This window comes from Eumetopias jubatus, unplaced genomic scaffold (genome assembly GCF_037043125.1).
Source record: "Eumetopias jubatus isolate StellerSeaLion01/CBP00866 unplaced genomic scaffold, mEumJub1_p1.0 scaffold_14, whole genome shotgun sequence".
NCBI lineage: Eukaryota > Metazoa > Chordata > Mammalia > Carnivora > Otariidae > Eumetopias > Eumetopias jubatus.
This window is the reverse complement of record NW_028274820.1, coordinates 98,275,701-98,564,058: the sequence shown is the minus strand read 5'-3', so window position 1 is coordinate 98,564,058 and position 288,358 is coordinate 98,275,701. Positions and strand designations below refer to the sequence as shown.

Here is a 288,358-nt window from a genome sequence, read left to right as displayed (position 1 = left end):
GAGGCCGGTAAATGTGTCCTGTTTTTTTGAGGGCTAATCAAATTGCAGGCATTCAATAAGTATGTTTGGAACTGAATGGAAGATGATCATGATCTCTTAACATAAAGTGTGCCCATTTCCACAGAGAAGGAAATGATTGAAACAGTGTGTGAGGATATGGGTACAGCCATAAACCCTGCTTGGAGTATCTGCTGTGCTGGATGAAAGCTGCATTCAGTAGTAATCATAGGGGAGTTGCAAATGGAAAACAAATCATTAGGCTCTAATCATGCAGCTCAGAGTGGAAGGGATAGGGCCCTAAGATGCTCTAAAACAGTATTTTTGCAGAGTTCATTATAAAACGTGGAAATCTAAAGGTATCCTCTCAGTTCTGATTGCTCATCTTTGCAGCTCCAGTCTGACCCTCCATTTCAAGTTCAGAGTCCTACAGTTGGTTGTTTCCTGGCCATTGCAAGAAGTTATTGCATTATATTTGAGACCAGATCAGTGGAGGTCAAAGTTCAGAATACTTGACTGGAGGTTTGACATTAGGAAAATGGGTATTTCAATAATCATTCTGAACTTGATATGGAGCAAATAATAAGGCCGAGACACCTTTGATCCACGGGCTGAGGCCCAGATGTGGCCTGGTATTTTTTGCTAGTGCTGTATCTCTAGAGTTCATATAAATCAACTTACAAGAACATTATTTATTCCACTCTCCAAGACGATTTGCCAGAATGAGGTCAGAAAGAAAGATTAATATGACACCTAATACCGCAGCAAGAAGAAAACCGTTTTACAATTAGGGTCAAATCTTAAAGAGGCAGGTGTTTTTCCTTTGCCAGAAAATATTAAATTTTCAATCTTGTATTAAGGAACCTGGTAGGTCCTATTTTAGTGTGTCCAGCAGCGGTGACATATATATATATAGGCCTTGAGAATTTGAAAACCTGGCTTGAGTATTTCCTTAACTTCTCTGACCCTTGGTTTTGTCATCTGAAAATAACAGGCTTTAGTGAGGATTAAAACTGAAAATATGTGGGTGATGGAGCACCACTACTAATAGTGCCCCTTGATAAATGGGTACACTTGACTCTACCGCTATGTTCACTCCTTGCCGAAGAAACCAAGGTTTGGATGTAGGTAAAAATGTATAAAGTATTTATACTGTAAAGATCTTTCAAGTGTATTGCCTCATGTATTAAAAAAGAATACTCCATTGAGAACCAAAGATTATATTATTATCCTTGCAGTTTTCAGAGAAAGAAAATGAATCACAGAGAAACTGTGAGATACAGGAATCAGGAAAGTTGGTTCAATTTCCAACTTAGCCACTAACTACTTTATGGCCTCGAGCACTTTAGTCCTCTTGTGTGTACAGTAAAAATGCTGGCCTAGATCTTTACCATCGTCTGGCATAAATCTCTAAGTCTGTGATGCAGCCCAGACAGGGACAACATTATAAACAGAATGTGTTTTTTTTTTCTGGTTATTAAATGGTATAACTTTCCTCACTTGATCACATTGCTTCTTTTGCAATTATTTGAAGCATTGACTCTCTACATTTACATGAAGAAATATAAATTTCTTTGCCCTTTAAAATCCAACTGCTAAATGTGTGTGTCTTACAGTAAATGTTGCTCAGCCACCAATGATTTGTTGTAACTGCGTGGGGGACACACATAAATCAAAAATGCATTTAGAGCTCAGTCCAAATTATAAATTCAATAACCTGGTGCAAATTATAAATCAAGTGACTGACTACTGTGCAACTGTCAATCAATTGAAATAGATTAATACCCTCAACTGAAGTGACTTGAGGAACTGGAGAGGTTATGGGAACTACAAGATTGCAGCTCGAATTTGAAGAGCTCTCCACAGTGCTGGCAGAACACTTCTGTGCATAGAGTAATAGGAATAGGGAAGTTTATGGAACACACACTGTGGGCTTTATTCAGACTATGTTTTGTTCTCACAACTGCCCTATGAAGAAGTTGCTCTTATCATCACTATTTTCTAGACGATGGGCTGAAGACAGAGGTGAAGGGGCTCGCCCTATGTCATATGCTCTTAGAACACAGAGCAGGACCCAAACCACCCGGTACATCTTTGTCTAGACACTGATTCCTTAACAGTTACATGGTACTGCCCACTCCTTGTGTAATTCTAAGCAGAGGAGGATGACTGGTGGATGGAATTTCATAATCAAATTATCTTCAGTTGAAAACAATCTTTTGGGCTAGCGAATATAAAGAATATAAAAATTTCAAGAAAATGAAACGATTTTGGATTTATCTCCTTCAATGATTAACATGTCTACTTTTTTTTGCTCAAATGCATTACTTCAGCTTATCAGGATGTGCATTGTACATGTGTAGTGTTCATCACTTAATACAACTACAAGTTTACAAAACATGGCAGAATTAGGTGCTTCGATTTTTCTTATTTTTATAATGACTTCTCTGAGCCGCTTGGTCACCCACCACCTGCAACTTCCACCCTCTCCAGACACAAGAAATGTGTGGCCATGTCATGGGGTTTTGTGAGGACCATAAAGGGGGGGAAAAAGTGTTTTGCCAATAGCTCAGCATTCTGTTTCCCATAGATCATATATTAGATTAAGATAATTGGATTTCATTTTATAACAAGGTAAAATGAGTACTTACTACAGACGGCCCTATGAGTGATCTTCACAGGCATTATCTGATTCTCAAAACACTGAGAAACAGTTCTTATTAAGATTTCTTTAGGAGTCATGAGCTCTGTGGAGTTGTTTGGGAAATATAATGAACATGTGTGGTTTCTCTTGCATACTTTGGAACATGCCCCTCCTCAAGGTAACTACTGTTTTGAATTTAATATTAATGATTTTGATTTTTTTAATTAAAAAAATTTAATTGTGGCAAACTACACATAAGATTTACCAAGTTGGCCAATTTAAGTGCACAGTTCAGTAAAATTAAGTTCATTCGTGTTATTGTGCAACCAATCTCCAAACTCTTTTCATCTTACAAAATTGAAATTTTGTGCATGTGTACATAATGGACATATAGTTTTCTGACCCAGAACCATGTACTAAAAAGACCATGACTTCATTGATTGGCCATGCCATCTAGCTCATTCATGAATTATTTCTGGGCTCTCGTTGTTTGATCTGTTTCCCTGCTCTCAAATCTGTTTCAATAGTCTATTTATTGATTCTCCTAACAATATTTGTCTTATTTACTAATACCTCTTAAAACTTATGAAGTCTTTAGGAGAAATTCCCCAAATTTTGTTTTTTATTCTAGAAGATTTTCTCAGACACTTGGCTGTTTGCTTTTCAGCAAACACAGACCTAGAAATGAACATGTCAATTTTCAGCACCCTCCTCACCCTCAAAAACACAAATAAAATTTCTGGGACATTAAATGAAATGCATTGCATCTGTAGATGAGCTTGGGGAGAATTAATTTTCTCAAGATATGTAATATTTCAATCTATGACCTTCTGTTTTTAATTTATTAAAGTCTTATTAGTATCATAAAATAGAATTTTATATTTTCCGTAAAGGTATCAACATCTTTTGTTAAGTATTTTTTGAGGTAATTTGATCTATTATTTTTCACATCAGATTATTACAATGTACACAATATACACAATGCATACATACACTGTGAACACACACTATATATGCGTATACATATGCACCCAAACACACACAGGTACTATGTATATCAAAATATAGAAAATTTATCACATGCCAGCAACCCCCTCAATAGTTAATACTTCACAAAATAAATGCTATTCTTACTTCTATTACCACAAAATTTGCTTGGTTTTGAATTTCTCATAATGGAATGATACTAAGCACTCTTTGTATCTGGCTTCTTCATTCAACAATCTGTTATAAAATCCATCCATATTGTTATGTGTAGCAAAAATACGTTTAATTTCTATATAGCATTCTTTTTTTTGAATATTCTATGAACATTCTTGTACATGCTTTTTGATGGGCATATGCATTTATCTGGGGTAGTGATATATAGCCAGGGAGTAATTGCTGTGTCACTGAATAGATGTATATTTAGGTCTGACTGATACTGTGAAATAATGTTTTTAAGTGATTGTATCAGTTTAGACTCTTTCTAGCCATGTATGAGTTCCAGCTGCTCAAAATCCTTGAAAATACTTCTATTTTTAGTTATTTCACTTTTAGCCATTTTGTTTCTGAGCTTCATTTCTAATATGTTGTTGTGGGGTTTTTTCTTTTTTTTTTTTTTTCCCCAAGACAGATAGAGCGAGAATGAGCGAGCCTGAGCCAGAGGATGGGAGAGGGGCAGAAGAAGACGGAGAGAGAGAATCTTAAGCAGGCCCCATGCCCAGCACTGACCCCCACATGGGGCTCAACCTCAGGGCCCTGAGATCATGACCTGAGCCAAAATCAAGAGTCAGACACAACCAACTGAGACACACAGGCACCCTGTTTTGTTTTTCTTTTGAGGCAATATACCTGTTTTTCTAACTATAACCAAATTAGTAGGCAAAACTTGGTTTCTGATTTATATATGCCTTGTATGTGCTTCATATGATTTTATATACATATAAATATATATATGTATTCTATGTAAGTACAAATGCAATGAAAAAATGGGTTAAATTATGTACTTTGTTAATCACTGTAATTTTGCATGCCAAATAAAAGCCCAGCTGCAACACAGACCAAATTTCAAAAATATCAATTTTAATTAATATGCAGTCTCCAACTATGAGCAAGAGACTGCAAAGACACTATAGGGTATGACAAAAAAAGTGAGGATTTAGCAGGCTCTCTTTCCTTGGATCTTACATTCCAAGATAGGGAGTTAGAATGAAACGTGAGTAACTGACAAATGTCAAAGAAATCAAGAATTCAAAAAGTGTCATAAAAATGTAAGCTGCCACTGTTATATGCGTTCAACCAAAGTAGATGCTTACTTCCAGTCACAGGAATCAGAAAAGAATGATAAAGAATATGCTATTTTATTTTTTTCTTGAGGGAAACAAAGGATTTCAATTAGTAGAAATAAGTTAGATGACTTTCTGAGTAAAAGGAAGAATGGTAAAAAAAAAACAACACTCTCATTGTGTTAGAAAATTCCATGGAAGGATTGATTGATTAATTGAAAGTAAAAAGATCTATTCCATTTGGTTGGAATGGAACGTTATGGAAGAATAGAACAGTCTCAGGCAAAGAGATGGGATGTTCACTAAATAAACTGTAGACAAAGTGGATAGAAGAATGAATGAATACATGAATAATTCAATTAGTGAGTGAAGAAAGAATCAATAATAAAAGGTTGTTGGGTCACAGTTTCCGTATCTATCCCATTGTTGCATGTCTTCTGAGCAAAGCACTGACTGCCTTTTTTTTTTTAACTATCTTCTCAAGGATGTTTGTATAGTGAGTAGTCTTAGAAAATTAAAATCTCTGAAAAACAAAAGACAGATTTACTTACAGTCCAGTACAACAAATTTTTTTTTTAGGATAACGAGCAGGTCTGCATGTAGGCCATCAGGAAAAAAAAAAATTTTTGGATTTCCTAAGTCAACATTCCTCAGCTGTGATTCATAATCATGTGAGTGCAATAGCTCTGACACCTTCACATTAAATTTGTGGGACTTGAGAGGCAAAGGTGATGCAAACAGGATACCCAATGGGCTTAGTGTGCCAAGAGTAAGCAGTTCCTTTATCTCTAACTCAGGATTCTAGTGTCTTCCAACAACATCCCTATGACTTTAACTAGCTTGTTAGTTTCTAAGCAATGTAAAATCTCAGACTCTTCATGACAAATGTAAAGGACAATCTCTTCAATAAATGGTGTTAGCAAAACTGTATATTCATATATGGAAAATGGAACAGGACCCTTATCTCTCAAAGATCAACACAAAATGAATTAAAGACTTAAACATAAGCCTGAAACCTCAAAATTACTAGAAAACAACATAAGGAAAAGGATTCTTGACATTGGTCTCGGCAATGATTTTTCAGATTAACACCAAAGGCACAGGCAACAAGATTAAAAATAGAAAAGTGAGCGTGCTTCAAACTGAAGGTCTTTTGCAAAACAAAGGAAACAACCAACAGAGTGAAAAGACAGTCTATGGGAGATATGGGAGAAAACCTATGGAAAAACGGGAGGAAATATTTGCAAGCCATCTCTCTGATAAGGAGTTAATACCCAAAAATAAACAAGGAACTCCTACAATGCAATAGTAAAAAAAAACTCAATAGCCAAATAAGATAATTAAAAAAATAGGCAAATAACCTGAATAGACATTTCTCAAAAGAGGATATACAAATAGCTCATACAGATTTGAAAAGTTATTCAACATCTCTAATCATTAGCGAAATGCAAGTCAAACCACAGTTACCTAGCACTTCACTGCTATTAGAATGACTATTATCAAAAAGACAGAAAATGCCAATGTTGGCAAGGATATGGAGAAAAGAACCGTTGATACTGTTGGTAGGAATGTAACTTCATACAGCCATTATGGGAAAAGAGCATGGACATTCTTCAAAAAACTAGTCAGAATTTTCATATGACCCAGCAATCCTGCTTCTGGATATATATCCAAAGGAAATGAAATCAGGATCTCAAAGAAGTTCGTGCACACATATTTATTAAAGCATTATTCTCAATAATCAATCAACAAAAGAATGAAGAAAATGTGAGATATATATATATATATATAAAATTGAATATTATTCAGACTTGGAAAAGAAGAAAATCCTGACATTTGCAACAACATAGATAAACCTGTAAGACATTTTGCTAAGTACAATAAGTCATATCAGAAAGCAAACACCATGTGATCTCACTTACACGTTGGACCTAAAATAATCAAACTGAAAGAAGCAGGTCGTTGCCAGCGTCTGGGGAGGAGGAAATGAGATACTGGTGAAGCAGTATAAAGCTTCAGTTTTGCAAGATTAATAAGTTCTGTATATCTAATGTACAGCAATGTGACTACAGTTAACAATATTGTATTGTATACCTGAAATTCATTAAGGGGGTAGATCTTAAGTGTTGTCACCACAAAGAAACAACAATAAGAATGACAAAATGACAATGGTAACCTATGTAAGATGATGGCTATGTTAATTACCTTGATTGTGGCGACTGTTTTACAATGTATACATATATCAAAAATGGAGTTCTATACCTTAAATATATACAATTTTCATTTGTCAGTTATCCCTCAAAAAGATGGAAAAAAATAGACATATTACTAACATATGTATATATGGGCTACAACGTGGCTGAATCTTGAATACATGATGTTACATGAAATAAGCCAATCACTGAAGGGCAGATATCATATGATTCCACTTATATAAGGCACCTAGTACAGTCAAATTTATAGAAATATAAAGAATTGTGGTTTCCAGTGGCTGAGAGGAAGAGGAAATGGGAAGTTGGTGTCATGGGTACAACAAATTTCACTTGGGAAGACGTAAGATTTCTGGAGACTGTGGTGATGGTTGCACAACAATGTGAATGTACTCAGTATCTCAGAACTGTACACATAAAAATTGTTAAAATGGGAAATTGTATACTATGCATATTTTACTGCAACAACAACACCAACAAAACACAAAACAAAGCAAAAGCTATATCAGGAGCTTATTTTTGGTGAACTTTGAGAGGGTGTACTAAATTTACCATTTAATTTGCTTTTCAATTGTTTTCAAAAAGGAGCATTTTATATTTACAAAGAAAAATATCTGTATTTTTAAATACCTACTGTACTTCAACTTATCAATTTAAATATAGGAAGAAAGGACACTGTAATTCCTCAGAATAAGGAAATCTGGATTCTAGATTTTTAGGTCTTTGTCTCAGTCTGGCTCATCATTGCATCTCCATGGGCTTCAGTATCATCACCAGTAAAATGAGTCACAGGATGATTTCTAAGTCTCTATTTAGCACTAATCATTCATCTTTTCTCATGCTCCAACTTCAATATTCAGAAATCTCTTATGCTTAAAGCATTTCTCCTTTTGCCATTGGTCTAAATTTTTAACAAATGTGATATAGCAGACTTTTAAATAAGACACGTTCTCCTAGAGGAGAAAGTCCCTATTTTTGTTTTTTTTTTCTAGAATTTTGCTCATTTCTTTGAAATATGGAGAGGGCTCCAATACAGTGAAATCTTATATTCCTTCTCTAATGAAAATAACAGAGAGGTGTAGTTTGGCCCTATATTTTATATAATTCTATATTTGCAATCCTCTTAATTAGGAATTATTTATATAACATTTTTTTTCAGAGGTTTTTGGATCAAATGGGCTTTGGTCAGAAGAAATACATAAAATAGGGAATTACTGATGCATTACCATAAATTTATTTTTCTTTTGAGATTTTTCACACACAGTATTCACAGAGAAGAAGTAGACATAAGATGAATAATTAGAAATCTCTCTCTCTCTTTCTCTCAATCTTTCCCTTGTTATGTCTCTCTGAATATTTAGAGTGAATAAGGGAAATGTGCAGAGAAACTATTAACAATATATACTCAGAAAGGAATCATAAATCATTTACTCAGATTTATTCCCTAGAAGTGTAGCCTGCTGTTGCCCTTCTGGGACAACATCTATTTTAGTTATTTATTAGTAGTTATTAATATTCTTCAACATTTCCCCATTGGGCATTTTATCCTAAAAGATACAAATGCTAACTATACAAATCGAAAACTGTACAGCAAACACTTCATGCTCCATCTAAATATATTTGTCACTTATACAGAAGCTGTAATCTCAAAAAAGGACACAGCAAGGTTCCTTAAATGTTAGTCCTTCATAGATGATTGCTCATAAATGAAGGCTATTTTAGAATGCTTTGTGCACCAGCATAACTTCAGACTACTTGACTTCTCTCATAGCAAGAAAAGAAAGAAAGAAAGAAAGAAAGAAAGAAAGAAAGAAAGAAAGAAAGAAAGAAAGAAAGAAAGAAAGAAAGAAAGAAAGGGGAGCGGAGGGGAGGGGAGGGGAGGGGAGGGAGGGAGGGAGGGAGGGAGGGAGGGAGGAAGGAAGGAAGGAAGGAAGGAAGGAAGGAAGGAAGGAAGGAAGGAAGAAAGAAAGAAAGAAAGAAAGAAAGAAAGAAAGAAAGAAAGAAAGAAAGAAAGAAAGAGAGAGAAATGATGGCCAAGACAAGGAAGCATTTCCACACTGTGGGCACAACTAGGAAATGGGATGATACACTTATACCTCAGGTAATTATGGATTGACCATTATCCCCATAAATGAGATAAAAATTCAGTGACCATTTTCTGGAGTACTGATCACTTCCCCCCTCTTTTCTCTTTCAATTTCTACCGGAATAAATACATGGATACTGAAGCACCATTCAGGATTGTGTGTGTATATGTGTGTTTGCACATGTGTTATTGGGAGAGAGAAAAGGAGAGAGAAAGAGAATGTGTTACAGTTTTCAGATTCTATATCTAAATGGTATTATATACCATGGATAAATTTTAGAAAGCATATATTATATCATCCCTGTCTTTGGAAAATCCACAGACTCTAAGCAAGTCAGAACCATTCAAGGACAGTATATAAATAAGTACCATAGTATCAATAAGACCATATTAATAAGTCCCTAAAGATATTATTTGCAGGTCCCTTATAATAGGATAAACACTATTTGTGGTAGGAATTCAAGTAAGATAGAGATCTGTTATAGCTGACAAGTTCAGTATAGTTTAGTGGACAAGCTGAAACTCAGCTGGCTTTACAGGCAGATAGGATTGAAAGAATCAGGTGATGTGGTGATCAATAAGTATTTGCTAAGTAAATTTATACATGATGAATAGATGAATGAATGAAGAGAAAATATAGCAGAACAGTATGAATGAATAATCAAATATGAATCATTTTACATAATAAATATTTATTCAAAAGCCATTGTGGATATTTACCAATAAACAAAAATTTTATCTTCTTTATCCTCATGGAGCTGATATTATAGTGGGTAAAGAATACACTTGTGCAGGGAATACTGGACAAAGTATATTAACTGTACATGAGGACACATTGAGAAGTAAATATAAAAAGAGAAGGCATCATGTTAAAGTTAGAAGGAGCATCAGAGGCCATCCAGATCACTACCCTTACTCTATACACGAGACATTAGAAGTGGAGAAATGTCAAGGACTTAAAGTGACAAAGCTTTTACTGTTAGAGCAAAAGAAAAACAAACAACAAACAGGCAAAAGAAACTGAAAATGACATCACCAAGGTGGCGAATAGGTCATTTCTGACTTTACCACACTCAGAAAAACAATAACTAAGGAGGGCACTTGATGTAATGAGCACTGGGTATTATGTAAGACTGATGAATCACTGAACTCTACCTTTGAAACTAATAATACACTATGTTAATTGAATTTAAATTTCAAAAAACAGATAATTAAAAAAAGAAGAAAAATAATTAACAACTATTCATGGACAAGATATCACTGAGAAAATCTTAGAACATGGAGGTGAGGCTGAAGCACTCCCCTATATCATGGAGGTCAAGACATATAACATTAGAAGGTATGAGGGTCAGCTATTTGCTGACTGAATTGCCCCTACCTCACTTCTAGGTGTAGCACCATGCCAAGAGATCAGAATTCTCCCCTGAGCCTAAGGTCCCTCCAGTGGGAAAAGAGCCCAGGGTGGACATCCAGTTCACCTAGTGTTGTGGGTCACTTCTTAGGAGTCACCACTCTGGTTTCATCCCTCAGGGGTCATAGGGGAATCTACAGGTATTGACCAGAGGGAATCTGATTTTGAAAGAGAAGTGGGGAAGGGATTGCAACACCAACACCTGGATCTTGGCAGACAGTTTTCCTACCTGTAGTGCCCAAGCAGTAGTCCAAAACCATGGGTTTGTTCATCCACAGAGCAAAGATGGTGGCACAATTTGAACAAGGAAGTCGGTGGTATGTGGTTTTGTCTGATTTGGGTCTCCACATGAAGAGTTCTTCCAGCACTGGAGCCTGGTCTACCCCCACCAAGGCAAAGGAGCTGAGTTATACCTTGCCCATTGCTGACTGTAGCTTGCAACCCTGTGTGAACAGAAAGATTGTCCAGAACATCTGGAAGATTATTAGCCCAGAAATGCTCAGAAGTTACAGTAGACAAAGCAGATTATCCACTGCATAAAGTCAGTGGCAATGTTTGTCCAGGGAACTTACAACATGGGTCAGCTTGAGTCAAAACCACAAAGAGTCTTTCTGTTGTTAGATCTGGTTTTCCTGCTCTGTTCAGTCAGGGAAATGACTTTATAGCCTTGCCCATTACTGAATACTGTTTCAACCTTCTCAACCAAGGAACCTAGCCAGACCACATAGGAAGATTTGTAGCCTATCCAATAGTCCTGCTTGCAGTGGTACTAAACAGAGAACATAGCCTCTGGGTTTTCCTGTCTGCAGAGCAAAACTGGTGGCCCCATCTGGCCAGGAAATTCTGTTCCTTGCCTTATATGATTCAGGTCCCCAAACAATGAGCTGTGCAGGGCCTGGAGCCTAGGAAAACTAATTCAAAGCCCCTCCTAATACTGAATATAGTACCCAGTCCCAACCAGCTAAGCCTGACTAGAGAACCCAGGCAACTGTGGAGCCCATTCCATAGCCTCGCTTCTCTTGAGAACCAAGCCAGCAGTCCTATCCAACTGTTTTGGCTGGTAGCACTCCCTTTCTGACTTCAGAGCTCAGTGGTATCTCCCCAAAACAGACCATGATAGCAAACCACACCTGCCCAAGGACATTACCAGTGGACACATCTAGAAACCCAAACTGAGCTTATCTGAGCTTAACTGTTGAAGGACTGTGTCTGCCTGAGCAAACCTGTAAAGTCTGGAAGAAGAGACTGCTTATTCAAGTGTGCAAATACCAACATGAAAAATCAGGTAAACATGACACCACCAAAGGAAACTAATAAAGCTCCAATAATAACTGACACTAAAAAAAATGGAGATCTGTAAATAGTCAAATAATTCAAAATAATCCTCTTAAAGAAGTGAACTACAAGAATACACAGACAACTAAATGAAATTAAGAAAGCAATGCATGAACAAAGGAAGAAGTTTAACAAAGAAATAGAAACCATAAAAAAATTTTAGTGCTGAAAAATACAGAACTGAACTGAAAAAACTCAGTAGAGAGCTTCAAAGCAGACTTAACAAAACTGAAGAAAGAATCAATGACTAAGAAGACAATATTTAAAATTATCCAATAAGAGGAACAAAAAGGAAAAATAAAATGAGAAAGAGTTAAGAAAGCCTACAGGAGTTATGGACCACAGTCAAATGAAACAATATCTGCATTAGGAGTATTCCAGAAAGAGAAGAGAAAGAGAAAGAAACAAAGTATACTTAAAACAATAAGGGCTAGAAATTTAAACCTGGGAAGAGAAATGGAAATCCAGATCCATGAGGTCCAAAAAACTCCAAACAGGTGGAACTTCAATAGGGCTAAATCAAGACACATACTAAAATTGTAAAAATCAAACACAATAATGAAATTTTAAGCAGCTAGATAAAAGAGATAAGTTATGTACAAGAAAACACCCATTAGACTATCAACAGATTACTCAATAATACTTTTTCAGGCCAGGAGAGAATGAAATGATATATTCAAAATATAAAGAGAAAAACACTGCCAACCCCAAATTCTGTAACTAATAAAGCTTTCCTTCAGAAATGGAGAAATAGAGGCTTTCCAGAACAAAATCTGAGGAAGTTTGTCACCACTAGACCTGCCTTACAGGAAATGCTAAAGGGAGTTCTTTGAGTGGAAGTAAAAAGACATTATTATATAAACATAAGAAGGTAGAATAAAACTGATTGGTAATGTTAAATATATAATCAAAGACTGTGTAGGAAGATAATGGTGGTTTATAATTCATTTACAACTCTAGTTAAAAAACAAACCAAAAACTAAAGTTAAAACAGGAACATAAAATAACCTTAGCTACAATAATCTGCTACAGAATAAATATAAAAAATATGTAAACTGTAACATCAATAACCTCAAATACAAAGGAGGAGAAGTAAAAAATTTAAAGTTTAGGAATGCTATCCAAGTTAAATTGTTATGAGTTTAAAATATTTTAAGATATTTTTGTAAACCTCATGGTAATCATAAGGGGAAAACCTGTAGTAAATATGCAAAAGAACATGATGAAGAAGTCAAAGCATACTGATACCAACAGACATCGAAACACAAAAATAGACAGCAGGATAAAAAAATGAGGAAAAATGGATCTACACAAGTGCCAGAAAACAATTAAGGATAAAGGGATCAATAAATCAAGAGGATAGAACAATGGTAAATATTTATGTGCCCAACATCAGACACCTAAATATATGAAGCAAAAATTAAAAGAACTAAAAAAATAAATAGCAATATAATAATAGTTGGGGACTTTAGTATTCCATTCTTAATGATAGATAGACCATCCAGACAGATCTTTCACCTCCTCAAGAGGCTAATATGAACAACTGTTGCCAAAAAAACTGGAAAATCTAGAACAGACAGAAAAATTCTTAGAAACATAGAACCTAGCAACACTGAATCCGGAAGAAATAGAAAATCTGAATAGACCAATTACTAGTAAAAAGATTGATTCAGTAATAAAAATTATCACAATGAAGACAAGCTCAAATAGCTTCACTGGTGAACTTTACCAAATATTTAAAGAAGAATTAATACCAATTCTTCTCAAACTCTTCCCAAAAATTGCAGAAGAGGAAATACTCTACAACTCATTATATGAGAACAGCATTACCCTGATACCAAAGCCAGAAAAGTACACTACAAAAAAACTATAGGTTAATATTCTCGAAGAATATAGAGGCAAAAATTCTCAATAAAGTACTAGCAAACTGAATTCAGCAGCACATTAAAAGAATAATTCACCGTGATCAAGTGGGATTTATCCCTGGGATGCAAGCATGGTTTAACATACAAATCAAAAAAATGTGTTATCAGATTAAGAGAATGTAAGAAAAAAATCATAGGATTATTTCAGTAGACACAGAAAAAGCATTCAATGAAATTCCATATCCATTCATGATAATGATTCTTAACAAATTAGAAGAAATGTACTTCAACATAATACAGGCCATATATGATAAGCCCACAACTAACATCATATTCAAAGCTGAAAGCTTTTCCTCTAAGATCAGGAACAAGACAAGGGTACCTGTTCTCACCACTCCTATTCAAAATCATATTGGAAGCCCTAGCCAAAGCAATCAGGCAAAAAATTTATTTTTAAAAATTTAAATGAGGGAAAGAAAAGGCATCAGAATCTAAAAGGAAAAAGTGAAAATGTCTTTATTTGCAGATGACATGATTTTATATATAGAAATTCCTAAAGACCCCACCAAAAATCTGTCAGATATAATTAAATTCAATAAAGTTGCAGGATACAAAATTAATATACACAATTCAGTAAAATTTTAATAAAATAACAGTGAATTGTCTGAAAAAACTCAAAGAAAGCAATCCCATTTACAATAGCATCAAAAACAATACAATACTTAGGAATAAATTTAACCAAGGAGGTGAAAGATCTCTACTTTGAAAACTACAAGACACTGATGGAAGATTTCAAAGAGGACTCAAACAGATGAAAAGATATCCCATGTTCATGGATAATATTGTGAAAATGTCCAAATAAATTCAATGCAATACCTATCAAGATTCCAATGGCATTTTTACAGAATTAAATAAAATCCTAAAATTCGTATGGAACCACAAAAGATCCTGAATAGCCAAAGCAATCCCGAGAAAGAAGAACAAAGCAGGAGACATCACATCTCTTGATTTCAAGCTATATTTTAAAACTATAGTAATCAAAGGAGTATAGTATTGACATAAAGACAGACACATAGGCCACTGAAACAGAACTAAGAGCTCAAGAGGTGCTTGGGTGGCTCAGTCATTAAGCATCTGCCTTCGGCTCAGGTCATGATCTCAGGGTCCTGGGATCGAGCCCCACATCGGGCTCCCTGCTCAGCGGGAAGCCTGCTTCCCCCTCTCCCACTCCCCCTGCTTGTGTTCCCTCTCTCACTGTCTCTCTCTCTCTGTCAAATAAATAAATAAAATCTTAAAAAAAAAAAAACTAAGAGCTCAAAAGTGAACTCATGTATATATTTAATATTTGGTAAGTGATCCAAAATTACTCAATTGAAAAAAAAAGTCTCTCCAATAAATGATGCTGGGGAAATTCACATGTAAAAGAATAAGAATAAAAGAATAAGAATAAAAAGAATAAAACTAGACTCTTCTCCTACACCACTCATAAAAATTAACTCAGAATGGATTAAGGGCATAAATATAAGAAACCATAAAACTCCTAGAAGAAAACATAAGGAAAAAGCTTTTTGTCATGGATTTTGGCAATAATTTTTTGGATATGACACCTAAAGCACAAGCAACAAAGTAAAAAATAAACAAGTGGGACTACGTCAAACAAAAGCTCTTACATAGCAAAAAAAAATATCTATAATGAAAGACAGCCTATGAAATGGGAAAAAATATTTGCAAATAATCTATCTGATAAGGAGTTAATATCCAAAATATATGAAGAATTCATGCAACTCAACAGCAAAAAAACAAAAACAAAAACAAAAAAATTCAATTTAAAAAATGGACAAAGGACCTGACTAGACATTTTCCTAAAGAGGATATATAAATAGTCAACAGGTACATGAAAAAAATGCTCAAAGGGGAAATGCAAATGAAAACCACAACAGGATAGCACTTTATGCCTGTTAGAATAGCTGTCATCAAAAAGAGAAGTGATAATAAATGCTGGTAAGAACATGGAGAAAAGGGATTCCTTGCACACTGTTGGTGAGATTTCAAACTGGTACAGCCTCTATAGAAAACAGGATGGAGGTTTCTCAAAAATTTAAAAATAGAATTAACCATATGAACCAACTCCACTTTAGGGACTCTATCTGAAGGAATCAAAAGCACTATGTCAAAGAGTTATCCTCACGCCCATGTTCATAGTAGCATTATTTACACTAGCTAAGGCACAGAAACAACTTAAGCGTCCACTGACGAATGGATAAAGAAGTTACAAGAAAAATAGATGAGTATTGTTGAGCACAAAATGGAAAATTCTGCCATTTGCAATGACACGAATGGACTTTTGTGGTATTTTTTGCTAAGTGAAATCAATCAGACACAGAAACACAAATGCTGTATGATGTCCCTTATACATGGAATAAAAAATATAACCAAACTCACAGAAAAAGTGATCAGATTTGTGGTTACCAGAGATGGAGGGTGGGGGAATTGGATGAAGGTGGCCAAAAGGTACAAACTTGCAGTTACAAGATAAATGACCACCGGGAATGTAATGTAAGAACATGACGACTATAGTTAACACTGCTGTCTGGTACAGTTGACATTTGTTAAGAGAGCAGTTCACAGAAGTCTCATCACAAGAAGAAAAATACTTTTTTTTTTTTTTTTTTTTTTTTTTAGTATCTATATGAGACAATGGATATTAACCAAACTTTGTTAATCATTTCACAATATAGGTAAGTCAAATTATGATGCTGTTCACCTTAAACTTATACAATGCTATATGTCAATTAGATCTCAATAAAACTGAGAAAGAAAAGGAAAAAGTGGTATATATTTACACAATGGATTCTTATTTAGCCATAAAAAAGAAGGAAATCCTGTCATTCGCAACAGCATGAATGGACCTTGAGGGCATTATGCTAAGTGAAATAAGTCAAAGAAAGACAAATACTTTATTATAACATTTATATGTGGAATTTAAAAACAAACTCATAGTTACAGAGAACAGATTGGTGGTTGTAGAGGATGGGGGGTGTGAAATGGGTGAAGCTTGTCAGAATGTACAAATTTCCAGTTATAAATAAATCCTGGGCATGTATAGTACAGTATGGTGGCTATAGTTAATACAGTATCATATACTTGAAAGTTGCTAAGAGAGTAAATCTTAAAAGTTGCCATCAGAAAAATGTTTTTAACTACGTGTAGTGATGAATATTAACTAGACTTATTGTGGTCATTTTGCAATATATATGCATTTATAGGATCACTGTGTTGTACATCTTGAAACTAATATGTCAATTACATCTCAATAAAGAGTTACTGAACAAAACATAGAGAAGAAAGTGAAAGGGGTCCTCAGCTTTGTGTGGGACTAAAAGGATGTAATTTATATGTGAGTTCCCTCCATGTAAGTCTTGTGTCCCAGATGTGGTTTATTGCAAGGTGAGTGAGAATTACCTCATACTTGATTCAGCGGGTCCACAGACTTATTCTGCATTTAGTTTCCTAGTTCCTGAAAGTTTAATTATAAAAAGACTTCCTTGGGCAAATAGAATATCACCAATATCAGGACCCTGATCCATGGGTTTGCAGAAAGATCTAAGTAGAAGTTTTGAAATTATCTCACCCTAGCAAAATAGTAAAGCAAAAACCATGCTGTCTTCCTGTAAGAACTGCAAACCAACATGCCGCCACAAAAATTTTGTCATTGTTAAGCATCCAGCCAATATAACAGTGGTGTGAAGGAGCAGTAGCAGATCCTGCATTATAGCTATAACAGTAATTTCAGAGGCAGACTCCCATATCCATTTCTGCTTAAAATAAAGAGGTTCCTATTTCCTGTCATTGAACTACAGTTGATGTAACACTTAACTAAGATAACACTGACACACGGCAAGTAGCCAAGGATGGGTTAGTCAAGAAGTTATTTAGATGAGATGATCAGCAATGGAAATTTTGCAGTTCTCAACTCCTTTTGAGTTGGAATATGGAAGCATATTCAGTCAAGCAGAAGTTCAGCTATAGCAGGATATACTTATTAGTACAAGTGGGGCTATGTTTCTGAAGTTGAGAGAGTGGGACCAAGAACTGATAGTCAAATATAAATAAGAAGCAGCAGTGGAGGCTACCTTAGTGTTAGAAAGAGCAACTGAGATTATTCCTAAGAGAACTGGATGTTCTTACAGAGACTTACTGCAAAGTGTTATCCTAAGGGATCCAGGTCCATCTAGCTGTATGGCAATACAAGTCATGTCTTTGTACGTTGGACTTCTCTAGTCCCATGAAGGAGGCAATGCTATGGATTTGTAGTGCCTAGAAGAGACTGATTAAAATTAGATAACATAACAATTAAATTTCTAAGTTTTTGATTTGTGGGATTAGAATTCACAAAAGTATTCATTTAATCAGGGCCCTGATCATTGTTCTGAGGCAAAGGAGGAAAATTTGTTTAGAAACTCACATTTTATAATAAGTAATCAGAAAAGATTTCATAGGGAAAATGCATTTGCTCAGAGGCTTGAGGTATTGGGAGCAATTTGAGTGACAGAGATGGGAGAATAGCATACATAAAAATGGGAATTGGGAGGTTCAAATGAATTTTAATAAGAACGAAAGAACAAAAAAGCAAAGTCAAAGGTCATGCACTACTGTGTTCTTCCATTCTAGGAAAACAGGTAATAAAGATTTAATTTCACACTCTGACATAATCTCTTACTTTATGTGTAACATACTTGCTATCTCTCAGTTTACTCACTTGTAATGAATATCCATAATAGTAGCGTAAAAAGGTTTATATGAAATAGCATAAGTAAAATGCTTAGCCTTTAATAAGTTTCCTAAATTGTTGTTTTCTACAACCCCTGAAACCATTTTTCTTTTATAAGATGACTTTTAGTGTTCAAAGAAAAACACTGTATATAAAAATACTTGAGACAGATTAAGAAAAGCTTCCTAGCTAAGATTTAGGCTGAGAAAAATAATTTCCCATAAAATGGGGCAGAGATAAGTTACCCAAGGATGGGTCAGCTTCAGGAAATTCACAGTTCTTCCTTCACTCTCCCATCTCCACCAGGACAGCCCTTCTTAGTAAATTCTTAAGGATCCTACAGGTTTTAGCCCATACATTATAAATGCTAAAAATAACTTCCTGGTATTTCCAGGTAGAGAGATGCTTCACACTAGTGATAACCATATAGTTTATTTGTACACTTATGGACAGGTTGCCATGTCTGTCCCAGCCCTACCCTGGGAGGTCATTAATGAAAAGACATGTTCCACATCCACAGCAACTATAAAGTATCTGGAACATAAAAGGAGCATAATAAATGCTTGCTCTAGAATAAACCAGAAGGCAAATGATAGTTGATAAGGAACCAGAAAGTCAAAGCATAAATTTTTACTTAGAATATTTGTGTAAAGCTAACTTTTATTTAAGACTATTTGTTGCTTGATAGAACATGCAAAGCAAGAAGAAGGGAGGGGAGGAATCACCCCAAACCAAGCTAACAGAAATGAAATCTACATAAGAGCTACTGTGATGAGCAGGAACCAAAAAAAAATTGTTATGCATTATTAGTTGTCAAAGATTTTTGAAGCTTCATGTAACTAGATTAACAAATCTCTTACTATGAGCCATCTGCTAGGTTTCTGACATTACTTTTCATAGGTCTTTTTTTTATGTGAAGACCCTTATAATAAGATATTATTTCATGAAATATTGGTCCTCCTTGTTTGAACTTATATAGAATAAAGGATTGGGTAGGGTTTTGTGACTTTCAAATGGAAATATTTGTAATTAAAGCAAACATATGGGGGTGGTAGGTGGTCATCTTCCTCAATAATGGCTATGATATGAGTTAATTTAGAATGCTAAATTAAAGAGCAAAGAGTTACAAAATGCATAATCCATGCAAGGAAAATAGCACATTGAGTCTATGCTTGATCAGTTATTAACTGATTCAAAAGAATGAACGAACTCTTTAACTCCCAATATTTTGTTAACCAAATCTCATGGTACATTCCAGCATCTGAAGCACAATGACTCTAATATCTATCCATATAAGCAACTGGAAGAGAGGGGTTATTTCTCTGAAAACAAAATCAGCCCTGGAAAGAATCCAGTGGTGTTGGTAGTAAGGTCACCAACGGCACTGGTTGGTGTGGTCCCACTGGAGTGTACTCACTTAAGCCTGAAAGCAACTGATGAGAGTTTAGAAGCAGAAGATGCAGAAATTGAGGTGACAACTATTGATCTTTACTTGAGGTCCCTGAGGTGAAAATCAGAAAGGATCTAGGAGAGTAGGAGAAATGAAAGATAAATTATTTTTTGTGAGATGCTTAAAAAGTTACTATGGGATTCACTAGAACTATATATTTTAAAAGTCTTTTGAATGAATGGTTTATTTCTGACGACTAGATATGCCTCTGCAAACCTATTAACCACAGGTAACTTTGAAAATTGATTTCATTCCTTTGAATAAGACTAGGAAATTGTATTGGCTATATGCTATTCACCAGGCCAAGGAAATAAGGAGATCGTTCTGCCCAAATTTGATTTAAAATAAGAAAACAATCTCAAAGTTTTAAGAAAATCTTTAGGCTATGCTTCCTTCAATCATTGTAACCAAAGGAAGATGAAGTCAACTATCTAATGATCCTTATGTCCAGAAGCCTTAACAAGTTTGGTTTTTCATGTTAACACAACCAGGGAAGTAAACAAGGGAACAAAAGTAAACACATTTGGAAAATATATGAACATTTATGGTGATTCTGTTTTGAAGAGATTATGTCCTTCGCTGGAGGAGAATGGTAAGAAGGAAGAAACAATAGTTCTGTCTTTTTTCTTTACTTTTATCTGTTTTAATATTAAAGCATTTTATAATTAGCATGAATTTCTCTATTTATTAGTCCTTATTTAAAATATTAACATTGGTCAATATTCAGTGCCTTACTATGAAATTGCAATCATAAACACCACATTTTCCATTAAAAGTCAAAAAGAAGAAAAGAAAAATAAGCTGCTGCCCATGAGAATTTTTAACTACAGATATTCCCAGACGAGATATGGATGGAAGCCAGACATACAAAACAGATTTGGCAATTGCCAAGCAGCAACAAGTGGATCAATATAACCGGTATAACAACATAAATTTGTGTTTCTGTTGCCTAGAATATCTGTACCTACTCAATGATGCCATGGTTCCATAGACTAGTAAAATATATTTGCCCTGCCAAGTAAGAGAGACTAATAGTGGGGCGCCTGGGTGGCTCAGTTGGTTAAGCGACTGCCTTCGGCTCAGGTCATGATCCTGGAGTCCCGGGATCAAGTCCTGCATCGGGCTCCCTCCTCAGCAGGGAGTCTCCTTCTCCCTCTGACCCTCTTCCCTCTCATGCTCTCTATCTCTCATTCTCTCTCTCTCTCAAATAAATAAATAAAATCTTTAAAAAAAAATTCTAAAAAAAAAAGAGAGAGACTAATAGCTCTTAAAGGAGACAGATTAAGGTCTTTGTTCCTCTTCTGTCAGTAACAATTTCTGTACACTAGACAACTCAAGTAACATTTCTGAGCATTAGTGTTTTCATCTGGATTATATTTGACCTAATGTTCTATCACTATAAACTTCTATGATTCTGTGGATCTATCCTGAATGAGTTCCTAACACCAACAAAATTGCATTAATGATTGTCTGTTGAGAGAAACATACACCAATACATCTTAGAATTTATATTAGGGCCAAACTGTGAAGGGTATAAAGTGCTGGATCATACTAAAGACACGTTCTGAACTGATATGGACACATATAAAAGCTTTTTAAGCACAGGGATAAAGTAACCATATTTACATTTTTAAAATATGGCTACAACATAGATAGTACAAAGGATAAATCACTAAAGGCACTGATACCTGAAATGAAACTATCTTACAATAAAGAGAATGAGGGTATGGTGTAGGAAAGTAGAGGAAAACCACAAGTAAAATATTTTAGAAACAGATCAATAAAACTAGTGTTCAACTGGACGTAATTAGATTTGGGATGAAGGACTCTAATGGATAAGGCATTGGCCTCCTAGATTTGGGATGAAGGACAAAAAAAGCCAATCTCAAGTGTGGTCAATATAAAAAAACAAGTGGCAAGGATAGCTTTTTAGATTTTTATAATAAAATGCTGTGGTACTGGGTCTGACCACCAGGTTGAATACATATGGAGAATAAGGAAAATGTTTATATGAAAAGAGAATTTTGAAGACCATGACTTCTAATAGTAGACAGAGCATGAATGACCTCCAAAAATACAGTCAGGCAACAACTGTAAAAGTAGAAAGGAAACCTACTGTAATCAATCCATAAAATCCAAAGGGGCAAGTAGTTCTTAAGGAAAAAAAAAGGTCAGTACTGTCAAAGAATGTGGATCTTAAAAAAAAAAAAAAAAAAATGATCCATGGAAAGAATTCAATGGAGTTGGTACAGAGTAAAGTCATCAATGGCATTAATTGGTGGGGTCCCACTGGAATGGTAGTGACTTTAGCCTGAATGCAATTGATAGGAGTCCAGAAGCAGGAGGTACAGAAACTTAGGTGACAACTATGGATCTTTCCTTTAGGTCCCTGATGGGAGCATCACAAAGGATTTAGTAGAGTAGGAGAGTTAGAAGGTAAGGAAGTAGCCAGTGGAACAGATAACAGAGGTAACTTTTTGATATGCAAGGAATATGTTGGCATCCTTAAATGCTTTATTAAGAAGTCAACAGAGAGGAAAAAGTTGAATTTGTGAGAGTGAGCATAAATATTGATAATATCCTTGTGGGAAGGGTGTGGGCTCATGAAATTAGATGCAGGGCTCATTCAAGGTAAACATAAATGAGAGACACTGAAGATAAACTTTCTTTAGTTTCTGCCAAATCTGGCTAAACCAAGAGAATTTAATCTGTATTCCAGAAAATGAGGTATAATCATTTTGGTTTTCCATCAAGTTCACAATACATCACAATCCTAGCAGCACATGGACCCAGATAAACATGACAAGAGAGTATCATTTCCATGTATGCCTACAATAAACCTCCATTACCACTTATTTTGTAAAGTTTGCAAATGTCTATTTCTTGTGGTCAGACTGACATTTTGCTCCAGGTCATATTCTAGGATCCATCTCTGATATGTGGCCCTCCAAGTTCAAGCACAACCTGATCAATATCAAATCTGTTTGTTGTTTGATCACTCCATCTGCATTTTCATCACCATTCAAGTTGAATGTTGGCTTCATTTCCCCTCAAGGCTTTCTGCCGGGAGTCTTTCACCTCTTTCCTTTCACATTTCACTTCACTGACAGTAATTTGTACTAGATAAAACTTCCTAGAACTGCTTTAAAGACCTTCATTCTTGCTCCAAAAAGTGTCAGTGGTTCCTCAATACATACAACGTAAGATCCAAATAAGCTGGCAATCAAGGTCTATCACAATGACGTCCTACATTTATCCTTACTTACTACCATATTCTTACACGACACTACATTTCAGTCAAATTGGTTTATTGGTTGTTCCACATTCAATTTAACGCACATACTTTTGTGTATGCTTCTCCCCCCATCTGTATTTTTCTCAGCACTTTTTACCCCGTCTATTAAGTCATTATTCATTCTAAGTGAGCAATTTCTAATGTTTCACAAATCTTTCTCAAATTTTAGAAACTACTCCTTTTTTAATTGCCTAATCACACTCATGATACTTAATATCTTCCTACTGGCTCATAAAGACGACAAAGCCTTTGTGAAAACCATAAAGTCAACTTCTTTATTTCTCTGAACTCTTAGATTGCTCTATGTTTAGAAGTACATAAATATGTGTTCACAGGGATGTGAATTTCAGATAGAAAGATGCCATAGCTAGACACTAATGGTAATGAGAAGCTGTTATTTTATATGTATAAATGTGTTTGTTGTGCTTTAAGATTATTACTAAGAAATAGGTTATTTTATTTTCCAAGTTCTACAAACCCAATAACACATGAAACCTCAGCTTTACTCTTTTCTAATGTTACCTATAGAAAAAAAATGTGGCAAACAAAATAAGCAGCTTCTTATTTGGCAAGAGAAAATGACAAACGGATTTTCATGCACATCTTCAGAGATGTGCTCTGGAAAGTAGGAGACTAACTGGAATTGTGACAACCTATTTTATAAACTATTAAGACAGAGAAGTAATATTTAGAATCCCTTGGATTCCCAATCACATATTAGATGAAGTATTATCAGTGCTCAATCTGCCCCACTTCTTTTAGCTGTACTTAGTTCCATTCTTATGTATCACTTCCTCTTAGAGTATTTCACAGGTACTTATCAAATTCTTACAAAAATTCCCAGTGCATGAGCTATTACAAAACACATTTTAAAAAATGCTTTCATAGGCTATCCAGTTAGGCATCTTCTATTTTCAGTATTTTAAGTTGGTAAATCTTAATTTTTCTGCCCCATGCCTAGTGTTCCAAATAAATTGTGCTATTTCAGCTCAACTGAATACAATTGAAATTTTAAACTCAATTAAAGTAACAGAATCTTCATAAAGCTCTAAAATTTCAGATTGCTCTTGGTCACAGTAAGATCTTAATAGTCAAAGCATTCTAAAAGAAATGCCATTTTTATATATAAGCAAATAGCTTTTCCATGTTATACTGAGCATTCCATAACAACCCACCATTGTTAAAGCATTAATAAAAATATGTAAGTGCTCCAAATAGTATCTTCTTTTTTCAACTCTAGTAGTATCACTAGGCATAGGTTATGCCTCTTTATTTGTAATCCTTAAGTCTAGCCTTGTTGTCCAGAGATGCTCCTAAAATGCTCTCCATAATAACCAAAGTTAATCATGTCCTAGCACTTCCTAAAAACTCGAGAACCTTAAGAAACTACTTAATATATGCGAGTGTGCACTAAAATAACTCAATGTTCTAAACATTTATTATAAAGCAGGTTCTATGTATTTTTATATCCATTCACCAAAGACTCTCCAGCTGATACCCTTCCCTTCGCCTGATTTCCAGTCTCCTATATCCAACCGTCTCTATCACATTGTTTAATAAGCATCTCAAACATAACATCTGTAAAACCAAACTCCTCATCTTCCACTCCCACTCCATACCTGCTGCTTGTTCCTCACCATTTCAGTTAACTATATTCTCCATCTCAGCAACTATATTATTCCAGCCACCCAGTCCAAAATCTTGGACTCATCACAAATTCTGCTTGCTTTCACATCGCATATTCAATTTCTTTAGCACATCTCATCTCTACTATTTCAAAATATACCCAGTACCAAACAACTCCTCACCTATCTGCCACTAAACTACTGTCCCCAGCTACCAACATCTTGGAGGGTACATATGAAGGCACAGATTTTGCTAAATTGAATTTTCATGAGTGTAATTCTGAATTACGCATTTGGGTGATATTATTTATATAGTGCTTCCTTGACTAGTAGTATGGTACGAGACAGATAATAGGTGTAATAAAAGAGACAATCATTTAATAAGTTAACATCTATTCCAAAAAAAAAGGTAGAATTGCTTAATAGCCATATCATAATGTACTTAACTTTATTAAGCAGAAATTTCAAATCCTAACCACAATGATATATTACAAACCTTCCCATTTGTCAAAAAGCAAAAGTCACTCACACGAAGTGTCAAGTGGAAAAAAAATTCTATCATAAACACATCTGGAGAGAATTGAAATGGATGCTCATTTGGAAACATTTACATAATTGAGATTAGTTTATCAATATTGGGATTATTTACTCATTTTCTTCTCTTCTTTTTTAAAGTTTTTATTTAAATTCCAGTTAGTTAACATACAGTGTAATATTAGTTTCAGGTGTACAATGCAGTGATTCATCACTTCCATACATCACCAGGTGCTCATCATAAATGCACTTCTTAATCCCCAACAAATATTGCACCCCTTCCCCACCCACCTCCTCTCTGGTAATCCTCATTTTGTTCTCTATAGTTCAGAGTCTGTTTCTTGGTTTGCCTCCCTCTCTCTTTTTTTTTCCTTTGCTTGTTTTTCTTTCTTAAATTTCACATCTGTGAAATAATATGGCATTTGTCTTTCTCTGACGGACTTATTTCACTTAGCATAATACTCTCTAGCTCCATTCACATCATTGGCAAATGGCAAGATTTCACTCTTTTTTCAGTTAGGTTGAACTTGAGTGTGAATTCATATGGCTTTTCCTGGTGCTTTTGACTTAAATTCCATTGTATTCCTTTGACTAAGCAATACATTCTCAATTTGCTACAAAATTCTAGAGACACAAATACATACAGAATTTCCTTCTCTCATCTATACCTAACAGCTACAAATGAGTGAGCACTTCTCATTTCACCCTTGCCTGCTATCAATTTGATAATTTCCCATTCTTTGATGAGAAACAGTATTTTGTTTAATCGGCATTTATTTGTTTGATACTGAGTTTTACCAAATTGTTACTTGATGAAAAGGGAAAACATACCCCACTCATAAGAAAGCATTTTTTTTTCTTTTAACTCTCTCCTCAAATGAATACTGAAGTTAGCAGGAAATGAATCTTTTCATTTATATGTGTAAGCTTGCTGAACCTATGCACAAGATTTTCATCATTTGCTGTCTTTTGCTCATTATATAAAGATATTTCTACTCAAACTTCAAGGTGTTACATTTGGAAATTACAGAGTATTTTTAATTCCAGAAATTCAAGTTAGTGCCATATGTAATTATCCTTAAGTGTTTTATGCATGTGTGCATATGTATATGCGGGCATATATACATAGACCTGTAAAATATACATATATGTTTGTATGTATATTAACTTCATTAACATATTTTTAAAAGTTATTTTATTTGTCCTCCAGGGCCCAGATTTTGTTTTCAGACTACTGTAATCAACTTTGCTCCTTCTCTGGCCCTATTTATATACATATGGTGATTTTACATTTTGTATTTATTGCAGCTCAGACCCAGTTTCTAGCATATTTTAACAAGCAGTAGCCCAGGAAATTATAGAAAGTATGGCTATTTGTGCTTTATGGTGCAACAGTTTGGCAGAAGACAAATTACACAATAAATGAGGTCACAGTAAATGATATTCTGGGGAGAAAAAAAAAAAACTTGTAGTAAATTTGACCACAAAAAAAAGTTGTTAAGTATAATATATGAAGAACCTCATTATTTCATTAAAAAAGACAAAATAAAGTTGACAGAGTATGTGAATAAGCCACGAGAAGAGTAAATGCAAATAAAAAAATGAAAACTTGCTTAAATATAAGACTGTAGGAAACGTAAATTAAAATAACGAGTTACATTTTATAATTATCAGACTAGCAAACATTAAAAGATGAATGCAACATTACAAGGGAAACAAGAAAACACAGTCATACACTTTGTATCTAGAAACTGGGATTAATACCAGGACTGTTATTGTAGGTTTTATGTCTAGAACAACTGCAGATGAGTAAGCAAATCTCATTTCACCCTTGCCAGAATTGAATTTTATAATTTCCCATTGCTTGGATGAGAAACAGAATTTCATTTAATTGGCATTTATTTATGGAATACGGAGTTTCACCAAATCACTATAGGACTGCTCAAAACAAACACTGACCAAAGCCAATTCTATTTCCCAGGGAGTAGAATGTTTTGGAAATGGGGTGATCTTTCATTTAGTTGAACACCAAATTGAACAAATTTTTCTATGACAAACTCTTTTTCTCATAACTTCCACTCTTTCTCTCCATTCTACGGTATGATATGGAATAAAGGAATAACAAGGGAAGAGTAAAGTAGCTTTATCTTTTTAAATTAAGAAAAAAAAAAACCTCAAAATTACTGGGGCAGCCAGAGAAAGAGGGATGGGAAACCAGAAAAAAAAAGAAGGCATGAAGGGTGAAGGCAGGTGTTTGGGAAAGAAGTTTCCCAAAGATTTAGCAATTTGCTATAGCACCCACGAATGAGCACAGCACTGAAAATAAAGCTTCCTATTCAGGGTGTGGATAAGGCAATTTAAGATAGCAATATTAATATTCAAAAAACTGTTTGCTCCATTGTCTAAAAAGAGGGAGAATTCTTCCATCACAAAAGGGTAATCATAAGGGATTTTCTGGAGATATCCTCTTAACTCTCAGGCAATATTATGTTACATATATTAAGTAATAAGGTCCATTTAAATAATCAATTGTGACAAAACACATTATTAAGGCTGCTAGCTGACTTATTTCTAAAGTGTTGAAGCAGTACTAATTACAGAACCGTTGAGTACATTTTATGATGGTATCATTTATTTCCATTTGTAATCCCCTACATCTTCATTCTCTCTTCCTTTCCCTCATTTACTTTATCACTATTATTCTCTCTTGACAATCAATTTTCTCTTTTCTGTAAGTTACTGATAATTTATCTTCAGATACATCTAGCCAAAGATACATTCATTCCATGTGACACAATTAGACTTTTTTTTTTTCTGGAGCTAGAATTATAAGATCCTGGATAAAATAATTCAACAAACAGAACCACCCTACTACCCTGCCCCTAAAAAAAGAAACTGAAAAACTGCTCTCACCATCTCAAATATGGTGCTTCCATGGATAACATGACTAAATCAATTTCCTTTCCCATTTTTGTGCCCTCTTGCATTGTCAGATTTTCTGTTGGGTAGTGTTTAGTTCTATCTTTTGTTTGTTGAAACAAACAAAAATCTTAGAGTTTAAATACTCCATGAATTTGTAGGTAATCATCAAATACATTTGGTTTAAAAGAACTCCCAGTTGAATTTAAGCTTTTTAAAATAATTACACTTTAAAGAGCATTTAAACAATCTTCATATTTAATTCACGAATGTGGATATTCTTTGGATTTTATGACCAAATAATTTGATACACAAAACAACTTAATGTTTTCTCTGACTCAAGATGTCCTTTTGCTGCTAATAAAAATAATCAGTCTCCTTTTCTCTTATGTAATAAACTACGTGACCTGCACAATTCTAAGCATGTATTATCTATTACAGTAATCTTGACAACAACCATGCCAAGTAGGTGTTATTCTTCATTTTACACAGAAAAATCAGAAAAGTTGCAGAAGTTACATGATGCCACAAAAGTAAACACTGGCAAAGTCCAAATTAAAACCTGATTCTATCTCATAGTTTTTTAACTGTTTAAGTTGTATTCACCCATTTCAGTATATTTTATAGTTTGAGGAGTTTTGATCATTGTATACAGATGCTTAACTCTTGCTATAAACAAAGAGAGGGAACAGTTCCATTGTTCTTACCAGATTTCTCATGGTCCTTTGCAGCTAATGTCCTCTCTCAATCTCCAGCCTCAAGAAACCACCAGTCTGCTTTCTGCCTCTCTAAATGTTTTCTAGAAGTTCATATAACTGGATCACACAGGATGTAGAATTTCCTGTGATTATGTTCAGTTACCATGTTTAAAAATTTAGACATACTCTTGTGAATGCTAATATTTTCTCTTTTCTTGCTGAGTAATATTCCATAGTAGCAATATGCCAATTTGCTGAAGTTGCTTATCCTTTTGGTAGTTAATGGACATTTGAATTGTTTCTAGTTTCTTTTTTTATTATTATAAATAATACTTTTAAGAATATTTGCACAGAAATCTTTAGGTGGACCAATATTTCTACAATATTCATGTGGACAACATCAAAGTAGGGTTGCTGATTGGTATGAAGACCCTACAAAATGCCCTTATTGCTACTGATGCTGCCTATGTCTCTATGTCTCAGTCGAAAAGAGGATTCTGATCTTTGGAGTTATAGGACAAATACACACAATGAGTTAATTCTGTCACTGCCATGAGGCCCCTAACCCTGATGATACTGACTTGAAGCTCTCTGGATGAATATTTAAATGTAAGCAGTTTAGAGAGAACCTCTCTCCCCACCCCCAAAGTATATCTGGTTATCACAAGACAGAAGAAAAGAGCAGGAAAGAATGAGAAAGCAGGTAAAAGAGAGAGTGAGAGAGCACTAGAGAGACAGAAAGAGAAGGTAGGGGTGGGCATATGTGAAATCTGGATATAGTGTGAAATCTGGATATAGAGGGAGAAAATAAAAAATTAAAACCTGAAAAAGAGGCCCACAATTCAGTTTAACTCAAACAGATATCCAAAATTTACTAAAAGGAGTTATACAACAAAAGTTTAAAAGGACCTCTAAAACATAGGTTCTGAATGAACGCTAACATCTGCTGAAATAGGTCAATTGGCCAACCTTCATGGCTTTAATACTGAAACTCAAATTATAGATCTACTTGGAGATCTCACTAAATTTAAACAAGGCACTACCTACAATCTTACCAAACAGAGAACAGAGAAAAAGTAGGCATGCCTCATCTTAACCATCAGACTATTGTCCTGTCCAAGTTCCCCATACGCATAACACTCATGGCCCTATAGTATCCCATAGTGGACATGGATGCTAAGACCCAAAGAGGGATGAATTAAATTGTCTTTGGCACTAACACTTGGTTTGCCAATATGAAATCCTATGAAAGTGCCTCCCAGTTTAAACAGTTAATATTGGCTAATATAAACTAAAACAGGGTCTTTAAGAATTGAAATCCATTATACAAGACATTTTTAGAGAAAGGGTGATTATAAAGCTTCTGAATACTTTGCTTATGTATGATCTTCCTCCTTTCTCAGAGAGGTTACAGAAGTCCCTTTTACTGAGCGCAGCTGAGCCCTTGAACTCCACATCAGAACACCTTCTTTTTACTGTTCATTCACACTCAAATGATTTCTTGACTCGCCTTTATAGCATGTCTTTGACCGTCCCCTAAATAGTTATAATCCTTCTCAGCTTATATGAACTGTACCTGGCAGGTGATTAACTCCATCCTCCACTTGCCAGAAACTTTTTCCTATGTGTAATCTCCATTTCATATCTCAAACTCTTTTGTCTTTTCTCTGAAATTTCTAGACTATCAGAACATCACTTTTTTCCGTTTCAGGCCACTATGTGAATGTGATATAGCAACTAGTTCATGCTGAAGAGATCAATAGAATCCTTTAATATTGCCTCTCTATAGAAGCATCACAAATTTCCTAAAGGAAAAGTTATGTCACTTTACATGCATTTAGGGTTTCATCGATCACAAAGTACTTTCCTACACATCATCTGTTTTTAGCCTATGAAGGGCACATAAAGCATGATCCTGTTTTATACATGGCAAGATTGATGTTCAGTGAGATTAAGGTGTATACCCAAAATAGTAGGTTAACACACGCTAGAGCCAGGACAAAAAAATAACTGATTGTTGCCCCTGCTTCCATCCCCTCTGCCCCTAGGGCTCTTTCTACCACAAAATGTAGATTTATAGTTTGACCCTTTTCCTCCTATACCATCTTCTACCACCTTGATTTACTCTAGTGTCTATCAGCCCACTTAAATTTCTTTTTTTTTTTTTTAAAGATTTAATTTATTTTTTTGACAGAGAGACACAGCAAGAGAGGGAACACAAGCAGGGGGAGTGGGAGAGGGAGAAGCAGGCTTCCTGCTGAGCAGGGAGCCGGATGTGGGGCTCGATCCCAGGACCCTGGGATCATGACCTGAGCCGAAGGCAGATGCTTAACGGCTGAGCCACCCAGGTGCCCCAGCCCACTTAAATTTCTTAAGTGGTACTGTGTTGGGGTGTAATCAAGATATTACTAACACTGAGGCAACCTGAGATTTAGAGAGGCCAACTGTGTCCTGAACTATGCAAAATAAATTAAGTTTATCATGGTGACAGACCCTACCATAGTTCTTTCAGAAAACTGCTCTCAGACCCCTGGATGCTCATAAATATTGCTAATTCTGTGCTCTATTTTCCTCTTTTTCCATGGTCATTGATCCTCAGAATAACCATCTTCTTTCTTCTATTTGCTCACAATTACCCTATTCCTGTTTTCTTCATTGTCTCCATCCTAAATTTCTCTTTCTTTTAGCTTTACAGGTTCAGATTTTCTGCTCATGGGTTACAGTCATTGTACTAGAAGTTCTCGTTTCGCCATGTTCTCTTTCAATAACTCTACCACAGGTCTATCGGCTGGCAATGCAATAGTATCTCCATAGCTACCCATGTTATCAGCATTTCTCCAGCTCTGTCCTCATTCCAAGATTCATCATCCACTCATAGTTTTTGAAAAAGTTCATTTGATGCTCTTGAAAATCTCCATGAAATGGAAAAAATATATTATTGTATGCATTTTTTTATTATTCTTTTTTTTATTCTGTTATGTTAATCACCATTAGTTTTGGATGTAGTGTTCCACGATTCATTGTTTGCGTATAACACCCAGTGCTCCACGCAGAACGTGCCCTCCTTAATACCCATCACCAGGCTAACCCATCCCCCTACCCCCCTCAGTTTGTTTCTCTAGAACCCTCAGTTTGTTTCTCAGAGTCCATAGTCTCTCATGGTTCATCTCCCCTTCCCATTCCCCCCCCTTCATTTTTCCCTTCCTGCTATCTCTTCTTCTTTTGTATGCATTTTTTAAATGAGGTAACTGGTATAAAGAAATTTAGTACTTTTTCTAAGCTCTTGAAAAGGGAATCAAATATTTTTTTTAAAAAATTATACACTTATCATGGTGAGCATTTCATAGTGCATGTAAATGTTGAGTCATTATGTTATATACCTAAAACTAATATAATACTGTATGCCAACTATACTTCAGATTGAAAAATAAATCATTCTTTAAAAAAAAATGAGGTTATACCCCAGGTCACCTCTTATCTCAGGATTTATTGATAAAGCTTATATCTATAACTTATCACTTGCAATCTGATTAAGATAAATTTTTAGAATATCTATATGTCAGAATCAATTCATCAGCAAATCAAATTCATTTTTATATTTCAGAAATTTTTCTTAAGTATGGACAAAGGATTGCTAGTAGTGAAGAAACTAGATTTGACCTGAACAAGTAAAAACTAGCATTTGTATTTTAATTTTAACAATTTTTTTGTTTCTCAGTTATAAACACCCAAGATCGTTTTCAGCTTCATATTAATTAACATATATCCCCCTTTCCTTTTCTCAAGTTTGTATAGTCATTTATTTGAAGCAAGAACATTATTTAGAAACACATTTTTCTTCTGCAGATCGATGTTTTATATATACATATGTATATAAAAGCTCCTATGCATGGAGAAACATACTATTAGCTTTTTTGGTAAACCAGGTCAGGTAAAATCAAGAACTCTTTGAAACTTCAAAAGATAATTTACATCAAATCACATTGACTTCAGTCCATTTCTGATTTACTTAACTTTTCCTGATATTTATGCTGATTACATGGCTATATGAATATGGTTTTAATGAGCCCAAGAAGTCAATAGAAAGATAAAGCATTAACTTTAATCTATCTTGCTAAATTTATGAAATAATGAAATAACAGGAATTGTCATTAATCTAATATTACCATATTTATGATTATCCCTAAGTTTAAATTTAAAAAAAAATCAATATTAAAATGGATATAGAATAGCAGTAAGTAGAAAAATTACAAATAACTTCAGAGTTTCATTTGCTTTTCCAAGAGTTTCCATGACATTAATTCCAGCAAACTACTCTAGGCTGCCCTTATGCATAAACTACTGGTTCCTCATAATGGCGTATGGCATTTCAATTTCAAACCTGCCCTCAATAAACAGGATGAAGAATTACTGTGCTCATGTATAAACTGCTTTGTGACTCAATGTTTATCTACCATAATCAATAACACCCAAATTCAAAAAAACTCAAAGCACATGAAAAGTAAAACAATTTTATTTCATCTGCTAAGCAAATTCATTGTGCTTTTCATGAAATAGGTAAGATTATTGAAACAATTGGTGCCACAAGGTAAACTCCATCATACAAAAGCTGTAATGTAAATTAAGCAATAAAGTGTTCAACGAATCTCCTTATTTTCTAAAGGTGATTTTGTTTATGCATTTATTGATTTCTTCAGATGTATAATCTAGTCCAGCTCCTCTATTCGTCAACCCTGACCTGTCCTCTATAAACCCTCAAATAATGTAATAAATACTATCTAGGAAAATACATTCTGCAGCAAAGCAGTATCTCCCTGTGTAAAGACATGTCTGAAATAAAGGATAAAGCAACCTAAATAGACTTCAGAGTGCCACAAATTAACCAAACAAAAATAAGTTTATTGAAACAAAAACTTTGATTGTTTTTAGTTAAATTCTAAATAATTTTTTATATTTTGCATAACATTAATTTAGAATACAACTTTTATATTTGGAGGACTAGATTCTGTTCTTCATTTATTTTTTTCCAGTCCTAAGGCTAATATTTTCTTGGGTATCTATTATCATTTTAGAAGTCAAACTACATGAGAACTTCAATCAAGCTTAGCTTTTACTGTGACTATCACAATTGCAAAAAAATAAAGTGGGTGGGAGGAGACATCAGGATCTGCCTTCTACTGCTTCCATGAGGAAAATACTCTTCCTGACTTTGCTATCTACTTACAACCTTAAGACCACATGATATGAGAATTCTCACCTTCCCTTATTCATCAGGAATAAAAAGAAAAAGAATTTTGGAATTAGAGGTCTTGTGATTTGTTAGTTGTATGGCTCTTCATTCATTTATCCATCCAGTAAATTTTCATTAAGCAGCTACCATGTGTCAGGTACCTATCTAGACTCTGGGGCTACAATAGTAAGAAGCAAAACAAAGCGCCTTCCCTATGGAATATACCTTCTAGTAGATATGACAAATTAACCAAACCCATTACATGGGCAGCTACAGAGATATAAAGAGAAGAGTATCATGGTAGAAGTGTAATATACAATAGAATGGACAAAAATAACCTCTCTGAAGAGACATTTGAACAGAGGCATGATTGAGGTAATGCAATAAGAAAGCTAACGGTAATTCCTAGTAGGGTGAACACTAGTGCAAAGGTTTTGGAATCGGAGTGAGCCCTGGGAGTTCAGAGAGGAAAGAAAAGTAAGGTTCAAATGGCTGAAGCAGAATGTGCCATGCAAAAGCAGCAGGAGAGTAGTTCAGACTGGTATGTGGAAGCCAGATCATGTGGTCCTTTTAAGCCACAGCACACTGGCTGTGAGACTGTGTAGGATGGGAAATCACTAGAGATATGGAGTAGAAATGACCTGAATATATTTTTGCTGTAAAAGGCTCACAATGGCTGCTGATGGAGAATGTGCAAGTTATTTAAACTCTCAAATCTCAATTTCTGATTTTTGAAATTGGAATAATTAATGTTTACCTAGTTTGTCCCATAAGCATTGAATGAATTAGCATGCAAGTCTGACACATAATAAGATCTCGATAACAAATATTTCTTTTTCTGTGTTTCTTTCTCTTGAGTTAGATAAAACACTAGCCCTATCCGTTTCAAAGCGAATTGTACTCATAGACCCTATTCCCCTAATTCCACCTTTTTTCTAACTCTGCTGGGTTCTTTTCTGTCAAATATTTTCTTCACCCTCTATCTTTCTTCCAAATGATTTATTCTCTCAGTCTGAAAGCATATACATATCCTCTTACCTCAAACAAAACTATTTTTTTCAATCCTGTTACTTCAGATATCCCATCAAAATGTACCACTCTCCATTTTTGTAAAAAAAATTTTATAAAAGCAATAGTCAATATATAATGCTTCCATTTCATCCACATTTCATTGTTCCCTCATATTTATAGTTGAACACTTGCCATTGCAATTCTATTGAACCTAAGTCCCTGATTGTTCTACCCAGTAGACAAGGCAGTGGAAGACTTTAATCATGATGGCAATGAAATAATTCTGCTACTGAAGTCACATGCTTGCCAAGGCTTCCTAAAGGTATAGATAAATTTTAAAAACTAGTCTATTTGTCATTTTTCATCCTTGGAAAAGGCAACAGAATGAACAAAGTCCTGAGTATAATAAAGTAAAAATGATTTCAGTGAAGAAACTATGGAGAGTCCCAGTTAAAAGTTACCCTGCTTTGGGGGCTTCCCCTTCTGCTATGATGGGGTAACTACTGCAGAACTTGCCAGCCCACTGAAAACAATTCAACAACTGGAAAACTTTATGGAAAAAATGTTTAAGACAGCACACAAGAGGCATTGCACAATTCTGATCCATGATATGAAAGAGACGACTTTAGGTTTATGATTATTGTATTTCTACATAGAGGCACTTTTACACTGCAGCACAGGGAAAGGGAAAACAAGCAGGCATGATGTCCTGACAAAGTTGAGGAGCCCAATCTTCGAATTCAAAGAGGACAAAGTGTATAGAATTGATGGGAAAGATTACTGTGAAAAAAGGAACCGTACAGAAAAAGAGATCCAAAAGCCAACAGAAGGCTCCCTTTGATTGTGTTACTGAATAATAAGCCATATGTACTTAGGATGAGAGATGCCAGAGAACAAACTACTAGGAAGATGTAAAAAATAATACCAAGAACTCACACAAGACTGGGAGATAGTTGAGTTCTTACCAGACAAATTGGAGAGACCTTACTGAACGCCCAGAGCGTTCAGCTAAAGACTCCAGAAATGCTTTATTATAGCAGTCACCAAGTTCTCACACTTGCCCATTGACTGGGCTTGACCTAACTTCTTCCCACAGGCCCCTGAACTTTGGTTTACCTTCAAGCTTAACCAAGTACTAACATGCAGAACATCTCCCCTTTTCAGATCATTCTGGAAATTGGCTGACCACAAAGAACATTTCCTGTAGATCCGCTTCAGTGATACTCTCTGCTCACTCCCAGTTGTTGGTCTCAATTCTCCTAGTCTGCTAACTCCTTGTAGTGGGCTGAATGTTGCCCCTCCCAAAAAGATAAGTCCATGTTTTGACCCCCAGAATCTGGGAGTGCTACCTTATTTGGAAAAAGTGTCTTTGCAGATGTAATTAAACTAAGGATCTTGAGATGAATTCATCCTCGGTTATCCAGGTGCACCCTAAATCTAATGACAATTGTCCTCATGAGACAAAAGAGGAGAAGACACAAAAGACCATGTAAGGAGAGGTGAAGAGATTGGATTAATGCAGGCACGAGCCAAAGAATGTCTGCAGTTACCAGAAGCTAGAAGAGAAAAGGAAGGATTCTCCCTCAGGGCCTTCAGAGGGAGCACATACCTGCTGACACCTGGATTTCTAACTTCTGGCCTCCAAAACTTTGAGAATAAAGTTCTGTTGTTTTAAACAATGAAGCATGTGACAATTTCTTATGGCAGCCCTAGGAAATTAATGCAGTCCTCCTTTATAAAATAAAATACTTTCTCTGTTTTATTTTCTGATGATTACAGATCCTGAGGTAGGATGCTCTTCCTACTGCATTTTTCTTTTTGAATAGAATCTCTTACTGTTTCTTTTTATTTGACAGTAGTATGGTTAAATAAGCCCTAAAGTAAAGGCAACTTCAAACTTATCATAACCTTAAAAACAAAACAAATAAAAAGTCTGAAAAATATAAAGCTAACCCACTAGTAAGCAGATTAACTACAAATCTATTTGGGTTCTATGCTTTTAAGAAAGATAACTTCCTCAAACAACAATAGAAATATATTATATGTATTATATAATATGTATATTGGTCTCTGCCCCCATTTCTGGTTACAGAGCTCCTAAAACTTTGTAATTTCCCAAGCGTTAAGAGCACAAGGAGCATCTTTTGTTCTAATATTTGGTCTTTGGTGCTAGTTCCTGATACACAGATTTCCTGGGGGTTAGGTGTGTGTTTTGTTCTAATGAAACAACTCCTGATGGGCTCCTGGACAGCTTTAGAGTTGGGGTTAGTCACAAGAAAGACCACACCATAATTAGAAACTTAGAACTTTAAGCCCCCCCCCCTCATCCTCTAGGAAAGGGAGAGGGGCTAAAGACTGAATTAATGATTGATCATGCCTACTTTATGCAGCCTCCATAAAATCCTAAAAGCACAGGTTTAGGAGAGCTTGCAGATGAGTGGACACATGTATGTGCTGTGAGGATGGTAAATCCCAACTCCATGGGCCAGAATCTCCTGCACTTGGGACTTTTCTGGACATCACCCTGTGTATCTCTTTAGGTATCTGTTTATCTGTATCCATTATCATACCCTCTGTTATGTAATAATTGGTAAATGTAATTGTTTCTCTGAGTTCTGTAAGCTGTCCCAGCAAATTATCAAACCCAAGGTTTGTGGGAACCCAGTTCATAGGTGGTCACCCAAAAATCCAGGTGACAATCTGGATGCCATCTAGTGGAGGGACAGAATACACTCTTAAGCAACTGAGCCCTTAATCTGGGCGATCTGATTCTATTTCCAGGTAGACAGTATCAGAAATTAATTAAATTGTAGGACACCTGGTCTCAGAGGATTGCTTGATGTGTGTGGAAAATCCCACACATTTGGTAGCCAGAAGTGAACTGTTAGAGTAGTGTGAAGTAAAGGAGAAACACAGAATTTTTCCAACTCAACAAAATCCCAATATTCAACAATATAACTTTCCTAACAGGTAATATAATAAAAAATATCACAAAATATGTGAAGCAGGAAAGTATATCTCCTGAGACAGAGAATCAGTTAATAAAAATACTCATAAATGACAGAGATGATGGAATTGGCAAACAAGGGCTTCAATACAGTTCTTAACAAAAAGCAGAAGGTGTTAAAGGAAAACATGAACATAGTGATAAAAGACTCCATATGGAAACATATTCCAAACTCCATATGGAAATAATACAATGGAAAGTCTACAGCTTAAAAATCATAAAGAAAAATGAAAAATTCACTATGGTCTTAACAACTGATGATGCAAGGAAGGAAAATTCAGTAAATTTGAAGAAATAGCAGCATATATGCAAACTGAGGACTAAGAGAAAACAACCACACACACGCGTGCATGTGCACACCCCAATTAACCTTAGGATAATGTTAGCTGATGTAACAATTAAAATTGAAATCCCAAAATAAAGAGGACGAAAAAAATTGATAAAATACTGGACAAAATATTTCCAAGTTTAATTAAAACTATCATCCCATAAATTCAAGAAAGGTAAGAAAGATAAGGATGCCTAAAGTGATAAAGAAGACATCTAAACAGCAGCAGGAGGAAAAAAAAAAGATTCATTTCATCTGAGGGAAAAAAGAGAAGAAAAACCTGAAACTACTCTTCAGAAAAAAAAAATCCAGAAAACAATAGAACAAAAATTTTATATTGAAAGAAAAAAAAGTCAGACCAGAATTCTATTCAGGTAAAATATTCTTCAAAAATAAGTGCAAAATAAGGTGTTTTTAGACATAGAAAACTAGAAGAACTTATCAGGAGTAGACCTGCAGTTAAGAAAGTTATTAGAAAAAAATCTTGGATCTACACAAAGGAATGAAAAGAGAAAAATGTGGTAAATAAAAGAGTTTTCCCACAAACATTTTCTCAGAAGAAAATTTACTATGTAAAGCAAAAATGTTAATAATATAACACATATAGCATATGGAGAATATCTATGTATGACAAGACCAGCACAAAGGACAGGAGATAGGAATCATAAAACAACTATTATAAGAGTTTAAATTTATATAAAGGATATAATTTGACTTTAGACTGTGACAAATTATTAAAGATATTTATTTTAACCCTGGGGCAACAAAGAAAAAAAAAGTAGTTAAATATCCATTAGTGAACATAAAATGGAACACTAAAAAATACACAGTTACTCCATAAAAAGGGGGGAAATTGAGTAGTTTTCTAAGTTCTAGTGTCATCAGGAAGTACCAAAAGTTGTGCCAAATGTAGTCAATTATATTAGATTGTAAGAAATCAAAGATGAATGTTCTAATCTCCAGGAAGCATCTCAATAAATATATAAGATATATAACAGCAAGCTAATAGAGGAGAAAAATAGAATATTAAGACATTGATTAGTACAAAGGTGGCAAGAAATGAGAGTAAAAAAATATATTAAGATGTTTGTCACATAGAAAACTAAATCACAAATTAAGGAATAAACAATTTGCACTTCATGGATACTGCTGAAACTAGGGAAATAAGAAAATAATTCTTTTTAAATACATGTTAGAAAAGAAATTAAAGCTAAAAAACATATCTACTTTAAGATTACATGAGGAAAGAACAAAACTAGAGGAGAAAAAATAGTTTACTCTTTTATTCAGGATTTATTTATTTGTAAATAATTTTTTTTTAATTTTTATTTTTTTATTATGTTAATCACCATATATTACATCATTAGTTTTTGATGAAGTGTTCCATGATTCATTGTTTGTGCATAACACCCAGTGCTCCATGCATAACGTGCCCTCTTGAGTACCCATCACCAGGCTAACCCATCCCCCCACCCTCCTCCCCTCTAGAACCCTTAGTTTGTTTTTCAGAGTCCATCGTCTCACATGGTTCGTTTCCCCCTCTGACTTACTCCCCATCAGTCTTCCCCTCCTGCTATTTTCTTCTTTTTTTTTTTCTTAACATATGTTGCATTATTTGCCGCAGAAGTACAGATCTGCGACTCAACAGTCTTGCACAATTCACAACGATCACCATAGCACATACCCACCCCAATGTCTATCACCCAGCCACCCAAACCCTCCCAGCCCCCACCACTCCAGCAACCCTCAGTTTGTTTCCTGAGATTAAGAATTCCTCATATCAGTGAAGTCATATGATACATGTCTTTCTCTGATTGACTTATTTCACTCAGCATAACACCCTCGAGTTCTATCCACGTCGTTGCAAATGGCAAGCTCATTCCTTTTGATGGCTGCATAATATTCCATTGTGTATATATACCACCTCTTCTTTATCCATTCATCTGTCGATGGACATCTTGGCTCTTTCCACAGTTTGGGTATTGTGGACATTGCTGCTATAAACATTGGGGTGCATCTACCCCATCGGATCCCTACATTTGTATCTTTGTGGTAAATACGCAGTAGTGCAATTGCTGGATCGTATGGTAGCTCTAATTTCAACTGTTTGAGGAACCTCCATACTGTTTTCCAGAGTGGCTGCACCAGCTTGCATTCCCACCAACAGGGTAGGAGGGTTCCCCTTTCTCCACATCCCCGCCAACATCTGTCGTTTCCTGACTTGTTCATTTTAGCCATCCTGACGGGTGTGAGGTGGTATCTCATTGAGGTCTTGATTTGGATTTCCCTGATGCCAAGTGATGTTGAGCACTTTTTCATGTGACTGTTGGCCATTTGGATGTCTTCTTTGGAAAAATATCTGTTCATGGCTTCTGCCAATTTCTTGATTGGATTATTTGTTCTTTGGGTGTTGAGTTTGATAAGTTCTTTATAGATTTTGGATACTAGCCCTTTATCTGATATGTCATTTGCAAATATTTTCTACCATTCTGTCAGTTGTCTTTTGGTTTGGTGGACCATTTCTTTTGCTGTGCAAAAGCTTTTTATCTTGATGAAATCCCAATAGTTCATTTTTGCCCTTGCTTCCCTTGCCTTTGGCGATGTTTCTGGGAAGAAATTGCTGTGGCTGAGGTCGAAGAGGTTGCTGCCTGTGTTCTCCTTTAGGATTTGGATGGACTCCTGTCTCACATTTAGGTCTTTCAACCATTTGGAGTCTATTTTTGTGTGTGGTATAAGGAAATAGTCCAGTTTCATTCTTCTGCATCTGGCTGTCCAATTTTCCCAACACCATTTCTTGAAGAGACTGTCTTTTTGCCATTGGACATTCTTTCCTGCTTTGTCAAAGATAAGTTGACCATAGAGTTGAGGGTCCATTTCTGGGCTCTCTATTCTGTTCCATTGATCTATGTGTCTGTTTTGTGCCAGTACCATACTGTCTTGATGATGACAGCTTTGTAATAGAGCTGGAAGTCCGGAATTGTGATGCCACCAGCTTTGCTTTTCTTTTTCAAGATTCCTCTGGCTATTCGGGGTCTCTTCTGGTTCCATACAAATTTTACGATTATTTGGTCCATTTCTTTGAAGAAAGTGGATGGTATTTTGATGGGTTTGCATTGAATGTGTAGATTGCTCCAGGTAGCATTGACATCTTCACAATGTTGGTTCTCCCAATCCATGAGCATGGAACATTTTTCCATTTCTTTGAGTCTTCTCAATTTCTTTCATGAGTATTTTAGAGTTTTCTGAGTACAGATCCTTTGCCTCCTTGGTTAAATTTATTCCTAGGTATCTTATGGTTTTGGGTGCAATTGTAAATGGGATCGACTCCTTGATTTGTCTTCTTCTGTCTTGTTGGTGTATAGGAATGCCACTGATTTCTGTGCATTGATTTTATATCCTGCTACTTGACTGAATTCCTGTATGAGTTCTAGGAGTTTTGGGGTGGAGTCTTTTGGGTTTTCCACATACAGTGTCATATCATCTGCAAAGAGTGAGAGTTTGACTTCCTCTTTGCCAATTTGGATGCCTTTGATTTCTTTTTGTTGTCTCATTGCTGTGGCTAGGACTTCTAATACTATGTTGAATAGCAGTGGTGTTAGTGGACATCCCTGCCGCGTTCCTGACCTTAGGGGAAAAGCTCTCAGATTTCCCCAATGAGAATGATATTCGCTGTAGGTTTTTCCTAGATGGCTTTTATACTATTGAGGTATGTACCCTCTATCCCTATACTCTGAAGAGTTTTCTTCAAGAAAGGATGCTGTACTTTGTCAAAAGCTTTTTCTGCATCTATTGAGAGGATCCTATGATTCTTGTTCTTTCTTTTGTTAATATATCGTATCACGTTGATTGATTTGTGGATGTTGAACCAGCCTTGCAGCCCAGGGATAAATCCCACTTGGTCATGGTGAATAATCCTTTTAATGTACTGTTGGATCCTATTGGCTAGTATTTTGGTGAGAATTTGTGCATCCATGTTCATCAAGGATATTGGTCTGTAATTCTCCTTTTTGATGGGGTCTTTGTCTGGTTTTGGGATATGGTAATTGTGGCCTCATAAAATGAGTTTGGAAGTTTTCCTTCCATTTCTATTTTTTGGAACCGTTTCAGGAGAATAGGTATTAATTCTTCTTTAAATGTCGGATAGAACTCCCCTGGGAAGCCATCTGGCCCCGGGCTTTTGTTTGTTGCGAGATTTTTGATGACTGCTTCAATTTCCTTAGTGACTATAGGTCTGTTCAGGTTTTCTATTTCTTCCTGGTTCAATTTTGGTAGTTGATACATCTCTAGGAATGCACCCATTTCTTCCAGGTTATCTAATTTGCTGGCATAGAGTTGCTCATAATATATTCTTATAATTGTTTGTATTTTTTTGGTGTTGGTTGTGATCTCTCCTCTTTCATTCATGATTTTGTTGATTTGGGTCATTTCTCTTTTCTTGTTGATCAGTCTGGCCAGGGGTTTATCAATCTTGTTAATTCTTTCAAAGAACCAGCTCCTAGTTTCGTTGATCTGTTCTACTTTTCTTTTGGTTTCTAGTTCATTGATTTCTGCTCTGATCTTTATTATTTCTCTTCTCCTGCTGGGTTTAGGCTTTATTTGCTGTTCTTTCTCCAGCTCCTTTAGGTGTAGGGTTAGGTTGTGTATTTGAGACCTTTCTTGTTTCTTGAGAAAGGCTTGTATTGCTATATACTTTCCTCTCAGGAATGCCTTTGCTGCATCCCAAAGATTTTGAACAGTTGTGTTTTCATGTTCATTGGTTTCCATGAATTTTTTTAATTCTTCTTTAATTTCCTTGTTGACCCATTCATTCTTTAGTAGGATGCTCTTTAGCCTCCATGGATTTGAGTTCTTTCCGACTTTCCTCTTGTGATTGAGTTCTAGTTTCAAAGCATTGTGGTCTGAAAACATGCAGGGAATGATCCCAATCTTTTGGTACCGATTGAGACCTGAAATGTAACCTTGGATGTGATCAATTCTGGAGAATGTTCCTTGGGCACTAGAGAAGAATGTGTATTCCATTGCTTTGGGATGGAATGTTCTGAATATGTCTGTGAAGTCCATTGGTCCAGTGTGTCATTTAAAGTCTTTATTTCCTTGTGGATCTTTTGCTTAGATGATCTGTCCATTTCAGTCAGGGGGGTGTTAAAGTCCCCCACTATTATTATATTGTTGTCAATGTGTTTCTTCGCTTTTGTTATTAATTGCCTTATATAATTGGCTGCTCCCATGTTTGGGGCATACATATTTACAATTGTTAGATCTTCTTGTTGGATAGACACTTTAAGTAGGATATAGTGTCCTTCCTCATCTCTTATTACAGTCTTTGTTTTAAAATCTAATTTGTCCAATACAAGGATTGCCACCCCAGCTTTCTTTTGGTGTCCATTAGCATGGTGAATGGTTTTCCACCCACTCACTTTCAATCTGGGGGTGTCTTTGGGTCTAAAATGAGTCTCTTGCAGACAGCATATTGATGGGTCTTGTTTTTTAATCCAGTCTGATAGCCTGTGTCTTTTGATTGGGGCATTTCCCCCATTTGCATTCAGGGTAACTATTGAAAGGTATGAATTTAGTGCCATTGTATTGCCTGTAAGGTGACTGTTACTGTATATTGTCTGTCTTCCTGTCTGATCTATGCTGCTTTTAGGCTCTCTCTTTGCTTAGAGGACCCCTTTCAATATTTCTTGGAGGGCTGGTTTCGTGTTTGCAAATTCCTTTAGTTTTTGTTTGTCGTAGACACTTTTTATCTCTCCTGCTATTTTCATGACAGCCTAGCTGGATATAGTATTCTTGGCTGCATATTTTTCTCGTTTAGTGCTCTGAAGATATCTTGCCAGTCCTTTCTGGCCTGCCAGGTCTCTGTGGATAGGTCTGTTGCCAATCTAATGTTTCTACCATTGTAGGTTACATATCTCATCTCCTGAGCTGCTTTCAGGATTTTCTCTTTGTCTCTGAGACTCGTAAGTTTTACTATTAGATGTCGGGGTGTTGACCTATTATTATTGATTTTGAGAGGGGTTCTCTGTGCCTCCTGGATTTGAATGCCTGTTTCCTTCCTCACATTAGGGAAGTTCTCTGCTATTATTTGCTCCAATATACCTACTGCCCCTCTCTCTCTTTCTTCTTCTTCTGGGATCCCAATTATTCTAATGTTGTTTCGTCTTATCATATCACTTATCTCTCGAATTCTGCCCTCGTGATCCTGTAGTTGTTTATCTCTCTTTTTCTCAGCTTCTTTATTTTCCATCATTTGGTCTTCTATATTGCTGATTCTCTCTTCTGCCTCATTTATCCTAGCACTTAGTGCCCCCATTTTTTATTGCACCTCATTAATAGCCTTTTTGATTTTGACTTGGTTAGATTTTAGTTCTTTCATTTCTCCAGAAAGTGTTTCTCTAATAACTTCCACGTTTTTTTCAAGCCCAGCTAGTATCTTTAAAGTCATGATTCTGAACTCTAGGTCTGACATCGTACTAATGTCCATATTGAGTAGGTCCCTGGAAGACGGTACTACCTCTTGTTCTTTTTGCTGAGGTGATTTTTTTCGTCTTGTCATTTTGTCCAGAGGAGAATAGATGAATGAGAGAACAAAATGCTAACAGGTTAACAACGTCCCCAGCAAATATACTCTAAATAAATCAGAAAAGACCTGAAACCAGGGAAAAGAAAGGGAAAGAAAGAAAAAAGAAAGAGAAAAAGAAAAAAAAAAAGATAAAAACAAAAACAGAACAATACAAAAAAAGCAGAATATGATCAAATATGATCAGGCTAGTGCATAGATCAGTGCCACACACTAGATTTTGGGCATATTTTGGTCTGTTAGAAAAAAGTGCCTCCTAAAATTTTAAAGGAAGAAAGACATATATGTACAAAATAAGGGTCGATACAATGAAGGGATGGAAGATGACTGTAAAGATGAAAATTATAAAATATTTTATAAAAGGAATTGATAAGATAAGTTGTTTGAAAAAAGAAAGAAGATTTAAAAAAAAAAGATAAAAGGGAGGGAATGCGGTCAGGCAGGAGACTAGAAAAAAGCCATACACTAGTGATTTAGGGTATATTTTGATCTGTTAGAAGAAACTGTACCTTAAAATTTTAAAGAGAGAACAACTTATAAATATATGCCAAAAATAAGGGTAACTACTATGAAGGGATAAAAATATGACTCTAAAAATGAAAAATAAAAAATGTTTTTTTTAAAAGGATTGATAAGATGTTGGTTGAAAAAAGGAAAAAGAAAAATTAAAAAAAACAGTTAAAAAAATTAACTTTGATGAACTAATGAATCATGGTGACAAAAAAAGCCATGAATTCTATGTGCAGCATTCCCCTAGCGCTGGAGTTCTCCCGTTCTCCTTGATCGGTAAACTTGGTCTTGGCTTGCTGGCTATTCGTGCTGATCCTCTGGTGGAGGGGCCTGTTGCCGTGGTTCCCAAATGTGTTTGCGGGAAGCTGAATTGCCCTGCCCTTGTCAGTCCGGGCTAAGCAAGCTGCTCAGGTTTGCTCTCAGGAGCTTTTGTTCCCTGCAAGCTCTTGGTACAGCTTTGGAGGACCAGAGTGAAAATGGTGGCCTCCCAATCTCTGCCCGGAGGAGCTGAGATCTCGGGGCCCTGCTCCTCAGTGTGCCCCCAGAGAAAAGCAGTCACTCCCGTGTCCCCGGTTTCGGGCCGCACTCCGTGCTCACCCGGCCTGTGACCAAGCGTTGCTATCTCTGGCACCTGACCCCGTGTGGAGTCTCCAAACCCAGCAGATCCCTGCAGTGCGCTCCCACACCACTCCTCCCGGGGGAGAAAGGGGAGTCTCCCCGGCTCTGCTGCTTGTTGGGTCCCTGCTGGAGGAGCAGTGGCCCGACTTCCAGTAAGTGGTCGCCTCTCTGTTCAGAGAGTTGTTGCTACTCTCCTCTTCGATCTCCTGTTGAGTTCGTAGGTGTTCAGAATGGTTTGATCTCTATTCAGCTGAATTCCTGAGACCAGAGGAAATCTAGGTCTCCTACTCCTCCGCCCTCTGCCCCCAGGATTTATTTATTTTTAGAGAGAGAGGGTGAGAGAGCACCTGTCAGACGGGAGGGGGGCAAAGGGAGAGGGGGAGAAAGAATCTCAAGCAGATTCCCCATGGAGCTCAGAGCCAATGCATGCGGAGTCAACCTCAGGACCCTGAGATCATGACCAGAGCTGAAATCAAGAGATAGTTGCTCAACCAACTAGCCACCCACTAGCCACCCAGGGGCCTCGAAGATACTCTTAAAGTTTACTCTTACTCTTCAATTAATATTTGAAGATTTTTATGGCAAGAAATAAGAAGCAAATATAATCAGGAATGAAAATGAGTATATCACTATTGTTCCTATATATCATATAGTAATAAGAAAATATCGTGAGAAACTTAAGTCAAATTACTTGAAAAATTGCATGAAATGTCCCAATTTTTTAGAGCACTGCTTTCCCAAAATGAATTGTACAATACCTACTTTAAAAGTTGAATCTCTTCAATGTTTTCAAAAAGAGAAAAATTCTATATGACTTTACCCAGTGTATTCTCACAAATATTTTAAAAAATAACACCAATTATACACGAATTCTTCTATAATGTAGAAAAAAAGAGACCAATTCCAAGGTGTTTCAGAAGGCCAGCACCTTAACGCCAAATCCTGACAGAAATAAAGGAACATTACAGAGCAAATCTGCTCATGAATACAGAGGCAATAACTCCCTCAAAAATATTATACTAAACTTGGGGAATGCAACAAGTCTAATATATCCTGATTCAATGTTTCTATTTCAATAATGACAGATTGATTTAATACTTGAAAAGTGATATGTAATATTTATCACATGGAGAGAAGAAGAAGCAGCGGAGGAGGCAGGGCACAAGGGGAAGGATGAGGGGGGAGGAGGAGAAATAAAATAGATTCACGTGGTAGATGTAAAAGTCTTTTAAATTCCAACGCTTATTAATGGCCCATAAATTGTGGCAAACTAGCAAAATAAGGAGGTTCTCAGATTGATACAGAATATTTCAAACACACCACCAGCAAGTTTTCTGTGATCAGGAAAATTATGACCACTATCATCACTTCCATTCAATGTTGTATTTTAAATATAAGTTACAATAAGTCAAGGAAAATAAATCAAAGCAGGATAGGAAAGATTAAAATAGAAATTATTCACAGAGAGTATAATTGACTTCTTAAAACAGCTAAGTTTCCAGAAGCAAATTTCTACTTTAGAATTTATACTTGATTTGTAGAAAATTCAAGATCTTAATGCTCCTGCAAAAAGTTCTAGTCACCTAAAGTTGTAAAAACTGAGACAAGGTGAGCTATCTGGTTCCTGGAGAGATTTTATTTACATACCAAATGGCTAGAGTCAGGAGGAAACACTTCCACGAGGAGATAGGGACAACTGCCTTCGTGAGGAGAAAAAAGTCATTTCTCCTTATTGCTTTATTATGTGGCATTGAGCTCCTCAGAAAAATTGACCTAGTGTTCATCCCATCACACTAAGAGTGAATTCTAGGACAGAGGAGGACTGATTAACTTCCGTAATATTAGGTATTTAATAAGAAATCTCTTTCTGATACAGTATATCTTATGTGCTCATTCAGGATAAAATTAATAAAAATAACTACTAAAAACCTAACAGAGTTCATAAAGATCTTTGGATCTAAGATCAATATTCCAAATTCAATTCTATTTCTATACACTAGAAACAATGGATGGAAAATGTGCTAACAGTATAGGCAAAAAACCTGATAAACTGGGCCTCATTATAAAAACATCTGTTGAAAAGACAGTATTAAGAGTGTGAAAAGTCAAGCTACAAACTGGAAGATATGTGCAGTAGTTAGATCTGACAAAGGCTTTCCATTTACAACACTGACAAACCAGCAAGAAAAAGATGGGCGACCTCATATAAAAATGGATGAAAGATCACAGATCTGTACTTCTGAAACAAATAATACATTATATGTTAAAAGAAGAAGAAGAAGAAGGAAGCAGGAAGGGAAAAATGAAGCGGGGGGAATCGAAGGGGGAGACGAACCATGAGTGATGATGGACTCTGAAAAACAAACTGAGGGTTCTAGAGGGGAGGGGTCGGGACGATGGGTTAGCCTGGTGATGGGTATTAAAGAGGGTACGTACCGCATGGAGCACTGGGTGTTATGCACAAACAATGAATCATGGAACACTACATCAAAAACTAATGATATAATGTATGGTGATTAACATAACATAATAAAAAATAAATGAAAGGGTTTCAAAAAAAATGGATGAAAGATCTCAATAGGTACTTCATAACAAAGGATTTCCAAATGGCCACTAAACATAAAAAGAAAGAGTTAATTTTATTAATCATCACATAAATGCCAAAAGGAGCCACACTGAGACATCACTACCACCCAACAGAATAGCTAAATAAGAAAAAGGAATAAGAAACTATGACAGGTGTTGGTAAAACTGGAGCAATTAATATTCTCATACTTGGATGGTGGGATTGTAAATTTCTGAAGTGTTGTACATGTTTAGAAGAAAAACTTCAGCCATCCAGAAAAAAGAATTACTCAGTTATGTAACAAACAAGCCACAGAGCAGAAAATGCTATTTGGTTTGTATATATATATTGATATATGATGTATATATTTACATATATATATTTACATGTATATATACATATATACGAAAGGCCTTGTATTCAGAATACAGAAAATAATTTTAAAGATCACAGAGAAAGTACAGAATACATGGTTCTCATGTATGAAAGTCTGATCAACTTCACTTATAATAGAAATGGAAATTAAAACAAAATAGATACTATTTCTCACAAGACTGAGGAAAAACTGCGTAAGTTTGACAGTATCAACATGTAGTGTATCAGACGCTCTATTGCAATGCTGGTAGAATGCACAATTTCTTTGTAAACTCCTATGGAAGTAATTGGAGAAGCTGCTATCAAAATTACAAATCCAATCATCTTTTGACCCAAGAGTCCCATTTGTGACACTTTAACTTTCAGATACACCGCTATGAGTAAAAACCAAAAATGTAACATGTACACAAAATAGTTGCTATAGCTTTGATTATAATAAAAGAAGTAACTCATGTTCATTACTAAGGTACATCCACTAAAATACCATGCAGCTATAGAAAAGATCTGAGAAAGTAATTTTTTTCCCTCACACTAAACAATTAAAAGATAACTGAAAAAGGCAAGGTATAGAAGGTTTATAGTGTTATCTTTTGTGAAAGATGGGAGAGGCAGAAAAGAAGGCATAGCATATTTATACTTGCCTCAGTCTGCATAGAGAAATGGTGAAGAGGTTTTATGTTGAGAAAAGGGAGAGTGGGGTATTTGGATATAGGAGTAGGAACAGACCTTTCAATTCATACTTTTATAGGTCATTTTAATTTTTCATCATGTGCTTATATTACCTAAATCAAAAAAATAAAGATATTCAAATATTTTAAAGTTTTAAAAATTAAAGTACTCATCTTTATGTTAGGATGTACTTTCGACATTTTGGTATTAAGGAATCTCTTTTGTTCATGAAAAAATGGTAGTCAACAGAAAATTGTTTTTACCATCTTATTTCACTAAAAATGACAATCTTATGTCTGTTTCCCTATTTATGATTTTTGTTATATTTATTATTGTTTTAGTTTATATGGGAAACTCTGGATAAAGCACCTGATATCAAATTCTACATTATTACCCTTTTCTGGGTCTCCAATAAAGTATATACATAATGCTCATTTATGTATCATGAAGAAATATCTTCTCTGAATTTTTGGTTGTCATTTCTTAAATTTACTGAAAAACTATTAGAAGCAACCGTTTCATGAATTTTCTGTATATTCTACAAACAGGAAAAGCCCATTATGCTGCTCTTTGACAATTACATTAAAATTAATTAAATAAGTTAAATAACAAAAACTAAGGAAAAATATCCTTTTGGAATTTCAAATTAGGAAAAAGTATATTTCTTCTGAAAAATTGGTATGTTTCCAGTTAGCTGGATTTATTGCTGACTCTATCTTAAATAAATTAATCCTTACTACATAGATGCTAAATATTTTATTAATCTTAAATTATTAAAACATTTCATTATAACATATTAGTGCTTCTGTTTATATTAAAATTCACCTCAAATCATTTTTTGACAGTGGTTAGGACATAAATTAGCATATTAGTTTTCCATGACTAACATAACAAATTACCATTAGTGTTAACACCTTTAAACAACATAAATTTATGGTCTCGCTGTCCTACAGGCCAGAAGCCTGGGTTGGCTGAGCTACTTTTCTCTACTTGGGTTCCACAGGTTACAGGAAACCAAGGCATACACTCCTGGGCTGTTATCTAGATGCTCTGGGAAAATCTGCTTCCAAGCCCATGCGTCTTGTTGGCAGAATCTAATTAATTTGTCAGCTGTCCTCTGGGAGGGCCACACTTAACTCCTAGAGGCCTGGCTGTGGTCCTGGTACATGGGTTCCCATGTCTTAAAGACAGCAGTGGTGTTTCCACCCCTTATCACTCTTGCAATCTGACTTTTTCTATCACATCTCTTCTGCCTCTAGCCAGAGAAAATTCTTTGCTTTAAAGGGCTCATGTGATTAGGTCATGCCCTCCTAGATAATCTAGGATAATCTTCTATTTAAAGGTCCATAACCTTAACTACATCTGCAAAGTTGCTTTTGCCACAAAATGTACCATCTTCACAGTTTCCACTAATTAGTTTGCTGACATCTTTCATTTGGGGGTGGGGAGACAGGAGATACAACAACATATAAACTAAAATACCTGGCTATTTCCTGGATCTGAACACCCACAAAGTATAATTATAACTGATTGCTCAAAAACTCATAGAATGTATCATTAATGTATTTCTATAGATAAGCAAAACAGAGGAAAAATACTTTTTTGCAAAAAAAAATGGAAATGTTAAAAGAAGGTAAGCCTTTGAAAATAATTTACTTGGACTGGGGAGAGAAAATACATAAAACCTTTTTTTTATTATTTGTTCATGTTTTATATTCCAGAATCTAAAATATGTTTTAAAAAGCTGCCCTGTTTGTCAATCTGTCATGAAATATATTTCAGCTTCAAGCCTTATGCTCCTGGGGAAATCACAAACATCTCATTCGGCTGAAGAGGCTGAAACTCTAAGCAGTGAAATTAATATCTTCCATTTTTGCCATCAGCACAGAAAGCAGCTCCTTGGAATCTGAATCACTAATTGTGTCTAATAGCTTTTACATCTGGCTTGTGCAAGTTCAGCACATCAGGATTTGCTTTATGTGTGCTGGTCACTGGGCATTGAGTGGATGTGTTCTGACCTAGACTTCAGAGTAGCTGCCACATCCTAATCTTCTCAAGAAATAGAATATTCATTAATGAATGAAATCTGATTTCAGGAAATTGTCTGTAGACAGTCTTCCCACTGAATGCAGCTTTATTATAACTGGCAGTCCTGAAGAAGATGACAGAAACACCATAAAAAACAAAAATCTTCCCTGGAGTGTTTCAAAAGAAGTTTTGTTTAAAACTCTGAGATAAACAGGCTTGCTATACTGACTCACTTATTAATTTGTTTTTGTGCTGTGAAAACCCAAGACCCTTGCATATATTAATTGTAGTAGATACACCAGGAAACCCCTCATCTAAGAGTATAATCCAGAATATATGAAAAGTTTATGGTTATCTTGAATAACTGAAATAATGCAGTATTTGTCTTTCTGTAACTGGCTTATTTCAATTAGCATAAAGATTTATCCCTGTTATTGCATATGGCAGGATTTCCTCCTTTTTAAGGCTAAATAATATTCTATGATATGTATATACCACATTTGATTTATCCATTCATCCACTGATGGACGTTTAAATTACTTCCCTGTCTTGGCAATTGTGAATAAAGCTATAATAAATGTGGGAGTGAAGATAGAGTGCCTGTAGTTAACAGCACTGAATTGCACACTTAAAATTTGTTAGGAAGATAGATCTCCTGTTAAATATCTTAGTACAAACAACAACAATGACGACGATGGGAAATAAGGAAACTTTTGGGTGTGTTGGATATGTCTACTACCTTCTGGTGGTGGTTTCACAGGTGTGTGCACATACCTAAATGCAACAAATTTTATATATTAAATATTGCAGTTTTGTATATCAATTATAGCTCAATAAAGCTTTTTAAAAAAATATTATACAGTTATTTGAGCTTGGACCCTGCCCAATCCCTTCTTCCAACTCAGCAAAAAATTTCCTGACATTCCCCAATCTAGTCCACCATAACTAATAGGTGTCCCAGCCTAGTCCCTCACAAATTTAGCTCCTAATCCCTAAAACAACTTTCTCCTCAGTGAGAGAAATGCTACCATCTGGGCAGCACCCATCCTCAAGGCAAGGTGATGTCACATATAAGACTCCTCCACTTGGGGAAGGAGCTAGAAAAACAATGCGCACAAACTTCATTAGGAGGAAAGAAGGTAGGCTGTTTCTGGTTTCACTTCTCTCCATCTGCACACATGGTAACTTGCCCTCTGTTTCCTTCAGGGCATTTTTCCTTTTGGCTTCTATGCTCAGATCCCCCTGCTTCCCATTAACATTTTTGTTCTTGAAAAGAGGAGGAGAAGGAGGGCCCTTAGTATTGCAATCTTGCCCAAAATACACGTTCTGCTGTTTATCAATACCGTTAAGTATGAAGAACACTGTAGGCCTTAATTACTTGGACAACGGGAAAGAGGGGTGCTAAAAGCTTTTTTATACATAAATCTCCTAGTACTTTTATGGAAATATATAGTATTTAAATACACAAAAAGTAGATCAAAAAGGCACTCAGGCATCAACATTTTAAGAGAAAAAGAAAGTGAGAGGAACTTTTACATATCATCTCGTAGTTGGTGCTTTAGAAGACATATTCATCAAAAAATATAGTACCTGTCCTCAAAAAGCATCAGAATCTCTTAACATCCTTGCAGTTATATTGGTATATTTTTTAATTGTTCAATTTCATAGGCAGAGGGCAACATAATCTTTCCTGGTTTAGGGCTACTAAATTTATCCCTGTATGTGTTTGATATGGATAGGTGTGCTTATGTTTGGTTTTAATGGATTTTTCCTTAAAGGTAAGATAAGAAGCAATAATTATAATAATTAATACCTAGCATTTATTTAATATTACATACATGCAGGAGTGGAAACATTTTAAGTGACTTCTCCTTGTTTCATCTTTAAAACACCCCAATAAGATGGATTAGCATCCTCATTTAATCTCTGAGGAAAACTGAAATGCAGAAAGATGGATGTCACTGGCCTGTGTAGTCTGTGAGAGAGATGTATTGAAGGTATGTTGGTGACATAAAGTATGGAAAAATAAATAACCCTGGGGGCATCTGAGTGGCTCAGTTGGCTAAATGTCTGCCTTCGGCTCAGGTGATGACCCTGGAGTCCTGGGATCAAGCCCCACATTGGGCTCCCTGCTCAGCAGTGACCCTGCTTCCCCTTCTCCTCCTCGCTGGTGTTCTTTCTTGCTATCTCTGTCTTTCTCAAATAAAATATTTAAAAAAGAAAAAATAAATAACCCTGACTTACATCATATTCAGAAGGTGAAAATAAAATGACATCAAAGATGAGTGAGTAGGACTTAGCAAAGAAAACCAGAGTAAAGGGCTTTCCAAGCAGAGAAATATGCTCTGATAGGAGCTATAAAACAGGTCCAGTAAAGAATATGGGGTGAATTCAAAGGTGTTCTGAGACTGGAGGCAGGAAGGCTATGCAAACAGTATATATTGGAAGTAACATTTGCCTTTAGTCAGTGGTAGGTGGAGAAGAGGATTTGCAGATGGGTCCACAGATGGCTAGGAAGAAAATCCCACAAGTAGAAAGGTTGATCCTTCTCAGAGAGTCAGGCTGGAAACTGAAAAGCAAAGTGACAAAGCACAAAGGCTGTAGATCATACAAAATCACCCATGTGAGCATAACAACATGTACTTGGAAAAGCTCAAGAATGAAAGATGCGTCCAGAGTGGAATGGGACAGCAGTAATACCCAACTATATAGTTTAAATACTCCTTGTATTTTCCTCACTTTCGTCTCATTCTCCCTTAATATTTAAATCCACTGAAAAGCACAATTTCAAGTGTCAGTTGTTCTAACGGAACAAATGTAAGAGATTTGTGTCCACCCTGAGTTCAGACTTTTTAAAAGAATGAGCTGGCTGTTGGATACCAGTGTGATTAAAGCAGCAGTAATCAGAGTGAAGAATCCCAAGGGGAGATGAAATGCAGGGTGGCAAAACAGGGCTGATTCTGGTGTAAAACTTTTTTTCTTTCAATCAGGAGTTAATTACATAAGCAAGAAGATGGACTCACCTATTTAAGTCTAGGATGAGTTATTTTTCTTATACTTTATATTTTTCCAAACAAGTCTTGTAATTATTCAAAATTTTGAATGCATGAAATCTATGAAAGTATGAAAATTTTGCTCATTTGGAAAAGTCAAGAGAGTCAATTCATATCCTCAGTTTAATGAACCAACTCTGATCTGTACTATTACTTCATAAAAAATAGTATTTGTTAAAAATAAGTTCTTATTAAGTTTTATTGAAATCTGCTATAATATATAGGGCCTAAAATTTTATATATATATGTATATATATATATACATATATATATATGACCTATAGTTAACAATATTGTATTATACATTTAAAAATTTTAAAGGTAAATTTCATGTTAAGTATTCTTAGAAAATTCTAAAAATAAATTTCAGCTGAATAAAACATACAAAATGGTACTCAATGGGAAAGAAATTATTTTGATAGCAATATTACAAAGAATATTGTACAGATCATGGAATATAAAAACTACATGCAATACTGACATTTGATATACACCTAGAATAAGCTGCAACTTTTTTTTAGCTTTATGGAGGCATAATTGACAAACATTGTACATATTTATGGTATACAACTTGATGTTTCATACATGTAGAAATTTTGAAATGATCACCACAATCAAGTTAATAAACATACCCATAAATATCACATAGTTCCCAAGGTTTTTGTCCATCTGGTGAAAACACTGAAGAACTACCTACTTTGCAAATTTTAAGTATACACTACAATACTGTCAACCGTAATCGCTGTGCTGTACATAAGATCTCCAGAACTTACTCATCCCACATAATAGAAACATTTTCTCATTTCCCTCAACCCAACCCTGTTAACCACCATTCCTCTTTTTTTTAATAATTTTTTATTGTTATGTTAAAAACCATACATCATTAGTTTTTGATGTAGTGTTCCATGATTCATTGTTTGTGCATAACACCCAGTGCTCCATGTGGAACGTGCCCTCTTTAATACCCATCACCAGGCTAACCCATCCCCCCACCCCCCTCCCCTCTAGAACCCTCAGTTTGTTTTTCAGAGTCCATCATCTCTAATGGTTCGTCTCCCCCTCCGACTTACTCCCCTTCATTCTTCCCCTCCTGCTATCTTCTTCTTCTTTTTTTTTTTTCTTAACATATATTGCATTATTTGTTTCAGAAGTACAGATCCATGTGTGCTATGGTGAGCACTGTGAATTGTACAAGGCTGATGAATCATTCCTGTCTCTTCTATGATTTGGACTATTTCAGATTCTTCATACAGTGAGATCATGCAATATTTGTTTTTCTGTTTGCCTCATTTCGCTTAGTATAATGTCCTTCAGATTCATCCATATTATTACAAGTGGCAGGATTTCCATCTTTCTAAAGGCTGAATAATCACACACACATATATATACATGCATATATACACACACACACCTATATATATACACACAATGTTTTCTTTATCTATTCATCCATCAACAGATATTTAGGTTGTTTTACTACCCTGGCTATTGTGAGTAATGCTATAATGAATGTAAGATGCATGTATCTCTCCAAGGTATATACCCAGAATTGAGATTGCTGCATCGTACAATAGCTTTATTTCTAGGTCTCTGAGGAACCTCCATACTGTTTTCCAAAATGGCTACACCAGTTTACGTTCCCACCAACAGTGCACAAAGGTTCCGATTTCTCCACATCCTAATCAACACTTGTTATCTCGTCAGTTTTCTTCTGCTCTTTCTTCCCAAATAGATTATTTTACAGGAAATTATATTCTCGGATGCTAAATATTTTTTAATGGAAACATAATACAGATACTGTGCTGATACTGAAAGACATATGAAACTACCTGGCATAGTGTTTTGTTAATCAATTTTAAGGCTTCGGGGGACAGTAATTATAGCTTTCCTGGCAGAAGTTTAGGTAAATAGGAATTTTCCAAAAAAATAAATTTCTTTGAGGAGATGTCCAAACTAACAAAATCAAGGTAAACACTCTGTTTTATGAACACAAGTGAATACCTCTTTAAATTAAAAACAAAAGTCAGTTACTGCAGACCGACTCGATTTACTAAGTCACAAAAGAGAAAAACAAATGATGTGATATTCCTCTATAGCTCATTTCAACATATACACAGACTCCAGATTTCACATTGTTCAGCTCTGAAAGGTAGTTATTGCCAAAGAATTGGTGACATTTTCCCTAGTATTTAATTTCTATAGCATTACTAATCCTTGGTAATGTATTCATCCTCAAGGAGAACCAAAAAGGCAGTATCTTGGCTTTTTGACAGTCTAGATTATTCTTTGTCCCGTGTTCCTTGTATGTATCTGATTGTTTTTCTAAGCTTCCATTTATCTTGTTCTAATTTTTTTCTTCCTATAAACAATGGCTATCTTAAAGTTCTTCTAAATATCTTTGTAGAACTTAAAGTTACTCAAGTGAAATAAAGACAGCCAAAATATCTTGTAAGAGCAAATAAGCTGTAACGCTTTGGCTGCCAAGTTAAAATATTTTTAATAGAAAACGTGTGAACATGTTAATCCTATTCAGGATGATCGAATGTGATCAATATGGAATGCAAGAATATGTAATGTGATGACACCGCTTTTATGTGTACTCTCATAATAACAAGTTATATCTTTCCAGGTCATCATTAATATCCCTATTCTCTAAGTATAGCCATGGTGCTACAGCTCTGGTGAGAAGAGAGTCTCCTGATCTTTTCGGAGGGAAAAATATTGAAATCAGATGTGTATGCTTGGCTGCCTGTATGTGTGCATTTATGTCCTTCAGAGACAAAATCAGCAATTTTCTTTTATTTTAAATGAGGTTTTCTTGACATTAAGGCCACTTTATACATAAAGATATGATACTGCCATGTTTATGCTTTGTCCCTGAGGATATATTTTTTAATGAGCTTTTCATGTATGAAGCAACATTTAATGTCAGTTAAGTAGACAGAATGAAAATTGATGACAATATATAATCATTGAGACTTAGATATAAAAGGGACTTCAGAGAGAACCTGAGTCATCACCAACAGTTCAGCCTTTCCTACAAGATGGCTGTGAAAACCCTGCCAGAAACATTTAATTAAGATAAATTTCATTATAAGTTCTTTTCTATTTTTTGTATTCTCAACAGTGGAAATAGGATTTCCTAAAGATGCAGCCACTGCACAGTTTTCTTACTAGAATATTAATAAACCAAATTATCCTCACTCTATTTGACACATTATTTAAGAATACTAAATGCTCACTTAAACTTTGCCTCTCTTCCCATTCTTTACCTGCTTGTTTTATATACAAAAAAATACATCCTCCATTGAGCATGCTTTAGTTTTCCAATTGCCTAAATACACCCCCTCCATCCAAAATAGTAAAGAAAAACTTCAAAATACGCGCTTCCTTTCCCTTGTTTTGAATGTCAGATTTCTAATGTTGTACTTCAACACCTTGCAAGCGCCTAGTTCATTATAGGGGCTGGGAAATACTTTCGACTGGGAAGTCAAATTCTGGAGTTACACAGATCTGCAGTCTGTTACAATTAAGTATTCTTTATAAGCATAACATTTTGGCAATTCTCATCTTTCCCAGAACCCATGTTTGTAAAATGTGTTTTTTTAATGTGTATCAAACTACATGATTTAACATTTAGTACAGATACATTTTATCCTATTTATTTTTACAGCATACTGACTATAGTCAGTATTATATCGTATACTTGAAATTTGCTGCATCTTGAGAGTAGATCTTAAGCAGTCTCACCACAAGAAAACAAAAAGTAACTGTGAGGTGATGAGTGTTCATTTAATTTGGTAATTTTACAATGTATACCTATAACATATCGTGATACATTTCAAATATATAATTTTGATTATATTTCAATAATGCTAAAAAAATTAATCTTAATTATTGCTTTTATTTATTTCACTATCTCTCCTAAGTCCCTTTACCAATAAAATCAACATAATTTGAGTGACTTCATCCAGTTTCCACAAGTATGAAAAAACAGTACTGAAGCAAGTCAAATACTGGTAACAGAAGGTTCTCAAATATAGTTTTGTGTGGGTTTTTAATGGATATATAAGCTTAGCCTCAGAGGTACCACATGAGCTAACCTAAGAAAAAGTTAATGGTAGATTAATGTTAAGACCCATTGCTTCTGGTTCCCATTCATCTTTCATCCTCTATGTTGCTGCCTCCTTTACTTTAATTTAACAGTACAGCAAACACTGAATACTTGAGTCATATGCTATGACTAGTAAAAGAAAAAGATGACCAAGTCACTGCTTCGTGTACAATGAGCTTACAATTTATTGGGTTAGGGTAAGGGGTAAAAACATTAAACATAAACATAAGTTAAAGTTGGAATCTCTGACATTGTGTAATAAATTAGGGGTGAGCAAATGCATATGGATGCTTATAAGTCTGATGCTTGATAGATTTTCCTAATTCACCTACTAATATTTTCTTTGATCAAGTAAAAGGTAGCATGTTATTCCTATTCACTATTATATCCAAAGCACTTTTCAAAGTATCAACTATGCAATTAAGTATTAGCAAAAAAATGTGTGAGATCAAATTTTATTTAAATTATCAGCACTGCGGAGGGGAAAAGATGATGGAGTAGGGGACCCTATTCCAACTGGTCCCCGAAATTGAGCTGAGTATCTACGAGACCACTCTGAACACCCACGAAATCAGCCTGAGATGTAAGAAGATAGATCTGGATCCCTACAAACAGAATATCGCAGACGATTGGTTTCAAGGTATGAAGCGAGGAGCCATAAATCCACTGGCACATATCAGAGGATAAATGGAATGGGGAGGGAGCCGAGCAGTCAGGATCCTACACTGCCGGTGAGCGATGGCCTCCCACACTAGGGACAGGGCACGGATTTGCAGACTGCTAGGGATGGGGAAAGGACTTTAGGGCAGCCCCCCAGACGGAAACCCGGAAACTGGAGCAGCAGGGCTGCCCTAATTAAATGGGAGTAGCTGGCGGTTTTAGAAGCACAAAGGGCAGAGGCTTGCCCTGGCCTTGAGGCGAGGACTGGGAGCTCTGCTGAGGGGTGCACAACCCAGGACTCTGCAGTTTATAGCAGCACAGACAGAAATGGAGATAGTATGGCCCAGAGAGCTCACTGAAGAACAGATTATGATCTCTCTGCTCTGAGGCAGAGGTTTGGAAATGATCTCTTCTGCCTTTCCCTTAAGATCAGGAACACGTCAAGGATGTCCACTCTCGCCACTATTGTTCAACATAGTACTAGAAGTCCTAGCAACAGCAATCAGACAACAAAAAGAAATACAAGGTATTCAAATTGGCAAAGAAGAAGTCAAACTCTCTCTCTTCGCAGATGACGTGATACTTTATGTGGAAAATCCAAAAGACTCCACCCCCAAATTACTAGAACTCAGACAGCAATTCAGTAATGTGGCAGGATACAAAATCAATGCGCAGAAATCAGTTGCTTTCTTATACGCTAACAATGAAACTGTAGAAAGAGAAATTAGAGAAACAATTCCATTTACAACAGCACCAAAAAACATAAGATACCGCAGAATAAACCTAACCAAAGACGTAAAGGATCTATACTCTAGGAACTACAGAACACTCATGAAAGAAATAGAAGACACAAAAAGATGGAAAAACATTGCATGCTCATGGATCGGAAGAATAAACATTGTTAAAATGTCTATGCTACTCAGAGCAATCTATACCTTCAATGGCCATCCTGATCAAAATTCGAATGACATTTTTCAAAGTGCTGGAACAAAGAATCCTAAAATCTGTACAGAATCAGAAAAGACCCTGAATCACCAAAGAAATGTTGAAAAAGAAAAACAAAGCTGGGGGCATCACGTTGCCCAATTTCAAGCTATATTACAAAGCAGTGATCACCAAGTCAGCATGGTACTGGCACAAAAACAGACATACAAACCAGTGGAACAGAATAGAGAGCCCAGATATGGACCCTCAACTCTATGGTCAAATAATCTTTGACAAAGCAGGAAAAATTATGCAATGGAAAAAAGTCTCTTCAATAATGATGCTGGGAAAATTGGACAGCTATATACAGAAGAATGAAACTCAGCCATTCTCTAACACCATACACAAAGATAAACTCAAAATGGATGAAAGACCTCCAAGTGAGACAGGAATCCATCAAAATCCTAGAGGAGAACATAGGCAGTAACTTCTTTGACATCGGCCACAGGAACTTCTTTCAAGATACATCTCCAGAGGCTAGTGACACAAAAGCAAAAATGAACTTTTGGGACTTCATCAAGATAAAAAGCTTCTGCACAGCAAAAGAAACAGTCAACAAAACAAAGAGGCAACCCACAGAATGAGAGAAGATATTTGCAAATGACACTACAGATAAAGGGTTGGTATCCAACATCTATAAAGAAATTCTCAAACTCAACACTCAAAAAACAAATAATCAGGTCAAAAAATGGGCAGAAAACATGAACAGACACTTCTCCAAAGAAGACATACAAATGGCTAACAGACACATGAAAAAATGTTCATCATCATTAGCCATCAGGGAAATTCAAATCAAAACCACATTGAGATACCACCTTATACCAGTTAGAATGGCAAAAATTGACAAGGCAAGACACAACAAATGTTGGAGAGGTTGTGGAGAAAGGGGAACCCTCTTGCACTGTTGGTGGGAATACAAGTTGGTACAGCCACTTTGGAAAACAGTGTGGATGTTCCTCAAAAATTTAAAAATAGAGCTACCCTATGACCCAGCAATTGCACTACTGTGTATTTACCCCAAAGACACAGATGTAGTGAAAAGAAGATCCATATGCATCCCAATATTCATAGCAGCAATGTCCACAATAGCTAAACTGAGGAAAGAGCCAAGATGCCCTTCAACAGATGAATGGCTAAAGAAGATGTGGTCCATATATACAATGGAATATTACTCAGCCATCAGAAAGGATGAATACCCAACTTTTACATCAACATGGATGGGACTGGAGGAGCTTAGGCTGAGTGAAATAAGTCAAGCAGAGCAAGTCAATTATCATATGGTTTCAGTTATTTGTGAACATAAGGAATAGCATGGAGGACATTAGGAGAAGGAAGGGAAAATTGAAGGCAGGTGGAATCGGAGGGGGAGATGAACCATGAGAGACTATGGACTCTGAGAAACAAACTGAAGGTTTTAGAGGGTGGGGGGTGGGGGGATGGGTTAGCCCAGTGATGGGTATTAAGGAGAGCACATACTGCATGGAGCACTGGGTGTTATACAAAAACAATGAATTGTGGATCACTACATCAAAAACGAATGATGTAATGTATGGTGACTAACATAACATAATAAAATAAAATAAAATAAATAAATTATCAGCACTGCAAAAATTATTTGTGTACAAATAAGAGATAGGGCTTTTATCAATGAAGAAACAAAAACAGAAAAAAAAGATTTTTTTCAGCAAAAATCAAAATATGATGATGTCTAATTTTAATTTAAAGTGATTTTTTTTCAAGAAGTTGCCTCTTGAATTTCTCACATGGCTCCAGAAATTGATGCTACCTGGCAAGCAAAAAAGTCAACCTGTGTCCCCTTGAAAGCACTGAGATAAACACTGGATCCTAGTATGGGGGAGATAGGCTCTTACAGACTAGCACCATGTCAGTCTATAGAGTTTCCTTAATCCTATTTCATGTAGGCTTCCCTCTGAAGATCCAAAAACTTCTACAAAATTATTGACTGCATTGTGTAGAGAATATGACCTGCATTTCCTACACCAGTATTTATACTACCCCACTTAGCCTGACACAAGAGAACTAACAACAGTGGAGGCACTGGTATTGTTTTTAAGTCTCCCCAGATTGTGTTATAAAAATACACAGAGAGCTAAAGTAGCAAAACCAAAAATTCATAGACAGCATCTGCAAACAAATAGGTGACAATTTTATTTCATAAACTCAAACATATGAGCAGTTGGGTGAAATGAAACTATGAGACCTAATTATTGTCAGACTCTGTACGTAAGTTTTAAAAAAAAAAAAAAGCCAAGGATCACCTTATATTTTTTCTTACCATTGTTAGGAGAGTGGATGGCATCTTTGATTCTACAAAAAAACATAGATAAGATCTTTACTGAAAAAATTACAAGTATTTTTAAAATTTACCTTAAAAAGACCTGGGTGGATAGAGATATAGATAGGAATGCTCAACACTGAAATGGTATTATCCCCAAATTAATCCATAGGTGAAATATACTTTCAACTGATACTCCCACAGTTTTATTCTGTTTTTTGTTTTAGTCAAAAAGCTGATCCTGGAATTTATATAAAAGAGCAAAGCATCAAGAAGACTTTTCTGAAATTTAAAGTAATAGTATGTGGCAATGTTAATTACTATTTAATTTTTATGTAGATGTAATAATCAAGACTGTGGATCAATACATGGAAAATTAAATAGATAAACTGGGGCACCTGGGTGGTGCAATTGGTTGAGTCACTGACTCTTGGTTTCACTGTAGGTCTTCATCTCAGGGTCTTGAGATCAAGCCCCATGTCAGTCTCCATGCTCAAGGCAGAGTCTGCTTAAGATTCTCTCTTCCTCTGCCTCTGCTGCCCCCCCCACCCCATGAACTCTCTCTTTCAAATAAATATTTTAAAAAATAAACAGACTCAAAAGCAAGCATAAAAATAGACCAGTATATAGAGATACATATATGTCTATATATGCATGCATGAGATCTGGGTGTATAAAAAAAGAAACATTAGTAATAATTGGAGAAAGAATAAATTTATTCAACTGCATACACACTAAATATTTGTGTGGGTGTCAAGATATAAAACACAGAGAATAGTTCAATAGGTAGGCAAACAGTTGAGATACAGATTGGTATTCATACATATATTAGCATTGACTGCAGAAAGACCCTAGAAGCAATGAGCATACCCAGAGCCCAGAACTTATTTTTTAAATGCTATTCTTGAATAGAAGGAATGGGAATCCTTAGAAAATTGACTAATTCTAGGATCAGGGCAGGGACAATACAAGATGAGTCTTAAGCATCACATTGTATCAGAAAATAAAGACAGACTATTAAAAAAATAGGGGTAATTCAAAGGGACACAGGAACTAACCTTGAAATGCTCCCAATAACCAAAGCTGGAATAGTTTTATCAGCAAAATAAAGTAGCATAGGATTATCATCCAAATTCTAAAATAAATACTCTTAAATTGGTGTAAATAGCAACTGAATAAACAAATAAATATGGGGAAAGAGTCTCCTCACAGAAGAATTCCAAATAACTCATGTAAACATTCCCCTTCCAACAGTGGAGTTTAATCCCTGGCCCTTCCTTCCTTTTGTGAGTTGGACTTACTGACTCACTTCTCAAGATCAAAGTAAGGAAAGGGAAAAATTGTTATTTTACATTAAACAAACCTAGCTAAAGTTGCCTTACTCAGGTGATGAAAATAATCACAAATAATGGCATACAGATATGATGTACTCTGATATGATGTGAAGGAAAGAACATTTCCTAGAGAGATCTCTAAAACCCTATAACTCCAGACTAATTCTGATAGAAATCAAACAAAATCCAGATTGGGGGACATTCAACAGGATACCTGGCCAATACTCCTCAAGATCAAAATGATAAAAAACAGTAACTTAAAAACCACCACAAACCAGAGGACACTGGAGAAATACAGAAACTAAATGCAATGTAGTACTCAGAATTGGATCCTGAACCAGAATGAGGACATTAATAGATGAAATTCAAATAAAGTTTGAAGTTTAGTTAATAGTAATATACCAGAGTCAATTTCTTAATTTTTGCAGATGCACCTGGGTAATAAGATATTAACAATGGGAGAAACAGGGCGAGTTTTATACTGAAGCTCTTATTATCTTTGCAAATCTTTATGAATCTAAAATTATTCCAAAATAAAACATTCACTTAAAAAAACACAAAAAATTATCTTTATTCTACATTAAATTTCAAATGTCTATGGGTCATATACATATATAAATAACTGAATAAAAATACAAGACAAAGATATTTGCCAACTTTATCACAGATGAAGAATTAGTATTTGTCATTTGGGAGAGAGAAGGAAATAAGTAAAAATACCTATAAACTGTGAGGAAACAAGAGACAGGCTGGGAGAAAAAATTCACAACTCATGTAACAAATGAAGGACAAATATTCATGTTCTCAGAGGAATATAAATTAAGAAAAAATAGATAAGGAGAAAGTTGATAAACAGAAGAAGCAACTTGAAAATCCAATAAAAAATATCATGAAGCTATTTTAAGTAATAAACCATATGTACCAGTTATTAATTTATTGCTTTTCAGCTGCAGACTGACCTTCTCTGCCCTTCCATAAAGATACTCAAACAGTAGTCTGCAGACTGCATTTCTTCTTCGGAAGCTGGCTCAATGCTTGGCTCCCCCAGTAGCAGGTACTGGAGACTCAAAAAATGAAAACAAAGAGGGACTCTTTTTTGTGTCTCATTTTTCTATTTTGCAGCAATCCTATTAGGAGGTGTAATACTTAGGGTGCCTATGACTCAATTGAAAGAGCAGGCAACTCTTGATTTCAGGGTCATGAGTTCAAGCCCCATGTTGGGTGTAGAGATTACATAAATAAAACTTAAAAAAAAAAAAAAGGTGGTCCTGGCACCATTTACTGTAGTTGAGTCACTGGCATCCCTCCAGCCAGTGTCTTCACCATATTGGTAGTGACTCAGCTCTCAAGGCTCAGGATAGTCAAGTTCTTTATCACTCCAACAGTCAATGCATTCATATTTACCCTCTTCTCCGAGATGTGAATGTCAGCATGGAGGGACCCTACCTCTGATTTTCTAAATTCTTGGTTCTGAAGATACACTGGTGCCATTTGAAAGTGGACAGTTGTGGCATTACTTCTCCATTCAAGTGGTTGCCCAGAAAGCCTAAAATGAAGGAAAATCCTCTCAGGAGGCAAAACTTTACATGGTGCATTTTATAGTCACTTTTCCTGGAATAATGATAGCCATAAATATAAATGTATTTATGTGTGCTTGCTACTGTTTTTGTAAATAGTAATGGATTGGAAGGATCAGCGTAGAAAATTGGTGACAAGGAAGTCTAGGGAAAAAAATTTGTTGATGACCTACTGAGAATAAGCAGCTAGTGAACATATTCATAACCTATTTTAATAGTTACCCAGAACATCTCCTGAGGTGGACAACATGAAATGCTTTTTGCATAACAATCAACCTCTTATGTTGTACCAGGGCTTTCCAGTGATTGCTCAATGAGTTAATGAGAAAAGTGGCCATAGTGGCAGTTAAGTACATGGTCATAGACTTCAATGATAACATGATAGTAGGTAAAGCACACCATGAGTCCATGGATGGTGGTACTGACAGAACATTACAGACAGAAAAGGTAAATTCATATTTGGTAATATATCCAGTGATGATGCCACAGTATTGATACCATTTATTCTGATCAAGGAAATGCAGCTATGGGCTTCTTGTCTATGTAATTAAATGGCCTTACCATAACATAACCTATCACACAGAAAATCTCAGTCCTAATGGCAAGATGAAAGGACTTGATAAAGACAGAGTCAGGATACCAGATAAAGTACCTATAAAAATGGGATAAGACAGATATCCTATAGGATGAACTATATGCTTCCTATCAAAGACAATATTAAGGGCTGTCTTCCCTCCAGCAAAAATATACAAGAGTCCAAGAATCAAGAGATGGAAGTAATTTTTCACTATTTTACTTAATAACTCACTCATAGAACTTTTATTTCCAGTTGTAGCAACTTTGAATTCTGCTGGAAGAGATTTTTTTTAAAGATTTTATTTATTTATTTGAGAGAGAGAGAATGAGAGAGAGAGAGCACAAGAGGGAAGAGGGTCGGAGGAAGAAGCAGACTCTCTGTTGAGCAGGGGGCCTGATGTGGGACTCGATCCCGGGACTCCAGGATCATGACCTGAGCCAAAGGCAGTCACTTAACCAACTGAGCCACCCAGGCGCCCTGGAAGAGATTTTAATTACCAAGGGGAGAATGCTTTTACCAAAGGACACAGCAATGGCTCCATTCAACACTGTTGCTTGGACATCCTGGGCTCCTTTTTCCAGTTAACCAAATGGAAAATAGAAGACATTGGGTTACTACTAACACTAAGGACAAGGAAGACTATGTCTGAAACACAGAGGCGCTTCTGGGTAGCTCTTAGCAGTTCTTTCTGATTAGTTAACTATCACGGAAAACTATAGCAGTCAAAACAGGCAGGACTACTGAGGGTCTTGACTCTTCAGGAATTAATGTTTGGGTTACCCACCAAGTAGAGAACTCTGACCAGTTCCAATTTCATTTTAAGGCAGAGGACACAGTTATTATTTTATACAATTTTGTTGATAGCTAACTTGACAGTTTAGTCTTTAGGTAGGAAAATATTTGATGGGTCTGTAACTAAATTTGAGACAGCCGTGAATAAAAATTTGAAACTGTGCCTCTCCTCATTTTGGGGAAAGGCTGAGATCATCACTTCTATAAAGAAGAGATGTAAAAAAAATTTAATTTAATTAAAAAAAAAAGAAATTGTGCCTAATAAGGTGGAATCAGTTGCTTTGTTTCTGTAGAGAAGTCTATATTCATGTATGACAGAATGTGGTGATGCTGAGCAGTCAAAGGGGTGGACTGTGCTAGTTATAATTCATTTCCTTTCAGTTTCAAACCCACTCATCTGTGTCATGCTTTGTGATGCTGGAACTGAGCTATGGACTACATTACCCTTTCTCCAGCTAAATCAATATGGGCTCTACAAATAGAGAACGCTAGAGGGACAATGTCAAATTAGAAGATGAAGAACAGACTTTATTTTTTGAAGATTCTATTTTTCCATGTGACTTTGAGTGGATAGGTATGCCAAGATCCCAGCAAGATTACCAGAGTGGCAGGCTGATTGTACAGGGTAGTGTGAAAGTCCACTCAACTAGTTTCTCTGTTACTGCATTGACAGATACTTCTGGCTCTCACAACTCAACAGCTGAAACTCTTCCAGTGGTTTTCTCCTCATGACATTTACAGCGGCTCTTGCTCTTGTAGCATAGCAGTAACAAGTTTCTTTGTCACCAGAGCCCTGGGAAGTATGTTCTTGCGGCAACCATATCCTCTCTCAGCGTCTGACTCTTGTTTCTGCTGTTCCCTCTCCTTTGAGTTTCCAGGTTCCTTTCTTACTAAATTTCCCCCGCATTCCGAAGGTGAATAGCCACTCTGCAGCAATCTCTTTTCTACCTTCTTATTGTTAACCACATTTTACCTTAATAAAACAGTTTATACTAAATTCCCCCTACTCAGATTACTGGGCCCTGCTTAATAACCAGAAAAGCACATGAAGAGTACAATTTAAAGACCAATGATATACTGTCTCATAACTGATTAAAATTTTTGAACTCTGAAAATAGAAGTTCTTGGCAAGAATGTGAAGAAAACAGCAACTGTAAATAGGCATGGAAATTGCAACAACACATTTGGGAAAAAAATCATTAATGTCTAGGAAATTTGAACATGTTCATATCCTGGTATCAGTCATTCCATTCCATTCCTAGTCCTATTTTCTAAGAAATTCCTATTCATATGCCCAAGAAAACATATGCAGAGAAGCACTGTTTTAAAAGAATGAAAAAAGAAACAGCATAAAATTTCATCAATATTAGAATAAATTATAGTATATTCATTTAGTGGTATTGTATATAGAAGTAAAAGAAAATATAGAAATACATTTATGAAGATCAATAAATCTCATGAATACTGAAAGGAAATCAAATATGATATAGAATGATGTTCAATTTTAAAATGTGCAAAACAGTGTTTTAAATATATATGCAAACATTTGATGTATACTGTATACACATACATAGTAAATATAAACACACTTATAAAAACAGACATGGGAATGAAAATATCTGGGGAGGGTAAAAAGACAATGGCATTGGAGAAGGGAAAAGCAGGAAATTTTTATAGGAAAATTATGTTACATCTATTAATTTAAATTAATATCTAAACCATACTTAAATCTTGTCACTTATCTATCTCTTGCCTAGAACTCAATTAGTCATATTAACTGGATGATTTTACAAGAATGTGTCATACCTCTATATTTTTACACAGGAAACTTTTCCCTACTTTATTTCTTTAAACTTAGTTCAGATATTACTTCTTCCCAGAAGCTTTTCATGACTGCTTTAACTGATTTTTTTCATGGGAGTACCTTTGCTTTAACACTTAGTATTTGTATTCATTTGTCCCCTCAGTTATCTAGCTATCTATATATGTTTATCCCCATTTTTAGGGATATCTCTCTCTGGCATAGAGAAATTACTAAGAAGTATAATGCAAGTTAAGAGTTGGATGAATCTGAAACTTACAAACACCTAACTAGCACCAGGATCTGAGCATAATAAATCTCTTGCATAACAACAGGCCACGGAAGAAACAACAAAATAAATTATCTACATTGATTATAAGCATCTTAGTCTTTAAATCAGAGGATAGAAATCTATATTTATAGAATTCTCAGTTTCTATTTGTCAGAATCAAAGGGAAAGAAAGAGGTTCATTTATTCATTCACTCAACAAATCTAAAAAATAGATCTTAAAAATTATAGTTACTGCCTACTATACCTGCTATTATACTAAGTACTATAGATTCAAAGATGCGTAAGAGGGACATGGTCTTTTTCCTCAAGAAGTTTATTTTCTAGGGGCGCCTGGGTGGCTCAGTCGGTTAAGCAGCTACCTTTGGTTCAGGTCATGATCCCAGGGTCCTGGGACTGAACCCCACATTGGGCTCCTTGCTTGGCAGGGAGCCTGCTTCTCCCTTTCCCCCACTTGTGCTCTCTCATCCTCTCTCTCAAACAAAATTTTTTCTTAAAAAGTTTATTTTCTAGCGAGAAAAAGAGCCAAATAACCCCCCCCATAGAAATATATTAAAAAATTGTCATACATAATTATCATATTATGATCACTGAAGAGAAGAAAGATACATTCTGGTTTCTGGTGTCTTTGTTAAATCACAGAATTATTTAACTCTAAAATAATCTACCTCCTGACTTACTGCTATGTGAAATATATGTTCATATTCATTATCACATTTTTTATTCTGTTTTCTGCTACTTCCCATCCACACACAAAAGTTTGAATTGATAGCCTTGATCACTTTATATATACTTTATATATATATACTTTAATATACTTTAATGACAACAATTTTATATACGTTAGTGACTTTATATACTTTATATGACTTTATACACTTTATGTGACTTTATATACTTTATATGACTTTATACACTTTGACTTTATACACTTTATATACTTTAGAGACTTCGTATACTCTATATAATATACTTATATATTTTAATGACTACAATTTGTATACTTTATGTATACTTTTATGTCTTTATATATGTTAACGACTACAATTAAGTAATGGAAGAATCCTGACCTTTGTCTATAGTTTGTTTTCAACTCTTAAATAAATTTTTAATAACTCAAAAGGAGAATAATCTATCTTACCCATTATGGTAAGCAGAATCTTAGCCTTTGTAATTTTGGCTCTCTGGTATTACTATGTTTTTGTTATATTACCTGGCAAAGGGACTTTTCTGATTTAATTAAAGTTAGTAATAAATTCTTAAGAGGGAGATTATCCAGGTGAGCCCAGTGTAATCATCTGGGTCTTAAAAAAGAGAAGTCTTTCTCTGAAAGAGAAGGCACAAGAAGACCTCAACATACTGTTGACGTGGAGATGTAAGAGTCCACATGGAAAGCATGAGAAGGAAATGAGTTGTCAACAACCACTGAGCTTGGAGGAGAAAGGTATAGGGCACCTGGTGGCTCAGTCAGTTAAGCATCTACTTTCAGCTCAAGTCATGATCCCAGGGTCTTGGGATCGAGCCCCGCATTGGGCTCCAGATTAGAGCCACAGCAAGAGGTGATACCTTGATCACAGCCTGGTGAGATTCTGAACAGAGAATCAAGCCACATTGTACCAGACTTCTGACCTACAGAAACTATGAGATAATGAACTTCTGTTGTTTGAAGCCACAAACTTTGTAGTGATTTGATTATAGCAGAAATAGAAAGTAGCATACCTAGATATTTACAATTTGAATTGCATCTTCCCTTTGATATTCAGTTTCTGTGGGTTTCATATCTCTTTGGCTGAAAGCTGTAAAATATGGGGAAGTCTTCCCACCCTCTCTTGGCTTTTGGAAACCGCTTTCCTTGAGCCAGAACTAGATGGCTTCTCCTGGAACTCTTTCTGTCCTGCCAATGACAACTTCCTGGTTGTGGGTGAGCTTGAATCCAGGGCAGGGTATAATGAAGGAAAAGCAATGTTAAACTCACAACCAGTTTGGTGAGACTGCATCTTCAAATAGCTGTTCCATGCATGATGTCAGGGTTCTGTACTACATTCAGTGGGAGAGACAGGGTGCAGTGTACTAAATCCATTTCATCTGGGAATGGAACTCCTGTGCCCATAGCCTTAAAACTTAAAATTTAATTTATGGTTTTCCAAAATTCCCTAGAAAATATATATTTAATAAGAGTGTGTTCTTTGTGATTTATTGCACTGTCTTGCAAGTAGAAGGAGTCATCAAGAACTGGCTGGTAGAATTCAGTTCACAGTAAATGTAGCATGATAAATGACAGGGAGTCCGATACTGAGTGAAAGTGAATAAAAAGAAAAACACCCTAAGAGGAGAAGACAAAATGGACAAGAATCCAAAATATCTTAATAATATTCAGATTAACATCAATATTTTTGCAATAAGTATTTATAATCCCAAGTGAAGATACAATACTATTAGAAATATTCGAAAGGAAATCATCATTGCAAAGAGAAACTTTTTAAAAATGGGTATAAAAGAGAACCAATCAATTTTCTTTAAAACATTTTTATTAACTTCATCTTCAGAAATATTTTAGTTCTTTATTCTAACCTAGGAGCACATCTTTTCAAGCCCAACAAATAAAGATTACACACATGTCAATACTCCAAAAGTAAAATAGTGTATTTGGGTTGAGTCACTAATAGTGTATATGAGACAGAGTGGAGGCTCTATCCTTCACCCATAATTACTACAAAGTGGCTTTTACTCTTCAAATCCCTCATCATCCATTTTCCTCTGCTGATCTTTCCTCTCTGTTCTGCTAAATATTGCAATTTATTATTTTCTTCTCTTTGCTCTGTGGAACAGCACTATTGTTTGGGGGAAGAGATTTCCACTTAACCTAAACAAATTTTCCTTTTATTCCTTTTTTTTTTTTAATCAAAGAGCCTTAAAGACATCTTAACTCCTCTCCAAATGACCTCTTCTTTGAAAAATTCAACATGTGACCTTCACACTGGAGGGAGATAATCCTCCAATAATATTTGTGCCTCAGTGTGTATTTCAAAAATGACAAACACTTGCTCCATATGTTTTTCTCCACTTGCTATTAACTGGAGAAATTTTCAGGATTCTTGTTATCAGTGCATTTCACAGTTCTGCCTTACAATCCCTTAACTTCCATAACACCATATAGTATTTATCTTCATTGAACAACCATTCACCATCCTGGCATATAGGGACAATATAGCATAATACCATGCCCCCAGAGTTTGTAAACCCTGTCTTAAATTGACTATAACTGCCCCCAAAATTTTAAAGACTTTTTTTTTCATGTGGAGGGTAACGTTCAACCTCTTTCTCAGATATCTTGACTTCTTAGTTGTGATCAGGACTAAGAGAAAGTTCCCATCTGAAGTTTCTTCATTCATTTCTAGTTCTCATTTTTTTTTAAACCACCAATGTCCTCACATTATAGAGAACTTCATCCTTCAAAGAGATTCCACATGGTACTTACAAGAAATGACAGACTTAATTGTCAACCTAGACTTCTGAAAATATCCCCAAGATAAAGAAGGTATTTGGGATTTAGATGTAGGGCAGAATATAAAAAGCAATATCCAGACCAAAATGACATAGACATGCTTTCCCCTGTTCCTGCTAAATTCAGCTAAAAACCTCAGACAATATACATTGCTGAGTATAGTGGTGAAAAGTGATGAGAAAAAAGCAGACTGGCTAGGGATGTGAGCCTGAAGAACAATGTATTGGTGAGTTTATTGGGTTTTCTTTTTGTTTCACATATCCCAGACCGGGTGCTAAAGTCAGCAATACAGAAACACCAATGGCACAAAGAGGGGCCAAGAAAGCCTTCTATTTTTAGACAAAGTATAGGGACATAAGGACAACCTAGTAAGGCAGACAAAACAAAACACAAAACACACTTTAACGTGACAATTCTAGCCCAGCAACCATGGAAAAAGCTGCAGTCCCACCACCAAGCCTGTCATCAAAGACCAAGTAGGAAGACTAGGCATATAGCCTTACCTGGCTATGGTGAGGTGCCCCCCCTCAAAACACACACACACACACACACACACACACACACACACACACACTCCCTCAAGTGCAGTGTTGTGGTATCCAAGAACACTACATGAAGAGCTGGGAGTTTCACCCTTGCCCACTAATAATGACCCTCCACCATCATAGTGTCAGTGGGAGCCATGCAGGGATCCTGGATTTCCACCCCATCCTATAGTAATAAGGTATATCTATTACTCCCAGCTAGCACCAGAGGATTCAAATGCAAAGCTGGAAATCCCACCACCATCCAGTGGTCACTAGCCATACTCTGCCACCATGTTGTCAGTAGAGGCTACATGAAGAGCAAGAAAGAGATTTCTGAACAAACTGAGGATTCTAGAGGGGAGGAGGTGGGGGGATGGGTTAGCCTGGTGATGGGTATTAAAGAGGGCACGTTCTGCGTGGAGCCCTGGGTGTTATGCACAAACAATGAATCACGGAACCCTACATCAAAAACTAATGATGTAATGTATTGTGGTTAATATAACAATAAAAACATTTTAAAAAAATCATATTTCCTCAACAGTCTATAGAACAAATATGCTTTCCCATGTTTCTGCCTCCATCTGGTTTCACTGGAGAAGGAATAAAGAGAGAGATAAATCCCCTGTGCCCTGGATATCTGTCATGCATTTAATTGAGAAAGAAGGACCGATAATTGTCCCTCACTAATCAACTATATAACAGGAATAAAGGCTGGGAAATGTGACAGGAGTGTTTTGGGGATATTCACTATTATGGAAAATTTATCATTCATGGAAATAAAATTTACCCAGAAGATTCTAACTAAGTGGACAAACAGGAGAACAGTAAATATTTGTAGAAAGAAAGAATGAATGAATTATTGATGAATCTATTTTATCTATTTTATTTCCATTTCTTTATCCTATTCACATATTCTCATCTCATTCTTAAACCTTACAATAACTTCTTAACTGTTATTCAGTTTTCACTCAAGTCTAAACTTGGCAGAACAAATTCCACAACCAAAGGTAGAGAAGAAGCCATTAAAAAAAAAGAGAGGGAGTACCCAAACAAAATCAGAAATGAAAGATAAGTAACAAATGGTATCACAGAAATGAAAAGAATTATAAGAGAATATTATGAAAACTTGTATGCCAACAGATTGGACAACCTAGAAGAAATGGATAAATTCCTAGAAACATAGGACCTCCCAAAAGTGAAGCAGGAAAAAATAGAAAACTTGAATAGACCAATTACCATCAATGAAATTGAATCTGTAATCCAAAAACTCCCCAAAAAACGAGGACCAGATGGCTTTACAGGTAATTTCTACCAAACATTTAAAAAAGAGTTAATACCTATTCTTCTCAAACTATTCCAAAATTTAGAAGAGGAAGGAGAACTTCCAAATTTATTCTATGAGGCCAGCATTACCCTGATACCAAAGGCAGATAAAGACACTACAAAAAAAGAATGAGAGACCAATATCTCTGATGAACATAGATGCAAAAATCCTCCAAAAGTATTAGCAAAATGAATTCAACAGTATATTAAAAAAAATCACTCACCACAATCAAGTAGGATTTATTCCTGGGATGCAAGGGTGGTTCAATATTTACAAATCAACCAACATGATACATCACATCAATAAGAGAAAGGGTAAAAAACATATGATCATTTCCATGGATGAAAGAGTAATTCAAAGGGATACATGCACCCCAGTATTTATTGCAGCATTATTTACAACAGCAAAATTATGGAAGCAGCCCAAGTGTCCAATGATAGATGAATGAATAAAGAATAAATGGAATGCATACAATGGAGTATTACTCATCCATTAAAAAAAATGAAATCTTGCCAATGCTACAACATGGATGGAGCTAGAGAATACAATTCTCAGCAAAATAACTCAAAGACAAATACCATACGATTTCACTCATTTGTGGAATTTAAGAACAAACAAAAAAAAGAGAGAGAGAGAGAGAGAAATAGAGACAAACCAGGAAACAGACTCTTAACTATAGAGAAAAAACTAATGTTTACCAAAGGAGAGGTGGACGGGTGGATGAAATAGGGGAAGGGGATTAAGAGTCCACTTATCTTGATGAGCACTGAGTAATGTAAAGAATTGTTGAATCATTATACTGTACTCCTAAAACTAATAACTATGTTAACTATACTGGAATTAAAAACCAATAATAATAATAATAAATAATGCTTGTAGCAGATAAGAATAAATCTGAACTTTATTAGCCTAGATTTCATACTTGTAATCCTGTACATCTGAGATAATAATCGGCATTTTCCTTGTTTTTCTCAATTAAGCAAGCATCAGATATAGACTCAATTTAGAGAAAATTATACTTTGTTGAAGAAATTATTCTTTAATTGTTTGAAGTAATCAAACTTTGAAATGACTTTGAGTCTTTATAACCACTGATACAAATACAAATATCTTTTGAAAATATTAAAAAAATAAAGATTAAAAGAAATCTAAATGGCTAATTTCAAAAATAAACACCACATTCCATTCAGAAATAAGAGCTTTCAAAAAGTGTGCTTCAAAGTTCCAGTTGTAGACTTACTGTGAGAATGAATTTATCTCCAAAGAAAGTATTTTTAAACAAAATGGAAATAGAGAATCTAGTCTCAATAAGACCACATAGAGGAAAACTGTCATTTACTGAAGTTATGATAAGATTTATGTATTATTTTTCTACAGTTCTAACTTTACAATGTAGGGTTTTTAAGTTTTAGTGTCAGTGAAAAATACCATTTTGAAAGCTTTGAAAACTGGCTTCCTTTTCATAAGAGAATATTTGGAGTTTTTACACTTTTCTAAGTAGCTTATCTGATTTGCATTCCCAACCACTCAGTGGTTTTGTCTAAACATAAGACAACAATATTCTTTATGAAACAGTGACAAAGCTTGTCACAAAAACAACATGGTACTTATAAGCAGTCTAAACTACTAGAAAAATATTCTCTGAATTTTTACAGAGTAAAAACATGAGAAAAACTAATTTTTTTTTTACCGTATATATTAGGTAAGTACAAAATATGTTTTATTATTTGCCGAACACGTTAATATTATTAATTTTACTAATATTATTAAATTCTCCTCCAGGTTATCACACAGCAATTTGTCTTCTCCCAATGTAAAAAAATAAAAATCTGACCATTAAATGTGTATTAATATGCATCAGAATAATAAGTAGTAATTTATTAATATGTTTCTTGGGAAAAACACTTTTTAAAATATTTTATTTACTTATTTTAGAGAGAGAGAGTGAGTGTGCATAAGGCAGGGAATGTGGCAGAGGGGAAGGGGCAGAGGGAAAGGGAGAGAATCCCAAGTAGGCTCCACTGAGCATGGAGCCGGACATGGGGCTTGACCTCACAACCCTGACCTGAGACCGTGACCTGAGCTGAAACTGAGAGTCAGACACTTAACTGAGCCAGCCAGGTGCCCCAAGGGAAAAATACTTCTGAGATGCCTATAACAAACTCTCAATAAAAGAGGAAACTTATTTCAGTAGTTGGCATGGCTGGTATAATTTAAAGTACATTCCCAACTTAATTCAAAATTAAATATAACTATGGAAACTTGTAAATATTTTAGATTTTTCAGATTCAGTAAGGTAACAGAGAGAAAGACAAGTATATCATAATTCTTATTTCCTATATTATGCATACTTCTTCATTCCCTTTAGAACCACGAAGGGCATAAACACAGTTATCTTGCTATCTAGTATGCAAAGAGGGATTTAGACAACCATCAACATCATACATGATTTAAAAAAAAATCTTTCTGAAGTATTATTTAATACATGTGTTATTGTGGGGGCCTGAATAAATTTCTTCAAAGAGGTCTGCATCCTAATCCCAGAACATACGACCATAGAACCTAAGTTTAAAATAACTTTTCAGATATGATTATCTTGAAATAAGGGGTTATCCTGGATTATCCAGAATGACCCAAAATAATTATAAGCATCCTTATAAAAGGGAGGCAGAAGGTCAGAGAAGGTAGAAGAAGCTATGTTGGTGGCTTTGAAGAGGAAAGAAGGGCTCATAAGGCAAAGGACAGCATGGTCTCCAGATGCTAAAAAAGACAAGAAAATGAATTCTTTCATGAAGTCTCCAGAAGGAATAGAGCCCTGCCAGCACCTCAATTTTACCCATTTGACTTCCAAAACTATACAACAATATGTGTTTTAAGTTTGTGGTAATTTGCTACAGCAGGAATAGGAAATTCTCAGTTACTTTAATAGTATTTGATTACTTTAAAATTTTGTTTCTATAATTTATGAATAGGAAACTATTTTGGAAGGCAGATCTTTTACAGAATGTAAAAAATGATTTTAAAGACTAAATATTAAAAATCTACTTGGGCCAATATGAGCAAAGAATTATGGGTATTCATTTAAAGACTAAATACTGAAAAATCTACTTGGGCCAATATGAGCAAAGAATCATGGGTATTCATTTATTCACTGGTAAATTAAAGATTGAAATTTTTAATATTTTCACTTTTTCTTCTAATTCAGAATTTACATTAGCAATTATTTGTAAATGCTATGAAATCCTAGCACAATACTCACGGACAAAATCTGTGCTCTGGAGTAGAGAGGCCCAGATTTTAATTCAGCCTTCACTCGCATTGCCCAGGCAATAACACCCTTTAGTATCTACATTCATATGTGACATGAGGGTAGCCCTCCCTAGGGTGTTATAAGCATTAAATTAAATAAGTATTTAAAAAGGTACTGGCCTTATATTAAGCTCAATAAATTATAAGGATGACAATGCTGATGATGAAGACATTAAAAATAAGACAACAAGCCCTAAATGGAATTTTAATGTATTTTAAGGCCTATGTCACCAAACTGAGATTTAACTTCATTACAGTTTCAGCTCTCCCAGGCAATGGAATCTTAAACCAGACTATCGGGATTGATCAGCATTATTAGGGTCATCTGCCTGATAAACCCCTGCCATCCAGGATAAGGAAAGTAACCTTGCAATAACCAAACCACTTTTTAGCCTAGTAGAACTTCCTTGATCCTGCTCCCTTCTGCCTAGATCTTTTGTGTTGTCTAGTTCTTGGAAGCTCCTTTCTAATCTGCTAAAGTGGATGCTGGCCAATTCGTGAATCCTTGAATAAAGCTAGTAAGATCTTTAAAACTGACCGGGGGGTTTTTTGTTGTTGTTGTTGTTGTTGTTGTTTTAAACAAAGGATGATCATGAATATAATGATGAGTTCCTACTGTCAATATTGACTGGAATCCTAACCTCAAAGTCCTTACAGAGGTCCCATTTTAAGGGGGATCTAATGTGTAGACATAACTTTTAAAAAGTATCAGTCATGTCAGTACATAAAAGGCAGAAGGCAACCCAACTTTCCGAGAACAGGTTGGCTGGTGTGTGCAGTGGCAGTGATAAAGGACGGTAGTGGGGGAGGGGAGAGGCCAGAAGCAGAGGCAAATAGTTCAGTGATTTGACAAGTTTATTGGGAACCAGCATGGAACACAGATCTAAGGAACTAGACTCAAATGAAAGATTAATGAGCTAATTTCCACTGAAGGCAAAAATACAATTATTAAATGGGGGGTGGGGGAAGAATTGTAGTGCACAAAGCCAGAATTCTTTTTAAATGATTTCTGAATACTAAACAACCCTTTAAAACTTTCATTTCATCTTGTTTTTGTGGAAAAATGCTATTTTAGTCATTTTATGCAAAACAATTCTCAGTGAAGACTGGCTGCTGAAGTCCAAATTTTGTTATTTAAGTCTATATTCCCAATAAGCACTTAGTGCTATACAAGCTTTTCAAAACGTGGTAACAAAATTAGCCATGTGTTTAGAGAGTGTCACTTCTCCCTGTTCCTCCCCTTGATACACAGTCACAAAACCTATGGATACACAAGCTTAAGTCTTTAAAGCTTCCAATAAATGATTTTTATTATATTTTCTGAAGCATTGGGTAAAAAATTTATCTGGTCCTAAAATGTTGGGTTTTTTGGGGGGTTTTTTTGGGGGTTTTTTTTTTTTTTAGCAAACTCTAAAGATTCTATTTTAGCTCTAGTCACTGATCTCTCAAAACACTTAAAGCTCAAATTCTGTTAAGCATCTATGCCTGACATTTTCTTCCAAAAGGAAATTAGGAGTAATCAATCATGATGACCTGAGGGAGTTTCCAGAGAAAAGAGCTATTTGAATATCTGACTTGTAGGCTTCACTTCCTAATTTCTTATGAATATGCATTTCTCTCTTTATAAAATGAGTGCTTAAAAAAAAAACCACTGGGCATAAACCTTTAATACAAAAACTGCTTTTAAAAGACCCATGCTCTATTTAGTCCTCATATTTAAGAAAACAATAAGCAAGATGCATATTGGTTACTTTCCATAATCAGTGATTTTTCCTAGTTTTTTTTTAATTTTGTTTTCTTTGGTTTGTGTTAGTACTATGTAAGTCCAAAATATTAAAGTAGTAGGTGAGTTTTAAACAGGCTCTTTATAGCTTTCCTTTTTAAAAGGTATTCAGCAGCTATTACCACACAATATTACATATATGGAACTGGTAGCTTTTGTCAAAATTTAAAAGTATACTTTTAAATGTAGCTCCTTTGGTACAATAGTTTTGGTAGAATAGTGAGAAGCCTTTAATGTTTTATTATAAGACCTTATGTTTTGCATTTTTACAATAAGTAAATCATAGTTATCACTTCTAAAAAAGAACTTTCTACAGGAAAAAAAGTAGTGAAATATTCATCTGGTTTTTCCTAGTCTCTTTAAAATCAGTTTTCAGTCTTCAAATAGTTTGCTAGTTTTCCGTGAATCTTTTGAATCCTAAGATAAAAACAAATACAGCCTCTGATTTAAAATTGATTTGGCAATATTGGCTTGATGCAATATATATATTTACTACAAAGTCCAGATGAATATTCTAGAAAATTATCAGGCATTTTCAATAGAATTTAAGGGGAGAAAATACAGAACCTTTATTTAACAAGAGAAGAAAAAGTGGTAACATCAACATGTCTAAAATGGAGATAGAAGTGAAGAAAAATACAGAGACAAAATTAATTATAATTTAAAGATTAGGGATAGTCAGGTGCTAAGTTCATACTCAATTTTTTTTTTAAATGAAGAACAAAGTTTAAAAGTCATCGTTGTGTGAATAGGAAAAAGAATTGAAATTTTAAAATATTTTTAAAAGGTGATAAATAGGATGCGGAGACAACGTTAAGTCCAAGTCATGATTTATTGACGTATTTGAGGGAAAAAATAAAACAACTAGTAAAATGGAATTTAAATATTTATGTGCTCACTGGAATCCAGTAAATATGTATGAATTATCAAAGTAAAGGCAGGTTAAAGAGATCACTTAAAAGGAAGAAAGTTACAACTAGCCTTACTCTCAGCAAAACTAAATTCCAGATGATAATATAACAAATGGCAATAGATTTTTAGGAGCAATTTGGTAATCCAATAATTTTAGACCCAACTTTCTCTGTTGTCCTCTAGCGACCATGTAAAAGCAGCAAAAATATCTTCAGATCTGGAAAATCCCCAAAATTGTCTCCTATTCTCTCTTGGAGAAAAGACTTTTGAAGACATGTATATAAGACATCTGAGGGGCACCTGGGTGGCTCAGTCGTTAAGGGTCTGCCTTCGGCTCAGGTCATGATCCCAGGGTCCTGGGATCAAGCCTCGCATCGGGCTCCCTGCTCAGCGAGAAGCCTGCTTCTCTCTCTCCCTCTCCCACTCCCCTTGCTTGTGTTCCCTCTCTCGCTGTGTTTCTGTCAAAAAAATAAATAAAATATTTTTAAAAAAGACATCTGAAATATAAGTCAAAATTATCTCTAAGTGGCCAACAGACACATGAAAAAGTTATCAATGCTCGGCATCAGGGAAATCCAAATCAAAACCTCAATGAGATACCACCTCACACCAGTCAGAATGGCTAAAATTAACAAGTCAGGAAATGACAGATGTTGGCGGGGATGTGGAGAAAGGGGAACCCTCCTACACTGTTGGTGGGAATGCAAGCTGGTCCGTCCACTCTGGGAAACAGTATGGAGATTCCTCAAAAAGTTGAAAATTGAGCTACCATATGATCCAGCAATTGCACTACTGGGTATTTACCCCAAAGATACAAATGTAGTGATCCAAAGGGGTACGTGCACCCCATATGTATAGCAGCAATGTCCACAATAGCCAAACTATGGAAAGAGCCAAGATGTCCATCGACTGATGAATGGATAAAGAAGTGGTGTGTACACACACACACACACACACACACACACACACACACACACACACACACACAATGGAATATTATGCAGCCATCAAAAGGAATGAAATCTTGCCATTTGCAACAACATGGATGGAACTGGAGGGTGTTATGCTGAGTGAAATAAGTCAATCAGAGAAAGACCTGTATCATATGACTCACTGATATGAGGAATTCTTAATCTCAGGAAACAAACTGAGGGTTGTAGAATGGTGGGGGTGGGAGGGATGGGGTGGCTGGGTGATAGACATTGGGGAGGGTATGTGTTATGGTGAGTGCTGTGAATTGTGTAAGACTGTTGAATCAGTCTTAGATTCAGACCTGTACCTCTGAAACAAATAATACATTATATGATAAAAATAAAAAGAAGAAGATAGTAAGAAGGGAAAAATGAAGGGGGGAATTGGAGGGGGAGATGAACCATGAGAGACTATGGACTCCGAGAAACACACTGAGGGTTCTAGAGGGGAGGGAGGTGGGAGGATGGGTTAGCCTGGTGATGGGTATTAAAGAGGGCACATACTGCATGGAGCACTGGGTGTTATATGCAAACAAGGAATCATGGAACACTATATCAAAAACTAATGATGTAATGTATGGTGATTAACATAACATAGTAAAATTTTTAAAAATGCAAAAAAAATTAGCTCTAAGTCATTATTAAAAATTTTTTTAAATACTTGTTTCAGGGGTGCCTGCTTGGCTCAGTGGGTTAAGCACCCAGCTCTTGATGTCGGCTCAGGTTATGATCTCAGGGTTGTGGGATCAACCCCTGTCTCAGGCTCCATGCTGGGCATGGAGCCTGCTTAGAATTCTCTCTCTCCCTCTGCCCCTCTTCCACTGCACAATAAACAAACAAACAAACAAACAAACAAACAAAATACTCCTTTCATTTCCTATAGGGTCATAAGAAATACACCCAAACTCAACAGGGTGCTGCCAAACCTCATTCATGCACTAAGAGCCTCAAAAAGTATAGTTTCTCATTGCCTGCCCCATGCAGACATTGGCTGCCATTTTCAGTGGGATAGATGTAGAGAAGACACAAAAAGTAAACAGTAGATACAAAAATAAATAAATAATGTAATATGTTAGAGAATAATGAGTGTTGTGAAGACAAAAAAGCAGAGTTGGAGGGGATGTATCAGAAAATGTAGGGTTGGGTAAATTGCAAAGTAAAGAGCAACAAGTCACAACAGTTTGAACATACAGGGATGTGCACATAAAGAAAGACTTTAAACTCATTATTAGTCATCACTGCTAGTATTACTAGTACATGCTTCTGCTACCATTAGCATTACTACCATCATTATTACTACTGTTCCTGCTGCTGCTGACACTGTTCCTAATGATATAATTACCATTTATGAAGTATTCCCTACTTTCTCATACATCACGTGTGCTTTGCACAGTTAATGCTCACAGGCTCATAAAGCTGTTACTATTATTTTCCATTTTATAGATATCTAAACCAGGACTCAGATTTTTAGCAAGTTACTCAGTATCTTTTAAGTCTTTCACATTGACTGAAGATTAAAATCAACACGTTTTCGTGTGATTTTTAAATCTTCATTAAATTACCTTGTAATTAGATGCAAGAAATACCTCTGGAAAGCCTTTGCTTAAGGCAGCATTGGCAAACAGATTCATAATTCTCTTTAAATGTAATTATCCTAACTTAAGTTAAAACACAGACCTTCAGAAAGTAAATATACCCAAATACTAACTTATACCTTACGACTAAAGTGACTTTTATTAACCCAATTTTACTTGCTTTATCTTAATTTTGAGGGTTATATGTCTTAACATGAAAAACAGGTAAAGTTAAAAACATTGAAGATAGCCCACAGATCTAAGAAATCCCACAAAACATTTACAACTGGTACATGAAACATCTTTAAAAATGCCACCTCTAGCCTTTGGCCAGTTTTGCTTTGCTGTGCAGAGGAGCAATAATGAAATTTAACTTCAATCGGGAGAGAAAAAAAAACTTATTTTCATGTCATGATCAGATTAAATATTGGGATCAATTTTTGACATCTTCTATTGGTGGTTAAATTCTAAGGATAGCTTTGGCCTTCACCATGATTCTGAAATGTTCACAAAGTTATTAGGATACTCTTAGCAGTAACTGACAATAAAGGATACTCATAGACAAGTGTGTCCATTTGGATGGATACTCAGCCCAAATTTCCCCTGGATCCCTTTATTATTTCTCTGTACCTCTTCCTGGCTTCCACATGGTTTTGCCTTCAAAGCCCTGAAGGTGCCAGGCTTCTTGTGAGGAATTCCCTTGGGCTACAGGAGCTGTTTGTCTGTGTCCTAGAAGCACCTGGGAGTTTGCATTGTGCCCCCACCTCAGAGGCCCTCAGCCAGTAGCAGACTACAGAAGTTAGAAGACCGTGGCTCCTTGGCTTTCTGACCACGTGTATATATGTGCTGTAGTTGATGGTCTGTGTTTGGGGTGGGGGTGGGTGTTCTCCAGTTAGTCTAACTCATCAGCTTATTTCCGTAACTTTTTTTGCTTCTTTTCTGCTTACCTATGTTTTATCAATTAGGAATATAAGGTGCTCAATAAGCATTTACTCCTAACTTTATTCATCCATTTGTTCATTTGGGCAATCATTCACTCAACTGGTAGGTACCGAGTGCCTACCCTATGCCTGTACGGGTATAACATCAGTCCAGACAGCAGGAAAGCTCATTAAGCATAGAAACATTGTCAGAATTTATCCTCAGTGCTCCAGCCCCTCATCTCTGCACGAGGAGAAAGGATCACAACTATTAATTTACTGATAAGGCAATTCATAAGTAAACGCCCTCATCTATAAATATCTATTTCTCAAATTCCAGGGACTATCTTTGATATGTTCCGTTTCTTAAGGCACATAAAATTTTAGATACAGCACATACATTTGTTGGATAAGAAAGCATACATAGGTTCTTACCACCATGTTAAGAGAGTAAACTCAGTTTACAGTGGAAAAAAATATTATAGTAATACCAGTGCCCTTCTTTGACAGACGAGAAAAACTGAGTTCCAGGCATAGGACCTGCTGACTTACTCCCTGAATACAGATCTTTGCCGGAGAGAAAGAACATTCACACTAAAATTTTTATCTCATCTTCTCTGGGTTCTTCTAATACTTTATTCCATTATTTTTCTACCTTCTTCCTGATTTTTCTCTGTCCAAATATTTTGAAATCAAAACTAACAAAGAAGAATAAAAAGCCAGGAGATAGGGAATATGAAAGTTTTAAAGGGTTATTTTTTTTTTTTTTTTTTTTTGGTCAATGCCTGCACAAATTTTGCAAGCCCCTGATGTAACTTTTCTTTCTGAACTCTTAACTTCAGGGTTCAGACTCTCCAGGATTGGTTTAAATTGGTAGTTTTTCTTAATGGCTTAAAACCACAGAACACCTTTTTGTGGGGCTGCCTGTTCCTGGACCATCTACTTCTGATACCTGATCACAGAACACAACTCATGTTCTTGCCAATGACAAGAAGGGAATGCAGTCTCACTTCCAGACAGAACCTCCTGCCATCTCTGACTCCCCTCCCCATATTTCCATTTGCTAAGGTGTTCCCCATCTTACAAAAGAGGAATCCAATACAAATTAAAACTGACACTCTCAAAGTATAATTTTCAAATTTCCAAAACATAATTCTAATGTAAATGAGCAGTGAAGATACAACAAGCTTTTATTTAACTCACAATGAGAACATAGCAGGGGAACAAATCCAGTCCAAAAGTAAATTCCAAAAACCCAATTTTATATTCAGTGGGAAAAACTGTTTATGTAAGATAGATATGTTAGACAAAAGTGGTAAATGTTCTATGAGGGGGGGAAGGCATACTTTTCAGGGTTATTTTTTCTACTGGACAATGAAAGTAACTATTTTATCAGTTACATATAAATTTATCTCTGAATTTACAGAGGTGCAAAGTATCAATAATATGCATTTTCTAAGAACATTATAAGACAATATGTATAATCAGTAAATAGCAAGTCAGATAAATTTACATATCTCTAGGCTCAGATGACCTATATGTGGGTCACCCTATGGTTGGATTTGTAAGGGGATGCCTAAGATTAAATTAAAAAGTCATCCATATTTTTTTCCCATTTCCATATTTTGGATAAGTATCTAACTCAAACTCACTGTGTCCTTTTTACTGACAAATTTCTCTAGTAAATTTTATCAGATCTATTGTACTTGTTTTGTTATGACTTACTCACTTTTTATGATCTTAGACCAACTTCCTCTAATACTGAAAATCCCAAACTGGGATATTAGCAATGATCCCATAGACTCCAAATACAAATGCTTTTTCTGTAAAGGCTTTATTCTTTGTTAATCTTTAACCATTTGGTAGTACTCTTCATTTCCTTCTTGAAAATCCTTTTTTTCCCCACTTTTTCATGGCATTGCACAAACCATCCTTCTTTCTTGGAGCACTCTTTTTCTCAACCACTTTTTGTATTTAGTTACCCCCACAGATTTAGCATTAAAAACTGGGACCTCATAATTCAAACATCTTTGTTCTCTAAATAAATCTTCTAAAAAATTAATTTGTTCAATATTTTTTAAGGATTTTATTTATTTGAGAGAGATAGCAAGAGAGAACACACGGAGGAGAGGGAGAAACAGACTCCCCGCTGAGCAGAGCGCCTCGTGTGGAGCTAGATCCCAGGACCCTGAGATCATGACCTGAGCTGAAGGTAGCCACTCAACTGACGGAGCCACCCAGGCACCCCTGTTCTCAATATTTAACGTATTATTTCTTTAAGAAATCTGAGGCCAATTTATTCTAACTCAGAGGCCAGAATTTTACTAGCAACTGCAAACTAGATGTTCTTATTTGCTATCATTACCCAAGTCAAAGCACGTAAAGTTAGAAGTCATTTTCGAGGCCCACTGCCCACACAATTCCTGTCTTCTGTTAATCAGATGGCCGTTTTCCCAAGTCTGGGTGTCCAAAATTTTACTGTAAGCATTACCTCTTTCCTTTCCTTTATTTGCTACATCCAGTTGTTAGAAACCCTATTAGCTAAACACTCAGTTGTGAGTTTGTGATGCCTCTTGCATCATTTTTATTCACTCTACCAATACACGGCATCTTTCTACTTCCCACTCAACTATGACGTAGCTGGTTGGCTTCTTTGGCTGAAGGCAGACTCATTCTCTCTCATCTAGCCAGACTGAACAGCTTAAAATATGACTTTCATAATGCCTCTGTTTAAAACTTTTCCTAAGGCCTTTTGAGATGATAAAATTCATGCTCCAATTTTAAGGTTATCCATGATTTGACCCTGACCTATCTTTCTGACATTAATGTCTTCTCCTCAATACACTCTCATCGTTTGTCCAACCACTATCCTCCAACAACCTGGCACTCTCTGCCCTGGCAACTTAGCTCAGGTCTCCACATGCTTCTTGGAGTTCCTGTTTCCTGTGAATTGTGTAAGACTGTTGAATCACAGACCTGTACCTCTGAAACAAATAATACGTTATATGTTAAAAAGAAGAAGAAGATAGCAGGAGGGGAAGAATGAAGGGGGGGAAATCGGAGGAGGAAATGAACCATGACAGACTATGGACTCTGAGAAACACACTGAGGGTTCTAGAGGGGAGGAGCGTGGGGGGATGGGTTAGCCTGGTGATGGGTATTAAAGAGGGCACGTTCTGCATGGAGCTCTGGGTGTTATACGCAAACAATGACTCATGGAACACTACATCAAAAACTAATGATGTAATGTGTGGTGATTAACATAATAAAAAAAAAGAGAACGCCTGTTTCCTCCTGAGCACATGTGCAACATTTAGAAGGAAACACACCTTTCTTAAGGGAAACACCATCAAATTCCTGTCTACTTTGGCATCAGTATCCATGGATCGTCTACTGCAGCAAGGGATTGATGGTTATAACTCATTAAATCACTCACCTTTTCCTTCAACAGAAATATTTAAGGCCTATTTTGTGTGCTGAAATAGAGTAGTGCATGAAAGAGATAAGTTCCTACCTCATGGAACTTATTTAATCCTAATTAATAATAATAGGAGCCACAGAGTATTAATTAAGTTCTATGCATTAAAAACAACAACAACAGACATGTAGGGGGAGGGAGGACACCTGAGCTGAAATCTGAAGATGAAGAGACATGGGGCTGTGCAGATGACCAGGCAAGAATGGATGAAGACCTCTAATAGCAGTACTGGAGGGGGAAATCAATATCAATATTTTCAATATCATTTCAAGGCAGAGTTGTAATTGTCTAATGGAATGGATTAAAGTAGGGGGTGATGCAAAGTTTTAAGACTGTTTTAATGTTTTTACTTGAGAAACTAGTAAAAGAAAGACCCAGTTAAAAAGGGAGTAGGGGAGACTCAAAAAATGGACAGTTATCTGTGGGGAAAGTGGCAAATTGTTTTGAAAATGTTGAATCACATATTCCTATTCTACATCTAAGTGGGAGCGAGGATTCGTCGGGTTGCTGTACAAGTGTAGCTGAAGGCAGAGGCCTAGGCTAGAGACAATTCAGGAGATGTCAGCATGCAGAGGAGAGTAGGAAGGAGCAAAGAAAACATGATCCCAGACTGATCCTTTGAGCACTACTACAGTTAGAGAGAACCAACCGGTCAAGACAACTGAGAAAGAGAACCTAGTGAAGTACAGAAGTGTGAAGAGAGTTGTGTTGGAAGCCCACTGAAAGTTTTTCAGAAGAAGTGCAGAGTAGTTTCCAACGAGATCCTGACTAATGTAATATTGATGGCTCCAGTTTCCTAGAAGTTTTCTGACCCCCTGCCCCTCCTCCTCGGTGCCTTTCACAGAGTAGGCATTCAATCAACAGTCATTAGCCGTCTCTTTTCGTCACTGCTGCATCATGTTGTCACATAAAGATTTAGAGTGACTAGTTTCCTAGTAAAAGTACAGTGCTGGCTTATCTCAGGAGTAAATTGGAGGCACTACATCCAATACATGCTCTAAAATTCTTCTATCAGTATAAATCCTTCAGGTGCGATGTCCATTTCCAAGACCAAAGTGACTGTGGCTAAGTTACTATAGATATTCATTTCAGTCTATCTTTTATTCATGTTAGCTATAGTCACATTTACAGTTTGAGGAGTCTATTACTTCCAAATGCCTCCCAAGAGGAGGGGGAAAAGTTACTAAATAAATCAGTATATATATTAAGTGCCAAGGAGTATCCCATGTGACCTTTTTTTTTCTTTAGGACTTCATGTCCAAAACCAATCTACTATTTCTACAAAAAAACAAGAGGAAAAAAAAAAATGAGCTTTTAAACATTCCCATCATTTCCACATAAAAATGCTCCATTATCTGATGCTCACAATAACCCCAAGTAGATAGAAGACTGTGGGTGGCCTAATAAAATCTATTCCCTTTAAAGACACAGACACATTCTGGCTCCAATCTCTTACTTTTCAGGAATTCAACAGAGGAATAGACCAAACTGTCTCTGCCTGACTCCTTACAGGCCCAACGACCTTTATAAATGACAGCAAATCTCTGTTGAATGAAAGATGAAGGTAAAGAAGAAAACATTAAGATATTTTGTCCTACTTTTTTGTGACTTGTTGAAAATAATCATGGGGCCTATTTGTCACACTGGAGCTTTGTCTCTTTCCCCCTGTAGCATCTGACAGACTCGATGAAAAAAGTGCAAGTAAAGATGAATTGGCAGCAGCATCATTTCTGCTCTGTCTCTTGGTCTTTCTAATTTTGTCTCAGATGAAATATATATACAATATCAAGTCTGTTAAGTGAAGAAACATCTATAGGGAGAAGGAGAGTAACCAAGCCCTTTTTCTAGTACAGAAAACAGCTATTAAACAATATCTGTCTCCTTCACTTTCATAGTCCAGTTATACCCCAAATCTTTATATTCACAAAATGAAAATGTGTTTTCCTCTAGAGAAGACAAATGACAGCTGGTCCAGGGAGGCAGAGGATTGAGAGGAAATGAAAGGGAGGAACAGAGAATTCAGGTTAAATAAATGCTAACAACCATAAACTGAGTTAAGGGAAAAGATTGTATTCTACAAGACATTGTCAGGATGAAATGTTTTGAGGTAAATAGAACAATTCACTCAAGAAATAATATGGCCTGGAAAATAACTGAAAATGATGACATAGGATTGCACTGCATAATTTAAAACTAAAGGATATGTTTGAGGTTCATTGAGTTATCTGGTTTAAGGATCCTTTCTGCAGTCTCCTTGACAGTAACCGAGTCCCTCCTGGAACAAACTGGAAGAGAGAATTTCTTTTCAAGATGCCCAGTCCTTTTGTTGGACATCTTTTTTTATTTTGGACTAATGTAACTTCCATTCCTCAGTCCTAAACAAACCATATTGTGCTGCTTAGGTAACTTACGTATTTATTTCCTATTTTTGGTGAGAAATGTCTTCCAAGGTTGACTCTTACTCTCGGTGAAATAATCTTGTGTCTTTTGCTCTGCTTTTGATTTTAATTTAACCCTCTTACTATGTTACATTGTTGCTAGACCCTTATTGTATTTCTCAAGCTTCAGTTATTTATTGTTTTTAAAAAATTATGCCAATATTCATAATTAGCTATTTGTATAGCAGCTAATTGCCCTATTACTTTTTTAAATAATTTTTTATTTTTATGTTAATCACCATACATGACATCATTAGTTTTTGATGTGTTCCATGATTCATTGTTTGTGCAAAACACCCAGTGCTCCACGCAGAATGTGCCCTCTTTAATACCCATCACCAGGCTAACCCATCCCCCCACGCCCTCCCCTCTAGAACCCTCAGTTTGTTTTTCAGAGTCCATCGTCTCTAATGGTTCGTCTCCCCATCCGACTAACTACACTTCGTAATTCCCCTCCTGCTATCTTCTTCTTATTTAATAATTTTTATTGTTATGTTAATCACCATACACCATTAGTTTTTGATATGTTCCATTAATCATTGTTTGTGCATAACACCCGGTGCTCCACTCAGAATGTGCCCTCTTTAATACCCATCACCAGGCTAACCCATGCCCCAACCCCCCTCCCCTCTAGAACCCTCAGTTTGTTTTTCAGAGTCCATCGTCTCTAATGGTTCATCTCCCCCTCCAACGAACTCCACTTCATTCTTCCCCTCCTGCTATCTTCTTCTTCTTTATTTTTTCTGAACATATATTGCATTATTTGTTTCAGAAGTACAGATCCGTGATTCATCAGTCTTGCACAATTCACAGTGCTCACCATAGCAGATACTCTCCCCAATGTCTATCACCCAGCCACCTGAACCCTCCCAACCCCCACCACTCCAGCAACCCTCAGTTTGTTTCCTGAGATTAAGAATTCCTCATATCAGTGAGGTCATATGATACATGTCTTTCTCTGATTGACTTATTTCACTCAGCATAACACCCTTCAGTTCCATCCACGTCGTTGCAAATGACAAGATCTCATTCTTTTGATGGCTGCATAACATTCCATTGTGTATATAACCCACTTCTTCTTTATCCATTCATCTGTCGATGGACATCTTGGCTCTTTCCACAGTTTGGCTATTGTGGACATGGCTGCTATAAACATCGGGGTGCACGTACCCCTTCGGATCCCTACATTTGTATCTTTGGGGTAAATACCCAGTAGTGCAATTGCTGGATCGTATGGTAGCTCTATTTTAAACTGTTTGAGGAACCTCCATACTGTTTTCAAGAGTGGTTGCAGCAGCTTGCATTCCCACCAACAGTGTAGGAGGGTTCCCCTTTCTCCACATCCCCGCCAACATCTGTCGTTTCCTGACTTGTTAATTTTAGCCATTCTGATGGGTGTGAGGTGGTATCTCATGGAGGTTTTGATTTGGATTTCCCTGATGCCGAGCGATGTGGAGCACTTTTTCATGTGTCTGTTGGCCATTTGGATGTCTTCTTTGGAAAAATGTCTGTTCATGTCTTCTGCCCATTTCTTGATTGGATTATATGTTCTTTAGGTGTTGAGTTTGATAAGTTCTTTATAGATTTTGGATACTAGCCCTTTATCTGATATGTCATTTGCAAATATCTTCTCCCATTCTGTCGGTTGTCTTTTGGTTTTGTGGACTGTTTCTTTTGCTGTGCAAAAGCTTTTTATCTTGAAGAAATCCCAATAGTTCATTTTTGCCCTGGCTACCCTTGCCTTTGGTGATGTTTCTAGGAAGAAATTGCTGTGGCTGAGGTTGAAGAGGTTGCTGCCTGTGTTCTCCTTTAGGATTTTGATGGACTCCTGTCTCACGTTTAGGTCTTTCAACCATTTGGAGTCTATTTTTGTGTGTGGTATAAGGAAATGGTCCAGTTTCATTCTAATGCATGTGGCTGTCCAATTGTCCCAACACCATTTGTTGAAGAGACTGTCTTTTTCCCATTGGACATTCTTGCCTGCTTTGTCAAAGATAAGTTGACCATAGAGTTGAGAGTCCATTTCTGGGCTCTCTATTCTGTTCCATTGATCTATCTGTCTGTTTTTGTGCCAGTACCATACTGTCTTGATGATGACAGCTTTGTAATAGAGCTGGAAGTCCGGAATTGTGATGCCGCCAGCTTTGCTTTTCTTTTTCAAGATTCCTCTGGCTATTCGGGGTCTCTTCTGGTTTCATACAAATTTTAGGATTATTTGTTCCATTTCTTTGAAAAAGGTGGATGGTATTTTGATGGGGATTGCATTGAATGTGTAGATTGCTCTAGGTAGCATTGACATCTTCACAATGTTTGTTCTTCCAATCCATGAGCATGGAACGTTTTTCCATTTCTTTGTGTCTTCTTCAATTTCTTTCATAAGTATTTTAGTTTTCTGAGTACAGATCCTTTGCCTCTTTGGTTAAATTTATTCCTAGGTATCTTATGGTTTTGGGTGCAATTGTAAATGGGATGGACTCCTTGATTTGTCTCTCTTCTGGCTTGTTGTTGGTGTATAGGAATGCCACTGATTTCTGTGCATTGATTTTATATCCTGCTACTTTACTGAATTCCTGTATGAGTTCTAGCAGTTTTGTGGTGGAGTCTTTTGGATTTTCTACATACAGTATCATATCATCTGCAAAGAGTGAGAGTTTGACTTCCTCTTTGCCGATTTGGATGCCTTTGACTTCTTTTTGTTGTCTGATTGCTGTGGCTAGGACTTCTCATACTATGTTGAATAGCGGTGGTGATAGTGGACATCCCTGCCGCGTTCCTGACCTTAGGGGAAAAGATCTCAGCTTTTCCCCTTTGAGAATGATATTCGCTGTAGGTTTTTCATAGATGGCTTTTATGATATTGAGGTATGTACCCTCTATCCCTATATTCTGAAGAGTTTTCTTCAAGAAAGGATGCTGTACTTTATCAAATGCTTTTTCTGCATCTCTTGAGAGGATCCTATGATTCTTGTTCTTTCTTTTGTTAATGTATTGTATCACGTTGATTGATTTGCGGATGTTGAACCAGCTTGCAGCCCAGGGATACATCCCACTTGGTCATGGTGAATAATCCTTTTAATGTACTGTTGGATCCTCTTGGCTAGTATTTTGGTGAGAATTTTTGCATCCATGTTCATCAGGGATATTGGTCTGTAATTCTCCTTTTTGATGGGATCTTTGTCTGGTTTTGGGATCAAGGTAATGCTGGCCTCATAAAATGAGTTTGGAAGTTTTCCTTCTATTTCTATTTTTTGGAACAGTTTCAGGAGAATAGGTATTAATTCTTCTTTAAATGTCTTATAGAATTCCCCTGGGAAGCCATCTGGCCCCGGGCTTTTGTTTGTTGGGAGATTTTTGATGACTGCTTCAATTTCTAGTGGTTATAGGTCTGTTCGGTTTTCTATTTCTTCCTGGTTCAATTTTGGTAGTTGATACATCTCTAGGAATGCACCCATTTCTTCCAGGTTATCTAATTTGCTGGCATAGAGTTGCTCATCATATGTTCTTATAATTGTTTGTATTTCTTTGGTGTTGGTTGTGATCTCTCCTCTTTCATTCATGATTTTGTTGATTTGGGTCATTTCTCTTTTCTTTTTGATCAGTTTGGCCAGGGGTTTATCAATCTTGTGAATTCTTTCAAAGAACCAGCTCCTAGTTTCGTTGATCTGTTCTACTGTTCTTTTGGTTTCTAGTTCATTGATATCTGCTCTGATCTTTATTATTTCTCTTCTTCTGCTGGATTTAGGCTTTATTTGCTGTTTTTTCTCTAGCTCCTTTAGGTGTAGGGTTAGGTTGTGTATTTGAGACCTTTCTTGTTTCTTGAGAAAGGCTTGTATTGCTATATACTTTCCTGTCAGGACTGCCTTTGCTGCATCCCAAAGATTTTTGAACAGTTGTGTTTTCATTTTCATTGGATTCCATGAATTTTTTTAATTCTTTAATTTCCTGGTTGACCCTTTCATTCTTTAGTAGGATGCTCTTTAGCCTCCATGTATTTGAGTTCTTTCCGACTTTCCTCTTGTGATTGAGTTCTAGTTTCAAAGCATTGTGGTCTGAAAATATTAAGGGAATAATCCCAATCTTTTGGTACCGGTTGAGACCTGATTTGTGACCTAGGATGTGATCTATTCTGGAGAATGTTCCATGGGCACTGGAGAAGAATGTGTATTCCGTTGCTTTGGGATGGAATGTTCTGAATATGTCTGTGAAGTCCATTTGGTCCAGTGTGTCATTTAAAGTCTTTATTTCCTTGTGGATCTTTTGCTTAGATGATCTGGCCATTTCAGTCAGGGGGGTGTTAACGTCCCCCACTATTATTGTATTGTTGTCAAAGTGTTTCTTTGCTTTTGTTATTAATGGCCTTATATAATTGGCTGCTCCCATGTTAGGGGCATAGATATTTACAACTGTTAGATCTTCTTGTTGGATAGACCCTTTAAGTAGGATACAGTGTCCTTCTTCATCTCTTATTACAATCTTTGTTTTGAAATCTAATATGTCTGATATGAGGATTGCCACCCCAGCTTTCTTTTGGTATCCATTAGCATTGTAAATGGTTTTCCACCCCCTCACTTTCAATCTGGGGGTTTTTTTTGTGTCCAAAATGAGTCTTGCAGACAGCATATTGATCGGTCTTGTTTTTTATTCCATTCTGATAGCCTGTGTCTTTTGATTGGGGCACTTAGCCCATTTACATTCAGGGTAACTATTGAAAGGTATGAATAGTGCCACTGTATTGCCTGTAAGGTGACTGTTACTGTATATTGTCTGTCTTCCTTTCTGATCTATGCTGCTTTTAGGCTCTCTTTTTGCTTAGAGGACCCCTTTCAATATTTCTTGTAGGGCTGGTTTTGTGTTTGTAAATTCCTTTAGTTTTTGTTTGTCCTGGAAGCTTTTTATCTCCCCTTCTATTTTCAATGGGAGCCTAGCTGGTAATAGTATTCTTGGCTGCATATTTTTCTGTTTAGTGCTCTGAAGATATCATGCCAGTCCTTTCTGGCCTGCCAGGTCTGTGTGGATAGGTCTGTTGCCAATCTAATGTTTCTACCATTATAGATTACATATCTCTTCTCCCGATCTGCTTTCAGGATTTTTTCTTTGTCTCTGAGACTTGTAAGTTTTACTATTAGATGTCGGGGTGCTGACCTATTTTTATTGGTTTTGAGAGGGGTTCTCTGTGCCTCCTGGATTTTGATGCCTGTTTCCTTCCCCACATTAGGGAAGTTCTCTGCTATTATTTGCTCCAATATGCCTTCTACTCCTCTCTCTCTTTCTTCTTCTTCTGGGATCCCAATTATTCTAATGTTGTTTCAACTTATCGTATCGCGACTCTCTCGAATTCTGCCCTCGTGATCCTGTAGTTGTTTCTCTCTCTTTTTCCCAGCCTCTTTATTTTCCATCATTTGGTCTTCTATATTGCTGATTCTCTCCTCTGGCTCATTTATCCTAGCAGTTAGTGCCCCCATTTTTGATTGTACCTCATTAATAGCCTTTTTGATTTTGACTTGGTTAGATTTTAGTTCTTTTATTTCTCCAGAAAGTGTTTCTCTAATAACTTCCACGCTTTTTTCAAGCCCAGCTAGTATCTTTAAAGTCATGATTCTGAACTCTAGGTCTGATATCGTCCTAATGTCCGTATTGAGTAGGTCCCTGGCAGACGGTACTACCTCTTGTTCTTTTTGCTGAGGTGATTTTTTTCGTCTTGTCATTTTGTCCCGTGGAGAATAGATGAATGAGACAACAGAATGCTAACAGGTTAACAACGTCTCCAGCAAATATACTCTATACAAATCAGAAAAGACCTGAAACCAGGGACAAGAAAGGGAAAGAAAGAAGAGGAAAAAAAGGGGAAAAGAGAAAGACAAAAACAAACAAAAACAGAATAAAACAAAAAAAAAACAGAATATGATCAAATATGATCAGGCTAGTGCATAGATCAGCGCCACACACTAGCTTTTGGGCATATTTTGGTCTGTTAGAAGAAAGTGCCTCCTAAAATTTTAAAGGAAGAAAGACTTATATATGAACAAAATAAGGGTTGATACAATGAAGGGATGGAAGGTGACTGTAAAGATGAAAATTATATAAGATTTTATAAAAGGAATTGATAAGAAGTTGTTTTTTAAGAAGAAAGAAGACTGAAAAAGAAAAAAAGAAAAAAAAGAAAAAGAAAGGGAGAGAATGTGATCAGGCAGGAGTATAGAACAAAGCCATACAGTAGTGATTTAGGGTATATTTTGATCTGTTAGAAGAAATTGTATCTCAAAATTTTAAAGAGAGAACAACTTATATATATATGCCAAAAATAAGGGTAACTACTATGAAGGGATAAAAATATGACTCTAAAAATGAAAAATAAAAAGTTTTTTTTTAAAAAAGGGATTGATAAGATGTTGTTTGAAAAAGGGAAAAAGAAAAATTAAAAAAAAGTTAAAAAAATTAACTTTGAAAAACTAATGAGTTATGGTAAAAAAGCCATGAATTCTATGTGCAGTATTCCCCTAGCGTTGGAGTTCTCCCGTTCTCCTTGATCAGTAAACTTGGTCTTGGCTGGCTGGCTGTTCGTGCTGATCTTCTGGGGGAGGGGCCTGTTGCCGTGGTTCCCAAATATCTTTGCCGGAGGCGGAATTGCCCCGCCCTTGTCGGTCCGGGCTAAGCAAGCTGCTCGGGTTTGCTCTCAGGAGCTTTTGTTCCCTGCAAGCTCTCGGCACAGCTTTGGAGGACCAGGGTGAAAATGGTGGCCTCCCAATCTCTGCCTGGTGCAGCTGAGAACTCGGGGCCCCGCTCCTCAGTGCGCCCCCCGAGAAAAGCAGTCACTCCCGTGTCCCCAGTTTCCGGCCACACTGCGTGCTCACCCAGCCTGTGTCTGAGCGTTTCTATCTCTGGCACCAGACCCCGTGTGGAGTCTCCAAACCCAGCAGATCCCTGTGGTGCGTTCCCGCGCCGCTCCTCCCGGGGGAGGAAGGGGAGTCTCCCCAGCTCTGCCGCTTGTTGGGTCCCTGATGGAGGAGCAGTGGCCCGACTGGGCCGCGGATCACGGTTTATGGCCACCCCGAGCTGAGAGCCCGCGCCTCGGCTCCGTCTCTGCAGCCGGCTTCCCCGCTCCGATCCCTGGGAGCTCTGCCGCACTCAGGCACCCCCGGTCTTTCTGTGACCCCGAGGGTCCTGAGACCACACTGTCCCTCGAGTGTTCCACCCCCCGCTTAGCCACTGGAGCGACGTCCCTCAGCGGAGCCGGCTTCTAAAAGTTCCGATTTTGTGCTCCGCGGCTCTAGCACTTGCCAGAAGCGGCGACGGAGGCCCCCTCCCCCGCCATCTATCCTCCCGAATATCGCTTCGGATTCACTTCTCCGCACGTCCTACCTTCCAGTAAGTGGTCGCTTTTCTGTTCAGAGTGTTGTTACTATTCCTTTCTTCGATCTCCTGTTGAGTTCGTAGGTGTTCAGAATGGTTTGATCCCTATTCAGCTGAATTCCTGAGACCAGACGAAATCCAGGTCGCCTACTCCTCTGCCATCTTACTCCGCCCCCTGCCCTATTACTTTTAAGTAGGCATTGTTGATTCATACTGAATGTTTAAATAACCCACTAAGCTTTTGTCTTTTTTCTTTGTTCTCCCATGAACCACTGCTCAGTTGATCAGATTTCCTGATCAACTTCAGCAGTTGTGTTACTAAGTGTGAGAGTTGAACTTCTTGAAATTGGACACAGCCAGGAAAATATGAAAAGTGACATTTTTTATTTCTGTGCAAAATTATCTGAGAACCAGGATGTAATCTTCTTTCCTTCCTCCACTCCCTAGCTATTATAACGTGTTCTTATAGTACTGCAATAGGTTCAGGTAGCTTTGAAGGAAGAGTCCCCACTAGTACTACACCTGCCCTGCACCATCCATAAGGGGAAAAATACTGGTTTTCTTTTCCTGCTGCATAGCCCATCTTATCCCAGCTGGTCACATCAGTAAATTAGAATCAGTATAGAAATTCCCTATTTGGGGTAATCCATATGTAAGTCAGCCAAATTCAGACCATCACGAAGCAGAATAATGGTTCTTGTGACACCATGTCCAGCTAGTACATATATATATTTCATAGGCCTATCCATTCCCCAATTCATGCCAGGACCATTCATTGTCCATATGAAGATAATAGTTTGGTGGAAAAAGAATTAAGAATTTCTCAAATTCCCAAATGTATTCGTGAACCAAAAAAAAAAAAAAAAAATTAAGATGTTCTAGAAGAAACTATGTCAGATGAAGTAGGATTTGAAACCTAGATTCCAGAAGAGCTGAAAAGCACACAGCCTATCCAAACTGTTAGATCACCCTGCCTGAATGATAGAGAGGGAGATGTGTAGATAAAATACAAGCCCTTCTATTCTAATTCTATCAAAAGGACCAGATATAAAAATAACTCCTCATATGCCTATTATTTTCATTAAATAAAAACAACTACACGCAGTAAGGGACAGTAAACAGAAAATACTGAATTTAATTCCTAAATTATGATGCAATTATTTTGCATTCTATTTACTTATTTGCTGTAGTGTTAGGAATCAAAAGAAAGTATTTTATTGTTTATGTTTTCCATGGGTTCCCCAATCTTACTATTTTCCACATGGTCTCAAGCTATTGAATTATAAATAATTTTAACTTCAGAAAGGTCATCATTACATTTAAAAGGGAAAGTCTATTATTCTTCCTTTGTGGTTGATTCTAAGAATCAAAAGGAAGATATTTAATAGCATATTTCTAATATTTAAAAAGCAATTCAAATTCCAGCAAATAATTGACAGAATTTTGAGACCCAGGTGCTGTCACTTAACTGTTAGAAACATTATCTTGAGCATTACGATGGTGTGACTTGTACTCTTTGTCACTCTCCTTCCACTTATAACTAGTAGGACATCCATAACCCACAAAGGTACTCTGCACAGCACATCAGGACACCAGAGATATACATGCATGTGTCCAACTAAAGCTAACCTGGGAGGAGATGGGGCTGCAGACATGGCGTGGGGGGGGGGCTGCCAATATGGGGGGGTCACAGAGGCACCCCCTATCCCATACAGCGACCCCAACAGCAGAGATGCTGGCACCCCTCTTGCAGAGGGGTGAAGGGTGGAAAGTGGGGAGGGAAAGTCTATGCAGCTCTGCAGGCAGCAGTTGGAGGGTCCTGTTGCACTTCAGCAATGCCTGGTCCTATGAGGAGAGACATCTTCACTGCAGGGGTGACAAAGGGGTGGGGATGAAATGATAGTGAAGGGAAGGAGATGGGGAGAAATGCATAACCTGCTACCCACACCTGGAGTTCAGCAAGAGGACCATCGAGGACTCCCTCACTAAAGGATTCCCCTACCAGGCTATGGGCACACCTAAAGCCCTAAGGGCCAAGTACACACCTCCCTGACTCTGTTGCGACCCCCCCTTTTTTTTCTTTTTTTCAGTGTGAGTTCCCAAACAGCCGCTGAGCAGCTTAGTTAGGAATAACCAAAAACTTGTGGTATAGAGCCACCTGCTGTAAAACAAAAGAACAGCCTCTAATTGCCAACCTGTGGGACTGTTAGAATCAGTCAACAAAACTTCACCTAAATAAGAAATGTGTGTTCACTACTCTAATGTGCCCAGGGAGGCACATCTCAAACACCATGAAAAATCATGGTAATATGATAGCACACACACAAAAGAATCATCCAGAAACTGAACTCAAACTCATGGAAAATTGTGATCTGACAAAGAATTCAAAATAACAGTTATAAAAAAAGTCCAGTGAGATACATGAAAACTCAGAAAGGCAATTCAATGAGCTCACAAAGTTACTAAAGGGATACTTTACCAAAGACATTGAAATTCTAAAACAAAACAAAACAAAAAACAAATTCTAGGGCTTAAGAACTCAATAAATGAGATGAAGAATGCATCAAAAAGGAATAGAAATAGAGCAGACCAGATGGAAGAGAGAATAAGCAATCTAGAAGTTAAAAATCTAGAAATGACTCAGGTAGAAGAGAGAAAATTAAGATTCAAAAAAAGTTAAAAAGTAAAGAAATCCAACAAGAGCTATGAGACTCCATTAGAAAAGCCAACATAATAATGGGAACAAGAGAAACAGAGAGGGGGACAGAGGGCTTAAAGAAATAACACCTGAGAATTTCCCAAATCTGAGAAAAGAACTGAACATGCAAGTCTACGAAACTCCTAGATCACCTTACTATCTAAATGCAAAATGACCTTCTCCAAGACATATTATAATGAAGCTGTCAAAAGTCAATGATAAAGAAATATTAAGGGCAGCCAGAGGGAAAAAGTAAGTAATGTACACAGAAACCCCCATTAGTTTATCAGCAGATTTCTCAGCAGAAACTCTACAATCCAGGAGAGAGTAGAATGACATAGTCAAAGTATTTAAATAACAACAACAACAACAACAACAGCAACAAAAACACATAGAAGTGTCTAGCCAAGAATACACTATCCAGCATAGTTATCCTTCAGGTATGAGGGAGAAATAAAGGCTTTCCCAGACAAACAAAAGCTGAGAAAGCTCATTAGCACTAGACCTGCTTTATAAGAAATGTTGAAAAGAGATCTTCTACCTAAAATGAAAAGACAAAAGTACACAAAACTCTGAGTAAGGTGATAATAGAATCAGAAAAGCATAACTATTTTAGAATAAGTTGTTAAACACTTATAGCACAAAGGTCAAAGGGGAAAAAAACATTAAATTATAGCTACTACAATTTGGTCATGAACTCACAGCATAAAAATGGATAATTTGTGACAGCAAAAACATAAAAGGGGAGGAAGAAAATAATGGACCCGGTATGCGCAAATGAGGATCAGTTACTATCAGCAGAAAAAAGATTATTTTATCTATGAAACAACTTATATAAACCTCATGGTGACCACAAAATAAACATTTAAAGCAGAGACATGAAAATTTAAAAAAGGGGGGGGGGGGACTGAGCAAATCAACATGGAAAACAACTAACTTTAAAAAGTATACAAATGGGGTGCCTGGGGGGCTCAGTTGATTAAGCATCCTCCTTCAGCTCAGGTCATGATCTCATGGTCCTGGGATCAAACCCAGCATCAGGCTTTCTGATCAGTGGGGAGTCTGCTTCTCCCTCCGACTCTCCCTCTGTGCTGTCTCTCAAATAAATAAAAATCTTAAAGAAAAAGTAGACAAATAGAAGGAAAAGCAATGGAGATACAAAACAACCAGAAAACAAAAGATAAAATGGTAGTAGTAAGTCCTCACATATCATTAATATAAATGTAAATGGATTGCACTCACCAAAATGCACGGAGTGGCTGGCTGAATTAAAAAAACAAGACGCAATTACATACTGCCTTCAGGAGACCCATTTCAGCTTTAACATACACATAGGCTTAAAATGAAGGGGTAGAAAATGATACTCCAAGCAAATGAATGTGTGTGTAGCTGTTTTTATCAGACAAAATAGATGTCAAGCCATAAATGTTAACAAGAGACAAAAAGGTCATTATATAATGATAAAAAGATCAATACATCAAGAAGATATATCAATATATATGCTCCCAAAATCTGAGCCCTGAAATACACGAAGCAAATACTAACAGATATTAATGGAGAAATAGACAACAATACAATAATAGCAGGGGATTCAATAATCCACTATCATCACTGAATAGATCATGCAAGACAGAAAATCAACAAGCAAATGTTGGAATTGAACCACAGTTTAGAACAAATGGACTTGACATGTATAGAAAATTCCATCCAATAGAAGAATACATATTCTCAAGTGCACATGGAACATTCTCCAGGATAGGTCATATGATAGGCCACAAAACAAGTATTAGCAAACTTAAGCAAACTGAAATCATACCATCTGTCTGCTAATTTCATAGCACTGGGGTCAGAGAAATCAACATCAAGAAGAAAGTGGATAGATCCACAAATATGTAGTAACTAAACAACACACTTCTGAACAACCAACAGATCAAAGAATGAAAAGAAATAAAAAATTACCTTGAAACAAATGAAAGGGGGAATAAAACATATCAAATATTGTGGGATACAACATAAGCAGTTTGAGAGTAAAGTTTATGGAAATAAATGCATGTATTAATAAATTAGATCTCAAACAATCTAACTTTATAGCTTCTCACTTAACACCTCAAGGAATTAGAATAACCAGTTAAGCCCAATGTTAGCAGAGAAAAGGAAATAATAAAAATCAGAATAGAAATAAATGAGACCAACAACTATTAAAAAAATCAATGAAACTAAAACCTGTTTCTTTGAAAAATAAAATTGACAGGGGGCGGAGCAAGATGGCGGAGGAGTAGGAGATCTGGATTTGGTCTGGTCTTAGGAATTCAGCTGATTAGGGATCAAACCATTCTGAACACCTACGAACTCAACAGGAGATCGAAGAGGAGAGTAGCAACAACTCTCTGAACAGAGAAGCGACCACTTACTGGAAGGTAGGACGTGCGGAGAAGTGAATCTGAGGTGATATTCGGGAGGATAGACGGCGGGGGAAGGGGCCTCCGCCACTTCTGGCAAGTGACAGAGCTGCAGAGCACAAAATCAGAACTTTTAGAAGTGGGCTCCACTGAGAGACATCGCTCCAGTGGCTAAGCGGGGGGTGGAACCCTCGCAGGACAATGTGGTCTCAGGACCCTCAGGGTCACAGAAAGACTGGGGGTGCCTGAGTGCGGCAGAGCTCCAGGTATCGGAGCAGGGAAGCCAGCTGCAGAGACGGAGCCCAGGTGCGGGCTCTCAGCTCGGGGTTGCCATAAACTGTGATCCGCGGCCCAGTTGGCCCAATGCTCCTCCAGCAGGGACCCAACAAGCAGCAGATCCGGGGAGACTCCCCTTCCTCCCCCGGGAGGAGCGGCGCGGGAACGCACCACAGGGATCTGCTGGGTTTGGAGACTCCACACGGGGTCGGGTGCCAGAGATAGAAATGCTCGGTCACAAGCTGGGTGAGCACGGAGTGTGGCCAGAGACCAGGGACACGGGAGTGACTGCTTTTCTCTGGGGGCGCACTGAGGAGCGGGGCCCCAAGTTCACGGCTCCTCTGGGTGGAGACTGGGAGGCCACCATTTTCACCCTGGTCCTCCAAAGCTGTACCAAGAGCTCGCAGGGAATAAAAGCTCCCGAGAGCAAAGCCGAGCAGCTTCCTTAGCCCAGACCAACAAGGGCGGGGCAATTCCGCCTCCGGCAAAGACCTTTGGGAACCACGGCAACAGGCCCCTCCCCCAGAAGATCAGCACAAACAGCCAGCAAGCCAAGACCAAGTTTACTGATCAAGGAGAACGAGAGAACTCCAGTGCTGGGGGAATACTGCACATAGAATTCACGGCTTTTTTACCATGATCCATTAGTTTTACAAAGTTAATTTTTTTAACTGTTTTTTTTTATTTTTCTTTTTCCCTTTTTCAACCAACATCTTATCAATCCCTTTTAAAAAAAAAAACATTTTTTATTTTTCACTTTTAGAGTCATATTTTATCCCTTCATAGTAGTTACCCATATATATATATATATATATATATATATATATAAGTTGTTCTCTCTTTAAAATTTTGAGATACAGTTTCTTCTAACAGATCAAAATATACCCTAAATCACTAGTGTATGGCTTTGTTCTAGTCTCCTGCCTGAACACATTCCCTCCTTTTTTTTTAAACCTTTCTTTTTTCAAACAACTTCTTATCAATTCCTTTTATAAAATCTTTTATAATTGTCATCTTTACAGTCATCTTCCATTCCTTCATTGTATCAACCATTATTTTGTACATATATAAGTCTTTCTTCCTTTAAAATTTTAGGAGGCACTTTTTTCTAACAGACCAAAATACACCCAAAATCTAGTGTGTGGCACTGATCTATGCACTAGCCTGATCATATTTGATCATATTCTGTATTTCGTGTATTGTGTTGTTTTTAACTTTTTCTTTGTTTTTTCTTTCGTTTTTCTTTCTTTCCCTTTCTTTTCCCCTGGTTTCAGGTCTTTTCTGATTTGTATACAGTATATTTGCTGGGGACGTTGTTAACCTGTTAGCATTTTGTTCTCTCATTCATCTATTCCCCTCTGGACAAAATGACAAGACGAAAAAAATCACCTCAGCAAAAAGAACAAGAGGTAGTGCTGTCAGCCAGGGACCTACTCAATACGGACATTAGTACGATGTCGGACATAGAGTTCAGAATCATGACTTTAAAGATACTAGCTGGGCTTGAAAAAATCATGGAAGTTATTAGAGAAAGCTTTCTGGAGAAATAAAAGAACTAAAATCTAACCAAGTCAATATCAAAAAGGCTATTAATGAGGTGCAATCAAAAATGGGGGCACTAACTGCTAGAATAAATGAAGCAGAAGAGAGAATCAGCGATATAGAAGACCAAATGATGGAAAATAAAGAGGCTGAGAAAAAGAGAGAGAAAAAACTACAGGATCAGGAGGGCAGAATTCGAGAGATAAGCGATATGCGAAGAAGAAATAACATTAGAATAATTGGGATCCCAGAAGAAGAAGAAAGAGACAGAGGGGCAGAAAGTATATTAGAGCAAATTATAGCAGAGAACTTCCCTAATGTGGGGAAGGAAACAGGCATCAAAATCCAGGAGGCACAGAGAACCCCTCTCAAAATCAATAATAATAGGTCAACACCCCGACATCTAATACTAAAACTTACGAGTCTCAGAGACAAAGAGAAAATCCTGAAAGCAGATCGGGAGAAGAGATATGTAACCTACAATGGTAAAATATTAGATTGGCAACAGACCTATCCACAGAGACCTGGCAGGCCAGAAAGGACTGCCATGATATCTTCAGAGCACTAAACGAGAAAAATATGCAGCCAAGAATACTATATCCAGCTAGGCTATCATTGAAAATAGAAGGAGAGATAAAATGTTTCCAGGACAAACAAAAACTAAAGAAATTTGCAAACACGAAAGCAGCCCTCCAAAAAATACTGAAAGGGGTCCTCTAAGTAAAGAGAAAGCCTAAAAGCATCACAGATCAGAAAGGAAGACAGACAATATACAGTCACAGTCACCTTACAGGCAATACAATGGCACTAAATTCATACCTTTCAATAGTTACCCTGAATGTAAATGGGCTAAATGCCCCAATCAAAAGACAGAGGCTATCAGATTGGGTTAAAAAACAAGACCCATCAATATGCTCTCTGCAAGAGACTCATTCTAGACACAAAGACACCCCGAGATTGAAAGTGAGGGGGTGGAAAACAATTCACCATGCTAATGGACACCAAAAGAAATCTGGGGTGGCAATCCTTCTATCAGACAAATTAGATTTTAAAACAAAGACTATAATAAGAGATGAAGAAGGACAATATATCCTACTTAAACGGTCTATCCAACAGGAAGATCTAACAATTGTAAATATCTATGCCCCTAATGAGGGAGCAGCCAATTATATAAGGCAATTAATAACAAAAGCAAAGAAACACATTGACAACAATACAATAATAGTGCGGGACTTTAACACCCCCCTCACTGAAATGGACAGATCATCTAAGCAAAAGATCCACAAGGAAATAAAGACTTTAAATGACACACTGGACCAAATGGACTTCACAGACATATTCAGAACTTTCCATCCCAAAGCAACAGAATACACATTCCTCTCTAGTGCCCATGGAACATGTTCCAGAATTGATCACATCCTAGGTCACAAATCAGGTCTCAACCAGTACCAAAAGACTGGGATCATATGCTGCATATTTTCAGACCAAAATGCTTTGAAATTAGAACTCAAACACAAGAGGAAAGTCGGAAAGAACTCAAATCCATGGAAGCTAAAGAGCATCCTACTAAAGAATGAATGGGTCAACAAGGAAATTAAAGAATTAAAAAAATTCATGGAAACCAATGAAAATGAAAACACAACTGTTCAAAATCTGCGGGATACAGCAAAGGGAGTCCTGAGAGGAAAGTATATAGCAATACAAGCCTTTCTCAAGACACAAGAAAGGTCTCAAATACACAACCTAACCCTACACCTAAAGGAGCTAGAGAAAAAACAGCATATAAAGCCTAACCCAGCAGGAGAAGAGAAATAATAAAAATCAGAGCAGAAATCAATGAACTAGAAACCAAAAGAACAGTAGAACAGATCAACGAAACTAGGAGCTGGTTCTTTGAAAGAATTCACAAGATTGATAAACCCCTGGCCAGACTTACCAACAAGAAAAGAGAAATGACCCAAATCAACAAAATATGAATGAAAGAGGAGAGATCACAACCAACACCAAAGACATACAAACAATTATAAGAACATATTATGAGCAACCTATGCCAGCAAATTAGATAACCTGGAAGAAATGGGTGCATTCCTAGAGATGTATTAACTACCAAAATTGAACCAGGAAGAAATAGAAAACCTGAACAGACCTATAGCCACTAAGGAAATTGAAGCAGTCATCAAAAATTTCCCAACAAACAAAAGCCCAGGGCCAGATGGCTTCCCAGGGGAATTCTATCAGACATTTAAAGAAGAATTAATACCTATTCACCTGAAACTGTTCCAAAAAATAGAAATGGAAGGAAAACTTCCAAACTTATTTTATGAGGCCAGCATTGCCTTGATCCCAAAACCAGACAAAGATCCCATCAAAAAGGAGAATTATAGACCAATATCCTTGATGAACATGGATGCAAAAATTCTCACTAAAATACTAGCCAATAGGATCCAACAGTACATTAAAAGGATTATTCACCATGACCAAGTGGGATTTATCCCTGGGCTGCAAGGTTGGTTCAACATCCACAAATCAATCAACGTGATACAATATATTAACAAAAGAAAGAACAAGAATCATAGGATCCTCTCAATAGATGCAGAAAAAGCATTTGACAAAGTACAGCATCCTTTCTTGAAGAAAACTCTTCAGAATATAGGGATAGAGGGTACATACCTCAATATCATAAAAGCCATCTATGAAAAACCTACAGCGAATATCATTCTCAAAGGGGAAAAGCTGAGATCTTTTCCCCTAAGGTCAGGAACGCGGCAGGGATGTCCACTATCACCACCGCTATTCAACATAGTATGAGAAGTCCTAGCCACAGCAATCAGACAACAAAAAGAAGTCAAAGGCATCCAAGTCAGCTAGGAGCAAGTCAAACTCTCACTCTTTGCAGATGATATGATATTGTATGTGGAAAACCCAAAAGACTCCACCCCAAAGCTGCTAGAACTCATACAGGAATTTAGCAAAGTAGCAGGATATAAAATCAATGCACAGAAATCAGTGGCATTCCTATACACCAACAACAAGACAGAAGAGAGACAAATCAAGGAGTCGATCCCATTTACAATTGCACCCAAAACCATAAGATACCTAGGAATAAATCTAACCAATGAGGCAAAGGATCTGGACTCAGCAAACTATAAAATACTCATGAAAGAAATGGAAGAAGACACAAAGAAATGGAAAAACGTTCCATGCTCATGGATTGGAAGAACCAACATTGTGAAGATATCAATGCTACCTAGAGCAATCTACACATTCAATGCAGTCCCCATCAAAATACCATCAACTTTTTTCAAAGAAATGGAACAAATAATCCTAAAATTTGTATGGAACCAGAAGAGACCCCGAATAGCCAGAGGAATCTTGAAAAAGAAAAGCACAGCTGGCGGCATCACAATTCCGGACTTCCAGCTCTATTACAAAGCTGTCATCATCAAGACAGTATGGTACTGGCACAAAAACAGACACAAAGATCAATGGAACAGATTAGAGAGCCCAGAAATGGACCCTCAACTCTATGGTCAACTAATCTTTGGCAAAGCAGGCAAGAATGTCCAATGGGAAAAAGACAGTCTCTTCAACAGATGGTGTTGGGAAAATTGGACAGCCACATGCAGAAGAATGAAACTGGACCATTTCCTTACACCACACACAAAAATACACTCCAAATGGTTGAAAGACCTAAACGTCAGACTGGAGTCCATCCAAATCCTAAAGGAGAACACAGGCAGCAATCTCTTCGACCTCAGCCTCAGCAACTTCTTCCTAGAAACATCGCCAAAGGCAAGGGAAGCAAGGGCAAAAATGAACTATTGGGATTTCATCAAGATAAAAAGCTTTTGCACAGCAAAAGAAACAGTCCACAAAACCAAAAGACAACCAACAGAATGGGGAAAATATTTGCAAATGACGTATCAGATAAAGGGCTAGTATCCAGAATCCATAAAGAACTTATCAAACTCAACACTCAAAGAACATATCATCCAATCAAGAAATGGGCAGAAGACATGAACAGACATTTTTCCAAAGAAGACATCCAAATGGCCAACAGACACATGAAAAAGTGCTCCACATCGCTCGGCATCAGGGAAAGCCAAATCAAATCCTCAGTGAGATACCACCTCACACACCTTCAGAATGGCTAAAATTAACAAGTCAGGAAACGACAGATGTTGGTGGGGATGTGGAGAAAGGGGAACCCTCCTACACTGTTGGTGGGAATGCAAGCTGGTGCAACCCCCCTGGAAAACAGTATGGAGGTTCCTCAAACAGTTGAAAATAGAGCTACCATCCGATCCAGCAATTGCACTACTGGGTATTTACCCAAAGATACAAATGTAGGGATCCGAAGGGGTACGTGCACCCCGATGTTTATAGCAGCCATGTCCACAATAGCCAAACTGTGGAAAGAGCCAAGATGTCCATCAACAGAGGAATGGATAAAGAAGATGTGGTATATATACACAATGGAATGTTATGCAGCCATCAAAAGGAATGAGATCTTGCCATTTGCAATGACGTGGATGGAACTGGAGGGTGTTATGCTGAGTGAAATAAGTCAATCAGAGAAAGACATGTATCATATGACCTCACTGATATGAGGAATTCTTAATCTCAGGAAACAAACTGAGTGTTGCTGGAGTGGTGGGGGGGGGAGGGATGGGGTGGCTGGGTGATAGACATTGGGGAGGGTATGTGCTATGTTGAGCACTGTGAATTGTGCAAGACTGTTGAATCACAGATCTGTACTTCTGAAACAAATAATGCAACATATGTTAAGAAAAAAGAAAAAGAAGAAGATAGCAGGAGGGAAAGAATGAAGGGGAGTAAGTCGGAGGGGGAGATGAACCATGAGAGATGATGTACTCTGAAAAACAAACTGAGGGTTCTAGAGGGGAGGGTGCTGGGGGGATGGGTTAGCCTGGTAATGGGTATTAAATAGGGCACATTCTGCGTGGAGCACTGGGTGTTGTGCACAAACAATGAATCATGGAACACTACATCAAAAACGAATGATGTAATGTATGGTGATTAACATAACAATAAAAAAATTAAAAAATATAAAAAAATAAAATTGACTAACTTTTAGCTAGATTGAGGGAAAAAATGGGTGAAACAAGATTTTAACTGAAAGAGCTGACATAAGCTGATACTACAAAAAACAGAATTTTAAAAGACTACTATGAATGATTATATGCCAACAAATTACATAACCTAGAAGAAATGGATCCATTTCTAAAAACACACAACCTAACAAGAATGAATCAAGAAGAAATAGAAAATCTGAGCAGATAAATTACAAGTCAAGAGGTTGAGTCAGTAATTAAAAATCTCCCAAGATAGAAAACTCCAGGGTCTGACAGCTTGACTGGTAAATTCTACCAAACATTTCAAGAATTAACATCAATCCCCCTCAAACTCTTCCACAAGACTGAGGAAGAGGTCACACTTCCAAACTCACACAAAGCCAGAATTACCTTGATACCAAAACCAGTTAAGAATATGGCAAGAAAACCATATAGGCCAATATCCCTGATGACTATAGATGCAAAAATTCTCAACAAAATATTAGCAAACCAGATTCAAGAATACATTAAAAAGATGATACACCATGACCAAGTGGGATTTATTTCTGGGATGCAAAGATGATTCAAGACACACAAACCAATAAATATAATTTATTACATCAACAAAATAAAAGATAAAAGTCACATGATTGTCTCAATAGACGCAGAAATAGTATTTGAAAAAATGCAACATCCTTTAATGATAAAAACCCTTAAAAGACTGGGTATGGTAGGAACATACTTCAACACAATAAAGACCATATATGCAAACCCAGAGCTAATATTATATTCAATGGAGAAAAATTGAAAGATTTCCTCTCAGATCAGGAACACAACAAGGTTGCCCACTCTCACCATTCCCATTCGAAATAGAAGTCCTAGCTAGAACAATTAGACAAGACAAAGAAATAAAAGTCATCCAAATAAGGAAGGAAGAAGTAAAATTGCCACTACTTGCTGATGACATAATCTTATACAGAAAATCCCAGAGACAATCAACAAACTGTTGAAAGTAACTATTTCAATATATTAGGTTACAAAATCAACTTATAGAAATCAGCACATTGACAATAATGAAACATCCCACTAAAAATAAAGAAAACTATCCCATTCATGACTGAATAAAAACAACAGAATGCTTAGAAATAAATTTAACCAGAGGTGTCTGAGTGGCTCAGTTGGTTGAGACTCTGATTTCAGCTCAGGTCATCATCTCAGGGTTATAGGATTGAGCCCTATGTTGGGCTCTGTGCTCAGCTTAAGATTCTCCCTCCCTCCCTCCCTCCCTCCCTCCCTCCCTCTCTCTCCCTTCCTTTGCGCTACCCCTGCTCACTCTCACACACTCACTCTCTAAAATAAATAAATTTTTTAAAAAAGAAATAAATTTAACTAGGAAGTGAAAAGTCTGCACAATGAAAATAACAAGACTTCATTGTAAGAAATTAATGAAGACACAAAAAATTGGAAAGACATTCCATGTTCATGGGTTGGAGGAATATTGTTAAAATGGCCACACTACCCAAAGCCATCTATAGATACAATGCAATATCCATCAAAACAATAGAAGCATTCTTCACAGACATAAAAGAAACAATCTTAAAATTTGTACAGAACCCCAGAAGACCACGGATACCCAAAGCAATTCTGAGAGAAAGAAGAACAAAACAGAAGTATCACACTTTCTGATTACAAACTATACTACAAAGCCAGTGCAGAGAAACACAGTGAAGGAACGAAGTTGGACCCCTACCTCACACCACTCATAAAAATTAACTCAAAATGCATTAAAAACTTAAACCTAAGACCTGATACTATAAAACTCCAGAAGTAGCTCATTGAAATTGGTCTTGGCAAGGATATTGTGAACATAATGTCAAAAGCACAAACAACAGAAACAAAACAAAAATCAACAAATGAAACTATAAACTCAAAAGCTTCTGCACAGAAGAAAAAAAAGAACAAAATGGAAGGACAGCCTACAGAATAGGGAAAAAGTTTTACAAGCCATACATCAGATAAGGGGTTAATATCCAAAATGTATTAAGGACTAACACAACTTAACAACAAGGACCACAACAACAAAAACCCAACAATCTGATTTTTAAAATAGGCAGAAAAACTAAATACATTTTTTTTTCCAAAGAGGACAGCAAAATGCTCAAAAGGCACATGAGAAGAGGCTCAACATCACTAATCATCAAAGAAACGCAAATAAAAACCACAGTAAGCTATTACCTCACATCTGTTAGAATGGCAATCATCAAGTAGACATAAAACAGGTACCCATGAGGATATAGTGAAAAGGGAATCCTTACACACTATGGTGGTAATGTAAATTAGTCCATCCACTAGGCCAAACATTATGGCAGTTCCTCAAAAACTAAAAATAGACCTACCATACTATTCATCAGTTTCACTTCTGGGAATGTCAATTTCCTGTTTTTATTTCCTTTGTGTACAAGATACATGCACATCTGGGTTTTTTGCAGTACTATTCACAGTAACCAAAATAAGGAAATAACCCAAATGCCCATCAATGGATAAGTGGATAAAAAAGATGTGGTATATATACACAATGGAATGTAAGCTAGCCATAAGAAAGGAGGATATCCTACTTTTCATGACAATATGGATGGACCTTCAGTACATTAAGGTAAACAAAAACAGCCAAAGACAAGTACTGCATGATATTGCTCATATGTGGAGTCAAAAAAAAAAATGTGCAAAAAAGATAAAGAATAAAATGGTGGTTACCAGGAGATGGAGGTGGGGAGAGAAAATTGCTGGTGTTTAAGGGTACAAAGGTGTAACAAGTATTAAAATAGCTTTGAGATTTAATGTATATTTATTGAACATAGAATTATTGTACTATTTTGTACTATGTTGTAATAAATATGTAATGTGATTAACATCATTAACAACAGCAACCATATTACAATATATAAATGTATCAAAGTAGCACAATATACACCTTAAATTTACACATTACATGACAAATTTATCCAATAAACATCTTGTTCATTTTGTTACTAATGACATAACATGCATGCTCACTCAAATGCATATTTTCCTGATATTTCTTGGGTAATTATTCATGAAATTGTTCTTTTGCTGTTTTTATTTACTATTTGTACTATTTTATATATTGAATAAATGTTTTATAGAAGGCACAATAGGAAAGAACATAAAATTTAGAGCCAGATGAGTGAGTTCCCTTCTTCCTTGTTTCACTTTTTAGCTGTGCAAGTCTAGGAAAGCACATGACTATAGTCATGTATATATATGAATATGTATTTGTAGAAAGATTTATCTGCTTAGTTGCAGGCATATTTGAGGGCTGATATAGAACAACAGCCACAACCCTGTGGACACCTCCAGACTCCCAACCCTTCTAGTCTCTCTTCCTGGAAGTGTTTCCTAGAAGTGGTTACTCATTTTCAGATTTCCAGAGCCAACCGCAAGGAATTCAACAGCAGAAAGATCAGATTCCTCATGGAGAAACAAAGGCCTCTCAAGTGCATTCACTCAATGGTCATTAACCAAGACTCAGATGGGCATCCTAATGAGACAGACTATTGAGGCTGATGGTCCCATGAAACCAGGCCATCCTGTTAAAACCCCTTGCTTACATGAAACCCATGAGATGGAAGACGCCTCGTTTACAAACTTACTTCCCTTATAAAGTAGCATACCGAAACCAACATTATGGAAGTACCGGGTATCAAATACGATGGTTTTTAAGTTACTAGAATAGAGTAGGTAATAGATGATACCTATTATTTTTTATAATGTATTTTTTTTAAAGATTATTTATTTATTTGACAGAGAAAGACACAGCGAGAGAGGGAACACAAGCAGGGGCAGAGGGAGAGGGAGAAGCAGGCTTCCTGCTGAGCTGGGAGCCCGATGTGGGGCTCGATCCCAGGACCCTGGGATTGTGACCTGAGCCAAAGTCAGACGCTTAATGACTGAGCCACCCAGGCGCCCTATAATGTATTTTTGATACATTTGTTGTAAAAATTTTTCATGATAATGTTTACTGTTTAACTTCATTTATTTTGAAACAAATCTCTTGCTTCCATGTTTGTTTTGGAGCTTTTATGGTTAGATATTTTTTCCCTCTTTCAGAGTTTGAATCAACATTAAATGGCTTTTTATTGAAAGTAACCAACTTAATTTTTACATGTAGCTGTTCACTAATTATGGAATTTATTTAAATGTTTAATATGATGTAAAACTTGTTTCTAAATTTCTAATTAATATTCCAGAATTATTTATCGAGTAGCAGTACGGATACTGAAACCATAATCAAAATGATTATCTACACCTAAATGGAGAAAGTAGGTGGGAAGAACAGGAAAAAAGTTTTATGGAAACATAACTCTTATTCATTTTGACATTGGAACTGGGTAAATATTTTATGTACATTAAAAATCATACCCTAAAGCAGTCCCTAAATACTGGGTTTGGAGTGCAGAGACTGAAACAAATAACATTGAATATTATAACAAAAGCTGCAAATCACAGAGAGAAACAGTTATTTTGAGAAAATAGTTAAAATGTTTTGGATTATTATTTCAAAACCATTACTGGTATAGATCAAAGCAAATACTTTTGTTAATATTGTTAAGAACAAATATTTTCATCAAAATAGAAAAATATATAAGTATAAAATCAAAGAATTTCAGTAAAATATGAAATATCAAATTTGAATTTGAAATACCAGAATAAGTACATGCACACTATTTCTTTTCAATGTATTAATAGCCTGATCTACCAAATGAAAAGACCTGGAAGTAAAAAGATGAATCTGGCTGTTTTCCTGTGTAGAATGCAAGAGACCAATATAAGTCCAACGACATTATGACAAAAGGACAAAGAATTTGACAGAACCCCTACTGGACAATTTAAACAGCATAAAAAAAAGAGTAATGACTATAATGAATTAAAGTATATCAAGTATACTAAAATTCCTAAGATTATACTAAAAAAATAAGTATCGTTGGACACCATGGAAGTTGCTAGTGCACCAGCTCACTGCTGTTATTTATTCTACCTTTCCCTTACATTTAGATGCAGAGTAGCAAGAGGGTGATGTGATAAATTTCCTTTCACAGAATTCCAGTAAGGACAGAAGGAAGATAGTATTAGAACATTTCCACTTGAAAATCATAACAGAGTGCTAATGCCTTTCATCATTATCTTAATGATACAATGGTAAAATAGGACACAGAGTCATCGATAAAGTATTATTGTCTAAATATCAAGTCTATGGATCTATCAATTTATAGGAAATACTGGGTAGAGAGAAGCAAAATAAATCCATGAGGCAACAATCAGCAAATTAAAAATCATCTTTGATACAATGTGGGGGATTAAATATGAGCTAGGTATTAGAGGCTATTAAGGAACTACTACTCATTCTCAAGGATTCATAATGACATGGTAGTTACATTAAGAAGAGGCTTCTGACTCATACATAACTGGGGTTAGTGTTTTAAAAAAAAACAATAGTTTTTTTTAAAAAAAAACTACATGCATGCATAAATGGGAAGGGAAATGTGAAGAAGTGTTGGCAAAGTCAGTAATTGTTCAAGGAAGACAATTACAAATGGTTCAAGGAAGACAATTACAAATGGTAGTTTGTCATATAATTCTCTTTAGGTGCATTTGAAAATGTCCTTAATAAAAAGTCAAATCAAATGAAGAGTCACAGGAAGCCAAAATCCCATGGAAGCTGAACTTGTAAGGAGAAATCAGGTGTATGAAGTTGGTCCAGTAGAGAAAGCGGATTAGAAAGAGAAATGGGAGGGCGCCTGGGTGGCTCAGTTGGTTAAGCGACTGCCTTCGGCTCAGAAAGAGAAATGGGAAAATTGGCTGTCTCTCAAGATGTCTAGTTCCAGTCCTGGTAAAATCACAGTGATTTCTTTTTTCTTTTTTTTAAGATAGTGATTTTTCAATTCAACAAACCTGACTACTATTTCAAAAGGACAAAAGTGTGTCCTAGTGAACAGTGACTCTCAAGTGTCTCAAACTGATACAACTAAGATGAAAATGAATCTTTATTTACTGAGTATTGTGGAACATTTAAAAACATTACTGGATTTCCACATATATATTATCCCCTTTAAATTAGAACTTGTTTTGTGTGACTCTAGTAAGAGACACAAATCCTTTGTCTATTATATGGCCTCAGAGAATCTCACTCCTTTGTAGGTAACATAGCAAAGGGGTAAGCTCAGTTAAACTGACTCTACAGAGCAGTTTCAAGGTTTAATTAAAACTCCAATACCAAATAAATAAATAAATAAAATAAAACTCCAACACCCCTTTGAAAAATAAGGTCTTTTTCTGAACCCAGATGATGCAAACTACAGCTACAAATCCACATACTGCTGATTACTTTTGGTTCAACCCTGAGTTCCCAGGTTCTGGTTGGGAATGTCTCTGTTAGAGTTCTACCTTAGATGGCCCCTTGCCTTGGTGTATACATCCCATGGTGTATAAAGCCATTAATTAAAAGTTTAGCATTCTTAATATAATAGCAGTTTTTGTGTTCTGCTTACGTCTCTACATTTTTGTTTTTGTTTCAAATTTTATCTGGGTATTATTCATAATCATGTCAGGACTTCGATGCTTTAAACAACGTGATTTATATTTTTTCTTTGGCATTTGTAATGGTTTTCAGTGGGACAGTTAGTCTCAATCACCTCATCCACTGTTATCAGAAACTAGGATTCTCAATTTTTAAGTATTTAGCAAGTAGATATATATATTAAACCATAGGTCTAAATGAGGAAACTATATAAACAGAGATTAAAGGCTAGAGGACAAATCTTTGAAAATGTCCAAAAGTTGGACAGTCAAGTCCATGGAAGATAAAGGAGTAAATAATTTGGAATAAAACAAAAAAACAGTATCAGAAAATAGGCAGAAAGCTGGGTATGTGAATGAAAAAATATCCAATGCCAAATGTAACAGAAACAATGAATAATGTAAAACCAGAAAAATAATCAATGGATTTACCCATGTGCAAGCATTAGTGATTTTAGTGATAGCTCTTTCAAAGGAGTGGAAGAGATAGGAGCCAAATCAACACTACTGTGAACGGCGAGTGGAGGGTGTGCTGTGAGCTCTAAATATGCTTTCAAGAAGCTCTAATGAACAGAGGTAGGCAAGAGAGGGCCAAGAAGTCTAAAGTGGCTTTTGATGGCTTGCTGGATAGTGAGAGGTACTCAAAAGTAAGCATATGCTTTGGAAATGAACCACTAGAAAAATATGGTTAAAGACACATGAAGGAGAGGTGTATTGTCAGAATTTCATTAAATCTGACTAACTGAAACTCACTTAAAATGACTTTATCAGCAAAGAAACTACTGCTTCCTATACTTAAGGTGCTGAATCTGGGGGCTCAAATGCAACCATCCAATACCACCCTATGGCTCTCAGTGAGGCTGTCTCTATAGGCTGAGAAAGGAGGCTAGTGGCAACACACACACACACACAACTACCAACCTTATACCTTCGGGCGGCATGAACACCATCTCAGCACCTCTACCGGAAGAGTCTCAGGGAAGACAATAGTATCAGGAACCAAGCAGGTTATATACTATCCTAAACTACTTTTATGCTGTACAGGGAGGCTAAATAGATTAATTGATAATGCTCAGATTATATATATGTAACATGAGGCCTGACCCAATCCCAATAGGAAAGAATGGGGCAAGAATGCTATCCTGGCAAAAACAAATGTTGCACCGAGTGGAAAATACCTGGCCTAAGGTATTTCAGGAAGCAGGTAGAAACAGATTTCAAAGGAAAGACTTGAGAATTTGCCTTCCAATCTTTAGTGACATTTCAATTATACTTGCCGGGGATAGCACAGAGAATTCTCAATAAGTAACAGATGCCGTTTTTTAAGAAACTTAAAAAATATTTAGGGAATCAAAAATTAAACATTCTAAAAACCCTAATATACAGGGAAAATTATCATTCGATTTAACAATATGAAAAATATCCCAAAGTATCGTGTGAAACTGAATGACCAATAAGAAATACAGAGGTAGAAATCCCTGCAGACTGGACCAGCATAAAGTATTTCACAGAAAAAGAATAAAAAGCAGGTGAAGGACATCCCCTTAATAGGTTCCACGTGTAAGAAGCTTGGATGACGCCACTCTGTCCTAACAACAGCTAAAAAAGCTGGACAGACTGGGGGTCGCCTGGGTGGCTCTGAGGGTTGAGCGTCTGCCTTCAGCTCAGGTCATGATCTCAGGGTCCTGGGACTGAGCCCCACATCTGGCTCCCTGTTCGTGGGGATCCTGCTTCTTCTCCACCCCTTTCATGCTCTCTCTCAAGTAAATAAAATCTTTAAAAAAAAAACCAAAAAACAAAAACTGAACAGATTGAAAAATCAACAACTCTTCTTGGATCTATGAGAGAGGTAGGACACAGAGCCAACCACTACCCAGATTCAAGATCGACAAACGCAGGGACTCCAGACTTACCGAAGCAGATTCACAAGCTAAAGCCACGGCAGCACATGCGTGAGTGGAGAAATATGAACTGGAATTGGCTCAGTGCAGGCAACTCTGAGAGTTAAAAAGTCCTGCGGACCCAGTCATGGTGGGGGGTTGTCCCATGATATTGTGAGGTTTACTTCCGGGCGGTCAACCATACTCCCATAGTGAATATCCAACAAATTCTGTCGGGCTCTGGCAGTGTCAGGGGAAAAGGAAGCATTTTGAAAAACTCTAGGAGCCTGTGTTCTCAACAAGGCCTGCCCTCCATGGAAACTCTTTAACTGGAGCCTCACCTGCTCAGTATTACGGAGCCTCATTGACCTGGGCATGGAAAACCAACTCCAGCTGGCTCTACCATCCTGTCCCATGTAAGGGGAAAGGAAGAAAATGAGAAACATCTATGAAGTTCACAACCCAGCAGCACAGGCTCCCCAAAAGACTGAGACCTAATCATGGAATTTTAGAATGCGGCCCCTCCCCCTGCACACCACCACCACATAGCTGAAGGCCTGCTTAGGGCAGTTCCCTTTACTTGGGGCATTATGTCTAACAGAAAAAAAAAAAAAATCACAAGGTATGCCAAAAGGCCAACAAACAAACACAACTGGAAGAGAAAACCCCAAATCACAACCAGACATAGTAGGAATGTAGGAGTTATCAGGCCAGGAATTTAAAACAAAGATTATTAATGTGCTAAGGTAGACAGCAATGTAAGCAGATTTTAGTGATAGATCTATCAAAGGAGTGGAAGCCGGGCAGTGTAAGCAGAGAGATGTAAATCTAAGAGAACCAATAGAAATGTTAGAAATAATAATACATTGTAAGAGAAATAAAGAATATATTTGATGGGCTTATTAGTAGACCAGACAGGACTGAGGAAAGAATCTCTGAGCTGCAAGATATCAAAAGAATCCTCAAAAACTGAAAAGCAAAAAGAACAGAGACTGAAAAACAGGAAAACAATAAGAACCATGAGACAAAAAAAACATATTGGGAATATCAGAAGAGAAGAAAGAGGGAAAGGATCAGAAGAAATATGGAAACAATGATGACTGAGAATTTCCCCAAATTAATGTCAGACACTACACTACAGATCTAGGCAGAGACAGGAGAAGCAATTAGGATTATTTGCTTCTATATTTTGTTTTTATATCCGTCAAGTGGGATAGTGTTATTTGAAAATGGATTTGGATTGGTTGTAAAAGTATTTGGTAAACTCTAGGGCAACCACAAAAAATGTTTTAAAAAGAAGTATAACTGATGTGCTAAGAAACAAAGAAAATGGAGTCATAGAAAATGCTCAGTGAAAACCACAAAGACAGGGCACCTGGGTGGCTAAGATGGTTAAGCATCTGCCTTCAGCTCAGGTCATGATCTCAGAGTCCTGGAATCGAATCCCACATGGGGCTCCTTGCTCAGCGAAGAGCCTGTTTCCTCTCTGCCTGCCACTCCCCCTGCTTGTACCCTCCTCTCTCTCTCTCTGTCTGGCAAATAAATAAATAAAATCTTTAAAAAAAAAAAAGGAAAGAAAAAGAAAACCACAAAGACACAAAAAGAGTAGAAGACCAAAATAGGAACCTAGAACACGGGCAACAAATAGAAAACAGCAATGAATATGGTAGATATTAATCCAACTATATCAGTGATCACTGTGAATGTCAGTGGCTTAAATGCTTCAGATAAAAGATGGAGACTGTCAGAGTGGATCAAAAAACACCACCCAATTATATGCTGTCCTCAAGAAATCCACTTTAAATAGACACATATAGATTAAAAGTAAAGAGATGGAGAAAAATACACCATGCTAACACTAGTCAAAAGGAAGCAGGAGTAGCTACATTTATTTCAGACAGAGCAGGCTTCAATGTAAGAAAAGTTATCAAGAATAAAGAAAGGGATTACCATAATGATAAAGGGGTCAATTCTCCAAAAAGACATAGCAATGTTTAATGTGCATGTGTCTAATGACAGAGCATCAAAGGATGTGAGGCAAAAACTGAGAAAACAGCAAGGAGACAGAGAGGAATCCACTCTCATAGTTGGAGGTTTCAACACACCTCTCTCAGAAATGGACAGATCCAACAGGCAGAAAATCAGCAAGGACAGAGTTGAACCCAACTCTGCTGTCAATCAGCTGGATGTAATTGGAATCTCTACACTAGACCACTTCATCCAACAACAGCAGATGATACGTGTTTCTGTAGCTCACATGGAACTTTCACCAAGATAGACCACATTCTGGGCCATAAAACACATCTTAGCAAATTAAACAGAGAAATCATAAAATGCCTGTTTTCAGACAACAGGGGATTTTAACTACAAATCAATGACAGATAAGTAGAAAATCCCCAAATATGTAGAGATTTAAAAATACACTTCTAAATAACACATGGGTCAAAGAATAAATCTCAAGAGAAATTTGAAAATGTTCTGAACTTAATGAAAATGAAAACACAATTTATCAAAATTTGTGGGATGTGGTGAAAACAGCGCTTGGAGGGAAATCTATAGCATTGATTGCATACACTTAAAAAGATAAATACTTAAAAGCAATAATCTAAGCTTTCATCTTAGGAAACTAGAAAAATAAGCAAATTAAACCCAAAGCAAGCAGAAGAAAAGTAATAAGAAGAATTTGAGCAGAAATCAAAGAAAGTGAAAACAGAAAATCATTTCCAATGAGCAAATTTTATATATGAAAAGCTAAATTTTAAAGAGCAAGGCGAAAGAATTTAGAGGCATAGACCACCTCTCACCAAGACTCACATAATATGGATAACTACCCTCAAAAAGCAGATCTGGGTATTAATAAGTCAAAAACTTTTAAAATTCAAATTTCCTTACAATCCACCTCACTACCCAGTATGTATTTATTTATTCATTCAACAAATGTGTTTAGAAAACCTACTATATTCTAGGTACTGTTCTAATATCAGCATATACCCTTTTTAGTAATAAAAATTTTTTAAAGCTCCAAGTTAACTTAATTCTACTCGGCATTATGCAGCCTGAAATGCACTCAAAAAACAATTCAAATTCTTATCTCTTAACTAATTCATCTCCAAGAATCTCTGATGTCTCCTTTCCCTCTGCTTCTTTTGCAATCCTGTTTCAATAATCAGCTATCTATAGACCAAAATGTATAATTAACCTCCACAAACAAATCCCACATAAAATAATGGAGGAAAGGTGGAATGAAAAAGAGGAAAATGAATAAAATTTTGAAATCCTTTGTTGTGTGAGCCTTTTCCCTACATGTTTGACTTTGTAATTGGTCTCCTACACATACTGGAATTGGATGCTAATTATAAGTCTGGAGATAATGAAGAGTGATAGGGAAGGAACATGAAGAAAATTAACTTCCTCTTGAAAGGTAAACTCCTCTGGCAAGGCACTAACAGTTTCTTTCTTCAAAGGAGGAAAGAATTATCAAGTGAGGAAGAGGAGGCTGTGATGCCCAGCATGGAAGGTTTGGCAGGAGGCAATTCTTGTTATTCCAAACACAGCTCTACACTACCACACAAAGGCCCGGAGGTTTGTCAAACCTATCCTGTGTCTAATTCTTCCCCCACGCCATCTCTCCCAAAAATTAGAAAAAAAAAATAATAAGAAATTCAAGTCTGTGCTCCACCTCCTGACAGTCTTCAACCCAGTCTGTTGTGCCCCCTGTCAGGCCAAGTATGTTCCGATACCCATAGATGCGGGGCAGGAGAGACATGTAACTCTAAAACTGTTCTCATTCAGGGGGAAAGGTCAGAGAGCTCAATTTTGGCTTCAGGTTCAAGCTGCATTTTACAATTTAAACTTAGTCTTAATAAAGGTGATTAAAAATAATTAAATTTCCTCTCTGCAATCATGGGGATTAAGAACATGTTAAAGGAGAACTATAGTAAATTGTCACACCAGAGTATCTAATATCTATGTAGAATAGGAATACTACTATAATGTATTCAATAAAATGATGAGATAAACATAGATAAATGAATAATATTTCAGCAGCCAAACAACCTACCAAAACCCAAAAATGAACCAAAAATCTATTTCACAGTACAAATGTAAGATTCCCAGGAATAAATCCAATGAGACCTTTGAAGTTTCATAGGAGAAAAATAAAAATATATTATTGAAACCTACAGAGGAATGTTTAATAAATGGAAACACATGGATATTCATTACTCTATTCCTTGAAATCATTACCAATGGCATTTTTGAAACTTGACAAGCTGATTCAAAGATCCTACAGAAAAATACATGTACAGAAAAACCTAAGAAAATTATGACTAAGAGGAACAAAGACTAATGGTTTGACCTATCAAGTAATAAAAATACTAGAAAAGGATCATAATTTAAAAGTATATCATTGATGTAGAGACAAATAGTTTACAAGAACAGAATAGTGAGTATACAAAGTAACCCATTCACATAAGGAAATATGTATATTGTATGTATGGCATTTCACATTGGTGCAAAAGCTAAACTACTCAATAAATGCAAAAGAGAATATTGTTCACTCTAACCATAACAAGAAGCAAACAAATTCCATTATATAAAGATTTAAGGTCCTACTGCCAAATAGTGAAACATGAAAAGTTTTTACATTGAAAATATATGGCTATTCCATCCCAAAGCAATGGAATACACATTCTTCTCTAGTGCCCATGGAACATTCTCCAGAATAGATCACATCTTAGGTCACAAATCAGGTCTCAACCAGTACCAAAAGATTGGGATCATTCCCTGCATATTTACAGACCACAATACTTTGAAACTAGAACTCAATCACAAGAGGAAAGTCGGAAAGAACTCAAATACATGGAGGCTAAAGAGCATCATACTGAAGAAAGAATGGGTCAACCAGGAAATTAAAGAAGAACTAAAAAAATTCATGGAAACCAATGAAAATGAAATTACAACTGTCCAAATCTTTGGGATGCAGCAAAAGCAGTCCTGAGAGGAAAGTATATACCAATACAAGCCTTTCTCAAGAAACAAGAAGGGTCTCAAATACACAACCTAACCCTACACCTAAAGGCAGTAGAGGAAAAAAAACAAATAAAGCCTAAACCCAGCAGGAGAAGAGAAATAATAAAGATCAGAGCTGAAATCAATGAAATAGAAACCCAAAAAACAGTAGAACAGATCAACGAAACTAGGAGCTGGTTCTTTGAAAGAATTAACAAGATTGATAAACCCATGGTCAGACTTATCAAAAAGAAAAGAGAAATGACCCAAATCAACAAAATCATGAATGAAAGAGGAGAGATCACAACGAACACCAAAGCCCAGGGCCAGATGGCTTCCCAGGGGTATTCTAACAAACATTTAAAGAAGAATTAATAGCTATTCTTCTGAAACTGTTCCAAAAAATAGAAATGGAAGGAAAACTTCCAAACTTGTTTTATGAGGCCACCATTACCTTGATCCCAAAACCAGACAAAGATCCCATCAAAAAGGAGAATTACAGACCAATATCCCTGATGAACATGGATGCAAAAATTCTCACCAAAATACTAGCTAATAGGATCCAACAGTACACTAAAAGGATTATTCACCACGACCAAGTGGGATTTATCCCTGGGCTGCAAGGCTGGTTCAACATCTGCAAATCAATCAATGTGATACAACACATTAACAAAAGAAAGAACAAGAATCATAGGATCCTTTCAAGAGATGCAGAAAAAGCATTTGACAAAGTACAGCATCCTTTCTTGATCAAAACTCTTCAGAGTATAGGGATAGAGGGTACATACCTCAATATCATAAAAGCCATCTATGAAAAACCTACAGCGAATATCATTCTCAATGGTAAAAAATGAGAGCTTGCCCCCTGAGGTCAGGAACACAGCAGGGATGTCCACTATCACCACTCCTATTCAACATAGTATGAGAAGTCCTAGCCACAGCAATCAGACAACAAAAAGAAATCAAAGGCATCAGAATCAGTAAAGAAAAAGTCAAACTCTCACTCTTTGCAGATGTTATGATACCTTATGTGGAAAACCCAAAAGACCCCATCCCAAAACTGCTAGAACTCGTACAGGAATTCAGTAAAGTGGCAGGATATAAAATCAACGCACAGAAAGCAGTGGCATTCCTACAAACCAACAACAAGACAGAAGAGAGAAATTAAGGAGTCGATCTCATTTACAACTGCACCCAAAACCATAAGATACCTAGGAATAAATCTAACCAAAAAGGCACAGGATCTGTACTCAGAAAACTAAAATACTCATGAAGGAAATTGAGGAAGACACAAAGAAATGGAAAAACGTTCCATGCTCATGATTGGAAGAACAAATATTGTGAAGATGTCAATGCTACCTAGAGCAATCTACACATTCAATGCAATCCCCATCAAAATACCATCCTTTTTTCAAAGAAATGGAACAAATAATCCTAAAATTTGTAGGGAACCAGAAAAGAACCTGAATAGCCAGAGGAATGTTGAAAAAGAAAAGGAAAGCTGGTGGCATCACAATTCCGGACTTCCAGCTCTATTACAAAGTTGTCATCATCAAGACAGTATGGTACTGGCACAAAAACAGACACAAAGATCAATGGAACAGATTAGAGAGCCCAGAAATGGACCCTCAACTCTATGGTCAACTAATCTTCGACAAAGCAGGAAAGAATGCCCAATGGAAAAAAGACAGTCTCTTCAACAGATGGTGTTGGGAAAATTGGACAGCCAGATGCAGAAGAATGAAACTGGACCATTTCCTTACACCACACACAAAAATAGACTCCAAATGGTTGAAAGACCTAAACGTGAGACAGGAGTCCATCCAAATCCTAAAGGAGAACACAGGCAGCAACCTCTTTGACCTCAGCCGCAGCAACTTCTTCCTAGAAACATCGCCAAAGGCAAGGGAAGTGAGGGCAAAAATGAACTATTGGGATTCATCAAGATAAAAAGCTTTTGCACAGCAAAATAAATAGTCCACAAAACCAAAAGATGACGGACAGAATGGGAGAAAATATTTGCAAATGACATATCAGATAAAGGGCTAGGATCCAAAATCTATAAAGAACTTCTTAAACTCAACACCCAAAGAACAAATAATCCAATCAAGAAATGGGCAGAAGACATCAACAGACATTTTTCCAAAGAAGACATCCAAATGGCCAACAGACACATGAAAAAGTGCTCAACATCACTCGGCATCAGGGAAATCCAAATCAAAACCTCCATGAGATACCACCTCACACCCATCAGAATGGCTGAAATTAACAAGTCAGGAAACGACAGATGTTGGCGGGGATGCAGAGAAAGGGGAACCCTCCTACACTGTTGGTGGGAATGCAAGCTGGTGCAGCCACTCTGGAAAACACTATGGAGGTTCCTCAAAAAGTTGAAAATAGAGCTACCATACAATCCAGCAATTGCACTACTGGGTATTTACCCCAAAGATACAAACGTAGTGATCTGAAGGGGTACGTGCACCCCGATGTTTATAGCAGCAATGTCCACAATAGCTAAACTGTGGAAAGAGCCAAGATGTCCATGGACAGATGAATGGATAAAGAAGAAGTGGTATATATACACAATAGAATATTATGCAGCTATCAAAAGGAATGAGATCTTGCCATTTGCAATGACGTGGATGGAACCAGAGGGTGTTATGCTGAGTAAAATAAGTCAATCAGAGATAGACATGTATCATATGACCTCACTGATCTGAGGAATTCTTAATCTCAGGAAACAAACTGAGGGTTGCTGGATTGGTGGGGGGTGGGAGGGATGGGGTGGCTGGGTGATAGACATTGGGGAGGGTATGTGCCATGGTGAGCGCTGTGAATTGTGCAAGACTGTTGAATCACAGATATGTACCTCTGAAACAAATAATGCAATATATGTTAAGAAAAAAAAAAAGAAGAAGAAGATAGCAGGAGGGGAAGAATGAAGGGGGGAAATCGGAGGGGAAGACGAACCATGAGAGACGATGGGCTCTGAGAAATAAACTGAGGGTTCTAGAGGGGAGGGGGTTGGGGGGATGTGTTAGCCTAGTGATGGGTATTAAAGAGGGCATGTACTGCATGGAGCAGTGGGTGTTATACACAAACAATGAATCATGGAACACTACATCAAGAACTAATGATGTAATGTATGGTGATTAACATAACAATAAATACAATTAAAAAAAAGTTAGGCATAAAATAACATTAAAAAATATATTTATGCCAAAATTATAATATCATAAATATAGTTAATAGATACACAGTGGACTATTTGCAATATTTATAGCAAAATTTTAATATCTATAATACAGTATATAATGAACCTCTGCAACTGCAAACATAAAAAAATGTTTAAAAATATGCTTCTGGCACAGGGGAAAAATATAAGGGCCACTTAATATATGAACATTAATTAATAAATAAAATGAGATTAAGCCTTGTTGATAATCAAAGAAACACAAACAAGAATAATGATAAATTATTCATCACTCATTAGAATGGCAAAAGTTAAAAGCATTTAATAACGTCCGGGGTTTGGTTGTGAGAAAATAAGCATTGTTGCATATTTTTGGTCAGTCTGCATGTTGGAGGATACTTCGAGAACATTTTATCACCATCCATCAAAATTTTAAGTCTCAGGGCACCTGGGTGGCTCAGTTGGTTGGGCCTCTGCCTTTGGCTCATGTCATGATCTCAGAGTCCTGGGATCGAGCCCCGCATCAGGCTCCCTGCTCAGCGGAGAGCCTGCTTCTCCCTCTCCCTCTCCCTGCCGCTCCCCCTGCTTGTGCTCTCTCTCTCTCTGTCAAATAAATAAATAAAATATTTAAAAAAAATTTTTAAGTCCTCTGAATCTCACTTCATAATCCCACTTGCAGGAATATAGCCAACACATACTCTGAGCATTTGTGTACAAAGATATACATACAAGGGCACTCATTGCAGTATAGTTTATGTTTTTTGTAAAATTGCGTATAATATTGTAGAATTTTAAACAACTTAAATATATGTTTAAATATATCATGCTGCATTGCTATTCAGAACACCAGAGGGCAGTTAACAAAAGATCAAGCTAGAACTATTAATGATTTCATGAACAATTGTTGGGGAAGAAAATGTAATTGAGAAAGATAGAAATTCACTTGTGAAAGAAAGAAACTATTTCATAATTTTGTGAATGGCTTAAAATTGTTATAATCACCAGGAACATAAGAAGTATTTCTTTCCTAAGTTTTAACCAATTTAAATGACATTGTGAGTCAGAGGGCTACTGGGTGCTGAGATTGACCCCGGCCACACAGTGGGATGGATTTTGCACCTGCCATCAACATTCACTGGGGAGCCTGACTGAATTCTACACAATTTTGAATTGTGTTGAACATCTCTTGGCCTCAAAACTCTTTTCATCTATTCTAAAATCCAGAAGTTTGTAATGTTAAAACATGAAAAAAGTCATTTATCAACCATTTCTCCCAAGATCAGAAACGTCATCTAGTTTCTTCACAATTGTTTTTCAGCACCAACAGAGGGCCTAGTATATGGTAGGCAGCCAATATTTCTTCAAGTAAGTATAAACAGAATGAAGCTGGTATTAATCTTTTCATAAAATAGCAAGCAATTATTTTATTTCTTTTGCTTCACCTTTTTCTCTTGAGATTTGCAGTTTCTATTACTGTCCTATGTTAAATTGTTGTTACACTGTTAAGAAGTCTTCAAAAATAGCTGTGCTTTGTTAAAGTTTCAGTTCAAAACAAAATACTTATAATGCCTAACATTTGAAATATTTCCCTAGATTTTAAAATACGAATTGTTTAAACTTTAAAAACAAAATAAAATAGGGACTCCTGGGTGGCTCAGTCAGTTAAGCATCTGCCTTCAGCTCAGGTCATGATCCCAGGATCCTGGGATCCAGCCCCATGCTGGGCTCCCCACTCATCTGGGAGTCTGCTTCTCCTTCTGCCCCTCCCCCTGCTCCTGCTCTCTCTTTCTCAAATAAACAAATAAAATCTTTTTTAAAAATAAAATAAAATAAAACACAAGTTGTTTTTAGTGTCCTTTTCTTCCTCCAAACAAAATCAGCATTAATTTATTAGAAAATTAGTTACATATTTTCTCTCAGGTATTATGAAGGTCTATTTACACATTGCTACCAGAGCTGAGCAGGTTTCATTGAACCAGATGCAGCAAGAACTTTAATAGGATTCTATTTTTATGTTGTGGCAAAGAATCAGTTGCTTGCCTCACTGCCCCAATCTTCTGTCAGAGCTATTACGAAAAGGAAAAACAAATTAATCCAAGATAGTGTCATTCCCCCAGAAACAGAGAGGGCAGACATCAAAATCTGTGGTATTTAGTGTAATGTCACCAAAACCTGCCAATGAGCTGGAGAAAAAAAGGAAACAATTACTCTATGGTCAGTTCCAATGTTGTATTACTAAGGAAAATATTTCTTCTCTAACAATTTAGAGTGTTGAGTTTCAGAAACAAAACTTATCTTTGAGATGTCCTTACTTAAAATATCACTTAGTAAAATGGATTAGCAAGTCTGTGACTCTCTCTACTGAGAAAGCTGAACTAGAATTGAAGGACATTCATTCACCCTTTCTCATGGGATAGGAGCCCAAGAAAGGAATGGTGGTGCAAATATTAATCAGTGCACATTTGAGTCTCAGGCACTACTGAGAAGTGGAAGAGTCTGAAAATAATTAACGAAGTGAGATCTTCTCCTATGAAAGAGAGACAACGTTCCTTGGGATGTAATAAAAACTGGTCCCTCTTCCTTGTGGGAGAGCATGAGTTGGTACCACAGAAAGATTTAAGGGATTTATTTGATGCAAAACCCTGCACCTGAAGGCAGGATTATCAGGGAAAGGCAGGAAGGAACCTCCAAGAGTCCCTCTTTTCTGAAGACTTAAAAACATCAGGTGCCTTCCTTGAGCACTTACAAGAAAGGTCCACGTTAGCAAGTTCAGAGACTAAATTTTCATTAGCGACCCTGGATTAGTTTCCTGTGGCTACTGTAACAAAGTACTATTCGCTGGGTGGCTTAAAACAACAAAAATTTCTTTTCTCACTAAAAGTCTGAAATTGAGGCACCAACAAGATTGGTTTCCCCTGGAGGATCTTAGGGAAAAACTGTCCTGTGACTCTCTCTTAGCTCGTGCTGTTGCTGGCAACCCTTAGAGTTCCTTGATAACAGCTGTATCATTCCAATCTCTGCTTCTGTGGCCTTTTTCTCTGTGTGTCTGGGTCCAAATTTCCCTCTTCTTAGGACACCAGTCATATTGGATTTAGGACCCACTCTAATGCAATATGACATCATCTTACCTTCATTACATCTGCAGAGAATTTATTTCCAAATAAGGTCACATTCATAGGTTCTGGGGGAGACAAGAGTTTTGAGGAAACACTTCAGTCCAGCACAGACCCACAGTAAGAAATGTATTTTATATGTATGGGGAAAAGAAAGCCTCCAAGGACAATATTTAGCCTTGCTCTGTACAATGAACTCTAATATTTTTTATTCTCTTACTTTTAATTAAAACAAAAACTGGTTACAATACACAAAACTGAGTCCTATGGTTCAATAACATGTGACCATGTCAACCTGAAAACACTTAGTAAGACCAATAATTTTTGTTCCTTTGACACTTTAAGTCAGTGAAATGTTAAGTTAGTGAGACAAAACAATGTTGGTGAAGCAAGGAGAGGAGCGACAGGATATTTGTCCCACCAGATATCTTTTTTTTTACAGACCTCCAGAAGAGAAGGGGCATGGGTTCAATAGGTGGCCTAAAATAGAGTTATCAGTATTATTGCCATCAACAAAGAGTCCCACAGTCCTGTAGACAAGATTCTACACGAACAGACACAATACTTGTAAACTAAATCATAATCTATCCCAGGAGTTAGCAAAGGTGACACCTTGACAAAAAAGAGAGACAGACAGACAGAAGGGTTAGAAGGAGCAATAAATACATAGGCTGCATTTATGTTAAATTAAAATCTATATTATTTTTCACTAAAAGCAGCTATGATCAATAAACATTAGAAAGTACCTAGCTGTTTTCATGTTTTCTTGATCTATAAAAAGTTCTAATCAAAACAAGGGAAACACCCTTGAAAGGTAACTCAACACTCTTCTTACAATTCCTTTGACAAATGTGTTATTCGAGAAATCTGTAGGTATCAAATTGAATAAATCTGAGTTAAAGTCCTTGCTAGAAAATAAAGAACAGAGGTGTCCTTTGCAAGTCACTTTTATGACTAGCCCCAAACCTTAACTACAAGCTAAGAGATCATACCAATGATTAACCCGGGAACAAAACTCTTCTACAATATTAATTGATCTAATAAAATATTCTTCCTCAGGCTACTTTTCACACATTCATTTTAGTATCAAGGAGGCAACCAGTCATAGGAGTTATAATTCTTTTTTTTTTTTTTTTGGTACCCATATTCTTGGATGAAGTAATAGTATGATGAGCTAGCCCTTTATAACATTGCTCCAGAGAAACTAGACAAAAAAGGGTCTAACTTAAATCACAGAAGCTATCAAGGTGAGATTCTAATTCATAGGGTTGTGCTCATGAATTTCAGAGGGCTATAGTCTGTGTCCATATCTTACCCTCTGAATTTAGTTTCTCATAGGCTCTCCTAACCTTAGTCATATCCTTCTTATTTAAGGACACCTTTATAATTTGTTCAAATATGAAAGAGTTGCCATTCTAAACCAAAAACACTGGTCAAATCTAGTCTTGAATATAACCTATTATATAAATGATAATAAATACTCTACTGGAAATTTTTTATATATTTATATAATTATCATGTTTCTTATAATCTGTTAAAGTTAGTTTGTCACTATCTTTGCTGTAAGGCACTTTCATTGCCATATCAGACATCTAAAGGGGTGATATATTTAACATATGTTAGTCAAGAAAATCCCTCTAAGGTTTAGAGATCTAGGCTGCCATCTAGAGAAAAATACAGAGTGACTTTGTTTTCTTTCTCATTACACAGAGTCCATAATAACCCGAGGCAAAACTCAGAGTTTAATTCTCTCCAGTTCTAACACATTGGATTTGTTTTCCACCCTCCCCTGAATGGAAGGGATTTACAACTCGTTATCTTTTAGCAAGTACATGGCAATGTTATTTTTAAATAACATTTTCTAATCAACTCCTAGACTAAAGAATGTTTGCTAAGCTACTCCAAGCAAAGACCCAGATACTGCTCTTAAAATAAAGAGGTATTCCCACAATCTGTCTTCAGTATCTTCATAACTAATTTCCCTACAGTAATGACTCAACTTTAATTCTTTACTTACTCATTAGTATGGCTCACAAGAACAGCTGAAATAAATGCAATTTTTTAAATTTGGGGAGACCTTCTCTGAAAACTCAGGTTTGTTCTAAAATATGGAATGTATCTGAATGAGAGTGAACACTGCTCAGTCATCTGCTCTGTGATTTTGTACATCAAGCAAACCAGTGATTAAGTTCCACTAACCATCTGGATCTTCTTTGTCATAGATCAGCATTGTCTTTTTTTCAAGACATTTAATTTATTTCCACTACAGAAGAAATAGTCAAATTTATTTTGACTGAAGATAATTTTTTGAGTGGGAAGAAAGTAAACTTTCATATACCCACCACAAACACTTTTTAAATTCTCTTTATATTTCTATTATTTTCTCCATTGATTTTTGAAATCACTCACAAAATCTCAAAAGCCTACTCTATCCTCAAAAGCACACAACACTTTTCTTCCTCCACCATCATTATCTATGCATTTTCGTTTTCTAGTCATTCGGTTTTATTTATTTATTTTTGTTAAAGATTTTATTTATTTATTTGAGAGAGAGAGAGAGCACATGAGAGGGGGGAGGGTCAGAGGAGAAGCAGACTCCCCGCCGAGCAGGGAGCCCGATGCGGGACTCGATCCCAGGACTCCAGGATCATGGTGAGCCGAAGGCAGTCGCTTAACCGACTGAGCCACCCAGGCGCCCTCTATTTGTTCAGTTTTAAAAATACTCATTCTGCTCTCTATAAATTGTTTTACCCATTCCTCGTACAATTTAAGAAAGACCTACTCTTCCAGCCTGAAACTCAAAACAGATGAAGTTTGAACTGCTGAGCATCACCTGTTTAAAAAAGACATCACATTGTTGTTCCTCTGCTCATCATCACCTACATTATGGCACTCAAAGCTACATTTCCAATGCAGGAATTAATTGTCAGTTTAGAAAAACATAAGCAGGATAGGAAACGGAGTTTCATCAGTTCAATTTTAACCTGTGGGGTCAGACTAAACGTCCTCTAAAACCTTCCACTCGATTTTCCCAAGGGAGTTGGTGCCTGAACGAATTGACAGAACCAGCCTGTGTCCTGAATGTTAGGAGCAGCTACCCAAAGAGCTAAAATGGAATGGATTTCTGACTTTCTTGGCCACAGAAATCCTAGAGAACTTTTCCTTAAGCCCTGAAGGAGAGCATCAAATGTGCACAAGTTTACCTCTCCGAGCCAACTTGTTCTCAACTAATTTGTGTTTTAGTTGTGCTTGTTTCCAGCCAATAACTGGGAAGTGGGTTCACTGAGCCCACAATCGATCCTATTTCCCCTCTTATTCCACTTAACCCTGCATTTCTGGGGCAGACAGAAATTCTGTTTCTAGATGCTCCTTGTAGATACTTGGGGAATAACAGACACTGTAAAGCTGCAAGAAGGTTCATTGCAACTGGTGTTTAATTTCTAGACCCGTCTGTAAGTTGTTTATCTTCTTCTTTTGGGAAAATGTAGGTGATGACTAGAAATCCATGTAGGCAAAAAGGTAAGGAGGAAAAGAACACGACTGTAAACTGTCCGCTTTGACACTTTGCCCATGCATGACTCCATTCTCTTGAATGGGAAAAGAAAAAACTAATTTTGCCAAAGATAAGAGACTCAGAATCCGATGCCAGCAGTTAGTTGGTTGTGACTTCAGTTGTTTGAAAACTTCTTTGAAAAGACAGCTGGGTTTCAGTGAGAAGAAACTAAGGGGTCAGTGGCATTCTTTCACGCTCCCTCGAAAAGCCTGCCCCATTCACTCCCTCCTCCAATGTGCTCACTGTGAAGGAGGCTATTTCATGACTAGAGAGATGGGTTAATAATGCTGTTAATAATGCTGTTAGATCCTCCGTAACTACAATATCATTGTATGAGCTACCTGAACTACTTACTACCCCATATTAAGGATAAATTTTTCAACTTTGCTCATTATTTTCTATAGCCTGGGTAACTCCCAGAAAATTACTTTGGAACCTCGGATTGACATCTAACATATTGACTATTATAATAAAAATAGAGACCATTTAATAAGCACTTAAACATCTAGGCATTTTGTTATGTTATCTCATTTAATACGCAAAATAGTTGTATGAAGTTAAGATTATCTCCATTTTGCAGCTGAAGAGTCTGAGGCATACAGAGGTTAACCATCTTTCTCAAAGTCCTGAAGTGCAGCAGGGATTTTAATGCAAAACTGACTAATCCCAAATCCTATCCTATTAAACTTTATGCTTTACTCCTTTTTCTCTGTTATTTGGTTTCATGATGACTGATTCAGAGTGCCAAAACTGCTATGTTATGTAAACCATTATAACTTCAAGTTTTTGAGAAAAAAATAAACAGCCAGTATCTTTGGCCCAGATAAAATAAATAGAAATGAGGGGCCTGTAGCTGAGAAAGTAGAGGTGGAGGGGTTGCCTTTGCAGGAGCAGAGTTGGACCTTGCTAAATATAAAAACTTAATTTATAAAAGAAAGGCAGTTTTATGTAGCAAATTTGTGTATTCTTTCAAATTCCTTTTTATTTAGTCAAATTTCATATCAAATTTGTAAAGCTAATTAAATTTCAACTCTAGACACAGTTCAAAAATATCTAGCATGAGTGTGGCTTCCCTGAGTAGTATTTTTTTAATTGAAATAAGGGGGTGAGGCTTATTTTCTTGAAACATCCTTCTACATTTGATAACATGTGAATTAAACAATTCTATCATCCTAATGCCACTTAATATTTCACAAAACCATAGAAAATTATTGAGAGTAGTTTCATTAATTAGATGCACTGATTTCATTTCAGAATGTTGACTCTGGTTTGGATCAGATATTTGGAATTCTTCCTTTTTCTCATTTTTGAAATGTAATGTTATAGCTGCTAGGAACATGGTATCTCAGTTGCTCTAATTCAGGTACTAATTCTCAGGGCCTAGGACACTTCCCTAAGTGAATGGATACAGCAGATGCCGCAGTGTAATTTTTTAACCAATGAAAATGTCTAATATAAAATGATAGCATGTTTATTTTATTACTATATTAAAAATAATATTGATGTATTTAGCATAAGAACATCATATCACTGTGTAGCTAACCCCGATCCCAATCAAGTTATTTAAATATCTTTATGTGCTGCTTTCTCCTGATATTAGCTAAAAATGAAGTCATACCTAATGGTATCAGTCTGGTTTTCATTTTTTATAACTGTCCTTCTTAGGTTTTTCGTATGTGCTTAATCAATGTTTGCTTAATTAACAGATGCATACTTTTGTGTATTCATATTTACTGGTATAAATATATGTGGTCATGATAGAAACATTTATATGAATTAGCTACAAATGTCCATTTCCATAAGTAAACATATTTCATATCAACAGTATTATTCATTGTCAAGTGTTGTTCCCGAACAACACCTCCTAGATAGTTACTCTCTCTTGAACCAAGAATATTTGATATGATCTCCAGTTCAGTGGAGCAAAATGGAAAATAACCCACCTTCAACATCATGGTCCCAAATATAATCACTATGATTACCATCCCTCGTAAGGCCTCACACCTTACTTACATATGCATCTCAAAGTAATCAAAGCAGGAATAGAGATCTTCAATAAATGATTATTCATTTCTCTCTGAAACAAATATAGAGTTTGACCATTGACACGGTCTCATTTGTGCCTCACACAATGTTGTGAGGTAGGGTGAGCCATTATGACTCTAGATAAACCCAAATAAAGTGTATGCAGATATTTGGCTTTGCCCAGCTTTAAAAATGCTTCCAGATCCCTAGGTCAGGGCATCCACCACTCACTCCCTAGGGGGGAGCTAAGGAGCACATAATTGTGTCTCTGAGGAAGCAGGTTCCCTGGCTGGGCATCAAGGATGGAACACTTGACCTTCAGAGACAATCTAGTAAGTTTGTGGACAGAGGGAAACACAGTACCTGACTCAGAAATCAAACACCTCTGGTAAAACGGGCTTTTCAGACATAGATTCACTCCCAGGGGTACCACTTAATTCTAATACGTGTGTAGCATGCGTTAACATCATCCTCCACTCTGAGAACAACTTACCTTTGGCCTCTGTGTGTTTGCTATCACTGTGCCTCTTCTAACTTTTTGCTTAGGTCTTGAGCCCATTACCAGAATTCCTGACTCTTCTATGTTTTTGATCAGTTTCATCTCTTTTTTTTCAGGTCAACCTCAGCCTGCTGCCTTCAGTGAAGAATCTATCTCCCATCAAGTTTCGACCTGCCAGTCATGAGTCAGCTGCTTATCAGTCTCCAACTAAACCTATATTCAGCAACGCTGCACATTCTGTGTTGCACCTGAAGCCAAGCCAGATCACCAGACCTTATCTGCCTTCTGCAGTTTCTGGAATAGTAGATATTTTACCTACCCAAAAATGCTTTGACTCAGGACCTGGGCCACATGTGCCTGGCCCCAAACCCCAAGTTCCTTCCACCATGCCATGTCATCTCCCAGAATAGGAGACATGCCAGAGATGGACCAAATGTAAACATTGATTATAACCATCTGCAAAAACATATTTTTAAAACACATTGTACCTCTACAAATTTCTTAGACTGCATAGAAAGTAGGTGATTTTTAAATTTCTATTGAATTAGCTTTACTGTTAGTGTCAGTTAATATATTGTGCATTATTGACATCACGTGCGTATGCATGGCACTGCACTATTTTCAAAGCACTTTTATATGACACATGCAGAGAAGGCCCTGTACAAACCATAAAAAATACTTGATTGTTCCCATTTAGAAGCTGAGAATTCTGAGTCTTAAAGATATCGTATGAATTTATTAAAAATCGCAAGCTAGGAAGTGCCTGGACCAGGGACTGAAATCAAATAATTTTAATTTCTGATGCAGAACTCGTTCCTCCACATATTATGGATTCCCTGGAAGGCTGTTGAGATTGGAAGCTCATGAGCCCCTACTCAAAATGGTCTCACTAGGCTGTGATTTTAGAGGACTTGCACATTTTCCCATAATATTCCTGTTCCTCTCATGGGGAGGAAGTTGTCAGTTACTTTTCTTTTTTTGTCACTATGGCTTTTTATAGTAGTTCCCCATTATCCCTCTTTTAAATTCCTGCTACCAATTTGCTGTTGGTTTGAAATCCAATCATTAAATGTTTAAAATAAAAAATCTGTGGCTATGAGAAACCATCTAAAAGTAAATCATATGAGCTTGCATTTTATAGGAGACTTCCGGTTGCTCTTTATAAATTTTTTCTGACTGTGAAATTAACCCATGCTCATTATTTTAAAAATAACACAATGTAGAAAAGTTTAACTATGAAGACTGAGTACATAATCTTTAACCTCAGCAGGCAGATAACTCAATATTTTAGCGCATTTTCTACTGTATATGCTTTATTACTATTAGTGTGATTATCGTTAATGTTATTAGTTTTAGAAAATGGAACAGCTTGTATACTGCTTTTTTCACTTAGCATTTAAATTGGAATATTTTCCTATGTAAATAAATAATTTTCAAACACATGAATTTTGATTGCCATATAAACTTTATGGTGTGAATATGCCATAGTTGATTTAGCTATTTTCCTTTGTTCCACATATTGTTGCTATCGCTTTCATTTTGGGCTACAATTCTATGAAAATCACTTTTGTCTAATCACAACCCTAACTTGGATTTCTAGTTATGAATTCAACGTCTAAGTTTATGAAAAATGCTGGCACTAGTTACATAGAGCCAAATACTTTTTTCACCAGTTATATAAATTTATACTCCCACCAAAAGTAAATGAACTTTAATAATTTTTACTTACTTATTCTAGCTGTGATAATGCTTTTACTTGCTCACTCCAGGTTTGCTAGTTGTGTTTCAAATATTTGAGGTTGAAATTAGAGGTCACTAAAAAAGTGAGGTGTTACTGTAACCAAGAATGCAAGGTTTTCATTCCACAGTTAGAAGTTTTTATTATCCTTAAAATTGAATTTTATTTTTAATAATTAAAAATAATATTACTGATTCACACAAAACCACAAAAGGCCTTGTGCTTTGAGCTGTCTTTACAGCATGTGGGGACTGGCATACAGAGCCATCTGTACTGTTTCTTACTCCCCTCTTCAGATTTGTATGTAATTCCAAAGCAGCTGTCTGATATTAAATTACAATCTGTAACAGTGCCATAGTGTAAAGTTAATTTGTCCATACTGTTAGTAAATCTGTTGGAAGAAAAAAAAGAGCACTATCATAAAGCATAACCATTTCCAGGATATAAAATGGAAAACCCTAAAAAAAAAGTTAAGAAACATGCAAAACATAATATTAGGATCCGTCTTAGTCGATTTGGGCTGCTACAACAAAATATCACAGACTGGGTGGCTTATAAACAGCCACAATTTATTTCTCACAGTTCCAGAGGCTGGGAAGTCCAAGATCAAGGTGTCAGCATGGCCGCATTCAATGAAGGATCTCCTCATATCTTCATATCTCTTCTTGGATAGCCAGGATTCAGGAATCCAGGAATCAGGGTGTGAAAATGAGAGTAGCACCATTTACTAGTATCTCCAGCAACCCACTAGCAAAATGTTTGCTCCCTGTTCTCATAAATTTTATAATCTGCTGGCCTAGAGATTCTAGTTCCAGAGGGAAGAATGCTTTCACCAGAAAACACAACGATGATTCCGTTGAACCAGAAGTTAAGACAGCCACATGGCCACTTTGGGCCTCTCATGCCTCTGAATCAACAGGAAAAGAGAGGTATGACAGTGTTGGCTAGGGGGTGATTGATCCTCACTACCTAGGGGAAATTGGGCTACTCTTCTATAATGGAGGTATAGAAGAGTATGTCTGGAATACGGGAGATCCTGTGGGGCATCGTTTAGTGTGACCATGCCTTGTAATGGAAGTCAATGGAAAACTACAGTAACTCAATCCAGGTAGGACTTCTAATGACCCAGACTCTTCAGGAATGAAGATTTGAGTCACACCATCAAGTAAGAAACCAAGATCAACTGAGGTTCTTGCTTAAGGTGAAGGGACTATGGAAAGGGTAGTAGAAGGCTGTAGTCATAATTACCAGCTACAACATGTGAGCAGTTACAGAAATGAAGATTGTAATTATCAAGAATATTTTCTCCTTATTTTGTAATTATTATGTTTGTGTGTGTATAAGTACTGCAGCATATATTAAATATAGACATATAACATATGTTAAACAACCATTCTTTGTTTTCTTTCCTCTTTATCATATAACATCAAATGTATTGACTTTATATCCGTATTTAATTATTGTTAATTTTACATCATAGTATTTAAGTTATGAAGTATCAGGAGAAGAACACACATTCCTCAAGGACTTTATCTCTTCTTCTGAGAAAGAGATTAGTGCATTTTTGGTTGTAGACAGGATAGTTGTATCATGTTGGGTGGAATTATGACCTTGTTCCCATCTTTATTTGGAGGTTAGGTATGGTTTAAGGAGATGGGTGCCAAGGTGACAAGGGGTAGACCTGTGATGATTAACTTTAGGTGCCAACCTGACTGGGCTAAGGGATGACCAGACAGCCAGTAAAACATTATTTCTGGGTGTGTCTGTGAGGGTGTCTCTAGAAGAGATTATCATTTGAACGAGCAGACTGAGTAAAGTAGATTGCTCTCACCAATACTGGTGGACTTCAACATTCTTCTCTGGGCCTGAATAGAGTAAAAATGTAGAGGCAGGTCGAATTCACTCTTCCTGCTAGAGCCGATCCACCCAGCTTCTCCTGCCCTCAGACTTCTGTGTTCCTCCTTCTCTGGCGTTTCGCCTCAGACTAAGAGTTACACCATCAGCCCCTCAATTCTTAGGCCTTCAGACTCAGACTGAATTGCACCCCTGGTTTTCCTGGTTCTCTAGCGTGCAGACAGCAGAACTGTGGGACTTCTTGGCTCCATAATTACGTGAGCCAGTTCCTATAAGAAATGTCCTGTATATCTATATCTATTTACATCTATATTTATGTATCTTCAGTTGGTTCTGTTTCCATGGAGAGTTCCTTAATCCTGACTAAATGGATAGAAAGGCCATTTACATAGTCTTAATCCCTTTCTTTATACCATACCCAATAACAAGTTATTGTATTTGTGTATATTAAACCCTAGCTTTATATTCAAATTACCACTACAGCAAACATAAGTAATTAGGGAAGGGAAGTGCCACCTCCAACTGGAGATATTTACGTCTCCCTAAGATGTGACAGATCTGGCTCCATGTGTAATAAGGCTTTTTTCTTATGGTTTAGACTCATCATTTCTTCTATCCAAACCACATTGCCAAGTGAATCCAGGAAGAAATAATGAGAAAACTATCAAAACAAATCAACTGCTCATTCTTAAGATCTATAAATTATAAGTCATATATTCTTAAGCACATTCATATTTTACACTCTTGCATATATACTTTTTTCACCATAAAGGGATTATTTTCCTTTAGCTTTCTCTTCCTTTTGATCTTGTACACATTTTCTTGCCCCTTGTAACAGGCATATTGAATTCCCTAGCCCTATAACATCCCCATGTTTAAAGTATGGAACCTTAGGATTTCTTACTTACTTTTGCTGACTCATAAATATAATGTTAGTAAGATGTGAGCACTTTGCTATGGAACATTATGAAGTGAGGACATCTTTAATGTCTTTTTCTTTTTTTTAATTTAAATTCAATTTAGTTAACATATAGTGTGTTATTTCAGAGGTAGAGTTTAGTGATTCATCAGTTGCATAGAACAACTCAGCACTCATTACATCAAGTGCCCTCCTTAATGCCCATCACCCTGTTACCCCATTCCCCCCACCCACCTCCCCACCAGCAACCCTCAGTTTGTTCCCTAGAGTTAAGGGTCTCTTATGGTTTGTCTCCCTCTCTGTTTTTATCTTATTTTATTTTTCCTTCCCTTTCCCTATGTTCATCTGTTCTGTTTCTTAAATTCCACAGATGAGAGAAATCATGGTATTTGTCTTTCTCTGACTGACTTAATTGACTTACCATAAGGCCCTCTAGTTCCTTAATATCTTTTTCATACTTGCCTTAAGTAAGGTCAGACTGAGTAGCTGGCTGTGTGTATGTGGGGTGGGGAGGTTTGGCGGGGGGGTTACCTGTGTGTCAGATGCACATGCTTTGCCAGAGGTCAGAACCTCTGCACTGAAGACTCAGATCTCCCGAGCCACTCCCCTTGGGTCCCCAGTTAAGAACGCTAAGTAGCCCATAATAACCAGACCCTAGCATTCCAAGACAGCCTGCAATTATGCTTATTACAATGATATAAACAACAAATAATGTTATAAATGGTATTATGAGCAAATGCTACTCCTAGCTCTTTCTGGCTCAAATTATAAGGGTTGACTATTTTGGGAATTTTTGTTTATTTAAGCTAAAAAAAAAAAAAGGAAGAACAAAAGGCTATGATATTTTGACAGCCTTTGCTATTTTTCCCTTGACAAATGTGTGGCAGCTTTCAATTTGATCCAAGTACTTCTGTTTTTAGTCTCAGCCCCATCTCTAAAAATGATTACTATATTTTGCAATTGGTCTTACACTGGCTAATTTTTATACAGCATATTGATTTCTAATTTTGTTGCTGGCAGTTCATCATTCAATTGTAAGGCACATCATTCTTTCTGTGAATTGAAGTTTCATATTATCCATCTTGATCATTTATTCTAAGCAATGTTACCTCCTTTCTTTATACCTCAGGCCTTTTTCCCTCCCTAAAGATTTATCTTGTTTAAAAATGCATGTTCCTTCATGGGTTTTTTGTAAATGAGGTATTAAACTTTATTACAAGGCACACAAGGGGATTGAATTTGAAGCTTTATTTTTGAGGAAGTAGGAACAAGTGACTCTCCTAACCTTAATCTTGCACTAGTAATATAAGGTGTGTGTTCAGAAGCCCCGAAGCCACAAGGAAGCCAAAATCAGAGGCCCCTGTTCCTCTTGAGTACAGTTTCCTTTCCTAGAACCACATATGGATTGATATTAGCACTGTGACATCTGTTTCTCTTGAATGAGAAGCGAAGGAAGAAGAGAAATACATTGAGCCAAATCCAGAAGAAGCGGAAGTAGAATCACAGACCCATCTCCACAATCCACCAGTGTTTGTACTGGGTAAGCATCCTTTATAGTTCTTTCTTAGCTTATCTTTAGGCTAAAGGAGGATCTGATTGTCAGCTGGCTCCTCTGGCCAAAAGAAGGCCTCCCTCAGGGCATGGTGGGGAGGGAGAGGAGAGAACAGAGAACTTCCTCTTTTTAAGGAATACTTCCAAACTCCCAGTTGAGCTGGCTCAGCAGAATCTGCAGACCTCCTTACCTACAGTCTCCCTGACTTTACAGCCGTTCTGCACATCACTCCCACACTAATCTTCTAAAGTAGAGCTTTTATCATGTCACTCCCCTGCTCAGGAACCTGTAGTGGATGAGAATAATAGTATTAATGCCTCACATTAGCATAGAGTTTTTCCATTTACCAAGTGCTCTCACATATGTTATCTCCTAACAGCAATCTCTGAGTCCTTATTAGATCAAATCCAAACTCCTCATCCATAGCACAGTCTTAACACTTGCTTGACTAGTTAGCTGTCTTCCTCTGACTTTTCCCGAAGAAAGCCTTCAGCCTCTCATTCCCTCCCAGGCAGCATTTATTTTCACCTTCAAGAGCTGCCATTTCTAGATCCCTCTGCCCTCTGCCTGAAAATCCCCCAGCCTCTTTCGGCCTCCCTATGAAAGCCTGGAGGCAATGCCAGCAGCCTGGGGAATCCTGGTGTCTGGGGACAGTCTGAGGACAATCCCATGCTTTCTGGCCTCAATTTATCCAGTTTGTACACGGACGCATTATGCAGTTTCTTCCCGCTCCTGAGGCATGACCATTGTTAGTGAACCAGTATTTGGCTTATCAGCCTTCTGACCCTCATCTACATGTCATACTATTTTTTTTTTTTTTGGCTCAGTTTCCTTGCAAATGCAAATTAGGCAATGATTATACCCACCTAGTCTTCCCTCAGCCACCTTACATGGCTCTGAAAATTCCTGTCAGAATCCCATCATTAGGAACTAGGGCATATCCATTAACAGAAAATTCTGTAGAAGTATTTTCTCGGTTTACTTTGTATTAACTTCCCTTTCTTTTTGGGAAGGCTTTAAAATGAGCCACATGACATAATCTATTCTCTTAAACCTGAAAGACTAATGGGGATAGGAGTCAGTAATGCAGACTTTCTTAACCTCTGTAGCCTTCACTGTCCCTGTAAAGACATTCCATTTCTCAGTCTCTCTGACAGTTGGATGGTAGGTCAGATGCAAGCCAAAGCCAAGACTTTTATCTCTATAAAATTTTAGCCACAATATTAACTTCTGAGACCTTTATGAAATGATCTGTAATGGGATTGTACTTTTCTCTGATTTTTCAAATCAAGTGTTAAAACTTCATGAAAAAGGATGTCTAAGGGCCCAAAGTTAAAAAATACTCATCTCAGCCTATTTGGAAAACACTTTTCTTTTTTTCTATTTTTTTTGTCATTCTCTTTACCACTCTCTCAATTTCTCCCTCTTTTTCTCTCTCCTTCTTTCTTCCTTTCTCCCTTTTCTCTCTTGCTTTTTTTTCTTCCCTCCCTCTTCCTTTTCTTCTTTACACTAATTTATTAATTTCAGTAATTATCATTTGTCCATAATTTAAACAGATCTCAAATCTGAACAGAAAAGTTCTGGAGAATAAAGTATAAGGTCAATTTTTTCTTTTTCAAGAAATGTATGTATGTATGTATGTATGTATGTATGTATGTATGTATTTATCTCTATACCCAACATGGGACTCTAACTCATGAGCCTGAGATCAAGAGTTGGATGCTCTACTGACTGAGCCAGCCAGGTGCTCTTAAGGTCTATTTTTTCACCCAGCTTCCCCTATTCATCAACAAACCCAAGCAGAAAGGCCATTATTGGCAAATGGCCACAACTGGCAATCACCTGACAAGGAAAAAGACTGCTTGCCAATGTATCTATGTCCTCTCCCATCATGGCCTCCTCTCTACTTCCAGTCATTGCTCTTTGTTGCTGTCTCTGCTCATCATCCAGATTTTTCCCCTTCAACCTTACCAGCAGAATATTTCATTGCCCATTATCCAGCATAAAATCTATTCTTTCAACTCCTACTCTCACAACATAGCAGAGGAAAAACAACAAACAATTATCATTATACAAACAAAAATCTAGCCTAGCCTTAAGCCATGGAAATTGATAGCTCCACTCCTCCATTCCTTTCTTCATCCTAATTTCTATGGTTCCCTTTACTCCCAAACAATAAGCATATCCACATCTCCTCTAATCTATATCATTGGATATAAACCCCTCACTTTGAGCTATGCCTCTACCGACCTTGGTGTGTTACCTAAGGCTGTGACTTAACCTGAACCCCAAAGGTTATTGAACCCCCTGATCACCAAGCCCTTCCCAGACTGAGGACATTGACTTAATGCATTTACCATCAAATTTTAGCATTAGAAAGTCAAGATGCACCCAAGGGGATTACTTGGGCACTGATCCCCACTTCATAACTATAGCCCAATCACCTCTTAATAATCAGGGTCAATAATACCTGCCAAGTTGTGACTCCTTCCTTGTCTGATATTCCCTTGACACTCTGAAGGGCCCAGGTGGTAGTTGAAAAACATGATGTGCCATTTCCTTCTGGCCTCTCTGGTTTATGATGAAAAATCATCAGCAATTCTAATTATTTTTCTCCTATAGGTAAGGAGTCATTTCTCTTCTCTCTTGCAGCTTTCAATAGTTTGGTCAAATGTCTCTTCCTTTCTTTGTCCATTTTCTAATTGGATGTTTTTGTTTACAGTTAAGTTTTGAGAGGTCTTTATATATTGTATATTTTTTTCTCTGTTTTTAGTTTTCAGAAGCTTAACTATGATGTGTCTTAGTGTGGACTACTTTGAGTTTATTCTACTTGGGATTTACTCAGCTCTTGAATCTTTAAGTTCATGTCTTTTGATAAATTTGAGAGATTTTTAGCCATTATTTTGAGTATTTTTCAGTCCCACCCTTTTTCAGTTCTCCTTCTAGATGCTGATGACATAAATGTGAGAATATTTTTTTATTCCCACAGGTTCTAGAATATCTGTTCTTTTCTATTTTAAAATCTCTTTTCTCTACTATTCAGATTGAGTAATTTCTATTATACTATGTTTTTCTTCTGTCCCCTCCATTCTGCTTCTGAGCCATCTATTGAGTTTTTTATGCCAGTTAGTTTATTTTTCAGTTATAAAATTTTCATTTGTTTATTTTTGTATCTTCTGCTCCTTTTTTTTTTACTATTTTCTATTTCTTTGGCAACACTTTGTTTTTTCATTTGTTAAGGCATGTTTGTAATTGATTGTTGAAGAATCTTGTAATGACTACTTTAAATTCTTTCTCAGATAAATTTAATATCCCTGTCACTTCAGTGTGGATGTCTTTTAACTATCTTTTTCCACTCAAGTTGAGATGTTCCTGGTCCTTAGTATGCTGAGTTATTTTAAACTGATATTTGAACATCTTGTATGTTACATTATGAGACTCCGGTGCTTTTTATCTGGCTTCTTCTGACACTGCTCCCGTAAAAGGAGGGATCACGCCATCTCTTTACTGCCAGATGGGGGAAGAAGTCCAGGTTTCCCACCCGGCCACCACTGACATCACAAGGGTATGAATGTGGTGCGGAGGAGGGCCTTACCAGTAGGCTGGGGTAGCAGTGAGAGTCTTGACTCCCCACCAGGCCTTCTTTGACACTAACCTAGAGGGCAAGAGAAGGGGTGCCTCATTCTGCTGGATAAGTGTAGGGCATCCTCAGGAAGGTTTCTGACCATGGATGAGGCAATTCCCTGATTCTAATTAGCAGAACATAGGTTTCTTAATATTTATAAATTTAATATAGCCCATTTCTTTCTGATGATGATTAACACATACAAATTTATACTCCTTAGCCAATTCTTAAATATTTCCATCTTCTAAATAAGCTGTGTGACTTTTTTTCAGTAAGTCCATGAAGATAGGTGAAAAAATGACCAGAAAACTTAAAAAGATAGATATGTTATGAAGATGACTCCTCACTGGTATGAATGTCAGTATCTAGAAATAGCCTTAATGAGTCAGCATTTTTTCTCAGGAAAGACAATAATAGAAGCATGAGGGGATACATAACTATGACAATAGTATTTATGCAGTTGCCTATTAATCATTAAATTATCTATTTTTATTTGAAATTATCCTTGTTTATCATTTGAGATCAAAAGAATACCCCCCTAAAATATGCCCCAAATTTAAAAGTATGAAAATATACTTTATCCCATTTGTTAAAATATAAAGAGCATGTATCCCCCACAGGACACACTCAAATTGCCACATTGAGTCACTGAAAAAATAATCTAAGCACTAAAATGTATGCTGGAAAGTGTGAACATACTAAATACCAATTAAAGGATCTGAATTCTAGTCTCCATCTTCCTCTAAAAAGTGTGATGACATTGCTAAAACTGTTTCTTGATCTGCAAAAAGAAGAGCTTGGATTAAGGGAGTCTATGCCTGATACAACTCTAAAATTTCATACCTCAGAGTAAGGATAAAGTGATTACATTTAAATATGTCGATGGAGCTTCATTGCAACTATGTAACTGTGGTGTACAGAGTTAGACATTGTTTTCAGAATTATAAAATGTTTTATATTATAGGAGTGAGGAGTCATTTGCTTCATTCTTTTATCAGTTCCTTTAGTTAATATATCAGTTAGGGCTCTCCAGAGAAACAACAATAGGTGATAGGTAGTCAGATAAAGGATAGATAAAATTGGCTCACAAGATTGTGGAGGCTGGCAAGTCCAAAATCCATAGGGCAGGCAGGTGGCTATTGGAATAGAAATTCAGACAGGGTTTCCATGTTAACAGTCTTGAGGCAGAAATGCTTCCTTTCCCAGAAATCTCAGTGGCTGCTCTTAAAGCCTTCAACTGATCAGATAAGGCCCACCTACATTATCCAGGGTAATCTCCTTTTTGTTTAAAGTCAATTGATTCTAAATGTTAATCTCTTCTACCTTCACAGCAATATCTGTACTAGTGTTTAACCAAAGAACTGGCCCCAAGCCTAGCCAAGTTGACACATCAAATTAACCCTCACAATGATGATGTGTATAACTGTACTACCTGTTATCTAGCACCCAAAATGCCTCACAAATTATTAATGGTGCTTTGAGTAGGTAGTCTCATGTAATTCTCAATGTAATCTCATAAATTACCTTATTTTCACTTGAGACATGAGGAAGCTGACTCTCAAAAAAATTTTGCCCAAGGTCATAAAGCCAATGAATGATACGGTCAGGACTGAAACTTAGGCTTACTCAACTAAAAAATGTGACAAAGTGAACACTGAAGGAAGAGGTTAGAAAACTCAGATTTCGATAATTTCTCTCCCAGTAGCTCCCTGTTGAACTTGAGGCATGTAATAGCATTATTTTCTGTGCATCTATAATGAAGAGCTTGAACTGGGCATTCTCTAAAAATATTCTGTGATTCTATTTTGATACTGTACATATTTTACCTGCTTTTCTTTTCAAATACATTATTATATTTTAAAGGGTAGACATTTCATTGGAGTTTGGGTTGGGTTGTTCTCGTGAGCCACATAATGAACATTTTGTGCTGGTTGATTATTCAATTACAACAGAGAAGAGACAAACCATTATAAGGAATTATGAATCTACATATTGGAAGGAAATCCTGTGATTTTGTTTTGCCCATCAGCCTTTCCATCTGTACTTATGTTATAATGAAACAAAATACAATTTAATGAATAGGGAGCCACGTGAACTGAAGAAAACAGTAAGGATGGCTGATGCCAGGTGGTGAATTTTGCAGTTTCACTCAACACTTTTTTTCTCCCTAGGTGTCTTGGCCCAGTATCTACTTAACTAGGTAACAGAAAACAGGTTTTTAACACCATTATGTCCTGCTGAGCCACTGCAGTTATGAAAGAGCAGGCTGGATTCTTTTTGTCTCATACATCAACTACAAGACTGGCGGCTAAGTTCCATTCGCAGAATCTTTATTATTGCTGATGATGTCAGAGAAAAGGAACAGAGCTTGATTAATTGCAGGTGGAATTTACAACACTGGCAGGTGAAAATGATCTTTTGATTTATAAACTGAGAACATTCAATTTAAAAGTCACTGAGAGTGAATAAATATGTTCAAAACTCACCAGATCACTTTAGAAATCAATTCTCTATTTATAATTACAATTTAAATGCCATTAAAAAGTTCCTTTCTTTGCTGTTTTGCATGTATTTTTTTACTCTGTTAGGATCATTTGCTTTTCTGAGTGGAATCATTACAGAGGATCCTTCCACAAAGACCTACTCTGGCCTCTGTGAGTAACTTATTCTTATTCCAAGACAACATAGTACTTGCGTATGTGCATGCTGTAGACCAACAGACACATACAGCACATGCGTAGAATGTGAAAATCTGCAAGATTATCTATTATCATCCAAAATATGATCAATGACAGTAATGTTTATAGTTGCAATACTCACTTCCTCAGAACTTTTATTTTTTGAGGTTGAAGAAAATAGCTTCTGACTTTTACCATACTCCTCTACTGCTTCTTTAATCAGAAAGAATTGAATGTTCTCTTGTCTAATGTCACTCTTTATTCTAGGAGATCTGAATAAAGCTGGATTTTTTTTCTTGTTTACAGTAGAGACAGCTAGGATTCAGTGGTGCACACCTGCTTGGACCGAAAGTCACTCAGTTGTTTGCAATCTTATCGTACCACTACCCTTTAAATAGGCATCCAAATGGAAAGGCACCTGATAAGCTTTTTTAAAACAGGAAACTGCAGAAAGAATAAAAGTGGTATTTTTTTAAAGAAGAATTCCTGAGTACTGCAATATCCACATGTTTTTTAAAGTATAAGAAACACATTGAACGATATTAGTTAATGGGCACCTGAGTGGCTCAGTGGGTTAAGTGTCTGCCTTCAGCTCAGGTCATGATACCAGGGTCTTGGGATCAAGTCCTGCATCAAGGCTACCTGCTCAGCAGGGAGTCTGCTTCTCCTTCTGCTCCTCCCGCCGCCCCCCCCCCGCTTGTGTGCACATGCTCATTCTCTCTCTCACAAAAACAAATAAATAAAATCTTTTAAAAAAAGATATTAGTTAAAATACTTGTATGAAGTACATTCTTTTCTCGTGTTACCCTAATTTGATTTTCTTTGTTGGCTCCATAACAACCCTCCCCCTTTTCTGGAGTTGGTGGAGATAATTTTCATTCATCCTCATTCTTTCGTTCAACTGACATTTTAAAATTAATATTTAGATGTTCAATTTACCCCTAATGGACTGTACTTCTGTGTAGCATCAGAAATACACAGTATATATTATAGAAGGTCAACTATCAGAAGATACAGAGAAAGCTCCATAGCAATACCAGCTTCTGTACATTAGAGATAACCTAACCTTCAGGATTCTCTATATTATTATGTGACATTAATATGTTAATGTCTACATTAATTTCTTTAAATGTAGTTGCTTCTGTCCTTGGACTTATCCTAAACAAGCTTTTAGCACCTCAAATCTATAGATGTAATCACTGATAACATCTGCTAGAGCTTGAATTATTTTTTCACTATGATTCTCCATGGTTTCTCTACACTTAACATACAATGTTTTTTAAGAAAACTCATCCAAAAATAAATATACAAAATTTCTCTGGTCAATCCATAGGTCAAAAGCCAGTTGGTGATATAGCAGATAACAGACTTAGGTGTGAAGGAAATTTAAGTTTATGTTCCGTTTTCTCAACTTAATAACTTAATCCCATTTAGTGATGACACTAATCTTAGTCTCCGGAGTAAGGGGTGGGGAGGTTGTCCCTGATTTCTGATGTCTCAGCTTTTGTCAAGGTTTGGAGTGGTTTACATATTGCCAAGGAATTAAGGGACACGAAGCCAGCTGATCTTCAAGTTATCCATTTGTAAATCAGAACGGACATAAACCATCACCTAAGCATGCATTGTGTCTTTGGTGTCGTAGCTAAAATGTCATCACTGTATCCAAGTTTACCTGTATTGTTCTCCCACCTTATCTTCTAGTTTTATAGTTTTGTGTTTTGTATTTAGGTCCATGATCCATTCTGAGTCCATTTTGTTCATTTTGTGAGGTCTGTGTCTAGTTGTTCCCAGACCATTTGTTTAAAAGACTGTCTTCTCCATTACATTACCATTGTTCTTTGCCAAGGCTCAGTTGACCGTGTTAACCATATGATAAAAGGGATTTCTGCATTGGCTGGAAGAAAGAAATCTCTGCTTAAAGAAAGAGATTTCTTTCAATGTTAAGATTTGACAGTTTAATTGACTGATAAGATTGATATTAGTAAGCATTTCTTTAAATTTTTAGTTTTCAAATGTATTGTTAAAAGTGGCCATCCAGTAGTGAAAGTAAGCATGGGTCTGCTCTCTCTAGGGAATATTAATCCAAGGAAACTTGGATTGCAAGTTTTCCTATTTCTTGCTCTTACACACCTTCCCAAGGTCTTCTAGTAAAATTCACTTTAGGAGATTAATGGCAGTATATTTTCAAGACATCTATAGTACAGAATTAGCTTCTATAATGGCACTTAGGTACTTTGCTCATAAAATTCAACACTCCAAACTCTACTTCAGATCCTTCGGTGGCCTCTATATTGTCCACTAAAATTATTTCCTAACGGATAAATTCTTTTTTGACACTAAACTTGTCAAAAGACTTAAAAATCTTCCTCAGAGTAAAGAACAGCTCCCAGAAAGGCATTTACTTGGTTTTAAATTGTTCTGCATGTTTTATAGTTAAAAAAAAGTAAACATATGATCAGAGATAATTATCAAAACAGAATAATCTAAAAACCTAAGCATATAGACATCTTGAAAACTCACCTTAACCATGGTCATGTTTTATGAAGTAGATCTGAAAATAGGAACACAAAGGAAAAAAATGTGTCTCTTCAGCATTTCATATGGTTTAAGTAATACAGAGTGGTTCTTATGATTTTTGTAACACCTCGTTTTATAAGTGGATATTTTGTCTTAAAACACATAGAATCATTTTCCAAGTAAACATGAATACATAGTAAATTCTTTGAGGTACTAAGCATCTTGGGAGTGCACTTGGTCTTTTTTTTTTTTTTAATTCACTCAAAAAATATCTGGTAAAGGTCCAAGAGTGTAACTTACAGGGTAGGGGGTGGGAGAGGGTGGGTTGTAGATAACTGTTGATTGAACTGAGTTTGCCTTCTTCGGGTACTTTTTCCAAGATTTGCTCAACTATCACTGCTAGCTTGATCCTGAAGGGGAAGCATTTCACCATTGGCAACCATGCTACGATAGATTGCTACCGTCTGCTCTCGGTTCTTCTTTCCCTTCTAAAGTTTACCAGCATTCGAACAACGTTACCAGCTTCCAGTCAAACTTGTTTGTTCACGTTTCAATCATCCATGATTTGCGTGAGTGCAGCTTCCTTTTATGATTGCACATCCACATTTTCTCCACAGGAGAAGTTATCTTGGACATCATCCTGGGTGAATTTTCCAAAAATATATTAATAATTTGAGTTGTAATATTATGTTTGAGGAACCTAAACTCTGTCATTGGGTCGTTAGGCACTCCCTTCCCACTGGTCAATAGGCCTTTGGCCCGTTAAGCTTCAGCTGGAGGAGCCAGTGATAACAGTTGAAGACTAAATACAACAGCAAGTTCTGTGATCATCAGTATTTCAGCACAAGGGAAAGAAAGAGCTGTTGCTGCAGTATTCAGCACAGCACTCACTCTGCTGGGCCTGAGATAAGACTTAGCACAATGTCATAAGTAAGTAATAATCAAAAGAAGTTCACACTGCAAGATCCAATTTGATACATATGAAAGCAAGTGTGGAATACAATGGAAACAGTCAATCACAAAACACTATCCTGAATGTCCTGAACTCCTTTAGAATTGTTGAACAAGTTCTAATATCACAATACACCCAGTGAGATCATCAATATTCAGAATTTAAATATTTCCCATGTTACATGTACTATTTAGCAGAGCCAGAGAATTGATTAACTGCCCATTCAATATATACATTTAAAGAGTTTCTTTTAATTATAAGGAAAGCCATATCACTAATAATTTCATTTTAAATTTAAACATGTGATTGATCACATGTGATGTGCCATCATAAGTAATGGCAACTCATTTAACAAAAATAAAAAGTATTGATTGTTTCATAGCAAACTCTACTTAAATCTCTTTGGTGATACTCAAAAAGAGGAAATTGTCTCTGCTTTCAAAGAATTTATAATCTAGTGCAGGGAAAAAAATAAATAACCAGAGCTTAAACTGTAACTAGAAAACATTTGTAAAGGATTAGGCCACGGCAGTTAAAGTAATTCAGCAATATGAAGCAAAAAGGAGTGAAGAAGTCTTCAGAGTGGATAGCAGAACATATGGTTATGGGTTGCAAAGCATTTTGGGATCAAGGATTGTACAAGCTCCTCTCTATTCACGCAGAACCAGCTGAGTGCAGAAATCAAACTCTTTACCAGCAGGTCACACCACATGTGAGTCAGTTTAATGTAAACTACTAGGCCTTTTGAACCAAAACTCACAAGCAAGGTTTGGCAAGGTTCTTGCACTGAAGACAGCAAAGTTGAGCACTTTGCAAACCAAATAGAAGAGAATGCTATGCGGGACCTTTTCTTTCACAGTGACCTTGATCCTTTTGCTGTCCCTTTCATGACCTGTCTTCCTATGTCCCCTCAGCCATTCCAGTTGACTATCCAGCTTAGAACAATCTATCTCCTCCTAATTTCTGTTTTGTAGCTCCTGCTTCAAGACATTGGACCACTAACAGAAGTCCTTTAGTGGTGGCTTCAGGCTGTGGAAACTCTTGTCAGAGTCTTTTTATAACTACAGTCCGGTCAAAGGGATTGAACTTTAACTTGGTTAAAGTTTCCCATAGTACTAATGTAGGCTTCAGAAGGACTCAACAAAGAAGTCTCCGTGTGTGTGTGTGTGTGTGTGTGTGTGTGTGTGTGTGTGTGTGGTGTGTGTTTTCTAGGCTTCTAGGCTGTCAGTGGATATAGTATATGTATAAAATGTCTATGAAGAAGTTTCTGGAAATTATATAAAAATGTTTACCCTCAGCAGAATATCACAAAACTTAGAGCTTCTTAGCTGAAAATCTACAGAAATAATGAACTTAAAACTGTTCTGCATTTGCTAGCAATATATATATATATATATATATATATATATTACTAGCAAAAAGGTTAATCAACACTGGAACCTGTACTTTCTTTTGGTAGGGTTATTACTATCATTTTCTTACAATATAAGTAGTTAATCTATTCTCATCAAGTTATATATTAATATTCTCTTAAGATTTACAATTAAAATTGCCCCCAAATTTGGGATATGAACAAATTCAAGTTCTGATGGGCAGCATTATCCACATTCCACACATTTTTATATAAAAGCTGTTGACCACCTTTGAAGATTGCTCCTGTCCATGATTTCAAAAAGGCTAAAAAACCAATTTCAATAAGAACAGTATTAGAGAAGAAAACCTAGTCAACTTTCAACAAAACGTTCTTAGTAATTTTCTTGTTAGGACTCCTTATGGTTTTGGTCTTAGTATTACCTTCTTATAAACTAACATTCATGTCCCTATTTGATATATAGAAATATAAAAGTGAGGGGAAGGGGGGAGAGGACCTGTGAGAGATTGGAGGGATCCTCTATTATATGCATCATACTCTTCAGATATTTACTTATAACTACTAGATTTGTATTTCTTTTTTTTTAATTTTTTTGTTTTTATTTTTTTACTTTAAATTTTTTATTGTTATGTTAATCACCGTATATTACATCATTAGTTTTTGATATAGTGTTCCATGATTCATTGTTTCTGCATAACAACCAGTGCTCCACGCAGAACGTGCCCTCTTTAATACCCATCACCAGGCTAACCCATCCCCCCACCCCCTCCCCTCTAGAACCCTCCGTTTGTTTTTCAGAGTCCATCACCTCTCCTGGTTCATCTCCCTCTCCGGTTTCCCCACCTTCATTCTTCCCCTTCTGCTATCTTCTTCTTTTTTTTTTCCTTAACATATATTGCATTATTTGTTTCAGAGGTACAGATCTGTGATTCAACAGTCTTGCACAATTCACAACACTCACCATAGCACATACCCTCCCCAATGTCTGTCACCCAGCCACCCCATCCCTCCCACCCCACCCCCACTCCAGCAACTCTCAGTTTGTTTCCTGAGATTAAGAATTCCTCATATCAGTGAGGTCATATGATACATGTCTTTCTCTGATTGACTTATTTCACTCAGCATAACACCCTTGAGTTCCATCCACGTCGTTGCAAATGGCAAGCTCTCATTCCTTTTGATGGCTGCATAATATTCCATTGTGTATATATACCACCTTTTCTTTATCCATTCATCTGCTGATGGACATCTTGGCTCTTTCCACAGTTTGGCTATTGTGGACATTGCTGCTATAAACATCAGGGTGCATGTACCCCTTTGGACTACGTTGTATCTTTGGGGTAAATACCCAGTAGTGCAATTGCTGGGTCATATGGAAGCTCTATTTTTAACTTTTTGAAGAATCTCCATACTGTTTTCCACAGTGGTTGTGCCAGCTTGCATTCCCACCAACAGTGTAGGAGGGTTCCCCTTTCTCCGCATCCCCGCCAACATCTGTCGTTTCCTGACTTGTTAATTTTAGCCATTCTAACTGGTGTGAAGTGGTATCTCATTGAGGTTTTGATTTGGATTTCCCTGACACTGAGTGATGTTGAGCACTTTTTCATGTGTCTGTTGGCCATTTGGATGTCTTCTTTGGAAAAATGTCTGTTCATGTCTTCTGCCCATTTCTTGATTGGCTTATTTGTTCTTTGGGTGTTGAGTTTGATAAGTTCTTTATGGATTCTGGATACAAGCCCTTTATCTGATATGTCATTTGCAAATATCTTCTCCCATTCTGTCGGTTGTCTTTTGGTTTTGTGGATTATTTATTTTGCTGTGCAAAAGCTTTTTATCTTGATGAATCCCAATAGTTCATTTTTGCCCTCGCTTCCCTTGCCTTTGGCGATGTTTCTAGGAAGAAGTTGCTGTGCCTGAGGTTGAAGAGGTTGCTGCCTGTGTTCTCCTTTAGGATTTTGATGGACTCCTGTCTCACGTTTATGTCTTTCAACCATTTGGAGTCTATTGTTGTGTGTGGTGTAAGGAAATGGTCCAGTTTCATTCTTCTGCATTGTGGCTGTCCAATTTTCCCAACAACATCTGTTGAAGAGACTGTCTTTTTTCAACTGGACATTCTTTCCTGCTTTGTCAAAGATGAGTTGACCATAGAGTTGAGGGTCCATTTCTGGGCTCTCTAATCTGTTGCATTGACCTATGTGTATGTTTTTGTGTCATCATCAATTGTGTTGATGATGACAGCTTTGTAATAGAGCTGGAAATCCAGAATTGTGATACCGCCAGCTTTGCTTTGCTTTTTCAAGATTCCTCTGGCTATTCGGGGTCTTTCCTAATTCCATACAAATTTTAGGATTATTTGTTCCATTTCTTTGAAAAAAAGTAGATGGCATTTTGATGGGGATTGCATTAAAAGTGTAGATTGCTCGGGGTAGCATTGACATCTTCACAATATTTGTTCTTCCAATCCATGAGCATGGAACATTTTTCCATTGCTTTGTGTCTTCTTCAATTTCTTTCATGAGTATTTTATAGTTTTCTGAGTACAGATCCTTTGCCTCTTTGGTTAGATTTATTCCTAGGTATCATATGGTTTTGGGTGCAATTGTAAATGGGATTGACTCCTTAATTTCTCTCTCTTCTGTCTTCTTTTGGTGTATAGGAATGCCACTGCTTTCTGTGCATGGATTTTATATCCTGCCACTTTACTGAATTCCTGTATGAATTCTAGCAGTTTTGGGGTGGAGTCTTTTGGGTTTTCCACATACAATACCATATCATCTGCAAACAGTGAGTTTGACTTCTTCTTTGCCGATTTGAATGCCTTTGATTTCCTTTTGTTGTCTGATTGCTGTGGCTAGGACTTCTAATACTATGTTGAATAGGAGTGGTGATAGTTGTCATCCCTGCCACATTCCTGACCTCATGGGGAAAGCTCTCAGTATTCCCCACTGAGAATGGTATTCGCTGTAGGTTTCTCATACATAGCTTTTATGATATTGAGGTATGTACCCTCTATCCCTATACCCTGAAGAGTTTTGATCAAGAAAGGATGCTGTACTTGTCAAATGCTTTTTCTGCATCTATTGAGAGGATCCTATGATTCTTGTTCTTTCTTTTGTTAATGTATTGTATCAAATTGATCGATTTGTGGATGTTGAACCAACCTTGCAGCAAGGGATAAATCCCACTTGGTCGTGGTGAATAATGCTTTTAATGTATTGTTGGATCCTATTGGCTAGTATTTTGGTGAAAATTTTTGCATCCATGTTCCTCAAGGATATTGATCTGTAATTTTCCTTTTTGAAGGGGTCTTTGTCTGGTTTGGGAATCAAGGTATTTGTGGCCTCATAAAAAGGGTTTGGAAGTTTTCCTTCCATTTCTATTTTTTGGAACTGTTTCAGAAGAATAGGTATTAATTCTTCTTGAAATGTTCGGTAGAATTCCCCTGGGTAGCCATCTGGCCCTGGGCTTTTGTTTGTTAGGAGATGTTTGATGACTGCTTCAATTTCCTTAGTGGTTGTCTGTTCAGGCTTTTTATTTCTTTCTGGTTCAGTTTTGGTAGTTGATACATCTCTAGGAATGCATCCATTTCTTCCAGGTTATCTAATTTGCTGGCATAGAGTTGCTCATAATATGTTCTTATAATTGTTTGTATGTCTTTGGTGTTGGTTGTGATCTCTCCTCTTTCATTCATGATTTTGTTGATTTGGGTCATTTCTCTTTTCTTTTTGATAAGTCTGGCCAGGGGTTTATCAATCTTGTGAATTCTTTCAAAGAACTAGCTCCTAGTTTCGTTGATTTGTTCTACTGTTCTTTTGGTTTCTAGTTCATTGATTTCTGCTCTGATCTTTATTATTTCTCTTCTCCTGCTGGGTTTAGGCTTTATTTGCTGTTTTTTCTCTAGCTCCTTTAGGTGTAGGGTTAGGTTGTGTATTTGAGACCTTTCTTTTTTCTTGAGAAAGGCTTGTATTGCTATATACTTTCCTCTCAGGACTGCCTTTGCTGCATCCCAAAGATTTTGAACAGTTATGTTTTCATTTTCATTGGTTTCCATGAATTTTTTAATTATTCTTAAATTTCCTGGTTGACCCATTCATTCTTTAGTAGGATGCTCTTTAGCCTCCATGTATTTGAGTTCTTTCCAACTTTCCTCTTGTGGTTGAGTTCTAGTTTCAAAGCATTGTGGTCTGAAAATATGCAGGGAATAATCCCAATCTTGTGGTACCAGTGAGACCTGATTTGTGACCTAGGATGTGATCAATTCGGGAGAATGTTCCATGGGCACTAGAGAAGAATGTGTATTCTGTTTCATTGGGATGGAATGTTCTGAACATGTCTATGATGTCCATTTGGTCCAGTGTGTCATTTAAAGTCTTTATTTCCTTGTTGATCTTTTGCTTAGATGATCTGTCCATTTCAGTCACGGGGGTGTTAAAGTCCCTCACTATTATTATATTGTTGTCAATGTGTTTCTTTGCTTTTGTTATTAATTGCTTTATATAATTGGCTGCTCCCATGTTAGGGGCATAGATATTTACAATTGTTAGATCTTCTTGTGGGATAGACCCTTTAAGTAGGGTATAGTGTCCTTCCTCATCTCTTATTACAGTCTTTGGTTTAAAATCTAGTTTGTCTGATATAAGGATTGCCACCCCAGCTCTCTTTTGGTGTCCATTAGCATGGTAAATGGTCTCCCACCCCTTCACTTTCAATCTGGGGGTGTCTTTGGGTCTAAAATGAGTCTCTTGCAGACATCATATCGATGGGTCTTGTTTTTTAATCCAATCTGATAGCCTGTGTCTTTTGATTGGGGCATTTAGCCCATTTACGTTCAGGGTAACTACTGAAAGATATGAATTTAGTGCCATTGTATTGCCTGTAAGGTGACTGTTACTGTATACTGTCTGTGTTCCTTTCTGGTCTGTGCTGCTTTTTGGCTCTCTCTTTGCTTAGAGGACCCCTTTCAATATTTCTTGTAGGGCTGGTTTTGTGTTTGCAAATTCCTTTAGTTTTTGTTTGTCCTGGAAGCTTTTTATCTCTCCTTCTATTTTCAATGACAGCCTAGCTGGATATAGTATCCTTGGCTGCATATTTTTCTCGTTTAGTGCTCTGAAGATATCATGCCAGTCCTTTCTGGCCTGCCAGGTCTCTGTGGATAGGTCTGTTGCCAATCTAATGTTTCTACCATTATAGGTTACATATCTCTTCTCCCGAGCTGCTTTCACGATTTTCTCTTTGTCTCTGAGACTCGTATGTTTTACTATTAGATGTCGGGGTGTTGACCTATTTTTATTGATTTTCAGAGGGGTTCTCTGTGCCTCCTGGATTTTGATGCCTGTTTCCTTCGCCACATTAGGGAAGTTCTCTGTTATAATTTGCTCCAATATACCTTCTGTCCCTCTCTCTCTTTCTTCTTCTTCTGGGATCCCAATTATTCTGTTGTTTCGTCTTATGGTATCTCTTATCCCTCAAATTCTGCCCTCGTGGTCCAGTATTTGTTCATCTCTCTTTTTCTCAGCTTCTTTATTTTCCATCATTTGGTCTTCTATATCAATAAATCTCTCTTCTGCCTCAGTTAGTGCCCCCATTTTTTATTGCACCTCATTAATAGCCTTTTTGATTTTGATTTGGTTAGATTTTAGTTCTTTTATTTCTCCAGAAAGGGTTTCTCTAGTAACTTCCATGCTTTGTTCAAGCCCAGCTAGTATCTTTAAAGTCATGATTCTGAACTCTAGGTCCAACATCATACTAATGTCCATATTGAATAGGTCCCTGGCAGATGGTACTACCTCTTTTTCTTTTTGTTAAGGTGATTTTTTCCATCTTGTTATTTTGTCCAGAGGAGAACAGATGAATGAGAGAACAAAATGCTAATAGGGTAACAACGTCCCCAGAAAATATACTCTAAACAAATCAGAAAAGACCTGAAACCACGGAAAAAGAAAGGGAAAGAAAGAAAAAAGAAAAAGATAAAAACAAACAAAAACAGAACAAAACAAAAAAAAAACAGAATATGATCAAATATGATCAGGCTGGTGCAGAGATCAGTGCCACATGCTAGATTTTGGGTGTATTTTGGTCTGTTAGAAGAAAGTGCCTCCCAAAATTTTAAAGAAAGAAAGTCATATATATGTACAAAATAAGGGTTGATACGATGAAGGGATGGAATATGACTGTAAAGATGAGAATTATAAAAAATTTTATAAAAGGAATTGATCATATAAGTTGTTTGAAAAAAGAAAGAAGAGGATTTAAAAAAATAAAGAAACAAAGAAACAAAGAAAAAAAAAGCGGAGGAGAAAATGTGATCAGGCAGGAGACTAGAACAGAGCCATGCACTAGAGATTTTGGGTATATTTTTATCTGTTAGAAAAAACTGTATCTGAAAATTTTAAAGAGAGAACAACTTATATATATATGTATATATATATATATATGCCAAAAATAAGGTTAACTACTATGAAGGGACAGAATATGACTCTAAAAATGAAAAATAAAAATGTTTTTTTAAAAAAGGGATTGATAAGATGTTGGTTGAAAAAGGGAAAAATAAAAACTCAAAAAAAAAAAGAAAAGACAGTTAAAATAAATTAACTTTGCAAGACTAAAGAATCATGGTAAAAAAGCCATGAATTCTATGTGTAGTACTCCCCTAGAGGTGGAGTTCTGCCATTCTCATTGATCGGTAAACTTGGTCTTGGCTTGCTGGCTGTTCGCGCTGATCTTCTGGGGGTGGGGCCTGTTGCCGTGGTTCCCAAATGTCTTTGCCGGAGGCGGAATTGCCCCGCCCTTGTCGGTCCGGGCTAAGCAAGCTGCTCGGGTTTGCTCTCAGGAGCTTTTGTTCCCTGCAAGCTCTCGGTACAGCTTTGGAGGATGAGAGTGAAAATGGTGGCCTCCCAATCTCCGCCCCAGAGGAGCCGAGAACTCGTGGCCCCGCTCCTCAGTGCGCCCCCAGAGAAAAGCAGTCATTCCCGTGTCCCTGGTCTCCGGCCGCACTCCGCGCTCACCCGGCCTGTGACCGAGCGTTTCTATATCTGGCACCCAACCCCATGTGGAGTCTCCAAACCCAGCAGATCCCTGTGGTGCGCTCCCGCGCCGCTCCTCCCGGGGGAGGAAGAGGAGTCTCCCCGGTTCTGCCGCTTGTTGGGTCCCTGCTGGAGGAGCAGTGGCCCGACTGGGCCGCGGATCACGGTTTATGGCCACCCCGAGCTGAGAGCCCGCGCCTCGGCTCCGTCTCTGCAGCCGGCTTCCCCGCTCCGATCCCTGGGAGCTCTGCCGCACTCAGGCACCCCCGGTCTTTCTGTGACCCCGAGGGTCCTGAGACCACACTGTCCCGTGAGGGTTCCACCCCCGCTTAGCCACTAGAACGATGTCCCTCAGCAGAGCTGGCTTCTAAAAGTTCCAGTTTTGTGCTCCGCGGCTCTATCACTTGCCAGAAGCGGCCGACGGAGGCCCCCTCCCCCGCCGTCTATCCTCCCGAATATCGCCTCAGATTCACTTCTCCGCACATGCTACCTTCCAGAAAGTGGTCGCTTTTCAGTTCAGAGAGTTGTTGCTATTCTTTTCTTCGATCTCTTGTTGAATTTGTAGATGTTCAGATGGTGTGATCCCTATCCAGCTGAATTCCTGAGACCAGACGAAATCCAGGTCTCCTACTCCTCCGCCATCTTGCTCGGAGCTCTCCTAGATTTGTATTTCATATGCTTAGAAGGAGACGAAGATTTTTGCATTGGAATATTCAGGTTTACCCTCTTCTTAAAATTCTTTCATCAGAACTGTTTTGTCTAAGTTTACCATCTGAAAGATATTCTCAGTCTATATTCATTATATAAAGAAAATTGTCTTCACGTTTTAGTATCATTGAATCATGTTTAGTTACCCCGATTCCTTTTTAAAAATGTAGCTATATTACTTAATTTCTTCAAACATTTTTATGTTTATATACTGTATATTTTCTGAGAAAATCAAACAGTGCAAATAATACCATGTTCTTTATTTAAAGTGCAGATGAAGTTTTCTCCATATAAATCTTATGTAAGTGCACATGGTATATTCTATTTCCTTTCTTTTTTTGGAATAAAGATATAAACCACAACATTCTCATCTACAAACTATCTCATCTACCAAAAGATTCTACTTTATAATATTTATATGAGAATTAAGTGATACCATGTATGTCTTTAATAATTTACAATATATTGAGCAGTTTTTATACACTTTACAGTAATTTTAAATGAATTAAAGATGCAAATAGATTTTATTAAGAGAAAATACAGAAAATTTGGTTGGTAAAAGAAATTGCTGAATATCACAGAGGGGTCCATCCCAAATATAGATATATTACATTGCAATAGACATAACTGGGCATTAAAATATTTAGAAACGTTACTCATTTTTGTCTATTTACAGCAACACTACATTAATCTAGAGGGAAAAAAATCTCATTTTAAAATATTTAAATTTTAGGGACACCTGGGTGACTCAGTTGGTTAAACATCTACCTGCGGCTCAGGTCATGATCTCAGGGTCCTGGGATCGAGTCCCTTGTCCCGCTCCTTGCTCATCAAGGAGCCTGCTTCTCCCTCTGCCTGCCACTCCCTCTGCTTGTGCTCTTTCTCTCTCTGTCTCTGACAAATAAATAAATAAAACCTTTAAAAATAAATAAAATAAAAATATTTAACTTTTAACAATACAGGAATAAAATTCTGAAAGTCTAGGAGCTTCAAGTTAAACATTCAATTTAGACAAATTTGACTTAATAGTGAAACAATGCTTCATATCATTGAGGTTCATTATCAACACCAGAGTACTTTATTTAACATATATGCAGCTATCTGGTCTCAAAAGCTCAGGAATGTAAGCAGAGCACAGACTATAATCTTTCTTTCTTTCTCCACAGGGGGCTCAGAGTTGAGGGACTGCATTGCTTTCATAGGACTAGGAGAGGGAGAAATTGGGAAGAGAACAATGCTATCAGTACCCATAGACTTTCCTCAACTTATGCCTTGGAAGTTCCATTCAATGACATTTAGTGATCCTTTAAAAAAAACTCTTCATACAAAAAGAAAATAATTATGAACACAATATCCCCCTCCACATCTACATTATCTATATTTTTATAATAAAGAAAATCCATGTGCTTTTAAGGTTTGCGGCTAGAATTTCTTGTTTGTGAATAGGCAGGTCTGCTTATTACCAAATACACCCACTCCAAAAATTAGTATTCATGTTTTTATTTCTCTTTGCATTAATCTGAATACTCAGCAAGATTTCATAGTGGCTTTCAGCATTCAGCATGTATTTTTTCCTCTGTGAGTGCTATATTTCTTAAGATACATAATCAGATGAAAGGCTTTGAGATAAAACACAAAAAAGTTGAAGTATTTGCTGCAGTTTTGCTACTGTTGCCTTTTAATTCCTATCAAAATCAATTACATTTTCAAGCCCCTGAATAGAGAAGTATGTACCTGCCAGTGACTGAAAGGACAGTACACTTATTACATTGATATGGATGAGTTTTCCTTCCTCTCTCTCCAACCCTCACAGCAATCATTAACAATGAAGCCTTCATCACAATAGGCTGTCAGGGCTTTCCTCTCTATTAGAAGAAAAATACACCACCCATCTCCAGAGAAAATAGGAAATACAAGCTGAAAAATGGAGCAATGCAAAGAAAGGCATTCCTTCAAGTTATTTTACCTAATTCCATTTGACACCTGGAAGAAAGTAATATTCATTTTATCTTTCTATCGTAGATACTGGATAGGAACAATCAAGGCAATATATTCTGGACTTATCAGGCCATAAAAAGTTTTCTTTTGTGACTATGATTCAGTTTGACAGGTTTTATTGGTGGTGGTGGTGATCTTGGTGATGTTAGTACTGACTGGAGAAGAATTTTCCAAGTTTTGTAGGATTTTGCAAATTAGAACCCATAATGCAACCATAGAATCCACTTCTCAACTCCAGGTGTTAAAAATGTTTAAATTTTAGTGGTATAGAATAAGAAACTAACATTTAAATTATTAGTACTTTTGTTCTCTTTATTATTGCCATCACGAAAATTTAGTTAAAAATTTTATTTTTCAGATGTCAGTTGGGAGTGGTCAGGAACAAATCAGATTAAATATAATGTGGCTAACTGCTATTCCCTGGAAATTATAATATAACTCATGTTAGAGATATAACACTAATTCCTCTTAGTTGAAGGAAATGTGCCTAATAGTGAAACAAACAGCCATATAAGGTAGTACATTCATTGCCATGAGAATACTCAGAGATTAGATGACCACTCCCCAGAAATGTTCTAATAAAGCAATGGCAATTTTTGGGGTAAAATAACAGATGAGCCAATTTACCCTAAAGTCTCTCCCTACCTTGTCATTCTATGTTTCTATGAAAAAAATAATATGATATAAAAGATTCAAACTGGTCAAGATTACTCCAAGGCACTAAGAATTACCAGGAAGAAATGTTTAATATAGACAAGCCACTCATATCAAGCACTTATATATGCCATTATATATGAATCATTCAAATTTCACATAAACATACGAGTTAAACATGACTAACATCTCCCAACAGTTAACAGGTAAGGCAGTTTTCACTAAATCACACAGTGACATGCAGCTCGGACCCCCAACCCTTTACATCTAGTCACTCTGCTTTTAGTGTTTAAAATACTCACTGTACTCTTCTAATTATTTCTGAAATATGTGATTCTAACCCCATTCAAGAATATTACTGTTGAATCTCTGGAGAAAAATTCATCCAGAATCATTTTTCTCAGGCGGCCTGCCAAAGACTTAAAATGCCAATGCCCATGTTAAGTTTTTGGCTAAGTTTATTTTAGTGAAGTCTCTTTAACAGGTAGTGCTGGATGGTCCTGCAAGAAACCCCAGAAGTGGTTCCAGAAGACCTAAAGAAGGCCTTAGAAATCCTCACAGGAGCATTTCTAGACTCTTGCTGTGAATAGAATTCATTAGATCAGAAAAAAACTTACCTCATTTCATGGAAAGTAAGCGTAATTTGTATGAGTCCTCCAAATAGCTCTACAGGAATCTAGCCAGAGAGTGACTGTCACACACTAGCCTGGTTTTAAGGGAATCCCAGGCTGATTCAAATCTTTTTCACTTAAAAATTCTCAGATTTTTTTTTGGCCTAAGATTTTTGGCTTCAACTAGATTAATATTATTGTTCATTTTCTCTCTCATTTTATAATATGTGAATTTATCCAAAACAACATTCTGCTTTTGCAGCATGTTACCGTATATTCAGTTTTAAGCTAAGGCAAATTCTACCCATTAAGGTTTTTTTTCTCAAAAGTCTTATTAAATTCCTACACCTCACAATACATTTTCTGTGCCCCACCTGCCCCCCAGGCCTCACCCACTTGCTCAAAGAGCCCTGGTCACTCCTGCCCACTGATTGCTCATCACCTAATATTCTAGGCTGTCTCCACCTCTCCAAGTTGTGGAGATGACACTTCCAGAGGATCCCATCAAACGTGCTGCAGAAATACCAGGAGCACCAGAATCCAGCAATGATCCTACAGATAGATGCTCTGGCTTCTGCAGCAGCTGCCCCCTGGACCACATAACCAAACCAAGGAATGCAAAGAAGTGAACACCTTTTGTGCAAGGTTTGACCAACATCAGGATATGGAAAGCATCTGACATAAATTGTTTCCTCCTCTTTGGGAATCTTGAACATGACTGAAAGATTAGTTCTGCTTCTTATAAAGCTATGTGGCTTGGCAACACACCAAACCATATTTATTTATAATTGTTTTTCCTCTCCTCCCTCACTCATAAAGCCCTGGGATTGCACATCCTCAGTATGGGAATGTTAGTTTTGCCTCCATCTCTAATTTCTAAGAGACGTTGTCCAAACTGTTTTTCCCCCTTCTTGTTAGCTTGTGACACTGCTTAAAACAAAGGCAAACATACAAGTTTAATCAGGAGAAATGTTTTTCTATCTTATTGCTAAAGCAATTTTCATATAGATTTCTAAGTGAAATTTGAGCAATGCATAAACATCTAGCCATAATGTACCATTTTCTTGTTGTCTTGATCAAAATGTAATACAATGGCCTATATTCCATATTTAATTAATCACCAGAATTTACAAAACAGACTTTCCAATTTGAGGGAGAAAGTGTCAAACTCTTAAAGGTTTTTCTCCTTTTTTTCCCCTCCCTTCCCCTATGATCCTCTGTTTTGTTTCTCAAATTCTTCATATCAGTGAGATCATATGATAATTGTCTTTCTCTGATTGATTTATTTCGCTTAGCATAATAATGAAACAAGATGAAACCAGAGAAGGAGACAAACCATAAGAGACTGTCAATGTCAGGAAACAAACTGAGGTTTGCTGGAGTGGTGGGGGGTGGGAGGGATGGGGTGGCTGGGTGATAGACATTGGGGAGGGTATGTGCTATGGTGAGTGCTGTGAATTGTGTAAGCCTGCTGAATCACAGACCTGTACCCCTGAACAAATAATACATTATATGTTAATAAAAAAGTAAAAAAATAAAATAAAATAAAGTTTTTCTCCACTTTATTTCTTTATATAGGTGGCCACTTCTCCTTGAAAATAAAAAATACCACTGCCAGAAAATTTACTTTACTGGTACTTTAAGGTCAATAATTTTTGTAAGCACTTTCCTTTCTCTTATTTCCATACCTTCATTATAGCTCACTTTCCACATGAAGCTAAATATACTCTTTCATCACCAAGGCAGTAAAAGGTTAATTTAAAGCAAGAGGAAGAAAAAAAAAATAAGTCAGCACTTTACCATGGCCCAATCTCGGGTTCTCTTCCACAGCTTTGTTTCATCATTTTCATTTTGAAATATTCCAAACACCCCAAAATAGACTCATAAAATGAACATTCTGCTCTGCCTAATCCTGACTTCGGGCAAACATGCTTCAGATTTTTAAAATCAATAAAACATTACTTAGGGAGTTGGCCCCTCCCTAAGTCATGTGTCTCCTTCTCTGCCTGAGGAATCCGATTTTCAATCTTAGACACTGGTTGTGCTGTTGCTACAGTGTATTTATACATAACTCAGAACACAGAAGGTCTGCACAATGACTTCCACATGCACTGCTTTATTTAATTTTTAGAAAATCTTCTGCATTATAGTTATTATTCTTATTTTGCAAATAAGGCCAAATTAAGGCTGACAGAGTTTAAGGAATTCCCATGAACCCAGAGTGGCAAAAATAGAATCAAACGAATGTCTTTTGCAGATTCCTTTACTGTGTCCTACTTATTGCCTGTTTTTATATAAGCGTAAGAAAGCTTTAGGACTTTTCAGATGTTTCCTGAAAAGTTGAACTCCTTTTAAAATGTAGATAATACTACAAAATAGGTTATACTTATCCTGCAGCATGATTCTCTGTTTTTACAATCAGTTTCTACGGGGTTAAAGTTGAAAATCCTTCAGAATCCCCTACTGCTTTCCACAAAGCTATTCCCTAAATAGGGGATTGAGAGAGAAAGGTGTGTGTGGGGGGGGTGGGGGAGAAAGTGAGAGAGAGAGAGGGAGGGAGAGGAAAGAGAGAAAGAAGGAGGGAAGAGGGAGACAGAACTGTTTTGTTACTAACAGCAGAATGAGAACATCAGTCAATTTCCCTCAGTGTAGCGAGAACTGTATAATAAATTCAAGTGTCCCATATTAGGGATGGGCTATTTTATACTCGCCCATTTTGCCTAAGAGTGTGGAATCTCAAATGCACAACATGAAACAGTCACAGCTGTTATTTCCACTATTTCAGAAACAACCCTAAAATAAATCCCACACTTAATTAGCAATTCAAATTCTGCATAAAATATTTCTATGCTCCAATTTTTTCAGCTGATAAAAATTCAGGTTTTTTAATAAAAAGGAAGACAACTAAAATATTATAAGTCCAAGGAGAATGCAGGAATAAAATTGATTTTAATTTTAATTTTTCCCCTAAAGGAAAAACATTTTCTTCATGTAAAGTGTGTTTAGGGATCACTAAAATTTTTGCAATTGCTTAACAGCTGCCTGGCACCTTCACAAAAGAAAAAAAAAGTGGGTTTTGGGGGGGAAGTTTTGAAGACTGTCAAAAGCATATGCCATAAACTATGAAAACGAGAAACTGCTGTTTTTAATTGCATACATGACAGAATACCCTCCAACATGGAAATAAAGCACCTGTACATGTATATGTGTATTTAAGTTCTACCATTAGTACTGGCTGAGTCATTCAAGATGTTTTCGAGACATTTTCTTTTCCTTGTTTCTATTCACATTATGTCTTAAACCCAGAAGAAGACGAAGTGCCATGTAGGTTTTTTGGTCAGGAAGTTTCAGAACAATCACTCCAAAGCTTTTCTCACTTTCCTAATCCTACAAGTACACGTGCTGGGGGAGGGATTTGCCACATTGTCAATTAGTGCTCATAGTGGCCACGTGTGACTCAAGTTTAGCGGCCATTAAGCGCAAAAATAGTAAGGAGGTAGTTGAAACTCTCCATTGACTAAATTATCATCCCTAGGGCAGTCTTTTCTTTACTGCTTACATTAGTTTCTTGTCATCATTCACAGTGAAATTCAGGTGACAACCCTTGCGCTTCTTAAACCTTTTCCAATTATATGGCTCCAGGTGTTCTGGTGGACTTGGGTTCTGTTCAAATCTGTCTTGAGTGTTAGGAACGGTGGACTTCACGTAAAAATGGAATGGGTCAGATGGTGTGTGTTGAACGAGGCTATGTCTTTACTACCTGAGTTTTCCACTTTGCCATTATTTTCTTTATTTTCCAGGTAAAGATGGAACACCTCAGAAGCAATGGTCCTGTTCCCCTCTGAGAGAACTGCAGAATCCTTCCTAACTGGCTGGATAAGACTGCCTCTTGTTTCTTGAGAATTATGCATGCTGACAATTTGTCACAAAACTGTGAACTTCCAGAATCTCTAAAAACCACAACCATTCGGTAAAGTCTGTAGCCAACTATGCAGTCATCTATGCAGCTTTATGGACTATGTCTGGTGTTCACTCCTTGAGGTTCACCAGCTGTCTTTTGGGGTATCCAAAGTTAGTGACTATCTTCTAAAAATAATTTGGCCAGGTTCATGCCATTACACCTTCTGTCTACTACCTACCCAATGGAAAATTAATTTCATGGTGTATACATGGGCAAAGAAAAAACAACAATTAAGGGCAGAAAGCAGAACCAAATTAAAGATTAAATTAGCGGTAGCTTCCCAGTATGAAATCCTATATTAGTGGAATATTTTGGAAATGGGGTGTCAGTTAACATATCTTACACAACAGGAAAAGCACAAACTGAGTAAGTCTTGGAGGAGGAATGAAAACAAGATGCACCAGCCAGATGGCTGTCACTTAAAGTTGTCATTCATAAGCAGCCGATATTCTGAGAGAAAAAGCACTGTGTAGTGCAGTTTTACTGGGGACAAGTAGAGTGAATTGTATATATGTAATTTAAATGCCTCTCAAGGAATTTTTCAGAAAATTTGTAGCAATAAATTCCATATTTGAACCAGCCTAAAACTTTAGTAATAAAAAATGTATTTGTCTATGCATCCAACTAAATAAATGTTAAACAAACATTTAAGGGCTCTCAGTTTTTGGAGGGAGCCCGAAAATTAATGTGATAGGTCTCATTATCAGTTCAGTTCTGATCCTGTCAGAATCAGCTACAGAATTGTCATATATTTTTTAAGATTTATCTATTTATTTTAGAGAGAGAGAGCATGTGTAAGTGAGAGTTGGAGGAGGGGCAGGGGGAGAGAATCTTCAAACAGACTCTGCACTGAGTGCGAAGCCCAATGCAGGGCTTGATCTCACGATCCTGAGATCATGAATTGAGCCAAAACCAAGAGTTGAAGGCTTAACCGACTAAGACACCCAGATGCCCTGAATTCTTGTATCTTGATCCCCAAAAGGAGACCATGGCTTTATCATTTTGTTCTATTCTGAATAACACAGGAATGTCCTATTTACTATCCTAATTCTCACCATCTGCAGCAATGAGATGCCATTTGTAAAATTTTTACAATCCTAGGGAAAATTATACCACCATATATAAAATACATTTATCTTTGTTATAACTGTACAGAGTTGTAATTGCTCCTACTTTTGTAAACGTATTCTGTTGTATTTTAAGAACTTTTATATTGGATATAATTCTAACATCACTAACACGGCTTTGTAAAATTCATATTGAAGACAATACAGCTTTGCATGAAGATGTCTTTTTTGCAATTGTAAAGTATGAACTAAATTATGAATAACTATGGCCCAGTGAATGAAAGCACTTTTAATATGTTACTAAAGCATAAGAGGAAAAGATTCTCTGTAGCCTCCATAATGTTAACAAAGAAGCTAAAATGTTTAAAATCTGCCTCAAATTTTTGGTATGTCTTAATGATGCCAATTCTCAGTTTCTAATATAAACATCTCCATCGTTCTGCAAGTGATTTATTAGGTTTTCATTTAAGTGGTCATATTTGTCTTTAGATCTCAGGTTGCCTCTTTCCTTGTCCTACCTGGTCACTCACTCCTCACCATCCAGTGACTCTAACTGTTCGGCCTCTCCTAGGACTGACCCATACCCCCCCTCCAAGGAGGCAACAGAGCTGGGGCCTGCTGTGAAGAGTTCTTCTCTGACCCCAAATCTTATTAATTTAGGGCATACATCCAGATGTAGAAGAACAATTTCCTACAACTCTGAAAAGACACAGCACCATAAAAGAAAATGAGCATATTGTCCAAAGGAATACAGAGCATATTTATGAAGTGAAATAGCTCTTCGGAAAGTATATTAAATAAGAACCTAGTTAGGTAGCACTATATTGGGGGTATGTGCTATGTTTCAACATTCAAATAATTGAGATACTTTAATCATTTCAGAAACTACCTTTCTCTTCATTTTTTAAAAGTTTTTTATTTTGAAGTAATTCTAGACTCGCAGGAAGCTGCAACAAAAATAGCAGGACCTGTGAATCTTCATCCAAGTCCCCCCAATGCTAACAAGTCACATAACTATAGTACATTAATTACTAGAAACCAGGAAATTGGTGCCAGTTCAATACTGTTTCATAGGATACAGATCTTACTCAGATTTCACCCATTTTTACATGCAATCCTTAGTGTGTGTGTAGAATCTTACACAATTTTATCACATGTATATGCTTATGTAACCACCACCAAAATAAAGATGCAGAACTGTTCCATTGAACAAAGTAACTCCCCTCCCCTGGTCCCTAGTAACCACTAAACTGCTCTTCATCACTATCCTTTTGTTATTCAAGAATGTTATATCAATGGATTCATGCAGCATACAACTTTTTTTGGAGGCAACTTATTGCCTTAATTTCGTTTCAATGATTTTGTATTCAAATGTTCTAATGTACCCAAATTTCAATAGTGAAGATGCTTTAGAAAGGAGTAAATTCCTACATATTTCTGCTAATGCTCTAATAATCAGAAGGAGGCGAATATGCTAATAATATTTGCATAAGATTTATATCATCTGACAAATATATGGGAAGTTAAAAACATGGCACCTTCTCCAGTATTGAATTTCCTCAATTTCTGATGTAAACTTGAGAATTCAGCCTTGAGTAGTTGGCCTGTATATGACTTTTGTGATTGACTGTTTTTACTCAGTGGATGGCCCTTGAAATCCTTTCAAGTTGTACTGGGCATCTGTAGTTTGTTTCCTTTTATGGCTGAGTGGTGTTTCATTGTGTGGATATACCATAATATGCCTAACTATTCACCCTTTGGAGGACTTTTGAGTTGTTTCCAGTTCAAGACTATCTAGGTGCTATGAACATTCATGTGCAGGCTTTGTGTGAATGTATATTTTCATATCTCTAGGATAAATGCCTAGAAGTGCAATCGTGGAAATAATTGTTAATGATGAGGATAAGCCTAAATTAACATTTGCTGTATAAATAGCATTAAGAACAATAATAACAAAAGTAAAAGGAGTTAATAATGAGATTGAACTTAATGCTAGGCAAAAATAACATGGAGAGGGATGAGACTTCTGTCTATGAATGAGTGAAGAGTTTGGCAAATCTTTTCCCACAAAACAACTATAAAACTACACAAAAACTTCCCAAAACAACCATGTCAGGGATCTGGGTATCAACTAAAAGCAAACATCAAATTGAGAAGCAGTCATTCATACAGAGCTGCTGAGCTTCAGGCAAGAGCTGTGGGTGTCTACATCTTTTATGCCTGGGGCTCCCACCACCTCCCACATCACCTCGAACAGCATGGTTGTTCTACTGAGCCATGGCTGGTTATGACCACCAGAGGCAAAGTGGCCAGAGGGGGCTGACTCAATCTGGAGTGGAAGGTGGACACCCGATGCACTGTCAGTGCAAGTAACAAACCCATAGAAAATGAATGGACACAAGCTTCAGCAACATTAGCCTGAGACTGTAGTCCCAGGTAGGTCACACAGTAGACTAGAAGAGTCAGAAATTTAACAAGGTGATCTTGAAACTGATAGATCCATAGAGACTTCACAATCTCTCCATTCATCTCAGGCATTTATCTCAGGTGTGCACAGGGACGATCTGAGAGGACGCAGCAAAACTACAAAACAGGCAATTTTAAAAACCACCTGAATTTTGGGTGCACTTTCAAACCCACATACTGATCTATCAGCAGAGGATGGAAGCTTACTCCTCAAAGCGTTTCAGCACAACAGCATAAGCTACAATGAATTACTGGCTGCTCACAAAGACACCCAGGAAATCCACCTAAATTTTAAATAATCATCGTCATCACCATCATCTAAGGAGAGACATCAGTGATTGAGCAACACAGAGGAGGAAGAATCCACAGAATAAGTCCACTCAAGTTACTTAAAATAAATAAACAAACAACAAAGCAAAAGCAACAACCCTCAAGGGGGAAAAAAGTCAGAATATGGAGTTACTAAATGACCAAAAATATCCAGTTTTCAACAAATAAGATGAGGAAGGCAAAGAACCAGTAGTGGACACATTTCTGAGTAAAAAAAAAAGCAATCAGCAGAAATTGTCATTGAGTGGACCAAGATATTTGGTTTGGCAGACAAAGACTTCAAAGCAGATACAACAAAAATATTTAAGCAGTTAAAGGTAACCAAGTTTAAAGGAATAAAGAAAGATACCATGATAATTACACAACCAATAAGGAGTATCAATAAAGCAAAAGAAACAAATGGAAATTCTAGATGTGAAAAGTACAATCATTTTAATGAAAAATTCACTAGATGGGCTCAATAGCAGACTTGAAATGCCATGACACGGGATGCCTGCGTGGCTCAGTTGGTTAAGCATCTGCTTTTGGCTCAGATCATGATCTGAGGGTCCTGGGATCAAGTCCTGCATCGGGGAGCCTGCTTCTCCCTCTGCCTGCTGCGCCCCCCCCCCCGCTTGTGCTCTCTTTTTCTCTCTCTCTGACAAATAAACAAATAAATAATCTTTAAAAAAATGACATGACAAGTAATCAGTGAACTTGAACATAGATGAATAGAAATCATCCAATATAAAGAACAGCAACAACAAACTGGGAAAAAAATGTAGGGACCTGTGGTTTAACAGCAGGTGTGCCAACATATAGGTAACGGGAGTCCCAGAGAAGAGAAGAGAGAGGAGCCAACAAACAAACAAACAAACAAAGAGAAAGAGAGAGAAAATTAATGGTAGAAAACTTCTCAGTCTTGATGAATATTTTCAAAATTCCATTCTTCCAATCTCTGATTTTGTTAGGTGTTTCAGTCCTTTTGCTTTTAATGTAATTATCTATATGTTTAGATTTAGCTCTACCACTTAATTAATTTTTACTGTTTTTTCCATCTGTTATCTTATTCCTTTGGGTTATTTGGAAATCTTTGGCATTCCATTTTAATTCCTTTCGTTTGGTTTTGACTATACATCTTTTTATATTTTAATGGCTTCTCTAGGGATTATGAAATGCATATGTAATTTTACAGTCTATTTAGAATCAATACTTCACCACTTTTATTATAGTGTGGAAATACTATCACTTTTTAGGTCCCTTTATGCTACAATTGTCATAGAAATTACATACACATACCCTGAAACCATTAAACTCATATTAAAGTACTTGAGAGAATAGCTATTCTATGTACCCAATATTTACTTTTTCTTTTGTGCATCCTTCCTTAGTGATGTTCCAAGTTTCCTTCCAGAATCATTTCCTTCTGTCTTAAAAGTTCTCTCTGGTAGTTATTGTAGGTCAGTTGGCCTGGCTACATATTCTCTTAGTTTTCTCTTATCTGAGAATGTTTTATTTTATCTTCAGTGCTGAAGGATATTTTCACTGGACATAGCATTTTGGGTTAACAGTTTTTTTTCAGTGCTAAAAATGTAGTGCCACTCTGTTCTGGTGTTATGGTTTCCAATGAGGACTGTTCACTCATTAGAATCTTGATTCCCTTGTAAGTAGTCATTTTTTAGGGATTGCATTCAAGGTTTTTATTTGTCTTTAGTTTTCAGGGATTTGATTGTTATATAGGAACAGAGATTATTTGGGTTTCCTACTGATGGTTTCCTCAGATTCTTGAATTGTAGTTTTATGTAAAATTTGAAACATTTTCATTATTTCTTCAAAAATGTTTTTTTCAACACTATACTCCTTCTGGAATTCCAATAACATGAGCATTAGACATTGTATTATAACCCCACAGGTCCTTCAAACTCTGTTCATTTTTTCAATTTTTATTAATATTTGATAATTTTTATTGATCCATTTTCAGGTTCACTCACTTTTTCCTCTTATATCTTTATTCTCCTGTTGAGTGCTTCCAGTGAGTTGTTTTTTTTTTTAATTTTGGTTATTATGCTTTTTAGTTTATTTGGTTCTTCACTTGCTCTCTTTCTTTGCTGAGCTTATCTATTTTAGCAGATGTTTAAGGAGTGTTCATGACTGTCATTCAAGCATTTTTACAATAGTTGTTTTAATGTCTGCATCAGATCATTTTAACATCTTTATCATCTTAATATTAGCATGTGTGAATTGTCTTTCTATGTCAGTTGAGATTTGTTGTATGCAGAGTAATTTTTTATTTCATTTTGGGCATTTTGTATATTAAGTCAAAGCTCTGTGTTTTATTGCAATTTTATAGAGAATGATAGTATTTCTGTTTGACTATCAAGACCTGGTTAAGTTTAGTCCTTAGGTTCCAACCTGCCTTCAGGTAGGCTGCGGTTTGAATATGTGTTCAGTTTTCAAAGTCTTTTTAGATGTTTACTACACAGGTGTTTACTTGCTATTGGTGAGTCTGTGTCATAGATTACAACTCCTACATAACATGCTAAAGCCTACAAATATGTCACATTAAGCTATCAGGATCAATAAGCTTAGTGTCTGCCCTCAAGAACATCTTAACCTAATTTCAAAGTCAAGCATGCAAACAACCACATACTGTTTGTAGATATGTACAAAGTTAACATGGAAAACAGAGGAACAAAAAGAAGAAATCTATAGGTCAATATCCGTAGAATTTATTTTCTTTAAATGCAGTATAATTTTTTTAGATTTTATACTAAAAGGTACATTTCCATCTATTGAAATGGTTTTCATACTGTTATTTGACCTGTACAGAAATAATTTCAAAAGCTTTGACTTAGATCACCATAGTCTAATCATCCTACCTTCACTAACAAGCATGACAGGGAATAATGCAAATGCTATGCACAAGAAATATTTCTAACAGTAATTTGATTAGCAGGTGCTCAATATTCACTAACAGAATGAATATTTCCAGGAAAATCCTAAATTGCTTAAACATTTCTGACTGCATTATTTGCCCTACACATCTTGTGAGCTTAATTAATCACCTCATATACAACCCAGAAAAATAATTATTTGCTGTCATGAATTTGTTTTGTTTTGTCTTGCTATATGCATAGCATTTTTAAAGTACTTACATTGCTAAGACTCAAACTTGGACCACCTTCTAGAAATATTTTGCCTTCCCTCTACTCTATACTTCCTTCTACTATGTCCCTTTGAGTCTGTAATTGTGTTGGATACATATTCATGTTTTACTTAACTCTTGGCTTTGGCTTTCCTTCAGTACTAACCTACATTGTGCCCCTATGAGCAAGAGTAATTCTAAAAACAGAAAGAAAATAAGGAAGGAAAGAAGGAAGGGGAAAAAAGAAGAAAGAAAGAAAGAAAGAAAGAAAGAAAGAAAGAAAGAAAGAAAGAAAGGAAGGAAGGAAGGAAGGAAGGAAGGAAGGAAGGAAGGAAGGAAGGAAGGAAGGAAGGAAGGAAGGAAAGAAAGAAAGAAAGAAAGAAAGAAAGAAAGAAAGAAAGAAAGAAAGAAAGAAAGAAAGAAAGAAAGAAAAGAAAAAAGGAGGGGATGGAAGGGAAAAATATAGCTGCCAAAGTGTAAATTATAGATAGGGTATTGGATGGATACGTTTGTTTATGCTGGTGAATTTGGGATTCAGAGGAAAAACTAAAGAAAAATACATCATAGCAAGGAATGGTATAGCATAGAAATTTACTCCTTATTCATAATAACAAAATACATTTTCATGTCTGAAAAGGGAATTCAGTTTTCTCTATTTAATGTTATTTGTTTAGTAAGCTTTTAAATAACACGCAGTTTCCTTAACACATAACTCCAAATGCATACAGGGATTGCTCTCCCATTCAAATGGTACTGCTAAGTTGAACTATTGATCTGTGGTGTTTTAATAACAGCATTTCAGTTTACCAGTAACATCACAATATAGGTGTTTAGGTTTAAAACCTACCTTGTGAGGTAAACGTGCGAATAATGCATGAGGATATCTACAAAATTCTATTTATAAATGTCTTTCTCTTAATGAGACTAGTAGAGATAACATTTCTGTATGGTTTCTACGTGCCTAACCAGTTATGTCCCTAAGTCTGTTCTTAGGAATTTAACATGTATTAGAACAACTTGCCTTCTTATTCCAGTATTTATCTGAATGCACCAATTCCTGTTCTGTACTACAGGAGTTGAATTTAATGATTCAGCTAATTTTCATATGGTATTATTTTGTATAGCAAGATTCTTTCTTCTTGCTCACTGTTATCACACAGTCTTGATCTGTGGCCAGAGTAAATATGCTGATTAATCTGATATTAATAGATTTGGTTTCTCTTTGTGTAAAATATTTAAGACTTTGGTTGCAAAAGTGCTGTCATCCAAAAGAAAAACTATATTAAAAACAAAAATTAATGCAAGTGACTCAAAGTCATTACCAAAAAAAATAAATTATGAAAGTCATAGCACAAAAGTAAATACCTAGCACGGCACATACTACCATTTCTGGAGGTAACAGAACATTGTTCCAGCACACAAGGGCGCGTGAAAAAACTCTTAGAAAACCAGTGCATTGGCTCACATTTCTACCAACAGAGGACAAGAGTAAGGTCATAAGACCAGATGTGAAAGCATTTCCATAAAATTCATATCGTATGAAGTGACGATAAAATCCTATGTATATCTACCTAATTTCTCTTCAATTAATTTCAATTTTTTCCACTTCTTCTACCTACTTCATTCTGCCTTGCTTGAAAGTTGAAGCCAACAATACCACCACAGCTACCTTCAGACCTATGGTATGTGTACTCATATATGTTCTGCTGTCTTGCCTATAGAATAGATCAATAACGGTAGCCCTTTCCTTCACTTGGGCATTATTAGATCTTACTCCCTCTCATCAGCTCTAATATTTGCCATAGTAATTATCCCTCCAGCATAATCAATTTTTTCCTCCTCTATGACTATTCTAATTAGCATAGAAATATGCTGTGCTTTTCTCTCATTAGAAAAGGAAAAATTCCCTCTGACCCTACCTCCTTATCAGCTGCAGTTCCTTGTTGTTGCTCATCAAAGAGCTGTCCAAACTCACTTTACCCCACTCTTCTCTTTCCAGTCTCCTTCAAACCCCTCCATGGAAGCAATCATCCCATACCAGCATGAAACTAATTTTGTCAAAGTCACCAACAACCTTCAGTTTCTTAACTCCAACAGTCAGTTCTTATCCTGCATCTTACCTCACCCACCAGCAATACTTGGCACCCATCACCCCTTCCTTGATTCCTTCCTTCTCTTTGATATATTCTTTTTGATTTTCAGAACACTACACCCTCTTGATAGCCTATCAGGCTGTTCTCTTCTTATCAAGTCTCCTTTTCTTAATCCTCCTTTCTGTCTGACCTCTTAAAATTGAAGTGTTCCAGGACTCAGTCCTTGATCTCTACTCCATCTATACTCACCACATTGGTGCTTCTATACAGTCTCTTGGATCTGTCTTTATACCAATAAATTCCAAATTTGATGTCTGCAGCTGATACCTCTCTTTTGAACTCCAAACTCATATTTCAAATCTTGATTCATTTCCACTTGGGTATCTAGTAAATATCTGTAAGTGAATATCTAAAAAAATATATATTTGATTATTTAATAAACTTTTCCATTTGGATATTATATTTCAAATTTAACATAATCCTAACTGAACCTCAGATATCCCCCAAAACTGTTTTTTACCTGCATTCTTCACCTTAGTTGACAGCTCAAGCCAAAAAAATTAGATTTATCCTTGAGATCTTTCTCTTACAATATAGCCAATCCTTCAAAAAATTATGTTGGCTATATCTTCAAAATACACCAACAATTTGCCCACTACTCATATTTCCTCTTCTAACACTTTAGTTCAAGCACCTTTATTTTTGTTTGCTTGTTTGGTTTTGTTTGGTTTTGGTTTTGGTTAGGATCACTGCAGTAGCCTCCTAATTAGGTCCTTGCTTCCCTCCTTGCCCCATACAAGTACTCTCAATAAAGCAGTTAAAACGATTGTTTTAGAATGTGAGCCATATTCTTATGTCAAACCTAGCTCAAAGTCATCAAATGTTTCTCTCTTCCTTTCAGAGGAAAATCTGAAATTTTTATATACCCATGTGTCCCTACCTGACTTCTTCCCTTCTTCTTCTTCCCGCTTTGCCCAAGGTGGGACTTACCTTCTTTCCTCTCGCTCTCCCCCTCACTTCCTCCAGTGGAGCAGCTCCACTGCTCCTTTGCTGTTCCTAGAAAATTCCAATTATTGCCTTTGCTCTAACTATTCTCTGCCAACAATCCTCTTTCCCTAGATAGCCGCATATCAAACTCCCTTTTATTCTTCAAGTCTTGGCTCAAAGAGTACATTTTTAGTGAGATCTTCTTCCATAAACTTATTTAAAATCGATTCTCTACATTCCAGAATCAACATTTCTGATCTCCTTTATCTTGCTCTATCTGTGTTAGTATTGTTTTCTAACATTCTATATAACTTACTTATAGAGTACAGGGATCTTGTATCTGCTTTGTTTACTCATGCATCTCATTTGCTAGAACAATGAACAAAGAGTAGGTATTGACATATAGTAGGTACTCAAAAAATAATTGTTAAACTAATGACATGTGAACAGTTTATTTTAATCTGTGTTTTCACTAGGATATTTCTCAGATTCTACTGGCTCTCCTGGACACCAGACCTAGGGAGCACTTACCACAAGCCTACAATGACAAGATAAAAATTTAAAGGAGTATCTATTCACTAGAGATTCAATGATCCAAATTTGAATTTAAACACTCGGTAGCCACATAGGTAACTTCTCTCTAATTTTCAATATTTATTCAATCACATGAATCTCCATCTATTTCTTGTAGACTGTCTGTGCATTTTATAGGGAAGCATTAGAGTCCCTCATCAATATTAGAAATGAGTGACTGTATAGTTATATTTGAATTCCATAATCCCAGGATTCAAATTGTCCTATGACAACTATAATGAGAACCAAATGTGGCAAACATAACTGCAAGGTTTTACATTAAGGAAAGCCATAATAAAACAGAACAACTATAAAGCTTGCTTTACCAGACTGGGTGGATTGTAAGAAGACTTTATCTCCCTACCTCTAAGCTGAGCAAAATATCACGTGCCTATGGAGGTATGTAATGTGATAATTGGATAGGTTGTGTTTTATGAAGAGATTGTAAAACCTGCAAAAAGTTGCCCACAGCCAAAAGGAAATTAGGCCAAGCATAAAAAGCAGATAGCTAGTTGAAAATAAGAATTTTAATAAAATTGAAAATACAGCCTATCTCCCTCTTTTATACTTCTTCAGGCTACCAGTGTTCTCACCCAGCCATGTTTCATTGTTACGACACTGGTAAGTATGAAGAAAGTAGGTAAAAGTTTTTAGAGCTGGCAAAATATTTTTTGATGTTGAGCTACCTGAAACCTAGTATGGAAGAATTAGTTCGCTGATAGCATTAATTTGGCTGTCATATTAATGATATAATGATATAACTGAAAGTGGGTAATATTTTACATGTATTAGAATGAAATAATAATTAGTTTTTGGGTAGAGAATATTACTGAGAATCTAATCTAGTCTCTCGATTCACAGTCATGAAAACAGGGGATTAGAAAGAGTAATAGTAATAGACGAATTTAAATCCAGTGGAAAATCTGAAATTAAATTCTATCCGTTTTGATCCCATCTTTGTATACTTCACTCTACCAGATAGAAATGATTTATAACAAAGTTCAGATGTCCTAAAAGGAAAAAAAAAGATTAATTGAATAGTAACTTTTACTTCCTTAAAGTACTGATATTACCAATATTACCATTAAAATCAGGTTGTAAAAAAAAAAAAATGCCAACACTTCCAGAAGGGCTTCCTTTGTTCCTAACTCTAATAAAACAAGATGGAAAGGAACTTAATTAGTCAAAGGAAACTCCAGCTGTATCTGAATCTATCCAAATTGATGATAAACAGGTTAGCTTTTCTCTAGTTTTGATTCATAATGAAATTCCTTTCTGCAGTGTATAGTTCTCTTCGGTGATTTCATGTTCTTAGAGTAGTACTGCCAGTTGAGACCTTTCAAGATATGCACACGACTGTGGAGAGGTGAGGGAGGTCCTCAAAGCCAACTGTTCTCCTAGAACAAAAGCTCCATTTTCATTACACCTACATACACACTTACTTAAATACTGACACACTCCTCATGAGGAAATACATTCCTTCTTTTTTTTTAACTTAAGTTCAATTTAGCTGGCTTTACAACAAAAAGAGTCCTAACTCATGGGTTAATTTCTGTGTGTGCAACTGCTCTCTCCTTCCTAAGATTTCCCTCTGGGGTAGAGGAAGAGAATGAGGTCAAAAACAGACAGTACCACGTAAGCTGACTTCATTCAATGGCCCCTAAGAATTGTGCTTTGCCCACATCTAGGAATGCTGAATCCTAATATAGGTCAGATGGTCAAAAACACAAACTGAATGCACAACATGGTTTCTTCTTTCATCCACATGGTAATCTGCACAGACGCAAGGGACAGAACTGGTGGAAGCCTGTTTCATTGTGTTCAGCACAAAGTTAAATTTTAAAGACTGCAAAACAAAAAGAAAAATATACTCTGCTGGCAAAATCACAAAGAGAGGGAGGACTAGTTCTAAGGCCTTCCACAGGGAATAAAGGGAAAATTAAGCTATATAAGTAAAAATCATCCATTCTCATGAACATTTCTGCCTTGTGCTGTGGGGTAATTAAAGTCAATGACTCACTCAGGGTGACGAATCCACCGAGGCATGACTGGGAGGTAATACAAAGCATTGGTTCTAAATAGCACAGTAATGTGGTTTGCTCTGCCTGCCATCTTTAAATCTAGCGGTCTAGGGGTCTCTGTAGGACACAGCCTATATCCACAAGCGAGCTTTGAACTGATTAAGGCAGGCTTCCATGGTTGGCAGCATTGTGAATGCATACTTAAAATTTTCCCCTCTCAAGAAATAGGATCATGGATCCAAGATGAAAATGAAACCTTCTTCAAAGTGGCTGAAGCTTTAAAATCTACCTATCTAAAATTCAGACTCATGTAAGTTTAGAGTCTGATGCTAGAGATTTAGATACACAAAGATGGCATTTGGGAAGGGAAGACATGTGTAAATACAGGAGAGCAAGGATAGCCTGCAACCCGAGCATGAGCTAGAATCCATGAGGATGGATTGAAATATGAGTCAGTTCCTGTTGCCTGTAATCTTGAGGGTAAGGAAGTCCTGCAGGGGAAGCTGGTGCCCTTCATTATTGTAGTGAACACAACTCTGGACCAGAAGAAAGAGCTGAAAGAAGACCCAGAGGAAGAAGGAGCATTGTAGGATAGGTAGCTGTCCCACACCGATGACATGAGCTAGCTGACAAGCTACAATAGGGATGAGTTATAAAGCAGCTGCTGCCTTAATTCTGTCCTCCAAATCTCACTCAAGAATCTCTCTTGTTGCCCACTCTAGTAGGAAACATACATGGAATCTTTGAATAATGGTTTTTAGCTTTCCAATGAAAGAATTTAGTCTATAAGATCCCAACAGGACCTACAGCCACCCAGAGAAGATGGCCGTCCCAGCAGCGTCTGGGCTGTCCTGGCAGGTGCGATGCTTTAGTATGACTGTGGTCAGGCCGTTTTCCAAGCTCGTGCAGCCACCTGTTCAGGTATATGGTATCGAAGGTCGCTATGCCACTGCTCTTTATTCTGCTGCATCTAAACAGAATAAACTGGAACAAGTAGAGAAAGAATTGTTGAGAGTAGCACAAATCTTGAAGGAACCCAAAATGGCTGCTTCCACTATGAATCCCTGTATAAAGCGTTCCGTGAAAGTGAAAAACCTAAGTGACATGAGCGCAAAAGAGAGGTTCTCTCCCCTCACATCCAACCTGATCAATTTGCTTGCTGAGAATGGTCGCTTGTACAATACCCCTGGAGTCATCTCTGCCTTTTCAACCATGATGAGCGTCCACCGTGGAGAAGTACCGTGCACAGTGACTACTGCATCTCCTTTAGATGAATCCACTCTTACTGAATTAAAAAGGGTCCTGAAGAGCTTCCTAAGTAAAGGCCAAGTCTTGAAATTGGAAGTTAAGACTGACCCGTCAATCCTGGGTGGAATGATTGTCCGTATTGGAGAGAGATATGCTGATATGTCTGCGAAAACCAAGATTCAGAAGCTCAGCAGGGCCATGCTGGAAGTTGTCTGAAAGTGTTGATTTTCTGTCAGTGAAAATTCCTAAACTTGGAGCAACAATAAAACGCTTTCTGAACCGGAAAAAAAAAAAAAAGATCCCAACAGAAAAGCTACATGATTATTGGAATAGAATCTTGGTCACATAGGGGAGAGGAAATAGGACATAGTTTCCACAACAGAATATATTTGTGTGTATTCTGATCACGAACAGGGCAAGAATAAGTTTTCCTAACTCTATGGAAATATCACTAACATAAAATTAACTGCGTATATATAAAGCATATTGTTTGGTCAATGTGGACATACACACACACACACACACACACACACACACACACACACACACACAGTGAAACCATAACAATCAAGATAATAAAAATATCCATCATCCCCAAAGTTTACATGTGTGCTTTTGTACCCATCCCTCATGCCTCTCTGTATTCCTAATTCCCATCTCTAGGCAACCTCAAATCTTTCTGTCTCAACAGATTAATTTGAATTTTCTAGAATTTTATGTAAATGGAGTCATAGATATGTATCTTTTATTGTCTGGCTTCTTTCCAGCATAATTATTCTGAAATTCATCTTTGTTGTTGGATATCACCAAAGTTCATTCTTTTTTATGGCTCAGTAGTATACCATTACAAGAATGTATTATAACTTATTTAATTATTCAGTTATTGATAGACATTTGGGTCATTTTTTAGTTTTTAGTTAGCACAAATAAAGCTATTACGAACATTTGCATACATGTCTTCACGTGGAAACATGCTTTCATCTCTTTCGGGTAAATACCTAGGAGTGAAATAGCCAAGTCATGCCATCGGTGTATATATAAATGTTTTCTAAGATGGTTGTGCCTTTTTACATTCCCACTAACAAGATACAAGAGGCGAAATGGTTCCACATCCTTGCCATAATTGTTTTTATCGTGTTTCTAATTTTAGTCATTCTAGTAAGTGTGTAATGACATCTCATTGTTTTTTTCTTTTAATTTACATTTTCTTAATGACTAATGATGTTGAGCATCTTTTCAAGGGCTAATCTTTAATGTATGTATCTTTTTGGGTGAAATGTCTGTTCACATTTTTCGCTCATGTTCTGTTTGTGTTGTTTGCTAATGTAGGTAGTATTTCATCTTTACCTAGTTGATAGAAGTCACCACCTGAGCCTAGAATTCTCTTTGTTTAGTAAAATTGAAATTGTTTAGTAGAAAAAGCACAATTCAGCTATTTCTTTTTGAAGGAACTTTAGCAATTGTGTTTTTCAATGAATTTTTTACTTCATCTCAGTTGTCATATATTGGCATAAAGTCGTCCATAATATTCCCTTATCCTTAAACTCTGTAACCTCTGTACTGTTGTCTCCTCTCTCATTTCTGGTAATGGGAATTTGTTTCATCTCCTCTCTTCAGGTTGTCTAGAGATTTATCAATTTTATTGATCTTTTCAAAGAATCAGATTTTAGTCTAATTTTCTCTTGTTTTTCTGATTTCTTATTTCTGCTCGTGCTTTTCTTCTGCCTACTTTAGGTTTAATTGCTCTTCTTTTTAAAGTTTGTTTCTGTTTTGTTGTTGTTGTTGTTGTTGTTTAAAGGAAGATTTAACCATCAGTGACCTCAGCTCCATGTCCTCCTTTTCTAAGATATATATACACATATATATGTATGTATGTATATATATATATATACATAATATTCCCTTATCTATACACACACACACACACACACACACACACACATGCTGTAAATTGTACTCTAAGCACAGCCTTACCTGCATTAAATAATTTTGATAGGTTTTGTTTTCATTTTTATTAGGTTTTAAATGTGTTTTAATTTCCCTTTTGAGAGGTGCCTGGGTGGCTCAGTCAGTTAAGCTTCTGCCTTCTGCTCAGGTCATGATCCCAGGGTCCTGGGACTGACTCCCTGCTCAGCCGGGAGTCTGCTTTTCCTTCTGCCTCTGCTCCTCACTACCCACCCCCGCTTGTGCTCTCTCTCTCTCAAACAAAATTTTTAAAAAATCTTAAAAAAACAAAACAAAAACCAAAGGTAATGTTACCCTAGCCCCAGCATCCATAAAATTCCCCACAGCATAAATGGGACATAGTCTAACCTAAAAATACATGTTAAAGTTCCTAACATGATAAGAAAATAAAATCTTATCTTAAAAAGAAAAAAAGAAAAAAGAAAAATGTTTTTACTGGGTAAAGATGCAAGGTACAGGAATTTTCTTTTTGCTTTTCGGCAACTCTAAAGACGTTACTCCTGCCTGTCATCTTTATTCTTCTATACATATCATATTCTTCTGACTTTTTTTCTGACTGCTTTTAATTTTTTTTCTAATGACTAATTTTAAGCAATATGACTTTGAGGTGCTTTAGTGTGGCTTTCTTCATATTTCTTGTGCTTATGATGTGTTGAACTTCTTAGGGAGTTTATATTTTTCATCAAGTTTGGAATATTAAAACATTTGGTCATTATATCTTTTTCCTCTCTTTAGTCTCTTACATGGGCTGCAATTACATGTACATAAACCTCTCTGAAATTGTCCCACAGTTGTTGCTGGGTTCATTTTTTTAGTTTTTTTTGTGTTTCAATTTGGATAGTTGCTAGTCCTGATGTCAAGGTCCCCACTTTTTCTGTGTCTGACCAGCCATTATAACCACCCAGAGCATTTGTCATCTCTGACATTTGTAGTTTTCATCTCTAGAAGCTTGATTTGGGTCTTATCATTTCCTTTTTATCTCTACTTAACATGCATAATCTTTCTTCTACTTTCTTACATCTGCACCATATGAGTATAATAGCTGTTTTAAAATTCTTGTCCTAGGGGCACCTGGGTGGCTCAGTCGTTAAGCATCTGCCTTCGGCTCAGGTCATGGTCCCAGGGTCCCGGGATTGAGTCACATTGGGCTCCCTGCTCGGCGGGAAGCCTGCTTCTCCCTCTCTCACTCCCCCTGCTTGTGTTCCCTCTCTCGCTGTGTCTCTCTCTGTCAAGTAAATAAAAATCTTAAAAAAAATCTTGTCCTAATTCTATCATCTGCATCTTTCATAAGTTTATTTATATTGATTGATTTTCCCCCTCATTACAGATCATATTTTTCTGCTTCTTTGCATGTCTAGTAACTTTGGATCAGATGTCAAACACTGAATTCTACCTTTTTGGATCCTGCATATTTTTATATTCCTGTAAATATTCTTGATCTTTATTCAGGGCTGTGGTAGAGTTACTTGGAAACAGTTTGATCCTTTCAAAGCTTGCTTTTATACTCTTTTAGGTGGGACCAGACATGACCTTAATCCAGAGCTAGTTCTGCTCCATTACTGAGGCAATATACTTCTGGGTACTCTACCCCAATTCCTTTATTTACACAATTGTAATCCCTCCAAATGGTGGAAACAAGAACTATTGCCACCCTTTGTGATTTCTGTAAATTGTTTCCTCTAATCCTTTTGCATATCCTTTCCCAGCCTTGGATAGTTATCTCAAATGCATTGATCAGTACTCAGCTAAAGACTAAAGAGAAATTTTGTAGATGCTCAGATCCACACACACACACACACACACCTCTCTCTCTCTCTCTCTCTCTCTCTCTCTTTCATCTAGTACTCTGCTGGGCAAATTCAAATCACTTGGTCTCTCCTTTCCTCAACTCAGTGAGTCCCTGAGGCTGCAGTAACCTGGGCCAGAGACTCACCTCATTGTTTCTTCTCCCTCAGGGATCACTGTTCTGATGTCTAATGTTTAAAAATCATAGTTTTGTCTATTTTGTCTATTTTTTATTGTTTCAGATGGAAGATAAATCTGGTCCCTGTTACTTTATCTTCCCAAGAATATATTAAGACCTTCACTTCCATATAGTGCAAGGAACATCAGATTTAGAATCAGAATATCTAAATTCAAAATCTAATTGGCTTCTGACCAGCAGTGGCTTACTTTTTTATGAACTATAGCAACTTTGGCAAGTAATTTAATACATCACTCTAAAATGCCTTTCCCCTTTTACAAAATAAGGATAGTTACACATGTTTACTTCTTCATGAGGTTTTTTTGTGAGGGGAAATGAGCACTAAATTACATGAAGCTGTGCTGTAATTTCACAGCTGAATTCTCTTTTCCAAATCTAGTCTTGTCTCCGCAATTGTCCACTTTGTTAAATATACAATTTAGGAACTGATTCTTGTTAATATAGCATTCTAGAGACTAACATGACTTTCCTTACATTCTGTGTTTTTCCCTCTTCATATTTTTTGACCAGATATTAGAACTCTATATTACTCTTGAAAGATTTATATATCTTTTCACCTAAAAATTGAGATAGTCACCAATTGCATTTAAAATCCAGTTATAAGTATGTAGGTAGAATGAGGGTTCATAACATTGGGTAATTACATATTATTATTACTAACTACATAAGGCGATTCTTAATTCTGCCTAGTACAAAGAAATCCATGCTATCTCAAAAGCACTATAGAGAATTTGCAACAGATGTAGAATGTGAGCCAATTTTAGTCAATGTGTTGATAAGGAAACTTGATTAAAACAAAATGGGCCCTAGGTCCTAGATTTAGGATTAGAAACGATTTTGCAAGAAAATATGCCATAAATACATGTTGATTACATTTTATTTTCAATACTTTCTATGCCTTCTAACCTCTAGTGATTATCTCCCCCGGTATGCCTTTCCTGGGATTTTCATATTCTCTCCCGCTATCCCTGTGAAAATAGCTCTTGGAAAAAGACTATGGAAATGTCTGCTACAGATAAGTCATTCCAGGAGATAATGTACCATTTTTCTTTTTGGTTTCTTTTCGTTTGAGGTTAAAAAAGTAACACAGCCTCTTTTTTAGCTTAGTTCAGAGAAAGCATGTTTGGAACAAATGATCTGCAACATTGCATCTAATCCTGATTCCTCTATAACTCTCTGAATGAAGATTCAATGATAGAAATTCAACAGTTATCAAGGGATTCTGGTATAGAAATGATGAGAAAATTCACTGAAATACGATTTTCAGAGGTGTGCAAAACACAGGACTGAGAGTCAGGAAACAATTTTGAAACCGATCCTCGCTCAGAGTCCCAGAGCTCCCCTTAGAGACTTGGATAAAAATTTCTCAGAATGCAGTTTTCTCATTTGCAAAAACGTAAACAGTTAACAAACCAGGGATTATCTACAGCATTTAGCACAGAGAGTCCACATTGAAAAGGCTCAACCTCTCTTTGTGAATTGAAGTATCTTATTCAGTATCCTGCAAAACTCTCCAGAGGAAGAAGCAACTTTCTTCTACTTATAAACTTCCACTAATTTTCAAACAAGAAAATATCAAGCCCTTGAATATAATGAATGTAAACAATTTTCATTTGTTTCTTTTCCATTTAAAATCCTGGAAAAACTGACTCGAGGAGATAGCATAACAAAGAAAAATAATTTATTAAAGGTGGTTAATTATAGTCGAGGTCAAGTGATTAATTTGGAAATATTGTGTCATGTCTACTTCCACCAAAGTCATGACCAAAAGCTTCTAGCTATTAAGACTTTGAGGGAGTTTATAACAGCCTTTTTTCCCCCTGGTAAGGGAAAGATTACATGTAGATCAATCTAAGTTAGATCTAGCATGAAGCCTCCTTAAACCAATTTTTGAAGTTTCCAAAGAAATATTTTTGGAAAGTAAATTTTCAAATGAGGTTGATATCTTAGGTGAAAACTACACTATATTATCCTGCCCTTAACTGGGGAACAAATTAGAAAGTGATTTCTTTCTGAGGACATTATAATTTACTTTTTATGGCTGAAAAAATTTTCATGTATTTCTTCAAAAGAAAACATGACAGATTAGAGAAATTTTAAAGATTTAAATATATTTAACTCCTCCCAGGCTCACACTTAAATCAATGGTTATTGTAAACTGTTAATTGGTTGGTAAAGACAGATGTTATAAACTGCAAAAAGGCACCAACAATGTTCTAGAGTTTGTGCATAATCCTGCTATTTTCGTGGGTGTTTTGTTTTACTTCTCCCTAAAAAAAGTCTCTGTCAAACTATCAATCCTATATAAAATTTGAATTTTTGGTAAGTGTGGAGCCTCCAGAAACTAAAGGATAATTAATTCACTGCAAGTGTTCCATAAACAATGGGAGAGATATTTCATTACTCCTTTTATTCCAATTTAATATATTCAAAGTTATGTTGACATTTGTTAACTCTGCTTAGAGTATTTCAGGATTGCGGAAAAGAAACTCCAGAATTTGTTAGAGGAAAATATATTCTTTGGATTTACCTCAGCCATACAGACATATTTCTCATCTTAGTCCCTTAGATTGTGGTCATTAATCTCTGACACGCATAAGAATCACTCTGGCATCTTTGGAAAGATATTTAAGGTCCTCACACATGTGACATGTCTGCCTCTTTTAAGAAGCTCCCCGAGTCTAGCACCTACTCATATATAAGAAGTTCCTTCTTGTGTGCTTTATGGGGGACAGTACTTCTTCCAGCAGGTCTTATCAATGGACATGGCTCATTAACATCTATGGTAAGGTAAAAATAATAACATGCATTAACAAATCAATTATCCTACATGGAAAACTTCTGATTGATAATTTTGCCAGCTGAAGATCCAAACAATATGCAGTGCTAGAACATAGTTGTCAACATTAGAGTTTGTTGGGTAAGCGTTCCCCTCTGGCTCTGGGTGTGGGATTTGAGGGCAAAGGGGTTTCTCAGAGCCCTCCACGTCAGCTGTCATTAAGTATTTCCATAGTGTGTCATGACCAAAGTATATAATCATTTAGTAGTTCATTTGCTCAAAAATATTTACGGTGCATATACTATATAACAAGAACTATGCTGAATACAGAGGATGCAACACTGTCCAATGCTTATTTAACCGACTTCATACACCTTAATATTCAGCCCCACTCTTGTAAATGTGGAAAACCAACAGTTCAATGATTATTTTGCATCAATATATTTTTTAATTCATCTGATTTTCTAAGCATGTTACAAGGCTCTTGGGATGGTGATGACTAAAACACTATTCTTTCCCCCAAAACAGTACAGAACTAAAAGCAAGTGGAGCATAAAGGAGGGAATGATTAATCCTGGAGAGGGTCAAACAGTCTACCAAGTGAGGTAAAGTTTATCGGGGAAAGAAGGAGAAAAAGACATTTTCTAGAAGAATGACCAAGACACGGAGTGGCGAGAGTATGTCTGGACAACAGGAAAAATTTGACATGGGAACAGGCTGGGGTGTCAGTCAGAAAACTGGGAATTAAAACCAGAAATGTAAATTAGGAAATGACTCTGAAAAGTTTAGTACACCAAACAGAGTTTGGCTATTAATTCTTACTGATTTGTCAGAGAAAATATAGACATATACGTGATGTGATCATATCCTATCTTCAGAAAAATGACAGCTTAGAAATGCACTTGAGGAGGAAGGAGGAAGTGAGAGTATCAGAAATAATCGGGAAGTTGCTATAACATGGGACTGAAAAATGTTCAAGGGGCATGTTAAGGCTATACCAGTGAGGCAGCTTGAGGGATAGATTTTATTTTAAATAAAGGGGGTTTAATGACTGGTTGAAGTTTTCAACAGATGGTAAAAGAAAGGAAAAGCCAAAGACTTTAACATTTCAACCTTGAGAAGTAAAATGGTAATATTATTAATTAAACAGGGATAGAGGAGGAGGAACTGCTTCACCAGTGAAGACACTGAATTTAGTTTCGGGCAGATCATGTGTTAGGAGCCCTTAGAACTGAGTCGTAAATGGAATGGCTGCTGAATAAATGAATATAGATAAAAAGAAGGCAGAAGTGAAGATACAGATATGAACCCTGGAATAGGGCATACTTTTTGGATAAAATATTTCCACTTGGCAAAATTTTATAAACTGGTAATACTATTCTGGTCTACATTTTTTCTTGATCTTAACTGTTTTTAAAAACCTAACATGTGGAAACTACAGTGGGACAGACTTTTAGAACAACCAGTTTATAAGAATGAGGAAACAGGTCCAAAATGAGGAACTGCTTTGCCCTAATTCTCAGAGTAAATTATTGGCATATTCAGAATTATAACCTAGCTCTTTGATTCTCAGGTAAAAAAATACCTTCCCCTGTATCATCCACACTATCCAAGACCCAAAATCCCTATGTTTGACCAGAAAATCATCACCTAGGAAAATCACAGCCCAGGCTATCCAAAATACAAGAAACAAGAGAAAAAGAAGGAAAATACTAGAAAACCTTGAGTGGCAAAAGTACATGGATATACACATCCACACTCAACATATAATCCTAGAAATGATTTTCCTTATCATAAAATCTACTTCTTGAAAATATTGTGAATAATAAAAATAATAATGAGGTATCACTCTTTAGATCCAAAATAATAAATAAATAACAGGATAGTAACCATATCAAGGGCTGAAGGTAAATAGTAATACATAAAATTAAATTAAATTAAGTTACATAAAGCAAAATACACCAGGGTCCTTGTGAACTAACAATATTAATGTGCAACTAAATTCTTTAACACCTAAACACAAATACCTAAGTTTCAAGCACATCTAAGGTTTACATACTCTTTTTACTCTTCAGATATATTAAAATAAAAATCAGTGCTATTTTAAAAGTTATTGATTTCATTTTGATTATTTCTTAATACCATACATTCTCCTAAGATTCCACTTATTTTTTAGGATGAAATAGAAGTCTCTACTATAGAGAAGAAATGTTAAATGATGCAATGAAAGATCATTATCATGAAGACAGATTGCATTTGTCTTAAACAGAATCATCTTGATAAAATACATATTTCTATACAAATTTGGTTACCATTGTCTATTGTCTAATCCTTTCATCTTCAGAGCAAGTTGTCACAATCAGGGAGCACACAAGATGATCCCCTGGAATGTGAGAAGAATATATTAAAATTTTCATTGAAATTTATTTTTTGTATTTTTATTTCAAAATAGAATGGACATATTTAAAAGTCTACAAAACACAAATACGATTTGGTGCTTTAATCTCAAAAATTATAAGCAAGTTATCATCACCCAAAGAAAAAAATAGAACATTCATTGGTCATTGGTCACCACCTTCATCCCTTTTCACAATTACTAACTCTTCATAGTCCTCATAGAATGGCATCCTCACTTGTATGGTATTTATTTTCTTAATTTGTTTACAGTCTATCAGCTAAATATGCATCTTTAAAAAAAATGTTTTATTTTAGTTTTGTCTGATTTTCTTGAATTATATATATAAAAGGAATCATACAACCTAAACTCTTTTCTTCCTGTTTTTGATTATTCAAACTTTGATCTCTGAGGTGAATTCATACTCTGGATAACTATATCTCCCTCACTTTCAGTGCTGTATAATAGTTTCAGATGACTACTACAACTTAATACCTACTCTGTTGTTATTAGATATTTGGATGGTTTAAGAGGTATTGTAAATAATGCTGCTGTGAACATTCTTTTCAAAGTAAGCCTGTTAGGTGTAACCTAGGAGTGAAATTGTCAATTCATTTCATTTCGGAACTACTTTGTATCTTTTACTAGTATTTTAAAAGTTTTGGATGTTGTTGTTATTATTTTGTTTGTTTTGCTTTTCTTTTATTTAGGTTTTGTGTGTTTCTTATTAAATATACTCTAAGTAAATATACTATTTTTACTTTTTGTGGTTATTGTAAATAAGGTGATATCTCCCATTATAGCTTCTGACTCTTAATTGTGAATACAAAAGCATTTGATTTTTATGTGGTAATTATATCTTGTAATCCTACTGAATTTTTTTCATTGTACAAGTTCGAATACAAATTCTCCAACTTTATTTGTTTCAAATTTGATTTGACTATTCTAGGTCCTTTGCATTTCCATATGAGTTTTAGAATCAGCTCACCTATTTTTATAAAAGAATATGCTAGGATTTTGATTGTGATTTCTTTTTTCTTTCTTTTCTTTTTTTACTTAAACTCTCTTAGCCAACATATATGTGATTTCTTTAAAATTGGAATTGTATTACATCTGTACATCAATTTGGAGGAAAGTGACATTTTAGCAACAGTAAGTTATCTACTCTATGAACATGGGATAGCTATGTGCTTAGATATTCTCTTTTTTTAAATTTTTTATTGTTATGTTAATCACCATACATTACATCATTAGTTTTTGATGTAGTGTTCCATGATTCATTGTTTGCGTATAACACCCAGTGCTCCATGCCAGAGCGTGCCCTCCTTAATACCCATCACCAGGCTAACCCATCCTCCCACCCCCTCCTTGTGCTTAGATATTCTTTAATTTCTCTCGTCAGTGTATTGTTTTACAGTTTACTGGTCTCGCATTTGTTATGCCAGATGTATCCTTAATTACTGAATTTCTCTGAAGTCCTGTGACTTCAAACTATAACATCACCAACACAAAATAATTTTCTAATAATTCTATTATGGATTGAATTAGGCCCTCTCCAAATTTATATGTGGTAAGTACTAACTCCAGTACCTCAGAATGCGACCCTATTTATAGAGAGGGTCTTTACAGAGGTAATCGAGTTAGAGAAGTCTCAAAGATTATGCCTGGCATCATGAAAATAGGAAATTTGGAGATAGATAGGTACTGGAAGAGTACCACGTGACCATGAAGGCAAATGTAGGGGTGATGCTTCTATGAGCACATGGAACACCAGATTGTCAGCAAAGGGGTAGAAGTGAGGGGAGAGGCATGGGATAGATTTTCCTCACATCCCTCAGAAGGAATTAACCCTGCTGACATCCTGATCTCAAACAGCAGGCTTCCAGAATTGCGAGACAATAAATTTCTGTTATTTAAGCAACCCAGTTTGCAGTACTTTGTTACGGCACCCCTAGCAAGCTCATACAAATGCTATGCACTAAGATTCAGAATACTGGATTTTGTTTCAAGACTGGAAATAATTAATCTCCTTTTTCAGATCACAGAGCCAGAGTATGCCAGTGTCTCACCTATTTCTAAACAAATGGAAACTCCATTAATTCCCTCAGACTCTGGGATTATCGTTTGGCAAAATTAACCTCCACGGTGCAAAGGAGGGAGTAGACTGGAAATGAAGCCAGCCCCAAACACTCAGTGCTTAGAAAGAGCTAACCAGCCCTGTCCCATTCTGGATCCTGTCACCTGCACACACCGTGCCCAGCTCTTCCTAAGTGTGAGCTGCTTGCTCATTGACGTATCATGTTTGGAAGTTACGTTATCTCATTCAAGGCTCTAGTATATCATTAAGAGTAATTCACCAGTTTGGAACTGGCTAAGACTGGCCCAAATTATATTAAGTACTACCCTAAAGGCCTGAAGGAGTTAATGTAGCTTCCAAGTGGCCTCCTTTAAATATACAATCTGCCAGATCCAGACAACTACAGCCTGCTCGGGCACCATCTTCTGGGAAAAATCAGAGAAATGCACTCTCAGGAAAATAATGGGCATTTTACCATCCTAAGGTCTAACCAACGGAAAAACACCAAAATTATTTATGCGGCCACCACTGAGAATAGTAAGCGTAAATACGCTCTACTTATGTCTTAATCATTATTATTACACAGTAAGAGAAAAGAGGGTGATGCAGACAATAGCAAATGAAAAATAACATTAACGTCGGAAAAGCTAAAAGCCTTACACTGATTTTAACCTTTGTCCACCTTAAACCCATGCTTCCATCACTGGATGCCTCATATCCTGCTTTCATTTTTTAAATGTTTCCAAGAATTACTCTCATTTGTGCTAGGGAATACAGACTTAATAAGGACTCCAATTTACTCTCAAAAGAAATTTATAAGCAAATGAGAAAAACAGCATAGCTGGGGGGAAAAAGTTAGAAAAAGGATGTGGTTTTAGGAGAAATCAAGGTCAGTCTAGTCCCACAGGGAGCTCTGGAACACGGGCTGCACCATTGTTGTACTGAGCAACTCACAGAGGCTAAACTGTTACATCCTCAGTGTGTGAGTGCTTGACCTCTCAGGGGTCATCAGGCAAGGCATCTCCCAAAGCCCAAGACCACCCCCCAGAGATGGGTACATCAGAGTGCCCTAAGCAGCAGATACCTCAGCAGCTGAGGATGGGTGCCTCCAACCACTCGAGGGGACCTGGGCGGGGCATCAGCATCTTCTAACACAACCATTAACCTATGTTTCTCTGTACCTAACCAACTTGTTTCAGGTGCATTAAGGTAAGTGATAGGCCCCACTCTCCTGAAGTTTGACCTTACTGAGAAGACAGGATACACACATATGTAAAAGCTAAGCAATGAAAATAGGTTTCTATTTTAGCAAAACCTGCTATACTGAATCTGAAAACCTTTAATAGATTACGGCAAAATCTTTTATCTTTGAATTTATCTCCAACGGGTTTATACATTACACATAAAGAAATGGAAATTTTTAACACTAGTTTCCCTCACAATGAAATAAAGAACATTCATATTGAAGCTACAGGAAAAAAAATAACTTAAATGAGTTTGATAATTTTTTGAAGTTTGGAAAGTATCTTATAAAACCTTATATATGAATATTAGATTTAATAAGAAATATCTTAGTCAAATAAGCCAAAGACCAAATGCTGTTGAAGAACGTTTTACCAGAACTACAACTTGCATGTGTTTCCCAGTATTTATTTTCCTAACTTTTCAAAAAAAAAAAAAAATCCCAATACCTCAAGTCCTATGATTAAATTTTCCTATACAAGGGTAAACATGAAAACAGGCTTCCCTTCTGTACTGTACCTATGGATACACACCAGACATATGCAGAAAGTTGTTTCACAAGAAGGTATTTTTGGGGAATAATTAAGTATTAAGATCAATCAAATATCACTTGTTATCTAAGTACATTTGAGTGGCTTGGCCTATGTCTTAGAGAGTTGTAAAATTCATAATTCTTGAAGAAAAACAAAAAGAAAATCATGGTTTTATGGCTAGAAGAATGTGTCTTAATATTTACCATCGTCCTAATATTTGCCATGAGGAATGATCCTGATGCCTATTCAAATTTGTAGTTTCACAAATAATATTGATAACATAGTTCTGCTGCCCTGAGTTCTCCTGCCCATAAGAATTGACAGTTATTTTGTACAGTGAGAGGCTCGTGACAGGAAGTCTACTTGATGAATGGTTGTAAACACCTTCTATTCAGGTACTTAATAGCTGAAGGAAAGAAAACAATAGTGATAATGATTCTGATGGGTGCAATATGCAGTAAAGTATACGCATTGAAATTTAGTAGTTTCAAAAAAGATTTTTTTTTTCTTCCTTGGGATACCTTTACTGATGTCTGTATATTCTGACAATTGACCTGGAGCTTTATTTCCAGTATGCCTCACTTCTGATAAGGAGGTGACTGCCACACCAGTGATGTCCAAAGGCTGCACACAACCCTTTTTGATTGCTGGATGCTGAGTCAGACCTACTGTCCAATATATGATCATTTAAAAACAATTTAAGGATTTTAAAGTTTATACTTATGGTCATATAGGTCATTTTTTCTTAGAACTCATCATTTCAAATGTCAAAAAAAAAAAAAGCCTGGAAAATCAGATTAAAAATTCAAGAATACAAAGTTCAGTCATGAAGAGAGCAAGCAATTACCAGCATTAGGAGTTCATGCTTCTGAATTATCCCTTTGTATTACCAAAATAAATGTCTATGGAGTTGAAGTAACTTTTTTTTTTATTATGTTATGCTAGTCACCATACATTATATCATTAGTTTTTGATGTAGTGTTCCATGATTCATTGTTTGTGCATAACACCCAGTGCTCCATGCAGAATGTGCCCTCTTTAATACCCATCACCAGGCTAACCCATCCCCCCACCCCCCTCCTCTCTAGAACTCTCAGTTTGTTTCTCAGAGTCCATAGTCTCTCATGGTTCGTCTCCCCCTCCGATTTCCCCTCCTTCATTTTTCCCTTCCTACTATCGTCTTCTTTTCTTTTAACATATAATATATTATTTGTTTCAGAGGTACAGGAGTTGAAGGAGCCTGATGTGGGGCTCGATCCCAGTACCCTGGGATCATGACCTGAGCCAAAGGCAGACACTTAACCAACTGAGCCACCCAGGCACCCTGGGTGGCCTTCATTTTTAGAAATAGCAAAAAAGACAGAGAGATACAAGTTTAGTGAATAATATGAAAAATCACACAATCAGTAAATGCATACAGAGGCACTCATTGAAATGATAAAAGTACTGTTTTTCAGATATATAGAATATATTAAATTGTTCATAGTCATTATAATAATGTATATGACTTGATATGTTTTTGAAAGATTTTGAAAAGTTATTTCTTATACTTCTTCCTACAGCTTGAGGATCACTCTGACAACCCCAGACATATCAGCTGTCCAGAAATAAGGAGGTCAGGAAAATATTTCCTCCCATAATAACATTACCAGTATTAAAATTACCTCATTGCCTCCAAAAGAGAACCGTGAACTGTGGCCTTGATGGTAAAGTTGCCTCTTTTACAGTTGGTCATTGGCCAGCCTCTCTCAATCTCTGTCCTTAACAAATATGAACCATGGGTTCATAGGTTGCATTAACTCTATTCTAAGAAAAACAAGTTAACCTTGTGGTCAGAGGTGGCCTTGCTCAGTTAGTGGAGGGTATATTTCTAAGTAATGAAGATAAAATGTCAAGATATCAGTAGACTTTGTAACTATTATGGATGGGTAACTCTCTGATGAGACACGGCTGGAAATGATTTGTCTTCAGTAATATAGAAGGATTAGAGTGTACCAATAAATGATGTTGTTGGGAATTACTCAAATAGTTATATCTCTTGGAAGTTCAATGCATGATGCTGGAGAAAATCATGTGATCTGCCCAAATATTGACCCTATTTTAAAAATAACCCTTGTAGGGCGCCTGGGTGGCTCAGTTGTTAAGCGTCTGCCTTCGGCTCAGGTCATGATCCCAGGGTCCTGGGATCGAGTCCCACATCGGGCTCCCCACTCCACGGGAAGCCTGCTTCTCCCTCTCCCACTCCCCCTGCTTGTGTTCCTGCTCTCACTGTCTCTCTCTCTCAAATAAATAAATAAAATCTTTAAAAAAATAAATAAATAAAAATAACCCCTGTAGAGCTAAAACATTCTTAAATTTCATTGTTGAGATAAAGCCTTATGTCCCAAGGGTAAACCTGCAAAATTCAAACAAGAGTTTAGGCCTTTGGTGTATATGTTAATGGCTTATACAAAAGCAGAGCAGTATTTATTTGTTTCATATGTGTTTTCGTGTGAATCTGTATGCGTGTGAGTGAGAGAATACTCCAATATTTCACTTTTATTAGGCCTTCAGAAATTAGTGAGGCAAAAACATACATCATTATAAATAAGCTATTCCTTTTTTCTGACCTTATTTTCTTCTAAGCATGCTCCACTTTACCTAGTGATGGATACTAAAAGGTTGAATCCCAGTAGAAGTTTCCATTATGGATTTTTGTTATGGCTAAGGAAACACACAAAACAAATGATTTGTAACCATCTAATTGGGCATACACTAGCTATAAATGAAAGATAACTTTTGGACAGTCTGTAAATTATTTGATTTCTTTATGATTGTCACACAATGAGTTATTAAGAGAACTCATGCATTCTTTCAATCATCCAAATTCGATTAACCATAAAGTGTCCTCGCAAAATATGTAAGTAAAGGGGTACCTGGCAGGCTCAGTCGTTAAGCATCTGCCTTCGGCTCAGGTCGTGATCCCAGGGTCCTGGGATCGAGCCCCATATCAGGCTCCCTGCTCGGCGGGAAGCCTGCTTCTCCCTCTCCCACTCCCCCTGCTTGTGTTCCTGCTCTCGCTGTGTCTCTCTCTGTGAAATAAATAAATAAAATCTTTTTTTAAAAAAAGAAAATATTTTATCATTAATCTGTTTAAGTTTTTATTGATTATGAGCAAAGAATATAAGTATTTCATTTCCTTGGAAATTAAACATGTAAAATATATTTTGATATCGTTCCGGAATTCAACTCAATGGGTATTCAACTCAAAAGTTGTGACTCTCTTTCTGTGAGTGAGCATGTCGCAGATATGTTTGACAGCTTTTGCATCATCTAGAAAAGAATCTTAAATATCATCTAGTGTTTTAGTTCAAACAGAGATTTGTGAAATCCTAATTTGGGGAACCATGCTTGAATTCCTGTCTCTACCTCAATCAAAGCGTTTTACATTTATCTCTCATGATATTATGATTTATAAGAAATACACATTCGGTTTTCATCCACAGTTCCTGGCTCATAGCTCTCAGAACCCTGGATGAGAGCAATGGGAACACCTTTTGTTATAATACTTGGTCTCTTGAACCCAGTGCTAAAATCACTCTGGAGTCATAAGGTGAAATGGGTATCTTGTTATTCTTAACAAGCCCCTCTGTTCCACAACTGGTTTTTAGTTTAATGAGGTGACTTTCGAAAAGCACAGAATGGTGGGAGCTGGTTGTCAGGGGAACCAACCTTGAATAGACGGTTGGTTGGCACTTTCAGTCTGATCTCCTGAATTCTGGGGAGGAGACACGGGCTGGAGGTTGAGTCAATCACCAATGGCTAATGGTTTAAACAATCCTGCCTATGTAATGAAGCCTCCCTAAAAACACAGAAAGGATAGGGTTCAGAGAGCTTCCAGGTTAGGAAACCAGACCCCTTTCATGTGCCAGGCCCCAAACTCCACAAGGACAAAAGCTCCTTTGCTTGAGACCTCACCCTATGTATCTGTTCAACTGGCTGTTGATTCAGATCCTTTAATATCCTTTGTAATAAATCAGTAACCTAGTGAATAAACTTATGTCCTGAGTTCTGTGAGCTGCTCTAGCAAATTAATCAAACCCAAGGAGGATCTTGTGGAAACCTCTGATGTACAGCCAGCCAGTCAGAAGCACAGGTAACAACCTGAACTTGCAATTGTCATTTAAAATTAAGGGCAGTCTTGTAGGACTGAGGCCTCAGCCTGTGGGATCTGATGCTATTTCCTATTTCCGAGTAGATAGTGGCAGAATTGAACTGTGGGACACCCAGTTGGTGTTGGAGAATTTCCTGAAGATATGGGGGGAAAAACCCACACATTATAATTGGATTCTAATTAGAATTGTATTACCTCTGTGTTATATTGTGGCTCTGTATATGTTTCACTTAAATAAAGATGCTTAGGATATTAAAAGTACTAGAGTTTTAGGACAATAAGGCAGGAACCACGTATTTTGTGTTTATCATTCTATCCCCAACATTTGACACTGTGCATTGCACAGATCCTCAGTAAATATCTATTGAATTAACGAAGGAATGAGTATGTCCTCTGATTCTTAAATGATCTCCATAATATTCAGACTACGTAGTGGGCCAGCTTATTTTCACCCATTTCTAGTAGGAGAAAGTATACCAGATGAATTAATTCTATCTTGGGTGTTCAGTTTGAAATTTCTTCCCTACTGCAAGACCAACTCTCTTATATTCCTGACTTTCCTATTGATCCTGATTCTACCTCTGCATATCATGGTTGAAATTTTCCAAATAACAGGATTTTCTAAAAACAGTGTTTGAAATAAGCACTAATGTCCAGATAGTGTTTCTTTCTCTAGACAAGATATTTACTGCCAAATTTAGAATTTGTTCTCCATTGAGATCACCTCGCCCTGAATGCATAAGGCAGATAGGACATGATTCTCTCCCTCATCTCAGGTGCTATAAATCCATTCTTTAACACTTTTAGTAAGCACATCATTCTCTTGACTTATTTTAGGTTTAATGTTAAACAAAATAGCAATCATTACAATACTTTCATTATCCTCTCCTTTGAAAGAGAAAATATGATATAAAAATATAAAAGTACATAAAGTTTAAACATATATGTCAAAGAAGAAAAATAAAATGGACACACACATGTCAATCACTCAACTTCAGAAACTGACTTTATCCCTTCCTTTAACCTCCTGCCTGCCCTCCCAGACAACCAATTGTTCCTTCCTCCCTCTTAACTATCATAGTGATAGTTGTGCAAATTATTCCTTTTTTTCACCTATGCAAATGTATATATACATACCTATGTCATAGATATGTATATGCATAGATGATAATTTAATACTGAATTTATATCAAACTTCAAAAAATAATATTCCCGTATCTTATAAAATTTGTCATTTTTAGCGTATAGTAGACATTGTGGTATGCCACCCAGCTTCCCCTTCAGGACTGAGGCATGACTGGAAAAGTGGCCAGGAACCTTGGCTGCTGGTGTCTAGCTTGCACCCCCCTGGAAATTGCCCTCAGCTAATGGAAATTGTCACACCAAATTAAACCCCTTCCTGAAAGCAGCCTGTATTCAATGATTGGCTGATACATAGGAACAAATGCTTGGCCTTCTTGTCTTGGACGGAGCAACTCTGAAGAGACCTCTCAGCTACAAATGTCCCCATAGTGTCTGTTGCAATTGCATTGCAGGTCAACTTCTACCTCTGTCCCATAGAGCTTCTCTGAAGTCTAATAGACGTTGATCTCGCTGACACTCCCGAACGAACAGACATGCACACAAAGTCTGTTTCCTACGGAACATAATCTATAACATTGATGCCAGTAGTGGACTTAGGAAGCAGATTCTAAGATTCTAGAGTAGGTCACTGCACAGCTAGCAGAGAAGGAAAACTCCATTACTTGTGACAAGTGGAGCGCTGGTTGCCACTGATGTGTTTGGGGATCATTTGTTAAACTTTTATTAGTGGAAAACTGGAATGAAATGCTAGAGGAAGAAAATTCACTGGTGGGTGCAATAACTCAGATGTTTGACAAGTACAGGGAAAATAGAAATTATAAGAACTATGGAATGGGATAACTGCTGCTGGGGCCCATCAGTGAACTGAAAGAAGATAACGTAAGGCTGAAGGTTGTGAATCACCAATATAAAAAACAATATAAAGCTAGAAGCAGTTCTTCACAGCATATAAAGAGTCTCTGATCTCCTATAACTTGGGGGGCAGAACAGCTGAGGATCAGGCAGAGGCTGCCCTTATAAGAGTAACAGCTCAACAGAAGGTTGAACCCAACACCAGCAGGATTGCTATATGAAAGTCAGGTCTCTGATGTGGAAGGGATTGGACGCAAAGTCTCTGCATGGGATATATTGGTCAATGAACTCAAATATCCGGAACCTCAAATTCTCCTGAACACTCTGGACCTGGTAAGTAGCTCACTCCTTCCTGTCAGAAACAAATATTCCATTCTTGCTTGGAGATATTGTAGAGTCTTCTGCTCTGCAAGACAGCATACACTCCCTCAAGATCCACTTCTCTCTACCTTCTTGTCTATCAAACAAATCACTAAGGTCAACTCATAACATAACCTGGCCAGGGAATGCCTGGGTCTGCTAAGAAACTATACCCCAAAGTAGCTATAAGACCTAGCTAACATAAACCAGCAGGAGCTGGGAGATTATATAGGGATTAGATCTTTTAGGTTCTATAATAAAGGAGATGGGATATAAAGTTGGAGTTTGTTGAAATGGGTGCTCTCTCCCATGATACACAATTAAACACTCTTGGATTAAAAAATCCAAGGATCATGGAATAGAGTGTCAATATTCATCTAGGTTTGCACAGAAAAACTTAAAAAAAGCAATGGTTCAAACCTAGGAAAGTAGAAATCCAGAATTTCCATGGCAAATGGTACCTGAAGAGATCAAAAGACTCAGAGAATTGGGAATTTGAAAGTCAAAAAAATTCACCAGAGAATCAAGAGGATGTTCCATTCACCACAGTGATAAGAAATGTCCTAGTGAGGGGCGCCTGGGTGGCTCAGTCAGTTAAGCATCTGTCTTCGGCTCAGGTCACGATCCCAGGGTCCTGGGATCTAGCCCCACAGCAGGCTCCACGCTCAGTGGGGAGTCTGCTTCTCCCTCTACCCCTCTCCACCCCCTCTTGTGCTCTCTCTCTCTCTCAAGTAAATAAATAAAATCTTCAAAAGAAAGAAAGAAAGAAAAGAAAGAAACGTCCTAGTGACTAGGGCACTTACATCATTAAATATCTGTTCTCTGTAAGCCAGGGCTAAAGGTACAATATGCTCTTAAAGATCTTGGTTATGTAATTATGAGACTCTTAAACAATGATGACAAACAAAGTGGGCATAATTATTTTATTGAGTGGCAGTGTCAGAATGTCAATAGGAGTATCTGGCCCTCAACAAGTTATGGAGATGGTCAATGGTACACAGCATTCCCAGCAACAAGAGAGATAAGGAGCCAATAAAGGTAATGCCCAATCTGTTTGATGTGGGGTACAAAAGTCTAGCCCCTTTGCCTCAGTTGGGACAATGCTCAAGGGCCATCCCTGTCAAAGCTCCCCACAGTCTTGGCTGAGGCTTCCTATGACAGCATTACAGTTTTCTCTTTCTAAACCTGCTTCTCCCACTGCTCACACATGTTTTTCCTAAGAGCACCCCCTCGCCAATCTCCTAAGCAAAAATCTGTCATAGTCTATTTTCTGAGGATTGCACCCTACATTATTCAACAGTTTATTTTTTTAATTAATCTATGTTGACTTATATGCCTGCAGTTTGTTCAGTTTTTACAGCACTCTGTAGTATGATTGTGGTCAGTTGATTTAACTCTGTGGTTTGTGGACATCTAAGTTGACTACAGTATTTTGCTATTTGCTATTCTCATTCTTGTCTCTTGGGTTACTCACATATGAGAGACTTTCTCTAAGGCAGTATTTCTCAGACCTACCTGCACATAAAAATCACGCTAAGAGCTCTTCAGAAATACTGAGGTTGAGGCATCATCTCTGAGAGTCTTGAATTATGTGGACTGTGATGAAGTCCCGGAATTCAATGTATTTTTAAAGCTCTCTAGATAGCTTTCATGTTGTCAAAGAATCATAACTGAAGTGTTGTAAATACCATCATACATGTGTACATGTTTAATTTGATGCAACAATAACAAATTGTGCTCCAAAGTCTCCCATTTACTTTTATTCCAGTATTAAATGGGAGTTTCCACTGATTCCTATCTTTGTCTACACTTAGTATTTTCAGATTTTTAAAATTTGAATGCTCTTGTAATATTTAAATAGTATCTCTTTACAGTAAAACTTTTATTCGGTGGTCAATGCTGAAGTTGAATTTCTTGTTCCCTTTTCCTTATAATTCCATTTTTTTTGCTTTGGCGCATGTTGCTAGTAATTTGGCTTATAAGTTTTAGATTCTTTACCTTTTGTTAATAAAATATATTAATATCCTGAGTGTATGGACTTTACTTTTCTTTATAATGATTTTAGTGTAATTAAGATTTTCAATCTGTTTCATTTTAGTTTGTATTGCTTGCATATTTACGAAATCTTTACTTAATCACAAGTTATAGCTTCTTCCATATTGTGTTCTAAAAGTTTTATAGCTTTGTTTTCATATTAAATTCTTTATATATCTTGAATCGATTTTTGTGTATGGTTGGACATAGAGAAACTTTTTATTTTCTTCTCTATGACTCACCTGCTATCCCAGCACATTTACTGAAAATTTTATCCTAACTCTACTGACCTGTCTTATATCAGAATTTCATGTGGATAGAGATATGTATCCAAGCTCTGAATTCTGTCCTATAAATGGCTTTATCATCTGTGAACCAAATACTCTATTTGATTGTGACTTTAAGATATGTCTTGATATCTGATAAAGCAAGTCTTTCTATCTTTGTCTCTGTCTGTCTCCACTGTATAATGCCCATATAAATTGAACATGACATATATAAGACCAATATGGAGACTATTTTAAAACACTTTTGAAAGACATAAAGACTGAACAAATGAGAATGGATAATATTACTTTTAATTTAAAATCACTTCATCATAAAATATATCTATAGGACCCCCTCATTTCCATCAACACACACACACACACACACACACACACACACACACACACACACACAAGCACACTGGTTATATCCTCTTTCTCTGCATTGCTGCCCCCCATGTATTCACCTTTGAATATATGTTATCATTTGCTTATTATACTTCCTTCATTATTTCTCTACCACCACCAAATGTGAGCTCCATAAGCACAGTTGATCTCCATCAATTAGACATATCTTTGTACATAGTAAGTGCTCAATTAACAGGTACGGATAGACACAAAATAAGATTGTATAAATGGAAAAATACGCCAGTTGTTGTATGAGTATACTCAACATTAGATTGATAGATGATAGATAGATAGATAGATAGATGACAGACAGATACATACATACATACATACATACATACTGACCCTCTATCCTCATTCCCTACTTTAGTTTTTTCTATAGCACTGGAAACTTTTAATATATTGTACTATTTACCCATTTTATTTTCCCATTGTTTTTACCCCACCACTAAAGTGTAAGTTCTTTAAGGACAGTGAAGCTTTGTTTTGTTATTTTTCTTTTTTGTCCACTGCGGACTCCCAGCACTGGAACATTCTCTGCACATATTAAGCGTCAGATAAATATTTGTTGTTTATAAATTATTCTACACATTTAAAATAAATTCAAATAAAAATTAACTTTCTTTAGACCTATATAAGCAGATGTTAAAATTCTTACAAAAATAAATAAGAATATTCAGTGCATTTTTGTAAAAGATTCATGAAGGAGGTCTAAACCTATCAGGAACATAAAGATATAGTCTCAATATTTGAAGTAAAATGGCACCAATCTACTAATAGACCAATCAACAGTATGGAAAAAACAAAACAAAACAAAATTTGACTAAAAATTACATATACATGGAAATTTGGCATCTCAAATTTGTAAGGGAATGGTCAATTGTTCAATAAATAGTATCTTAACTCCAAAACCACATCACAAACCAGGAACACCAGGATAAACCTTAAATATATCAAAGATTTAAATATATAACTTGAACAAATATACCATAATGAAACAAGTGAGTATTCCTTTATAATCTTGAAGTAGGGAAGACGTTTTTTGCTTTGAGAGAAAATCCGGAAGACACAAAATAATGATTGATAAAATCAGCCTCCTAAAAATAAAAATCTTCTATAAGTAAAAAAATTGGCAAGGCGAAAACTTGAATGAATGAATGAATGAATATTAAACTGGGAAAAATATTTACAATTCACATCACAAAAGCTGATCTCCTTAATACATTAAAAAACTAACATAACATAATAAAATAAAATTTTAAAAAAGCTTTCAGAAATGAATCACAAAGGCTAATAACACAATAGAAATATGCATAAAACACATGAACAAATTTTTCATCAAAGAGGAAGTTCAAGTGATTCTCCATCACATGAAAAGTTTCTGAATTTTGTTCAGAACATAAGAAATGCTCATTTAGGGGCACCTGGGTGGCTCAGTCGTTAAGCGTCTGCCTTTGGCTCAGGTCATGATCCCAGGGTCCTGGGATCGAGCCCCGCATTGGGTCCATTCCAGGGTCCTGAGATCGAGCCCCGCATTGGGCTCCCTGCTCGGTGGGAAGCCTGCTTCTCCCTCTCCCTCTCCCCTTGCTTGTGTTCCCTCTCTTGCTGTGTCTTCTCTGTCAAATAAATAAAATCTTAAAAAAAAAAAAAAGAAATGCTCATTTAAACTACACAGATTTTTTTTCACTGATGAGTTCAGCAGAAATCCAAGAAATTATTAACATCCTCTGTTGGTAAGGCTGTGGAAAAATATATGATCAGTAACATGGCTCAAAATGTCTATGGAAAAAAAATTTTCAGTATTTATCAAAATTACAAGTGAACATACATTTTGACTAAACAACCCCACTTCTGGGGTTCTCCTGTGGTATACTTGCTCATGTGCAAAAATATCTTGGGCATGATGTTATCAATTGTGAAGAGAATCCCCCAAAATCTATCAATAGGAAACTGGTTAAAAAACCATCATGGATCCCACTAGAAAACAGAATAAAAGCATCCTATCTCAAATGATGATACACAAAGATGCACATAATATGGTATATTTGAAGAAAGCAAAGTCTAGAAGAGTATGAATAGTATGCAACCTTTTATGAGAAAATAATAAAAATACATATTTATCTGCTTATACTTGAAATAGGAATCTGTGCATGTATAGAAACTAATAAAAATAGTTAAATGAAAAAGAGCAGGAGTCCAAGGAAGATGGGACAGAAACTACACAGCTTGGTCTACTGCTTTTCCTCTATTATTTTTGTTTTTATTGTTATTATTAGAGCAATGCTCATTTATCAAGCATTATTAGGTCAACAATATGTACATTTACCTCGTCACTTGATTGGAAACATTTAAATAACATTTCCCATATGCACTAATTCAATCACACTGATTAGAGATGCTTATCATTTTTACCTGATACCATACTAGTGAAGAGGGCAGGCATCCTTAATGTGATGCTTTTGTTAGCATTGAGACAATACTTCATTCCTCTACTAAACTTGTACTAAATTTACTTGTTCTTGCTTCTTTTCAAGACAGACACACAGGTACAATAATTTTCTTTTGCTCTTAGCACAACTTGTTAAAACTTTTGCTCTTAGCACAACTCTCAGCTTTGATTTTACTTTTGATTATGGAATTCAGGCAGTGAGTAAACTGTGATCTTAGTTTACAACTTTACTAATTAAAGTTTGGCCTATAATTCAACAGTCTTGCACACTTCACTGTTGAATCACAGATCTGTACCTCTGAAGCAAATAATACAATATATGTTGAAGAAGAAGAAGAAGAAGAAGAAGAAGAAGGAGGAGGAGGAGGAGGAGGAGGAGGAGGAGGAGGAGGAGGAAGAAGAAGAAGAAGAAGAAGAAGAAGAAGAAGAAGAAGAAGAAGAAGGAAGAAGAAGAAGAAGAAGAAGAAGAAGAAGAAGAAGAAGAAGAAGAAGAAGAAGAAGAAGAAGAAGAAGAAGATGATAGCAGGAGGGGAAGAATCAAGGGGAGTAAATCGGAGGGGGAGACGAACCAGGAGAGACGATGGACTCTGAAAAACAAACTGACGGTTCTAGAGGGGAGGGGGGTGGGAGGATGGGTTAGCCTGGTGATGGGTATTAAAGAGGGCATGTTCTGCATGGAGCACTGGGTGTTATACGCAAACAATGACTCAGGGAACACTACATCAAAAACTAATGATGTAATATATGGTGATTAACATAACATAATAAAAAAATAATAAACTTTGGCCTATAGATATCATTGGTATCATCTGGAAACTTGCTAGCAGTGCAGAAGGAAAGGCTCCAACCCAGAATAACAGAGTCAGAATCTACATTTTTTACAAAAGCCCCAGATCATCTCTATGCCCTGTGAAGTTCAAGAAGCACTGATTTACAGGACAATACACCTGACTTTTTTGGTTACTTCTGTATATTAAACACATACAGTATTTACACATTTTTAAGTTTCCTGCCTGAAAATTTTTCCACATTCTATTCCATTAGCCATGTTTTTCTTTCTCCTAATTTTTCTTCACCTTACTGAATGTTTTTCTTTTACCATGTTTCTAAGTTTTCCTATTCCTCTGTTATCAAGATAGCAAGAAATTTTATAGTCTTTGGGATCTGAGTAATTTTAGCACTGTTTTGACCTGTACTAGAAAAATTTAACCCTTTAAGAAATTCTACACAATAATTTTCTTCAATATCTGCATTGTTTTAATTTGTTTCTATTAGAGTGTTTCATTTATTTGACTTCTGCTGAGGTGGCAGACTGGTGAGAGATATTGCTAAAGATTTTCAGCATTAAGTGATAAGTAACCATAAGGAAACCAGATATATAGGTCCACCAAATGAGGTTATTAAAAACAAAATAAAGGATCATTAGTCTTTGAATACCTAATGACTATTTTTAAATTTTATTTTGGGGACACGGATCCAATTTGAGAACTTAAGAAAATCTTTTTAGTAAAATACTTTAAGCACATGCATGTAAAATTCTGCATATAGCTTCTGGGCATTCATATACTCCAAAACCCACATATGGATCTTGAATTTCATATCCTAAGCTCAAGCTAAAATATAAATGTCTACACTTCCTTATCAGTGTTTCAGCCAACTAAAAAATACAGATTGTTCTGGGAAAGAAAGTAAATTTTTTTGTCCCTGCCGATGCACATTAATTGTGAAATATTGGTATAATCATAACAAACCAAATGAAATATAATTTCCTTTACTGAACTGAAGATAATTAATTCCCTCTCAGATGATGAAATGGAGCAGCCCAATAACCATTTGTTTTGTAAAAAAAAAAAAAAAAAAATTGATGTAAAGCTCCTTATATGCAAAACCGTAGGGTCAGAAATGCTCAGCCAATTGAACAATTGGGTTGGCTGCACATCCTCAAGTGCTGTATAATTTAGGTCAAGCAGGTTAATTAGCATATTATTGTTTCACCAAATGAACAGCATGAAGTTGCCAAACCTAAATTCCTTAAATAGTAACACATAAATCTTAGTATTGTGGTTCTTTCACAGATGGCAGCATGCTATCTGATGGATGGAAAGGGGTGCATGAGCATAACATTAGGATTCTAAACAGCAAAGGAACTCCACAATGAACAAATTTCACAGGGCAGCAGAAATTCATCATGTTTGTTTTGTCACTGTAACTCATATCTTGCCAACTCAACCTCAGAAAGAAATAAAGGGACATATACAGGAGGTAACAGAAGGGGGAGTTCACAAAAACAATTTTTGCAAAACTGCACCATCAACAGCATTCTAAGAAAGAAATGATGTAAAGTACTATAGCGTGGCTTTGCTTTTTATGGATAATGTAAACTTCCAGATCTCTTTCGTCTCTTTCTTATTTATCTAGCTGCTCATATCGGCACACAATGGTTTTGGAAATTTTCGGTCAGGTACTAATTCTCCATTTTATTGTTTTCTGCCTTCTGTCTGATGGGCATTATATTTATCCTTAAATACAAACAGAACATAAAGCACACATGCGTTATGCAAACAGTCCCTGAGAAAAAGTGTGATAAGCAGAGAGAAGGAATGGGTTCTATTCTCTAACTCAAGGTTTTATGGAAATCTAAGTTAAATCCTGTGCCCCGTGTGTGCTGGAGGTCCACAAGACCACCCTCAGGCTTGATGATTCACTGGAAGGAAGAATTCACAGGATGCCACAGAGCTGTTACACTCATGAGTAGTATAGTTTATTATAGCAAGAGTATATGGATTAAAATGAACAAATAAAAAGTTGTATAGGGTGGAGTCCACAAGAAACCAGGCAGGACCTTCCAGTTTCCTTCCCCCAGTAGAGCCACACAGTCAGTATTAACTCTTCCAACAACATGTGACAACATGTGCAAAGTGTTGCCAGTCAGAAAAGTTCACCAGAGCCCTTGTGTCCAGGGGTTTTATTTGAGTTAGTCACCTAGGTATTCAGTGCCTGTATAACTAAACTCAGTTCCCAGACTAGCACTTCCCCAAATAAAGGCTGTCTCAAGGCCCCAGGCATTCAGGCAAAAATAGGCATCTACCATAAATCATATTGTTAGCATAATCTATCAGCATGGCCCAAGGTCTCAGGTATGCAAAGACATTCTTATTGATAAGCAGGATATATCCATGGCTCTAAGGTTATCTCCCAGGAGCCAGAGAAGGACCAGTCCCAAAGACCTATGGAATGTGCAGAGTTTGGGCTACTGAGACCTGGTGAGTTAGCCTTTTACTGCACACCATGGAAGGAGAAAAGCAATCATGGCCATATATTCACTCTAAGGTTTTACCTCGCTAACTGCTATTTCCCCTAATCTTTCCCAAATTTCTCATTGCCATATGCTCTGACAAGACTGTATTTTTACTTCCTGGAAGCTCTGATATCTATGTGTAGCCAAGTATTATCTTATAACTTTTTTTCTCTTTAGGCATCCAGATGTATTCTTTCCAAAGCAATGTTGATCATTATTAGGTTAATTACCCAACATCTGAATATATGAATCTTGGGGGAGGCAAGATGCATGACGTCCTAAAGAAGCCAAAATGTCTAAAGCTTGTTTCCTTGCTCCTCTTGTTCTTAGGGTGTAGGCATGGGATCTTGGATCAGCCAATAATACCATCCCATCTGGGACTGAATCTGGTGTAAGTAAGTATCGCAAAGAGAGAGAGAAAAGTCTTCCTCCCAAAAGGCTCTTGTAGATTCTCAAGACTTGCTTAATTCCTACCCATTTTGGATCCAGGTTCTCAACTTCCCCCAAATTTCTACAAGCTATAAAATATCCTTTCAGTAAATTAAGTTTATGTCAAAATTTCCCAGAGTCAAATTTTGTTGCTTTCAACAAAGAATTTTGGCTGACAGAGGAATTAAGATAGAAATGAATAAACCATTACAGGGAAGATTACTAAATTTGTAATAGAAGTCTAGCAACAGATTTCATGGGTTTCTCAGGGACTCAAAGTCTCTACAAGACTACCGATTACTTTTCTCGTCCTGTCTGAGCAAATTCTAATATGAAGTGACTTCTATGGGCTCTGTTATGAGATCTACTGAGAACCTCAGTCTCCCGCAGGCTATATTTCCTGATCCTTCTAAATGTGACCTCAGTGTCACCTCTAGTCCTGAGTTTCATCACACTTTTTAATTTTCTGGCCCTGTCAATTTTTCTCTGAATCTAGACCTAATAGTGATGAAGACTGACTTTCTTTCTTTCCTTCTTTCTTTCTTTCTTTTTCTTTCTCTTTCTTTCTTTTTCTTTCTTTCTTTTTCTTTCTCTTTCTTTCTTTCTTTCTTTTCTTTTCTTTTCTTTTTCAAGTTTTTATTTAAATTCCAGATAGCTAACATACAGGGTAATATTAGTTATAGGAGTAGAATTTAGTGATTCATCACTTACATACAACACCCAGGGCTCATCACAACAAGTACCCTCCTTAACACCCATCACCCATTTAACCCACCTCCCCTCCAGCAACCTTCAGTTTGTTCTCCATAGTTAAGAGTCTGTTTTATGGTTTGCCTCTAACTTTTCCCCCCTGTGTTTGTTTCATTTCTTAAATTCCACCCATGAGTGAAATCATATGGTATTTGTCTTTCTCTGACTCACTTATTTTGCTTAGCATAATACACTCCAGCTCCATCCCTGTCATTGCAAATGGCAAGATTTCATTCTTTTTGATGGCTGAGTAATATTCCATTGTGTATATATTTCACATCTTCTTTATCCATTCATCAGTTGATGGACATTTGGGCTCTCTCCATAGCTTAGTTATTGTTGATAATGCTGCTATAAACATCAGGGAGCATGTATCCCTTTGAATCTGTATTTTTGTATCCTTTGGGTAAATACCTAGTAGTGCAATTGCTGGATTGTAAGGTAGATAAAGGGTTTTCCAGACAAACAAAAACTAAAGGAGTTCATGAGCACTAAATCAGCCCTGCAAGAAAAAAAAAATTTTTTTTAAGATTGTTTCAGGCAAGATCACCTTCTCTTAGAGGAAGGCAGGGGGTCTTTTTTTTAAATTTTATTTATCTATTTATTTGACAGAGAGAGACACAGCGAGAGAGGGAACACAAGCAGGGGGAGTGGGAGAGGGAGAAGTAGGCTTCCTGCAGAGCAGAGACCCCTCTGTGGGGCTCGATCCCAGGACCCTGGGATCATGACCAGAGCTGAAGGCAGACGCTTAACGACTGAGCCACCCAGTCGCCCCCCTGCAAGAAATTTTAAGTGGAACTCTTTGAGTGGAGGAAAAAAAAGACCGAAAGCAACAAAGATTAGGAAGGACCAGAGAACATCACCAGAAACACCAACCCTACACACAATGGCACTAAATTCACATCTCTCAATAATTACTCTGAATGTAAATGGACTAAATGCACCAGTCAAAAGACATAGGGTTTCAGAATAGATAAAAAAAAAAAAAAAAAAAACAAGATCTATCTATATGCTGCCTACAAAAGACTCATTTTAGACCCAAAGACACCTGCAGATTGAAAGTGAGGGAACGGAGAATGCTAATGGATGTTAAAAGAAAGCCAGAGTAGCCATACTTATATCAGACAAACTAGATTTTAAAACAAAGACTGTAACAAGAGATGAAAGGAATTGTATCATAATTAAGGGATCTATCCATCAGGAAGATCTAACAATTATAAATATTTATGCCCCCAACTTGGGAGCACCCAAATACATAAATCAATTAATAAACATAAAGAAACTCACTCATGATAATACAACAATAGTAAGGGACTTTAACATCCCACTTACAGCAATGGACATATCACCTAAGCAGAAAATCAACAAGGAAACAATGGCTTTGAATGACACACTGGCCCAGATGGACTTAACAGATATATTCAGAATATTTCATCCTAAAGTAGCAGAATACATTCTTCTTGAGGTCATGTGGAACATTCTCCAGAATGGGTCACATACTGGGTCACAAATCAACCCTCAACAAGTACGAAAAGATCGAGATCATACCATGCATATTTTCAGACCACAATGCCATGAAACTGGAAGTCAAGCACAAGAAAAAATTTGGAAAGTCCTCAAATACATGGAAGTTAAAGAACATCCTACTAAAGAATGAATGGGTTAATCAGGAAATTAAAGAAGAATTTAAAAAATACATGGAAGCAAATGAAAATGAAAACATGACAGTCCAAAACCTTTGGGATGCAGCAAATGCAGTCCTAAGAGGGAAGTATATAGCAATACAGGCCTTCCTCAAGAAGCAAAAATTCTCAAATATACAACCTAAATAAAACTGATAAACCCCTAGCCAGACTTATCAAAAAGAGAAAGGACCCAAATTGATTTTTGATGATAAACACAAGGTTTCTAGAGGTCTTTGTGAAATGAAAACAGGTTTTTTTTTTTCACCTTTTTAAACAATTACACCCAGTTTAAGGCCCCCGATTGAATTCTTGCTCTAGATGCAGAAGAAATATATTTCTTGGTTTATGTACAAAGAAGAAATTCTTAATAAACCCTAAATGTCAATTCACCCTTAAACCCAGGAAGGGAGGTCCCTACCCTGACCCTTGAAATTTGGGTGGCTGACTTTGGCTTAAACCCTCTAACGGCTATATTCCTTCCAACCAACAGGATAAGGAGTTTGTAAATCAAAGTGATGTGCCTACTCCAAGTTTTCCTGACTATAATTTAGATTCCTCAGGACCAGAAAATCACTGGCCAAATATTCCAAACCTGTATGCAGGACATGTACAAGCTTCTTCCCAAGGTCTATTCTCCTGAGAGAGCCTCTTACACAGACATAGGCATCCTTAGGCTCAATGAGCCATGGCTGCAAAGGTGTGGGAAGAGCTAGGGCTTTATGTCCAATACATGTACACACAAGATCTCTCAGTGGGGGACAGAGCGAGGGTAGAAAGAAAACACAGGTAGACTGGGGTAAAGACTGGGTCTACCATATTCTTGCATGCCATTAGAAGAGGCTGAGAATTTTAAATCCAAACCAGGCTTTCCAGATCATTATGCAAGATATCTGTCAAGGAGAGAAAAAAAGTTTACTAACTTTACTTCAATTTTTAAAATATTTATACATACGGTGTATAGCCTCCATTTGTACCTATGTTCCAGGCAACTTTGCTGATCCCAATAAATGACTAATTTTCTTTGTAGTTAGTTCTTGAAATCTTCACAACTTCTTAGATTATGTTTTACAACAGGAATTAATATGTATTCTGCAGAAATATATAGACATATTCTCATTTAAAGGAATGATTTCATGTATATTTAAGTCTGTTACCCAGTTACAATGGAGAAGAAAATATACTAAGCCTGATTATAATATTCAGACATTGTACAACTGTATCAGTTTCATGAAAAATCTATATTTTGTTTTTCCATTTCCACCAATTTCTCTCATCTTTCATGGGTTTTATCTACATGTATGTGTATTTACACACCAGCAGAGAAGACAGACTGTCCTGTTGTGGATGTGAACTCTTATCTTAGGCAGGCAGGACCTAGGGTTCTAACCCAGAGCTCTGATGTGGCTGGGGTTTAGAGAGCAGGGACTGAATATTAAAGGAAAAATTGAGTTGTCAAAGATCTGGGGATGGAGGGTGACAGAAAACTAAAATGAAAGAGTCAAATCCAAATGGAGAGAGAGAGGTAAATTCTGGCCACAAAACAGAGGTTATCACAGAAGGCAGGCAATATGGAGCAATTAGTTTTAGCAAAGTAAATACAAGACGGATCTTGGAGAAAGTCCCCAACTCTTCAGTACACAGAAGATGACGAGTCACTTGTCACTTGTGTTTGCTAGAGGGAGGGGGTTTGTAGGGAGGAATGGTGATTTTGACATTACGGGTATGAATTTACACACATTCTAAATAAAAGTGAACACAACATTTTCAAGGTGTAATTGTGAAGAGTAACTTGTTAAGTGGACATGGGGGCTGGGGGCAATGGGACTGTGATGATATGAGCAAAGTCTCAGACTTTAAGCAAAAGAAAAGAAGAAAAAAAGTAAGGGAAGGAGGGAGGGAGGGAAGGATGGAGGGAATATGCATACTGAAAAGGCAAATCTATGGAAATAGCATGAATCAATGAAGAATTTCAATAAGAAAGTTAAATTGTGAAATAAGAAAATAAAGAAGACAAACTAAGTGGGAAATTTTAGGGCAGATTAAAATAGAACAGAGATGAGAAGGTTAGTGTAGTCCAAGAAAGCACCCACGTACCAGGTAGACTGAAGTAGAGACAGAGAGAATGAGATCTGGGGGAAAGAGAGAGAGACAAAAAAGGACATGGAATGGAGATTAATTAAGTTAAAATGCTCTAGACATTATGGGGAATCCAAACACTATTCATGCCACAGATAATATTGAAATCTAACCGATGAGCAAATTCATTCAGTCACTCAACCATTAGTTATTGAACACCTCCTATGTGCTGATCCCTGTGCTCAGTACCGGCTAGATAGTGAACAAATGAAATATGGTCCCTGCTGTCATAGGGTTTACTGTCCACGGGAGCAAGAGATGAGAAAAATTGACACAGATTCATAAATTGCTGAATTGCCAAGTATAACATGCTGTTATAAATATTTCAATATGAAAACCAGAGTTTATGAAAGTTATCTTTAGAAGCTACAATTAATACATAATCTAAAATATGAAGAGGGAAATTAGCCAAGCTACAAGAGATACTAGTAGTTCAAGCAGAAGGAAGAGAATGTGCAAAATTCCTGTGATGAAAAGAAGCTTGACTTAGTCGGGTTGCTGAGGGGAACCCAGCACGGGCAATGCCCGGTGAACACAATGGAGAGTGGTACGACAGATTACAGAGCTGCGCAATGTCTCCTGGTTCATAATAAGGATGTGAACTTCTATGCTAAGGAACAAATACTAATTTTCAATACAAGGTGAGATCATAGCAATTTTTTGAAGTACATAATAAGTCAGAGTACGAAATCAAGATGGGTTGGCACTTAAAAAATAAAAATATCGTGTGCTGAATTAAGTGAATTAAAAATATACACTGAGTCTGTAAGACCCCAAGATACACATGCGTCTTAAGGAAAATGAGTCTTTAGGATACTGGTCTAGAGACAACAGAGAATATTAATAAGTAAAGAATATATGTACCCAATTTAAACTCAAGCTGTTCCATGGTCATGCTGAAGACAATGAACTTTGGATCAACAGCAGCCCTTAAAAAAAGGTTGAATCGGGGCACCTGGGGGGCTCAGTCGTTAAGCGTCTACCTTCGGCTCGGGTCATGATCCCAGGGTCCTGGGATCGAGCGCCGCATCGGGCTCCTGCTCTGCGGGAAGCCTGCTTCTCCCTCTCCCACTCCCCCTGCTTGTGTTCCCTCTCTCACTGTGTCTCTCTCACACAAATAAATAAATAAAATCTTTAAAAAAAAAGGTTGAAAGTATTTTGCTTAAGTGGAATATGAAAAAATATAATGCATAGTGCATCCGAACATCACAGATTTTGCAGCGCTGGGCAGCTGTGTTACTTGGTAGTGCCACCTCTCATTCTCCAAGGAAAGCAAGAAGAGGTCTATATACCCTAGGATGTAAAGGTGATATGATGGCTGCTCATCACAGGAAATGTGGAGGCATTAGCTGAGGAGCTGGGCATCAACACCTACTAAAGTATATCTAAATGAAATAAACTCAAATTCATATTTTTGCATGTTAAATGAAAACTAGAATACACCATTTTATGTTTAGCTGCTTACATTTGATTATTTTTGTGTTAGCTCTAACATGATCTTGAAACATGAAGTCATCATGAAAGACGTCTTTCTTATAAATGAGAAATAATGAAAAGACTTCTAACCTTAAGAGTAGTAGACTATTGTCCCACTGTTAAACTGTTTACTCAAAAGCACCCAAAGGATTCCACTTTATTTTCTTCAAGCTGCAGGGTTTTTTTTCTGATGCAATGTAACTGTACTAATCCATGTTTACTGTCTATTTGCATTGTACTTATCAAAAGTTATAGTATATTCTTATGGTTTTGAGGGCAGGTTTTGAGATTTATATCTAGGCTCTGCTATTTGGCAAGTTAGAGACCTCACTGTGTCTCATGTTCCTAATGTGTACAGTGGACTGCCTCGTGGAGCTGCAGGAATTAAATCCTTCAGAACATCACCCAGAATATAGCACAGGGCCAGGGGATATTATCAATTATTTTATGAATATCTATTAAATGTGGGCAAGCATTTTAAAGAACTTAGAAATATTAAGTGTTATGCAACGTATGACCCATTATTACTCTTACGAGGTAACATTTTTGTTTTCTCTTGAAGTCAAAGGGCACGACTGTGAAATTCAGCCTTTTATGACACCCTAATGTCTGTGGCTAATAGTGACAATTGTCAATCAGTGTTAAAAGAAATGTATTTAATTGCTTGACATATGGCAGATACAAGTAGGCAAGAGTGGTTGTGCCAAATATTTGTATTTTCTACTCTAGAACCATTCTCCATCCTTCCCCATCCTGTTCTGGGCCTCTGAGGTTTACCTGCATGGATTGCATCAACAGGACAGCCATGCCATCTTGCTTGCAACTGAGTTCAGTCAATAAGGAGTCCTAGAATGATCTCTTCAAGAACATTTGTTCTTTAGTTATTCCCATTCTCTGTTGTCCCTGGTGCAGTCTCTTCACCTCGCAAACCATATATTCCACGGAGTTCTTCCCTGAGCCAGTGCCTCCTGCTGGCTGTCTCCAAGGAAATGAAGGCTATGCTCCCATGCGACTCCATCTCCAAGCTCTCATCTCTTTGACCCCAGGAGGGGTAGCAGCCCCACTGCTGCTACTCCAGGTCCCTGCACTCTTGTGGCTCCTTAATACCTTGCCCACACCTCTGTATAAGATCTATTTTATATAAGTCTTCTTTGAATGATCTCTTCCTGGTTGGATCTTGACTAACACAGGGACCTTAAATTATTCTTAATTTTACTCGATCAGATCTTTATCTCAAACAATATACAAACTACTATACCAGCATCCCTACTGTGACCCTTCTCTAAAAGAGTCAATTCTGGAGGAGTGAAGTCTTTGACTACCCCTTTCATAGAACGACACTTGGCAGCAGTCCCGAGCCAAGGTGGAGACACTTAGGAAGAAGCCAAGAAGCAGTGTTAAGTGAGTGCTATAGCTCAGAGGACTTCTTGAGATTCCAGAGGGGAGAAAAAACGCTGGAAAAGTGGAACTGCCACTCTGCATATAGGAGTATAAATTGGAACTGTCACTCTGCATATAGGAGTATAAATTGACTCATTAGTAGTTAGGCATGCACATTAATGGGATCTCAACAACAGATTTTGAGGTTTTTATTGTTGTTTTACAGTAGTTAGTGACAAGTGGATTTGCCCACTGAGTCCTGGCAACATGTCGTGACTTGTGCAGCTGAAACACATCCTCAGAATGGTCCAGGCCAGTAGGTACTCCTACTGAGACTACCTCAGTGTACTAACACTGTTCAGTACAAAAGGGGAAAAAAGTAACAGAAGAAAATTTGATGATTAATTATTCTTTTTTTATTTGTAAAATATATATCTATATTCATGAAGAAACACACCATTATAGATTTCTATTTAAAGTCATAATCTTAATTATCTCCAAATGAGTAAATTATACTTAACACATAAATTTAATTTGGGGGCTCCCTAGCTCTCAAAGGACATACAAAAAGTATACCATTTACTCTTGAGACCTGCAAAATAAATACAGTAAAGACCCTGTTATATCCCCTCAAAAAACCTATCATGGGCTCTCACATTCTAAACACATTGAACTCTATTCAAATGAAGTGGGTACTGATGGAGAAGATGTATCTGGCACCTGAGCAACCTTCTGTAAAATGTCATATATTTTAGGACTATTTCGATAGCTTTAAACCATACTAGAGATTATAGATTACACTTCTTTCTTCTACAAAAGAAAAAGGAGAAAGATAATTTCAGATGAAACAGGAGAGGCAAGCAAGGTCTAAGATGCATGGCGGTAAGAAAGAAGGTCAGGGACCCTGATAATGGACTTGTTTATTAGGTATCAGATGTGCACAACCCTACCTCTGTCCCCTGCCCCTAAACCTTCTGACAAAGTGCATCTTTAACACATTCAACAATTTCAGTAACGGAAAGAAAATCGGATCTTTCATTGGAAATTATGATGTAGTTTAAGAAGATATTATTTTCATTCAGTAATTCCCACTGAAATCCCTTTCTAATTTTATTTCTTGTCTTCTTTAAGTGTTTTGATTTATGATCTCTTATTAATGGCGTGGTATGGCATTTTAACATCAATAACCATTAAGTGTTAGGAAAATGTGGAGGTTCATTCAAAATGACTTCCAAAGGGTCCCAAGTATTTCGCCATTAAAGTTTGAGTATTTGAATAGTTAAAACTGAATTGCTTTAGACTATGTTGAGGAACAGATTTTCGGAGGTGAAAACAATCACCAAAGGACATTAATGGAGGCAATAAGGCTTACTGCCTCTTGAAGGGATTAACAAGAAACAGAATCACATTTACAAACAACAATGGTTGTGTTCTAATAAAATGATTCTGTTCACCCAGGTCTAGAAAGACAACATTCCCATTCAAAGGATCATTACTTTGCAAGACATTTAAAGCAAGAACATGACTATGGTACAATAAGAATAATAAATTATAAAGTCAAGAATTAGTGTGTGGGTGTATTATAGTCATTTATATTCTATAACACAGAATAGAACATTTAATAAATTAACTGTCAGCTCAAAATTCCTTACAGTTATTTGTTCTACAAGGTTTATTCTGTAGTTGCCTTCTTGGGGGACTTTTAGGTCAAGTGACATTTTTAAAATACATGATAAAAAGTATATGCCTTTCAAAACCGTTACTTCTACATTGAGACACTTGATATTTTACGGCTATTTTGTATTGTTTCACATTATAAAGATGTAATTTACTGGGTTCTACTTTCTGCTGAATACACTAGTTGTACTCGAGGTATACTGGTATAGTTTAATATGTCATAATGCTTCCTAATAAAAACCTCCCACTTCTTCCTTACTTAAACCCCACTGGAAGAAGCCAAGAAAGTCCCATTTCATCTGAAACACGTTTGAATAGTAAACATTGCTCTAATGAGGTTTCTGTGCTTTAAAAAAATGATTCCAGTTCCCAAAGTACTTTACTTAAACTCAGGGAGTGATCGAGATACCAAGAGACAATGACTCATTATTCTATGGTGACTCTATTGCAATCCTCAGAAACATTACCTTCATCTGGTTTAATGCTCTCTTACTAGTACTCACTAGGGATCTCTATGGAATGTTCTACCTTTAACTTGTGCTTTTTCATAATATGTTAATTTTTCTACTTCTTTTTGTTTTTGTCTTCCTATTCAGATATTTACACTTTATTGGCTGTATTTTATTCAACCCTTCATTGTTTCTGGGTCTTAATTTATACCATATTGGAAGTTTATGGCTGCTCATTTGGGGGTTTTTATTTATGTACTTAAAACAATACTGTATGTTTGATGAATTGATTTTATAGTAAGAGAAAAATTATTACGGACTACTTTATGAATATCCCGTCTTGAAATCCCTTTTCCTAATGCACAAAGTGCACACGCTGACATGACTTTTCTTAATAGGTTTGAAAAATGAATCATGAACAATATTTCAGAAATAACATTGCTAGTAACTTCCAAAACTAAAGAAAGGGAAACAAAGAATTCAAGGACAGCTGAAAATACACAGGGCAAACAAAAATGCTCCCCATTCAATGAGGTGTTTTTTATGTTTGCCAGATTTAGAAGAAAAAATAGATAAGAACACCGTTTTTCTTATACCTGCTGGAGAAAAAAAAAAAAAAGACATAGGCTTTCCATTTTTGCAATGATGGATAATTTGATGTGCCATGAAGTCAAGAAAACAATAAAGAGCAAAAAGCAGTGGACGGAAAGATACCTGGCCCAGTTTTCTGCCTTGGAAAGAATGACCAAAGATAAGAGACAAAGTTTGCATTTGTCACTTTCCTATGTGTATTTTTGCATGCTTTTAAGACCTACTAGGTGTTAAGCCTAATTGAACAGAAGTTTTGACTAGGATTGCTTGAACAGAATACTTTTACTACTGAAAACAGGAGACTGTCCTGAGAGATCCAGACATCTAAATAAGGCTGCGGAGGAGATACTGTATCAAGCAGGAGACAAATTTGGTTTAGTCTGATCTGCTGTAGGGTTTCTCCAGAGTATGCTAATAAGCAAATTTTTGTCAGAAAGCATTTATTCTCATAAAAGCTATTGTCAGGACAGCTGTTAATAGCATTAGCAACACCAATAAAATTAAGAAGCTCTCCTCCTTATGGTTAAAAACTAAAAATTCTGCTTACCTGAGTTGGACTCATAAGTACAAAATAAATACAGTAACCTACGTTTATGCAATAAGCAAAAATGATATGATACAAATCATTTACAGAGGCTTTACTGCTAAGTATCTATTACAGCTAGACACATTAAGAAGCAACGGACCATGTTGTACCGGCCCACATACTGTACTGTATATAAACTGCATACTCGTTATTGATATCAGGAGTAATCCAGCAGAGCACATCTAGCCAGAATGGTCACATAAAGGAAAGGACTGTTTGAAGGGGTTATGGAACATAAATGGAGCTAGTCATAAGAGCCATCAATGCAGTCTTGAGACCAGAAATCTTTCCCTATCTGTTCCCTACCTGTTCCTAAAAACCATGAAGATTTCAAGTAGTTTAGAAAGCCCCCTCGTTGGAGAGACTACCTCCTGAGATTCCCCCCATAGTGTCCCTAATTCACAAGGGATTAGCTCTATCTGCTTCCTAGAGGAGTCCACGTAAGTCAGGAAAACCTGTATCATTCTGGCCGATGAGTTCAATATCTCTTCTTTCTTATTTTAATTTTTAGCATACTTATTGAGGTACAATTAATATACAATAAATTACACATACTCAAATTGTACAGTTTTGTGAGTTTGACATATGCATCCATGATGACAAACACATGCATCGCTACAAAAGTTTCCTTATGCTCCTTGGTAATCCTTTCCTTAGATTCCCTCCCCATTCTCTGGTGCCCGTCACCAAGCAAATAGCAATTTACTTTCTGTCGCTATAGAGTAATCTGCCACTTCTAAAATTTTATGCGAATTTAATTTATATCAATTGAGTCATGCAGTATGCTCACTTCCTTGTCTGGGTTCTTTCACTTGCCATAATTATTTTGCAGATTGTGTGTGTATCAACAATTTACTCAACATAATTATTTGGAGTATATTAAGAGTTTATCCCCATTTATTGCTAACGTTGGGCCTCAAAGCCCAAACAAGGCTGCTATTTTATCAGAGGCTTTGACTTCAACTAAAGATGATTTGTGCGACAACTTTTTTTTTTTGTAAGATTTTTAAGTAATCTCTGCACCCGGTGTGGGGCTCAAACTCACAACCCCAAGATCAAGAGTTGCACGCTCCACCGACTGAGCCAGCCAAGCACCCCTGTGCAACAACTTTTGTTGCTTTCTTACTCCTATTACAGTGATAAGAAATAACAATGAAATTTTTTTTTTTCTGCTACCAGCTAGATGCCCCATCTTCTGCTGGCCTTTCAAAACCCTTCTCCACTACTTAAGAGTTGTATGACTATAAGAAATATGCCCCCACTAGGGGCGCCTGGGTGGTTCAGTCAGTTAAGCACCTGCCTTTGGCTCAGGTCGTGGGATTGAGCCCCGCATCAGGCTCCCTGCTCAGCTGGGAGCCTGCTTCTCCCTCTCCCTTTGCCTCTCCTCCCGGCTCGTGCTCTCTCTCTCTCTCTCAAATAAATAAAATCTTTAAAAAAAAAAGAAAAAGAAATATACCCCATACTGTACCTCTCCTTCCTCATCTGTAAAATTGGGTGGTGCCTAATTAAATTTTGTGAAGACAAAATGAGTTAATATGTGTAGAGCAGTTAGAACAGTGCCTGATACATAGTTAACACTGCAAGTGTTATCTATTGTTAGAAGTGGTAGTTATGTTGTTAATGGCATTTTTAATAGAGGACACATACTCCTGATTTAAACAATGTTAGAAAAGCAAAAATGTTTTTTCAGCTTTATTTTTGATTGTTTGTTCCTATTAAGAATCAGATCAAAGTAATGAGACAAAGGAAAAGTCTGACAACAAACCCCTCTTACATATCTTATTGGTTCTTCTCCTCTGATTCTATTTAAATATTGAATATTGACATCGACAGCACCAGGGCATATCCTACAGTTGGCCCATTTTCCTCTTACAGCTGTAAATCAGCCCACCACAACAGCTCTCTGTCTAGGATTAGGAATTCTTACTTGGGTATCAACTTGCTACCATACCCCATGAAGGAGATGATACCAAGGTAGCCAAAGGGAGCCCTTTCTATGAGGTGCTCTGTGCCTCCAACTTTGCATCATGAACCTAAAATAAAAATCCAAGTTGTTGGCCATATTCAGAAAGTCCTATCTTCATTTGGAATATATCAGTGAGAGCGTGTAATCAGTCATAATGTTTAAAATATCAAAAAGTGAGATGCTAGATTTCCATGCAATTTACCAAGTTTGGAGTGGGACCCCAGCCACTGGCTGGGATGGGACACTAAGCTCTTGCTCTGGGAAAAGTTGCTAGCAAGAACGGGAAGAATGATCAGGGTAGCAGCCACAGTGGTACCAGTGCCATGAAGCTAGGAGTCTGCAGGAAACCACGCAGCAGTCTATGAGGGGAGAACCTGGTGACAGATTGGTGAAAGTCTGCAGGCACAGAGGGGCCCAGAGACCCCTGAGGCACATTTTCCTAGGGAAGCAAATTGATTCCTGATCCATTGGCAATGTGAGCGGGGCTCAAGATTCTACTGCAGGTCTATTTCAGGTAAGCTCAGAAGCTAATCCTCTAGGATGATACTTTTCACTACCCGCTGTGGGCTGCACTGACCTAGGCAGGGAATGACGACTCTGTAGGAAACAAGTTTATGTGTCTTTAAGTAAAATGACCACAATAAATAACATAGTGAAATCTTATTACTTGAGAGAGTCCTGAATAGTTGCCTTTAAAAAACAAATATTCCTATTTCAATTAAAAATAAAAATTATTTTTCAAAACATGACACAAGAATTATGTTTTCTTCTTTGTCAAAAATTATTTATTCATATTAATGGGTCTTTTCTGGATGTGACATGACCTTCTTCCCTCCCTATTGTGAAAACTTCCTTGTATGCAAAATCCATCTCTCAACTCCTTCTTGAAAGGGGTTTTGTTTTTCTTCATTTTATAGTTATTGGAACCCCAATTCACTGAAGTGATGTGTTATTGTAAATGTTAGATTTTTTTTACTAGCTCATTATGAGTACAAATATCAACCATAAGAGAAGAAATAATTTTAAAGATAATGCATTTTCAAATTAGACGAAAGAAAGAAAAAGAAAAGAAAATATACGAATTTTTTCAAACAGTAAGCAGTTTTTGTCCTGAAAATAATTCAAGAATAGACACTCATTTTGATTTTTTGTGTTGAAAATAATATAGCTACAAATGTATAAATCCTGCTGAGGAATGCTTCCTGTGGAGCAATATTAAGAAAAAGGACTATGTTTCAAAGGTGGATTCATTTCAATGGCTCAGTATACACAGATAAGATGTGGGTCTGCTCCACAGCATACAATGAACCCAAAGGCAAAATGCATTTCTAAGCTCCATAAGCATTACAAGAAACATTTCAGAAAAGTTCCTGCCTTCAAGAGCCTTACTATTAATTCATAATATAAACTTAATTGATTTTAAATTTCTCATTGAAAATAAAAGAATACCTTATGAAAATGAGCAATTATATTTGTTTTACAGCAGTTTTTTAAAAAATAATTCATTAATTAGCAACAATGGGAGTTGATTTTTAAGTAAATCAACTATAATATAGAGTTTATTGAATTGGGGTAAAATTTCCATGACAAAGAAAAGTTAATTCAAGAATAAATAAGGAGAGCTACTTAAAATCTCTTCATTTCTTAGGATAGAATGAAAATATTATTTCAGCCATCTGGCCTTTAGTGTAAGGTTCATTAACATGCAGTAGTTTAGTTTGGCCATTTACAGAAAGTTAGGAAAGTATATCCCTGTAGATCCTGCTCTACTTTATTGACACAGGCAGACTTTAGTTTGCATCATTTGAACTAGCTATATCACTGGCTGAAGCCCCACACTATAGTCCAATATATAAAAATAGAAAAACATTATTTTATTTTTTTATTTTTTAAAGATTTTATTTATTTATTTGACAGAGAGAGAGAGACAGCGAGAGAAGGAACACAAGCAGGGGTAGTGGGAGAGGGAGAAGCAGGCTTCCCCCTGAGCAGGGAGCCCGATGCGGGGCTGGATCCCAGGACCCCGGGATCCTGACTCTAGCCGGAGGCAGACGCCGAATGACTGAGCCACCCAGGTGCCCCAGAAAAACATTATTTTAATTGTAGGAAGTCTCATAGAGCTAGCAATTGAGGGTCAGACTATGTAAAGCTAATTTGCCTATTCAACTTAAAACTGTATGTTATTCATAAGACTCTGCTACCCAAAAGACTGGTAGATTTCGGAGGATGGTGCTGAGTCTTCTCAAAGGCCTAAAAAGCTTTTGAGTACTCTTATTCTTCATAATCAGAAAGTTTAAAACTTGCACTCTAGAATTATTTGTGATAATATGTCAAGGCTACATTTGTCAAATATACCCTATTGTAAATAGTAAAGCATTTGGAATGCAAAATGTTAATCTTAATTTAAAAAGGAGAATAGGGCTTACTGAGACAAAATATAATGTAAGAGCACATTATATTTTTGATAAGCTCTGAGAATCTAGAGCATGCTCTCATTTATTGGGAGGATTAAAAATTTAGTTTTACAAAAAATATATATAGCTTTACATAAGAAGAAAAAAAACTTAAGTGCTATTTAGGGAAACTATATGGTGTGTTGTGCATTTATCCAGAATCAGTACGATTTTTCTCTCATGGCTACGACACTAGTCATTAATTTTTGCAAGTGGCCAAGTGGAAATCTAAAGTGTCATCCATGCATAGCATTATATTCACAGACTACTAGTAGCACATTTTAAAGTTCAGCTCACTGAATCATTGAGCAACTTACATTCTCTAAAAGAAGTGTACTTTGATCCACACCTTTCAAACTGGCAATGATCAGAGATCTTAACTACTTTTAGCAGTGTCATCATTTTTCAAAGCAAGAGAGCATACAAATATATTTTGATTGCCATTGAAAATACCTTGAAGGGCATTAGATTTGCACAGAAATGGCATTTTACCTGTAATCAGAGCTTTAGTAAATCAAAGTCCAACTTCTTTCTTGTAGATCAATTCCACTCCTTAATTTAGGTGTTCAGCGGGCACTGCTCAGTAACCATTAGGAGGACCTCAAAGAATTGCATTAATTTAATAATACCCGAATACAGCCAAACACATCCCACTTCAGGCTAGGGGCAAAGGTGATTGCAGAAGAGTTGTCTCAGGCATGTGTGGTTTTTGTATGCCTAAATTATTAAGAAGAATAAACTGAAGATATTCAGGAGACCTAGATGTAACCTGATTCCACCTGTTACTAGCTGTGTGACCTTGGGCTAGGAACACACCTCTCACAATATTCATCTAGAAAGTAATGATATGGTTTGCTCTACATAACACACTAAATCCCTATAAAGTTCAAATGAAATTATGCATATGAATGAGACATTACAATTTTAAATGCTAAGCAAGAGAAGACTGATTATCATACTGCTACATTTTTGCCTCTTCACCTTTCAAGTATCACCTTCCTATAGCATTTCAAGATAGGAATGAGTGTGAAACAGACCCTGTTAAGCCAGCTCACACATCTACTCCTAACTCCTAAGTGTGGCTCTCTGTCTTGGGCTCCACTTCATGCCTGGTCTTGCTCTGAAATTCTCCTACCCTAGGTAGCACTCCTGCCATTGTAGGTCTAGTGGACCGCGCTGCACTTCTCCCCACTTCCCTGCCCTAGTTTACTACATAACTAATGCCAGGCTGCTGCATCAGCAGATCAGGAAAGATTAGGCACCGTGGAGGAGGGAGTGCTGCTCACTGGGGCAGAGCGAATGAATTGAATTAAAACTATGCTATATATGTCTGTTCTTCCCAGTTATCACACAGCTACCCAGAATTTTCCTTCAGGCTAGAAATCCTTAGACTTGTTAAACCAAGACCTTCTCCTTCTCTCTTCCCTTCCTCTACCCTACAAGTTTCAAACTCCCATCCATCTCCTTGCCACTCACTCCAAAGTAGGCTCTAAGCCTCCCTTTGCAGAACCCCTCCAAAATAAAGTCTTAAAGTAAAATAATATCACTCTGTTCCATTGCGCAGTCCTTATCAAGGAATCAATTTTTTTAAATTATTTTTTTTAAGATTTTATTTATTTGACAGAGAGAGAGACAGCGAGAGCAGGAACACAAGCAGGGGGAGTGGGAGAGGGAGAAGCAGGCTTCCCACGGAGCAGGGAGCCTGATGCGGGGCTCGATCCCAGGACCCTGGGATCATGACCTGATTTTTTAAACAGGTGTGGTTATGCATGTATATTTGGTTGTTGTTTTATAGTTATTAAATTTTAGGTAAGATTCTCACACAAAAAAGGAGTGATAAACTAATCATACTTATAAATATTGATGCAAAAACACTAAACAAAATATTTCTGAGCAAAAATCAGCAGTATGTTAAAAAATAAAATCATGAGTATTCAGAATTTTTTCCCAGATTTCAAGGATGAGCCAATATTAAGAAAAGAAGGATGCCTGAGTGACTCAGTCGGTTAAGCAACCAACTCTTGATTTCAGCTTAGGTCGTGATTTCATGGTCATGGGACTGAGCCCCGCATCAGGCTCTGCACTTAGCATGGAGTCTGCCTGAGATCCTGTCTCTCTCTCTCTCTCTCAAAATATATAAAATATTGGGAAAAAAAAGAAAGGTAAAAATATTATTTTCCTTGCTGATAGAGCTAACACAAAATTATGTGACAATCTTCACAGATATTGAAAAGGTATTTGACAAAATTGAAAACCCATTCTACATAGAAATCATTCAATGATATAGGGAAAACAGAGAACTTTAAAATTATTTATATATTTACACATAATTTTATATGTAATTATATGGATGTATATATAAATAGATGCATTTGCATCTAAAATACAAGAAAAAAAACCTGTATTACCTATACTACTTAACATTGTACTATAGGAATGAGCCAGTACAGCTAGAAATGAGAAATTAATTAGAAATTTCTAGTTCCAGAAGATGACTGTAACCCAGAAAAGGAAAGAATATGTTGAAAAAATATTACTAAAAAAGTACAGTAAGGAAATTTTTAAAAGAGAACACAAAGGGAGAAAAGACTGTTTACAGTGACAACCCCAAACATAAAATATCTACGAACAAGATTAACAAGAAATATGTAAATTATATATGAGGACATTTTTAAAGCAATACTAAACCCTTAATAGAACACTTGAACAAATGGAAACCATACATTTTCCTAGGCAGAAAGCCAATACCACGTTCAAATGTACTGGGGTTTGTTTGCAGGCCTAGCATCTAGTCTATCCTGGTGAATAGTTCATGTACATGTGACAAAAAGATCTTTTTTCCTGTGGTTGAGTGTAGTGTTCTAAGGATGTCTGTTAGATCTAGTTGGTTGTATAGTGTTCTTCTAGTCTTCCACTTCCTTTTTAATCTTCTGCCTACTTGTCCTACCAATTTTCCCAGTTTTTGTTTCTGTGGAAATGCCTTTGTTTTGCTCTTAGTCCCTTGTAAGTGATGATTCATTTTCCTTTACTACTTTCAAGACTTTCTCTTTGGTCTTTGTCTTTCAGCATTTTTACTGAGGTATGTAGGTTTGCTTTGCTCTTTGCTTTGATCTTGCTTGGAGTTTGCTATTTCTTAAACATGTAAATTAATGTCTACCAATAGATTTGGGAAGTTTTCAGCCATTATTTATTTGAATATGGTGGTAAACATAAAATATCTTCTTTGAACCACAATGAAATAAAATTTGAAAACAGTAGGAGACAGAAATTTGGGAAGTTCACAAATATGTGAAAATTAAACCACACATTCACAAATAACCAATAGATCAAAGAGGCCATCAAAAGGGAAATTAGAAAATACTTTGAAACAAATGAAAATAAAGACACAGCCTACCAGGGCGCCTGGGTGGCTCAGTCGGTTATGTGTCTGCCTTCAGCTCAGGTCATGATCCCAAGGTCCTGGGATCGAGCCCCACGTCGGGCTCCCTGCACAGTGAAGAGCCTCCGTGTCCCTCTCCCTCTGTCTGCCGCTCCCCCTGCTTGTGCTTGCTCTTTCTATGTCAAATAAATAAATAAAATCTTAAAAAAAAAAATCTTAAAAAAAGCTACCAAAGCTTATGGGATGCAGCTGAAGCAGTTCTTAGAGGGATTTATACAGTTGTATGTGTTTATATTAAAAGATGGGGTGGAGGAGTGGAGAAAGATCTCAAATCAAGAACTTAACGTTCCACCATAAAATAATTTTCTCCATTGCTTTCCTGTTCTCTCTTTCATTAATTTCACTTCTAATCTTTATTATTTCCTTCTGTCTTATCATAAAGCAACAAATCCACAAAACAAAATTCAGGCAGATAACTTCACTGGTGGATTCTACCAACACTTAGAAAAGAATTAATACCAATTCTTTGTAGACTCTTCCAAAACATGGAAGAGGAAGGAATACTTCCCAAGTCTTTTGATAAGGCCAGTATTACTCTGATACCAAAACCAGATAAAGCCCTGACAAAGATAGAAAACTGTAGACCAACGTCTCTTACAAATATGGATGCAAAAACCATATCACTCACTCACTCACACACACACACACACACACACACACACACACAATGTAAGAAACTAGGATTGCTACCTGACAGCCGTGCCTATCATCTAAATAATAAGCACTTGGAAGCACTACTTGCTAGTGATCTGTTGCTGCTAGTACTTCACTTACGAGAAGAAGTAGCAGATTGGACAACATATGTTGTTTCACTGAATTTCATTTTTCAGGGTATATACCCTACTTCTTCACTTCTTTTTCTAAAGTTTTTATTTAAATTCCAGTTAATATACAGTGTAATATTAGTTTCAGGTGTACAGTACAGTGATTCAACACTTCCATACATCAGCCAGTGCTCAACACAACAAATACACTCCTTAATCCCCATACCTATTTCTCTTATCTCCCCACCCACCTCCCCTCTGGTAACCACCAGATTGTTCTCTATAATTAAGAGTCTGTTTCTTGGTTTGCCTCTCTCTTTCTCTTTCTCTCTCTCTCTCTCTCGTTCCCCTTTGCTCATTTGTTTTGTTTCTTAAATTCCACATATGTGTGAAATCATATGGTATTCACACATAAGTCTTTCTTTGACTTGTTTCACTTAGCATAATACTCTCTAGCTCTATCCATGTTTTGCAAATGGCAAGATTTCATTCTTTTTTATGTCTGAGTAATATTCCATTACATATACTTATTCTTTATCCACTCATCTATCAGCGGACCCTTGGGCTGCTTCCATAATTTGGCTATTGTAGATAACACTGCTATAAACATAGAGATGCATGTATCCCTTCAAGTCAGTATTTTGTACTCTTTGGGTACATACTTAGTAGGGCAATTGAGGATCATAGGGTAACTCTCTTTATAAATTTTTGAGGAAACCCCATACTGTTTTCCAGAGTGGCTGCACCAGTTTGCATTCCCACCAACAGTACACAAGGGTTCCCCTTTCTCCACATCCTCACCAACACCTGTTGTTCCTTGTGTTGTTGGCTTTAGCCATTCTGACATGTGTGAGGTGATATCTCATTGTAGTTCTGATTTGTATTCCTCAGATGATCAGTAGTGTTGAGCATCCTCTCATGTACCAATTTGCCATCTTCACGTCTTCTTTGGAAAAATGTCTATTCATGTTTTCTGCCCATTCTTAACTGGATTACTTGGTTTTGGGTTTGATAAGTTCTTTATATGTTTGGGATACTAACCCTTTACCAGATATGTCATTTGTAAATATCTTCTTCCATTCCATAGGTTGTCTTTTATCTTTGTTGATTGTTTCCTTCACTGTGCAGAAGCTTTTTATTTAGATGAATTCCCAATAGTTTATTTTTTATTTTGTTTCCTTTGTCTCAGGAGACATACCTAGTAAGAAGTTGCTATGCCCCAGGTCAAAAAGGTTACTGCTTGTGTTCTCCTCTAGGATTTTGATGGTTTCCTGTCTCACATTCAGGTCTTTCATCCATTCTGAATTTACTTTTGTGTTTGGTAAGAAAGAAGTCCAGTTTCATCCTTTTGCATGTTTCTGTCCAGTTTTGCCAACACCATTTGTTGAAGAGATTGTCTTTTTCCCATTGGATGTTCCACAACTGTATGGTCAATTAAACTTTGACGATGGAAAAGGACAGTCACTTCTTCCCTTCTTGAGGTAATAATGGAAAGCCACCATCAGGTTTGCATGCATTCCCAATCCATCTTTGAGAACACTCTCTTCAAACCCTTCAGAAGTTGACTTTAGCATATGAACAGTCACATTTGGAGTCAGAAAGGCTCAGCAGTTTCTCAGAGAGAACTGTTCCTACAGTTCTCCATTCCCATTTAGGCAACTTCTTTCTTAAATTCGAATACCCATACCTATGCACACTGCAACAAGTTACTGTCTCCTAAGACCATGACATTAGTCAAGGATTTGCCACTATTCACTGGGGATTCTGGGAGATGGAAAGAGGCAATAATCTGGCTTTTAAAATATTAAGATTTTTTTATATTTTACCAAAAGCAAAAAAAAATAATAATAATAATTCACATAACAATGAACTCCTTACTGATAGAAATGCATTCATCTTTATGTCTCTAACATTTAGGATGATGCTTGGCATATAGTGTTTATAGAATGATTGATGAATGAATAAGTGGATGGATGATAAATTGTGTGTCATGTTTCATAACTCTGCAGAAATATCATATTCTGTCTCCTACCAAAAACCCAATACCTTGATTCTTGTAAACCTGAGGCTATGTTATTAACGTATGCAAACTTAGAATTGTTATATGTTCCAAGTGAATTGAACTTTGCTAGATTCACAATTTGAAATTGAAATCTATTTTTGTTCTATATTAATATAACTACAACAGTTTTTTGAATGAATACTCACACAATCTCTCTCTCTAGAATCTTTACTTTCAACTTCTCATTATTTTTATAGAGTAGATTGCATTGTTATCCACAGCTATTTATTTCCCTGTGATGATCTTATAGAGATGGAGTATATATCCATGGGGATTACCACAGTTTCTGATTCAGTAGGTCTGAGGTGGGGGCCAGAGAATTTGCATTTCTAATAAGTTTCTGAGTAATGTTAATGCTGCTTCCTTGGGACCACAATTTTAGAAGCATGTTTTAAGAAGCAAAAAAAAATTTTATTTGTATTTTAATCGAGCACTCAGGTGATGCTGATATTGCTGCTCCAGAAACCAAATTTTGAGTAGCACTTGTTTTCTGCTTCTGCCCCTGCCTTCTGAATTTTCCGTCTTTTTTCTCTATGCACTGCATCTGGATAATTTTATATTTTTATCTTTCTTCCAGTTTTCAATTCTAGAGAATTCTGCTGTATTCAATCTCTTAATACAACCGTAAAGTTTTTCATTTAGGTTACCTTAATATTCATTTAAAAATTATTTTTGCTTATTTTTCAAACCTTAATATGTCACATTTATAAAATCTTATCTGCAGCTGATATTTGACATTCTATACTTAAACAGAGTAAGCAGAGTTATGTTAAAATTTATGTCTGAGGTTTGCAATTTGTTTTATACTGCTGGTTCATATTCATGACACTCTGTTTCTAAATGTGATTAGCTAATATTTTAAAAATCATGAGCCTTTGAACTTGAAATATTATTTGTGAGCATCCCCTGGTCCTAGGATGCATGAGTCCTTTCTCAAAAAACTTGACTTGTGCTTCTGCAGGTACATGGTTACTACAAGTCATGGATCCCCACCAATAAAGTTCTTGTCTTGAGATTCCTTGGTTACCCCAGCCTAAGTGTACTCAGAAAGTCCATGCAGAGGCAGGTCTTTGGCTTTAAGTTCTCATTTTTCCTTGCCAGTTTGTTCACCTGCCCTGCTCAGAGACATGCCAGGCATCTCTGAAATCCCTAGGGATTCAGAATGGGGTACAGTTAGAGTGAGATTAATCTGGTATACCATTATCCAAAAGATGTGGATCAATATTTTTTAAGATTTTATTTATTTATTTGACAGAGAGAACACAAGCAGGGAGAGCTGCAGAGGGAGAAGGAGAAGCAGGCCCCCCCTGAGGAGGGAGACCTACATGGGGATCATGACCTGAGCCGAAGGCAGATGCTTAGCCAACTGCGCCACCCAGGTGCCCCAGGATGTTCTTTGAGTTCCCAACTTAATTAAAAAGGGAATCCTATAAGACTCTGGGCAGTGGTCAGATTCCGGGCCTTGACTTCGGTCTTTCTTGCTATGTTAATGGCATCAAACTGCAGCCCAAAGCAAAGATAGACTTAGTATTTATATCTCCGCTAACAGGTTTTATTTAAATATTTGGTCTTGGAATTCCCCCCATTGTCTTCTGACTCCTCATTATTTATGAGTTTTAAAAAATATATTTCTTTTGGCATTTTTTGTTGTTTTTAGTGAAAGAGTTGATCCAAGTAACCTTATTTTTCATTACCTGGGACTACCCCTGATTTTAAAATATGTATTTTGACAAGAATGTGGATAATGTTGATAGATACTACATTAAAATGTCGTTAGAAGTACAAGTAGTACCTGTTCTCATTGTGCTTTAAATATACTCCTTTCACTTGAGTGATAATAACCCCACCATGAAGTAATTTTGGCTAGGAGTTAGATGACTTTGAAATCAGCATTCTTATACATATAGCATTGGGTTTTCTGTTCCATTTTATAACTAATGTTTCACTGTAAGATTTGACTTTTCTTGGTACTTATTAGAAACTAGCTATAAATTTGTTGCAAAACAAAATTTTAAAATGTAGGTAGGTTAAGGGTAAATAAAAAATTTTAAAAAATTAAAAAAAAAAAAGAGGCTTAATTCTCCCTGTTAAAAATAAGGGAAGAGACTCCATGAACCCTCCCTTTTTTTTTTTTAGAACACTTACTTTGAAAAAACGTGTAAATTCTTTCTCTATCCGTTTGAAATGTATGTAAATCATTTTAAAAGCTAAATAAGTCCCTTACTGGCATCACAATCTCAGACTGCCTTTCTGGAGTACATGGGAACCATCCTCTTTGAAATGTAATCATCAAGGAAGAGGTCTCCTTGTGCTATGGGAGCAAGGAGCCTAACTTCAGCTGCAGGCTGCCTCTCTCCAAAATGCAAAATGATTGTAAAGATATGAGAAGTTTATTTTCCCTATAAATATTGTCAATTAGCTAACACAGAAGTTCACTTCAAATACTAAATAAATTTATAATGAACAAATAGAGCTGACAAGTCTTATTTGGAGACTAGTTTTGTTTATCTTCAGAAAATGCATACAATGGGTGCACCTGCTTGGCTACATAACAGAGTAAGAGCTCTTTCTAACTTTTAGATCTTTGTGATGGAATGCCTTTGATGTGTGTCACATTTTGGTCTAATGCTTATTCAATAATAAAAATTGTTTTCCTTCCCTTCTGCCTTTGTGGAGAAATTTTCTGGCTTGGGAGGAGATTTTTGTTTGTAATTGTATTTCCCCAATCACACCAAACAACCAGCGGAGCTACTATTAACTATATAATGAAATAAGCCCTGAGAAATCCTTCAGTAAACTAGAACATATAAAAGAAAATTTCTATCAACAGCCAGCTAGAGTATGTTTAATTACAGATGGAACTAAACATTTGTTATGTAGCTAGAAATGTGAGTTCTTTTTTTTAGAGGTGGGGGAGGGGCAGAGGGAGAGGGAAGGAGAAAATCTTAAGCAGGCGCCACACCCAGCATGGAGCCCAACATGGGGCTTAATCTTAGACCCCGAGGTCATGACCTCAGTGGAAATCAAGAGTCAGACGCTTAACTAACCAAACCACCCAGGTACCCCTAGAAATGTTATTTCTTAATCTTCATTCAAGATAAACATATCTGTTTTGCCATATTTAGAAGAGTAGTTATAACATCAGTAATAAGTGCCTATAGTTTATATTTTTAAAGTATTGTCATTTATAATTATGCTTTAGTTTTACAAACTTATAACAGATCTCAGCACATAAAACCATTGAAATTTTATTACAAACTGAATAATGGTGTTATGATTATACACATTATACCAATTAATCGATTGAGATAAAATATAGGAAAGAGAATTTATTTGTATCATAATGCAAATCAATGACACAATTAAAAACAATTTTCATATCCATCCAAGCTCCTAAGTTCCCATTTTCAAATTCCTAATTCAGATTCATATCATGCTTTTTCTGAATGACTACAAGAGCTGCCTAGCCTACAAATATAACAAAAATAAATACTAGTATTTCGAGGGGGCCACCTGGGTGGTTTAGTCAGTTAAACATCTGCCTTCCACTCAGGTCATGATCCCAGGGTCCTGGGATTGAGCCCCCGCATTGGGCTCTCTGTTCAGCAGGGAGCCTGCTTCTCCCTCTCCCTCTGCCTGCCTCTCTCTCTCTCTCTTTCTCTGTGTGTGTCAAATAAATAAAATCTTTAAAAATAAATAAATATTAGTATTTTCAAAAACCATGTGGGGTAAGTTTCAACTACTGTCATTTGATTATTTCATTATTACTGGACATTTTTTTCAACATTTTAAGTGAGCCAACCCCTTATTATTCCTGTGCCCACATTATCAGTTGTTGTTTTGATTTTGTGTGCATCATCAAATCTTAATTGATTTAGCCATGTTCTCTGGGAAATTGTCTGAATATAAAGGTTTTGGCCCTTCTAAAAATTTGAAAAAAAATCACGTTCTCCCATTTAGCCTTAACATTTTCTATTGCTCCCACTATACATCCCTTTATATCCTCCCAACACTCCAATCACATTAGGCTAGAGCTCATGTCATAATTCACAAGGGCAATAACTATTTTTAATTGATACCTTTAATCAATCACTTCACTCTCTGTATTTGGAATGACCAGCACTCTTTCTTCTTCAGTGTCTAAATACAAACTATCTTTCATGAGCCAGCTCAAGCTTCATCTCCTCCATCTTCTCTGAGGATTCTCATCAATGTAGAACTCTCTTTTCTATTACCTCTACTCTGCTGAACAGGACCACACCTTTGAAACTTTCTATTCAACAAAATCCCTAATATGTTGTGGTGTGCTACAATTTTCCTGTATGCAAATCACCTTTCCAAGACTTTGATGAGCCTTATTATTTATTAACTATACTGTTAATATAACGTTTTTAACATGTGATTGTTAGGATTTTCCAAATGTCTGCTTTCCTATCTTGCCCTTACAAGCCTCTATTCACTATATTTCATGACTTTTGATGCTTGAGATGACTATTCTATAAAAGGTTTTCAGTATTTTCAGTTTTCCTAAATGAAAGAGGCTTTTTAAAAATGTTATTAGAGTTCTAATTATCTGATGATAATTCTGCACCTTAGAATTCTAGCCCTATGCCTTTCAGTTATTTGTAATGAACACTAAGGAATATTAAACATATCAGTAAGGACAGTCCCAAATGTCTTAGAGAAGTCATTAAAATAAACTAAGAGATGCATTTTTTTAAAATGGAAAATCTAATATCTGCAATTGTTGAGATGATTCAATAGAGGGATTTCTGGAGATGTGAATAACATGAGATACAGTTTGTAATTTGAATATATGATCATCATAATTAACAGAGTGTTTTGAATAAGTAATGAAAACTCCAAAGTTTTCTTAAACTTTATAGACTACTTAGTACAATCACTACACGAAGCATTATTTAGATCACTACAATATGCGATGAAAGAAAGAGAAACAAGAGCACTGAAGTTGCACACCTATCTCTGCCACTAACAATTTTGGAAAAGTCACTTAATTGCCTTCACGTTCCCATCCAAAATCTGAGTGTTGAGCTAGAATTCTCATTAATTTTTTTTAAGTATGCTCAACGCCCAGCGTGGGGCTTGAACTCACAACCCTGAGATTAAGAGTCAGATGCTCTACTGACTGAGCCACCCAGGTGCCCCTCTCATTCTGTAATTATGATTGCACCTTTTTACTTCATTTTATAGGACCTTCTGATGCTTTATTTTCACAGGAACAAGATTCAGCTTCTTACCTGAGGTATAAAAGTCTGTCTGAGGACATCAACAAGAGGGCAAACAAGGAATCTACAGGCCATCTTTCCCCTGACAGACACACCAAGTTAACAATATATGGACCAGACTATCTCTGTGAGAATTCTAGACATCGTTGAGAAGCTACAATACCCCAACCAGTGTAAAACCAAGAAGGGATTCCAATGAAAGGGGTAAGAAAATTTTCAGGTTTTGACATAACCTGCATTCCCCTTCATGTATGTGGCATAGTGGAGCAACCAGGAGGAAATCCCCCCCATGCTGGGGATCCTCTTTCATGACAGAAACCAAAGAATGGACCCTAAATCCAACATTCATGCTGTGTGAGGGCTGCCCAAGGAAATGATTTCTATCTTGCCTGACTCAGCACTAATTGCTCAGCACCAGAGTTTGGAAGCCACTGGAAACAGTTGCCTGCAGTTCCATAGGCAAGCACGAGAGGGAGCAATAGAACAGAAAAGGTTTGACAGACCCTAGAACACTAGGTCCGCTGATTGGTAAAGGTCTTCCCCTGTATAAAGCCAGTATGCAGACTGAGATAGGCAGTTCTTTTCTCAAATGCCCACATCAATCCCTGTCAACAATATTATAAGGCATACAAAGAAACATAGCCCAATTAAAGGAACAAATTGACACTCCAGAAAACAGTGCTAAAGAAATGCAGATCTGTGAGCTGACAATTTAAAATAACTGTCATAAAAATGCTCAAGGTAAAAAAGAACACAGACACGGGGCGCCTGGGTGGCTCAGTTGGTTAAGCGACTGCCTTCAGCTCAGGTCATGATCCTGGAGTCTAGGGATCGAGTCCCGCATCGGGCTCCCTGCTCAGCAAGGAGCCTGCTTCTCCCTTTGACCCTCCCTCCTCTCATGTACTCTCTCTCATTCTCGATCTCTCAAATAAATAAATAAATCTTTAAAAGAAAGAAAAAGAACACAGACACAAAACTAAGTGAAATCAGGGAAGCAATGCAAGAGCAAAAGTAGAATATAAACAAAGAAATAGACTCTATAAAAATTAACCAAACAAATTCTGTTACTGAAAAACACAATACCGGAATGGAAAAATTCATCAGAGGGGTTCAATATCAGATTTAACCAGGCAAAAGAAAAAATATGCAAACTTGAAGAAAGGTCATTTTAAATCATTGAGTCAGAAAAATAAAAGAATAAAGAAAACTGAAGAGTGACTAAGGAATTTATGGAATATTATCAAGGGGACCAATATAGACATTTTGAGGATCCCAGATGAATAAGAGAGAGAGAAAGGGAAAGAGAATTTATCTGAAGAAACAATGCTAGAAAACTTCCCAAGTCTGAGGAAAGAAATGAACATATATATTCAAGAAACTCAAAAAAAAATTCAACCAGAATAAGTCCAAAGAAAATTCACACTGAGATACATTATTATAATCAAACCATGTAAAGTCAAAGACAAAGAGCAAATCTTGAAAGCAACAAAAGAAAAGCTACTCATTTGGTTTGCTGGAGTGGTGGGGGGTGGGAGGGATTGGGTGGCTGGGTGATAGACATTGGGGAGGGTATGTGCTATGGTGAGCACTGTGAATTGTATAAGACTGTTGAATCACAGATCTGCACTTCTGAAACAAATAATGCAATATATGTGAAGAAAAAAAAAAGAAGAAGAAGATAGCAGGAGGGGAAGAATGAAGGGGAGGAAGTTGGAGGGGGAGACGAACCATGAGAGATGATGGACTCTGAAAAACAAACTAAGGGTTCTAGAGGGGAGGGGGGCAGGGGGATGGGTTAGCCTGGTGATGGGTATTAAAGAGGGCACATTCTGTGTGGAGCACTGGGTGTTATGCACAAACAACGAATCATGGAACACTTCATCAAAAACTAATGATGTAATGTATGGTGATTAACATAACAATAAAAAATTAAAAAAAAAAGAAAAGCTACTCATTGCATACAGAAGAGCTTCCATAAGATTATCAGGGGAATTTCAGCAGATTTTTCTGCCCTTAACTCTGTAGGCCACAGAGGAATATGATGATTTATTCAAAATACTGAAAGAAAAAAAATTTCAGCCAACAATACAATATCTGGCAAAACTGCCCTTCAAAAATGAAGGAAAAATTAAGACTGTCCTAGATAAACAAAAACTGAGGGAGCTCATTACCACTAGATCCTCTCTACAAGAAATGCCAAAGGGAGTCCTTCAAGTTGTAATGGAAGGATGGTGGATAGCAAAACAAAAGCCATACAAAAATATGTGTCTTCAGTAAAGGAAATTACATGGGCAACAAGAATAACTTGTAGTATTGTAATTTTGTTGCATAGAATTTAAATGACAAACAGAGAAACATAACACAAGCCAATGCTCATGGGTATAAAACATAAAGATATGATTTGTGAATCAATAACATAAAGGGGGAAGTGGAACTGTAAGAAGTAGAGTTCTTATATGTAGTTGAAATTGATATCAGTTTAAAATAGGTGATATTACTGTACAGTGTTCTATGTAATTACAAGGGTAATCACAAAAGGAAATGGGAAGGGGACCAAAGCACATCACTGCCAAAAATCAACAAAACACACAGAAAGGCAGCAAGGGAAGAAAACGGCTTTGTAAAAAAAAAAAAAGCTGCAAGACATAGAGAAAACAATTAATAAAATGACAGTAGTAGGTTCTTCCTTTAGGTTCTTCCTTTTCAGTAATTATTTCCATGTACGGTAGTCACCCCTTATGCATGGGGGGATATAATCCAACACCTCCAGTGTATGCCTGAAAGAGCAGATAGTACCAAATCCTATATATACTATATATTTTCCTATACATACCTAAGAAAGTTTAATTTATAAATTTATAAATTAGGCACAGTAAGAGATTAACAAAAATAATTGATAAAATACAATTATAACAATATACTCATAAATGTGTTCTCTTAAAATATATTATTGTAGTGTACTCACTCTTCTTGTGATAACATGAGATGATAAAATGCCTACATGATGAAATAATGTAAGATGAATGATATAGTCCTGCGATGTAGTGTTAGGCTACTATTGACCTTCTGACAATAGGTCATAAGGTGGATCATCTGCTTCCAGACCACAACTAACCACAGGTAACTAAAACCATGGAAAACAAAACTACAGATAAGGATTGACTACTGAATTCAGATAAAACCTTTCAATGAAAGACACTAATTGGCTGCATGGATTAAAAAAAAATAGGATCGAACTATGTACTATCTATAAGAGACTCATTTTAGATCTAAATATACAGGTAGCCTGAAAATGAAGGGATAGAAAATGACACTCCATGCAAATTGTAACCAAGAGAGCAGGAGCAGCTACACTAATATGAGACAAAATAGACTTACATAAAAAACTGCTACAAGAGACAAAGAAGGATATTATTTGTGAAAAATGGGCCAATTCACGAAGAAGATATAACAATTATAAATGTTTAGGCATAAAACCTCCAAACTTACATGAAGCAAACTTTGACAGAGTTGAAGGGAGAAGTAGACAGCAACAAAATGGTATTAGGAGACTTCAATATTGCACTGCCAGTGATGGATAGAAAGCTAGACAATATATCAATGAGGAAATAGAAGACTTGAACAATGCTATAAACCAACTGAACTTAAAAGTCATTTACACAGTACTTCATCCAACAACAGCAGAAAATATATTCTTCTCAAGGGCATATAAAACACTCTTCAGGACAGACTACATGTTAGGTCACAAAACAAGTCCTAACAAGAAGGTTGGAATCATATAAAGTATCTTCTCTGATCAAAATAAAATGAAACTAAAAATCAATAGCTCAAGGAAAACTGGAAAATCCACAAGCACATGGAACTTAAACAACATACTGTTAAACAACAAACGGATCAAAACAGACATCACAAGGAAAATTAGAAAATACCTTAGGATAAGTGAAAATGAAAATACAACATACCAAAACAGATGAAATGCAGTGAAAGCAGTGCTAAGAGGGAATTGTATAGTTGTAAATATGTATATTAATAAAAAGAAAGGTCTTGGGGCACCTGGGTGCCTCAGTCGGTTAAGTATCCAACTCTTGCTTTAGGCTCAGGTCATGATCCTGTGGTCTCAAGATTAAGCCCCGCATTGGGCTCTGCGCTCAGTGCAGAATCTGCTTCAGATTTTCTCTCCCTCTCCCTGCAGCACATGTGCTCTCTCTCTCATTCTCTCAAATAAATAAATAAAATCTTAAAAAATAAAAAGAAAGACCTCATATTATCAACCTGACTTAACATCTCAATAAACTGGAAAAACAGAACAAATCTAACCCAAACTAGCAAAAGGAAGGAAGTAATAAAAATCAGAGAAAAAATAGAAAATTTTAAGACGAGAAAAAAAATCAACAAAACTATAAGAAACTAAGTTGTTTTTTTAAAACATTGACAAAATTGACAAGTCTTTAGCTAGATTAAGAAATAAAAAGGTAGACTCAAATAACTAATCAGAAACAAAAAAGGGGGACATTACAACCAATGCTGCAGAAATTAAAAGGATTATAAAAGAATACTATGAAAAATTGTATGCAAAAACTTGGAAAACCTAGAAGAAATGTATACATCCCTAGAAACACATCCTACCAAGAGTGAATCACAAAGAAATATAAAATCTGAACAAAAAATAAGTAGGTTAAATCAGTAGTCAAAAACCTGCCAACAAAGAAACACCCAGACCCAGATGGAGAATTCTACCAAACATTTAGAGAAGAATTAACACCAATCCTCCTAAAATTCTTCCAAACAATTGAAAAGGAAGGAACATTTCTATGCTCCATCCATGAGGACAGCATTATACCTATACCTATACTATATACCTTGATACCTAAACCAGACAAATACACTGAGAAAACTATAGACCAATATCCATGATGAATATTAATGCAAACATCCTCAGTAAAATGCTAGCAAACTGAAATCAACAGCACATTAGAAGGATTATATACTATAACCAAGTGGAATTTATCCTGGCATGCAGGAATGGTTCAACATGCAAAAATCTGTCAATGTAATACTCCACATTAACAAAGTAAAGAACAAAACCACATGATTTTCTCAAGTGACACAGAAGAAACATTTGATAAGATTCAACACCTTTTCATGATTAAAAGCATTCAACATTCTAGGAATAGAAGCAAACTAAGCATAATAAAAGCCATATATGAAAATCCCAGAGGTAACCTCATCCTTAATGGCGAAATACTGTGAACTCTAAGATCTGGAACAAGGCAATTGCCCACTTTTACCACTTCTTTTCTACAAAGTACTAGAAGTCCTAGCCAGGACCATTAGACAAGAAAGAGAAATGAAAGGCATCCAAATTGGAAACGAAGAAGTTAAATGATCCCTATTCACCGATGATATGACCTTTTGTGTAGCAAACTTTTAAGAGTCCAAATAGACACACACACACACACACACACACTCTCTCATACACACACACACACACACACACACACACAACTTAGAACTCATCAATTCAGCAAAGTTACAGGATATAAAGTCAACACACAAAAGTCAGTTGCATTTTTATATACTAACGATTAACAATCCAAAAAAAAAACTTAAGAATAAATCTAACTGAGGAGGTAAAAGACTTATACACTAAAAGCTACATAACAGTGATTGAAGAAATTAAAAGAAGGAAAATATAAATGGAAAGACATCCTGAGCTCATGAATTGGAAGAACTTAATATTGTTAAGACACCCATACAACCCAAAGCAATCTACATATTGAATGCAATCTCTATCAAATTCCCAATGGCATTTTTTGCAGAAATAGAAAAATTCATTTTAAAATTCATGTGGACTCTCAAGGGACCCTGAATTGCCAAAACAATTTTGAATAAGAAAAAGTTGGAGCATTCACAATTCCCCATTTCAAAACATATTATAAAGCTACAGTAATCAAAACAATGTGGCACTGTCATAAAGACAAAGACCAATGAAATACTACAGAGAGCCTGAAAATAAACCTTCACATAAATGGTCAAATAATCTTTGACAATGATGTTAAGATCACTCAATTGGGAAAGGACAGTGTCTTCAACAAACAGTGTTAGGAAAACCGGATATCTGCATGCAAAAAAAAAAAAAAGAAAAAAGAAATCGAACCTTTATCTTACACCATATACAAAAATTGAGAATAAAGACTTTAAAGATTTTAAATTTAAAACAAATAATTATAAAACTCTTACCAGAAAACAGGGAAGTCCCCTGTTTAAATGTTAAATTTAAAATCTTTAAAGTCTTTATTCTCAATTAATTTTTGTATTTGGTATAAGATAAAGGTGTAATGTATGGTGATTAACATAACAATAAAATTTTTAAAAAAAGAAAATGGGAAAAGCTTCACGACATTGGACTTGACAATGCTTTTGCAGATATGACAATAAAAGTACAGGCAAAAAAAAAGCAAATATAACCAAATAGAGCAACATCAAACTGAAAAACTTTTATGTCTGAAAGGACAAAACAAGAGAGAAAAGTCAGGGTGCCTGGGTCATTCAGTCAGTTGAGCATCCAACTCTTGATTTTGGCTCAGGTCATGATCTCAGGGTCATGAGATCAAGCCCTGTGTCTGGCTTTGTGTGGAGCGTGGAGCCAGCTTAAGATTCTCTATCTCCCTTTTCCTCTGCCCCTACCTTCTCTCTTGTGCACATGCTCTCTCTCGCTTTCTCTCTCTCTCTCTCTCAAAAAAAAAAGTGATATTTGCAAAAAAAAAAAGAGAGAGAGAGAGAGGGAAGAATGAGAGAGAAAAGGCAACCTACAGAATGGGAGGAAACATTTGCAAATCATATAGCTAATAAATGATTAATATTCAAAGTATAAAAAGAATGCTTACACTTCAACAACAACAAAAATCAAATAACCTGATTTTTTAAATGGGCAAAGGACTTGCATAGACATTTCTCCAAAGATGATATACAAATGACCAACAAGTATATTTTAAAAAGTGCTAAATATCACTAATCATCAGAGAAATGTAAATCAAAACTGCAAAGATATATCACTTTACACCTATTTGCATATCTAGTATCAAAAAATATTGAGAAAGTAACAGATGTTGACAAGAATAGAGAGAAATTGAAACCGTTGTGCCGTACTGATGAGTTTGCAAAATAGTTCAACCCACATGGAAAACAGTATGAAGGGGCCTGAAAAAATTAAAAACAGAACTACCACATGATCTAGCAATCTCATTTATGGTATTTATCCAAAAGAAGTGAAAGCCAGCTCTCAAAGAAATAGTCGTCAATTCGTGTTGGTAGCAACATTATTCATGAAAGCCAAGAGGTAGAAGCAACACAAATCTCCACTGACAGATGAATCGATAAACAAAAATGTGGTACATACATATAATGGAGTATTATTTAGCCTTAAAGGGGACGGAAATCCTGTCACATGCTACAGCATGGATGAAACTTGAGGACATCATGTTAAGTGGAATAAACCAGTCACAAAATGACAAGTACTGTGTAATTCCAAGTATATGAGAACTCTAACATAGTAAAAATTCACAGAAGCAGAAAGTAGAATGGGGGTTTCCAGGGGCTGGGAGGAGGGGGAGGGGGAAGAGAGGGGAGGACCATGGGGAACGGGGATGGGGAGGAGGAAAGGAAGGGCTGCTGTTTAATGGGCACAGAGTTTCTGATGTGCAAGACAAAAAATTGAAAGCAATGTGAATAGACATACCACCACCAAACCATATACTTAAAAATGGTTCAGAGGGTAAATTTTATTCATGTGTTTCTTACCACAATTTGGTAAAGAATCCTTCTGTAAGCTTTCTCTAACTGATTTTTCCAACTTCATTTTACAACCGTCCCACCATATATTCAATCCCCTAAGGGTCACAACACTAAGGGGTCATTTGAACCCCAAATATTTCCCACATACTCTTTTCTCAGCTTGGAGTGCTCTGTTTTCCCAGTTCAAAGCATTCCTCGTTTGGAAAGAAAAGTCACCGTGGGTTCAAACCAGAAGCAGGGTAAGGACGAGAGAAGAAAACGACCGACAAGAAGAACTAGGCTCATATAGGACTGCTGCTAGAGTTCAAAGGCGCCCTCTGGGTCACTAATCCCAACTTTTTAAACTTGACTTAATTGTCCCTTTTCTGATTCGGCCTGTGGTTACCAAATTAGCCCAGTCTTTTGCTACACTTTGCTCTTCACCTTCTGCAAATGTGCTTTACTCCAACTATACTTCAATTCTTTTTGGAAATAGTCCTATTTTTCCCCATTTCCAGGCTTCAGCAATGCTCTTAGATGTGCTGGGACACTGTACCCCCTCCCTTTTCACTGAGTAATTTCTACTCAGTTATTCATTTATATGTAATTTCCTCTATAAAGTCACACCTGACATAAAATGCTTTGGGTTGTATGCTGTTTCCATCAAGTTCTAGATTGTTCTACCAGTATCCAGAGATTGCTCAATCACAGGGCTTAATATTGATTGGAATTGCCTCTTTTTTTGTCTCGTTCAGCATTGTACCCATAGAGCCTTGGCACTTGATAAAATTTGTTGGGTTGATGAACAGGTGAATAAATCAGCAGTCTTCCTCGTGATCTGGGGAGGTATACTGAGAGAAGCAATCTTCAAACAGATGCCTATATAGTAGAGATTAACAGGGTGATGGGTTAATGACTGGACAGTTAATAGAGTGATTGAGGAGATCTGCTCCCACTTGCTATGTGGAAATTCACAGAAGAAAATCATTCTCACTCTGACAAGAACGGGCTGGAAAACCTACAAGGTCATGATTATTCTGAGCCCCTCACTGAGGTGATGTCACCAAGTAAACAAATGAACTAAAATCAGAAAAGTGACAGCCCGCCTAGGAAAAATGGCAGGCGGAACTATTTCACGTTTGGCAGAGCTGGCAAAGGAGGAGGAAGTCACCGGAGAATCGGAGGAAAAGAAAGCAACTAAACTTGTAACACATTTTGAAAGACCAATTGCAAACTTGCCTGTCAGTTTGCAAGCCTGGGGGGCCCCACACAGAGGAAAGTCTGCACACTGTGCCGATTCTATTTCATGGGCCCTTACTGAGTGCTCCCAAGAAAGACTGATGTAGGGCAATAAGATCTGAGAGACTGGCTCTAAGACACAGGGGGGCCAGGCCTGCCTGTGCCTCCAGGGGGACTTAGAAACCCAAGGAAAACACTCTCACACCCTGGAGGCGAACTACAAGACCACAGACGTGGTCTCAGAAAGTCCAAGCTGCAGAGGGCTTTCCTAGTGCTGAGGGCAAAGCAGGAATTTAGGAGAAAGCTTCCCACACTACAGTGAGCTCGAGACAAGCACCATCTACCACTGGGAATCAGCAAAGAGCAGAGAGACCCCTCCCTCACTTGACAGGCAACTCAGGACCCGGCTGAGTCTGGAAGTGCAACGTGGGACCCGAAAGACACCTCCCAGCACTGCACAACTAGTAAGTACAAGACAGTGGGAAAAGATACAGCACAAACAGAGGCATAGGAAAGCCTGTGTGGCTGCATTAATATCGGACAAAACAGCCTTCGAGGTGAGCAGTAACACCAGAGTTAAAGAAGGATATCTTAGAAGAGTCAGCTGGCCCAATAAGAAAACTCCCAAGCACATTAGGCAAAAATTTATAGAGATTCTTAGGGAAAAATTGATAGGGAAATGGAAAAAAATCACATTCATAGTTGGAGATTTCAATCCACTTGTCTCAAAAATTGATAAAGCAATAAAAAAATATCAGGAAGAATATAGACAGCTTGAGCAAAGCTAATAACCCACTTGACCTTGACAGACACTTGGAGAACATTATACTTGGCAACCGCAGAATGCATATTTTTCTCAAATGTACCATATTCACAAGAAGAGATCATTTGCTGGGCCAAATACATGTCTAAATCATTTAAAAATGATCAAAATCATACAGATTAGGTTTTCTGATAAACACAGCACTAAGAAATCAAGAAGGACCTAGAAAATCCTATAGAGCTGACAGGCCAAAAGAGCAATTACAAAGGATATTAAAAGATATTTTGAATCAAATAATAACGAAATTATAACATATCAAAATGCATGAGGGGTGCCTGAGTGGCTCAGTCGTTAAGCGTCTGCCTTCGGCTCAGGTCATGATCCCAGGGTCCTGGGATCGAGCCCCGCATCAGGCTCCCTGCTCAGCGGGAAGCCTGTTTCTCCCTCTCCCACTCCCCCTGCTTGTGTTCCCTCTCTTGCTGTCTGTCTGTCAAATAAATAAATAAAATCTTAAAAAAAAATGCATGAGATGACCTAAAGATAAATGTATTACTTCATGTGCCTATATTAGAAAAATAATTAAGTGAGAGGTTAGAATTTTTTTTAAATATCAGTTACTGGTAAAACACTGAAGATTAGAAAACCATGGACTACAATTATCCATAAGCAAATAAATACATGTACTTTGAAATTTCTTTTCAAATTTAATAAATTTTGATTTAGAGAAATACAATTTTGAAAACTTTTTAGTTTTTAATTCCAGGTCTGGCTATGATGGAGGAACATACACCAGATTTGCTCTAAGGCCACACACAAATAAAAACTAGACAAAGTATATGCAACTACTGTTTCCAGACTTCAGGAAACAACCCAGCACAGAGCTGTGATTTCTGTAGGAAGGGAAGCAAAAATAAAGTGAGCCCTATATTCAGCCCAACTTTATGCCCAGAGCACATTCTGGACCTCGGAACAGGGAGAAAAATTCCAAACAGAGCACTGCATTTAAAGTGTCTGAAGTGGCTAGAAGTTGTAAGGCAGACATAAAATTGGAATATTCAAAAGAGAGAAGTGTAAAGGGAGCACAGAAAAATATTCAAATAAATAATGGTCAATTTTTTCCAAATTCAATGAAAATTATGATCCCACAAATCTACGAAGTCCAGCTAACCCCAAGCATAAGACACTTGAGGAAAATAACACCAAGAGCCTTCATATCAAATGGTTTAAAACCAGTGACAAAGAAAAAACTTTAAAACAGTCATCAAAAATAAGGCTCAGTGTGTGCAAAACAACAACAAAAATGACAGTAAACTCTCTCAACAGTGCAAGAAATATACAATGAAACAAGATCTTAAAAGTACCAAAAGAAATTTTAAGAAACCCGTTAATTTAGAATCCCATACCCAGCAACATAGGTCTCAACAATGAGGTGAAATAGTGTCCTTTTAAGACTACCAAAGGCTGAAAGAATTCATCAGAAGCAGACCAAAAAGCAACAGATGGAAAAGGGGGCTCATAAGCCAGAAGGAAAATGATGCTCCATAAAACAGAACACAGGAGTGAAGAACATAAGAATGGGTAATAATATGGATAAACATATAAGGTCTTTTCTTATTACTTAAATATCTTTAAGAGAAAACTGCCTATGGCAAAATAATAACAATAAGTTGCTGGATTTATAACCTCTGTAGAATTACAAACTGTGACAATATAGCAAAAAAGGCCAGGAGGGAAGAAATTGACATGTATTGTAAGGTTCTTATAATGTATGTGAAGGGCTCTAATTAGTCTAGTATCACTTGATGAGAGACTATGATAAATGAAAGCTGTAGAATACGGACTCCAAAGCAACCAAACAGCAAAACAAAGAATTATATTTAATGAGCAAAGAAGGCAAAATTTAGAAGCATTATAAATATATACTTAATCTGGAAGAATTAATCCAGAAGACGGCAGACAAGGAAGACAAAAGAAACAAAGGACAGATGTGACAAAGAAAACAATCAGGAAGGTGGTAGACTTTGACTTATGCTTATCAATAGTCATCATAAATATTAATAATCCAAACACTCCAATTAAAAGGCAGATTGTCAGTCTGGGTTTAAAAAAGAAAAAAACCAACAACAATGCCCAGCTGTTTAAACAGAAGGCTCGGGGCGCCTGGGTGGCTCAGATGGTTAAGCGTCTGCCTTCGGCTCAGGTCATGATCCCAGGGTCCTGGGATCGAGTCCCACATCGGGCTCCCTGCTCCTTGGGAGCCTGCTTCTCCCTCTGCTTCTCTCTCTCTCTCCTCCTCTGTCTCTCATGAATAAATAACTAAAATAAAAAAAAAAAAAAACAGAAGGCTCGAATAGATTAACCATGAATGGCTGGACGGCTTCAATTTCAACTTATATATACGCAATGAGCTAAAAAAGAAAAGCTCCCATTTTCACAACAAGCCAACAAGATGGATGGGCAGCGAGTTAATGACTTTTCGTGGACCCAGTAGAGAACCCCCAGGACAAAGGACACATGGAACAAACAGCCGTCTCTTAAAGAGAAAGACACTTGCAGGGAAACATAGGGTTTGCTTAGGTGTCAAGGAAGCTACTGCTGGACACCATGCAAACTGGCAGAAACATTAGAAATTCCGGGGAATTGCTGAGCTCTGGTAAAAATGCAAAATTCCTGAGGGCTGAAGTCAGAGGGAGGTTCCCATCCCTTTCCCATCTCTTTCCAGGCTCTCATGGAGGAACAGGGAAGAAACTGAAGACCTCTCCTCTTGTGGTAATAGCAGAGGACACGAAAAAGCAACCGCTGTAAAGTCCATCCAGACCCTTCTCCTTTATGGAGCAAAAGGCTCAGTCTGCGGGAAAATGATATCACCTGAGAGCACGGGTAAAATCCCATCTCAGCTAGGAGAAGAGAACTCTACCCTGATCTCCCCATCTGACTTAAGAGGAAAGTAAAAAAAAAAAAAAAAGCAAGCTTTCTTCTCCCTGGGAGAAGGTCTCAAGGACAGACTAAGAACACAGGAAAATGCTTATTCTGGTGGACAGAGGTGGAACTTCTATTCCTGGAGAAGGACAGAAACACTTATGAAGGCCATGTCCCACGTGCACTCCAGAGATGGGGGTTTAATCAGAGCACCTGGCCGCCATGATAAGAAGCCTCCAGTCCAGCTGGGAGAGCCCCGCAAGGGGAAGATGAAAAGCCAAAAGGGGAGAAAGTCACTAAAGCAATTTGCAGCTTCTGGTGCTCACAGCAAGGAGATACTTCAAACAACACAACTCCTGACTTGATTCACATAAACCCCCACACTAAAGGCCTATTTACCTCACTATCTGCTTCCCTTTGCATGCCAAACAAAACATTCCAAGGCGTGCAAAAAGGTGAGAAAATACAGTCTGAAGACATAAAGCAATCATCAGATTGAGACTCAGATGACACAGAAGTTGTAATTATGAGACAGGAAATTTAAAATAACTATGATTAATATGTTAAAGGTTCTAATGGGAAAGGTAGACTACCAGCAAGATTAGAGTATCCTTTAGTCTTTTTTCCCCTCTAATTCACCATCCACACCACTGAAAAAGTAATCATTCGTAACTATCAATAAATACATCATAGCTCTACTCCGGTTAAGAATCTTCAAAGAGAAGGGGCGCCTGGGTGGCTCAGTTGGTTAAGCAGCTGCCTTCGGCTCAGGTCATGATCCCAGGGTCCTGGGATCGAGCCCCACATCGGGCTCCCTGCTCGGCGGGGAGCCTGCTTCTCCCTCTCCCACTCCCCCTGCTTGTGTTCCCTCTCTCGCTGTGTCTCTCTCCGTCAAATAAATAAATAAAATCTTTAAAAAAAAAAAAAAGAATCTTCAAAGAGAAACCATAGAATAAAAAATAAATAAGATTGGAGTCAGAAAGATTAGAATGAAATGCTGGCTTTATCACTTCTTAGCTGTGAGATCTAGAACAACTCAAACATTTTCTGAGCCTCTGTTTCTCCATCCGAAAAGTGGGAATAATAAGCATATTATGAGCATTAAAACAGATAACAGAGTTAACACTAGTCATAGCACACATTAAGGGATATGTGGTAGCAGCTGTTATCCTCTGTGAAATCCTAACCTTTAGAATGTAAAGGCTTTCTTTGTTTATACCACCATCTACAATCCTTTTTTCAAAAAAAGATTTTATTTATTTATTTGAAAGAGAGAGAGCACAAGCAGGTGGAGGGGCAGACGAAGAGGGAAGAACAGACTCACTGCTGAGTGGGGACCCCAACGTGGGCCTCAATCACAGGACCCTGGAATCATGACCCGAGCCAAATGAGCCAAAGGTAGCCACTTAACCGACTGAGCCACCCAGGTGCCCCACCATTTTCAGTCCTGATAGCAGCGTATTTATCCAACATTGTTTTCCATTTCATCCAATCAAGTCATGCTCCTCAACAACCCTAAAATAATGAAATTCTTTTCTGAAGACTTGCTGACTCTTCTAGTCCCACGAAGCCCTCTTCCTGGGTTTCTGTAATATTAATTACATATGCTCAAAATGTAGCATTTATTATTTGACCCTTTGTCTTCCCCAGTTAGCTCATCAACACATCAAAGACAATAATGTTCTCCTCAATCTCTTTGTTTACTTCACTCTACCTGGTATAATTTGAATGAACTTTACTTTTTATTCTTGCCAAAACTACATCATATTCAAGATGTGGAAAGGTAGAATTCTCTTTGGGATCATCTAAATGTATTCTGTCTTTTTGACATTTTCTTGATAGATCATACAACACTCATGTTCATTCAGTCACGTAAAGCTGGAGGACATAATTTTGTGTCTTACACTTCTCAAGCTCTTTTGATTTCCTAGACGTAAGCATATGGAAAATAAACAAACAAACCCTTCTGCATCACTTCCTTTTGTGTCTCCAAATGTTAATTTTTTTTGTTCCATTTCTGTCTGATATCATTTTAGCAACAGAGTTACTATTTATAAAAAAAATTCTATCAAACAGTATGAGCCAGCCCTTGAAGTAAAAATGAAAGCCTTTATTTCCTGAATGCAGTAAGTAAAATGTGCACCTTCAGAAGTGCATAAAAAAAGAGAAGACTATAGTTGTGTTTTATGACAAATACTTGTTACTAAGTTTTATGTAAATCAAAAAATCACAATGAGAAACGTAATTCAATAGAAAGTACACATCTCTATCTTTTATTTACACTGGCTATAGCAGATGAATGGACAATGCTCAACAGTTATGATGATGTCCTCATCACTGAAAGAGAGAGGTAAACACTTCTAAACTGAGACTAAAACCCTGTGATCCAGATTCCTGTTTTAATATGCTTTCAAAACTTCAGTGCTGCAGTATAGAATCTTATGCATCAGTGTTCTTAACAATCAAAGGAAAATGATCCTTATATAGATATTGAGAGATGAGAATATGGACCTCATTTTGACAAAAGTTTTTGGAACTACTATTAATCCTCAGTCAAACCATATCCATATTTCTTTCTCCTAAAAAAGCCCTGACTTGAGAGGTGAGAGAGTGGGGAAAATATATTTTTAAATAGCCTATACTTTCTTTGGATGGAGTCCACTGGAATGTCTAAGAAACTCAACCCAATGGAAGGATCATAGTTCAATAGGATCATAGGTTTAATCATCAAGCCTTTAATATAATAATAAGAGAAAAAGAATAAGCAAGAATTGAAGCTGATATTTTCTTATATTCTGGAAACTGGTCCAGTTAACTGTCAGATGTTTTCCAGTATATTTACAACATCATGTCACATGCAACTTCATCTTTCCTGGGGTGAGGGACGGTCTTTAAATTTGCTGAAGACAGCTATGACTGTCATATCCCAAAGGCATGACCTTGCTTCTCTGGGCTATCCAGGATTATCCAAGGGTCAGGTCATAGTCTGAAGAACCACAGAGAGCCAGTAGGTAAAGGCAAAAAGCCAATATAACTTATGTGAAGGAAAGAGTTTCTGCTTTCTCATTATATCAATCTTAACTAACAGCTCTACCATTGGATTTTACGTATCCCCTCCCAAATTCGGACTTCATCATCGGATTTTTCAGTTACCCTCTCTAGAACCATCAATTACTTTTCATTTTACTCTATCAACCCACCAGCTGCTTCCACTTCTTCCATTTGTGACTGCTGAGGACAGCTAAAAAATAAGGTAAAACAAGCAAAAATCCAACCACCATGATACTCTCATAGACTCCACCACAAATTAGCCCTGCCTGACATCAATCCAACCCTCGCTGCAGTTCCCTGATTCTTTTATACATTCCTGTCCCCTAAAGCTGTGTCTGATACGGAGATTCTTGTCCCAGTGATTCATGAAATTTAATGCCCCGAAGAGTAAAGTAGTGAGGAAGCAGGCTAGGGGATGGGGAGAAATGCAAGGAGGAATGTGTTTCATCCGGAGGCTATTCTGTTCCACTGCAAAGCTCTGGATCATGAAGTGCACCCACAAAGATGGTCCCACCTTGAATCAAGGCAGTTAGTGTTTTTGTACTTCTCTGTCAATGCCTGGCTGGGGTCTGCAGCCGAGGCGTGGTCATATCCTAGATGGGGTACAGCTGTGAGAATTTAGCAGCCAATATTCACAGCAGTCAGGGTTGGGTACACTACCAGTGAAGGGGATGCAGACGGAGCACCAAGAGCAACCAATATAACATCCTACATATTAGCTTTTATTCTTCACACCAAATTTTTTAAAAGCTTCCCCCACTCCCTCTAAGGTCTGAAAAATGTAGAAAACTTGGTGCCAATTTCTTTCAGTTCTCTTACCACCTCAGTACTTCTCCATAACTCCACTATTTGTACCATCCCCAAAGTTTCTCCACATATTTATCCTTTTTTATATTGTTCCCTTCTAGATCAATATAAGAAATATTTTCCAGATTTTTTTCCTTTTTGCTTTCCATTTCACCATTCTCTCTCTCTCATCTTCAATATAAAAATTTCTATTCATTTTTCTTTAAAAAAAAAGCTATTCCTTGATATTGCACAATCTTTGGTCCACTATTTTTTCTCACTAACAAACTTTTTGAAAGACTAATGTTGGCTCCTGTCTCCATTTAATTACCATCTGTTCATTTCTTAACCATTTTCTTTTTTGGCTCTACAATTGCAATATAATCACATATATTTGGAAGCAGTAAAGACACACTTTTTTTCACTGAAGGAATATCATGATCTGGTTTTTCAGCCTCCAGAATTATTGCTGAAGTTATTCTGCCAAAGATCAGCTATCTTCTCACCAAATTCAATGGCATTTTCTCAGTTTAAAACTCCTAAATGGCATTCACCACAGCTGATTAACTCCTTTTTGAATTTCTTTTATTTGGTAGAGTGATACAGAGAAAATTGTATCCTCTTGGCTTAGAAATTATCATGGAGAAAATATGATCATTTCTACTTCCATGTAATAATACTTAATAACCACAGTCGACAACATAAGAAGTTCCTTTTAAGCTGAGGACATTCTGCTGATTATAAGAAGCTTGTTGGACAGGAAAATTTAGATGAGTGTCATATTAAAATTTGTGTCCAGAGCAAGATTGATCTGCACAGATATGAAGAGAGAAACCCACAGTGTGGACACAAGGTAGATTACGAAGAGAAAGAATCATTAGTGAGAGAGTAAGAAGCACAGAATTTGGGATATAAAATATATTTATGGGGGGGGCGGAGCAAGATGGCGGAGGACTAGGAGACCTGGATTTCGTCTGGTCTCAGGAATTCAGCTGGATAGGGATCAAACCATTCTGAACACCTACGACCTCAACAGGAGATAGAAGATAAGAAGAGTAACAACACTCTGAACAGAGAAGCGACCTCTTTCTGGAAGGTAGGAGGTGCGGAGAAGTGAATCCGAGGCGATATTTGGGAGGATAGACGGCGGGGGAGGGGGCCTCTCTAGGCCGCTTCTGGCAAGTGCTAGAGCCGCGGAGCACAAAATCGGAACTTCTAGAAGTCGGCTCCGCTGAGGGATGTCGCTCCAGTGGCTAAGCGGGGGGTGGAACCCTTGTGGGACAGTGTGGTCTCAGGACCCTCAGGGTCACAGAAAGACCAGGGGTGCCTGAGTGCGGCAGAGCTCCCGGGTATCGGAGCAGGGAAGCTGGCTGCAGAGACGGAGCCGAGGCGCGGGCTCTCAGCTCGGGGTGGCCATAAACCGTGATCCGCGGCCCAGTCGGGCCACTGCTCCTCCAGCAGGGACCCAACAAGCGGCAGAGCCGGAGAGACTCCCCTTCTTCCCCCAGGAGGAGCGGCACGGGAGCGCTCCGCAGGGATCTGCTGGGTTTGGAGACTCCACACGGGGTTGGGTGCCAGAGATAGAAATGCTCGGTCACAGGCCGGGTGAGCACGGAGTGCGGCCGGAGACCAGGGAGACGGGAGTGACTGACTGCTTTTCCCTGGGGGCGCACTGAGGAGCGGGGCCCCGAGTTCTTGGCTCCTCCAGGTGGAGATTGGGAGGCCACCATTTTCACTCTCATCCTCCAAAGCTGTACCGAGAGTTTGGAGGGAACAAAAGGTCCCAAGAGCAAACCCGAGCAGCTTGCTTAGCCCGGACCAACAAGGGCGGGGCAATTCTGCCTGCGGCAAAGATGTTTGGGAACCACGGAAACAGGCCCCTCCCCCAGAAGATCAGCACAAACAGCCAGCAAGCCAAAACCAAGTTTACCGATCAAGGAGAACACGAGAACTCCAGCGCTAGGGGAATACCGCACATAGAATTCATGGCTTTTTTACCATAATTCATTAGTTTTTCAAAGTTAATTTTTTAACTGTTTTTTTTTTTAATTTTTCATTTTCCCTTTTTCAAACAACATCTTATCAATCCCTTTCCTAAAAAAACAATTTTTATTTTTCATTTTTAGAGTCATATTTTTATCCCTTCATATTAGTTACCCTTATTTTTGGCATATATATATATATATAAGTTGTTCTCTCTTTAAAATTTTGAGATACAATTTCTTCTAACAGATCAAAATATACCCTAAATCACTAGTGTATGGCTTTGTTCTAGTCTCCTGCCTGATCACATTCTCTCCCTTTTATTTTTTTTCTTTTTAAATTTTCTTTCTTTTTAAAAACAACTTCTTATCTTATTAAGTCCTTTTATAAAATCTTTCATAATTTTCATTTTTACAGTCATCTGCCATCCCTTCATTGTATCAACCCTTATTTTGTACATATATGGCTTTCTTCCTTTAAAATTTGAGCAGGCACTTTCTTCTAACAGACCAAAATATGCCTAAAAGCTAGTGTGTGGCACTGATCTATGCACTAGCCTGATCATATTTGATGATATTCTGGGTTTTGTTTTGTTTTGTTCTGTTTTTCTTTGTTTTTATCTTTTTCTTTTTCCTTTTTTTTTCTCTTCTTTCTTTCCCTTTCTTGTCCCCTGGTTTCAGGTCTTTTCTGATTTGTATAGAGTATATATGCTGGAGGCGTTGTTAATCTGTTAGCATTCTGTTCTCTCATTCATCTGTTCTCCTCTGGACAAAATGACAAGACGTAAAAGATCACCTCAGCAAAAAGAACAAGAGGTAGTACCGTCTGCCAGGGACCTACTCAATACGGACATTAGTACGATGTCGTACCTAGAGTTCAGAATCATGACTTTAAAGATGCTAGCTGGGCTTGAAAAAAGCGTGGAAGTTATTAGAGAAACCCTTTCTGGAGAAATAAAAGAACTAAAATCTAACCAAGTTGAAATCAAAAAGGCTATTAATGAGGTGCAATTAAAAATGGGGGCACTAACTGCTAGGAAAAATGAGGCAGAAGAGAGAATCAGCGATATAGAAGACCAAATGATGGAAAATAAAGAGGCTGAGAAAAAGAGAGAGAAACAACTACAGGATCACGACGCAGAATTTGAGAGATAAGCGATACGATAAGATGAAACAACATTAGAATAATTGGGATCCCAGAAGAAGAAGAAAGAGAGAGAGAGGCAAAAGGTATATTGGAGCAAATAATAGCAGAGAACTTCCCTAATGTGGGGAAGGAAACAGGCATCAAAATCCAGGAGGCACAGAGAACGCCTCTCAAAATCAATAAAAATAGGTCAACACCCCGACATCTAAGAGTAAAACTTACGAGTCTCACAGACAAAGAGAAAATCCTGAAAGCAGCTCAGGAGAAGAGATATGTAACCTACAATGGTAGAAGCATTAGATTGGCAACAGACCTATCCACAGAGACCTGGCAGGCCAGAAAGCACTGGCATGATATCTTCAGAGCACTAAACGAGAAAAATATGCAGCCAAGAATACTATATCCAGCTAGGCTATCATTGAAAATAGAAGGAGAGATATAAAGCTTCCAGGACAAACAAAAACTAAAGGAATTTGCAAACACAAAACAAGCCCTCCAAGAAATATTGAAAGAGGTCCTCTAAGCAAAAAGAGAGCCTAAAAGCAGCATAGATCAGAAAGGAACACAGACAATATACGGTAACAGTCACCTTACAGGCAATACCATGGCACTAAATTCATACCTTTTGATAGTTACCCTGAATGTAAATAGGCTAAATGCCCCAATCAAAAGACACAGGCTATCAGATTGGATTAAAAAACAAGACCCATCAATATGCTGTCTGCAAGAGACTCATTTTAGACCCAAAGACACCCCCACATTGAAAGTGAGGGGGTGGAAAATCATTTACCATGCTAATGGATACCAAAAGAAAGCTGGGGTGGCAATCCTTATATCAGACAAATTAGATTTTAAAACAAAGACTGTAATAAGAGATGAAGGACACTATATCCTACTTAAAGGATCGATCCAACAAGAAGATCTAATAATTGTAAATATCTATACCCCTAACGTGGGAGCAGCCAATTATATAAGGCAATTAATAACAAAAGCAAAGAAACACTTTGACAACAATACAATAATAGTGGGGGACTTTAACCTGACTGAAATGGACAGATCATCTAAGCAAAAGATGAACAAGGAAATAAAGACTTAAAATGAAACACTGGACCAAATGGACTTTACAGACGTATTCAGAACATCCCATCCCAAAGCAACAGAATACACATTCTTCTCTAGTGCCCATGGAACATTCTCTGGAATAGATCACATCCTAGGTCACAAATCAGGTCTCAACCGGTACCAAAAGGTTGGGATCATTCCCTGCATATTTTCAGACCACAATGCTTTGAAACTAGAACTCAATCACAAGAGGAAAGTCGGAAAGAACTCAAATCCATGGAGGATAAAGAGCATCCTACTAAAGAATGAATGGGTCAACCAGGAAATTAAAGAAGAACTTAAAAAATTCATGGAAACCAATGAAAATGAAAACACAACTGTTCAAAATCTTTGGGATACAACAAAGGCAGTCCTGAGAGGAAAGTATATAGCAATACAAGCCTTTCTCAAGAAACAAGAAAGGTCTCAAATACACAACCTAACCCTACACCTAAAGGAGCTGGAGAAAAAACAGCAAATAAAGCCTAAACCCAGCAGGAGAAGAGAAATAATAAAGATCAGAGCAGAAATCAATGAACTAGAAACCAAAAGAACAGTAGAACAGATCAACAAAACTAGGAGCTGGTTCTTTGAAAGAATTCACAAGATTGATAAACCCCTGGCCAGACTGATCAAAAAGAAAAGAGAAATGACCCAAATCAACAAAATCATGAATGAAAGAGGAGAGATCACAACCAACACCAAAGACATACAAACAATTATAAGAACATATTATGAGCAACTCTATGCCAGCAAATTAGATAACCTGGAAGAAATGGGTGCATTCCTAGAGATGTATCAACTACCAAAATTGAACCAGGAAGAAAGAGAAAATCTGAACAGACCTATAACCACTAAGGAAATTGAAGCAGTCATCAAAAATCTCCCAACAAACAAAAGCCCAGGGCCAGATGGCTTCCCAGGGGAACTCTATCAGACATTTAAAGAAGAATTAATACCTATTCTCCTGAAACTGTTCCAAAAAATAGAAATGGAAGGAAAACTTCCAAACTCATTTTATGAGGCCAGGATTACCTTGATCCCCAAACCAGACAAAGACCCCATCAAAAAGGAGAATTACAGACCAATATCCCTGATGAACATGGATGCAAAAATTCTCACCAAAATACTAGCCAACAGGATCCAACAGTACCTTAAAAGGATTATTCACCATGACCAAGTGGGATTTATCCCTGGGCTGCAAGGCTGGTTCAACATCCGCAAATCAATCAACGTGATACAATACATTAACAAAAGAAAGAACAAGAATCCTATGATCCTCTCAATAGATGCAGAAAAAGCATTTGACAAAGTACAGCATCCTTTCTTGATCAAAACTCTTCAGAGTATAGGGATAGAGGGTACATACCTCAACATCATAAAAGCCATCTATGAAAAACCTACAGTGAATATCATTCTCAATGGGGAAAAGCTGAGAGCTTTTCCCCTAAGGTCAAGAACGCGGCAGGGATGTCCACTATCACCACTGCTATTCAACATAGTATTAGAAGTCCTAGCCACAGCAATCAGACAACAAAAAGAAATCCAAGGCATCCAAATCGGCAAAGAGGAAGTCAAACTCTCACTCTTTGCAGATGATATGATACTGTATGTGGAAAACCCAAAAGACTCCACCCCAAAACTGCTAGAACTCATACCGGAATTCAGTAAAGTATCAGGATATACAATCAATGCACAGAAATCAATGGCATTCCTATACACCAACAACAAGACAGAAGAGAGACAAATCAAGGAGTCGATCCCATTTACAATTGCACCCAAAACCATAAGATACCTAGGAATAAATTTAACCAAAGAGGCAAAGGATCTGTACTCAGAAAACTCTAAAATACTCATGAAAGAAATTGAAGAAGATGCAAAGAAATGGAATAACGTCCCATGCTCATGGAGTGGAAGAACAAACATTGTGAAGATGTCAGTGCTACATAGAGCAATCTACACATTCAATGTAATCCCCATCAAAATACCATCCACTTTTTTCAAAGAAATGGAACAAATAATCCTAAAATTTGTATGGAACCAGAAGAGACCCCGAATAGCCAGAGGAATCTTGAAAAAGAAAAGCAAAGCTGACGGCATCACAATTCCGGACTTCCACCTCTATTACAAAGCTGTCATCATCAAGACAGTATGGTCCTGGCACAAAAACAGACACATAGATCAATGGAACAGAATAGAGAGCCCAGAAATGGACCCTCAACTCTATGGTCAACTAATCTTCGACAAAGCAGGAAAGAATGTCCAATGGAAAAAAGACAGTCTCTTCAACAAATGGTGTTGGGAAAATTGGACAGCCACATGCAGAAGAATGAAACTGGACCATTTCCTTACACCACACACAAAAATAGACTCCAAATGGTTGAAAGACCTAAACGTGAGACAGGAGTCCATCAAAATCCTAAAGGAGAACACAGGAACCTCTTCGACCACAGCCACAGCAACTTCTTCCTAGAAACATCGCCAAAGGCAAGGGAAGCAAGGGCAAAAATGAACTATTGGGATTTCATCAAGATAAAAAGCTTTTGCACAGCAAAAGAAACAGTCAACAAAACCAAAAGACAACCGACAGAATGCGAGAAGATATTTGCAAATGACATATCAGATAAAGGGCTAGTATCCAAAATCTATAAAGAACTTCTCAAAGTCAACACCCAAAGAACAAATAATCCAATCAAGAAATGGGCAGAAGACTTGAACAGACATTTTTCCAAAGAGACATCCAAATGGCCAACAGACATATGAAAAAGTGCTCCACATCGCTCGGCATCAGGGAAATCCAAATCAAAACCTCAATGAGATACCACCTCACACCCGTCAGAATGGCTAGAATTAGCAAGTCAGGAAACAGCAGATGTTGGTGGGGATGTGGAGAAAGGGGAACCCTCCTACACTGTTGGTGGGAATGCAAGCTGGTGCAGCTACTCTGGAAAACAGTATGGAGGTTCCTCAAACAGTTGAAAATAGAGCTACCATCCGATCCAGCAATTGCTCTACTGGGTATTTACCCCAAAGATACAAATGTAGGGATCCGAAGGGGTACGTGCACCCCAATGTTTATAGCAGCAATGTCCACAATAGCCAAACTGTGGAAAGAGCCAAGATGTCCATCGACAGATGAATGGATAAAGAAGAGGTGGTATATATACACAATGGAATATTATGCAGCCATCAAAAGGAATGAGATCTTGCTCCATTTGCAATGACGTGGATGGAACTGGAGGGTGTTATGCTGAGTGAAATAAGTCAATCAGAGAAAGACAGGTATCATATGACCTCACTGATATGAGGAATTCTTAATCTCAGGAAACAAACTGAGGTTTGCTGGAGTGGTGGGGGGTGGGAGGGAGGGGGTGGCTGGGTCATAGACATTGGGGAGGGTATGTGCTATGGTGAGCGCTGTGAATTGTACAAGACTGATGAATCACGGGTCTGTACTTCTGAAACAAATAATGCAATATATGTTAAGGAAAAAAAAGAAGAAGAAGATACCAGGAGGGGAAGAATGAAGGGGAGTAAGTCGGAGGGGGAGACGAACCACGAGGGATGATGGACTCTGAAAAACAAACTGAGGGTTCTAGAGGCGAGGGGGGTGGGGGGATGGGTTAGCCTGGTGATGGGTATTAAAGAGGGCACATTCTGTGTGGAGCACTGGGTGTTATGCAGAAACAATGAATCATGGAACACTACATCAAAAACTAATGATGTAATGTATGGTGATTAACAATAAAAAATTATTAAAAAATATATATTTATGGGGAGATTTTTAGTAAAATTTTGTGTGCTCTGGAACATGATTCTTCCTGTTAACCTCATTAAACCATCAGTCAAGATTATAAAAATTACAGGATGCCTGGTATAACTATTTTATAGAAACCAGAATTGCTTGACTGACTTAGGATGGAAAGCAACCAACCAGCACATAAAAGTGGAAAATGGCAGGGTTATTCCTGGCTTCTTTAATTCTATATTATCCTCTGTTTGAAGCTACTCTTCAATTCCATTTGCTGGGTGGTGTTCAGAGTGGTGGTGGTGGTAGACCAGTAGTACATAACTTTCATGGTGTACTTAGCATTGGAAAGGCACTATGATAAGTATTTTGTACGGATATTTTATTTAATACTCAAAGCCTATACGGAAGTTGGTTATATTATTAACCCTATCTTTCAGATAAATAAAGTGGGACTTAGAATTATAACTGCTGTAACTATATTTAGTTACAATTGTAACTTAGCTTCCCCAATCCTTACTAGCAAATTGTCATATTTTCGTTTACCTTTTTATGTCATCTCTTTCCAAATACGTCTATAGCTTGTAAAATAGAGACCATACCTTGGTATCCTTTGTGTCTGGCAGAACTTGTGATGCTGAGAATAACAATTTAGCTTATACTTCTGAAGACACTGAAGGTGTCCTAACAGATTCAAGACACAGGATGAAAAACTTATGCTGCTTAGCTTCTCAGCTGGCTTTTCAAATTATTATTTAGAAACTGTTTACTGTCCTTAAAATAATCCCCTAGGACACTTATTTAAGTAGAAAGTTCCTGGGAAAAATCACAAGACACAAACTCCATGAGGACAGAAACCATATATGTTGAGTATAGCATTGATTAATATATCTAGTGTCAGTGGTGATAGAACATTTGGCCACTGATAAAACACATGAATACAACAGTTAGAAAAGATATTGGACACAGATCATTGCACAGTGCATATGACTATCAGCCCTCCTAATGCCTAGTGTCTATTTACTGGTGTCCAATAAATACTGGAATAAATGTGAAAGGAAGGAGGGAGAGAGAAATGAGACTTCCTCCACAATTCTAAAATATATTTGGCTGATATATAAACTTCCATATGGAAGTCCCAAAGGAAACAAAGCAAAAAGCTTTTTAAAAATTTCTTTTTTTAGGGGGCTCCTAGGTGGCTCAGTTGGTTAAGTGTCTAACTCTTGATCTCAGCTCAGGTCTTGATCTCAGGGTTGTGAGTTCAAGCCCTGTATTGGGCTCCACACTGGGCGGGGAGCCTATTTAAAAAAAAAAAAAAAAATTTCCTTTTCAGGAGGTAAATGTTGCCTAGGGATTGATGGCTATAGTTAAAATTCTTGTCAAAAAAAAGGGGGGGTAATTTTTCTTTATAAAGAGAACACCATTTTACCCACACCTTATGATTTAGTGTTAGGATAAGTTTGTTCTCACTGTGGTTAAAGATGGAAAACATTTTTCACCCCTAGAAATGATGCCTTAGTAGTACAGGTTTGGAAAAATCAGCTTTGTTCTCTCCTAACACCCTTGAATGTGCTTGAATATTTGCTTAACTCCTTGTATCTAGTGGTGATACTTAAGATGGACTTCAATTTACTAGTACCCTGCTGGTAAGAAAGAAGCATGCTCTTGTGGCTTAAAAACTCCACCAGATCCTCTATAGAAGCTACTGTGAGGGATAGATGGACTTCCATAGTACCATTTTCACCCAGTCACTTTTATGGTTATAATTGCATTTAAAAGTCAGTGTGGCTGTCACTGATCCATCTTGGCATTCCGGCTGATCCTCCATATAGTCAATCTTGCTGCTTTAAACCATCAGTATCTGTAGTGCAAGTATGTCAAGCAGTAGGAATAGGGAGTTCAGCATTTCATTAGCTGCCTAAATCAATCATTTCTGAGCATGAATAAGTCAAGCTTAAATGGATGGCTTCAGCCCACATTAGGAAACACTTGTGTGAGGAGAAAGTTGAAAAATAGAACAAATTCAGGTGTGGGGATGCCACAATGCATTCTCCTTTAGCCAGTCTCACTTTTTCTTCTACCAAAATGAGATACAATCACTTTAATACAAATCCTGCTTAAGTCTCGTGAAACTGATTTAATAGAACAGCTTGTGATATTCCAGCAGAGAACTCATTAAGGAAATTCAAGATTCTGAAATCAGAATAGCATTGCTGTCTTTCAGAACATGAAATGATAGATGGAAATGTCTTGCTATGCATGTTTACCGGCAGGCAGGTGTATTTCATTCCCTTGATCCCTTAAAGAACAGTTGAAGGATTCTTTCAGCATTAACTTTTTTCTTTTCAATTCCATCATCAATCTGTAATTCATTTCAGTGTTTTTGTTGGGCATCCGTCTCAGTGAGCATTTAATTGGTTTCTTTTGAAGGTCACACCTTTCTATTTTTCCTATGGCCAAGTTGAGATTTTGCCAAGAGCAATGGGTTATGTGCTGAGGGATCAACCTATATTTCTTCAGTTTCACATTTTCCGTGGCCTCTGCCACATTTGGGTGCATATAAATACAGGAACACCTCACTGCCCCAAAAGAAACTTTAATGATCAGGGATATAGCTGAGCAATGGAAATCAAGAGAAAAACAAGACCTACATGCTGTAATGGAAGCTATAAACTAACACATGGAATATTTAGGGGAATTTCCAAAACTTCCATTCAGTATTCTCATACTTATATTTTACACCCTGTGTTGATAAGTCTCACTATAATTTTCCATTCCATATAAGATTGGAATCATCAAACTAGTCAACCTGTGAAAGAAAGAAACCATAGGGAAAAACAAAAAAGCTGGAAACATTCACACTGGAAAATGTGTAATTACCTAGCAGAGAAAAACTAAAGTTTATAATTACATTATATTCATATAGTAGAATGCTACATAGCAAACAAGCTGAATGATCTAAAGCAGGAGTCAGCAAACTTCTCCTGTAAGGCACCAGGTAGTAAATATTTCAGGCTCTGTAGGTCATAGAGTTTCCGTCTCAACTACCCAACTCTGCTGTTGTGGCAAGAAATCAGCATAGACAATATATAAACCAGACTACATCCCATGGCTAATATTCCAATACAATTTTACAAAGACAGGCAGTGATACAGCTCTAGCCTGCAGGCTGTAGTTTTCTAACCCCTGATATACATTTAGGTAGAAAACATAGATGAGCCTCAAAAAAATGATTTGGAATGAAAAAAAAAAGTAAGTTGCTAAATGATATACACAGGGTGATGCTACATATTTACTGAAGTAAAAAAAAAGAGGCAACATTTTACTGTATAGTATTTATGAATCTACACATGTATCCTAAAATTATAAGAGCATGCAGAAGAGTGATAAACACAAAATCATGGTGGTGGTTATTCTGGAGAGAAAGCTTAACAGATGAGGGAAAACAAGAGATGCCAACTATTTCTGTAATAACTCTTTTCTTCTTAAGCTCTATGTTGGCTGCAGGTATGTTCATGATATTACTCTATAGATTTTTGTGTACCTAAAATATTTCATAATCATGAAAATAGGTACTTTAACTCAAGCAACATGATATGCTGGTGCAATTTAATAGGGGCAAAGAATGAATTATAACCACTTAGTATCTCTAAGTTTATCAATATTTTACATGCTGCAAAAAAAAATTCATGCATATAATAATTATAAAGTTGATACAAAATAGAAAAATTAAATTTAGACCAGGCGTCTGTTGAAGACTCTAAAGCCATTTTTCTTCACATTTTTAAATTATGTTCAGTTATCCAACATGACTCTAAAGACATTTTAAATATATTTCAGAGACAAAACAGTTAAGCTCTTAAGCTAGAATATTTTAATGCTTATAGGGCTTTCTGTTATTGGAGACAATCATGTGAAATATTTCATGTTTGATTTGCCAAATAGAGTTTTAGTATATTGTAATATTTAAGTATTCGACATTATTTAAAACATATGTGAATATATTTGTAGTCTCCAAATTTTCTAAGACTCTTTCCTTATTTATCTATAAAAGTGACTGTATTTTTAAAAATAACATGGAATGGGCTTGCTTACTTAAAGTAGCTTCCTCAGCAGATTTTTTAAGGGTTTGAACAAAAAAAAAAATGTGATTTTCAAATCAGAACATTGGTGAAAGTTATTCTAGTATAAATGATCTCAACTGTACCTTAATTACCATTACCAGGCAATAAATCAGTAACCAAGCATTAATAAAGATGATGCATAGGAAATAAAATTCTTTCTCCTTAATGTGGAATTTTAAGGATTACTTTTTTTTTTAAAGATTTTATTTATTTATTTGACAGAGAGAGACAGTGAGAGCAGGAACACAAGCAGGGGGAGCAGGAGAGGGAGAAGCAGGCCTCCCGCTGAGCGGGGAGCCCGATGCGGGACTCGATCCCAGGACCATGGGATCATGACCCGAGCCGAAGGCAGACGCCTAATGACTGAGCCACCCAGGTGCCCTTAAGGATTACTTCTTGAAGGTATAAAATATCTTTCCAGTTGCCAGGAATCAGAATAACAAACTACAGAGATTATGTACTTTTAAAAGACAATAAACAATTTTTTGTGGAATATATACAATGTTTTAGTTCCTGAAAAGGCAATTGTGTACACACAATCTTTTTTCTGTCAGTTGAGAGAACCTAGAAGTCACAATACCCTAGTAGCAATGAGCACTTCTAGCACATAGATCTTAGTTTCTAATAACATTCTTCAAAAAAAAAGGAACCAAGAGGGGCACCTGGGTGGCACATTCGGCTGAGGGTCAGACTCTCGGTTTGGGCTCAGGTCGTGATCTCTGGGTCATGAGATCAAGCCCTGCATTGCAGTCCAAGCTCAGCACAGTCTCTCTTCCTCTCCCTGCCCCTCCCACTTGTACTTGCTCTCTCTCTTTCTCTAAAAATGAATAAATAAATCTTTAAAAAGAAAAGGAACCAAGGTTCCACAACTTGGAAAAATGTCTGTCTAGAACAATGGCAGGAAATACACAAGATAATTTGCATCATCTTGTAGAACCAGAAAGGAAGGAAATGCCCAAGTACACAGACAGATGGACACACACACACACACACACACACACACACACACACACACACAAAATAATGGGAGTATGTCAAAGACACATAGGCACCAACTGAAAGAGCTCCCAATCGTCAGAGCTGGAACAATTTGAGTAACAAAACAAGGTAGCATTGAATTATAACCAAAATAGAAAATAAATGCCCATGACTCTGTACTGATATAAAAAATAATTGAATAACAAATGGGGGAGAAGTGACAAATGTCTCATTTAGAAGAATGCCAAATAATTTATATAGATACTCTACTCTCAATTAGGTTGAACATAACGTCCTACTCCTTAATTCTGGGCTGCTCACAGTACCTTCCTTCCAAAAATTACAGAACAGAAAAAGGGGGAATAGAGTAACTTTATACTGGAGAAACCTGACTAACACTACTTCAGTCAGCTGATCGAGGTCAACAACAACCGTCAAGTCCTGTCGATAGTATGAACCTTTAATATGATGTAAATGAAATGGCATTCTACTTATGTGGTCTTCTGCCCAAGAACACATAATACCAGTTTAATGATGAGAAAAACAGACAAACCTAAATTGAATGACAAAATACCTGACCAGTACACTTCAAAAATTGTCAAGTTCAGCAGAAACAAGGAAAAATCTGAGAAATTGCCAGATCAAAGAGGATCCCAAGGAGACATGACTACTAGATGTAAATGACACCCTGAATGAGATCCCAGAACAGATAAAGGATGTTAGGTAAAAACTAAGGAAGTCTGAATAAAGTGTGGACTTAACATTGAGTTATCAATCATGTTTCCTTAATTATATGTAGGCTACTAAAGTAAAATGTTCATATAGATAAAACTGGGTGTGGGATATTATGGAGCTCTATAATATCTTCCCAATTTTTTTCTGTAAATCTAAAACTGTTCTCAAGTAAAAATTTATTTTAAAAAGAAGCAATTGTGTAAACAGTTTATTTTTCCTTTGTTATTTAAACAGGAAATATTTATTAGATGCACATAATTTAGCTATGTTGAAGCAAATCTCCCCATAGCATTTATCCCCATCTGGCCTAATGTGTACTTACTACTTGAAAATAATTACCATGAAAGTAAATTTTTTGTGTTTTATTTAATGCTGTATCTCCTTCATTAGATCCTTTAGCTACTGTTGATCAACAAACCACCCTAAAACCTAGTAGATTTAACTAATAGTCATTTATTATTTCTCACATGTTTGTGGGTCTGTAGGAGGTTCCCCTGTGGGCAATTCCCTTAGCAGATCTGTGCTAGGTTTGGCTGATTCTTGCCAGTTTCATTCATGAGTCTTTGGCCAGCTGGCTGGTAGCTGAGGGCTTGTTGGTCTAGGATGCAATGCCTTGGCTCCTCTCCGTATGTCTCTCACATCCCTATAGCAGGTTAGCCTGGGTTTGTTCTCAGGGTAGTGGCAGGGCTCTATAAAAGGGAATCGAAATGTGCAAGCATTTTAAAAACCCTTTATTGGGGTGCCTGGGTGGCTCAGTCGTTAAGCGTCTGCCTTCGGCTCAGGTCATGATCTTGGGGTCCTGGGATCGAGCCCCGCCATCGGGCTCCCTGCTCGGCGGGAAGCCTGCTTCTCCCTCTCCCACTCCCCCTGCTTGTGTTTCCTCTCTCACTGTGTCTCTCTCTGTCAAATAAATAAAAAACAAAACCTTTAAAAATAATAATAATAAAATAAATAAAAATAAAATAAAAACCCTTTATTAACATTAACTTTGCAGTTGTTTTGTTGGTCCAATCAAGTCACATTGGCCAAGCCCGGAGTCAGTGTGACAGGATATTATCAAAGGCTTTGGATACAGAGGTGAAAGGAAGGGAGGCTGTTGATACAATCAACCTATCACAATCTTCTAGAAGAGTGCTAGGCCCATAATAGGCACTTGATAAATATTTATTGAATAACAGAATAAAACTTAACTTCTTTAACATAACGTAACAAAATTTTTATTGATTCTATACTACGTGCATAACACATCTGTTTGGAGCTACAGAAATTTCCTTTACGAAATTTAGATTCCTATAATACATAGGCAAATATAAATCTAAATAAATATAAAAGCAACATAGAGTTACATATCAAATTTAGCAACGGTTGTCATTAATGTGTATGTGCTTGAGTTTAGACTTTCTATTTCATTTTATTAGTCGGTTTATCTATCTTTATATGAATGTCCACACTATTTTAACTATTATAGCTTTATAATGGAGATTAATATCTTGTAGTATGAATCCTCCAACTTTCTTTATCTTCTTCAAAATCACCCTGCCTATTCTTGGCTCCTTTGCCTTTGCAGGTGAATTTTAGAATTAGCTTATCAATTCCCACAAATTGATTTTGATTGGGATTGCATTAAATCTGTACATTATTCTGAGAAGAAGTTACATCTTTACAATGTAACAATCTAGGACCATTCAATATCATTTCAATTATTTAATCCCTCTCTAATAATGTTTTACAGCTTTTTGTGTAGAAGATTTGCACAGCTTTCATTCAACTTTTCCCTAGGTATTTGATGTTTGTAGATGCTATTATTAACCAAATCTTTTAAAAATCTTATTTACTATTGTTGCTTGCTGGTATGTATTTTAAACTTGATTCTTTTATATTGAATTTACATCCAGCACACTTACTAAATTCACTTTTTAATTCTCTATGTTTTAGGTAAAAAACTATGTCATCTGTGAATAATACTTTTTTTTTGAAGTATATTTGTGTGTGTGTGTGTATTTGTGTGTATTTTTACCTAGATTCAATTTTGTCCTTTTTTCCAATGTCAACAATAATCTCCCAGTAATCTTTCACTCATTCTAATCCTTATTCAATTCATATCCAACCAACAGTTCTTCTGTTACTCCTTGAAATGTCTTCTACACACATTCCTTCATTTCCCTTTCCACAGCCCCTGCCACCGTGTTTCTCATCAGTCCTTGTGGGAACAAGTATAAGACTTTCTTAGTCATTCCTCCTATGTCCTCTCTTCTTTTTTTCACTCACAATTGACACCTTCATTAAATTATACTACTTTAATATCACATCAACTATGGCTCCTTAGACCCAGTATTTCACTGATTCTTTACTTATTTCATAAAAAGTCCAAATTTCTCTACCTAGTAAATTTAAAACTTTAAGAAATATTCCCTAATCCTAATTTTGCAGCCCTTTCATCTACGAATTGTGCATCAAGACAAACTGTTTCCTTAATTCAAATCTTCATACTCTTGCATTTCCCTACTATAACTTGGCTTTCTCTAGCTCCTTCTACTTAATACCCATATATCCTTTCCTTTTGCAAATATTTTCTACTTTTTGGAAATGTATATAGAACTCCTTGATGATCATTTCATATAGAATTTAATTAGGTACTTGTTTGTAATATTACTTGATGCTTCTTTGAGCTAATATGGACATTTTCATGCGTCCTGATTTCCCAAAATCAACTATAAGTCCCTATGATTCAGGATTCAGCAAATAATTAACTAATGCCTACTATGTTTCAGGCATTATGGAGACAAGGTGTCTGCCTGTCATGTTTACAGCAAGACAAGTAATAATCTAAATAAGTATATTTTCAAATTTTGTTGTGCTATAAAGAAAATAAAAATAAGATGTGGTATAAAGTAGTAGGAGAAGTCAACTTTGCAGTCATCAGTAAAGGGATCTCTTAGGAGAGGATATTTTTGTCAAGGAAAATATGATGGGTAAGATATGAGAGAACTACGACACGAGCTGAGGGAAGAGCATTCCACACAGAACGGATAGCAAGTACAAAGCCTCTGATGGATGAAAGGGCCTTTCATGCTAAAGGATCAGAAAGGAGAAGAGTTATCTGGAGATAATTGGAGAGGGAGAGTGGTATGAGATACAGTTGGAGAAGTATATAGATCACTAAGGAGCTTAAAAGACGTTGAAAATATTTGGATTTTTCCTAAGAAGAAATGGAAGTCAATGAATGGATTTAAATTTAGGGAGGAACGGGCGCCTGGGCGGCTCAGTTGGTTAAGCGACTGCCTTCAGCTCAGGTCATGATCCTGGAGTCCCGGGATCGAGTCCTGCATCGGGCTCCCTGCTCAGCGGGGAGTCTACTTCTCCCTCTGACCCTCTTCCCTCCCGTGCTCTCTATCTCTCATTCTCTCTCTCTCAAATAAATAAATAAAATCTTTAAAAAAAATTAGGGAGGAACATGATTTCTTTTACTCTTGCATAAGATCACTCTGGCTCATGTGTAAAGAATGGGTAGATGAGGAGCTAGAGTAGAAACTGGAAGACAAGATTTGAGGTTAATTTCAGTTTTCTGGGGTAGAGAGGATGCTAGCTGGATTGAGGTAGAGGTTGACAATACGGAGGCAAGTCCATGGATTTGAGAAATATTTTAAAGGTGTAAAGACTTGGACTTGATAATGAATTGAATACAGATGGATGGAGGAGCCATTTTTACTGAGTACAGGAGCTTTGGAAAGAACAAGTTTTTGTTGGGGGTGGTTCCATTGTTAGAAGACTAAACAATTGACTAAAGCTTCATATTGGCAGATGATATGAGTAGGGAATAAATAAATGTGAATTATCAGTAATAGAAGGTATTTAAGACCATGAGACGAGATACCATTCAAGGGGCCAAGGAATCAAAGAAGAAAAGAAGTACTAGGACTGGCCACTGGAAATTCCAAATTTTCGAGGTCTTAGAAAAAAAACCCTGAAAAAAGACTAAAAAGAGGCAGCCAATAAGACATTAAGAAGCAGTGAGTATGGTGTCACAAAAACCCAATAAAGGAGTGTTTACAGAAAGAAGGAATGGTGGACTGGATTAAATATTACTGAGAAGTGAGATAATTTAAGAAAATGTCCCCATACAATTAGACTACATGGACACATGTGATGACTTTTTCAAGAGTATTCAAGTAGTTGTGATGGAAGTCAAATTGGAAGAGTCAGACTGGGGGAGGGAAAGGAGGAAGAGCTGGAGACAGTGAAGATAGACCACAACTTTTAAGAGAGATTTTTCTATAAAACAAGGAAGAAATATGTGCTGTTAGCTGTAGGGTTTGTGGAGTCAAAGAACATTTGATGTTTTGTTTTTTCTTTGGGTGCATTTTGTTTTATTCATTTGAAGATGGATGTTTCCAGAACATGTGTATATGCTGATGGGGATGAAATGGTTGCTCGAGAAGGACTCATGATGTATGAGCGAGAAGCCATTAAGTTGAAAAGTGACGTCTTAAAATATTGCTGAACTGATCTGACCCTGGCCCTTCAGGCTCATAAATAGAGCACACTCCTTATTGTTCCTATTAACAAAGACCTGGGTCAGCAGAGACAGATAAAACTTGGCATCGCCCCAATCCCCAGGCTGACTATGAATCTCAATCTTCTCTCTTTTCCTACGTCTACTCATTTATTTTACATCGAAAACTGTTAACAAGTCATGAAATATGTGTAATGTCATCCTTTCTACAGTTCCTTTATGGAATGAAACTGGTATCTTTAAGAAGAAAGTGGTCAAATTTATGTAATGAAAAGAATGAAGAAGCAATAAATAATGTCAGTGCAAAAAATTTACAAACCAATTTTTAAATTTGTTTTCATTAGACACCAAATTTTTAACATGATGGCTGTTTGCCGAAGTATGGTTGAAATACCACTGTAGTAAGCCAGATGACTTGACAGCAGGTGCCACACTAATAGATTGGGAGAGGGAGGGAGCCCCAACTACAAAGGTAGGACCAAGCTGGGAGAGAAAGCAGTGAGGGGAACAATGGATAAGAAGGAAGGGAGGGGACAGGTATGGGAAGAAAGTCTGGAGGCTGCTGAAGTTTCTCTGTGTGACTTATCCTGACTCAGTGTGTGTGCACAGAACATATTCCCAAACTTGTGCCAGGCTCTTGCCCATACTCCTGCTTTAAAGTTTTTAGAGCAGGGATGGCCCAACTGAGGTTAGATAACCAGAAAGCAAAGGAACAGCCCCCACCTAAGCCAGGTCAGCTCCTGCCAGGCACTGCTGGAACCCAAGATCAAGCACTTGAAGAAGATGAAGGCAAAGGCTAAAGTTTTGAGTCCATTCCAGCTTCCCCAGAGGTAGCTGAGTTGAACTATGAGAAGAGAGTCTCAGGAGTCTATTAGAAGTGTATTCTGGTCTTGGCTGAAGCTCAACAGCTATGTGAGCTTCCGTGTATTACATCACCTCTTTGGGATTCAATTGCATGATATGCATAAGAGTACTAACCTAGGAGGTTGTGAGTGCAGTGTCTGAGTGTCTGGCTTAAAAAGAAAAAAAATGAAAAGACAACGCTAGCTGGAAATTCTCTCACTTTGTTCATTCAGTCCTCAAATCAACAAATATAATTGTCTGAATTACCTACTTATTGCCTTATCAGAAAAAATTGTTGAAATTATCCTAAACATTAGGAATTGATGCTTACAAAACTGGGAATTATTAAACAAAGACATGTTCTGAAGAGCAGATCCAGAAGAGCCTTTCAGATGGCTTCTTGAAATAAAGGCTTATTAAAGAAAAACCACTTATATCATTTTGATTGACAAAAAATTAATTTTTACGATTGGAGGCATGGTTAAATATCTTTCATGCTTTCCTACTACAGAGATATGCTGATTGATGTTAAAAATTTTTAATAGCTGTGAATAATTAACTTTAAATCCCACTTTCATCTAAAATAAAGTGGCAACGCACTGTGTAATTATTAGTGACCAGCAAACCCTATTTTTCAGCTCAGAAATTTTGTAAATCAATGACATGCATTATTGCTCTGTTTTGCTTATTTTTTTAAATTTTTAAAGTCAATGGTATAGTTTGGTTACACGTTTGTATTTGGTTATAACATGTTTTGGTACCTACCCATTTTTATGGTTACCTTATATGTATCACAGGTAAGTAGTTATTTTATTCATGGAAATATAAAGTTTATTATTTACATAAAGTGAGAATAGAATATTTTTAAAATACTAAAATAATAATAAAATGAGACTATGGCAAATATTCTGAAGGTAATTATAAAAACAAAACAAAGCAGAACAAACTGAAGTTTGAGAAATGTTGTATTAAATAAAGAAAATGAAAACATTGAACATCCTTTAGCAAAAATATGTCTTTTCCCCACATCGGTGATTACAGAGAATCACATTTATTTTTCAAGATCATTCTGGAGTTAGGGCCATTTTCTTTAACTTGTTACTACTTTTCTTTAAATAGGCTGAAAAAAAATTATAAAGCCACTTTAAGATAATGGTACTCAATTATGATTCTCAGTGAATCAAGGTGATTTCTTTAATGATGCTGCAATATAACACTTGAGTATGTATATCAATACCTATATTATAAAATGAAATTTAAAAAAAACTATATTACTGCTACCTAAATATTAAGGTTTGGTCAAAAAGGCTCATAAAATCCTCTCCCAAAGCACCAGCTACCCTGAGGTCACGGGCTGCAGGAAGAGGCATTCCAATAAAATGGTGACAGCCCGTCTGGTTAGCTTGAAACAAGGTCACAGTAGAGACCAGAGGGAGCAATCCTTAAAAATTGCCTGATTGTTGTTTTGGAAAGGTAACTTCTTCCTGTTCTCTGAAAACTGCTAATTTTACTCAGAGGCTTGCAGGCTCAAAGACTCAAAAACGGAAAGTTAGGAACTCTTAATTATTTTTGCTATGAATCAGTGACAAGTTCAAGGAAAGATTACTCTAATGGAGATTAACCACCATAGTAAACATTATCAATAATTGAGCCAAAATTATGTCTTCTGTGTCTCCTCACTATTCATTATGGGAGAAAGCCAGAGAGGAAAGGTACCTGATACATATGATTTAGAACTTTAGAAATTTGAAAGGTGAAGAGGACCCACCTCAAAGATCATCCAACACAACTATGTGTACAAAGAAATTAAGGTCCCAGGGTCGAAGAGGTCCAGGCGTGCGAAAATGCACATGTATAACCGACTGATAACAGAAAAATGTCATGTGTGCTTTGCAAGGCAAAATCTTTTTCAAATGGTATGTGACGATTCTCCATATCCGTATTTTTATTTAATTGAAGGTGTTTCTTTCAAGGAAAAGTATTATAGATCCCTATATTCTAGCTTACAGTTCACCTACATTTTCTGTCCTAAAGTGTATCTGTAAGATATAGTTTTGCCAAGAACTGCTTATCAAGAGGAACAAGAGTAAGGGTGACACTTCAGAACAGGTATCAGAGACTGGGAGACCCTCAGCTCGATTTAATAGCCCTCAGTTGGGAGCCCTGAGGCCACCTTGTTTTGGTCTTTATTACAGCTAAGGAAATAACTCTCCCCTTCTTACAGAGGCTCCTGTAGCTGGCTCACATTCAATGAGCTTATTTCATTTCTTAAAAATAATACATACCCACAGAATTCTTTTTTTATCATAGAAGTAATAATTCATGGTTATTATGGAAAATCCGGAAACCTGGAAAAGAACAGGAGCAATAATAAAAATCAATCTCAATCCCACTGTAGTGGGAAATTATTGATTTCATTTTCAGAATCCATTCCTACTCCTTAAAAACCTCTGGTTTTATTTTTGAATTCATGTGTTTCTGGTAAAGCAGATGTCTCTTCGAGCCCCAAAGGGGTGCCCAATCAGTGTACATCCCCTGTCCATAGCCACAGTGATAGTTTCAGGAGTAAAGTCAATTGTGTGAATGCTTTCTCTATGAAGGATACTATCTCATTAACATAGTCATTGCTAATATCTCCCAATCTGTTTTGGTTTTCCTTATTTTGTTTATGATATTTGAATATAAGTAATTCTTGAAATTTTTCATGCGTGCAAGTATACTTTTCTGTTTAGAATTTTGTGTTTCAAAAGTTCACTCCTGAAAGTCCGGGCTCCCCCAAATTCATATGTTGAAATCCTAACCTCCAGATATGATGGTATTAGGAGCTGGGGACTTTTCAAACTGATTAGTTGATGAGACTAGAGCCCTCATGAATAGCATTGGTGCCTTAAAAAAAGACCTAACAGCTCCTGAGTTCCTCCCACCACATGAGGATGCAGTGAGAAGGCATCAGCTATGCCCCAGGAAGAGGACCCTTCCCAGAGTGTGACCATGCTGACATATTGATCTCAGACTTCCAGTCTCAGAACTATGAGAAATACATTTCTGTTGTTTATAAACAACCTAGTCTGTGATATTTTCTTATAGTAGTACAAATGGACTAAGACAATAACCTTTCAGAAATGAACCATTATCTATGTTTTATGGCATCATGTTTTGTGTTGAAGAAAAAAATTAATGCTAGTTAGAAAAGCAACGAAAAACCTGTAGGAAGTACTTTCTGTCCATATAGTCCAAAGGTTTTTTGTTTTTGTTTTGGTGCATGTTATTTTAATTACCAACTTCTTTAGCATTCACTCAAAATATATTCATTGAGTTCATACTATATGTTAAACACTGTGGCAAATACACTAACAGAGTTTCTATTAGACTGAAATCAGAATTAGAATGTCACAGGGGCATCTGGGTGGCTCAGTCCATTAAGCGTCCAACTCTTGTTTTCAGCTCAGGTCATGGTCTCAGAGTCGTGAGATCAAGCCCCACATTAGGTTCCCTGCTCAGCTGCTCAGAGCAGAGTCTGCCTGAGAGAAGAGAGCCTCTCCTTCTCCCTCTGCCCCTCTTCCTGCTTGCTCTCTCTCTCTCTAAAATAAATAAATAAATAATCTTAAAAATATGTCACAAATATGTGCCTTGCAGAGTTAGGGAGAGGATTTTCTTATGTTTGAAGCCATTAGGAAAGACTCCATGAAGGATTCTGAACAGGGCAGAGAAGTGTTTAAGGCAAAGATATATGAAGCAAAAGTATAAAGAAAGAAACGCTTAAGGAACATGATTCACCTTTGCTGAAACTTAGCACACAGGAAGAAAAGTAGTTAAAAATAAGACTGTACAAATGGAAATAACACAACACAGAGGCCTTGAAAGTCAGACAAATTTGTACATTATTTGTGGCCGAATGAGTCCGTTCAAAGGATTTTTGCAGGAAATTGAAAGAAGAGATGTTTTAGTAACTACATCCCCAAATTGTACTTAGTTTAAAGCAAAGACTAAACAATTAGATATTTCTAATCCTTACAATAAAATAAAAAGGAAATCTGACAGCTTTTGATAGTGTCCAAGGAACTTCCCATGATAGCAGATAAAGTGAACACAAAGTTTTCTTAACAATAACAAAGTTCAATCGTCACTTTAGAGGAAAATTGCTGCGTTGTCCTTCCTTCCCATTTATTAGAATGTGAACAGTCAGAAATGCTAACCCTCTGGTCCTCCTGTGAGGTCCCCAGAGGCAGAAAAAAGTTCTAATGAGGAATTAGTCAAAACAAGCAAGGAGACTAGATGTGAGGGGTTTTCTCCTCCATCTTGGTCTCTAAAGATTTCCAAATATTATATTTAAATTTTGAAGTAAATACTACTCTTCCTTTGCATTTTTTTGATATTACTTCCTACATAGGCTTTATTTTTTTATTTAAATTCAGTTAGCCAACATATAGTACATCATTAGTTTCAGATGTAGTGTTCAATAATTCATCAGTTGTGTATAGTGCTCAGTGCTCATCACATCACATACCCTCCTTAATGCCCATCACCCAGTTCCTTTGCATTTTTAATTGCTTCTTAGGCTGCTAGTTATCTATGGAGAGACTAACAGTCATATTTTCAGTCACTGTGGATGTCTAATTTCTATTCATGCATTGTACACTTTGCTACTGCAAAACTAAATTCAAGCTGAATTTTTTCCTGCTGCATTAATTCTCTCTACCAAACACAGCACAGTTCGAATCATGTTGCTCTTCATGGTTTCTCCTGGGGGCAAAGCGAACTTCATAGAGCCAATTTAGGACCCCCTATAGCAATTTTATGAACCTGAAAGTATGGAACCATCCCTATGTGATTTTCACGGACCTTAGAGAATCAGATTCAGATGTAATAGAATTAATCTTTGTATTATATTCCATGAAATGTTGACATTCCTGCTGTTGACATTCCATACTAGCTCAAAATGCCCTGAAAATAATTTACCTTAGAAATACTAAATATTGAAAATAACAGGTTTACATGTACCATGGTCGGTTTGAGCAAGATGCTCAGATATAACTAGGGTCTTTATTTAAACTAAATCCTGATCTAGAGTCCTATTGTAAATGTGACCCCTAGATTTTTATGGCTGGGCTATAGTTTGAATGAAAAATTACCTCATTTAAACATAGTTTCAGGTAATGTTTTTCTTGACTTTTATACAATGAAGTGTTTTACTGCAGCTGCTGGTGGATAAGGTACAAATTTTCAAATCAATGTGCTCAGCACTTTTGAAACTAATTCATTTTTCATAGAGGTAAAATCATATACATTTACACTCAAGCATTAAATTCCTAAAAATATCTCCTCCGTGGTACTTATCTAATAGTAGTACATTCATATTGAGTAATTAGTATATTAGTAATTTAGTTGTAGTCCAATTATTTGTACACTCTGGTTATGCTCTTATAGCAACAGAAACACAATGACTCAAAAACGGTCATTGTTGAAATATTTCAACAACCTAATAGGAAAAAGTCAAATTCAGTGTCAGAAGATTAGGGAAAAAAATGTGTGGACAGTATTTTATTAGGCCTTAGTTTATAATTAAACTTATGCAAACTATGGTAAAATTTACCATGCTATAAAATTATAATTATAACCATATAAAATAATCATATTATAACTAAGGGAACAGTTATGAAATACGTGGAAAGTAAGCAATTCTAGAGTGACCTTCAGAAGAACAAAATGCATTTATATCTAAGCAACAAATAGCTATGTAAATAATATTCAAGTGAGTGATTCAATTATTGAATCAGTTATCGAATTAATACCAAAACCCTAAATTAGAAAATAGAAATAAATGAACAGATTAGAGAAAATGTGGTTGTCTGGATACTTACTGATCAGTTGAGTACAAAGCTAGTTACTGAGAGGATATCTGGTTGACTTCAGAAAGTGAAAAGTAGACCAACCTCAGAAAGTTATAAGCACATCTTAAAATCCTACTAATTAAAACAAAAATAATTAACAATACAGGGCACCTAGGTGGCTCAGTCTGTTAAGCATCCGACTCTAGATTTTGGCTCAGGTTAAGATCTCAGGGTTCTGGGATCCAGCCCCAGTCAGGCTCCCCACTCAGCGAGGACTCTTCTTATCTCCCTCTCCCTCAACCCTCCATCCTCAGGATGGGAAGGGGAAGTAAGAGTAATTTTGTGCAGATTTCTTACACTGCCATGGAGTGATACAAAATATCTGAAGGTAGACTCAGTAGTTAAAAATGTATATTAAAATCCTGAAACTACTTTAATAAGAGAAAACAATGAGGTAGAGTTGATAAGACACAAAGTGGAAATTAAGTGAAATCATAAGAATAAACAGTTAATATCAGAGAAGACAAGAGAAGAAAAAAATTGGAAAAAAGAGAATATGGGGCATATATAAACAATAAGCTCAGAGATTTAAATAAGGTTATATTGATTAATTAAAGAAGTTAACCTTAAATATAAATGGTCTAAACATTGAGTAAAACATCAATAATTTTAGACAGAATTGAAAAGCTAAAAACAACTATATGTTGTCTATGAGAAATAAAAGTTACACTACTGTCTGTATATTTGAAAATTGTTAAGAAACTAGATCCTAAGAGTTCTCATTACAAGGAAAGAAACTTTTTTTCTCTTTTTTTCTAATCTATATAAGATGATAAATATTAACTAAACTTATTGTGGTGATTATTTCATAGTAATGTAAGTCAAATCATTTTGCTGTATAGCATAAACATACACACTGCTGTATGTTAATTGTATCTCAATATTTTGGGGAAAAAGAACAAATTTTATGTACAAGGACACGATGAGGGTAAAAGTAAAAAAAATGCTACAAAATTGATAAAATGAAGTAGATTTAAAAAGAAATATTACTAGGGATAAAGAGTGATATTTTATAATGATAAAGAGATTGAATCAGTAGGAGGATATAAACATCACAAATGTGGATGCATTCAAAAAACATAGCTTCAGAATAAATGAGGAAAAAACTGGTGGAGCTTAACAGAGAAATAGACTAATCAACAATTTTCATTTGATATTTCAACATTCCTCTCTCAGTAACTGCTAGAAAAAGTAGAGAAGTTATCAACAAGAATATAAAAGACCTGAGCAACTCCATCAACCAGGTTGATGTAACTGATATTTATGGCTAACTCTCCCCAAAAATACCAGCATATGGGCTTTCAAGCACACTTAAATGATCATCAGGGTAGAGCATATACTGAGCCTTAAAACCAGTCTCAACAAATTTAAGAAGTCTGGGCGCCTGGGTGGCTCAGACGGTTAAGCGTCTGCCTTCGGCTCAGGACATGATCCCAGAGTCCTGGGATCGAGTCCCACATTGGGCTCCCTGCTCAGTGAAAAGCCTTCTTCTCCCTCTCCCTCTACTATTCCCTCTGCTTGTGCTCTTCTGTCTATCTCTCTGTCAAATAAATAGATAAAAAATCTTTAAATAAATAAATAAATAAATAAATTTAAGAAGTCTGAAAACATACAAAGTGTGTCCTCTACTCAAAATGAAATTAATGACAGAATGATATAGGAAAAATCCCCACATGTAAGGAAACTAAAGAACATATTTATAAATTAGACATGGATAAAGCAGAAATCCAAGGAAATTAGAAAATACTTCGAACTAAAAAAATGAAACCACAATACATTAGAATTTGTTGGAAATCATGGCAACGAATGCTTACACTAAAAATAAGATCTCAAATCAGTGACCTAAGGAACTTCCACCCTAAGAAAGAAAAGAAAAGCATATTAAACCCAAAGCAGGGGAGAATCAGAGGTGGAGACAAACCATGAGAGACTATGGACTCCAGGAAACAAACTGAGGGTTCTAGAGGGGAGGGGCGTGGGGGGATGGGTTAGCCCAGTGATGGGTAGGAGGGCACGTATTGCATGGAGCCCTGGGTGTTATAAACAAACAATGAACCATGGAATACTACATCAAAAACTAATGATGTACTCTATGGTGACTAACATAACATAACATAACATAATAAATAAATAAATAAATAAATAAATAAATAAATAAATAAATAGAAACCCAAAGCAAGTAAAATAAAGGAAATACCAAATATAAGGACAGAAGTCAAAGAAATAGAAAATAGAAAAGGAATAAAGAAAATCAATGAAAGCAAAAGTTGGTTCCTTGAAAAAAAAATCACTAAAAATGAGAAACCTCTACTTAGACATCTGAAAAGGGAAAAAGGAATTAATATGCTTATTCTAACATCATAAATGAAAAGAGAGGACCTCACTTCACATTGTATAGACATTAAAAACATAATAAATATCATGAACAACTTCATGCCAATAAATTTGAAAACTTAGATGAATTGGACAAATTTCTTTTAAGACAAACTACCAAAGCTCATGTAGGATGAAATAGGTAACCTGAATATTGTTTTAAATGAACTTGTGTTTAAAAATCCTTCCAGAAATAAAATTCTAGGCTCACAGGGCTTCACTGTTGAATTCTACCAAATATTTATAAAAGAAATAATCATAATTCTACACAAATTTATCCAGGAACTAGACTAGGAGGAACATTTCCCAATTCATTTTAAGAGGACAGCATTACCTTGATATCAAAATCAGACAAAAAAATTAACAAAAACTTCAGACTACTATCTACAATCAAGAGACTCACAAAAATCTTTTAACAATTTTAGCAAATGAAATCAAGAAATGCATTCTTTAAAAGTAATACCTCATGACCAATTAGAATTTATTTCCCAAATGCAAAGTTGGTTTAACATTTGAAAACCCATCTGTGGGATAAACCAAATTGCGATATTAAAACTAAAAATTATTTGACTGCCTTAATAGATGAAGGAAAATACATTGGACAAAATTTTACAATCACCATGATAAAAAACTCTCAGCAAACCAGGAATGAAAAGAACTGTTTCGAATTGAAAACAAGATCTATTGAAAGCCTACAGCTAACATCATAGGTAATCGTCAAAGAATGAATGTTCTCTGCTTAGAAACAGAAGCAAGACAAGGGTGCCTACTCTCACCATTTCTTTTTAACACGGCACTGGAAGTTCTAGTTACAGTGGTAAGTGGAGATTTGAACTGAGCAATATAAGTTTATTTATAAGTCAACTGGTAGAGCCCATTACACTGTGAGAGAGGGAGGTACAGCCCAAATACCTAACTGACACCTTTACAGCCTGAATTCAAGTATCTGAATAGTATGAATAGGGCTTTGATTCATTTTGTCTTCTTTAGTAAATGGTACTGCTAAATCACGCCTTCTGAATATAGCATAAGAAATATACTGTTATTGAAACATATCAATAATGGTTGAACAGACAATACTAATAAACTAATCAGTCAACTAACTACTATTCTAACCACTAATCAACTAGCAACCTGTAGGGAAGTTTCTCAAGAATTTCTGACTATCCCCACTTTATCTGTCTTCACTCTACTTTCATCTGGTAAATAAAGACTAAGCCTATTGTAGTAATCATTTCACAACATATGTAACTCATATATCACTACCCCTTAAACTTATACCATGATGTATGTCAATTATTTCTCAATAAAACTGAAAAGAAACAGTTTTTAATTAAAAGCATTTTTAAGGAAAGAAATGATCTATAAAAATTCAGCAGGTAAATTGTCTCTTGTGGATTGCCTCTGAAGTTTTTACTAAGTGCATTTTAGATGCTTTTCTAAAAATAGAATCCTACTATATGTAATCTGTGTTAAAAATTATCCTGAACAACTACATACATCATAAAGCTAATCACATCAATGAGCTGTAATAAATTTAATTTTCCATTTCGTTAATTTTTCACCTCTAGAGTACATCCTGCCTTGATATTCAGAAACTGAATTTGGTTGTATTCATCCCATGTCTTCTTGATGCACTCTAAAGTAACACTGAGTAATTCCAACTTTGAAAATAACACCAATAAATCTTATGTATGGGAAAGGTGAGAATATATCTCTTGTGTATTCTTTCTCAATACACATAAATGCCACCACACATGTCCATATACATAAGCAGAGACATATTTTACTGAAAATCACTCATTTCACAAACGAGTGGAACTCAATTCTATATTTCTAAAATCCTAGTTATTAAAAGTATATGCTCTTATATAGTCAGTGGTATTGTAATAGCATTGTATGGTGACAGAGGGTAGCTACACTTGTGGTGAGCAAAGTATAATGTATAAACTTATTGAATCACTGCATTGTACACCTGAAACTAATGTAACATTGTGTGTCAACTATACTCAAAAAAAAATTTTAAGTACATATTCTTATGTGATGAACATCTTTGCTGAAAACCCCACACTATTTCTAAAATTATAGATCAGAGGTATATTTATTTCTGTATTTATTATTCCCTTGTTTTTGTGTTAGTACATATCCAAAGTGATGCATGAATGGACTGTGCTAATTGGAAATTAAATGAGTATCCCAAGGTGCCCCAGACATTGTTGAAATCAGTGGTGATGTGCCTTAATCTATAGGCAGCATTCATTTCTGTTTTACGAGACAGTGTTTGGATAATTGTTGAAACTCTATGTAGGCTTGTTTGAATCTCTTGATACTTTTTAATGGTAAGGCCATGGCTGCTTACTATCACTCTTAATAAAAGAAAGAAACCCTTAAAACTTAGAAATAAGAAACATAAGTGCAGGCACCTAGTTTGGGAATTAAGAAGGAAAAAGCAAAAGGGTCAAGAGATCAGAATGATGACCTCCAATCTCAGACCCCTCTAAGGTCCCTGCACATGGAGGCTTCACCCTTTGGGCTAGAACAGGAGAGCAGAGGAAGTAGGGCTTTGGGAGCCCTTTGATCTGGCTCAGAGAAAGGAGAGCAGAGTAAAGCACACAAAAGCTGGAGCATGCCTCCCTCCCACTCCTTCTGCCCCTGCATACAGAGCTGATTTGCATGTTCACCTCTGTCTCCCTTCTGAAGATGACTCTTCTCATCCTGGTAGATGTTCATGGCAATGAAAAATAAAACAGGAGATTGGGAGTGACTTTGCATAAAAAGTTGTCATGGGCAGAACATAAAAAGGAAGAGAATTAGCTTAGCTAATAGATACGGATGAGTGCAGTTAGCCATTGATTGAAAGGAGAAAACCAAATGGGAGCCAAACAGAGGGAAAGCGAGGGAGGAGATACATATTTACACCTCTTCTAGGTCAACCTCCATAGGTGAACACAACAGCATTGCTCCCTGAAATCTTTTTTACTGTAAGAAACTATACATACATACATATATACACACACACACATATATGTATATATGTATGTATAGCTTGTGTGTGTGTGTATATATATATATATACACACACACACTGATAACCGTGAGCACTTAAATGTTTCTTATGCACTCACAAATATCAGGCGCCACGTGGAAACAGTGAAGTGACTTCTGAAAGACATTTCCAATTACACTTCAAAAGGATGTAAATTATCAGAATGATAAAAATAAAAAACAATGAAAGAGTGCTTGTCAGAATATCTCCATTCTCTCACATTTATCTTGAATATACACACTGTGCTTTCATGGGGCAAGCTCTGGAAATCAATACTTTAAGTGAAATATCATTGGCATCCTCTTGTCATTTCAGCTGTGGTATGAGTGAAGAGAGGTGATGTCTCGATAAATAATGTTTAGTTTCAGTGTCTTCCACCCTTGTTCCAAACAGATGAGCAATTTCTGAAAAGCAACTGTAGAAGATGCACTTTTACCTCTTCATCAAAAACATATAAAAATGAAATATATTGCGATATTTATTACCATGTATATTACAAACCACCGTGGCGACCCAGTACAAATGGCTTTTTTCTCTGTGGCACCGACCTTCAAAAGTGATGATGTGGAAAGCCCTAGACTTTATGACAGCTTAACTAGAAATACATTACAGCTACTATATTAATATGTAGTTGTGGCTTTCCTATAAAGTTGGAATATGGAAAGAAACTCTAAACCTTGTGCTCTGCTATAAACTTTAAATATGCAGAAAAATATGTTCATGAAAGCAGCAGAGGAGGTTGAGACAATATTTACATGAAATGATGCTGCTTCGGGGTTCCTGGGTGGCTCAGTCGTTAAGCGTCTGCCTTTGGCTCAGGTCATGGTCCCAGGGTCCTGGGATCGAGCCCCACATCTGGCTCCCTGCTCAGTGGAGAGTCTGCTTCTCCCTCCCCCACTCTCCCTGCTTGTGTTTCCTCTCTCGCTCTGTCTCTCACTGTCAAATAAATAAATAAAATCTTAAAAAAAAAAAAAGAAATCATGCTGCCTCTTCTTTGTAGCCTCAAAATTTCATGGCAGTTTTTGCATTACATAATTCAATATTAGCAACTGAATGACTGGTTTCATCTTTAGCACAGCAAATCAGAAAAGCTTTTCAGAAGTCTTCACACTTTCAGATCCCCGTGCATGGTGACATGTGAATCTCTATACATATTTTATACAGATATCTATATAGATATAGACAGATACAGACATGTTAAAACTCCACATTCAATCAAGGAGTATATTTCAGGGGGCGCCTGGGTGGCTCAGTTGTTAAGCATCTCCCTTCGGCTCAGGTCATGATCCCAGGGTCCTGGGATCGAGCCCCGCGTCGGGCTCCCTGCTCTGCGGGAAGCCTGCTTCTCCCTCTCCCATTCCCCCTGCTTCTGTTTCTGCTCTCGCTGTGTCTTGCTCTGTCAAATAAATGAATAAAGTCTTTAAAAAAAAAAAAAAAAGGAGTATATCTCAGTGACCAGAGGCTGCGTAGTGAAAAATTGATGGGCAATGAACTATTACTTTGAAAGCATCAAATGTGCTTACACTTTATAACTTCAAAGCATTTCAATATGCATAAATATTATGATGCTACGTTTTTAGGAGCTAATTTAACACCTATATTCAGTTTGGTGGATATTTTGGTTTGAAGTTCAAGCAACTTTCCCTGACATGTAAGTGATCTCATGGTGCGTACCAAGACAATTTTTATAGGATTTCATATTTGCAAACATCCTCAGACAGGGACAGAATCTGTTCTTTTCTGTGATGGTGTAGGTGGGAGGAGATAGAGCTTAAATATGCATTCTCAAATGGAGCCAGACATTTGAGGACCTGTCTTAGTCAGCTTGGGTTGCTATAATGAAATACCACAGATGAGGGGCCTTAAATGGCAGATACTTATTTCTCACAGTTTCTGAGGCTGGGAAGACCAAGACCAAGGTACAGCAGACTGAGTTCCTGGTGCAAGCCCTCCTGCTAGCTTGCAGGTGGTTGCCTTCTCACTGTGTAGTCACATGGCAGAGAGATCTCTTCTTATTTTCCTCCTCCTTAAAAGACCTCACCCTCGTGACTCCTGGAAACCTATTAACCTCACAAAGGCTCCATCTCCAAATACCATCACACTGCGGATTAGCGTTCCAACATACGAATGTCAGGAGAACAAAATTTAGTCCGTAGCAGGACCTGATATCTTCATCTGTTTTAGCAGATTTGGCAGTTTTTGCAAACCATTTAAACAACAGGAATGAGGAAGAAACAAGTTATGTTAATTTTTGTATGATTGCCATAACTAATTTATGAATGTTGATTTTTGTATAGAGTCAGCATTAGGTATCCTAGAAAAAAGATAAATGTCAATAACTTGCCCTTGAAAGAAGTATCAGCAGCTGAACTGGCAAAGAAAATCCAAGTTGTGGATTTGGCTAGGGCAATGATTCACAATGGTGTGAAATGAAATCAACAATAAAACATAAATTAGGATGAAGGCAAAAGAGCAAATGAATTAATACTTGTAATTCCCCTACCATGCACCATGCCCAAGAGTTGGGCATTTTATTTTAAACACAGTACAATTAATTTAAACAAAATTAAATTAATTTAAAACAAAACAAATAATTTAAACAAAAAAGTACAATTATTTAAACACAGTACAATTAATTCCCAAAACCTGTCAAAGAAAGATGTAAGTTTAATAACTTGCCCAAAGTTCACAGAGCCTTGGCACTGAACTGCCAAGGGAAAGAGAGCAGAGATAATCTCTTTGCTCTATATAACCTCAGGAAGAAAAGATGGAGAAAGAGAGACAGATTTTTAATGAAAGAGCTGGTATGGCAAAATGAAGGGGGAAAAAACATGTTTACATTAATTTGAAAATGGTTTTTGAGAAGAGAAGCTGAGATAATAATTCTCACAACTTAAATTACTTTGTTCTGATTTTTTTATTTGCCCTGTATGCTTTATAACTGATCATTTTATTTGTTCTTTGAAGTTATATTTTTAAGAGAATTCCAGACTAATCATGTCTAATCTATGCCATGATAGCTAGAACTGCTTTTATGTGCCAAAATTTACAATCTAATCTGCCTAATGTGGTAGCCCCTAGGCTGATGTGGCTATTTAAAAGGAAATTGAAATAATTAACATTAAATAAAATTTAAAGTTCAGTTTCTTGGTCATACCAGCCACATTTCAAGTGCTCAATAACCACGCGTGGCTAATGGCTACTATATTTGGCAATGCAGATACAGAACATGGCCCTCGTTGGATTAGGCTGCTCTAGAGAGTCAGCAAACTATGGCCCCTGGACCAAAGCCAGCCCACCATGTGTTTTTGTAAATAAGGTTTTACTGGAACACAGCCACACTCCTTCCTTTATGCATTATCTATGGCTGCTTTTGTACTATCACCACAGCCTTGAATAGCTGCAAAAGAAACCGTATGCCTCAAAAAAAAATCTAAAGTATTTCCTTTCTAGTCCTTTACAGAAAAAGTTTGCTAGCCCTTCTTCTAGAAGATGATTATCATAAGGGTTTGTAGCTCAGACTCTGCAGATCAACACACTGGAATTTGAAACCTGACTGTGCCAGAAATTACATTCAGTTTCTCTAAGGATTCTTTTCAATTGTTTGTAAAATTAACATTGTAATAATACTGTTATAGAGTTTTATGAGTTTTAAATGAGTGAGGATTTAATCAGCAGAATGACTGATACAATGTAAACCCTCAAAAAAAAGTTTAAGTTTTTGTCATTGTTATTTTCATTAATGTTATTATTCTTGTAACTGGCAAAAGATGTGCAGAAACCTGTTTTTCAAATCTCAAATTAGAATCACAGCTCAAGAGATGACAAATTAACCAAAAGTACAAAGGCCCAGTGTTTTACAGGCACAATAGTGACCTAGGTATGGAATTCACACCAGACAATGTATACAAATTTTAAGAATTATATATCTTTTGAAATCATATATATATTTTCTACCTAATATGTCAGACACGTAAACACATTTGAAATCTGCCATGCCTATGAACCAACAAGCCAAACTTTATCTGACATCCCTTTGGCTCCTGGTCCAAAGGCTTGGTTCTATGTGAAGCTGTGGATAAGCTTAATCTGTCTCTGATAATGGCTCTAATCCTCAATTATTTTATGCTTAGGGGAAGACCACTCAACTCCTTGGCTTGATCATAATGGCCAGGTGCAATTTCCCGGCTACCTACCTTCTTCCTCCCTATGGAAAAGTTCCCACTACATAACAATAGCCCATTCTTATAGAAAATTAGGAGGTTGTATGGGAACTATTTACAGAAAATGACTTTGTCAGTAACAGAGTCACATACAGATGGTGGAAATCAACCTTTGGCAAAATTTGTTCGGAAGCTCCCGATATGCTCTCACCTTCTCCTTCTGTCGCCTCTCTTGACTTTGGAGCTTCTCACACCCCAGCACCTCCCACTTCTAGATCACTTAGATCAATGAACTCACTATTCTCATATGACCCTCCAGTGCCTAGTGCCTCTCTCCCAGACGTTAATGTCCCAGGCAGTTGCCCCATACATACAAGGACTAATGCGTATCAGAACGAAGTGAAGTCTACAAAACTCAGATCCGCTGGGAAACTTACAGAGTTTAACAGGCTGTTCTGTTTTCTTTATTTTTCCTTCCAATCTTTCCTCAGCCCCTCATTATGGACTTTTAGTAGCAATTATTACCTGCAACGATATTGCTTGCGTGGATTAACCCTCTTTCCTAAAATATTATGTATCAGAGTTATTTCCAAAGGAGCCTTGAAATAAAAAAGAAGAGGGGGAGGGGAATGTTGCACTTCATATGTATCAAATAAAGAAAGAAGGGTAAGACAGAGATGGAAACAAATCTAC

The 288,358-nt window shown here is 36.7% G+C and overlaps 1 pseudogene; it reads left to right on the top strand.

Moving 5' to 3' along the window:
* The first annotated feature begins 181,082 nt into the window (after positions 1 to 181,082).
* LOC114211704 (ATP synthase peripheral stalk subunit OSCP, mitochondrial pseudogene) lies at positions 181,083 to 181,774 on the top strand (annotated as a pseudogene).
* The last annotated feature ends 106,584 nt before the right edge of the window (positions 181,775 to 288,358 follow it).